General features: G+C 40.4%; 2 protein-coding genes, 3 long non-coding RNA genes and 1 pseudogene across 8 annotated transcripts; 1 reads left to right on the forward strand and 5 right to left on the reverse strand.

Annotated features, from left to right (window-relative positions):
• Positions 1–21194: 21194 nt before the first annotated feature.
• Positions 21195–37195, reverse strand: BZW1 (basic leucine zipper and W2 domains 1). 4 transcript variants are annotated; one of them, XM_060622900.3, is made up of 12 exons: positions 36921–37195; positions 35623–35696; positions 33692–33868; positions 31605–31699; positions 30585–30650; positions 29807–29942; positions 29027–29136; positions 28712–28882; positions 28088–28234; positions 27595–27733; positions 26099–26221; positions 21195–25675 (listed from the first exon to the last, which is right to left on the reverse strand). In XM_060622900.3, exons 2-12 carry the CDS (start codon positions 35684–35686, stop codon positions 25644–25646), a joined length of 1260 nt encoding a protein of 419 aa, XP_060478883.1. In that variant the 5' UTR covers positions 35687–35696; positions 36921–37195; the 3' UTR covers positions 21195–25643. The 4 variants fall into 4 exon arrangements, with proteins under 4 accessions (XP_060478883.1, XP_060478882.1, XP_060478885.1 ...); XM_060622899.3 differs by having other exon boundaries at positions 36917–37194; XM_060622902.3 differs by having other exon boundaries at positions 36884–36990.
• On the forward strand, positions 36932–53777 carry LOC132671747 (uncharacterized). The gene is made up of 4 exons (XR_009607244.2): positions 36932–37018; positions 49339–49397; positions 51351–51494; positions 53631–53777. It is a non-coding gene; the product is annotated as an uncharacterized LOC132671747 (long non-coding RNA).
• On the reverse strand, positions 53332–146142 carry LOC132671745 (aldehyde oxidase 2). The gene is made up of 36 exons (XM_060622897.2): positions 145864–146142; positions 143866–143923; positions 142281–142377; positions 140908–141016; positions 139203–139329; positions 135898–135959; positions 133173–133262; positions 130757–130837; positions 128251–128395; positions 117706–117798; positions 113650–113801; positions 111572–111665; positions 109465–109574; positions 107688–107872; positions 106839–107013; positions 105211–105303; positions 103893–104062; positions 103171–103285; positions 101486–101608; positions 99623–99719; positions 99026–99150; positions 97991–98124; positions 95667–95754; positions 92698–92784; positions 92317–92508; positions 89466–89693; positions 85291–85386; positions 80927–81055; positions 79147–79221; positions 78342–78394; positions 76306–76420; positions 72660–72725; positions 72359–72547; positions 69118–69285; positions 56482–56557; positions 53332–53683 (listed from the first exon to the last, which is right to left on the reverse strand). Exons 1-35 carry the CDS (start codon positions 145915–145917, stop codon positions 56504–56506), a joined length of 4029 nt encoding a protein of 1342 aa, XP_060478880.1. The 5' UTR covers positions 145918–146142; the 3' UTR covers positions 53332–53683; positions 56482–56503.
• Positions 146143–153958: 7816 nt separating this feature from the next.
• Positions 153959–218762, reverse strand: LOC132671047 (aldehyde oxidase 4-like; annotated as a pseudogene).
• Positions 218763–233960: 15198 nt separating this feature from the next.
• LOC144617133 (uncharacterized) lies at positions 233961–246756 on the reverse strand. The gene is made up of 4 exons (XR_013557208.2): positions 245164–246756; positions 243950–244117; positions 241984–242323; positions 233961–236254 (listed from the first exon to the last, which is right to left on the reverse strand). It is a non-coding gene; the product is annotated as an uncharacterized LOC144617133 (long non-coding RNA).
• A 17874-nt stretch (positions 246757–264630) lies between these two features.
• LOC144617134 (uncharacterized) lies at positions 264631–270731 on the reverse strand. Its single transcript, XR_013557209.1, has 4 exons — positions 270465–270731; positions 269663–269695; positions 267059–267171; positions 264631–265346 (listed from the first exon to the last, which is right to left on the reverse strand). It is a non-coding gene; the product is annotated as an uncharacterized LOC144617134 (long non-coding RNA).
• Between the last annotated feature and the right edge of the window lie 17627 nt (positions 270732–288358).

Consider the following 288358-nt stretch of genomic DNA (forward strand, 5'->3'; position numbering starts at 1 on the left):
TGCCCTGGGCATGGAGACGGCTTGAGATTCTCCCTGTGCCCTTCCCCTGCTTGTGCACATGTGCTCTCTCAAAAAAATTTTTAGAGACTTCTAAGAGTTGTAGTAGGTTCACAGCAAAATTGGGAGGAAGGTACAGAGATGGATGTACCCTCTGCCCCCGCACGTACATAGCATCCTCTGTTAACATCCCTCACCAGTGGGTATGTATTCTAATTGAATCTATGTTGACATAATCACCCAAAGTCCATAGATTGCTCTAGTTCACTTTTGTGTAATACGTTCTTGGGTTTGGACAAATGTGTAATCCATCCATCGTTGTAGAATATGGAGTATTTTCATTGCTCTAAAAATCTGAGCTCTGCCTATTATCTCTTCTTCCCCTTCCATACTCTGGCAACCACCAATCTTTTCACTCTGTAGTTTTGCCTTTTCTAGAATGTCCTATAATTGGAATCAGTATTTGGCCTTTCAGATTGGCGGCTTTCACCTAAGTAATGTGCATTTAAGGTTCCTCCCATCTTTTCATAGCTTTATAGTTCATTTTTTAGTTCTGAATTAGTATTCTATTGTCTGGGTGTAGTATAGGTTATCCACTCACCTACTAAAGAACATCTTACTTCCTAGTTTGACAATTTTGAATAAAGCTGCTAAAAATGCCCATGGACGGGTGTGGGTTTTTTTGTTTTTTTGGACCTAAGTTTGCAATTCTTTTGGGTAGAAAACAAGTGGTTGCTAGATTAAATGATAAAGATACATTAAGAGTTCTTTGTAAGGCACCTGGGTGGCTCAGTCAGTTGAGTCAACCAAGTTGACTCTTGGTTTCCATTCAGGTCATGATGTCAGACTGCATTCAAGCCCCACATCCAGTTCTGCACTGACAGTGTGGACCCTGCTTGGGATTTTTCTCTCTGTCCCTCCCCTGTGTGTGCATATGTGTGTGGTCTCTCAAAAATTAAAAAAAAAGTTACCTGTAGATTTGGGATAAAGTCCTTTATTAGACCTGTCTTTTGCAAATATTTTCTTCCAGTCTGGCTTGACTTGTTCTCTTGACCTTTCACAGAGCAGCAGTTAATGTTTAGAGAGTCTAGATTGTCAGGTTTTTTTCATGGGTTATGGCATTACTGTCTCTAAAAAGTCGCCATACTCAAGATCATCTAGCTTTTCTCCCTAGGAGTTTTAAAGTTTTGTGTTTTGCATTTAAATCTAATCCATTTGAGTTAATTTTTGTGAAGGATTAATCTTTGCATGTGGATGTCCAGTTCTTGCATTGTTTTTTGAAAAGAGTTTTGGGGTTTTTTAGAAATTTAAAAATAAAATTAACGCTGAGATTTTAAGCAGATTTTTAGGGCATAGTATAAATTTTTGTTGCCAGAATAAGGATCTCAACTCCAGGTCCATACTATTTAGATTGAAAACTAGCCCTTACTATAAGCTGCATGACTTTGGAATGTCACTAAGTCTGTTCTTGACTATATTATTTGTAAAACTAAGGAATATTACAGTATTTATCTCAGAGTTACAGGTATGTTTAATAGACGAAAAGCACAAGTGGAATAGTGGCCTGGATTATACAAAAGCTATTAGCTCTGGAAGGAGTCACATATTAACTGGTATTTTGCATGTTCCTTTGGTCCCCTGCAATACAATAATCTTAGGGTTAATTTGCACTCAAAAATTACATTAAGGTGGCCTGTGCAGAGGATTTCTCTGAATTTTTTTCTTAAGAGTACACTCTAAATGATAGTACATTTTAAATAAATTGACCTTAGATAATCTCAAATTACATACTGTAGTCCTAGTTTTTGAGTTACATAAATTTTGCCATTGCAGATGGTGACCTGCATATTCAGTTGTACTAATTAACAGCCTTTAAGATGTAAGAAAAGTGGATTGGTTACATGTTTGAAAGTGAGATGCATTAGATTGAATGACCTAAACCTTTAAGGGCCTATAGATCTTTGGGGTGCCTGAGTGACTTGGTTAAGTGTCCAACTCTTGATTTCGGCTCAGGTCATAGTCTCACGGTTTCGTGAGTTTGAGGCCTGAATCGGGCTCTGCGCTGTTAGTACATAGCCGGCTTGGGATTCTGTGTCTTTGTCTCTCTCTGCCCCTCCCCCACTCGCAGTCTCTCAAAATAAATAAACCTAAAAGAAAAAAACATGGGTTTAGATACCTTTAAAAGCAAGGAAGTTCAAGCTTTGAGGCTTATCCTGCCCCTCGGGAATGGTGTCCTAGGGCCAATTTGCTAATATCCCGTTGGTCAAAGAAAGGCATGTGGCTGGGTGCTAGCATCTGCATCGGAGGATATTACAAGATTACATGGCAAAAGGTGGGGACAAAAGCAGTGGTAGAGAATTTGGACCATCAGTGGAATCAATCATCCATCTTAACTGTTCCCAGTCTACAAACAGAAGTCAGAGTGAGCCTGTTAAAACTCAATGTCAAGTTACCCATCTCAAAAGCCAAAGGCTTCCATATCAGTCTACCAAAGTCGTTATAATCACCTTTACAATATCTACTGTCTGGGATGCCCGGGTGGCTTAATAGGTTAAGCGTCTGACTCTTGACTTTGGCTCAGGATGTGATCTCGTGGTTCGGGAGATTGAGCCCTGCATCAGGCTCCACACACCACACACAGCCTGCTTGGGATTCTGTCTCCCTCTTGGTCCCTCCCTTGCTTGCTCTCTATCTCCCTTCCAAAATAAAAAAAATAAACTTTAAATAGATAATATCTTCTATGCCACTACATCTTTCTGACAACAATGCCAGCTACTTTCTCTTCTGTAGTTCTGTGGCCTCACTGGCCTCCTTATCCTCAAACATACCAAGTATAGTCCTTCCTCTTCTGGGTATACACATTTCACTCTCCTTCAGATGTTTATTTCAGTGAGTCCTTCCCTGACTACTTAAAATTGCCACAACCTCCCTTAACACCATCCATATTTCCCTTCTCTGCTGTTTCTCTTTAGGAGTTTACTTTTACACCTTTGAGAGGTAAGCTCCGTGATCCCAGAGATGTTTTAATTTGTTCACTGCATATCCCAAGAACCTATAACAGTGCCAGGAAGATTGAAGATGCTCAGTAAATATTGAATAAATAGGTAACCTTTTTTTTTTTTTTTTTTGAGTAAAATTCTTAGGAAATTAGGGAGAGGCCCATGTAGATAATAACCCAGGGAAGATTATGCAAGCAGAGGAGATAGTAATTGCCACAGAAGCAGAAGCATCCTTAGTATGCTCATCGTACAGCAAGACCAGTATAGTTGAAGCTGAATGGGTGTTAGAGTGTTAGGAAATGAGGTTAGAGAGAGATCCAGGGGCTAGATTATGTAGGGCTTTGTAGATCGGGGGGGGGGGGGGGGGGGCGGGGGGGTGTTAAGATTTTATTTCTAAGTAATCACACCCAATGTGGGGCTCAAACTTCAACCCCAAGATCAAAAGTCACATACTCTACTGACTGAGCCAGACAGACACCCCTGCTTTGTAGATTATTTTGTTCTGGATGAGATAGGAAGTCACCAGAACGTTCTGAATGGTTGCAAAAGTGGTTGCTTGCAGTCCTGGCTTATACTCTACTAGTGGAAGAAAGAATATTGCCTCCCTTTCAACAGTTACAGGAAAGGATTCCTGGAAAAGTTACCATGCCTTGGTTTTGCCTTAGAATAATCCCAGAGGGGTTGGGAGAAGCAGAAGGGAGGAGAGAGGGAGTATAGACCAAATAAGATTGGCTGTGAGATAATAATAGTTGAAATTAGGTGATGAATCAATGAAGGTTCACTGTATTTTTTCTTCTATATGTTTTAAGCGTATATGTTTGCTATCGTAGTGAGAAAGTAGGTAACATGTAAATGAATGGGTGTCACTGCATTCTAGTAAAACTTTACAAAAAGTAGTGGGTGGCTGGATTTTCAAAAGATGTTTGACTATGTGTCTTTGTATAGTCTGACTATGTGTTTGACTATGTATATATTCTTTGGGTTTATCTTTTTTAGAGATGCATTCAGCTTCTCAAATCTGAAGGTTTAGATCATTTGCCTAATTTGGGAGTTTTCAACCATACGTCTTTGAATACTTTTTCAGCCTTGCCCACTTTTTTCTTTCTGGGACTCTTGACATGAATACTAGATCTTTTGTTATAGTTCAAAAGGTCCTTGATCCTCTGGTCATTCTTTTCCCATCTATTTTCTGTTATTTAGATTGGATAATTTCTATTATTCAAGAATACCAATTTTTTCCCTCAATTCCTTCCTTTCTACTGTTTAGCCCATCCCGTGGGGGGTTTTCCCCCCAACTGTCGTGTTTCTCAGCTACAACATTTCGATCTGGTTCCTCGTGTCTCATATTTATTTGCTGAGACTTTCTATTTTTCCTTTTTTTTTTTTTCAAGTGTTTTTGTAATTGCTCATTACAGCATTTTTCTGATGACTGCTTTAAAATCATCGTAGGGGGGCACCTGGGTGGTTCAGTCAGTTGAGTGACCAACTCTTGATTTTGGCTCAGGTCATGATCCCAGGGTCATGGTATTGAGCCCACGCTCAGTGTGGAGCCTGCTTAAGTTTCTCTCCTTCTACCCCTCTCCCCCAAGCTCGCTTTTTCTCTAAAAAATTCAAATCAAATCAAGTCATCATCGGGTAATTCCAAGATCTGTTATCTTGGCATCTGTTGACATTTTTAAATTATATTTTCTTGATCCTTGGTCTGACAAGTAATTTTTTTATTATGATTGAAACCTGAGTATTTGGGGCATTTATAAGACTCTGGGTCTTACTTAAATATTCTATTTCACTAGGACTCCTCTGATACTACCCTGGTGGGAAAGGCAGGGGAATGAGGAGTCCAGGATCTCCACTCAGCTTATGTTAACACCCAGGTCAGAGAGGAGTTCCACCTCACCTCTGGGCAGAGTTGGCAATTCTGACTCCGCACTGCATGGGAGGGGCAGGCCTCCAGCCCTGCATGGGAGGGGCAGGATTGCTTCATTACCTATTACCTCAGATGGCCTGACTGACCTTGAGTGGAGTGGCCTCAGTCCATGTTGTCTGTGGACAGCATGAAAGTTCTGACTCTCCACATGGCCTCAAAATGCCACACCAGCAGGAAGAGGGAGGGGTATCTCATTACTACAAATGAGGATGAAAATCTCCAGATGGATACAACAGGGAGGAGTATTATCACCCAGCAGAGATGAAAGCCCCAGCTCCCTACTCAGCCTTCTCTGGTACCACCTAGTCAGAGGTTGAGTAATTTTGTCAGAACCTTGGTAGGGTGGAAATCTCAGATCCCCAGTTGAATTTTGCTAGCTAAAGTGGAAGTAGAACCATGTTTTTTTCTGTGGTGTTTGGCTGGAGTAGAGCAATCAATTGTATTTTTAAAAGTTTTCTATTAAGGGGGCGCCTGGGTGGCTCAGTCAGTTAAGCATCTGACTCAGGTCATGATCTCACAGTTGGTGAGTTCAAGCACTGCATCCAGTGAGCTAAAGTCCCGCTTCAGATGAGCACAAGCGCTGCTTTGGGTGAGCTCATGCACCACTCTGGGTGAGCTCCCTCGCTCTTTCTGCCCCTCATGGGATTCTGTCTGTCTCCTATTCTCTCTGCCCCTCACTCACTTGAGCCCCCCCCCCCCCCTAAAATAAAGTATTGGGGCACCTGGGTGGCTCATTTGGTTAAGCCTCTGACTCTTGGTTTCGACTCAGGTCATGATCTCACACTTTGTGAGATTGAGCCCTGTGTTAGGCTCTGTGCTGACAGTGTAGATCCTGCTTGGGATTCTCTCTGTCTTCCTCTCTGTCTCTGTCCCTCCCCCACTTGCTCTCTCTCGAAAATAAATAAATAAACTTAAAAAAATTTAAGCGAAGTATCTGGTACTCAATAAGTTGTAGCAATTACTAAAAAAAAAAGTTTTCTGTCAAGGGGCACCTGGGTGGCTCAGGTTGAGTGTACAACTCTTGATTTGGGCTCAGGTCATGATCCCAGGGTTGTGCAATCAAGCCCTGCATCAGGCTCTGCACTGTGGAGCCTGCTTGAGATGCTCTTCCTTTCTTTCTCTCTCTCCCTCTGTTCTTCCACCATCTCAAATTTGTTGTTTTTGTTTCTCTTTTTTTCTTTTCTTGGCTGCTCTTTTCCTGGCCCTTTGGCTAGAGAGAGCAGACTTTATTGAGGATTTTTGTCTGTGCTTATTGATGTTTCCAGGTTGCCAACTTCTCCAGCATCAAGTCTAGGATAAAGAAAAGCCAGGGAAAACTCACAACCATGTCATTCCTAAGATCCAGATAAGGTCTTCTTACTTTTGTTTTATATATAATGCTTAGGGTTTTTAGTTGTACTTAGTGGAAGGAGCAAAGTACTTCAATCTGTCTTTCTGGAAATGTCTCTCATACTCTTTACATTTCTGATCTCCATGTTTCAATTTGGGGATTTTCTTCTGGTCTGTTTTCCAGTTTACTAATCCTCTTTAGTTTGTCCAGTCTGCTGTTAATTTTATCTATTGAAGTCTTAATTTGAGATATATTTTCCTCTAAGATCAGGAATAAGATAAGGTTGTCCACTCTCACCACTTTTATTCAACATATTACTGGAAGTCATAGCGTCAGCAGTCAGAGAAGAAAAAAATAAAATGCATCCAAATTGGTAAGGAAGACATGAAACTCTCACTATTTGTAGATGGTATGATAATACATGAAGATAATCCTAAAGATTCCGCAAAAAACAACAACAACAACAACAACAACAAAAACACCTACTAGAACTGATAAATGAATTCAGTGAAACCACAGGATAAAAAATCAATATACAGAATATTGTTGCATTTCTATACACTAATAATGAAGTAGCAGAAACAGAAATTAAGAAAATAATTTTGGGGGCACTGGCTGACACCAGCGGAGCCATCCAACTCTTGATCTGGGGGCAATAAGTTTTAGCCCCATGTTCAATGTAGAGATTACTTAAAATCTTTTTTAAAAATCTCATTTACAATTGCACCAAAAATAATAAAATACCTCGGAATAAACTTACACAAGGAGGTGAAATACCTGTACCTTGGAAACTATAAAACATTGACGAAATAAATTGAAGATGACACAAATGGAAAGATATTCCATGCTCATTGATTGGAAGAATACTGATAAAATGTGCATATACCCAAACTAATCTATAAATTTAATGCAATCTCCCTCAAAATACCAACAGAATTTTTCATGGAACTAGAACAAATCACACTCCAATTTATATGAAACCACAAAAGACCCCAAATAGCCAAAGCAATCTTGTAACAGAAGAACAAAACTGGAGTTATCACAATCCCAGATTTCAAGATATACTACGTTGGTGTAGTAATCAAAACAGTATGGTACTGGCATAAAAATAGACACATAGATCAACAGAACATAATAGAGAGCCCAGAAATAAGCCCACATTTATATGGTCAATTAATCTTCAACAAAGGAGGCAAGAATATACAATGGGAGAAAGACTGTTTCTTCAAAAAAATGGTAATGGGAAAAGTGGACAGCTACATGCAAAAGAATGAAACTGGACCACTTTCTTACACCATACACAAAAATAAACTAAAAATGGATTAAAGGCCTAAATGTGAGACCTGAAATCATAAAATTCCTAGAAGAAAACATAGGCAGTAATCTCTGACATCAGCCAAAGAAACATTTTTCTAGATCTATCTCCTTTGGCAAGGGAAACAAAAACAAAATTAAACTTTTAGGACTATACCAAAATAAAAGGCTTTTGCATAGTGAAAGAAACCACCAACAAAACACAAAGGGAACCAACCCACTGAATGGGAGAAGATATTTGCAAATGTTATATCTGATAAGGGGTTGATATCCAAAATATATTTAAAAGAAAACTTATATAACTCAACACCAAAAAAACAACCCAATTAAAAATGGGCAGAAGACATGAACCGACATTTCTCCAAGGACACCCAGATCGCCAACAAATGCATGAAAAGATGCCCATCACTCATCATCAGGGAAATGCAAATCAAAACCACACAGAGATACTGTGTCACACCTGTCAGAATGGCTAAAATCAAAAACACATGAAACAAATGTTAGTGAGAATGTAGAGAAAAAGGAATCCTTTTGCACTATTGGTAGAAATGCAAACTGGTGCAGCCACTGTGGAAAACAATATGAAGTTCACTCAAAAAATTAAAAATACAATTACCATATAATCCAGTAATTACACTACTGGGTATTTACCCAAAGGAAACAAAAACGCTAATTCAAAAAGATACATGCACCCTTATTTTTGCTGCAACATTATTTACAATAGCCAAATATGAAAGCAACCCAAGTAACCATTGATAGATGAATAAAGAAGATATGGTATATACACACAATGGAATATTATTCAACCATAAAACAGTAATGAAATCTTGCCACTTGCAACAACATGGATGGATCTAGAGGGTATAAAGCGAAGTGAAATATCAGTCAGAGAAAGACAAACACCGTATGATTTTACTCATATGTGGAATTTGAGAAACAAAACAAAACAAAGAAAAAAAGAGACAAGCAACAACAATAAAAAACCAGATTCAACTACAGAGAACTGCTGGTTACCAGAGAAGAACTTATGGTGAACACTGAGTAACTACGGAAGTGTTGAATCACTATATTGTACACCTGAAACTAATATAACACTGCGTGTGTGTTAATTATACTGGAATTAAATAAATAAATAAAAGAAACCTTAGCCTCAAGTGAAAACCAAGTGGTAAACAATTGCAAACTGTCTGTTACACCACAATTCTTTAGATCAGAAATTTATGAATACATTTTATAATTTTTTTTCATAGCACAACTTTCAGTAAATCACAAAGCAGGTTTACCAACAGACCCAAGCATCCTCAGTGTCTGTGCAATAAGAAGCCAAAAGCAGACAAACCTATGTTCAGTAATCAATGCTTTAATATTCTATCATATTTGAGAAAGACTTAGCCAATGAATTCAACCCAATTCATCATTTAGCTTAGCAAAACTCCAAAATTTCAAATTTTGAAAGCTTTAAATAAAACTTACTACTCAACCTCCTTGTTCTTAACAATTGTCCATGAAAACTTTATGAGATAGACAAAACTATCATTTGAAGTCATCTTTTTGCTGACAAATTGCAACACAAGTAACACAAGTTTATTTGACCTTTAGTAAACTTGATAGAATAAAAGTTTTATTTTAATGCTGATAACTCTAAAGACATGTCTATTTTAAGTAAACCAACAAACTTAAATTACCTTTAATACCGAATATGTTGCACCTGTGTCCACTAAAAATCAATTATTCCCCACCATCAATTTCATTTGGGACTCCTGTGGGGAAGTCTGAAGTGGGTGGTTTAAAGCTGGGGAACTCTTGGGCCCCTTCATGTAGACTTGAGAGGAACTACAGTTTGAACCTCATAAGGAGGTGGCCCAATGGCTTGGAGTGCATTTTGCTTTTTGATAGTGAGGGCAAGGAGCAGGAGCTAATGGCATGGGGGACACTGAGGACTGTATAGGAGGGGGCAGAGCCAGGCATGCTGGGGGTGGAGCAGGAAGTGGCGGGAGTGGGGGGCAGAGGTGGCAGGGGTTTCAGGAGCAGAGCCCAAGGTAGATTTAAAATTTGGACTAACATTCCTTTACCTCCATCTACTATCTTTCCCTCCTGCAAAACAGGCTTTTTCTCTGGTTGTTTTTCAGCCCTCTGCACCATTTATTCAAAGTATGTCCTAATGGACTTTAGTTGGGGACAGGAGTATTCCCCATCTTCCTTGTCAAAAGTTAAGAACAAAGAAACAAATCTATAACTAAGCCCAGAGTTTCCGCTGTTAGCATTTGTTCTCCCCCAAAAGTCGGGAAGCCTTTATCAACTGAACCAAACAGCTTCCTAGACAAGCTAAGAGAGCCAAACCCAAACCCCCTGTTTGGAGGCAAGCGAATAGAAGGAAGAAATCCAAGAGAGCCATTCATGGCCATTCTTTCCTCTGAGCTTAACACATATATAGACCAGCTGGTGTTCCAATAAAAATCATTTTCCTCTTGGTCATAAGTTTATAACTAAAAGTAGACCAGTCAGTTGATATTCTCTCTCGGGGGCTTTGGGAGGGGATAGAACTAGCATTCCCTATTTCGTGTATACATACGCACACAAACACAATTCCAACAGAGATCTCCCCAAAGGGACCCTGGCTTCTCGTTCACCTCCTTCCTCTTTCCAATGGTACCTTTACAAATTACAAGGGCTCCTGCCACAACTCAAGCTATGCTAGCCTGAACAAACGGATTATGAAAACCCAGAACAAATGGTTCAAAAGAACTCAACAGCAGGAAACCAAGCACCGATGGGGTCCAATGTGCAATTATCGGGGAACTTACCAGGAGTCAGATTTCTAAGGCCCGCCAATTCTAATTTGTTTTTCTGCTTCACCAAATGCTGCTAAAGCAGTCAATGCCGGCTCAGGGCAAGCAAGCAAGTTCTCCAAACACAACAGGTTTCAGCAGCTGCCAAGGACTTCTTTCTGTCCTCCCCATCCAGGGTCAACTAGCAAGGAGTAGCTGACTCTGACCTCTCACAGCCACTAGCCTGAGAAGCAAATGAGTGAGCCCTGGTACGCAGCTGAGGCCAACTGCTCCCTCCAGGGAATCCCTAGTGGGCTGGACACATGGAAAGCATAGCTCCTGCCTGGCTCCCCAAAATTGCAGCGGGGCCATCTATGGCACTTAACAACAAAATAAGCCTCAGTTTTTATAATTATCATTGCCACCTCTCAAATGCCAGTGATGTTGTATAAGCCAGCACATCCGCCCTAACACCTGAATTCTATCCCAGTTCACAGGTGAGAGTCTTAGTGGTGGTGCCACAGCATTCCGGGGATTGTCAGCACCCTACATATGGTCCTTGTTAACCATCTGGTCAGTGATCCAATCAAGAGTCCTTTCTTGGAAACCCCATTGTGTAGGACCATTTCTTGGCCCAAATGCTTTAGTTTGGGGTTTTTTCCAGAAGCAGAAGCTCTGAAACATGATTTCAAATACAAGTAGTTTATTTGGGAGGTGATTCCAGAAAGCACCAGTAAGAGAGTAAAGTGAGCAGGAAAGGGATGGCATCCAAAAACAGAATGCATTATCAAGGAAGTTCCTATTGTGAGTACCTGGAACTTAATGCCTCTGTGGATTTCTGGGAGCTCCCGAAGAAGAGCCTCTAATTATTCTACCAAAGGGGCAATGGTGAGGACTGCTAGGGTGGAGAGAATAAATTCTTGGCACTTCAGCCTGCCAGACCTAGAGTGGGCTCTGATAGCCTTCAGACAAAGAAATGCAAATGAGATACTGGTAGTTGGAAGTTAACCTCCATTCACTGTAATGGGAAGGCCTGAAGGAAATGGGCAGGGCACCAATGGTATCTGCTATAGGATCCCAAGTGAAAGACCTGGGGTCCTCCTTGGCAGACTTTCACCACCCATTTCCCTCTCAGCCCATGCAGCTACCTAAAATTCTGCTCAATCTTTCAGCCACTAGTGGTAAATTCCCTAATACTTTGAAGGGTCACTTCTTTGGCCCTCCCTCTTCTTTTCTCAAGGATGTTGGCCCCTCAAGTCATCACAGCCTTGATAACTCTCCAGTGTTTGCAAACTTACATCTTTTACAATTTATTCAGGTTTTCTAGTTATTATTAGAAAGAGAGTTTGTTTGGAATAAGTTTTCCTGCCTTTGCCAGAAGCAAAAATCACAGCCACAAAATATTGGAGAGAAAAATGAGCATGGGAAGATCCTCAGACTTTGTTTAAACCAACAGAAACTTTGGTACTTTCTTCTAAACAGCAAAACTTAGGGTTTTCATTTTGTATGTAGATAAGCAACTAAACATTTGTAAGTCTATATCGCCCACTGTAAATTCTTAGTTTTCTTCCATCATGTGAAATTTATTCTACTGCTAGATTTGCAAATGTGGTAAGTGCCAAGCATGGAATAACTCCCAATGCTCTGCCTTTACAGAGTTTTGAATTGTAGGTTCTAGAAAGTTCCCTTTCATATTTCTCATATGCCTCTGAAAACCCGTTTTTAATCCGAGTCCAAATCAATGGCATTATGTAATGTCATATATGTGTGCCTCTCTTGATCAGATGGGGGCCACCAGATGTGGGGCAATGATCAGGTGGGAGCCGGTGGTGTGGGCAGTAAAAGAATTCACCTGAGGCAGAACAAAGGCAATAGAAGCTTATTGAATACACAGCAAAGGAGTGGCCAGGAGGATGGCAGAACAGCAAAGCGGAGACTGTCAGCCAAGAGGTGGGGGCTGTTTTTAAAGAGGGAAGGTGAGGAGGTATGGAACATCTGGAATTTTCCTTTTTTTTGGTAAGTGTGCCAGGTTCTAAGTAGCTCATTGGTTAGTTAGGGCCTATGGATATTTTGAGGTGGGTCGCCTGATGGGCCTGTCTTTATTTAGCCAGGTGGTCACTGTGGGCCCTTTTGACTTGATAAAGTTAAAAGCAGCCTTCACAATATACATGTTGCCTTAAATTACTCTTTTGTCTGATAAATCGAAGGCATCCATATATTAAGTAATTTATTTAATTTTTTTTTAAACTTGTTTTATTTTTTAACATTTACATCCAAATTAGTTAGCATATACTGTAACAATGATTTCAGGAGTAGATAACTTAGTGCCCCTTACCCTGCCTCCCACAACCCCTCCAGTAACCCTCAGTTTGTTCTCCATATTTACGAGTCTCTTCTGTTTTGTCCCCCTCCCTGTTTTTATATTATTTTTGGTTCCCTTCCCTTATGTTAATCTGTTTTGTCTCTTAAAGTCCTCATATGAGTGAAGTCATATGATTTTTGTCTTTCTCTAATTTCACTTAGCGTAATACCCTCCAGTTCCATCCATGTAGCTGCAAATGGCAAATTTCATTCTTTTTGATTGCTGAGTAATACTCCATTGTCTCTATATCCCACATCTTCTTTATCCATTCATCCATCGATGGACATTTGGGCTCTTTTAATACTTTGGCTATTGTTGATAGTGCTGCTATAAACATGGGGGTGCATGTGTCCCTTCAAAACAGCACACCTATATCCTGTGGATAAATGCCTAGTAGTTCAACTGCTGGGTCGTAGGGTAGTTCTATTTTTAGTTTTTTGAGGAACCTTCATACTGTTTTCCAGAGTGGCTTCACCTGCTTGCATTCCCATTTATTTATTTATTTATTTATTTATTTATTTATTTTTTCCCCATTTATTTTTTTTAAGAGAGAGAGAGAAAGAGTATGAGTGGGAGAGGAGCAGAGAGGGAGACACAGAATCCGAAGTAGGCTCCAGGCTCTGACCTATCAGCACAGAGCCCGAGGCCGGACTCAAACTCATGGACTGCGAGATCATGATCTGAGCCAAAGTTGGACACTTAACCGACTGAGCCATCCAGGTGACCCTGTATTACACCATTTATTAAAAACTGATATTTTCAACATAGATATTTTATTTATTATGCAAATAATAGATTAATAATTCTCATTGTAAAAGATTCAAGCAATATAAAATAATGTAGATCAAAATATATGAAAGCCCAGCTTTACATATCTTCCTCACCCTCATCCCTGAGATAACTGGTATAGATATCCCATTTCCTTCCAGTTCTCTCTGTATGCATTTGTTTCTGTATATATGTACACATTTTAAAACTTTACAAATAAGATTGTGCCTGTTGCTTTTTTTTACTTATCAAATACAAGTTTTCTATAAGATAGGTGTGGCAGATTTTTTCTAAAAATGTCTTCCACAATATCTCCAACTCCACATGTTCTTTGGAACTGATAACTGCTTCAAATAATAGACAACAGCAGAAGTCACACGAGGTCAATAAAAGGTCATGCAGCTTCCATCTTGTTTTCATCAAACACTTGCTCTCAGCAGCTCCCTCTTGAGAGACTACCTTTTGGAATCCAGCTACCATGCTATGAGAAGACAAAGTCACTGAGAAGGGCCAGACACATGTAGGTGCTCCAGTCAACAGCCCCAGTATCCAAGTCATCTGAGACCATCTTCCAAATGTTTCCAGACCTCTGTCATTTGAGTTACTTCCCTCTCCCAACTGTTTGAATTTTCCTGGATTAGGAATCCTAGACATGAGGTAGAGGCAATTGGTCTCTACTGTGCCCTAATTCCTGAACCACAGAATCTGTGAACATAATAAAAGTTGTTATTTCATGTCACTAAATTTTGGGGTGATTTATTATATAGCAATATATAATGGAAATAAATTCCTGGGATTGGAACAGCTAAATCAAAAGATATGCTTATTTAAAAATTTTATTATAATGCCAAATTTCCTTTCACAAATAACTGACTCAAGAAGAAACAGAATAGGAGTACCTGGCTGGCCCATTTGGTAGAGCATGTGACTCTTGATCTCAGGGTTGTGGGTTCAACCTCCATGGTGGGTGTAGAGATTATTTAAAAATAAAATTTAAAAAAATTCTTTTTAAAACAAAATATTTAAAAAAATAGGATAGAAGAAGAAATAACTGAATAAATTTATAGCAAGAGATTGAATTAGTAATTGAAAACCTAGCACAAAGAGGGGTGCCTGGTTGTCTCAGTTGGAAAGGCATGAGACTCAATCTCTGGGTCATGAGTTCAAACCCCCATGGGGACAGAAATTACTTAAATAAATAAAACTTAAAACAACAACAACAACAACAACACTTTGCACAAAGAAAAACTCAGGCACAGATGGCTTCACTGGTAACTTCTACCAGTGTTTACAAAATTACCATCAATCCTTTGCAAACTCTTAGCAAACACAGAAGAGGGCCACTTCCCAACTTATTCTGTGAGGCCAGTGTTAGCCAAATACCAAAACCAGACAATGACCTCACAGGTGAAGAAGACTACAGACCAATATACTTTATGAATACAGATGCAAAACTCTCAAAAAAATACTAGAAAACCAAATACAGCAGCATATGAAAGGATTGTACACTGTGACCAAATGAGATTTATCCCAGGAATACAAAAAATATGGTTCAACATATGAAAAATCAATGTAATACACCAAATTAATACAATAAAAGACAAAAAATACTTGATAATCTCAATAGATGCGGGAAAGGCATTTGATAAAATCCAACACCCTTTCATGAGAGAAACACTCAATAAACTTGGGATAGAAGGAAATTCCTGGAATATTATTCAGTCATATAAAAGAAGAAAATCCTGCTATTTGCAGCAACATGGATGAACTTGGAGGACATTACACTAAGTGAAATAAGCCAGACACAGAAAGACACATATTATATGTTCTGACTTATATGGGGAATCTAAAAAAGTTGAACTCCTAGAACCACAGAGTAGAAATCGTAGTTGCCAGGGAATGAGGGATAGTGGATGCAGGAGATGTTGGTCAAAAGATACAAACTTTCAGGCATAAGATGAATAAATTCTGGGGATCTGCTATGCATCATGATGACTATAGTTAATATTACTATTTCAAATACTTGAAATTTGCCAAGAGAGTAGATATTAAGTATTCTCACTAGACACACACACACACACACACACACACACACACACGCTAATTATGCGATGTGATGGATGTATTAATTAACTTGATTGTGGTAATCATTTCTCAACATATACATATACATTTTTTAAGTTTTTTAACGTTTATTTATCATTGAGAGACAGAGAGAGACAGAGCACAAGCAGGGGAGGGACAGAGAGAGAAGGAGACACAGAATCCGAAGCAGGCTCCAGGCTCTGAGCTGTCAACACAGAGCCTGACATGGGGCTTGAACTCACAAATCGTGAGATCGTGACCTGAGCTGAAGTTGGAAGCTTAACTGATTGAGCCACCCAGGTGCCCACAATGTATACATATATTAATTACTTTGTACACCCTAAACACATACAATTTTTTTTTTGGTCAACTATACCTCAATAAAGCTGAAAAAAAAGGAAAATTCCTCAATCTGATAAAGGGCATCTATGAAAACCCAGAGTTAACATTGTACTTACTGATAAAAAGACTAAAAATTTCCCTGTAAGATCACAAACAAGAAAAGAATGTCCAATCTTGGCATTTCTATTCAATAATGCACTGGAGATTCTATCCAAGGCAAATAGGCAAGTCTTCCTCAGAAAGGAAGAAGTAAAATTCTCTATCTGTAAATGATATGAACATGGTATGTGTCAAGAAAAATCCTAAGGAATCTACTGAAAAAAGTATTAGAACTAATAAATGAGTTCAGGAAGGTTGTAGGTACAAGATCAATATATAAAAAACAATTGTATCTCTATGCGCTAATAGTGAATAATTTGAAAATGAAATTAAGAAAATTTCATTTACAATAGCACTAAGAAGAATGAAATATTTATGGATAAAGTTAACCAAAGAAGTGTGAAGCTTGCACACTGAAAACTACTAAAATACCATTGAAAGAAATTAAAGAAGACCTAAAAAAGTGGAAAGACATTTCATATTCACGGGTTGTAAGATGGCAATAGTCATAAACTGATCTAAGATATAATAATTCTTACAAAAATCTCAGCTTCCTTTTCTGCAGAAATGGAAATGCTAAGGAACCCAAAATAGCCAAGACAATTTTAGAAGAGAACAAAATTGGAGGACTCACACTTCTCAATTTCAAAACTTACCACAAAGCTACAGTGACAATCAAGGCTGTATGATACTGTCATAAGGATAGACAGATCACTGGAGTTGAAATGAGAATCCAGAAAGTGGGCAATTGATTTTTGAAAAAAGGTGTCAAAACAATTCAAAGGGGAAGAATAATATTTTCAGGAAATGTTGCTAAGACAACTGGTTTTCCACATGCAAAAGAATGGGGTTGAATCCCTACTTCACACCACATATAAAAATTAACTCAAAATGGATCATATACCTAAATGTCAGAACTAAAACTGTAATACTTTTGGAAGAAAGCATAGGAGTAAATATTTTCTTTTTTTTTAATGTTTATTTTTGAGAGTGAGAGTGCACAAGCATGAGCTGGGGAGGGGCAGAGAGAGGAAAACAGAGGATCTGAAGCAGGCTCTGTGCTGACAGCAGATGACCCAATGTGGGGCTTGAACTAACAAACCAAGGCAGGGCTCAAACTAACAAACCAGTGCAGGGCTTGAACCAACAAACAGTGACATCATGACCTGAACCAAAATTGGTTGCTTAATGGATTGAGCCACCCATGTGCCCCAGGAGTAAATATTTATGAACTTTGATTAGGTGGTTACTTTGATATGATAACAAAAGCACAGGGGATAAAAGACAAAAGTAGATAAATGGGACTTCGTACAATTTCAAAAACTGGTTTTGCATCAAAGGACAGCATCAAGGGGTGCCAGAGTGGCTTAGTCAGTTAAGCTTTTGACTCTTGATCTCAGCTCAGATCTTGATTTCAGGGTTGTGAGTTCAAGCCCCACATTGGGCTCTGCACTGGGCTTGAAGCCTACTTAAACACACACACACACACACACACACACACACACACACACACACACACCAAAAGACAGCATTAAAAATATGAAAAGACAAACTACAGACATAAAATATTTACAAACCATATATCTGATAAGGGAATTATGCCCTGTATGCAGAATATGTAAAGAAGTGTTATGACTCAATAATAAAAGGTCACACAGTTCAAAAATAGGCAAAATATTTGAATAGACATATCTCCAAGGAATATATGCAAACAGCCAATAAGATTTGCAACATTATTACTCATCAGGGAAATGCAAATAAAAACCAAAACGAGATAATGCTTCATACTCACTAGGATGGCTATAATCAAAGAAGCCAACAATAAGTGTTGATGAGGATGTAGAGAAATTTGCTAGTGGGAATGTAAAACTTGTGCATCCATTCTAAAAAACATTTGTGTCCTTCTTCAAAAAGTTAAGCATAGAGTTGCCATGTGGCCAAACAATTCCATCCTAAGTATATACCCAAGAGAAATGAAAACATACATCCACACAAAATGTTGTACACAAATACTCATAGCATCATTATTCATAATAGTCCAAAGGTAGAACCATCCCAAATGTTGATCAACTGAAGAATGGATAAATAAAATGTGATATATCCATACAATTGAATATTTGGCCTTTTAGAAAAAGCAATGAAATACTGATGCATGGCACAACCTAGACGAAGCTTAAAGCCATTATGCTAAGTGAAAGAAACTAGGTATAAAAAGCCACATATTGTATGATTCTATTTATGTGAAATAATGTCCAGAATAGGTAAAGCCATAGAGATAGAAAGTAGGTTAGTGGTTGGTACAGCTGATGAGATGAGAAGGGGAAATGGGGAGTGACTGTTAATGGTTGTGGGGGTTTCTTTTTGGGATGATGAAAATGTTCTGGAATTCAGTAGTGGTGATGGCTGCACAATTTTGTGAAGGAATTAAAAAGCAATGCATTGTACACTTAATTTTTTTTAGACCTAATGTATTTTTTACCTGAATAAACCAAATTCCTTTTTTTTCCAGCCTTTTGCACATGCTCTTTCCTCTTTGAGGAACACTCTTCTCCATACCTTTCCCTACTTCTAATCCCATGTAAGAAATGTAGTCTGCAGAGCTCCAGCCTCATCATCACATAGGACAAGAGTGTTTGAAACAAGATAATAACTTAAAAAATGGCACACCTACCACTTGTTTTTTCCCCTATGAGGATTGATCTATTCAGCTTTTCATCTTGAGCCTATTTTGAGTCTGTCCCTTTTGCTATTTCTCTTTATATTTCTAAACAACTATTTAGGATTACATTCAGCTGCATGTAACAGGAGACCTAAAATAAAAATAACTTAAACAAGATATTTTCTTTATCATCTGAAAAAAGTCCAGACGTAGGTTGTCAGAGATGGAACACTGAAAAAGTTTGTGTCAAGAACTCAGGCTCTATTTTGTAGCTTTGTAATGCTCAGCAAATCATCCCTCATCTTTATGGTCCAAGAGCCCTGTTTGATCTCTAGTCATCATGCCCATTTCCAGCTATAAGAAGGAGAAAGGGAAGGAAGAAGACATGGCCTCTTCAAAGGCACTGGAAATAGCTCATCCCGCCATCTAGAACTTAATCATGTGGCCACACTTACAAGGGAGGCTGGGCTGGGAGATGTATTTTCTTCTTCTTCGTCTTCTTTTTTGAGATGTTTTTTGAGCAGTCATATGTCCAGCTAAATGTTGGGGATTCTAAGAAAAAGTCAGAGAATAGTATCAGGGACAATTGTTAATCTCTGCCACACAGATGTATAATGCTATGGATCTGCCCATTTTGTTTTTTGCATTTTAATATAGTATTATTACCTGTGTCTGGTATCCGCCAGTCCATAGCCCCAACTTCTTTCTGCAGATGGTAAACCTTCTGTTTTCTGCTGAATTTAAGTCCAGTCACGTGGCGGTGTAAGGTAAGGGGAGTGGACAAAGGTGGCTACTCCTTTTAAAGACTCCAATAAACTCATGCTTTCCACCCTGCTCCTCACTCCCACCCTTAAAAGAAACCAGTGCCCCAACTTCTGAGTCTTCCCTTAGACCTGCGGTATTGAATTAAGTTATGGTTAGCTCTCTGCTGCACCGCAGGGGCTTAGCAGAACAGACAAAGCTAAAACCCCGCCAATTGGTCACCTATCTGCTTTCCTTCTCTCAACAAAAGATACTTATCATATGCCATTAACCTTTGTGGACTTATAACTTTTATATTTTTAGAATGGAGTTTGGGAAAGACACTTGACCACATGCACACAAAACATGACTTCCATTGTTACTACCAGGTCATGACGATTTCAGTTAATCTTGTGTCTCTTTCTACAGTTGCTAAAGTAAAAATATCATGTCAATGGTTTTTGGGACTTTCATTACCTTCTACTGGTTCAAATCAAACAGGAAACCTGTATTCAGGGCTTTAGCAGTGTCAGTGGCATTTAGTTCCCCCACGAACACATCCTTGACAACAGCCACAGTTCATGGAGAGATTCTTCTGATGAGTACTGTTTAAGTACCTTCGTTTAAGTAGATTATTGTAAACTTCTCAATCACTCCACAAGATAGGCATCAGTCATAATTCTTATTTACAGATGTAGAAAACAAGGCTCAGGGTTGAATTATTTGCCCAGCCACACAGCTAATAGAGGGGTATTTTTCTCCAACTGTTTCACATGCATGGTCTATTTGTTCAATGTTAGGGACTTGCAAACCATGTTTTGAGTGTGATTTGTCTCTCATGGTTGTTTTAAGGGTTTACAGACTATGTAAGCCCTGAAACCAGACGCTCCAACCTGCCAGTACCTACCATGCCTTTGGTTTTGCTCTCACCTCACTTGTGATTAGCTCCCTCCTGTAGGCCTGAATTTTGGCATCCAGTCCTGTTTGTTACCACAGTGCTAAAGCTCAGCAGAGCACCTGACAACACACATTTACGAATTGTTGACAGGTTCTTAGTCCAGCCAGGTCACATCAGTCACAGCAATCCTTGCCATAGTACAGAAGTATCTTGGATTCCACCTTACAAAAGTTGCTTCTAAATAAATATTCCAAAATCACAGAACAACTTTCATTGTACATGCAAACATCCATTCTAGTTTTTCACATCCTCAACTTCAGTATTCTGACTAAATCCAAGAAGCACGGTCATCCTGTTCTCATTTCTTCACTTACGTAGTATTTAATGCTTACTACTTGACAAGTACTATCGGATGCTGGGCACTGAGGGGGGGGGGGGTGAATAAGTGAAAAAGGAAGATTTAGCTACAAAATCAATCACACAGGTCCCTCCAGCAGAAAGTTCTTAAGTAGTTTTACTTGAATTAAAGACTACTCCGGCTGTTAATAGACACTGGTGGGATGAACTAGAGTTGGAGTTGAAATGGACAGAACTTGACCCATCAGATGTGAGGGCTGAAGGGAGGGGAGCTAAAACTTTCCAGGGAGGGTAGATGGCACTAGTATTTCATGAAGAGAAATGATTGCAGTTTTTGAGCATTTGGAGAAGTTTGAAGTACATGTGAGCCAAACAACAGCCAAAGTGGTCCAGACAAAAAAAAGAGGAATAGGCCTTTCAATGGTATTCAAAACGCCAGGGGGAAAACTGGAAGGACTAGGACAAGGACTGGAGCCAGAAGCAACTCCAGTGCTTATAGGTTATTAGCATACAACAACCAATGCAACAATAGTCATTGCTTCTCTAAGTTAACAAAGAATCTCATGAAATTTTATTCAACTTCAAGGGTACAGACAAGAAGCCAATTTCACAGTTAACACAAATAATGCAGCAATGGAATTACTGGTTTGGATGGCTGGACTGGAGGTGGTCCAACAACTATCTGTAGTATCAGCTATCCAGTTTTCTCCGCTCTTCAACTGTTTGCCATGCCGGGGTCCGTTACTCCTAACTAGAATGGAAATGAGGTGTATTTACAGAGAAAATATTCTTAAGATGCCAGAGAACACAAAACAGATTTTTGAAGTAATAGAGGCTGCAGTCTGTAATGGGTCACACAATAGGTTTACCTCTAAGTCAAGTGTTTAAGCACAGCCTTCGAAATTTTAACTAAAAAAGGAAAAAAAAAAGGTTTAAACTTTTTTCCCTTCAGTATTGTAAAATGGTCACACAGACCGGGAACTCCTGAAATGGAACAGCTCAACTGTATCTGATAACTTTGTAACACCCCAAATTCACTGTATACACTTAATGCATAGTTCTCAAGCCTGCACTAATACAACCATAAACATTCTGATCATAGTTTGAACAAGGTCTTGGTCCCTCTAGACAGTCTACAAAACAAAGGACTTGGCAGATTTTTTACTAGTGTTTCCTCTAGGGCACTACAAACAGTTGAACTTTTAATTTATATAAGGTTTTTAAAAGTTACTAAATTGACAGTGACTGAGTGCATCTGTAAAGTATCCTCATCCTTTTTTCAATTATTGGGAGAGAGGAGACTATAATTCTAAAGAAAAAAATATAAATGCATGGAAATCAAAAAAGGTTGGATTTGATATGGCTGCTAATTGCCCAGTTAAAACAGGGGAGGGAAAGTAGGGAAGGAAAGGGGGTTGGGAAACCTTTCTGATCCACACCAAGTTTCGAAATTATGTATAACTGTATGGGTAAGACTGGGTTTAGGTCAGGGGTGCCTGGGTGGCCCAGTTGGTCAAGAGGCTGACTCTTCATTTTTCGGGTCACGTCATGATCTCACGGTTTGTGAGATTGAACCCCACGTCAGGCTCAATGCATGGACAATGTGGAGCCTGCTTGAGATCCTCTCCCTCTCTCAAAATAAATAAAAACAAAACATTAAAAAAAAAAGATTGGGTTTAGCTCATATCCACTGCAATTCGTTTTTAAAAGTACTTATCACATCTACTAGAGTCCACCTAAATAAAGCCCACTGAACAACCTATTATTTAATTATATTTTAAACCTTTAGGCCTCAGTAAGCTGGTAAACAGAAACACTTTATATCAATACTAAAGGACTACTTACTACTTTACATAAAGAAATCATAGCAAGGCAATTTACCAGAACTCTCACAAATGCTTTACCTATTTTACATGGCACCTGTAAATAGCATCTGAGGAAAATTTTTACAAAGGTCATTCAGTAGTCCAAGTAATACTGCACACTAAAATTTTGGCATCTGTTACACTTAAAGCCAACCAACAGTTCTGTCATTTCCTGAATCTCCTGTAGTTTCATCAGTAAAATTTCAATACCATTATCTAAGCGTTATGCCTAGCAACTTTAATTATAAACTGCTACACAGGGTTTTAATTGATTTTTATAGATTAGAATTCCAAATGATTCTACTTATGATACAGTTACAATCAACAATCTGTTAAAATCTTCAAAACCAATGGGAAATGATTAAAATACTGCCTCAGGATATGGATATACATAAAGATATATCTGCAAATGAAAATGTTTATCTTTAGGTCCCCTCCCCTTTAAAAAGATACATTAGGTCACAATAGGGGTGATACCACCCGAGAAGGGCTCCCCCCCAATCACCCTTATTCTTTTTCATGTACAACGCAGATACATCTCTTAGTCACACACGTTTCCTCTCCCCACCATCACTATGCTATGTCAAAATTTCCTGTGGCATTTTTGTATTTGGAGTTTTCGTAAGAACAAACAAATATCTCTAGGACAATACTCCCAGAATAATTAAGAAACTTAGGATCAGCTCTAAACATATTTAATTATGGCACTTAAAAGACGACTTATCCTTGGAAACTGACACCAAGTTAGGAAAATCAGCTAACATTATCCAATTATAATTACAAGTACAATTTTAACATCTAGATTAAGCAGTAAATATTTGAGGCCATAGGTGGGCGTTGGCAGCCAAGTTCCAAAATTCCACTTATAATTCAAAATGAAAATCTGTAGTCTTTAGGAAGCATTCCCTTTCTTTATAGTATCACAGGTGACTTATCCATTTACTGTAACATTGTAGTAAGTAAATACTACTTTGTCATTATGAAGAAAAAAACTATGATCAGACAAAGATCATAATGTAGTTCTGGAAGACTACACACTCTTTCACTATACACAGTATATAATAAAATAGGGTACACTTTGTACGACAGTAACATGCAATGGTTTGGCTATAGAAATATTAATGTAGTTTCCGCTACACTGGAATTCTGTGTGGGTGTTATAGTTAGGGAATCATAGGATGAAAAGGACGATTATTAAATGCTTGCACAGTAGAGACGTTGTCTGAACGCATAACGTACAGCTATTCCTAGGTATAAACATGGAATACACCAAAAAAAAAAAAACCAACAAAAAACTAAAGAAGACTGACCTATAACCTAGGCGTAAGGATGGACTTTATTATTTTTGAAAAAAAGTCTTTTGAGGACTACAAATTACAAAGTAAAAGCAGATCACTATGTAGAAACCTAGTGAATACATTTTGCCTGTGCATTAAAACTATCAAAGTTATTCCTTTAACAATTTCACCCCATTCATAATGGTATCAGTTATGTTCTTCATAAGGTCACTACACCTTTACTTCAAATTATATTACACATATTCCCTCAAGATGAACTTTTAAACACCGAATTCTTGGCTCCTAAGAACGGCACCTTTGAAAGGGGCAATTTCCATTCAGTGTGGTGGCATCATTCTAAGTTGGTTTCTTTTCCCAACAAAAAAAAAAACCTTTTCAAAATGTTCACTTTATTAATATGAAGTCTCTCCACCAAAGTGGTGGTCATTTTTTGTTTTCTAATGACTACATATATATATATATATATATATATATATATATATATATATAACATATATATAACATATATATAATATATATACGGGTAGCAGCAAGAAAAGAAAGATGGAAATTAAAAGGCAGCCATTGAAATAAATGGATCAATTATATATAAGAGATATTTGGCTCATGGCAATTTAAAAAGATGGAAACTAGGGTATTGTTAATAGCCAGATGCTTGAGTTATTTAAAAGGATGTCAAGAGAATGAAGTTGATCCAACATGATCAAGTGGGAATGTATCATCATTGCACTTCATTCTTTACAACAAATACTCTAAGGCAAGAGGAAATGAGTTACATTTAGAGTCTCAGAACATGCTGACCACTTAATATTTAACAACTTCCTGGGATTTGATAGTCACTTCCTTTACTCATACTATTTTTATTTTTTTAAAAAAGTAATCTCTGCACCCAATGTGAGGCTCGAATCCATGGTGAGATTAAGATTCACATGCTCTCTTCTAACTGAGCCAGGCAGGCACGCACACTATTTTATGAGTCCCTTTCCTTTCAATCTAAGTGCATGACAAGCGTAAAATACTTTAAATGACAAGATTTTTCTAAGGTACATTTGAAAATGGCTGTATGAAAAGAATATCCATTGGTTTTGCCTGGAAAGATACAAACTGAATGCAAAAGTTTTTAATGAGAACAAGCTCAACTTTCTTCTTCCCACCACCTCTGTCATACACAATTTCCCAAACAACTCGCTTTCAAGCTTGTTCTCCATGGCTTTACTAAAGAATAAAAACCATAGAGCAAACAATTGAGCTCAAGGACATCCAGGGTTAAAAATGCAAGAAAATACCAACATGCAAGCAACGGTCCAAATACTCAAGATTCATGTTAATGAATTCAATTACTGTATATGAGATTTTCATTGATGAGCAGGGCTTTGGGCATACTAAATTATCACACAAATCATTGCCTTTTGAGACTTTGGATACTTTTACAGTTTAATTTGCAAACAGAATTTTTATAACAAATTATTTTTAACCAAATCATATCTTGAAAACTGTTTATATAGAAAACCCAGGGAATAAAGTGAACTGTTCATTGTGGAAGGCCTTAAATTACATTATTACAGTAGAAAATACAGGAGGTAGAAGATAACTGAAAAGACTAATGCAACATTAGATTCAAATCTATAGCTCCTGTAGCTACTTAAAACATGGTTTTAGAAACTAAACCCAACATTTCCAGTAACCATAGAAACATTTAAAATAAAATTTGCCATGAAAGCCCTTATATCATGCTTGATATAGGGAGGTAGGAAGATGTAAGAACCAGGACACATGAGACATGACATTTTATCTACAACTCCTGTTTGCTTTACTGAGGGTGTAGTTTCAAAATTCAGTCACCTTCTTCAGCTTCAGACTCAGATTCTAGAAAAGGGGAAAAGATGCAGTCAAGCATTATACAATAAAAGAAAACAAAAGTCCCCATTTATAACTTTGAAGATTTTTAATATAATTAAGATATATTGTTAATAATCCCCCACTTATGAGGATATTCACAAGCCTTCATTTATACATCTCAAAATTCATGAATATTAAAGTCTCAATCTTTTCAATTTTCCTCCTCAGAATGTCTAATGGCCAAGCCATCAAAATACTTCAATATTTAAAGCCAAGCTCTCCCTACCTGCCTTAAAGTAAATGAGTATTTGCAGATCTGTCAGAAATGAATGAAAGTCTGTATTCAAGGTACAGAATGGTATATGAATAAAAAAAGGTGGCATATACAATGGCCACATTAAAATTAGTTCTCCAGCTTACCAAACAAATTGCACCAAGTAAAAGACTTACCTTCTTCGGCATTTTTGAGCCACTCTACAAACTTTTTCATTTGCTCAAGGAAGACACTTTTCCCCTTTGCAACATGAGCATCTTTATACCACTTCAGAATGGGCTCTTCACTCAGGACTTCAGCTAGAAAGAGAGTCATCATTACATCTGGGAGTTTTTCAGGCAGAGTCAGATGCCACGTAAGGTACAGATGTGTGCATGGTAAAAAATAGCCTACTGAAGTCAAGTAAAAACAACAATTGTATTCAGAACACTCAACTGGTTTCTTCAATTTTTAAAGAAAAATAGAAAAGATAAAATGAGAAACCTACATAAAGAAATGTTTTGTCAACTTCTTGCCAACATAGGAACCTACAGCTAGGAAAAACACTCACTAAACCAGTGACTTTCTCAACTGAAGGTAACTTGACACACCCCATCCCCGTGCTGGGACATCTGACAATGTTTAGAGACATTCTTGATTGTTACACTGAGGAGAAATGCTACTCAATACTCTATAAGGCACAGGATTGTTACGAACAAGAGTTAAATGGCGCAAAATATCTGGAATACCAAGGTTGAGAAACCTTATGATTAAGTAATCAGTGATACTTGATCAATAATTCATTAAACTCAGCAGGTTAAGCATCTGACTCTTGGTTTCGGCTCAGGTCATGATCTCATAGGTTCTGAGCTTAAGCTGATAGCGTGGAGCCTGCTTGGGATCCTCCCAGCTTGCGTGAGCACACTCTCTCTCCCTTCAAAAAAAAAAGAAAAACAAAAAACACCAAAACCCAAAAAACAAAAAAACAGGGGTGCCTGGGTGGCTCAGTCTGTTGAGTGTCCAACTTTGGCTCAGGTCATGACTTCAGTTTCTGAGTTCAAGCTGTGCATTTGGCTCACTGCTTTCAGCACAGAATCCACTTCAGATCCTCTGTGCCTCTATCTCTGCCTCTCGCCCACTCACGAGCATGCTCTCAAAAACAGATGTTTAAAAACACCCAAACATTATTAACAACGATAGTAATCTACATATATTGCAATGGGCTCTCTCCCAACAAAGTCCTTATCTTTATTAACCACTTTAGATCAGTTTTCTGAAATAGGGATCACAGAAAAGGGAATAATAACTGAAATAGAAGGTTTTACCAGAGCATTTTGAACTGATCTTGAAGGACAAGATGGCTAATGGGGTAGAGTGAAGAAGGGAAGTCAACTTGTCATGGGCCAAAGACTACAGAGATGTGAAGAGTGTGTCTGGGGAAGAGAACTGGTAGAGAACAGGAGACAAAGTTTGAGGCCACACCAAGAAGGTTTTAGATTTTAACTTATTAATAAGGTTTAAAGATGTTTGGATATTAATACACTAAAAAGCACCCAATTCAATTAGAGACAATTCAGTCCTATGATTAGAGTAAAATATTTTATGGAGCTAATGTTCAGACTCACTGAAATTATTAGAGGAGTATTTTAGGATTTTTATTAAATGTATTCACAAAATCCAAAATTTAAATTACCTTTATAAAAAAGCACCACTATTTTCTGGAAGGCTTTCATGAAATGAATGTTGTCATAGCAATACTCCTGAATCTTCAGTAACAGAGTCAGCTCAGACTGACCTTGAGTAGTAAAGGCAGCAAGTAGAGGGCTGTATTGCTTTTAAAGGGAAAAGAGAAAAAAATGTAGTCACTTCTTATAATGACCAGCCATTTCAAAATTCCTAAAATACAGAACAGATCTTTCAAAATCACTGTAAATTATATTCTATGTAATGGAAACTTAAATTAAGCAGAAGGCTCTCTAAGCAACTAAGCCAACCAAGCAATACTGTCTGCACCAGGGATTCCAGACAACTGTCAATACAATGTTAGTATTTTAGAGAATAAATAAGGAATGCTCATATTTTCCAATACTCCCTCAAAAGCAAACAACAAATTTCAGGCCAATGCTATTTTTAAACATGTATTTGTTTTTAAACCGTGAGCCAAAGAAAGGTGAAGTCAGACTTACCTTCAAGTGCTTGATGGCTTGCTCCGCTACAAGCTCCTCCTTTTTGTTCCATTCCACAGTGCTCATTACGCTGGACCAGACTATTCCAATGACAACGGGTTCTGGGATGTTGTTTTTTTTCATCTCCTCCTTGACATACAAAATTATCTGCAAAAAGAATCCCAATTTAGTAAATCAGTTTTGATATGTATACTCTACACATCAATCTTAGACCTTTTACAAAAACATAAAAACACAACTAGCAACGGAACCACACGTGTACCACATATAATCAGAGAACTTTTAGAACTGGAAGGGATGGACCTCTAGTCCAAGCCTTAATTTACACACAGGCAAACCAGTTGGAAAAGGATGGGGATGGAAACATAAAATCTATTCACTGGCTTGAACCCTACAAAATCCCCAAGCCCTATAATTTCTGGGCACTAGTAAAGCATTAAATGTGAAGAAGGCTAATGAAAAGCCCCAGCACATAATTCAACAGCCACTAATTAAAACTCACTCTGGTGAAATACCTTAAAGCTTCTCAAGTGAACAAAAAATCATAGAGATGGCTTATTTTTTCTAAAATTTTATTTAAGTTCTAGTTAGTTCGTAAAGATGGTTTAAACAAAAATATCTTACATCCTTAAATGGATCACCACGGGACATCTGTTCTTGAAGTTCTTTCTGGAGTTCCTTTCGAGCTCCTATGGTTTGTTGATTCCGAACATATTCTGAAAGTTCTTTCAAGCCTGCCTCAGTAAAATACTTCGTGAAGTGTTCAACACTTTGTTTATTGGCAGGAAAAAGTTCCTGAAAGGAGAATTTAATCTGGTCAAGTGGTCTTTAAATAGTATCAGTAAAAAACCACTTCTTTTCACAGATTAGAAATGAGAAAGTTCCCTTGTCACACTTGAAGTGTTGGCAAGAATGGGAAGAATGAAAAAAGTTACAAACCATCAGTCTGTTATCCATGCTGACTTTCCGAAGACTTGCAGCTACTGCATTGATGTCTTTTTCATTTATCCATGATTTAAAGAGCTTTACAGCAAAAGCTGCTGAAACCCCTGTAGAACAAAAGAGCTTACTTAGCAGAAACAAGTGGATTTCAACCATTCTATCTCCCCATTTCAACCACAGACTTACTCCCTTTATCCCCAAACTTCCCTCTGCCACTAAGCTGCTTACCATTTCACTCCAATTTCTCTATTGTCTCATTTGCTAGTTAGGTACTTTTAGTTATTAAACTGCTTTCTAATGTGTAAAATGAGTGTAACAGTTCTTACACTTGACAGGGCTGTTGTGGGAAATAGGGCACATTAAACACTCAGTAGTCTAGTTTTTAAAAAGTTTTGTTTTTATTTTAACAGAATTATTTAACTATGAAAATTACATCAGGCAACTTATTTTCTTTTTGGCTTGACATTCTCCCTAAAGTCACTTTCTCTGACTTTCCCAAGTCTCCCAATTGGAATTAATCTTTCTGGGTTTCCCTGGCATTTCTCTTTTTAAGTTATAACCACATCTGCTATATACCTAAAGACAGCCAAAGGTATATATTAAATATCTAATGAGTTTTATTTTATGAAATTTAAAGATAGTTAAAAAACTAAGACTATTACACAAATCAAATCTATGTAAGTTATATCCTAGTTTTTATATCAGTACATCTTTCATGCTCTTTGGTATCCTCACCTTCACACAACTAAAGACAATTCTTTACTAAAGGCTGATTACCTTCTTTAACCAAATTCTCATTATAAAGGCTATTAAGAATGGATGCATTAAGTGTTCCATTAGCCAGAAGAACACCAGTCAACATAGCCAGCTTGTTCCTCTCCGACTCTGAAAAACCCTTTAAGAACAGCAGCAGCTATAAAAGTAAATAGTTAAAGGTTAAAAGAGCAACTGTATTATATAAAGAGACATAGTAAAGCAACCTGTACTGATTAAAAGTGTGGGCTCTGGGGTCTAACCATCCAAGTTTTAGTCTTAGTTATAGTAACACTAGCTGAGTGATCCTGAGCAAGTTACTTATCCTCTGTGCCTCAGTTTCCTCACATATATGTATGTGGATAATAAAACTTGCCTCACAGGGTTTCTGTATTACATGAGTTAATAATTAGAACAGGTTGAAACCTGATGTTACTATTAACATTACTACATTTTTTCATTTACCTATATATAGACTAAGACTTCAATATCAAGTATGCTAAATTTCTTTCTCAATCTGCTTAACTCTGATCTTACTGTATCTTTTGAACAAACCCCATTTTGGTCTTTAGTTTTTTTGCCACTTGTTTGGACACAAAGCTAGGAAACACTGTGTAGCAAATTAAACTAAATGATATACCCCCGTAGCAAATTAAACTAAATGATACACCCCCAAATCACATTTCAATGACAGTCTACCTAAATACCTAAAATCCTCTCAAATCTGTGGCAAAATTAAGATTTAATGTTCCCCTCTTTGACCCCAACCTTCTGTATCCACAAAGCATACTGTTGTTCATACCTTTTTTACCTCATCTTCAAAACCTTTCTCCAGGTATTTGTAGCGCCTGATTAACTTGTTAAAAACCTATGAAGAACAGTAACGGAATTTAATAACTTGATATCTACAGATGCCAGATTCCTAAAAGATCTGAGTATCTCACAGTATCTTTAGAGCATCAAAGAAGGGAAACTTCCACTGGATATAAGAATTTACAAGCTATTTAAAAAGCCCGCTTGGGAAGAATCTGTCAACTCTCAAAACTTACAATATAACACTTTAATAGCCACCCACGATAGATTTTTATTGCCAGATATTAAAGCAAGGACTATTTATTGCTTAAATACAAGTCATTTACCCATCTGTAGGATTATTAACAGAATAAGATCAGAGAATATAGTTCTACTTTCCCAAAGACAGGTAACAAATTTCTAGGTTAGGAGCACTTGAATTCTTTGCTTACAATAACACAAACTATGTATGAAACCTTTGAATGAAATTTTGATTGGTAAGCTAATCTGCCTATTAACTCATTCATCTTTAAAAAGTTACAGGCAGGGCGCCTGGGTGGCTCAGTCGGTTAAGCGTCCGACTTAACTGTGAGGTCATGATCTCACAGTTCGTGGGTTCGAGCCCCGGGTCGGGCTCTGTGCTGACAGCTCAGAGCCTGGAGCCTGGTTCAGATTCTGTGTCTCCCTCTCTCTCTGCCCCTCCCCTGCTCATGCTCTGTCTCTCTCTGTCTCAAAAAAAAATAAACATTAATTGAATGAAATGACAAGGAAATGATTTTCCTTTTCAGTTTGAGGGTTTTCCTTAAAAATGGATTAATTCCAAAGGGACAAACAGGAAAATAATTCAATCTTTTCTACTTTGTTTTCCTCAACACATTTGAAATTTCTAGTTCGTTAATATTACACCAAAAAGTATCTCTAAATCTTCAGTTCAGATTCCTTCAACTTTCTATTTGCAACCTCTTAAAAGCAGACTACTCCTATTCAGACGGAGAATAGCTAACTGAAATAAATATATAGTTTCATTTACCTGAGCAAATGCTTGCATGGTTTCTAGGTCTTCTTGTGCTGCGAACACACAGACATCTGTACGCATCATGTCATCTGCCAGTGTACCACCTGGGGCTAAGGTATATTTTACAAAAAATTTGCAGTGACCTTCATTTAAAATTAGTAATTATTTCAATCTTACTTTCTAGAAGGATTCTCATTATAAAATAAAATGATACAAATTCTAAAAGATGATCTGAGAGCAAAGTCACTATCTCAAAAGCAACATGGTTGGTTGGTGAACAAAGTGAAACAACTTGAGAGAATAACCCCCTTCAGCAACCCAGTTAAACTCACTGCATTAACCATTCAACAGTACCAAATCTGTCACTCAAGTGGAGATGTTTTAAGTTGTTTTTGATAACATAACTTTCCATACAGAAAACAACCCTTCAAGCTTCCTAAGAGGCTGGGCCATAAAAACTTACAAGTTAGTCTTTACCTTTCATATACATTTGTAAGTATTTATGGATAAAGTGAGTCTGATATACACTTTGAAATATGGGGTAGGGGGATGAAGTCAGGGGGAACACAGCCAGACTAAGACTGTTAACAATTAAGTAGGGTAACAGCCAAGAAGTTCATTTTACTATTCTCTTTAGGATATATTTGAAAATTTCCTTAGTAAAGGTTTGAAAAAGGATTTTAAAAGCAGATTTAGGGTTAGTATTGTAAATAGAAAATAGGTATTTTTTACTACAAACTGCTAATATAATGGAATATATTAGAACATATGAACGTTAAGTTCCTTGGTTCCACCACTGAGTAATTATTTGACTGCATGTAAGTTACTGAAGCCTTTTAAGCCTCCATTCTGCAGGCTTACAAATAAGAGTTCTGATTCTATCAGCCTGGCCTTGAGGATCAATATCATATCACTGTGAAAACATTTTGAAATGTCTTAAAGAGCTATGGAAATGAAATTATCACCATCATTTGAAGATATTTAACTAAATGGCACATTCTTTTAAGACATCCTGAGCTGGTGAGGGTGGAGGTGGAAGTTAGAGCAGTGCTGTGCAAAAGAAACATAATGTGAGCCACATGATGTAATTTTATATCTTCTAGTAACTTCATTAAAAATATTAAAAACAGGGGCACCTGGGTGGCTCAGTTAAGTGCCCAACTTTTGATTCCGGCTCAGGTCATGATCTTGCAGTTTTAAGAACCCCATGTGTGTCAGGGCTCTTTGCTGGGCGTGGAGCCTACTTAAGAGTCCCTCCGAGGGTGCCTAGGGTGGCTCAGTCAGTTAAGCATCCAACTCTTGATTTTGGCTCAGGTCATGATCTCACACTTCATGAGTTTGAGCCCCACACTGGGTTCTGTGCAGAGCCTGCTTGGGAATCTCTCACTCTGTGGCACCCCCCCCCCCCCCAAGATAAATAAACATTAAGAAAACCTGTAAACTGTCTTAGTTGTTCCTTATAAAAAAATGAGTTTCTCTGCCCCTCTCCCTGGCTCAGGCTCTTTCTCTCCCCCCCCCCCCCCAAAAAAGGGTGCAATTTTAATATACTCTAATCCAACATATCAAAAATATTGATTCTAACATTTCAGTATTCAAAATATTATTGACATGTCTTACATTCTTTTTTATATCAAGTCTTTAAAATTCAACGTATATTTGACACTTATAGGACATCTCAATTTATATTAGCCAAACTCTAAGTGATTGTGGCTAATGTACTGAAGAATGTAGGATTAGTCCTCAGGCACACAGAAGTAGTATTTCATAAGACTACATAAGAGGCTAAGATTTCTCCATTAATGGAGAGTTTTCAAACACAGTTTGGAAAAATTACTGATTGGGGATGTAGTAGGGATGTACATATCAGAAAAGTCATCTCCAAATGTTATGATTTTCTAACAGATTTCAACTATAAAGCTAGACAGAGCAAGATAATTTGCTAAACTACTATGACCTGGGGGCGGGGGGAATGGAAAAATCCTAAGAAAGTAAAAAAGCCAAAAACAAAGCCACCCTAATTTGACAGGTTTGTCAAACAGTCCATGTTCTGGATTCCACATAATCTCTATACATCACATTTCCCACAAAACCCAGACACTTACCCAGCATTCCGCCAGCCACCAGAATGTCAAAGAGTGTTTCTGCATATCGGCGGTAATCAAGTTTTGCTCCAGAAGCATCAAGAAACTTTGCTACTGCTTCCAAATCAGTACCAGTTTCAGTTAAGCCTTGAATAATACAGTCTTGAAACTGAGTAGGGTCAAACCTCTCTTTTTCATCTGGGGGGAAAACCCCACAACATTTAGTTTTAAAAGGCTTACCAAAATGCCATGAAACCACCACCTTATGAAAGTGTAACTACTGAATAAGTTAACCACATGTATCACAATCTCATTTATTTCAACACCTGAAAAAAACAAAACACAAAGCTTACCCAAGACCTGCAATGCAAGCAGACACAATAAAAGACTACACATAACCTCTGCAAATGCAAGGCATGACTGCCTAGTCACAAGAATTGTGTGGCTTTTCTCCTACTATTTTTTTCACACAAGTCTCATAAATGAGGAGTTAAATGAGCTAGTGTGTTCCTACTGCCAGGAGGCAATTTCTACTCCAAATGCTCTCCTATTGCCTCTGGGCTCTTCTGAAATTTAGGACATCCTCTAAACTTCAGGTAAATTTTATTCTTGAGTGAAATTCTGTCTAAATGCTGGAGCTCTTGATTCTTTTCTTTAAATGCCCATAACACTTTATGTTTGTATGTTTGTTTTAAATCATTCATTTGGTACTTAACAGTGCCTTAGGGACATACCCAGCCTTTGCTGACTTCCCTATCTAGGTTAGATGCTACCGTAATTTTCACACAGCCCTAGAGTGACCAACTCCTCCCTGTCTGCCCAAGACTTTGTGTTAGCACTGAAAAGCCTAGGTCCTGTCTTCAGTCCCAGGCAAACTGGGATGATTGTTCATGCTACCCAGGACCCCACCATGAGGAACTAGGAGGGCATGAGTTATCTCAATGTGGAACTGGGGAAGTGACACCTCTTCCTGATGCTAATAACAATAAAATGACTTGGTATCACCACATCCTCAAGGGGATACAGACTTTTCCCTATTACTGCTGAATTGCTCAGTTTCCAACTCCTCTTCCTCCTCTTGAGAAAATTTATTTAGCAGGTGAAATCTAAAGAAATCTGAAAAGACTAGAATCAAATCACTGTTTAGTCTCCCCACTACAAGAGGACAGTCTATGATCAGGGATTACAAAAGATTATGTAATATATATCGCAAAGTGTCTGTTACCCAGGGTAGAAAAAAACAATTTATAACCAGTAGCTGACCCAGTTCTATTTCCTCAAAATCTCCTGTAAAATAAGGTCAATATGGCTTTTGAACAATAACACTGAAAAATCCTGGTGAAAGTATTAAGCCCAATACAAAATATATCTGAGACCACACCCCACTTAACTTTGTATCACTAATAAGTGCTTTGCTACAGAATATTCACCTAACTACCCACTAATAGAAGCAGTTAACAGAATTCTAGTACTTGTCTGTGAGAAGTATTTAATTTCAAAAGACATGACAGTGTGAACTCTGTTCCATAATTAGCTTCCATGTGTAAAGTCTGGTTTTTCTCTCAGAAATCTTCACAAAGTTTGGGAAAAATCAGCAATTGCATTAGGAGCTCCCTTTCATAAATTAACTTTTCCCCTCAAGCAAGTCTGCTTAAATAAAATTTAGCTAGTGAAAATGCACTCCATACTTAAAAAAAAAAAAGGTACTTTATCCTCACAATAAAAAGACCAGTCACTAACCTTAGAGATATATATGTTGATGCTAAAAACTAAAGGCTTAGAAAAGCAGTAAAAATATTAAGGGTATATCTGAAATGGCAGTCAACTAGAAATTCAAGTTCCTTTCTGATATTTTCTCTCAAAAGATTTACTATTAAGCAATTGCCTGGCAGAAAAACCAAGATATCAAAGTTATTCTGGAAGTTTGGAGAGAGACTTTAAAACATATTTACCTCTTTTTCTGGTTTTAAAACGCTGGCCTGATAGCGTTGGCTTTTGCTGCTTTTGATTATTCATAAAAGACACCCTAAGAAAAGGAAAATAAAGCCTTAAAAATATCAGTGCCATAACATTTTGTTCTAAAAACAAAGCATCAAACCTTGGTGTAGTCACAATATAAATCAAATATAACACTTTCAGCCTGGCAGTACCTGGGGCAGACACCAAGAATTAATGTAACTTCAAATCCTGCATTTCTCCCTACAAGAAACTCTGAAGATGTACGGTGAAGTACACTTTTAAAAGACTTTATAGCAGCACCATAGTGACTAGGGGCAAATCACCCATCATAAACATAATTGTTTGGTTTCCTCCTCGTTCCTCTTTGAATTCGCCTGCATATTCCACCACTTCTAAGCACCACATAAGTCTAAGCGAGATTGCCATCATTGCCGCGAGGTATCCAAACCGTGTAGGTCAATTTTCAGACACCGTCAAAGGGTGAATCCTTTCTACCGTGGGCCTATGAGCAGCACCACCCTATGAAGTTGTGCCCGTGACTGCAGCGGCCGCTTGCACCACTCCAGCCTGCAAAATGAACTGAGAGCCGGCCTAGCCTCCTTTGCCCCGTACCCTGCAATCCAAGTCTCCTCCCCGAGCACGTGTCTCCCTATCCACACCCTTCCTGTGTCTGCCGCTCGAACGAGATAACCCACCCCCCACTCAGAACCCCTCGGCCCCTGCGGGGCGCCGCAGGGGCGAGCTCTCGGCCCGCAGCCCCTTCTCCACTGACCCCGTCGCCGGTGGTGGCGGCCGCCGCAACGAGCGGACCACAGGCGCCGAGGCGCTTCGCGCCGGGGGCCCCGCCGCCCCGTACATCCGCCCGCCCTCCAGCGAAAGCAGCGGTGGTGGAGGCGGCCGCAGAGGTGGTGGCTGCTCCCCCGCCCCTCCCGCCAGAACCCCCCACGCGTACATCACCCAACAGAGGCCGCAGCGGCTTTGTTACCCAGGCCAGGCAAGGCCGCTGCGGGGGGGGGGGGGGAGGGGGGGGGAGGGTCCCTCGGTCTCTGGCGCCGCAGCGCACCCCCGGGCCCCCACGTCCCGGTCCGGGCCGCAGACCCTCGACCTCCCTGCTGAGGTGGCGGCAGTGGACCTCCAATCCAGGCCCCGGATCCCGCCTGGCCTCAGGCGGCGGCTCAGACCCATTCAAGCCGGGCCACACCAGACCTGCCGGCCCCCACCCCCCTGCCCTGTCTGGCGACTGAGGGCCACAACCTCGTCCCGGGACAGGCGAGCGTCGCGCCTCACCGACTTTAAGGCGAACAGAAAAGAGCCAGAAATCCCCGATGTGGCGGCAACTGCGGCGGTGTCTCCTCTGCGACCGGAACTAACGCGAGGAGGAGGGAAGAGGTGTCACCCCCCGCCCCGGCCGGCCTCCTATCGCGAGATTTCTTCCTCAAGCGTCCTCCCCGCGTCTCCCTTAGACGAGGCCTTGAGCCTCCGCCTTTTCCATTCCTTGGGATTCGGGGTGGGAAAGTAGGAAAGGACAGGGAGAAGGGTTTTTAAGTCTTCTTTGTTCCTTTATTGGGTTCAAGGTTTTGCGGAAACTTATCCTATCCTAGCCTGTCTTTCTTCCCTCTCTGCCCCTTGCGGCCTCGTAGCACACGGAGGGGTTAGAAGAACAAATACCCCGCCCCCCATCCCCGCCAATCCTGAAGAATTTGGATACGGCAGCCCGGAGTCCCTCCCAGCAGACACCCCCCCCCCCCCCCCCCGCCGGAAGTCGAAGCCTGAGGACTTGGTGCACTCGGGCCCTTTCTAGGGCGGTGGCTGAGCTTGGCCAAGGGTCCTTAGCTGACCTCCGCTCCCGTTGGGGTTGGTAGAACTCGCTCAGGCTAGTCCGAAGCGGGGCGACTTTGCTTTGAGGTGCCGCTGGCTGGCTGGGGTTGTGCACTGCCTCTCTTAGGAGGTTGGGAGATCCAGATGGAAGGTTCAGAAGAAAATTCTGCCCTCCAACTGTGGCCGCTACTCCTTGCAGCGGTCTTTTGTCGTTTTCTCCTGAGTGTGGTCCTTGCGGGGACCTGGAGAGCCTCAGAATTCCTTGGAGGACTTTTAAAAACACAGATTGCTGGGTCTAACCCGCACAATTATGTAGATCTGTTGTAGGACTCAAAAATGTGCTTTTCTAACAAGTTCCCTCTGATGCTGATGATGCTGGTCTAGGGACTACACTTTTGAGAACCACTGAATTAGAGGATGTATCATCAGAGAGCTGAGGGACAAGGTAACGCGTGTGAAAAGCACTGTGGGCATTAAAACTGCAGAGATGCACAATGTCTCCAAGATCTAGCCTCATGTTTTTATTCCGTTTGTATCTTAGTTTGTTTTCCATTGTTATTTGTCTCCATTGTTATTATCCTCCTACCAAAAAATCCCACCCAAACCCTAAAAACAGGGTCTGTTGCTACAGTCATCTTCCCTGCACTCTGCTTCTCTCCCTTATCAAACATTTCTGGTAAATCAGTTTATATTAGTTGATTTATTTAACTGTCTGACCTCTGCTGCCTTCCCCTCTCAACATCGTGGACAATTACTTTCTCAGAGTTCTTCCTCAGAATTATTGCCAAATCCAGTGATCTTCATTTTCCTTTCCTCCTCTGAGCATTTAGAACATTACCCATCTCCTTAAAAACTTCGTTCCAAGTATCCTGGTTACCCCCCTGGATAGTCCGTTGCAATTGCTGTTCCTCTTTTCTGTGCTCATTCCTTTTATCTTATTCCACGTTGCTTTCTTACCTTATACATTCCTAGGGATTTAACTTTGATTTTTTTATTTTTTAAATTAAAAAAAAAAAGTTTGTTTTTGAGAGAGAGCATGCATGAGCAGGGGAGGGGCAGAGAGAGAGGGAGACAGAATCCAAAGCAGGCTACAGGCTCCTAGCTGTCTGCACAGAGCCCAACACGGGGCTAGAACCTACCAACAGTGAGATCATGACCTGAGCTGGTCAGACACTTAACTGACTAAGCTACCCAGGTGCCCCTGGATTTAACTTAAAAATTTTTTTTTTTTAAATGTTTATTTTGGAGACAGAGACAGAGCATGAACAGGGGAGGGGCAGAGAGAGGGAGACACAGAATCTGAAACAGGCTCCAGGCTGTGAGCTGTCAGCGCAGAGCCTGACGTGGGGCTCGAACCCACGAACTGTGAGTTCATGACTTGAACCGAAGTCAGATGCTTAACCAACTGAGCCACCCAGGTGCCCCGGAGTTAACTTTTAAAAGAGTGCCAAATGCTATTGAATCATTACATATTTGTCAAGGCTCTCTATCCTTCTAGGCTGAGGGAATGACAGTGGGAAGGTCCTGAGGTAGGAAAAACCTGACCTGTTGGAGGAACTGAAAGGGGCTAGTGTGACTGGATCTTGGTGGGAGATGGGAGGACTACGGGGAGCGCAGAGAAGTGGCAAGAGTCAGATTCCTCAGTGTAAGCCTTTTCCCCAAGGCCTATCTGGTAGCTCCACTAAATGCCAAACTAAACACTCTTTGTACCCTTACCCCTAAACTGTTTTTCTCACTTCTGAAGTTCTGTTAAAGGCACACTGTTTTACTAATAAGAATAGCTACTGTTATGTGGCAGATATATGTGTCATGTATTCTTTTAAGCACTCCACCTTATTTAATCCTCAAAACTACCCTATGATTGGGGCACCTGGGTGGCTCAGTCAATTAAGCATCTGACTTCGGCTCAGGTCATGATCTCTTGGTTCATGAGTTTGAGCCCCGCATCAGGCTCTGTGCTGACAGCTCAGAGCCTGGAGCCTACTTTAGATTCTGTGTCTCCTTCTCTCTCTGCCCCTCCCCTGCTCATGCTCTGTCTCTCTTTCAGAAAAATAAATAAACATTAAAAAAAAAAAAAAAACCTACCCTATGATCTAGACTCCATCATTAGCCCCATTTAATAGATGGGAAGACTGAGGCATAGAGAGGTCAAGTAACTTACCCAAGGTCATATAACTAGTAAATGGAAGAGCTTAATTTGAACCCAGACATTCTGGCTGCACTGCTATAGCATTACTGTCTTGCCACCAAGATCTTATTTATCCATTCAACAAATAGTTGCTGAACTAAAGACCACTAGAGACACAGAGGTAACAAGTTAGACCTCTGACCTCACAAAGCTTGTCTTCTATATTTGTCACATTTCTCAACTCAATCATCTTTTTCCAGTAATATCTTCATTTAGGCCTCTATTACCTCTAAGTAACTGGGACTTTTGCAATAACTTCCTAACTGTGCTATCCCTTTCTCCACCCTTCTAGAATAATCTTCCCAGATGCCGCCTGAATCATATCTCTTCACTGTTTACATGCTGTGGTTTGTACTCCAGATCACCCAGGAATAGTTCTGACCAATGTTTCTCACCTTTACTTCCCATCACACTGGTGGTTCTTAACCTGTAATTGCCATCCATCGTGGGGTGTAGCAAGCATTTTTGACTAAAAACTATATTAAATTTAGCAAGTGATTTCCTTTAAAAAGTAAAGCAGATGGAAGATTATCTATTATAAGATCATTCTCACTCATTTGCATGCTGATATATGTTCCTGGAAGTGAGAGAGGGAGGGGGTCATTTGGAATTGTATATGGCAGGCAGCCTAATTTACCTATGCCCTTGGGAAATGTTTATAACCTGTATCTCGAGCAGAAAAGTTTCCAAACACCTGAACTCTATGCTTTAATCAGACTGAGATGTCCTTTCCTCATTCTTTACTGTCAAAATCCCATTTATTATTTCAAGGCTTATCTCAAATACTACACTTCCCTTAAGCCTTTCTTTTTTTTTTTTTTTTTTTTTAAATTTTTTTTTTTTAATGTTTATTTATTTTTGAGACAGAGAGAGACAGAGCATGAATGGGGGAGGGTCAGAGAGAGGGAGACACAGAATTGAAACAGGCTCCGGGCTCTGAGCTGTCAGCACAGGGGCCCGATGCGGGGCTCGAACTCACAGACCGCGAGATCGTGACCTGAGCGAAGTCGGCGCTCAACCGACTGAGCCACCCAGGCGCCCCCCCTTAAGCCTTTCTTAATCACTGCAGCTGATGTAAACATATTCCTTTTCTGAACTTTGCACTTTGTGCTTTCTGATATTCAATCTACTTTTGTATTTGCAGTTGTCTTTTATTCTATACTGAAATTCTTTATGGCAATGGCAATTTCTTACTCATTTTAGTAGTGCCTCACTGTATAGCAAGCATCATGCTTTAGTAAGTATGGGATGGGTTTGATATAGCTAGTACTTCTCATGGAGGAGACCTGATCATGGAGGAGAAAGAAGGGTGAGAAGGAATTTCAAGCTGGTTTTCTTTTAGGGATGCTGAAATACAGACATTTATTTTTATTTTTTAAAATGTTTATTTTTGAGAGAGAGAGAGAGAGAGAGAGTGTGTGTGTGTGTGTGTGTGTGTGTGTGTGTGTGTGCAAGTGGGGGAGGGACAGGGAGAGACGGGGACAGATGATCTGAAGTGGGCCCTGTGCTGAGAGCAGAAAGCCTGATGTGGGGCTTGAACCCACGAACTGTGAGATTATGACCTGAGCCAAAATTGGACCCTCAACTCAACCGACTGAGCCACCCAAGTGCCCTGGAGTATAGACATTTAAAGGAGAATCTAGTCCCTGGGTGTTTTTGAGGTTTCACATGAGTCACTTAACCTCTCTGTAAAACGTGAGTACTGATGCTTTACATGATAAAGACCCTTCGAATGCTCATAACTGGGGTTCCATATCTTTTAGTAGATTTGTTATTTGTCCTTAAACTGAATGTAGTTCCTAACAATGTACTGCATGCCTACTTGATAAATGCTGTACTAGTGTAAAAATTTAAGGAGCTTAAAGTGTTAAGTTTAAGGAGCTTAAGGTTAATGAGCTCAAGGAGAGGAGGGATAAATCAGATCTTTGAGGAAATGCCTCATAAGACAAGGCCCAAGTCTGCCTTAAATTGCCTTTTGTTTTGTTAGTGCTGTGCAGGACTTTGTTATTCAGACTTTCTGTGCTCAGTTAAGAATCTTGTAATCGCTAACCTTGCAAACTCCAGCATGTCAATAACAAAGTTTTGGGTAAAATGTCAGCAACATTCAGGACAATGTCTTATGATAGAAGTATTTTGGAACTTTTTTTCATCATTATTAGGCCAAATTCGGTTCCCTACTTACCCCCTTTCTCCTTTCCTTCCTTCTTTCCTTCCTTCCTTCCTTCCTTCCTTCCTTCCTTCCTTCCTTCCTTCTTTCCTTCCTTCCTTCCTTCCTTCCTCTCTCTCTGTCCCTTCCTCTCTTCCTTCCTTCGTTTCTTTCAGCTCCATGCCCAACATGGGGCTCAAACTCAGGACCAAGAGTCACACGCCCTACTGACTGAACCAGCCCGGCATCCTTGGGTTCCCTCCTTTATAATTTTTTAAATTTATATTATTATTTTTAATGTTTATTTATTTTTGAGAGAGGGAGAGAGAGAGGGAGACAGAGCGTAAGCAGGGGGAGGGCAGAGAGAGAGGGAGACACAGAATCTGAAGCAGGCTCCAGGCTCTGAGCCCGACATGGGGCTTGAACTCATGAACCACAAGATCATGACCTGAGCCAAAGTTGGACACTTAACCAGCTACCCAGGCACCCCCCTGGGTTCCCTACTTTATTTTATTTTTTTCAATATATGAAATTTATTGTCAAATTGGTTTCCATACAACAGCCAGTGCTCATCCCAAAAGGTGCCCTCCTCAATACCCATCCCCCACCCTCCCCTCCCTCCCACTCCCCATCAACCCTCAGTTTGTTCTCAGTTTTTAAGAGTCTCTTATGCTTTGGCTCGCTCCCACTCTAACCTCTTTTTTTTTTTTTCCTTCCCCTCCTTTAACATGTTTAAACATGTTAAACCCATGTTTAACAGAAACATGGGTTTCTGTTAAGTTTCTCAGGATCCACATAAGAGTGAAAACATATGGTATCTGTCTTTCTCTGTATGGCTTATTTCATTTAACATCACACTCTCCAGTTCCATCCACGTTACTACAAAGGGCCATATTTTGTTCTTTCTCATTGCCCTGTAGTACTCCATTGTGTATATAAACCACAATTTCTTTATCCATTCTTCAGTTGATGGACATTTAGGCTCTTTCCAAAATTTGGCTATTGTTGAGAGTGCTGCTATAAACATTGGGGTACAAGTGCCCCTATGCATCAGTACTCCTGTATCCCTTGGATAAATTCCTAGCAGTGCTATTGCTGGGTCATAGGGTAGGTCTATTTTTAATTTTCTGAGGAACCTCCACACTGCTTTCCAGAGTGGCTGCACCAATTTGCATTCCCACCAACAGTGCAAGAGGGTTCCCATTTCTCCACATCCTCTCCAGCATCTATAGTCTCCTGATTTGTTCATTTTGGCCACTCTGACTGGCGTGAGGTGATATCTGAGTGTGGTTTTGATTTGTATTTCCCTGATGAGGAGTGACGTTGAGCATCTTTTCATGTGCCTGTTGGCCATCTGGATGTCTTCTTTAGAGAAGTGTCTATTCATGTTTTCTGCCCATTTCTTCACTGGGTTATTTGTTTTTCGGGTGTGGAGTTTGGTGAGCTCTTTATAGATTTTGGATACTAGCCCTTTGTCCGATATGTCATTTGCAAATATCTTTTCCCATTCCGTTGGTTGCCTTTTAGTTTTGTTGGTTGTTTCCTTTGCTGTGCAGAAGCTTTTTATCTTCATAAGGTCTCAGTAATTCATTTTTGCTTTTAATTCCCTTGCCTTTGGGGATGTGTCAAGTAAGAGATTGCTACGGCTGAGGTCAGAGAGGTCTTTTCCTGCTTTCTCCTCTAAGGTTTTGATGGTTTCCTGTCTCACATTCAGGTCCTTTATCCATTTTGAGTTTATTTTTGTGAATGGTGTGAGAAAGTGGTCTAGTTTCAACTTTCTGCATGTTGCTGTCCAGTTCTCCCAGCACCATTTGTTAAAGAGACTCTCTTTTTTCCATTGGATGTTCTTTCCTGCTTTGTCAAAGATTAGTTGGCCATACGTTTGTGGGTCTAGTTCTGGGGTTTCTATTCTATTCCATTGGTCTCTGTGTCTGTTTTTGTGCCAAAACATCTTTTTTTTAAAAGTAATCTCTACAAGCCCAATGTGGGGCTTGAACTCACAACCTCAAGATCAAGAGTTGTATGCTCTACCGATTGAGCCAGTCAGGTATCCCTCTTTTATGCCATTTCTTTCATTTGCCGCATAGAATGATTTCATTAGTTATTTGACTATTAATAGTATTTACTATTAATAATATTTGTTATGATCAAGATTATGAAAAATAAAAAAATAAGCATTAGTAATTACCTATTTTAATAAAATTTGGTAAATAAGCTACTCTTTTCTTTTTTAAATGTTTATTTATTTTTGAGAGACAGTGCACACAAATGGGGGAGGGGCAAAGAGAGAGGGAGGCAGACGGTCCAAAGCAGGCTCTGCTATCTGTGCAGAGCCTGACACAGGGTTTGAACCCATGGACTGTAAGATCATGACCTGAGCCAAAGTCAGATGCTTAACCAACTGAGCCACCAAAGCACCCCAGTAAGTAAGTTAACCAACTGAGCCACCAAAGCACCCCAGTAAGTAAGTTATTCTTTTAAGACACTTATTTCTTCCCTTGAAACAGACATCTCTTATTTAGATTTTTGAGGCTTAGGCATTCAAGAAACCTGGCATTCATTCTCTTTCTCTCCACATAGGAATGATGGTAGGTTAAGGTGAAAACTCTTTGCTCCTGTAAAGTGCTTATTCAGAAAATAGTTTGAGGTAACTTGCCAAGTAAGTAATATTTTGGATGAGCATAATTGCTGCATTTTAAGTTATGTAACATTCAAGGCATTTATTTAAAGAAAAGCAAACAAGGTTAACTATGATGGCATATGGTATAACCGTTAGTTACAGGATTATTTAGGAAAGGCTGTTTATTGCTTATCAAGTCTTATCTCTTAATGTATTAAAATTCATTTAAAGAACAAGAAATCTTACTGATGACCCAGATCTAAATGTGTCTGTGTTAGAAAATTATCTCGAATGTATGTTGAACTATTGCCTGGCATATTTAGATGGCCATCTTTCTTTGCTCTCTTTATAAACCCAAATTTCACATTTTAGGGTCAGTGTGTGATATAAAGTTATTAGCCTAAAATGAGAAAGCAACTAAACTAAATAGAACTTAGCTGCTGCTTTATTATTATTGTTGTTAGTAGTGGTAGCAGCAGCAGTTGTAGTAATAACTACTGCTGATAATTAGTAGTAATAGAATGGTCTTTATAGGCCTTCATTTAGAGAGGATGTTATTGTTTACAAAATATTTTCACATGGATTTCAGAATTCTTCATAGAAACTTTGTGGGTAAGTAGGGCTGTTTTACTTTCAAAGTAAGCTAAATATATTTGATGGTGATCATTCTTCCAAAAGAAGGCCATGGACTACTTATTTAGGAAATCTAATGCCAATTTATCTGATGAGAAAAGTACAACCCTTTTACTCATCATGCATTTCCAATTCTACTCTTAAAATGTTGTATTAAAACTGTCTTGGAGGATTTCCTAGGTCTTTCTGGGACAAAAATAATTTTCTTTTAAAACATAGGTTTATTTTTCAGAACCTAACTAGTACAGGTGGTGGTAGCCTTAGAAGGCTTTATACAATTAGGCTTGCCCACAACAGAGGTTTTCAGCTTTTGGTGAATCATTATAGGAAGTGCTAAAACGAAATTCTGCATCAATTCTCTACACCTGTTACTTTGAATGTAAGTCACATTTTAATATACACAGATTCCATGAAGAGTTTTTAGAACCTAGGTAAAAAGTGTTATGAAATAACATTAAGAACTTTGGTGTTTTATGACATTTTGAGAATCACTTTCCTAGAAAGAACAACATATATGCAACAGATTTGTCTCTCAGAAATGGCATTTGCTGAGAACAGTTAGGAAGTTCTCTGCTCTTCTTTGGCAGAAAAGAGGTAAAAAAGTGAAATGCTCTAGGACCTTCACTTTTATTTTCTACAACATGTATCTACTAAATACCTACTATGTGCCTGGTGTCAATGGCGGTCAGAAGACAATGAATTACGGTTCTTATCATGTGCCCTGTCCAATGATGGACACAGATGATAATGACAAGTACAGTACAGTTGTGAAGGTATAAATGGAGAGGTTTGCACTAGAGGCCATTAGGAGGTGGATGAGGCAGTGGGCAAATCCACAGGGCTGGGAAGGAAGGGGTTTCCAAAGGATTCTGAATAGGAGATCTCCAAAGTGGGTCTTGAAGGAAGAGAAGAGGTTGGTCAGATGGAGAAGTAGGGGCAAGAAGCAGCATGTGGAAAGGCCAGAAAAGTGATGATGGCTGCCAAATTCTAAGAGCAGGGAGCAGCTTGGTGTGTGTTGCATAAGAGTGTGTGTGTATATGCATGTGTGTGTTGGGGAAGGGATGGCAGAGATGAAGGGGGCGTTTGGTCTTAATCTGTGTTGTTTTCTGTGTAGTGATTTACTTTACAATAGTTTAGATATTTAGTAAAAATGATATGATATATTTAAGCATATTTAACTATTATCTATGTCCTAGATGTAGTCAGTTTGCACCCTTTTTTAAATGTTTATTTATTTTTGAAAGAGAGAGAGACAGTGTAAGCAGGGGAGGGCAGAGAAAGAGGGAGACACAGAATCTGAAGCAGGCTCCAGGTTCTGAGCTGTCAGCACAGAGCCCAATGCAGCTCAAAGCCATGGACTGCAAGATCATGACTTGAGTCAAAGTCAGACACTTAAATGACTGAGCCACCCAGGTGCCCCAACTTTACATTTGAAGAATCCAAATCATGAATCTGAACTTCAAAATTGGTTCCATAAGCATTTCAAATAATTTTCTAAAACTTCATCATAAGGTTTTGTTAACTGGTATTTGGATAATTGGATGTTAGAAATAAGGTAAATGGTTGGCTAGAAAGGTTATATTCATCCTGTGAACCTTATCTGAAGAAGGTGGAAGAACCTAGTAGGCAGTGCTGGGACAGGCTGTAGGTCTGGAGTGCTACTGGTCCTGAGTGCCTTCTTCCCAGGGGATGCTATCATTTTCTCAGCTAGAAGGTTAGAAGATTGTGCCACCAGAATGTTGTATCCACCCAGTATGAACCTACCATGCAAGACATTTGACCTATCTCATGGTGGCTATAGATATTTATTAAAGAGCCAGTCAGGGGGTGCCTGGGTGGTTCAGTCAGGTAAGTGTCCAGCTCTTGGTTTCAGCTCAGGTCATGATCTCATGGTTTGTGAGCTCGAGCCCCATGTCGGGGCTCTGTGCTGACAGCACGGAGCCTGTTTGGGATTCTCTCTCTCCTTCTGTCTCTGCCCCTCCCCCAGTAGTGTGCTGGCACATGCTGTCTCTCTCAAAATAAATTAAAAAACTAACACACACACACACACACCAAAAACAAAAGCAAAACAAAAAAACAAACCCAAAACCCAAGAGCTAGTCAATTGCCTAATTGCCTCAGGTCAGTTTGTGATAATCTGATCAGCAGTGGAAACTACTGGAGATTATTATAGTATGACACCAGTGGACCATCAGCATTTTAGAAAGGTCACTCTGGGTTAAAGGAAGCTGTAGTGGGCTAGAAAGTGAGACCTTTTGGATTCTGTTTTATCTAACTTAATATACCCACCTACAACCTGTGTTTTGTATACTTGCTTCTCTTCCTCTTCCTCCTATAGATTTTTAAACTATGCAGATTCTGGCAATACCCCTTTGGGGTAGTGTATCAGGATAGAGTAGTTGTGGGCAGCTGGGTGTGGGAATTTTGAAAAAAGCTCCTTAGCTGATTCTGATATGTCTATGTCTGCTTCTTCCAGAGGGAGGATTTAATGGCATGGGAGAAGAATGTCAGGGCTAAGGAGAGAGGACAGAGGGTTTGTTTGTTTGTTTGTTTGTTTTTAGTTTTTAGTGTTTTTTTTGTGTGTATGTTGGGGGGTTATTTTTGTGTGTACACAAAAATATGTCTTCAATGTTTATGGATTGTGAGCAACTTAAGAGGTTGTGGAATTTGAAATAATAAGCTATCAAACTTTGATTCATCTAGTTTTTGGTTAAAAATATAAATAACCATTGGTCACAATGGTGTTTGAAAGGCTTAGGGGAGGAAAAAGTCAAGTACTTTGCTTTTTCAGTGTACTGGTCTCTATAAGCCTTGGAGAACATTGATATTGCAGCAATTCCTTGAGCACAAGGAACAAAGAGACCAGACAGGTGAGAAAAGGTCTTGTTGAAATTGGTACAGGCTCTGTTTTTGTTATATTTTCAAAAAGAGGGAAGAAGTTTGTTCTTAGTTATATTTGTTCTTAGTTACATATTTAGTGTTAATTATGTTGGGTTGTTTGTTCAAAGTTAAGGCAAATTTTTTTTTTTTTAAGATTTTATTTTTAAGTAATCTACATACCCAATGTGGGACTTGAACTTATGACTCGGAGATCAAGAGTCACATGCTCTACTTATGGACCCAAGCAGGTGCCCCAAAGTCTTGTTTTGTTTTGTTTTAAATGCCACTCACCATGAAAGATTTATTTGCTCTCTTTGAAAAATAGTACACAGAGTTTGTTGTTGTTGTTTTTTTAAACTAAACTCTACACCCAATGTGGGGCCTGAACTCATGACCCCAAGATCAAGAGTCACATGCTCTACTGACTGAGCCAGCGAGGCGCCCAAGACAAAGTTCTTTATATCTTCTCCCTGGAATGTAATTGTCTGCTGGTTACATTTAGTCAAAAAATTATGTTTGTTGTAGAATATCAAATATATTAACTTAAATTGTAAACTAACTATATTAATCAGATTCACCGCTATATAAATTGTGTAGGCTTTTCTGACATTTGGAAAAAATCTCAAAGTTCTATGTCTGTTTTTTCTTGATGCGTATCAGCATCTAACTTTGAAACTATTAAACCATGGCTGTTATAATATATGGTAAGCAAGTATCAAGGATACAGTCAATGAGGTAGCCAGGATAATAAAGCAAGTTCCGAGGAAGAAATAAGAAACCGTTATGGAAAAAAAGAATGTCAGAATAAAGTTGCACAGGGGCGCCTGGGTGGCTCAGTCGGTTAAGCGGCCGACTTCGGCTCAGGTCATGATCTCGCGGTCCCTGAGTTCAAGCCCCGCGTTGGGCTCTGTGCTGACAGCTCAGAGCCTGGACCCTGTTTCAGATTCTGTGTCTCCCTCTCTCTGACCCTCCCCTGTTCATGCTCTGTCTCTCTCTGTCTCAAAAATAAATAAACGTTAAAAATTAAAAAAAAAAAGAAAAAGGTTACACAGCCTAAAAAAACAAAACAAAACAAAAAAACCCCAAAACAAGCAAACACCCAAAAATCAAAAGCCAAAAACTAAAACAAAACTGGTTAATATCTTATAGAGTGAAAAAACTATAACCTTTGGAATTATCTTTTCAACTATACCAGACATCATTTGCAATTTATCAATGTTCTGCAAGTTAACACCTATATTAGTTTCCTACTGCTGCTATAAAAAATTACTGTAACTAGAGAGCTTAAAACAATACAGATTTATCTTACAGTTCTAGAGGTCAGATATCCAAAAAGAGTCACACTGTATTAAAATCAAGATATGAGCAGGGCTGTGTTCCTTCTGGAGATTCTAGAGGAGAACCTATTTTATTGCCTTTTCCAGCTTCTAGAGATTGCCTACCGCAAGACCTGGCTTTTCAGGAGTTCGAACCCTAATAAACAGTAAGTATATAAAGTTCCTTAGAGTAATATTGTCCAGTATAACTTTCTGAGATGATGGATATAGTCTCTTCTGTGTTGTTCAATATGGTACCCATTGGCCACACGTAGCTAGTGAGTACTTGAAAGGTGGCTAGGACAAATAAGGAAATGAATTTTTTATTTAATTAATCAAAATTTAAATTTAAATAGCCACATGTGGCTAGTGGCCACCATATTGGACAGAGTATCCCTAGAGCATCAGAGTACTCTAGAATGGGCTTATTAAATAGTACTGAAGTATGACATTGAAAGGTCACAGTATTTTTTCCCCCTCATTTCCAGGTGTTGGAAAGTTTTTCTTAACATATGTAAGTAAAATAAATAGTGACTCTAACAGACTAAAATCCAATAATAATAACAATAAAATCCAATTTCAATAACAATGTGATTTCTTTGTCAAAGAACTATAGCTTCCTTCCTTTTACTTTTCTTAGTTCTGGCTCCTGGGTTTCTGGGTTACACAGTATAGGTTTCATAAATACTTTGAATAGAGCATTTCTGTCTGCTTTTCCTTAGTCAAAGATGTGCAAGTATCAGTTTGAGATAGAACCTGTGGTAAAGGATGAGTAAAACATAGTTCCTGCCATCAGGCTAGAAAGGGAGGATACACATGTAGACAGATAGATGGTGTGATAGACGAACCAGTTACAATGTGGGTGGGATGGAGAAAGGATCACTTCCACCCAAAACTGTGTCTGTTAGCCTTAGCAAGAAGGTTTGTTGGCATAGTGGGCTGAATAGTGTTCTCCTGAAGTTCACGTCTACCTGGAACCTCAGAATATGACTTTGTTTGAAAATAGAGTCTTTACAGACATAATTAGTTAAGAGGACGTCATACTGGATTTGGGTGGGCCCTAAATTCAATGGCTGGTGTTCTCCTGAGAGAAAAGAGAAAGGGAGATGGACCCAGATACACAGGGAAGAAGGTCATGTGACAATGGGGCAGAGTTTGGGGTGATGTAACGACAAGCCAAGAAATGCCACGAAACTCCAGGAATCACCAGAAGAGGCAAGAAAGGGTTCTTCCCTAAAATCCGTGGCCCAGCTAACACCTTGATTTTGGACTTCTAGCCTCCAGAACTGTGAAAGAATAAATATTTAGGCCATCTAGTTTGTGGGAATTTGTTATGGCAGCCCTAGGAAACTAATAAACCTGGCAAGATACTGGCTAGCCGATGAAATTGAGGGCAGAACTGAAGAAGCAGGCCTTGAGATGCACAGGGACAGGGGTGCCTCTGAGGACCTAGCAGCAAGCTTGTGGACTTGTTCCCCATAGCTGGCCATCCAGGCAATCTGTTCCAGTGGCCTTTTAACCTTGTGTACCTTCCTCAAGAGTCTAACTCTCAGGAGACACTCAGACCCAGCTTTATCCTATGCCTTTCCCAGTAGCCTTCTTGGAACACATGGAGTAGAAGATAAGAGACTTCCCAAAGGAAAAGACTCCAGGCAGATAAAAACAAGTGTTGACTGCTACACAAATTATAGTACAGTTCTTTTTGGAAGAAGAAACTGTCCTGTTGAATGGTACTCTTTTACTCAATGAGGGTAGGTGGTTACAGATGTTGAGAGAGATTATCCAGGAAGCTATGTGCAGAAGGGTTTGGAGCAAGACCAGGTAGACAGCTGGTAACATCATCTAAATATGAAGATAAGGAGTGTGGAGACATCTGTCCTACTATGGTGGCTATGCCAAGGAAAAGAACATTCTTGTTTTGTACTCCATGATATCTTGGTATCAGCTCATTCAAGGTTGTGTAGGGAGACTGAGAAAATGTCTTTATTTTCTGTCTCCAACTATTTCTGCCTGATTTTCAAACTCCTTTTTTGCATCTTATGAATCAGAAATCATATCTTTCTTCTATTTGTCTACCTAATTATATGAGACAGATCAAATATTAATTTTCACTGTTCCAGAGGTAGAGCTGGGAGCAGGTTGCTTTTCCTTTACACGAGAGAACGAACACCTGCTCAGAGAACTGAGGTTAAAAAGGCCAGAGTACAAATGCTTCCTGTGCCCCAGACCCATGGGAGAGAAACAGGAGGATCCACGGAGCAATGGTGGGTGTAAAGGGTTATATTCCTCACTGTTACAGACACTAGGGTGCTGCTGACATGGGGAAGGGGGTAGACAGAGAGATGGGGGACTAGCACCTTACTCAGTGGGTCCAGCAGTGTAATCCAGGTAGAAACCAGGTGCTTGTCCTGACACCTTAGACTTCCCCTACCATCCTGACATTTGGTCATTATGTCTCATCCCTGTGTGGAACCAGCTGAGAGTAACTTTAATCTTGACAAGAGTGGCTGGGCATTCTGGGACCTTCTATTCCTGAAGGAAAAAATAGTAGCTAATAAAAGTGGTTACATTTTGTGCTTGTGTGAGAATTGGCTGGATGGGGATGGTATGAGAGTTAGTCCTTGTACTGTATACCTTTTTATATTTTTGAACGTATTACTAATTTAAAACCTTTAGTATCTTTTAACAACACTTACTGAGCCCAAAGAACTGATTTCAAGTATGTGGTTTCAACTATGCCTTTTTGAAAAAGTATTTGATTGATATCCATGCAATTAAGATTTTAGTGCATCAACTCACATAAATAACTTCTGCAGACCCCTTTATGTTTATTCCTTCATAGTTCTCAACTGTGGCAAATAGAAAATAAATACCTAGTAACCATCCGTAGTCCTGACAGACCAAATTTTATAAAATATGAATTATATTTACCATTGTTTAAAATGATAGAGATGATAAAACAAATTTCTCATTTCTTATTACTTTCTTCTTTAAAAAAATTTTTTTTAATGTTTATTTATTTTTGAGAGAGAGCAAGAGATAGCATGTGAGTGAGGGAGGGGCAGAGAGAGAGGGAGACACAGAATCTGAAGCAGGCTCCAGGCTCTGAGCTGTCAGCACAGAGCCTGATGCGGGGCTTGAACTCACAAGCCATGAGATCATGACCTGAGCTGAAGTCAGATTCTTAACCGACTTAGCCACCCAGGTGCCCCTCATTTCTTATTATTTTCAATAACTTTTGAATCACTTTGCCCTGGCTACTCCCACTAAGTTCCCCAGCTCTTCTGCTCACAAAAATCTTGCATAATTTTTTTTCCTGCCCATGACCCTTCTGTTCTTGTCTCCTTTCTCTTTGTGCTCCAGTCCCACTTCCTCCCTTAGGCTCCTGTGGCCTAGTGGAGTCTCCAAAGTCAGCATAGAGGCCTGTGGACAGGCCTGTGGACAGCCGTGTTGTGTCTCAGTCCCTGCAAGCAGATTTACTCACTGCCTCCAGTGACCTACATCCTCCTGCAGGCTGTACGACAATCCTGATCTTGGCCTTCACTCCCAAGCCACCCAGCACTCTCAGTCAGCCTCACCTCAGTCACTTCAGGAGTCACTGTAGACAATGGCTTGGAGAGCTTTATCACATGAGTTCTGGCTGACAGAGACTTTCTGGTCAAATAAGGCCCAGTTCATATTCCGGTTTCTCCTCCTCTGAAGGCCTCCAAAACTCAGATTAATGGAATTTGGTGGATCCTGCATTCTAAAGTACAACATCGGGGTGATTACAATTAAACTTGCGCTCCGTGTTTACCTACTTCAGAATATGGGAAGTTGAGCAGTGAAGTATTTCTGAAACTGATACTAGATTGGGTGTTTTTTATAAACAAAAAAATGAAAGGGTTTTATGATACATTGAAAATGTTTTTACATTGCCCTTTATCTCCAAATTCCAAAAGAATGTTAACCAGTTGAATAGCTGATCTACACGAGGAAAATACAACTCCTTTGTTGTCCAATGCCCAGACATGGACGCATAGCTAATCCACAGTAAGAACAAAACAAAATTGTAGATCTCTTGTGGTGTCCTTACCTGTGGCCACCCAATCAAACACATCCTTGAGGAAAGTAATCACATGTTTATTTACTGAGAAGTGTCTTCCACTCTAGGATCACAACCTGTATTACTAGTCAGTCCAGTTAGATTGGAGGGATACACAAAGAAAAAAATTTGCTTTTAGAGCAATATTTACGTGATGTCTTCACAAACAAATCAAACTTAAACTTGGCTACTGTGGATATTGCAATGCTTATCTGGTGACCTCTAGGCTAAAATGTCTAAGCAAATAATGATTTATCTTGTTAGCCTAATCAGGCTTGAATAATGTTTCTAAAATTTGTCTTTTCTTCCACAACAGTGTATCAGTTTGGATTAACAAACCATCTTTTCACTTGTGAAAAACTGAAACACCTGGAAAAAAAAAAAAAGAAAGGAGAGTAATTATAAAAGTGTACAAATTCCCCAGCTTTTGCATGCAAGGAAAACAATAAGTAGTTGAAAACTTGGATTGGTAAGCTTTACGGATATGAATAAGTATGTTTAGGTAGTTACTTATTCTTCCTTGGCCTCCATGTCTTCATTTATAAGAAGCTGGATGAGCTCAAAGGTTTTCACACATTTTTAGCAAAGGTTGAAAATGTTATGGGAAAACACTCACACATATACGATTTTAGTGTGGTATAAATTTAATGTCAATGTTTAACACTTGCTTATATAGCAAATATGTGAAAACGATAATGCTACTTTAAAGAATGCAAAAACCTGAAATGGCAGGTAAAGACTGACAGTTAAAGACTCAGAATGCAATTTATATCTGCATTTTATTATTTTTTAAGTTTATTTATTTATTTTGAGAGAGTGTGAGAGAGAGTGTGTGCGAGCACGTGAGCAGGGGAGGGGCAGAGAGACACAGAGAGAGAATCCCAAGCAGGGTCCATGCTGTCAGTGCAGAGCCCCACGGGGGTCCCGAACCCACGAACCCATGAGATCATGACTGGGCCAAAACCAAGAGTCAGACACTTAACCTAGAATCACCCAGGTGCCCCTACATTTTATTTTAATTGCACAGCATGGAGATAATTCTGACACACAAATAGTTGTAAGTGGTAAAGTAGCAAAAGAGATTTTTATGGTTTGGTTTTGATTTTTGTTTTTTAAATTTTTCTAGAACTGTGAGAATGGTCTTTATTTTGAAATTTTTACAAAAACTTGACAATCCAGTTCATTCATTGGCGGTCTCCAATTTGTTAAAATTTGGCATTTAGCTGGGGCGCCTGGGTGGCTAAGTCAGTTGGACATCTGACTTCAGCTCAGGTCATGATCTCACAAACTGTGAGTTGGAGCCCCACATTGGGCTCTGTGCTGCAGCTCAGAGCCTGGAGCCTGCTTCGGATTCTGCATCTCCCTCTCTCTCTGCCACTCCCCTGCTCTGTCTCTCTCTCTCTCTCTCAAAAATAAATAAACGTTAAAATTTTTTTTAAAAAAACCATAAAATTTGGCATTTAGCACATCTGAGTGTGTATGTGTAGCTTTCCTTTAGTGAGTACGGTGTCAGGCATGATGCTGAGTACTTTATAAACCTTGTTTTATATAGGGATTAGAGTGAATTTGCCATCATGTCCACATTGAATTTTAACACTTGAAAAGAGAGAGGTAGAGAGAGAGAGAGAATAAAGAACTAGATAGACATTCTGCCTTCTATACATGGGTATATGTGCTTTCGTTACTATTTTATAATAATTTAAAATATAGTTTAAAACATTAGCTGTTTTGATTTTTGTTATTGTGAAAGGAGAAACAAAAATATCATCAATTATTTAGTCTGATTTAGCAAAACTATCCATGCAAGTTCTTATGTGACAAGTAACAATGGAATTAAACATCTATCTGTTAATACGCATGGGTTGTTTTAGACATTTAATTGGAAAATTAGAGTTTGATGAAATGTTTTTTCTCTGAATCTATGACGTAGTTCTCTTCTGCTTTCATTTTTTCTAATGTTGCCCAGTAAGTGTGCAGAAAAGCAGTTTAGTTTTCCAACAATGAAAATTTCTTTTTGTCAGCAGATATTTCCCAGGCACTTTTGGTGGCCACCCTCCAAAGTCTTCAGTGCTCTGAGTTTTGTGTTAAGCTGCAGTACAAAACTGTAGCAGTTAAACACAACAAATGCAGCTAGATACCTCTTTTATTTTATTTTACTTTTACTTTTTAAAATGTTTATTTATTTATTTTGAGAGAGAGAGAGTGAGCAGGGGAGGGGCAGAGAGAAATGAAGAGAGAGAATCCCAAGCAGGCTCCACACTGCCAGCACAGAGCCTGACACAGGGCTCAATCTCATGAATGATGAGATCATGACCTGAGCTGAAATCAAGAGTCAGACCCTTAACCGACTGAGCCACCCAGGTGCCCCCAGATACTTCTTTTAAATAGCACTGGTTAATTATAAATGCAGGAAGCAATAGATTTTAATGTAGTGCTTTGTACTCAAGATATGATTCTCAAAAGAATTAGGGAGTAGGATCTTTAAAATATCTTAATCCACAACGTTCTTGTTTTAAATTTTATTTTAAAATGAAAAGAAAGGGGCGCCTGGGTGGCGTAGTCGGTTAAGCGTCCGACTTCAGCCAGGTCACGATCTCGCGGTCCGTGAGTTCGAGCCCCGCGTCGGGCTCTGGGCTGATGGCTCGGAGCCTGGAGCCTGTTTCCGATTCTGTGTCTCCCTCTCTCTCTGCCCCTCCCCCGTTCATGCTCTGTCTCTCTCTGTCCCAAAAATAAATAAAAAACGTTGAAAAAATAAAAAAATAAAAAAATAAAATGAAAAGAAAAACTGGTGCAGGTGCCTGGCTCAGTCAGTAGAGCATGCGACTCTTGTTCTTGGGGTTGTGAGTTCAACCCCATGCTGTGTATAGAGATTACTCAAAAATAAAATCTTTAAAAAGATAAATAAATAAAATGAAAACAAAAGCTGGTACTATGTTTTTCTTGGGTAAAATACCCTGAATTTCCTTGTCAGCATCCAAAGCCATGTATTGTTTAGTGTTAAAAAATTAAAATGTTGAATAAAGCTTAAAAATGAAACTAGATTTATACATTTGTGCAATCCTAAATTTCCATAGAACACAGTTGGAAAAGCTACTGGACTGGCTCATCTTTTTTTTTTTTTTTTCCTTTTCTTTCTGAGTAGTTATATTTCAGCTTAATGATCTTACCTTTTAGGAAATGACAGCAGTGTTACGCTATAGGGATAGACCAAGGTTTAAATGTCTTAGGGTCATCTCTTGGGATCTAAGAAAGAAACCAAATTAGATACTTAATGTTCATAATGCCATTGTAATATTTCATGAGAAAAACAAAGTTTTGAAAATCCTTAGGTTTTGACAAATTTTCTGACAGAAGGAGTCAGGATTTTCCTGAGGAATGGGACGGTACCATTCCCTTCAAGTGATAACTCTGAAGAGACAGGGATTTGGTGTTGTGATCTCTGCTACACTTAAATGTTGTTTAAGAGGGCACTTCGATGTTACCTATTTTCTTTGCTTCCCAGATGTGAATCCCAAAGAGAATTCCAAATCTTGTGAAAATGTTTGGGGGAAGACAGTGGGAAGGGAACAGTGGGTAGGCTGAGTTACTTGCACTGGAGCCTACAGACTTGGTCTCCTCTGCAGTGATTTGAGAACAGCCCTGTCTACACCTTTAGCCAAATGATTTGTGTGGTTCAGTGCCCTTGCTAATTAACTCCCAGGCTCATTCTACTATCCTCGGCTACAAGCCCCCAAGAGTTTGACCTGTTTATCTTCCTCCTTGTGGTCCTCAGTTCCTGTCTCCTCTGCTGGGAATTCACTCCCTTAGGTCTGGCAGAAAGCAGATATTCCTTCCCTCTGCTGTTGTCCTGTTTTTGTTTGAAGAGTTGACTTTTATTGCAAAGGTGTTAAAAGAAAAAACAAACTTCCCATAAATGATGAAGAGTTATGAAGATTCCAAAAAGCTTTTCTTCTAATATTTCTTTCACAAAATACAAAAAGAAGACAAAGAACAAAAATGAACAAAAAACCTCAACTCTGTAACCTGTTATCCTTACAAATTCTGTTCTGTTTGTTCTTAATCTGTATTGAAATGTAAATGGGGGGCTAGGTTTGCTGTTCTCAAAGGGCCTCCCTGCATTCTTTACTTAACTGGGGCTCAGGGAGTTGCTTGGCTATCTTGTTTAGAATCAGCCTGTTGCACCTGGGCAGGGCAAGACATCGGACAAAGCGCCTCAGTCTGGTCTGAGGTGATTTCAGGTCAGCTCCTCTGCTAAAGGGAATGGAATTTTTAGTCTCTTCCAAAACCTGCTTCCAATTCTTTTCACCAGACCTGGGCTTCTGGGGTGCCCTTCTGCTTTGGAACACAGATCAGTAGTTATTCCCAGCCTTCTTGAGTCTCAGCAACTCCCTAGGTCCTGGAGTGAGGACTTAATCCTTCCTTCCTTCCTTCCTTCCTTCCTTCCTTCCTTCCTTCCTTCCTTCTTCTTCTTCTTCTTCTTCTTCTTCTTCTTCTTCTTCTTCTCCTCCTCCTTCTCCTTCTCCTTCTCCTTCTTCTTCTTTTTTTATTTCAAAGGTCCCAGGTATGGGACTTAAGCTGCTCTTCCCTGGCTTTTGGTGATCTTCCCTTTATCTTCTCTTTTGCTTGGTGCCCTCATCCCTTTCCTTCTCTATTCTATTTCTCCCTGTTGGTTCTCTATAGCTATAATTAAGGCAATTTTCACTATGAGTATCAAGACTGATTCTGCTTTTCATTAAGTCTCTATTTCTGAGATCTATCTGACCCAATCTCTTTGGTCCAAGGTCTAGTAACAATAGATAGTTGCCATCAGTTCAGGAATTCGTCATCATCATTGTGCAGTAAAGGATTAAGTCAGCAGGCCTGGGTAGTCCAAACCCTGCATATTCCAAAGAAAGTTTTAGCTCCTGACCAGCTCCTGGGAGGTAACACCAAAGCCCTAGCAATCCCACCTGATAAGATGTCTTTGTTTACCTGGGGCCTGTTATGCCCAGAATTCGTGATCCCCAAAGACCACTAGGGAGCCGAGTCTGATGCAAAAGCAAAAGAGCCTTTATTCGAGCTAGCTCGAGCTCAATCCCCTACCTGCACCGACACAGCGGTGAGATACCAGGGAGAGAGAGAGAGTTTCAAAAGCACAAAAGTTTTATAGGGGTTTAGGGGCAGTTGGTGAGGTAATGGCTGTGGCCTCAGCCGATTGGCTGGGGAAGGGTCGTGGCCTCGGCCAATTGGCTGGGGAAGGGTCAGAGTCCTGTTACCCAGGTTGCTGGGCATGTTTTGATCAGGAAGTTTGAACGGGTGAGCGGGAGGTTACTCAAGGGGAGGAGGCGCGGTCTGAGGTTTCTGTGATTTTCCCGGAAAAGGGGTCATGTCGGGGACATAGTCACTCAAGGTGGAGAACACAGAACAAGATGGAGTCAGCCGGCGTAGGCCCGCCCTTTCAGGGCCTTGTGTCATGTGGTATCATTTGACCTCTGGAAGAGCTGGACACTGAGTAACTAAGATCAGTATGCAGATAACTTACGCCTACACGACTGATCTCTAATAAAAACCCTTGACACCAAGGCTCAGGTAAGCTTCTTTGGTTGGAAAAACCTTGTGTATCTTCTCATACATCATTGCTGGAGAATTAGGTGTTGTCTATGTGACTCCGCTGGGAGAAGATAACTGGAAGCTTGTGCCTCGTCTCTCCTGGACTCTGCCCTATGTTCCTTTTTCCTTTGCTGATGTTAACCTCTATCTTTTCACCATAATAAACCATAACCATGAGTATACCAGCTTTCCTGAATTCTGTGAGTGCATCTAGTGAACCATTGAATCTGAATGTGGTCTTGTGGACTTTTAACTCAGTCTTCTTCATTATCATCACCATCATCATCCTCACCATCAATGTGTGCATTGACCACTTACTATGTGTGACAACTGCAAAATGCTTTTCATGTGTTATCTTTTATTTTTTTTGAGAGAGAGAGACAGAGAGCACATGAGTGAAGGGGGGGACAGAGAGAGGGAGGAGGGAGAGAGAGAATCTTAAGCAGCCTCCACACCCAGAGCAGACCCCAACTTGGGGCTCCATCTCACAACTGGAAGATCATGACCTGAGCTGAAATCAAGAGTCAGACACGTAACCAACTCAGCCACCCTTGCACCCCCTCATGTGTTATCTTAATCATTCCTTGCAACAACCTGGAAAGTAATTCAAATTATTCTCTTCACATACCTGTCCCCCAATTTTATAGATAAGGAAACCAAGTGATCAGAGAAGTTAAATAAATCATCAAAAGTAGAGCTGGCCTTCTAACCCACATCCTTCTGACTCCAGGACCTATGTCTTAACCACTAAGCTAAAAGGGTACATCGTGACTCCTTTCCGTTGTTAGTTAAGTGGCTGCCTTTTTTCCTGTTTTACATTCTGCGTTGCTTATTCCCTCTTTTCAACAGCTTTGCCCTGTTCCTTTTTGGGTGCTGTCCCTACCTCTTCCCTTCCCCTGCTTCTCTCAACTAAAGGAGTAACCTTCCAGAGACCAGGTAGGAGGGTTTTTAGGTGCAAAAACATACATTCAGTAGTCATGTCAGGTAATCCCCCTTCATAGTAAGAAAGGCCACTCTGTGAAGTATCACCAAACGTTGCAGGGAACAGATTCAGTCCCTGCACCCTGGGGCAAGCATGCTCAACATGGAACCAGTTTCACAGCCTATTAAGTGCTGGTGAAACCTCTTCCAAGACAGCGTGAGAGGCAGGGAGGTGAAGAATGTGATGAAGAATGAAAGAGCATGTGCCAGTCTGAGTGTGTGTGTGTGCATGTACATGTATGTATGTGTGTGTGTTTGTGTGTCTCACAGGGACAGAATGATAGACAGCATTCTGACAAAGGCACCATGGGAGACTTCACTCTGAGTCACCTCCTGAGTTGTGCAGTTTGTGTCTGTGCTCCATCTCAGAATCCGTGGGACTGAGGTGTGTGTGTGTGTGTGTGTGTGTGTGTGTGTGTGTGCGTGTGGCTTTTAAGGCCTTGCCAAGGATCTGTGGCTTAGCTTCCAGCAGAACTGGGTGCAGAATGCATGTTTCTACGTGTTATTGGGGTAGGTTCCAAAACTATAAAGAAACAGAATGCAATCTTGTAGGACTGCCAGTACCTCTCCCTCTGCTCAGAGAAATGCAAAGCAGTGCACAGGGTGTGGGGTTGAGGACTAGTGTTTGGGGGCCAACCAACCCACACTAGTGTAGGTAAACCTGGCTGCTTCACGGCACAGGAAACGTTCACGTGTCTCTCCTTCATCTGGCAGGGACAGCTCCCTTTACTGAACAGGTGGCACTTAAAAGTGCCATTAAAATGCTGCCAACTCTGAGTCTGGGCATCCAGAACTGTGAACGAAGCAGGAAGGCAAAATGGAACATGGGGGTGGCAAGGCGGTGGCAATGCGGAGGGAAGAGAGTAGGTGGGAGGAGGCTGCATTAGGGTCTGCGCGGCAGGGAAGGTAAAGGCCTTCAGAAACTGGACACCTGTCGCCACTGGAATTGGGCGCTGGTCTAGAATGAAAGGACCGCTTCTCAAGGAGATACTCTAGAGCCAGGCCTCAGCCCAGCACATGACACAACCACTTGTGGTGGCTGCAAGTGTTCCTTGTGAGTCAGCATTATGAAGCTGCCCCTTCCAAATGCCTGGTGAACTGAAACCTGTTTGCAAACTTGTTTCTAAGCTGAAGGTCTGATTTTAGCTTCCAGGAGATGGAAACTGAATCTGCTTATTTGCTTTATGTGGCCTCCTGCTAGGTCAGCCCCCACACACCATGTTTTTGTAGTTACTTTATATATATATATATATATATATATATATATATATATATATATGTTTATTTTTGAGAGAGAGACAGTGAGCACAAGCAGGGGAGTGGCAGAGAGAGACAGAGAGGGAGACACAGAATCTGAAGCAGGCTCCAGGTTCTGAGCTGTTAGTGCACAGCCTGATGTGGGGCTCAAACCCACAAACCATGAGATCATGACCTGAGCTGAAGTCAGACCCTTAACTGACTGAGCCACCCAGGTACCCCTTGTAGTTACTTTAATAAATACTTTTTGCTGTGAGTGATAACAAGGTGTTTGCATTTGCCCTACTGTCAAATTCTCCAAGGAAGTATTTTTCTTTCTTTCTTTCTTTTTTTAAATGTTTATTTAGTTTTGAGAGAGAGAGAGAGAGAGAGAGAGAGAGAGCAAACGGGAGAGGGCAGAAAGAGAGGGAGACACAGAATCCAAAGCAGACTCCAGGCTCCAAGCTATCAGCATAGAGCCTAATGGGCAAACTCACGAACTGTGAGATCATGACCTGGGCCGAAGTTGGATGCTTAATCAACTGAGCCACCCAGGTGCCCCACCAAGGCAGTATTTTTCTAATTTTTAAGGCTGTGGAACTCTTCATGTCTCTGAATCCTAAAGATTTTTTTTTTTTTAGGTGAAATCACTGTTTCTAAGGAAAAGTTCTAATTTGAAAATGTTAGGTATTTTCTGTGTATCTTTAAAAGAAGTTTCCTTTTTTTTCCCTTGTGGGATTTTAAATGACTGTATAAAACACATTTCCAAGAAATACATTTTTCTTTCTTCCATCACCAAGAAGGAGATACATAGAGATGACATTTTTGGGCATGTATGGCCGAGCCAGGCTGCTCTGGTGGGCTCAGAGCAGAAACTACCACCAGCAACACCGTTCTAACCAAGTGTTAACCACCTAAGAAAGGGCACATGGGTAAAAACCACAATCAACAGCTCTGATCAAAGTAACCAAAGACACAGATGTAAACAACCTTTGATATAGTAAACGATTGTTCAAATAGAATTTTTTTGCCTGCTTTTTGTTGCAGCTTGAAACTAATGATCTGCAAAAATGAGGCTGCTAGTCTTTTTTTTTTTTTTTTAAGTTTATTTATTTATTTTGAGACAAAGAGTGCACTCACAAAAGCTGGAAGGGGCAGAGAGAGAGGGAGAGAGAGAATCCCAAGCTGGCTCCCCACCACCAGCGCAGAACCAGACTTGGGGCTCAATCCCATGAACCATGAGATCATGACCTGAGCTGAAACCATGAATTGGACACTCAACTGACTGAGCCACCCAGGCACCCTGAGGCTGTAGTCTTAAGAGTTGTTTTTTGCTGTCCTTAGCAGGTCAACTCGATTTAATGTGGAAATCTTTTTAAGTCCTTTGGGAGAGGCATATTTTGAAGAAAGTGATTAATAGTTACGGGTATTTGGTGGAAACTTCACTTTAATATTTACAGAGTGACTTATATTTACATAATATTTTTACATGCGTTATTTTATTTAATTCCAAAGGAAAAGTACTGAGGGTTTGACCATCATTTCTGTTTAAGAAATAGTTATAGGCAGGCTGTTATTTACCTTATGGTTATAAGGAGGTTATTAAAAGAGGAGGTTTTAGACTCTCCAGTGCATGTTCTAGTACACAGAAATTCTGAACCTCTCACCTTCCGACTTGTCAGAGGAAATTGTGTTTTGACAACAGTATTCAAAGGCCAAATACTAAGGGTGTTAATATCTGTTTTTCAAAAAATGTTTGTTTTTGTTTTTTTGCATATTACAGTGTTATATGCCAGTGTGAATCATTATATACAGCTCACCCTTTAAAAAATTTTTTTAATGTTTATTTTTAAGAGAGAGAGAGAGCGAGAGCGAGAGAGAGAGAGAGAGAGAGAGAAAGCATGAGTAGGGGAGAGAAGAGAGGGAAACACAGAATCTGAAGCAGGCTCCATGCTCTGAGCTGTCAGCACAGAACCCGATGTGGGGCTCAAACTCAGTGGACTGTGAGATCATGACCTGAGCAGAAGTGGAATGCTTAACTGACTGAACCACCCAGGCGCCCCTATGCAGTTGATCCTTGAACAACATGGGGGTAGGGGTGACAACCCTCCGTGAAATTGAAAATCCACTTATAATTTTGACTCCCAAAAACTTAAGTACTACTAGCCTACTGTTTACTGAAATGAACTATGTTATTGTAACATACCTGATTAGCACATATGCATCATATACTGTATTCTTATTATAAAGTAAGATAAAGAAGAGAAAATGTTATAAGAAAATCTTAAGGGGACACCTGTGTGGCTCAGTTGGTTAAGTGTTGGACTCTTGATCTCAGCTCAGGTCTTGATCTAGGGTCGTGAGTTTGAGCCCCGCAATGGGCTCCACACTGGGCATGGAAGCCTACTTTAAAAAAAAAAATATCTTAAGGAAGAGAAAATACATTTACCATGCTGTACTGTAATAAATCTGGGTATAAGTGAATCTGCACAGTTCAAACCTATGTGGTTCAAGGATTGACTGTATTTCAGTTAAAATAGCATGTTGTAGTTTGTTTCAAGGTAAATCTGATACAGGCTCAGATTTGTTTCAAGATGCTTTAAAGAGACTGGTCTGTGTGAGGAGCCAGGCTATGAGAACTTTAGGAGGCTTATTGTGTGAATAAATCATAATTTCTAAAGAACTGAAGATGGAGACTTGGATTGTGATAGAAGCTAGATGCCAGGGAAGCTGGAACAAAGATCATTCAGGTTTCACCCTCCTGATGTGAAGATAAGTGGTATGGCCACAAGTTTTTATTTGTTATCTCTATGCCAGAAAGAACAACAAACAGCCTGTCAGTTACAAGTTTTTTCTACCAATATCAGAGACTTACAAGGTAAGGCGATTAAAAAAAAAAATTTTATGTTTATTTATTTTGAGAGAGAGAGGGAAAGAACACAAGCGCAAGTGGGGGTGGGGAAGAGAAAACAGGAGAGAAAATCCCAAGCAATCTCCACACTGTCAGCACAGAGCCTGATGCAGGGCTCCTTCTCAGGAACCGTGAAATCATGACCTGAGCCAAAATCAAGAGTTGTACACTTAACTGACTGAGCCACCCAGGCGCCCCCAAGGTAAGGCCATTTTTGAGGGCTACTTGGTCCCATTTTACTTTGAATCTAATGAAACTGCCACAGGGCCTTTGCACTAACTATTCTCTGTCTGGAACATACCATTACCAGCTTTATGCTTACTCCTTCCTCAGCTCAAAGGTCAATGTCCTAGAGAAAATTTCTCTAATAGACCATCAAAAATAATCTAAAATAATCTCTCCATCACATTATAGCCCCCTATTTTTCTATTTTGCTTCAGAGTATTTATCACCACCTGAGATTGTATTGTGTGAATGTGAGCTCCATGTGGGCAGAGATTGACTGGCTCACTGTTTCTTTAGTTCCCCAGCAGTGTCTGGTGCATGGAAAAATGAATGAATGATTGCATGTTGAATGATCAGAGCTGGGGCCAAATCTATGACCTCTTTGACTTTAAGAAAAGGTTAAGGCTAAATTAGTAAAGTTTTGTTCTATTGATGAACAGGCATCATCCAGAGTCAGCTAAGTACTTATAATTCACAGTAGTTGTTTGTCTTCCTCCCCTGCTACACCATAAACAACTTGAGAGCAGATACCGGTGAATCTCATTCACCAGTATACTCCTGGTACCTCAACATATGCAAAAAGGAAAGTATTGAATTAATTTCTTGAATTTGATTAAAATATGAAAGGTAAGTAGGGATTAGCCAGGTGAGGAAAAGGAAGAAGATGGTTTCAAGCAGAGGAGAGAGCTTGGTGGAAGCCTCTGTCCTTGATATGAGGAACAGACAGAAGATGGCAAGTGTGGAGAGAGAAGGCAGGGTAGGGTGCCATGCATAGCTGGAGAAGTGGGTGAGGCCAGCCATAGGGGAATTTGCAGGTTTGTAGGCTTGGCAGGGCAAGTTAAAAGTTATATCTTTATCCTAAGAGCAATGGAACCTTTTTACCTGTGTATACGCTAGAGTGACATGATCATATTTGTCACAACACAAATTTTTGGCTGCACTGGGTACTGTGAAGTCAGCAATGAAGCTGCTTTGACCTAGGCTGGAGAGATGTGAGGTGGACTTAGGGTCTCTAGAAAGTAAGCTCCACAAATGTAGAGACTGCCCTCTGTTTCATTCACTTCTGAATTCCCAGCACCCAGAACAATGTCTGGTACCTGCTTTGTGGTACAATACAGATAGAGGAGTATTGCCATTTCCTGTGACAGGAAGTAGCAGATGAATCTATATTTTATGTGTTTCTGGTCCTCTTTGTTACACCAAGAGTCAGGACTTCCTCCTCTCTGCTTCCCTTGGGAGGCCCCACTCAAGGCTGGCTTTTGGTTATTCCTTTTCTGTTGGTGGGGTTTTCTGTTGGTGGTGCTGAAGGGAGGGGGTCTGGAGGTGAGAATGGAGAAAGGGTTTTTTTTTGTTTTATTTATTTATTTATTTTGAGGGAGACAGAGACAGTGTGAGCGGGGGAGGGGCAGAGAGAGGGAGAGAGAGAATACCAAGCAGGCTCCGTGTTGCCAGCACAGACCTTGTCCCAGGGCTCAATCCCACGATTGAGCTATCAGCTGGAGCTCAGAACCTATGAGATCATGATCTGAGCCAAAATCAAGAGTTGGACGCTTAACTGACTGAGCCACCCAGGTGCCCTGAACAGAGAAACTCTTGAATCCCTGAAGTCTTGTCAAGAATTTGAAGTCACTCATTATGAAGTCACTCCCAATTATACGGTTCAAACCTTTTCAAATATTAATGTCAGGGATATCTCAATTTTGGAAAATAAGTATGTAAACAAGGTAAATTGTACATACAAATAATTACAAATTAAAAGATGGTTATAAGTATGTGTGTATGTATATACAAATACCAAAATTTTTATGGTTATTTCTGATTAGTGGGGTTATATGGCTGATTTTAACTTTCATCTTACACTTTCAACATTTTCTTATTTTTCCATAATGGACATGTGTTACTTTTGTGAAGATAAAAAATAATACATGTTTAAAAATGACGTTTATAATATCAAACATAGATTATAACATGTGGTGCTATTTAGATGTATTTTAGAAAATGTGAGGTTACTCTCACATTGACCCTGAGCATTTGATTGATGGGTATACAAATTATTCGATGATTTATATCCACGAATATATATATTAAATTACTGTTACCAAAAAAATCAGACTTGGGAGAAAAATCTGGACTCATGCCATGAACAAGGTAGCTGGCAGGTGGGGTCCCAAATGGTGAATGAAATCAGAGTCATTCACTTCTTTATCATTGCATATGACAGAGTGACTTTGCCAGATAACCCAACTATTAAAAATGGCCTAAAGCCTTGGAAATGAAGGAATTCATTTTCTGGGAGCCAGGCCATTTTGAAGACCGAAAAATGTTAAACGTGGGCAAGAAAGGAAGAGTAGAATTGCTGCTCCGAGTTTTTAGTTTCACTAAAATGGCTCATTTTGGGAAAGGATATTTATTATTGTAAAATACAATTGAGAACATTTTTTTGAAAGGTTGAAAGCGGAACGATTGGTGTCGAGATCACATGATTCTGCAGTTACCACGTGACCACTGCTGTTGTCCGGAGGGGCGGACTTGACCCTCCAGTTCCAAATCCACCCAGAGAAGGTGTTCCTAGCAGTGGAGGAGTGCTGGTTTCCTGGCCCTGCCCCTCTGAGCAGGACTGGCCAGAGGTGGGTGACTACAACCCTTCTGTGGACAGTGCAGTCAGGTGAGGGGCAGCCTGAGGGGCAGAGCTCTTGCTGAGATACTTGGAGGGAAATACAGTGTGGTGGGTATTATTGGAATAGGAGAAATGTTGAGTCAGCCTTGGGGATCGGAAGAGGAATAGATCATTTAGGGGAAGGAAATGAGTAATTATGACACTTGTATTTTTCTTTTAAATTGTATTGTTTAATCTCTACACCCAATATGGGGCTTGAACTCATGACCCCAAGATCAAGAGTTGCATGCTCTTCTGACTGAGCCAGCCAAACATGCCTATGACACTTATTTTTAAGCAATATTCCCAAGTCCTGGGTCATATTATTCTTTCACTCTATGGCTGGATATTTTGAAGAGGTCAGTTAAGTATTTGAGCTTCTTTTTTTAAAAAAATATATCTTTTAATGTTTTTATTTATTTTTGAAAGAGAGAGAGAGAGAGAGTGGGGGGGGGGGGGGGGGGAGAGGCAGAGAGAGGTGGAGACACAGAGTTGGAAGCAGGCTCTAAGCCCTAAGCTGTCAGCACAGAGCCCGATGTGGGGCTCAAACTCACGAACCGCGAGATCATGACCTGAGGCAAAGTCCGACGCCCAACTGACTGAGCCACCCAGGTGCCCTTGGGCTTCCTTTAATATAGATATGAAAAAATACAAATTTCTTTTAAGAGGTAGAGAATCAGTTCTTTTCTCTCTAAGAAGCAATATACTATGCTGGAGCCAGACAGTCTGTGTTTGAATCTTGACCTTGGGCAAATGACCATACCTCAGTTTCCTCAATAGTAAAATGAAAAAAATAATACTAGTTACCTGATAGAGTTTGACTAATGAGATATTTCACTAATGTGAAATATTTAGTATGGTGCCCAATCAATGCCAACTACTGTTACTATTTATATTAGGATGCTATGAGGAGATGGGCAAGGTGGACTCAGTGACCTCACTGGGGTTGCGTAGCTGCAACATTCAGCAGGCTGGCCTTGCAGCAGGCTGCATCTAGCAGGTAGCTCCCCAGTCTTCCCTCTCCTGGGCTGGGGGGCATTGTTATAAAATGGAATGAAGTGGAAAAGCAGCCGCTGTTGAGAGAGAGAGAGAGAGAGAGAGAGAGAGAGAATCTCAAGCAGGCTCTGTGCTGCCAGCATGGATGTGGGACTTGATCTCACAAACTGTGAGATCATAACCTGAGCTGAAATCAAGAGTTGGATGCTTAACCAACTGAGCCACTCAGCTGGCACTCAGATGCTCCAAGATCATGTTATTTCTAAATGAAAGCTAGACTGTGTACCCTGTGTTTGTATAGGGAGCATGGAGAGTGTGTTATCAAATATAGCTACATGACACACGGCTTATTTTTATGTTTAGTTTTCTTGAAGAGTAGGATAGATTAGATAGGATAGAGGGAGGAAATATAACAGCTTGATGAAATCATTAGTTGTTTAATACTTAGCTATTAGTTTTTGTTTTGTTTTCTTTTTCTAATAATTCTTTTCTTATGTTTATTTTATTTTTGAGACAGAGAGACAGCAGGGAAGAAGCAGAGAGAGAGGGAGAGAGAATCCCAAGAAGGCTCCATGCTGTCAGTGTGGAGCCTGATGTGGGGCTCGATCCCATGAAGCATGAGATTATGACCTAAGCCAAAATCAAGAGTCTGATGCTTAACCAACTGAGCCATCTGGTACCCAGCTATTAGTTTCTAAAGCATGATAAATTACTCTACTTCAGGATTGCTGAGAAAATCAAATTAAATAACAGATAGGGAAATGCTTTTTAAAATTTTTAAATTGCTACATACACAAAAGGTATTTGTGTGATTTCTTTTTATCATCTTATATTTTATTAAAAAAATTTTAAATGTTTTTTATTTATATTTGAGAGAGAGAGAGAGAGACAGAGAGAGAGAGAGAGAGAGAGACAGAGCACGAATAGGGGTAGGGCAGAGAGACAGAGACAGAATCTGAAGCAGGCTTCAGGCTCTGAGGTGTCAGCACAGAGCCCAACACGGGGCTCGAACTCATGAGCAGTGAGATCATGACCTGAGACGAAGTGGGATGCCCAACCTACTGAGCCACCCGAGGTGCCCCATCATCTTATATTTTATAATTTGACCTTATAATTTGATCAGATTAGGTTATGAATTTTTACCTTACTGGTCTAAGAAGCAAGAGATAGAAAAATCACCTTTTAGGAAAGTAAACAATAATTCCTTACCATCTCTGTGAACCGATCTGCACAGGCCATTCGAACTTGTTCCGGGGTTGCTGGACTCTTCACTATGAAGTCCTCGACTATGTCTCTTTCTTTGCATGCTGCGGCCACAGCATCAGTGATGGCAAAGAACACAGATGACCCCAAGAACATCCCGGACTCCCCCAGGCCCTGCAAGAAAGCACATTTGTTTTAGAACCTTCTATAGTAGATTACAAACTATATTTCAGGGCCCAGATCTTTATTCTCCATTGTGTCCCCAACTCTGAGCAAGTGTCTCACTCACAATAATTCTCAATAAATGTTTGTTCACTGATTTACTGACTGAATGAAACTTGAATACTCTTAAAAATCCCAGTATCACCTGAGCTTCCCATATCTGTAATACTGTCTAGGTTGAATATTTGTTCTATAGGAAAGGAATGTGTCTACAGGAAAGGGGAGGTTACCCTATTTAGGGAAGCACAATAAATAGCCAATGTCATGAGCAGAGAGAAAAAATGCCTCATTATGTCTGCAGAATCAGGGAGGGTAGGGTACTCTAGAAGAATGAGTATAGACTTTGGTACCAGACAATGGGTTGAAAGCCTATCATCCACAAGGAATAGTCAGGTAATATAAAGGGGGTACTGTGGGTAGTTGAAGGACAGTAAGGAAAAGCAGGAATCATGGTGAAGTAGAGATACCCCCAGGTCCTGTCTCAAGGGGCAGCTGTTTTTCAGTTCTAGCTAATTTATGCCTTCTTAGAATGTAGCCAAAATTACCAGATCATCCAATTTTTCAAGAGAATTTAGATGTTCTTATTTTAATGTACAATTCCCTGATACTTAAAAGCACTGTAGGTCACAGAAAACACATCTGCAGCCTAGATTCAGCCAGTGGCCCTCCAGTCTGCAGCCCTAGATATTAAGTTTGAATCCTGGCCCTTACTCCTTCCATTTTTCTGGGTGAGATTCTCTCTCCAGCCTCTGTTTCTTTATTGGTGAAATTCAGGCAATGGTATCTACCTTACAGGGTGCTGTGAAGTTCAGCAAGTGCAAAAGCACCCAGCGGTACTTGGTAGGTCCCTGTTATTATTACACAGCACCTTCCATGGGGCCCCTGTAAACCCCTGATTTTCCTGAGGGTCTGTGTATGAGTGGCTGGCCACAACCACAGGACTCAAGGGTCCTGCCTGTCCTATTGCTCTTAGGACCTGAAAGCTGCTTTCTGTGAGCTCTGAGCTTCCTTTTGCCTTTTCCTCTTTGAGTGATTTCCAGCCTGATGAGAATCCAAGGGTGTTGCTGATTGCCCTTCCTTTCAAACATGCACCCCCCCCCCCCCAAGTGTCATCACCACACACTAGAGGAAGTTCCTGGGATGAAAATGGGCTCCAGTTTGGAAATGATAAAATTCCAGCAGATATATGTGGACTCGTTTTCTCTTATATCAATTTGTCACCCCTAGTAAGAAGTTTCCTAAAAGACTTGAAAGAAAATTAAAAAAAAATTTTTTTAAATGTTTATTTATTTTTGAGAGAGAGAGAGACAGAGTGTGAGTTGGGGAGGGTCAGAGAGAGGGAGACACAGAATCCAAACCAGGCTCCAGGCTCTGAGCTGTTAACATAGAGCCCAGTGGAGGGCTCGAACCCACAAACTGAACTGTTAGATCATGACCTGAGCCGAAGTCAGTAGCTCAATAGACTGAGCCACCCAGGCACCCTGAAAGAAAATTTTGACAATACATCTCAAACCTGAAGGAAATTTCTACTCTGCGTTGATTTTCATGTAATCTGCATACAGCAGTGCAAATAAATGCTGACCTTTATTTTGATTTGCAGTTCCACGACTTTAGCAGTTACTAAGGGTTTGTGTCTTTGGTTCCTGACACTATTGACATTTGGGGCCAGATAATTCTTTGTTGTGGGGGCTGTCTTGTACATTGAAGGCTGTTTAGCAGCATCTCTGGCCTCTCTACCCAGAGCAGTGACATCTTCTCCCTCCAGATGCTGGTCCATCTCCAGACATTGCCAAATGTATCCTGGGGACCATTTGAAACCACTGTCCTATATCCATTTCTGGGTATGGATGAGGACCCAAGAGGGGAGTGATTCGTCTACGATCCTAGGGAGCTGGTGAGGCTGGGGTGAAAACCCAGCTCCACTGAGACCTCAGTCCAGGATTCTTCCCATGCTGCCATGCTTCCTAAGATTTTAGTTAAGTTTCTTTTCTTTTTCTTTTTTTTTTTTTCAGTTGAGGTTGCTTTTCTTTTTAATTTTAAGTTGTTTTATTTTTTATTTTTTTTAAATTTACATCCAAATTAGTTAGCATATAGTGCAACAATGATTTCAGGAGTAGATTCCTTAGTGCCCCTTACCCATTTAGCCCATCCCCCCTCCCACAACCCCTCCCGTAACCCTCAGTTTGTTCTCCATATTTTTGAGTCTCTTCTGTTTTGTCCTCCTCCCTGTTTTTATATTATTTTTGTTTCCCTTCCCTTATGCTCATCTGTTTTGTCTCTTAAAGTCCTCATATGAGTGAAGTCATATGATTTTTGTCTTTCTCTAATTTCACTTAGCATAATACCTCCATTTCCAATCATGTAGTTGCAAATGGCAAGATTTCATTCTTTTTGATTGCCGAGTAATACTCCACTGTATATATATACCACATTTTCTTTATCCATTCATCCAACAATGGACATTTGGGCTCTTTCCATACTTTGGCTATTGTTGATACTGCTGCTATAAACATGGGGGTGCATGTGTCCCTTCAAAATAGCACACCTGTATCCATTGGATAAGTGCCTACTAGTGCAATTGCTCGGTCATAGGTTAGTTCTCTTTTTAGTTTTTTGAGGAACCTTCATACTGTTTTCCAGACTGGCTGTACCGCCTTACATTCCCACCAACAATGCAAAAGAGATCCTCTTTCTCTGTATCCTCGCCAACATCTGTTGTTGCTTGAGTAGTCTTAAGTTTCCTAAGTGAAAATATTATTCCATCAAATCAGAGCTTTTCACCTGGAAATTTAGAGTTTCCAGTGAAAGAGGATATTAATAAATAAAATCTCTAGCCGAGGATGGCCATTGGACAGAGATCATTTATCCTCTCTGAATCTCACTTTTCTCTAGGTGATTCACCTCCAAATTCTAACAGTCTATTATGATTTGGTTCTGATACAGGTTGGCATGTATTTTTTATTTTTTCCACCTGCTTCATTTACCATGCCACTTGCATTGCATAGTAGTAGGTTTGGGTGCTTACCTTGGATGAATAGATGGTTAATGGGGTTTGTGATGATGGCAACAAGGAGACATTGAACTCCTCTGGGACGTCAGTGATGGTTGGAATTTTATATTCATCTGGGCCTCGAGAGTACAGAACACCTTCTGGGGAATATTTTAGCTCTTCAGTGGTATAAAGACCCATTCCCTGAATAAAGGAACCTTCAACCTGAAAGGGGAAAATGTCAAGCTCTGTGATACTTTATGTTTCTTAGAAGGCCTTTACCTATCCCACAATGGCTTTCAGGAAGTGGCAGCTATCTAAGTGGGCCAGTACCTACCTGCCCAATATCAATGGCGGGATTTAGGCTGCAACATGCATCCATGATGATGTCCGTTCGGATTTTCTGCCAAAAATTAAAATTACCTCATCATAACAACTTAAAAATATTATATGAAGGTTTATTTAAATGGTATCCAGAACTCCTATTGGTTAATTAACACTGCACTGAACCTCATTAATATTAGAGGTGGTAAGAAATCTGCCAAATTCTTCAATTTTAGTGCTACGACTGGCAATGACCCCAGAAGATCTTTCTACTTTGACTTCTCTTTTTTTTATGTCAAACTTCTTTCTTTAATTTTTTAAAATGTTTTTATTTATTTTTGAGACCGAGAGAGACAGAGCATGAGCAGGGGAGGGGCAGAGAGAGAGGGAGACACAGAATCCCAAGCAGGCTCCAGGCTCTGAGTGGTCAGCACAGAGCCCGACGAAGGGCTCAAACTCACGGACTGTGAGATCATGACCTGAGCTGAAGTTGGACGCTTAACCGACTGAGCCACCCAGGTGCCCCTGATTTTGACTTCTCTTAAGTGACTCCAAAGTCCATGGTATGTTAGTGCCTTTGAGTGTCACTTAGTAAATAATTGAGCCTGGTTGTTCTTCTGATTCTAAACCTGGATTTGTTTTTTTTTTTTTTTTAATGTTTATTTATTTTTGACAGAGAGAGAGACAGAGCATGAGTGGGGGAGGGGCAGAGAGAGAGGGATACGCAGAATCTGAAATAGGCTCCAGGCTCTGAGCTGTCAGCACAGAGCCTGACACGGGGCTCGAACTCACAGACCGCAAGATCATAATCTGAGCCGAAGTCGGACGCTCAACCGACTGAGCCACCCAGGCGCCCCTGGATTTGTTGTCCTTACACAATTCATGAGCTCATCTAGTCCTCATGATGATTTGATGTAGATAGTTTTTTTTTAAAGTTTATTTATTTTTGAGAGACAGAGAGAGAGGGGGAGACAGAATCCCAAGAAGACTCCATGTGATCAGTGCAGAGCCCAACTCAGGGCTTGAACTCACAGTGAGATGATGACCTGAGCTGAAATCAAGAGTCAGATGCTTAACTGATTGAGCCACCCAGGTGCCCTGATGTAGATGATTGCCATTTTACTGAAGAAATCATGTAGCCATAGTGGCATGTTTGAAATTAGAGATTTGAAAGATATTGGACCATATTATGGGAAAATGTTGAGAATATCTTTGACTTCGCTTATCTACTTCGTTGGATAAGAACGGATGAGAATTGGATGAGAAACATCACAATGATTTGGCCTTTATGTTTTGGAACAAGCATGTGTAGACAGGTTGTTAAGGAGCCACAGAAAACCCCTAGGTGCCTATGGTCTATCCAGGAATATCTTTGGGCTTTCTTTCTGCTCTCACATCCCATGCTTGTTCTGACAGTATCATCATTCTCTGTTGAGGCACACTAGCTGGGCTACCTTCTATCTAGCTTTTTGGATCAGCAGCTCGCTTTTGACTCAAATGTTGACCTCTCAGACAACCTCCTATGTTCGTTCTCAACAGCTAGGGCAGGACGTTGGACACACCTCAGGGTGGGCCTGTGATTGGCGGGTGTTTGGATTCAGCAACCACAAATAACTGGCAGCAGTAGGCCTGTCATTTAATTTCTCTGATTTCCCTTTAATTAAAAGAAATTTTGCCTCTTCAAGGAATAAGCTATTTTAAGGGACTGAAGTAATACCAAAATGACTGGACCTTAACCAGTAATAAGGAAGCCATAGGGACAACCAAATTTTCACTGTTCTGGTTCCATAAATTCTGGAAGACCCCCATGAGATTTCTTTCTTTAGGGATTTATACCAAAGCCCTCTGATAGAATTGCCAGATAAAATAGGTATGTCCCCAACTCTGCATTGAACATATTTGTACCAGAAATTTATTTGTTGTTTTTATCTGAAATTCAAATTTAATCAGGCATCCTATATTTTTATTTGCTAGCAACAAATCTGGCAACAACACTTTCAGGGTAGAGAATCAGAAAACTAGTTGATTTCTAAAAACAGCTTTTCACTGAGTATGGAGTCTTGAATGGGTTACAGGTATGTCAAGACACTGACACTTGGACTTTTGCAGGGGTCTGGGCCAGGATTTTCAGGTTGGTCACCTGCCACCATGGTTTCCTTGTTTGCAAAAGTGTGCTGGGAAAATATTGTCATTATCTATGTGTACCATTATGTGAAAGACATTAGGAAATATACTTTTAAAATAATTATATAAGCAATCTATGATCCTAATTTCATGAGTTTACTTCCTCACAATGATCTAGAATGAAAATGGGGACATAATGTATCCTAAGGAGGAACCTGAGTGGAATGTGAGGGCAAGTGCTCTCCAGACATCCCTTCATTTACCATCTTTTCTGTATGATTTATATAAAATCTAAGTGATGGACAAATTTACCAGCAATGGGGCAATAAAATACATTTTGATAAGATTTGCAACACAATATTTCCAATTTCCTTCTTATTTTACATAAACTGACCATTTCTAGTTTCAGGTAAAATGGTTCAAGATGATGTTGGAATAATCTGTGTATGGAATTTAGATGTGTTATTGGTCCATTCTGTAGATTTCCTAACAATTTCCATACTTTGGATATACTATATTCTCTTTAAGGTTTCTGTAATCTCTCTATTCCGAGAATGATACCTGGGGTATATTCATAGGTTTACCTTTTATGGTGGAAGTTGTTAACTTTTGATTACATGTGACCCCCTGATTCCAGAAGGACGCTCAATTAAGTAGCAAGCACAACAATTATTTTCAGACCTCCTCTCCCCAGCCCTCCCCAATCTTTTTTGTTAGGGACAGTAGTACCTTTGGGATAACTGACTTTAGAGAAACATCACAGTGCTATCTGCTCTCAAATATTTACTGAAGACAATTTATTAAATTACCTATTCCTTCAGATTAAATTGACCTTACTTTAGGAACAGAATCTTACCTCCAGTTTTTTTGGAAAAACTTTGAAAAGCAACTTTGTTGTATGAAGTGGGATAAAAAACAATGCACTTTAGGTTGTCATGAACAATTCTTTTTTTGACTACTGCTTTAAATTTTTTTTTAATTAAATTAATTTTTTATTGAGGTATAATTGACATACAACATTATATTAGTTTCAGGTATACAATATGATTTGATATTTGTATATATATCAAAATGACCATCACAATAAGTCTAGTTAACTTCTACCACCATACATAGTTAAATTTTATTTTCTTGTGATGAGGACTTTGAAGATCTAGTCTCTAAGCAACTTTCAAATATGCAATACAGTATTATTAACTATAGTCACCATTTTGTACTTATTCCCCATGACTTAATTCTTTTATAACTGGAAGTTTGTACCTTTTGACCCCCTTTTCTCTCTTCATCCCCCCCCCCCCCCCCCACCTCTGGCAACTACCAACCACTGTTAGGAGCAATTCCTTTTGACTACTTCTTTTTAAGTGAAAATTCAGAATAAGCCTGGATCTCTAGATATTCCCAAGGAATTAAAAAAAAAGTACTGTTCTTATTGTACAAGTAGTACATAATGAAATTGGGCTATTTAATGTGCAACATAATTTTGTCGTTGTTGTTGTTGGTTTAATTTGCCAAGAGGAAAGTTATATTTGGTTTACCTTGTGAGCGCCTGTCAGGCAGTCAATTTCAACCTCAGAACAGGCTGCTCCATAGACATAGTATGGAAAAGGGTCTCCTTCTCCCTTCTCCCAGTCCATGTAGGCCTTGTATCCCCTGATGGAAGAAATAAAGCCCATCAGCTTGGGGCGGTGATAGCAGTGAGGTTGCAAACAATGTTGACTCATTTTAAAAGTTATTTAAGCTTTAAAGTGTCCAGCTCAATGACTGCATGTCTGACGAGAAGGAACCAGAGGGGCCACAGCAGTGGAGAAAGAATGTGCAGAGTCTACACTCAAGTATTTAGAGGCAAAGGGTCACAGTGTATGCAACTTGCTCTCAAATGGATCAGAAATAACAATATACAAAGAGAGAGAGGGAGGGGGGAAATGATAAAGCAAATGTGACAAATTACAGTAGGTACTTCTGGATAGAAAGGATATATAGTATTCCTTCTACTATATTTGCAACTCTTCTACGAATTTGAAGTACTTTCCAAATGAAAACAAAACAAAACAAAAAACCAAACCAAAACAAAAAAGTTATTAAAGTTTTATGATAGCATTTCATCTTACTGATACTTCAACTGCTTTTTAAGGGTTTTTTTTTTTTTTAAGTTTATTTATTTATTTTGAGAGAAAGAGAGAGAGCACAAGCAGGGAAGGGGCAGAGAGAGAATTCCAAGCAGGTTCTGTGCTGTCAGTGCAGAGCCCAACACAGGGCTTGATCCCAGAAACTGTGAGATCACGATCTGAGCCAAAATCAAGAGTCGGACACTTAACCGGCTGAACCACCCAGGTACCACTCAACTGCTTTTTAAACTCATTTAAACTGCTACTTGTATTTGCAACCTAGCTAATTATAGCAGCACTGTCATGTGTCTCCATTTAAAAAGGATACCCTTTGTGTTTCAGTTAGGAAGCCAAAAAGAAAGAATCCAACAGGCTGTTTTGGTCCGACCTCCCAGTGTGTCTGTATTCACAGTGTAGAGTTTGAGCTTTTAGTTCTGTGGATTGAGAACCTCAACTGATTTTATCAGCATTCCCAAAGGAACCCTCTAGACTGTGGTAACCAAACTCACTGGGGAATTGATGGTAATTCAGAGCTGGTAAAAAAGGGCATGTGATTCAATGCATTAATGTACAATGGAAGATGTACCCAGCTAGATGGCTGATTTGCTCTCTTCTTGGGTAACAGAACTCAGAAATTTAGAACTCACGTGCAGGGCACTGGGCTCGGCTATTACCTGCCTCCTTCCTTCCTTTTTCATGAGAAATTTCTTGACTGTTCTCTGTCTCTGTGCATGTGTGTGTTTAGTTTGGTGGTTTGTTTCACTACATTGTAAAACTGCTGTCATACACTTCCTGAATTTGACCATCAGTTCTGCTCTTTGTGTTTCACTCAATTAACATGAATTGACTGAGGGCCTCCCACTGACAGACACTGTACAAAGAGAGGAGCTTCAAACAGAAAGCTTTTATGGTAAAGGAGGAACAGTTTGTAAAACTGAGTTGGAAGTTATTTCCAATGATATTTTTTTACTATCCAACAGTGAATAGTAAATAATGATTAGATGTTCTAAGTCATGTTAAAAAATTAAAAAAAAATTTTAGATGTTTATTTTTGAGAGGAAGAGAGAGAGCACACACACGCAAGAGCGCAAGTGGGGGAGGGGTAGAGAGAGAGGGAGACAGAATCCGAAGTAGGGTCCAGGCTAGCAGCTGTCAGCACAGAGCCTGATGCAGGGTTTGAACTCATAGACCGCGAGATCATGACCTGAGCCAAAGTCAGACACTCAACCAACTGAGCCACCCAGGTGCCCCTAAAAAATGTTTTTTACCCAATAAGGGTATTTTTTATTATTTAATATTTCTTTGGATATAGTTCAAAGTCTTACATAAAATCAATTTTAGACTGAGAAGGGACCTCAATGATCACATAATAAAAACTTACTTTACAAGTAAGGGAACTAAGGCTCAGAACAATTGAGTTACCTTATATTTTCTCAGCTAAGTCCAGACATTATTGTAATTTTTACCTGAAGTATCCAGTGGCTGAAAGACTGATTCTTTGTTCAAAAGCAGCTTCTATCTGAAGAATGGGCATATTTAGTCAGAATAAAATAAATACATCATCTGATAGGTGAAAATGAAGGTATTCCCTATATCAGAATTGACATCTGGTAATTGTTGCTGGTGTTTTGTTACCAGTAAAGGAACACATTGTAATATTTTTTTTTCCCCTCAGCTGGTACATTAACAATTTCCTTCTGATTGAGTTGAAATGTCTGAACTAAATAAGGCAGAATCCTGCCACACATCCATGATGTAGGGGCTTAGTTCCCAAAGTATTTTGGGATAAAGTTCTAAATGTTAGAACTTTAGTTAAGTGTGCGTGTAAGTGTGGGATAAGTGTTCCGATGAGATAAGAGAAAAGATGTTGTAAAGTTGGATTAGGTGAGTCATTTCCTTTGAGACATGTTTAATAGCAATTAGGCCTTTTAGTTTTCTTCCTTCCCATTTAAGACACCTTTTTCTTTTTTTGGTGGCTTAGGAAGGCTTGGTCTTTTCCTTTTCTTATTTAAGCAGAGTGGGTAAGGCCTGCTGGGTATTCTTCATGTATTTCCATTCCTCCCCTCAGTGATGCTGTTCCCTGTGTGCTCTCTCACACATACCTGGTATACAGCATGGAGCAGCTGTCTCAACCTTTTGCGATCCTGCCCTTTTGCAGAAATCCACACCCAGAAAAACTCTGTGTGGTGCAGCTGTACACTGCCATGATGCTCTCAGCACTGGTTAGGACTGCTTTCTCATTTGTAGTAACAGACAGAGTGGAACACTTACCCAGTCCTCCCATGTACCTCCTGGATTTTTCTTAATGATGGGCTCGAGGCGTTTCAGAAGGATCTGACATGCATTCTTGAAAGGGTAAAGAAGTGAATTCTCATTAGAGAAGAGCCCAATGGTTAGGATTTGTGTGGAAGAATAGTAATCGATAATTGATTAGGTCAGTGAATGTTTATGGAGTGCTTGATACTGATACATTGGGAACACAGAGACAATAACAGTCTCTGACCTTGAGGAGGGTATCAGTTATTGCAGGTTTTTAAAAAACTTCCTTGGTTCACTTCCTGTGAAAATATGGGCTCAGCTGAATTTCTACTTTCAGGTCCTCTTTCTAAGAATATTTCTTTTGTGTTCTTAATTCCTTCTCTTTTTCCACATTTTTGACTTACATTTTCTTTTGTATTTTCCAGCCATTAAAATAAAAGGAACAAAACATCTTATTTTCATTCTACTCTGTGCTTTCCTATCTGCACCAATAACATGCCAATATCCCTCTGAAATATTATTCAACTCTCTGTCCATCTTTCCATATGTTCATCCATCCACCGTCAAACTACTGCAGTGAAGGCCTTGGCTTTGGGTGTGAAGTGAGAAAATAACTAAATTTGTCTTTATAATAATCTAGACCTGCAAAGTTTCTGATCCTTAACTAAACCTAAAACTCTAGAAGATGGATTAATCTTAGTTTGGGTTGACAACTCCCATACACGCTGAGTGATTCTTATCTTGTGTTTGATCCTATCCAAAATTGGGTCTCATGAATTTGAAGTTTCCCACACATTTGTCCTGAGGGAAAGAGCCTCTGTATTTTAGCCCCTAACAAGTATCCCCACAAAGATAAGATGGATTTGAAAGTGATGCCTCTTGGTAGCATAAGTGCAGTGTTCTGGAAATATGCCTCCCCACAACATCCCAATGGAAAAAGTGGAACGTTTATAACAGAAACATGACAAAGAGATATTACTTCAAAAGTACATGCAATCAGATATCTTAATTAAGGAATAGTGAAGTCATAATCTATTCTGAAGTAGTGAAAAAAGACCCAATCAGTTAGAAAACAAGTACAAAGGATAAGCATGAGTGCTGTGGTAGAATTCCACTCATGTAGACACTTTAATTGAACCATATCTACTTGGCTGGGGTTCTGCCTGCTTACCTGCCTGCAAGAACTTGTTTGTGTCAGAGGAAACGTGCCCAGTGCTGAGTTGCATGGTATACCCAGATTTCTTCTTTCTGTGTCTACCAGGGACAGAGACTGCTTGTTCACCAACATCTATTCTCCCCTTCTTTCCATAGTAGCTGGGCATGTGGTGATTCACTACTCCACATTTCCCCAACCTCCCCTGCAGTTAGATGTGGCCTGAGCCTGGTTCTGCTAGTGGATGATCAGTGGAAGTGACTTGCATCACTTCCAGGTCTGATCTCCATGCTTTTTCCCTGATGATGATGCTCAGGGCAACCTTGAAAGCCACATGTTGAAGGTGGAAGAACAGCCATTAACCTCAGAGTACTCTAATGACCAAGCTCTCTCTCTGGACTGGTAGGTATGTAAAAAAATGGACTTTTGTTGTGTTTGACTCACTGTATTATGTGTCTATTTGTCACCTCAGTTTAGCCTACTTTAACTGGCACCCTCTCCTGATATTTTGGCTATCCTAAGCCTATGTTTAGTGACACAGATGACTTCTCTGAAGCCAACTGCTCATGTCTGTATCCAGCTAAGAAAACCAGCAATATGGAAAAAGTGCTGAAGGGAAAGACAGACAGCAGGAAGCACCTGCACGGCTTTGCCATTGACGTCCGAACCAATGGAAGCTGCTGTAGCAATTGTATTCGGCACCGTGGCCGTACTTGTTTCACAGACGTGCATGTAAGACATGGGTAGTTTTAATTCACGGCTGGCCACCTATGAGCAAAAGAAATATTTTCATGTCCAGCAAAGTCTTTTATGAAGATTTTAGTCATGTTTTAAATGAAAAAATACTACCATTTTTATTACATCCATGATATACTTGAAAACCTAAAATAAAAGTTAAAACCACTTTTTAGTAGAGCCTTATGCTTGTTATTTATTTATTTAATTTTAGAGAGAGAGTGAGTGGGGGATAGGGTCAGAGGGAGAGAGAGAGAATCTTAAGCAGGCTCTGTGCTCAGCCTGGAGCCTGACACAGGGCTTCATCCCATAACCCTGGGATCATGACCTGAGCTGAAATCAAGAGTCAGATGCTCCACTGACTGGGCCACCCAGGTGCCCTGTCTCATGCTGATTTTTAAAATGTTTTCTTGGCAATATTATGTAGTGGTTCTTCCATCCAAAATTAGTGTTTAGATGTTAAGTATTTCATTAACATCTTTATACTTACACTTAGATATTATTTTTATTTTACTTTATTTTATTTTTTTTAGTTTTACATGGCTGCAGTGACAGGAAGAGAGAGATTGGATTGACTGGTTCAAATGTTGGTCTTAAATCTGTTGATATCAGCATCAGATGAATTTGAAATGCCCCTGAGGGCCTGTCTTCTCTCTAGCCCTCATCCCCACTTTAGCTTTGGATTCCCCCCTTGTCTTCTATTTGCTCCCTCCTGCCTATACTCCTCTAGTATTTGCTGTTCACTGTTTTCTGTTCTTTTTCTTTCAGTTCCTCTAGCAGACACATGTGGAAAGAAAGGCATTTAATCACAATAAATGAAAAAGAGAAAAAGCATTGTTTTGTTTTTTGTGCTCTTTTAACTTTTACAAAACCACTTTCTCCAGATGTCTGCAGTCATGTACTTGTCCTCAAGTGCCAATCTACAGATTAATGCTGTTGTAAAAGTGAGTTTCCCCAGAAAGAGGCAATATGATAAAAAAGAAAAGGACAATTTTATTGTTTGTTGGTGATGAATTTATTGCATCCTATAAGTGGGAAGGACAGAGCCAGTGTCATGTATATCTGTATCTAAGTCTTTATGGTTTCATCAGGGTTCTCTTGCTGCCTTACACATTTGTTTTTCTTTCTATGATGGCTATGTTATTTCCAAGAGAGACATGCTTCCTCTATGGCACAGGAAAATTGCCTCTGACAACCCCTGGCTTAACATAGGAACTAAACAACCACAAGAGAATGATAGTTCTTTTCTACCAGGACCTACACATCAGTCCCAGGAAAGGATCTCGGTATTATGCCTTCCTCCTGGACCCATCCTTGCAGCCAGTGGATTCAGGCACCATGACTAGCCAGACCTGGCACGTGTACCCATATCTGTGCAGTTGGGGAAAAGAGGGAGATGGGGCTAAAAGGTACCAGAATTGAGGAGGCCTTTAGGAATATATGGAATGTAGGTCCTGTATTCCAAAGGAGCTAAGGGGCTGGATAGTCAAAAGCTGTGGATGTGTACATAATAATCTAACAAGTTTGTCAATTTATTTATTTAATTTAAAGAATTATTCTTTTTTTCTCTTGATTTCTCTTTTTTTTCTCAACTGCATGATGGCAGTTGGTGAAATACTTGTCCTTACTTGTCCAATAGTGTATTAGCAACCTAATATTGTCGTCCAAACTTTAAAAATCATACATAATGGCCTCAAAATAGAAATTCCTACTCTAGTAAGCCTGCATGGCACAACTACCACAGTGTTCCAGGGGCCCATTAGTGATGTTTTCACTAACAACCATCCCCACCCACAAAGCCTGGCCAAGCTCCAGGTCTATTTGTACATGCATGGAATTTCTGCCACCTCAGACATTCTATTTGATATGTACAAAGTTTTTCAACCAAATAGTCAAGATCTTAGGGCTTGAATACAGAGCCATCATATATCCTAAAATTAGTGCCACATGTCATTCATGTCAACAATGTATAGAGAGATTAACAACTGACTTTCACTATTTGTAGACAACACGATACTCTATGTAGAAAACCCAAAAGGCTCCTCCAAAAAACTGCTAGAACTAATACATGAATTCAGCAAAGTCACAGGATATAAAACTAATGTACAGAAATCTGTTGCATTTCTAAACACCAATAATAAAGCAGTAGAAAAAGAAATCAAGGAATCAGTCCTGTTTACAACCGCACCAAAACCAATAAGATACCTAAGAATAAACCTAACCAAAGGTAAAAGATCTGTACTCTGGAAACTATAGAATACTTATGAAAGAAAGTGAGGAAGACACAAAGAAATGGAAGAACATTCCATGCTCATGGACTGGAAGAACATTGTTAAAACGTCTAAACTACCCAAAGCAATCTACACATTTAAGGCAATTCCTATCAAAAGACCACCAGAAATTTTCAGAGAGCTAGAAAAAACAATCTTAAAATGTGTATGAAACCACAAAAGGCCCCAAATAACTAAAGCAATCCTGAAAGAGAAAAGCAAAGCTGGAGCAATCACAATTCCAGACTTTAAACTGTATTACAAAGCTGTAGTCATCAAGGCAGTATGGTACTGAGACAAAGACAGACACATAGATCAATGGAACAGAAAAGAAAACCCAGAAATGGACCCACAGCTGAATGTTCAACTAATCTTTGCCATAGCAGGAAAGAGTACCCAATGGAAAAAAAGATAGTCTATTCAACAAATGGTGTTGGGAAACCGGACAGCAACATGAAGAAGAATGAAAATGGACCACTTTCTTATACCATGCACAAAAATAAATTCAAAGTGGATGAAAGACCTAAATGTGACACAGGAAACCATCAAAATCCTAGAGGAGAACATAGGCAGCAACCTCTCTGACCTCGGCCATAGCAACTTCTTACTAGACACGTCTCCAGAGGCAAGGGAAACAAAAGCAAAAATGAACTATTGGGACTTCATCAAGATTAAAAGCTTCTGCACAGCAAAGGAAACAATCACAAAACTAAAAGCCTACAGAATGTGAGAAGATATTTGCAAGATATTTGCAGATACATATCTGATAAAGGGTTAGTATCCAAAATTTATAAAAACTTACCAAACTCAACACCCCCAAAAACCAAATAATCCTATGAAGACATGAATAGACATTTACCAAAGAAGACATCCAGATGGCTAACAGACACTTGAAAAGATACTCAACATCAGTCATCATCAGGGAAACACAAATCAAAACCATGATGAGATAACACCTCACACCTGGCAGATGGCTAAAATTAACAACACAAGAAACAACAAGTGTTGGTGAAAATGAAGATCCCTCTTGCACTGTTGGTGGGAATGCAATCTGGTGCAGCCACTCTGGAAAACAGTATGGAGATTCCTCAAACAGTTAAAAATAGAACTACCTTGTGATCCAGCAATTACACTACTAGGTATTTATCCAAAGGATATGAAAATACAGATTTGAAGGGGTACATGCACCCCAATGTTTATAGCAGTATTATCAACAATAGCTAAACTATGGAAAGAGCCCAAATGTCCATTGACTGATGATGAATGGATAAATGAGATGTGGTGTGTGTGTGTGTGTGTGTGTGTGTGTATATATATATATATATATATATATATATATATATATATAATGTATTATGCTAAGTAAAATAAGTCTGCCAGAGAAAGGCAAATACTATATGATTTCACTCATATTTGGAATGTAAGAAACAAAACAGATGATCGTATGGGAATGGGAAAAAAAGAGGGAGAAAAGGAAACAAACTATAAGAACTCTTTATGATAGAGAAGAAACTGAGGGTCAATGGAGTGGGGAGAGTGGGGGTGGGCTAAATGGGTGATGGATATTAAGGGGGGGGAATTACAGACCTGTCATGTTGAGCATGGGTGTTATACGTGAGTGATGAATCACTAAATTCTACTTCTGAAAACAATACTACACTATATGTTAACTACAATTAAATTTTTTTTAATATTTATTTTTGAGACAGAGAGATAGAGTGAGAGCAGGGGAGGGGCAGAGAGAGAGAGAGAGAGAGAGAGGGACACACAGAATCTGAAGCAGGCTCCAGGCTCTGAGCTGTCAGCACAGAGCCCACCGTGGGGCTAGAACTCACAAACGGTGAGATCATGACCTGAGCTGAAGTCAGACACTTAACCAACTGAGCCACCCAGGCACCCCTCTAACTGCAATTTAAATAAAAATGTGAAAACAAAGTAGTAAGTATAAAAACAATTTTAAAAAGAGAGAGATTAAGGACTTAATTTTATTGATCTTACCTGCAGCATTTTGGTGTGAATACCTTGTCCCAGTTCATTGCCTCCATGTGTGACCAATACAGACCCATCTGTGTAGATATGAACAAGTGCAGCTGCCTAGTAAAACAACCCAGAAGGCACACCTCAGTGCAAGTTTAGTGAGGTTCAATTTAAAAAATGAGTGGTGAAATATCAGTCTCACAGAGTGAGGAGGGTCATACAGGCAGGCTTTCCTGGTGGGATTCTGAAGCTTAGTTCTGTTTTGTGCAAAAGTCACCTGTAAAGAATGTTCCTATTTAGGAAACTTGTTTTAATAGAAGCCCCTTTGGATACCCAGGAGTTATGAGTATAGGTTCCAACTATTTGAAAGTCACTTCCCTGATTAAAATCTCTGGCTGACCACTCAGCTAACTAATTAAACATTTGTTAGGTACCTGACACATGTTATGTGCCAACCTGTGCTCAGCTCTGGATGTACACAGATGGAAAAGATGTGGTTCTTCCTCAACAGTGTAGTAGCTCACACTGTAATGGGGGAACAGGTTGGAAAGCAGGTCATTATAATGCAGAATGATTTGTGAGATAATGGGCATGGCATAAGGGGCTCTGGGGACCCGGGAGGACAGATCCAACTGCTTTTGAAAAGCTTGGGGAAGGATTTCCCCAAAGAGACAACTGAATGGAATCATGAAGGGAAGAAAGGTTCATCACTGGGCAAGTTGGGCAAAAATTCCCCATTGTCTGTAAGGGAAAGCCTACCTCTTTATTACAATATGAGGCCTTTTAGGATTTGGTCTCTTGTACTTTCCCAATTCCATTGTCGTCTTTTCCTGCTTTGGCTTACCGCTGCTCCTTCCTGACCTGTGCTCATGCTTATGTGGTTCTCACTTCCTGGCCCACTCCCCAGCCTTCAGATCCACACCTATAGTCTCGATTCTGTTAAAGTTTCCCCCACATGCTTCTCATTCCCATCTTGGAAGGATCAGTTACCTGCTTCTCTGCACTTCCTCTTATGGGGTGAACTGGGTTGATTAATGTCTCCTGCAAATTCCTGTCCACCTGGAACTTCAGAATGTAACCTTATTTGAAAATATAGTTTTGCAGATATAATCAGTTAAGATGAGGTTATAGTGGATTAGGGTGGGCTCTAAATTCAATGACTAGTGTCCTTATATAAGGCTGTGTGAAGACACACAGCAAAGAAGGCCTCATGAAGATGGAGACAGAGATTAGAGTGATGTGGCCACAAGCTGAGAAACACCAGGAGCCACCAGAAGCTGGAGGAGGCAAAGAAGAGTTTTCCTCTGGAGATTTCTGAAGGAGCATTGCCCTCCTGACACCTTGATTTTGAACTCCAAGCCTCCAGAACTGTGAGAGGATAAAATTGTTGTTGTAAGCCACACAGTTTGTGGTACTTTCTTAAGGCAGCCATAGGAAATGAATACAGGGGGGTGACAAGCTCTTCTGTGCGAGTCTCATGGTGGAAGGGCACCTGGTCTCATTCATGTGTGTGTCCCATAGAGAACTTAGAGCAAGTCTGAATCACAGAGGCACTAAATAAATGTTTGTTGAATTGGACAAATGGAAATGTTTCATTTCAGGAGGAGGAGGAGGAGGAAAAGGGGGAGGAATTAGGACTTTGTTCTGTCTGGAGATGCCTGGAGGCCCAGAATAGCTTGGAGGAGCTTTGGGGCACCCAGGCTTATAGATGCTAATAATAGTATTTATCACCGTGGGCCTTTTGACTCCCTCTTGATAATGCTCCCAATGCCTAGTTTGGAGAGTAGGTGTTCCAACTTTGTGAGTCATCAGCTGCCCTGAAATAATACATTTCAACACCTAGCCTGGTGATTCTTGGGTGCATCAATTTCGAACTCTGAAGAAACTGGAGACCTTTCAAACAGAGCTTTAAAATCATTGCTTGGTTTAAGGATTTGTTGTGTGTGTGGCAAGATGAGAAGTTGGCTCCCATGACTGATGGTGGAGAGTAGACTGTGGTATAGATGAGGGGCAGCCATAGAGGTGTGGGGAGGTGTTTTATAATAAAAAATAAACATGTGGTCTTTGTCTCTGATTTTTGGCACAGAGGTCCTAAAACCCTGGGAATTTATTATTTTTTGTTTGCTGTTAGGATGATTCTCTGGGGAAACCTAGACAGCTTGGGGAGGGGGGCGGTGAGAATTGTTGCCAGAAAAACCAAACATGTGGTTAGAGGGTTCCAGCCTTCAGCCCCACCCCTACCTTCAGGGAGGGGGGAGAGACTAGAGATTGAGTTCAATCACAGTGGCCAATGATTTAATCAATTATGCCTATGTAATGAAATCTTCATAAAATTCACAAACAGTGGGGTTTGGGGAGCTTCTGGGTTGGTGAACACATCCACAAGCTGGAGTGAGAGGGCATAAAAGCCCCACACCTCTTCTCCCACACCTTGCTTTATGCATCTCTTCCATGTGGCTGTTCTTGGATGGTATCTTTTGTAACAAATTGGTAATAATTGTAAGTAAAATGCTTTCCTGAGTTTTGTAGTTGTTCTAGCAAATTATCACACCTATGGGAGGTGGGGAGTGGAAAGCCCCTGATTTTGTAGTTGCCTGGGCAGAAGTGTGAGTAGCTTGGGCACCCCACTTTCACTGATGTCTTAAGTGGAGGCAGTCTTATGGGACTTAGCCCTTGATCTGTGGGGTCTGTGCTAACTCTGGGTAGTTAGTGTAAGAATCGAATTGAATTGTTGCATGCTCGATTGGTGTTGGAGAATTGATGCAGAAAAAAACACAACATTTGGTGTCAGAGAAAAAAATCACACAGGCAGATATCTAGAATCTCTTATGCTCCAGCTGTTAAGTCAGTACCAGCTCGTAAGTGTGACAGTTAACCTTCCTGCACCTCTGTAGAGAATGGGCATGCTGGACCTGAACAGGACTGTGACTCAGGAGGCCAGGGAGTCTCATCCTACCTGCTGGAGGAGCCCCAGTCCTGAGAGGTGTGCCTGAGATCTCCTGAGGGAGAGGCATGGGCTGCCTAGAATAACTACACAGTGTTTCAGGAACCCTGCCAAGTGCTTTATATTTATTAGCTTTTTGAATCCTTATCAATCCTAAGAGAAAGGATTATTATTCTCATTATATAGTTAAGGAAGCTGAGGCTCAAAGAGGTTAAATAATTTGCTTGATATCACTCAGCTAGTAAGTGGCAGGGCAAGGATTTCTCAGGTCCACCTGACTCCAGTTAATTAGGGTTTGGGGGCAACTTCTTTATTCCCTAAGAAGGATTTCCTTGGACAGGGCAGCTTTTGTGGTGTGTGCATGTGTGTGTGTCTATTGGCTGCTAGTAGTTGGATGTAAATGGAAATATGCTTTCAGTGGTATACACACAAGGGAGATCTAGTGCATTTTTAGATTTAGATTTAGATCTAATGCATATAAGATCTCTTCAGTTGCAGAGTCTCTGCTTCTGGTGGAAAATAATGGGAGGCAACATTTCCCAGTTTTCTAGACAGTTTCCCATATTTGACCCATTGGGATTGCTGGGAAGACTTGTCTGTACCAGTCTTGTGTTATTTAATGGTTTCATCTATTTGCCACCTTTCCTCCTCACCTTCTGGAGAGGGTCTCTGAATGACCTGCCTCTTCCTTTTGCAAACCTACCTGGAAGGATTTTTGGACCACACTTCCCTATTTCCCCATCAGAAATGACACATATTCCTGGGAGAAGTGGCTCAAAACAGCCAGCTGGTCAGGGCAACATGCAGTGACTTCTCTGCCTAGACTTGGGGGCATTGAGGAGAACTGAGATATCTGGGGGCACAGACCAGGAGAGGCCTCCTTCCTGCCTAAGCCATAACCCTGGGCTCAGAAAGCTCAACACAATGGGCCTTGTGGGCTCTTGTTCCCTTTAGAATAGGGATGATTCAGGGTTGGGTGAGGTGATGGTCATGGTCTTGGCAGTTATGCTGGGGCAGTTCTCAGGCTTGCTGATGCCATTTTCTGCCACTGAGACATTTTTCTACTGCCCTGTGTTGAATGTGCTTGCAGAGAGGGGGCTGCTCAGGAGAGTTCTGTACATTTCTCCCAGGTGCTGAGGGAGGGAGGGGCTCAGTGCCTGGGACATATGACACTCTCCCAAAATCAGCAAGAGCTGATTGGGGTAGCAGTGCATCTGACATGAGGGTTATTTTCCACATATAAAAGCTTTACCTGATGATAGCTTGTTGCAGCAAAGCCGACTGAAAACTTCATGGGGATAATTGCAATGCCTTTCTTCTTCCAATAATTCTTCTTGTTAAACTCTTCCACTTGCATTCTTCTGCTATGAAAGGAAGACTTGTCCAGACACTCATTCCAACATCTTATCAGGGTCTCAGGGCTGAATGCTTGTTTGTAGATGGTTTTATCAACTGTTTTGTACATGTTTTTCTCCCTAATCTGAAATGGGTGAGAAGCTGAGTCAATAGTTATGGTAAGATAGAAACTGACTGCAAAATAGATACTTGAAAAGCTTCCCCATTAAAAAGAACAAACTTTGGTGGGGGGAAGACAGGGTGTATCTTCTTTCTTTGAACAGCATGTGGTTTTGCAAAACTAATGGGGGTTATTTATCATCTCTTCTTCAATGTACCAGTCAGGGCTTCTCCCTACCTGAGGTTAGGGGTAGTAATTGGCCCCTGAAGGGCAGTAGGAAGGAGGGACTGAAAAAAAGCAGATATTCCTTTTTTTCCTACAATGTTCAGAGGATGAAGAAGAGTTGGTAGATTGTATATAAAAGCAAGGATTTATTGTCATAACTGAAGATTTGTTCTGAAAGAGAGGAATTGCATTGCAGCTAATAACAAATAGCAGGTCTTTTCTAAGCCTTCTGATTGACTTTGGAAGGTGTGGTCAAATCTTTTAAAAAATGTATTTGAATATGGGTGTGTTCTATGTCCTAGAAGCCTGCAAGACTTGACAAGGAAGGAAGCCTACTGAGATATGCTCAGGAAATTTTCATTATCCGCATTTCGCTCTAGTAACAATAAAAGAATTATTATTATCAACGGTAACATTAGAATAATACTATCCAGTTTATGAAAACAAATACTATTCAGTTTATGAAAACAAATACTATCCAGTTTATGAAAACGAAGTGCTAACTCATTTGATTCTTGCAGAAATCTATGTAGTGAGTCATACTGTCCTCATTGTATAGATAAGGAAACTGAACCACAAAGAGGTTGCCTTTCCTTGTTCAAGTTGTTGCATTTGCCTGGATTACCTTCCCATTATCTGTGCCTATTATTCTTTAAGGCCTATCTGAAATGTCATCTTCTCTGGAAAGTTCTTCCTGACTCTCCTCCCCTCAAGCCAAAGTGATGTCTTCCTCCTTTGTACCCATAGAACACTTTATGTGACTTCTCTGAGGATAACTATTGTCTTCCTTGTACAATATGTAGGTGTTCTCTTGTGTGTAGAAGTACCCTGATAATCACAAACCCAGTCGTCCTCTCTGTTGAACTTAGTGGCAAAGGGGTTCAAAGGGCATTATATAGAGAGTGCTTTCTGGAGCAGATGGACTATATTGGGGAAATGAAAAAGAAGCATAAAATGTAGGCTGGGGTCTACTTGAAATGTGTGAGGGGCAAAAAAGTGTTAGTAATAATTATCTCAATTGCCAGTGGCTGCCTCTCTCTGGCTTAGCATCCTGTATATACTGTGCACCTTCTAGGATACTGTACAAAATAATATTTTTAGAGGACATTCTTTTGGCAGTGTATCTCTTAAAAGTTTTCAATAAATTTATCCTAAAGATATATACAATGGAGCAAAAATACATCTATATTTTGGTACATGTGTACCAAGATGTTTCTTGCAACATCACTTCAATAGCCAAAAATGGGTGACAACATAAATGTATATCAATAGTGGGGTGCCTAAATAAATCACGGTAAGTCCATGTTACATAATACTATTCAGTTATGAAAAAGAATGAAGTGGATCATTCTGCTGACACAGGAAGATGGTCATGGCCTACTGTCAAGCAGAAAAAGTAAGGTGCAGAATAATATGTTTATCATAGTCTCATTTTGGTAGATAACTGTCTATGTACATATATATTATATATAAATATTTATGTTTGTTTATGTATGTGTGTATGAATACAGAGGGCTGGAAAAATAAACATAGAACCATTAACAATGGTTGTCCTTGACTAATAGGGATGATGGAATGAAGAAGGGGACATTCACTTTTTACTTTACTTATTTACTTTATTCTTTTTTAAAAGTTTTTTTTCTTTAGTTTTTAAATTTTATTTACTTATTTTGAGAGAGAGAGAGAACATAAGCAGGGGAGGGGCAGGGAGAGAGGGAGAGGGAGAGACAGAATCCCAAGCAGGCTCGGCACCATCAGCACAGAGCCTAATGTAGGACTAGAATTCACGAACCATGAGATCATGACCTGAGCCGAGATCAAGAGTCAGATGCTCAACAACTGTGCCACCCAGGTGCCCCATTTAAAAAAAAAATCTTTTTAATGTTTATTTATTTTTGAGAGAGAGAGAGACAGAGCACGAGTGGTGGATGGGTCAGAGAGAGAGGGAGACACAGAATCCGAAGCAGGCTCCAGGCTCTGAGCTGTCAGCACAGAGCCTGACGCGGGGCTTGGACCCACAAACCACGAGATCATGACCTGTGCTTAAGTCAGATGTTTAACGACCGAGCCACCCAGGCACCCCTAGGTGCCCCCACTTTTTGGACCCCGGGTTGGGCTCATGCTGACAGTGCAGAGTCTGCTTGGGATTCTCTCTCTCCCTCTCCCTCAAAATAAATAAAATAAACTTTAAAAACAAAAAGTAATTATTTTTGTACAAATTAGAAAAAAGAAAGAACCAGAAAGCTTTTTGCATAAGGAGGTAGGAAGATAGTGGAGTCATTTCCTTCAGGTAGCACTTAATTTATATTGAATTCTGAACCAGGACTAATTTGAGTGGTTCTTCTATGGTTTTTCTTTCTATGGTTCCCTACCTCGTCTGATTCTTCACTAACCTTGATTACGACCTTGATTACAACCTTACCTCTTCTGGCAGAAGGCCACATTTGGCTGCCACAGCTGTGATGCAAGATTCTGTTATCAGGGTTCCTTGTGGGAAGCCAAATCCGCGAAAGGCCGTATTGGATGGTAAATTTGTCATGCATGCCCGGCCCCGGAATCTAAGGTTGCGGATTTTATATGCATTTTCCAGCTTTAATATAAGAAATTCTGTTACCTAAAGTAAAAGGAGATATTAATATATATCAGGCATTGCTTTTTTTTTTTTTTTTTTGTAAAAGTCAAGTACAGTCTAACTGCTTGTGGAACTTGATAAGTACTTAAGAAACATGCTCCATAAAGACTCACCTAGAAATTCTGCATTCTATTCATGATTAGGGATGGTGCTAGTTTCTGATGCACATACCTGCTCAGAGTCATCCAGTGTGCATCCTCCATTAATGAAACACTCAATGTCTAGAGCTTTGATTCGCCCGTTGTTCATGAATCCCACCTGTCACCAGATGATGGACATTTTATGATCTGTTTAAAATTAACATGCCAAGTTCAAGTCACAGCCCAGCTCCACTACTGGGTGGGATTGAAGACAGACTCTGCTCCTGTTTGCTTGGTGGTGTGCCACACCTGGCTATCCCCTTGATTTTCAGTGCTTGGCTGATAAAGACCTCCTCTGATCTGGATTTTGCTGAGCCTTTCCTTTCAACATGTGATTTCCCGGCTTTGCAGTCAGTGTGGAATTCCAAAGTCCTTGCTTGCCTCCTGGTATATAATTGCTACCCTCTTCTTCCTTATTTCTGGCAGATTCTCCTTCACTTTTTACTAGTTTTCCTTCGAATTTAGTCTGCGGTTTCTCCCCCTTGTGGAAAAGTCTCTGTAATTCCAGAGTGTGTGGGAATGAATCACAGTGCATCTCAGAAGCAGATGCTGGGGAATGGATAGGAGAATGACTGCTCCCATTTTAGGGAGCTGAGGAAGTGCTTTGTGATTGGTTAAGGATGTAACAAATGTGAACTAGTTATGCTGTTCTTTTTGGGACTCACAGAAGCACTCTGTATTTTTCTGAAGTTGTCATTCTCTTCCCACCCACCTAGACCAGTTGGTCTGCACAGCACAGACTGAAAAGACTGTTGTAGTTCTACCAGAAAAGGATTGGCCCTGGTCCCTTTGCCTTTCTGAAAATGGGCACAGCTTTTTGGTTACTATCACCTATGGAAATACTGGATAACAAACCTGAGCACATGCAGGAAAATCCACAAATTCAGAATTCATGGTAATTTTGACAAATGCTAGGCTGAAGTTTACCTTTTACTTTTCATGAAGAAACAATTGCTAAGCAGAATAGCTCTTAGACTATTAAACTGTTTAAAATTTTTAAGAATTTTGGAAGAACTTATTCACACACAAACATCTATTATGCTAATTTATAAATAGCTCTGAAAAACTGAGCAAAACTGTGTTAGCTAGGTTTGAATGAGGATCTCTATCTATCCATCCATCCATCCATCCATCCTTCCATCCATCTACATACACACACATCACACACACATATATTACTACATTGAAAGTAAAATTATATTTGTCTAAAAATAAAATAAAACTTGGATTTTCCAAAGTATATTTTCCTCATTTTAGTCATGTTTTATATTACCATAATTACCAAAATATTCAACATCTAGAACCTTCTAAATAAGTACTAGTACTAAAACAGTCTCACAACTGTAACATAAATAAAGCCTGATTTATAATGGGCCAAAACCAAAGAACTCAACAACCACCATAACAACACAAACTGCCTCAGTCCCAGAATGTGGCTCTACATTGTTCTTGGTACTAGAAGATAACAACAGTTGTGAATATTCATTTCTTTGCATTTGAAGGCAAATAAAAATTTTAATGGCCAACTGTGTTCCTTTTCTCTCTAATTATAAAAATTACTAATGCCAATGGAAGAAATTAAATGGTGCTGTGGTATGGATTTGTAATCCAGGAAATATAATAATTTAGTAATCTAAGGCAATGACAACCTCAGGTAGAAAATCTAGCTATACATACACTATAAATGATTCCCAGATAGAACACATTTGAATAGAAACATTACATTAGAACTATCCTAAAAACTCAGTCACAGATTTGGAAAGTACTATTGTTGTCAACTAGATGTTAACAGAATTTTTTTAATTATTTTATTATTTTTATTTCTTGAGAGAGAGAGAGAGCAAGAAAGGGGCAGAGGGACAGAGAGAGAGAATCTTAAGCAGGCTCCATGCTCAGTGTGGAGCCCTACATGGGGCTTGATCTAGCAACCCTGGGATCATGACCTGAGCCAAAATCAAGAGTCCAATGCTCAACCACCTGAGCCACCCAGGCACCTCAAATGTCAGCAGTGTTTTTAATGGTATTTATGCCATAGTTGTATAAAATGCAATGAGCGTGGTTTGAAACAATTTAAAATTATTTCATTGTTAATGGATACTTTTTTTCCCATTTGCAAGGAACTTTTGTAACACTTTCATAACAATTTGGCCGAAACACTTGTAAAAATGATTATGTAGTTAAAATGGTAAAATTGTTTCCAAACATTTCAAATGCAAAATATTTTAATAGTCAAGAAGTTTTGGTATAACAAATGTTTGTAGCTTCTTTCATTTTTTGTCTTTGGGGAACCACTAACAAAAATCTTATTCCTTCATTAATGTTTTTATCATTTGAAATTGTATTTTTATCATCCAGTCTATACTAGATGTATTAAAAGTTCCTCATAAAATTTGTGAGAATTCAAATGTTTGAGAGAGAGTGAGAGAGAGCGTGTGAGCAGGAGAGGGGTAGAGAGAGAGGGAGAAAGGGAGAGAGAGAATCCCAAGTAGCAGAGCCTGATGTGGGACTCTATCTCACAAACCATGAGATCATGACCTGAGTCAAAACCTAGAGTCAGATGCTTAACCTACTGAGCCACCCAGGTGTCCCACTCATTTAATATTTTATTTTATTTATTTTTATTATTTTTTTCATTTAATATTTTAGATAAGATTATTGTTTGTTTTTAGAATTTAGCAAAATCAAAATAATAGAAAATGATAAAAACCACCAAAATAAAATGAGGTATTTTTAAAATATTTTTCTTCTTATTATTTTATTTATAATTTACATCAAAGTTAGTTAACATATATTATAATAATGATTTCAGGAATAGAATTTAGTGATTCATCACTTACATATAACAATCAGTGTTCATCCCAACAAGTGTCCTCCTTAATGTCCCTTGTCCATTTAGCCCATCCCCTTACCCAAAACCCCTCCAGCAACCCTCAGTTTGTTCTCTGTATTTAAGAGTCTCTTAAAATGAGGTATTTTAATAGTTTCAAGTTTAATACTCACTTTATATTTTCCAAATAATGGGTGTCTTCCCCCAGTTATTAACATATCATCTTCACGATCAAGAACAAGACGAATGGGACGACCAGTTCTAAAGAAAACAAATCTTAGATTCTCTACCCATTCCACTCACCCATTCATCCATTCCCCTATTCATCCATCTACCCATCTAGCACCCACCCACCTATTTATTCAACCCCTCACTTAATTATCTACCCAACCATCCATCTATCTACCTTTCTGCCCATCCACCCTGCATGCATTCTCCCACCCATTTATCCAGCCATTCATTTAACCATCCATCCATCCCATATATATTCCCTGAGTGCATACAATAAGCTAGGCACTGGTCTGAATTAATATATGACTAAACTACTACTGTTTCTGTAGCCTATAACTCAATAGTTGGAGATCTAGCTAAAGTGATTAATGTCACATGCCAGTTAACTTGTGTTCTTAAGGCTTCAGATTTCATGCTCACTCAGATCCAGCCACTTTGCATATCCCCACCATGAGTTACAAAGTTGAAAGAATGTGAATAGATAAATGCATACTTAACACAACTGTAAAAACAAGGCCAAGTACTTGTCTTTAGGATGCTGGGTTAGCATTTTCATTTTCACCCAGGAATGCTTTTATGCTGGACAAGTTGGGCCCTTGGGTAGCTAGGAGCTTCAGCCTTTCTGTATCTCCAGGGCAGTAGTTCCCATACTTTGGAGTGTAGAAGAATAGTCTGGCATGCTGACAAAAATGCAGATTCCTGAGCCTTAGCACTAGGACTCTCATTCAGTACATGTAGGGAGGGGCCCCAGAATTGGCATTTTTCTCAGTGATTCTTATGAGGTACTTTCAGGTACATGTTGAAAACTACAATTCTGGCACAAGGTTTCCTGGGTTTTTTTTGTTTGTTTGTTTGTTTTTTTTAATGGTGACGAATACCTGGAGCATCAGTTAAATGTAAAGTTTCTGTGTCTACTCTCTGGTGCTTCTGATTCAGTGGGTCTGGGGTGGGGAGGCAGGAATTTCTACAAGCATAGGAGGCATTTATTATTATTATTATTATTATTATTATTATTATTATTATTATGAGAGAGAGAGAGAGAGAGAGAGAGGCAGAGAGAGAGGGGGACAGAGGATCCAAAGTAAGCTCTGTTCTGACAGCAGCAAGCTGCAGGCTGGACTTGAACTCACAAACCATGAGATCACGAGCCCAGGACGTTCAACTGACTGAGCCACTCAGGCATCCCTAGGAGACTCTTATTATCACCAGTCTGGGAACACTACTCTGGGGACTACTTAATGCATGCCAGATGTGTGCTAAGGTGGGGTTGTAGCTTAAGGCACTGGTTGCCACATTTGGCTGCACAGTGGAACTAGTGGGTTAGTTTTAAACTATACTGATGCCCGAATTGGATGGGACAGCCTAGGCACTGGGACTTAAATGCTCACCAGATGATTCTTCTGTGCAGTAATGCTTGAGAAGTCTTAAAGGCACAAAGCCTGTTGGGAGTATGATGAACCGATTAACCCTTCTGGGTACTTGGTGGGTGTGAATAGAGACGTTCATTATGGAAAGAAGTGGAGATGGGATTCAGATCTTGTGATTTCCTGTCTCTCATTGCAGAATGAGACACACATCTGAGTGCTTTAGGACCTAGCTTTGAACTACACAGAATTTGTCAAAGGAAGCAGGACCTTTGAACTTTGCAGGCTGATTGGGGCTCTGACAATACTTTGTAACTACCAAGAAACAGCCATAGAAAATGAACAAGAAACAGAAAAGCCAGCAACTTGAACAACGTGAACAGCAAAGGAGCAAGCCTTCTGGTTGAGTTAGCCTGGGAACTCTCTTTGAGGATATCATCTATCATTAAGCAAACGCTGACTAGCCAGCACTTCAGGTGCAGAGAGGCAGAGGGTGGGAGCCTTTCTTTCCTCATGCCACCCTGACTGCAGCTAGAGTAGGAAGGGAAAGTGGGGGAGGAGCCTCCCCCTTGGCATTCCACTTAGGCAGGAGACTTGCCCCACCCCTAAATAGGTCACCTTTCCTGAAGCTCAGGGACAGGGCAGCCTCAGCCTTGGAGGTGTTTAACTAATAATATCACTTTTCTTTTTTATAGCCTGTTTCAAGTCCTAGGTGCATTTGACTTTTCCAATCAATCTAGGAAGGTGAGATTATATCTATAATTATAAAGAAAAAGAGACAGGAGCCTGAGTTGCCCAACGACACTCAGGTAGTTATGACAGCAGTCAAGTCACTCTCAGTCCACAGATTTGCCCTTAGCTCTGTACGTTTTACACCCTCTTGTATCCCCAAGTGCACTTACTTGATAGCACCCACAGCAGCAATAGCCCCAAATACAGCTGGTCTTCCTACTTTTCCGCCAAAACCTCCACCCACCCGCTTGACATGACAGGTGATCCTGTTGATGGGGATATTTAAAGTAGAGGACACTGTTTTCTGTGAAAGATAATGAAAAAGTTTTACAAGAAATGACAAAGAAGCCTTTTGTTGCCTGAAACATCACAGCAATATTCATCCACACCTACTGTCAGAACACAAAAACAAAAACAAAACCCAAACTAAGATAATGTAAATCTGTGTTGCAGAGAGCTCTGTTGAGTTCATAAACATCATCAATCTTACAGGACAGCCTTTCTAGCAGAAAAATAGTATTTTCCAGAAAGGAAACTGTCAGAGTCCTAGATTCCTGTCAGAGCTGGAATCCTAGCCAAATGCCTAGACATATGTTCCAACAAAGTGAAAATCAGCAAACTCCTGACAAGTTAGTAAAGAAGATGTTTGCAGCTAAAACCTAGAGCACTTTGAGACTCGGATAATGAAAATGTACTGTAAAGTGATGTGTTTACTCCAAAGGCTATCTGTAATGATTATTTAGAGAAAAAGCAAGTGCAGATATAATTTAGTGTTATCCAATCACAGAGCTCATTTAAGCATGCTGCAAATGAATGTATTCTTTAAATCTGAAGTGACTGTGGTTGTTCTTTTTCTTTTTTAAGTTTAATTTTATTAATTTTATTTAATTTTCATTCCAATATAGTTAACACAGTGTTACGTTAGTTTTGGGCGTAGAATATAGTGTTTCAACAATTCTATACATTACTCAGTGGTCACCAGGATAAGTGTGCTCTGAATCCCCTTCACCTCAGCTGTTCTTATACTTACTTGACAAGACCAGAAAAAAAATAAAGAATTCTGGTATCTTAGCTGTTCCACTGATGTCCAATATTTGGACATCAAGTTTCTACAGGAAAAATGGCTACCAACTGTGAGCCTATGGGGATAGAGGGCCATGACGAAATTAGGAAGTTGGGAAGGTAAGGGCGATCCTGGACCTCACCTGCACGTGGGCTGGATCCTGTGTTGATATATAAATGTCCAGTTCTTTGTCCTCTGCCTTTGGAATAACAATCACTCTTTGTGTTTCCATGTAGAAATGTTCCTGGCCTCCAACATGGACCTCTCCTGTTAAGTGCAAGCAAAGGGAAATTCCTGAGAGTGTGTGTTGATTGGAAACTACCATGTTGAGGAATTCCAAAGCAAGTAAGATGTGGACTGACCAGTCTGGATTTGTCCTGAACAAGGAATTGATGGATCAGGCATTTGTTCTGTGGCAACTAAAGGCAATCTGTTTCAGATACCATAGTTTTGTATAACAAGTTGGAAGGGTCTGGCTCCATTCCTCTGTCCTTAACTAATCAAAGTGCTAAGGATTTTTCTTCTATTTATTCTGTTGCTCCCTGCCCCCCACCTCTAAAGGCAACACACATAATACCCCCACACCCACACTCACAATTTGAGAGGAGGAGATATAAGAGAAATTTGGCAAAGTGCTGAGTCTTTAGAGGATGCCCTTTCTTAGGAAATCACATGCTCTCAGTGTCTGCTTTGGAACAGAATCATGCAAAGATTCTATTAAATATCCTGAATTGCTTACCTTCAACAATTTGATCGACTTTTTCAAATGCCTCCTCAATGTTTCCTTGTTCAAGTTTTTTTTCAGGGCATAGGAATGAGTTGTGCTTTATGGCATCCTAAATGATAGGAATAACCCAATTAAAGTTTTTTTTCTTCCATTGACATTTTGTTTCTTAGTCAAAGGCCAGTAAACTCCCCAAAATAGCCATCTACTGGGACACATGAAGGGAGTCATCAAGCAAGGGACTACTGGAGTAGTGGGCTCATGGCAGAGACAAGATGGGTGTCTGAAGGATGTCTTCTAAAGTGCAGGGAAAACCAACAAGGAGTAGAGAAATGTTAAGAATTGAGATCTGGGGATGCTATGATGGCCCATGATGATAAATACTCATTTCTCATTTTCAGTGTGGATTTCCAGGGAACAGGTGATTATTAGTATTATCCCCATTTTACAGATGAAGAAACCATGGTTTAAAGAGGTTAATGAATTTACCTAAGTGATGCAGCCAGGATTCAAACCTAGCAGTTTGGTTCTAGAAACTGTACTTTTAGCCACTACCCTTACTGCCTCTCATACCTACAGTCATTTAAATAAATGAATGAATGGATGGGTAAACAAATATTGGTATGCATAACTATTTTGTTATATACTCTATTCACAAAAGAAATTTTTAGCTGACTCTGGACAGTCCTATTCTGAGAGAACTGCAGATCTCTAACCATTCTGAATCCCAGGATATTTCCTGGTTTTTCTTCTGGGTACTATTTCCCCCTTGAGGAAATGGGATTAGGATTGAAATATCAAAAACTGATGTTAGGATCCTAGTACAACCCCAGGAGGGATACTGAGCCAAGAAAAATGGTCTGGACTTCTTGCAAACTTGGCAAAATGGGAATTTGGAACAGAATTGATTTGGTTTAGAAAGATCAAGAAACATGACCTTTTTAACACTTTGACTATTGAGCAAGTTGTGCCTTTTAGGTACATTTAAAAAATGTCAAATGGTTCACTGGGGCCTTTGAAAAAAATTTATTTTCTATTACAAGTGCACAAATAAGAAAGCTTTTTGCAACTCAGTTACTCTGAACTTGCCTTTCATTGAGTTAGAACCTGAAAATCCCACTCCACATCTGAATTTTCTATTCTAACTTCATTCTTTCTGCTTTGGTAATAGCATTTGCATTCCTTCAGCTAGACCCAAAAGTAAGAGTTGAAATTTCTGTGGAATTCCATCATGAAAGTCCCACTGTTTTGGAGGCCCACCTTGAAAACATGATTGTTCTCAATATCCATTCTCATCATCTTCCCCAATTTTTAGTGGTCATGTAGTCACTTGGGATAAAGTCTACATTTCCCAGCTCCCCTTGAGGTGTGGTATCTGACTAGGTGCTAACCAGTGAGATTATGGGAAGTGTCCTTAAAGGGATGGGATATGCCCTTCTCCATCACCTCATTCTCTTTGCTGTCTGGAATGTGAACTTAATAGCCAAAGCTTCAGCAGCCATTGTGGAGCAAAGTGTGACCTAGAGGGTAGAAACCATGCTTGAAGCAGTGACTAGATAGAAGGATCCAAGATCCCTGACACATAGAACCCTACATAAGCCCTGGACTGATCTTTTCTAGACTTTGTGAATGTGAAAGAGAAAGAAACTACAATTCTTCATTTGTTTCTCCACCCCACCCCACCCCACCCCACCCCTGTCATTTCTTAGAGCCAAAGCTAATTTCAATTCATACAAATAATATCTTCCAGAGGAAGCTGATCTTTCCAGGGCAAGCCAATGGCAAGAAAAAACTAGAATTAGTCTTGCATTAAGAAATTTACAAGGGTGCTTTTGATTCTACAACTTTACAGGAAAGAAACCAGCCAGCACTGCTTACATTGATGGTGAAGATTATGGGCTCCAGATCTTTGTAGGTGATCTTTATCTTTTCAATTGCTCTCTTTGCCTGTACATCTGTCTCTGCAACCACAGCACAGATGATCTGGCCCACGCAAAGCACCTGCGGAAAGTACATGCATGAAGCAGGTAGAAAAATATCAGTAGGAATAGTCTTACTTCACCCTTATCAGTGGCTGGTATCTTTGTTATTATTGTTTGTCAATAAGGCCACATTGGAGGTCACATTCAACAACATGTGCTTGGCTTAAAATGTTTTAATTAAAAAAATAATTTAAAGAATACAGATGATTCCGTTGACCATTTTACTCAATGAATGTAAGCTCCAGAGTGGATGTGAGATTGGTTGTGACCTGAATGTGCTGTGTCCTCTGTCAAGCTTGGGTCACATGTATCATATTTATGGTATCATTTATCATTTTAAAATTTAAAGATAAGGAAATTGTTTCTTGTACAATATCATCCCTGTTATGAGCTGCACTGTGTCCCCTCCTTCTTCCCAAATTCAAATGTTGAAGCCTTAATGTCCAGTGTGACTGTATTTGGAGATAGGGCCTTCAGTGGGGTAATTAAGATTAAATGAGGTCATAAGGGTGGAGCTCTAATCCAATATGACTGTGTCCTTATAAAAAGAGGAAGAGATACCAGGGAGGCTCATCCTCAGACAAAAGTCATGAGAGGACACAGTGAGGAGACAGCCACCTGCAAACCAGGAAGAGAGGCCTCAGGAGAAACCAAAACCTTGATCTTGGGTGATAGGCCACCAGAATTGTGAGAAAATGAATTTCTGCTTTTTCAAAAGTGGCCCAGGTTGTGGTATTTTGTGATGGCAGCCTGAGCAGATGATATAGCTCTTAAATAACAACTGACCTCTTCATCTGGAGTTCAACCAAAAGAACAGTGAGCCATTTCATGGCTGGAGGAGAAACAGTCTGTGTGACTCATTGAGAAGTGACAATAATAGCTAACACCTACTGAAAGCCTTCATGTGCCAAACACCGTTGTAAGCATTTTACGTGCATTAACTCTTTTAGATCCCACAACACCATGGGATTGGTGCAGTGGTTGTTCCCATTTTCCAGGTAATGATACCCAAAGGCACATGGCTAGTGAGTGGTAGAGATGGAACATGAACCAAATTAGCCTGGCTCCAAAAGCAAGTATTCAGTGAATGTTTGTAGAATTGAATTAAAATGTCAAAGGTGGGAAAAGCAACTTTATTACAAATGGAATGTGTAAAAGTAAGTGAGGGGTGGGGTGGGGGTGTGTCTGCATGGGGTTGGTTTAGGAAAGGAGAGAGTTCAATACAGAAAACAGGGAGTGGCTGTATTTTTTGCACTCTCCTTTTTAGGTCTTTCTAGCATATTCTATCCTGATACAGGTCAGTTCCTACATTTATTCTTTAGACGAGGGTAAATTGACTCAAGAGCACACAGTGGGAAAACTAGAACTTGTTTTTCTGTATGTTTATTATTTCCCTTTTACTGTGTAATTTCCTGACTCCAGAAGATTTAAGTCTGTCTGAATAAAGATGTTAGGTGTAGAGAGAAGCTGGAAGAATCGGCACTTCTGTCCCGCAATGTGGGGGGCGGGATTGAAAACCAGCTGGAGGTGGTACCTTTGTGATTATCTGCACAAAGTCATCTGAGAAAGCATGCTCTGTACCTCATCTACAGCCAACAATTTGTCATCCTCGGCACCATTGGTGCCTGGAATGTCCTCAGCTTTTATCACATCAACCACTCCAGGTAGTTCAAGGGCCTCAGACAAATCAATTGATCTGAAAAAAGAGAAATATTTAAGAAGTAGAAATCAGCAAGCTTTGAGGGCCCCAGACCTGAGGAAAGGATAGAACATGGTTGAAAATAAAAAATATATAACAACTGTCCAGCATAGGTCCCGACCAATAAAAGCTAACCTGCCATATGGTCCAGAAGGCTGCCTGTTGGGTCAGGGGTAACACTTTAACTATAGGAGAGGACCTGGGGGAGGGGCTGTGTGGCTGCGGCAAGGGACATTCTTAGGAAGCTTAGGACAGTAGGCATTAGACCTTCAGAAATGCAGTATTTCAGGGTTTTACCAACAGCTGAGTATCAGCCCTACTCAGAATTACTCCTTTGAGCCATGACTGAGGCTACAGCAGGGAGATGAGGTGTAATGAGGTTAGAAGAGAAGCAAGGAGCCCATAACTGCTATTTTTGTTCTCTCTTTCATAATGGTCATTTCCAGATACCCTCTCTTCCTCCTGCTGGGGATGGTGCTCTTTTCTTTCTTCTTTCAATTTTAGGTTCTTTGGGTTTAGGACATGGCATAACAGGTACATTCCTCAGAGGGAATCCACAGGTGTGCTTTTAAAAGTTTTTTTTGAAAGCTTTCCATTTACTTACATGATTTTTGCATGGGCTTTTGTACTGGTCACCAAAACCATGAAAAGTTCTCTATCCACCATAGGGATGTCATCACAAAATATGGCTTCACCTGTAGCATGTTTAAGACCTGACAGGTGCATGATGGGGCGTCCAACTGGATCTTGGAGGGACTGGTGAGAATCCACACTCTGCAGAGGGAGACAAGAGTTGCCCTGGACAATTCAAATCTTCACAAGTGGCCTGGCTGATTACCAACACTCTTGATTCAGGATTGAGAAATCAGTCACCCTCAGACTACAAACACTGGAGTGGGTCAGATGATAAGTGCAAAAATTCAATGATGTCACTAGACTGGGGAATTGTCCTGTCAGTTATGTAGCAATGCCAACTTTTTGGCAGAACTGTGAAGTAGGTGAAAGGGCATCCTAGCCTCTCCTTTTGGCATTTTCTTTTCCCAAGTTGTGCCCCTGTACTGCTTTCTTCTGGAATTCAGAGGTTCTCCTTGTCCAGCTTTCTTACCTTTTCCATGACCAAACTGTTTACACAGAAAGTGATCAAGATGATGAAGTCTAAAGTGATATAATTCCAGAGGGTGGGGGACCAAAATCTAAGCTAAAAGCTTGAGTGTCAACTTGAGTAGTGCCTGGGGCAGGGGAGAGGGGAGGGGAGCAAATGGCAATGGAGTCCACCCAGATCTAGACCACAGTGCCTTGGTTGCCCCTATAAGTGGCTCAAAAACATCACTGGGAGGATAAGAAGTTGGAGAAAGTGTTTATTTTGGAATTCTTTTCAGGGAAGCTCTGGGTGTGTGTGTGTGTGTGTGTGTGTGTGTGTGTGTGTGTGTGTGTGTTATGTGTGGAGATGGGGTAGGAGAGGGGCTTTGTGCTAACAGATAATAATAGATACTTTCTAAATTGTCCTTCAAGAAGGGTGGGTTTAGGTACTGGCAAGGTCCTTGTTTTGCTGACTGGAGATGAGATATTTGCAACCAGGGCTGGAGGCTGAAACTTGCTACCCTCTTATGCAGTCCTTCCCCCACACCTGGCTTGGGTGCTCTTCAAACAAATGCCCAAAGAACATGCATTCCAGGATACTATCAATGATTAGTCAGATGGTCAAACCATTCCAGGCTGGTTCAGCCTTGAGTGTGTGTCATGGTAGCTCAGGCCCGATCTTAGATCCAGCGTCTCCCTGACTTGGCCTAAACAAAGGGCAATGTGCCAGCCCAAACTAGAAAGTCAGAACTATGAATCACAACTCTGAAGTGCTTGCTTTGTTCACATAACTATAGCTTATCTCTTAGTTTCTAGGTTCCTGTTAAATTATACTCACTGACCTGGTACCTTTGGACTCCCCGGGGTCCTGTGACGGGGAAATCTTCTAGAGCACTTAGGAATCGGTCTGAAATTTCAGGATAATGATGACTGTCCTGAAAGACCATTCAAAACAATAAAGATAAACCAATTAGTCTATGATTAAACTGGGCTTTGGCTTGTGTGAAAATGACTTGGTTGAGGTATTCAAGAAACTGCAAGGCCAGGGTATCCTGGAAGACCAAAATCTACATCATCTCCCCAGGGTCTCCTTTTTTATGAAGGTGTCTTGCCCTCCCTCCCTTTCCACATACTGAGGAACTGGATGGACTGGTTTGAATCTGATCCCCTAGCCACCCAGAGGAGGGAGAGGCCTGTCAGTGAGCTGGGTAAAGGCAGGACAAGCTGGAACACTGGGGGACAGAGACGCCATCCCAGAATGAGCTGGAGTTCACTGTACACAAAAGAGCCCACATCCTGCTTGTTTTTCTCAGCAACTCAGCAGTTCATCAGTAAAATTGAGAAGGCTCTCTGGGTGTCTGAAACATACCAAGTGTCTTGATTATGAAATTAAATGGCAGTGATTATTACCCTGGTGAATGTGGTTGGTGAGGGTCTATGTCCACGTAATGAAAATTGAACACTTGAGGTGACTTGAGGAGTGTTGGGGTAGGGTGTGGTTTGAAACAGGGGGTACGAGGTAGGGTGAGGGTTATAATCCTGGTCTGGGAAGGAAATAGAGAGCGAGAGAAAGAGAATGTTTTGCCTTCCCTAACTTATTCCAGAAGTATACAAACAAAACAATCTAGAAAGAAGCCACTTAAATATTTGCATACAAATAAAATTTTAGTATGTTTTGAAAAATAAAATTTTATTTTGCATTTTATGTTGAATATTAAATTTTAGAACAGGCAAACCTAATCTGCCATGAAGCAGATGAGTGGTTGCCTGGGGGCAGGGGTGGGAGGCCAAAAGGTACTTTTTGGGGTGATGAAAATGCCTTATACCTTGTTTGAGGTGGTGGCTACATGGGTTTACACATTTGTTAAAACTCATTGAGTATAAATAGGTGCATTTTATTATATGTAATTATATTTCAGTAAAGTTGATTTTATTATTTTTTAAATTGTTTATTTATTTTGAGAGGGATTGAGAGAGAGAGAAAGAGAGAGAGTACAAGCAGGGGAAGGGGCAGAGAAGGGGGAGACAGAGAATCCCAAGCAAGCTCTGCACCTTCAGCACAGAGCCCAATGTGGGACTTGATCTCACAAACTGTGAGATCATGGCCTGAGCCAAAATCAAGAGTCAGACTTAACCCACTGAGCTTAACCCACTGAGTCACCCAGGTGCCCCCAGTAAAGCGGATTTTAAAAGAAAAAGAAATCGCACACTGGAGGCAGGGGCACTGTAACGTTTCATTGCTCAGGGCATGTAGTGAACATCTGTGAACTGAAGACAGTGTGGTATCCTGAGCCTCATGTGGTAGCCCTTCAGGGCTGAATCCCTGAAGGAAGGAGGGCTAGGAACTGACAAGGCCTGACTCAGAACAGGTGACAGGTCATGCACAGGCTGCCCACAAGACAGTTTGCAAAAGTAGTGGAAAAGCTGGGAGCTATGGCTGCAAGGGGCACATAAAAGCCAGAACACTTACAGACACTTTTACAAGCTTCTTCAGTTCCTGCAGAACTTCTAGGTAGAATTTGAAGAAGAAGCTGACCACCAAAGTCCTCTTGAATTCCACTCTTCCCCCTGGAGCCCAGCCTGGGAGGGAGACCTCTTCCAGAAGCAGCCTGCAAGCTTCCTCCAGCATTGGCTCATTCCAGGGCCTGGTGGGGTTGGAGGTGGGAAAGGGACAAGTCAAAGGGCAGTCTCGATCACACGGCATGTGCCAGCTACTGGATAATAACAATTTAGAGAACCTGGAGTCTCCTTTTATGAGTTGGAAGGGAACTCAGAAATCATCTAACCAAGCCCTTTAGGAAAATCGAGGCCTGGGAAGCTGCACCAAGTGGCCTGAGGGTCATGGCAGGGTGAGGATGGGCCCTGTTTCATTGCAACATGAACCAAGCATGTTCAAGGGCCAGAACATGCTGGAACCAGACATTACACAAACAGATCATGAGGGCCAATTCCATTATGAACCGGACTGGCCTCTACTGAGGAAGAAACAAAAGGTCCCCGCACAGCAGCGGCACTAGGTACACTTGGACCCTGCCTGGTGTGGGTCTGCAGGAGTGCTGATGTGCACATGAGAACTGGGGCAGAGCACAGTCATGGGTCATTGTTGTCGTGGCCTTCCCCCAAGGAGCAGCCCCTAATTAGTCAAAGTCAAGTGAGGTTTGCTTTATTAGCAAAATTGCAGAAAGAACAAGCAGTGATTCTATATATAGGAGTTCACATCTTCCCAGGGCATTAACAACCCTTGCCAGAGCCAAACTTCTACTTGTTCTTTGTTTTTGATGTCAAGTTTCACCTTTGGGGTGCAGGGTTCATTGCTTACCTCCCTATGAGCTGCTGGCAGGATTTATGTGCACCAATTGTGGCTTCCCCAACCCCTCCATAGGAGAGGCTCAGCTCCTTGATGGTGTCTGTGGCTTCTTCGAGAATGACTCGCATGCCAGCACTCACATCAGCCAAGGCATTTTGCTGGCACTGAGCCTGTCGGAAGGCTGACACAAATTCCCACTGTGGACACAAGAACCACTTGGGGTTACTTGACATGTCAAAAGTGAGAGCATGGTTCCTGCTTCTTGGTGCCACTAATTAATCACTTAGACTCCATCTAACGGGGCACAAAAGACACTTGGCACAATTAGAGGACAAGTTGGCTGGCTTCTCATTCATAGTGAGAATGGAATCCATCCCCAATGTCCAATGCCCTTAAGGAACAGGGATCACTGTGCACTTTTCCTGAGGCCAGGATACCTGGATCATTTCCAGGTGCTCTTATTTCTAGGTGCTCTTGCCTCCAGTCTTCAGATGCCTCTGTCCTCATGAGGATGCAGGAACCCTCCCAGCACAGGCATTTTTAACATTCATTTATTTTTGAGAGACAGAGAGAGACAGAGCACAGGTTGGGGAGGGGCAGAGAGAGAAGGAGACAGAATCTGAAGCAGGCTCCAGGCTCTGAGCTGTCAGCACAGAGCCTGATGCAGGGCTCGAACTCACAAACTGTGAGATCTTGACCTGAGCTGAAGTTGGAAGCTTTAACTGAGCCACCCAGGCACCCCAACACAGGTGCTTTTAAATGTGATTTGCTTGATGTGCGAAAGAGACCCACTACATTTTTGGTTTGTAGAAATGACTGCTTTTCCACTTTGCAAAGGTCATAAAAGAGTTGAATAGAACTTTGACAGTGCACTAGGGAATCTTGTATCAGGAATGAGAGTCGGGAGGGTAATGGCTGCCCCACTGGGGTCTTTGGCACTGTGACCTGCTGATGTTGCAACATGAGGTTAATGGCGAAGGCCTGTGCCTCAAGTGTGTTTCCATCTGTGCGTCCACCAAGGGTGCTGTGTTTGTGCCTGCCTGCTTTTCCATCTTGGGCCTTCCCCGATGCACTTTGGATTAGAACACATTTCAAAGTTTCCATTCCAAAGGAAAAATAAATGAAGATCATACACGCTGAAACATGACTTAACATGAGACCTCCCACATAACTAAGCTAACTCCTGGCTTTTCACCATTGTGTGTGTGTGTGTGTGTGTGTGTGTGTTGAATTGCCTCTCTCTGGGGAGACCATCCTCTTGGATTCGGGTATGGTTTTGGGGAGAGACACGGAGCATTGAGTGAAGACAGAGGCCCCACTCAAAAGCCAGCTGGGTGGCCACATCAATCCCAGACATCCTGTGTTAGCAAACATCTGGAGGTCCTCTTGTTCCTGTGAGCTGTTGGGGTTAGCTAGAGTGGGAAGAGGGGAGACCCTGTTCCAGCTTCCACCTCTTTGTGGGTCAGGCAGAGAAGCTCATCCACAGCCAGAGAGCTTTAATTTCCGCCTCCCAGAGTCGATCTGTAGACATAAAGGGGTGTGGAAGCACAACCACATGCCCTCAGCAGGCCCCACCCCACAGCTGAAACAACAACCCCAAATCACAGCCCAGAGCTGCTTGCCCGAGGGTGTCTGAGGGCCTTGGTGCTAGGCCAGTCCACAGTGGACAGGAAACAGATTTTCAGGACAGTCATTTTCCTTCCATCTGTTTTCAGATTTCTGAAGATGACTGCTCTCTGTCATGAAAAGGGAAAAACAAACTCTTAAAAGCAACCAGCAGAATTCTTACCTTTTGAGAGTGCGGGATGTACACAGATTCCAAAATTTCCTCTGGCTTAAGGTCTGCACTTGCCAACCCGGCAAGAAAATGGTCATTTAGAGGGATCTGCCGTGTACCTTCTGTCGAAGAAAATGACATTTCTGCACAGTTGCAGTGAGGAATGCCGGATTATTCTGTACTCTTAAATGTCAGCAGCAAGGAGGAAAAGGTCACCTCCCTCTGCACAGAGTGATGCAGTCCAGGGCTCCCCCACTCCCCTGCACAGACAGGACTGGCAGGGCCAGTATGACATTTTCTCGTCTCTGCATACGTGCTATGTGAACAGGGTCTCCTGCCACCTCCAAGGCCTGTCATGCCTGCACCATTTCATCTTCAGGCAGAAGCTGGTTAACTAAATCTAACTCATTCACTACTGTGATCAAGGTAAGGGCAAGTGGAGACAGAGTTTATTTCCACTATTAACAGAGCTCAAGTCATTGCATTTCTTTTTGTTCTTGCTGCTGCTGTTGGCATCTAAACTGGAGACCTACATCTTTCAAACAAAGTGAGCAATTCACAAACCCTCCGTTTGGCCCAGTGTTATAATTTAGTGGTCAGAGCAGGGCCCTCCGGTTTTAAACAGTGGTTTGCGGCTCCGCAGCAGGTGCCATGAGGAGATCAAACTACAGCCCAGTGAATCTGAGATGGATTCTGTTCGTGGCAAAAGAGGCAAGATGCTGATTGGAATGTAGGGGTAGTTGAGAAGGAAGCAGGAGAACCCCAGAAGGAGCCCCTGCTGACCTTTGCTGGCCTGCCCTGCTGCTAGGTCAGTGAGCTCATCTACCAGCACCAGAGAAACACTGCACTCAGGGTGGAGGTGGCTTTGGCAGAGCTGGAAAAGCACAGACCTTAAGCCAAAGGTAACCACCAACCCCCAGTAGAAGAACACTACTGCTAATGTAGTAGAAGGCCCTGCATGCAGGCCAGGCTATCCTTGCTATCCAGATGCCCCAGATTCTTGGCTTCTTCTTTTCTGGTGTTTGGGGGTCAGGTTGGGGTCACATTCAACCACAGGCGGGGAAGACTCAGGAAAATGGCTGACCAGGCCAGGCCAGGCCAGGGTGAGGCCTTTCCTCTCCTCCCTCCTGGGCGGGCCCCATGCAAAGCTGAATAAGGGTGTGAGCTTTTCCTCTGCACAAAGGCTCTCCCAGCACTTCCCACCAGTTAGGGATGAGATCGTATTATGGCCAATAAACCCCTTGGGAGGGTTACATTGCCTGTGATATAATTCCTGGTTGGATACACCCCTGAAGTTCATGTGGGGAGCAGATTGTGATTGCTTCCCTGCACCCTAGTGCCTGGGTCCGGTCCACCCATAGGAGGGGTAAATGACTGGCTGGCCAAGTGGGAGGGACAGAAGGAGTGTATATTTGATGGGTTGTGGGTGAAGGACCAGGAGAAGTGATGGGAGGTAGAGCCAGAGGCCCTGGAGAGGCAGCCTGATACAGATGATGGTTCCCATCCTGTGCCTGTCTCTACAAGTGACAGCTGGGTGGTTGGTTGGACTAGTCATGCTGTGTATAAGATGTCCAATACAGCCTGGCATACAGTTAGTGCCCAGTAAAGGGGTACGTCAGCATTCTTGGAGCAGTGGAGGCAGGGAGAGAGCTGAGTGTTTCCAGGGAGACAAGGGTAGTGTTGCATGGAGCAGCCCCAGGGAATGATCCTTTCAGCCAGCATGTAAAATTCATCATTGTCTTCCTTCTGTCCCTAGAGGGCCCATGGTGTTTGTTGTGTGTCTTCCCCAGACTTGTGGCTTCTCACACAGCAACTGAGGGGAGTAGGAATGAAGGAGAGTAGACAACAGTCCTCAGACAGCAGACAGCCTTCACCTCAGCCTCTGCACACCACCCCTGGCTGTCACACGGCTATGGTGGGGTGAATGTTGTGTGTACATGGGCAGTGGTGCCAGAAGGAAGCACTAGCCACTCCCTTGTATCAGTGTGCCTTCCTCTAGGAGCCTGAGCTTCCCATGGTGGATTAAGAGCCAGAGATCAGCACTCTGACTTATACCAATTCCTTAAAAAGAAAGACAAAAAATCTTAGGTGCAATCTAGAATGTTCTGGGGTAGCTTACCTTCTGATATCAGATTGAGGGTAGCATTGCCCACAACCAAAATTGGATTCAGATCTGAATAGCAATGTCGGCTTATAACATGTCCCCCTAAGGACTAAAAAGAAAGAGTTATTGCCTTGGTCATTCTATTCCTCAGATCCTAGGCCCCACAGGCACCTGCTTAAGGTCCTCTTGTAGTGGAAAGTGTCACAAGGGATCTTGGTCCTCTTGGTAGAGAGACTCCATTCAGACGGTCTGGAAGGAACCTCTCACCCACTACTTTGGATGGGACAGGAACTGATAGTAACCAACACTCACACAGCATTTGGTATGTTCTACTTCTTTACACACATTTACTTACTTTTTTTAACCCAGTGAGACTGATGCCATTGTCTCCATTTTTCAGCTGAAGATACTCAGCACAGAGAAATGATGAAATTTGACCATGGTGTCCCAGCTAGGAAGGGGCAGGACTGGGATTCCAACCTAAACAGTGGGTCTCCATGGCCCATTCTGAACCACCCCCTACTCAGCCTTGGCCACAGCACAGATGGCTGTGGTATCAGCTACAAAGATGCCGTCCTGCCTTGGGTACACAGGACCTCAGCCACATCTAACTCTGCCCCTGAAATTGCCAGACTTCATACAGGTGTGTTGGGGTTCTGGGCATCTGAGAGACAATTGCCCCTTCTTAGATCTGGTTGAGCCTATAACATCTCAGAACTTGGGAGGAAAATGGCCATTCAACCTAATACTCTCTTCCCCACATAGTGATGGAATCTACAGTGACCACCTTGGTTGCTGAGGGCTGGGCTGGAACATGGGTGAAGACAGGGAATCCCTGATTCTCTATCAACAGCTTGATTTTAAAGTTCTTGTTTCCACTGAGCTGAATTCTGTCTCCCTGGACTTTCCCCTATCAGTCATACTTCTACCTCTACCCTTTGTGGTTATATCAAATAAATCACATCTGTCTTCATGAGTCTATAAGTATTTGAAGGCAGGGGGTCAGGGTGGCTTAGTCAGTTAAGCATCAGACTCTTGATTTCAGCTCAGGTCACGATCTCATGGTTTTTTGAGTTTGAGCCCTTCATTAGGCTCCATACTGACAGAGAGGAGCCTACTTGGGATTCTCTCTCTCCCTCTCTCTCTGCCTTTGAATAAACTTAAAAAAATATTTGAAGGCTGCTCTCATGGTCTCTCTGACTGTCCCAACCCTCACCATTCCTCTTTCTGATGTGGTTTCCAAGCCCTTACTCTCCTGCCATGATCTCCTTGCCAGGCTGCAAGGTGTCAGAGTTCTTAACAGGAGGAGAGAACATTTTGGAATCATTTGAAGAGCTTTTTCAAGGAACTGTCTCTTCCCCTGATTCCTCATATGCCAAGGATCTCTAACACACCATTTGGGGTATGTAGCAGAGGGAGCATGCATATTTTGAAAACCTATGTCTCTTTTGCTTTCTTCTGAGGTCAAAACCAGCCAGACTTCAAAGTGTGCCTCCCAAATCTGTACATTATTCTCTAGCTGTGGTCAGAACAGTATGGAGTAGAGAAAGCTACCCTCTTTATTTTAGGTATTATACTTCTGTTAATACAGCCTAAAACTAAATTAGTTTCTTTGCCATTCTTATTATGAAATGAGCAAAACTGTGATCTCCTTTTCTCCCACCTACACTGTCACTTGGCTATTCTACTGAACTTGATTTAGAGTCGTCTTTTAAATATATTTTTAATAATGTTTGTTAAATATTAAACATTTATTTATTGTGCCTGTTGTTTCAATCTGCTGGGACCTTTTTGCATAATGATTCTGCCAGTGCTTATTTCAACATTTCAGTGAGATTAAGAAATAGGTGTAGGGACACCTGGGTGGCTCAGTTGGTTAAACGTCCAACTCTTGTTCTCGGCTCAGGCCATGATCTCATGGTTTGTGAGTTCAAGCCCCATATCGGGCTCTGCGCTGAGAGCACAGAGCCTGCTTGGGATTATCTCTCTCCCTCTCTGCCCTTCCTCTCTCTCTCTCTCAAAATAAATAAACTTAAAAAAAAAAAGAAAAGAAATACGTGCAGTGTGCCTAATGATTGGCCCAGAGGACATACTGCCATATTCCGGATCTGCTGTCCTGCCAGACTCTTCAGGTGCTTTAGGAGGGCTCGGTATGTCTGAGTTTTCTCCTCTGGGAGCTCAGAAACTTGCTCAGCCAAAATGTCCTTCACTTGGGCCAGACTGCAGCCAGCACCTATTGTCAGTCCTAGAAAAGAAAAGTTTTTTTAGGTGACATTGGAGAAGCAACTGAATTACAATCCTGGTGCTGGGCCTTAGTGTACAGTTGGTACATTGGCTCTCCACACTGGCTGTACAGAGAATCACTGGGAACTTAAAACAGCACCGATACTCTACTCCCAGATCAATTAAATCAGAATCTCTGGATGGGGCTCTTTCAAAGTCTCCCCAGTAATTCTGTGCAGCCAGGATTAGGAGTCCTGGGCTGGTCTATACTCTCCTTTGGACAAATGCAAGGAAAGAGAGGCTAGAGAGAAGGAATGACAGTGACAAGTAGCAGGTGGCAGACTCTACTAGAGCTTTCCTTGACCCCCCTCCTAACTAACCACAGTGAAGCTATGCAAAGCTGTTTTGTGATTAAGGGGAATAAATCTGACGGCATTAAAATAATTGCAAAGGTCTTTCAATTGCCCAGATCATTGTCTATAATTAATAATGCTTTGACTGCTGATTTCCACCTCTACAGGTAGCCTTGAGACTCAAAATCTTTTACAGGAGGGGTACCAGGTAATCAGAATGAACATAGCCTCTGGGAAGAGCTTCCCCAAGTATTATTTTGGGTATTATTGGATCTCAGGACATTGGGAGTCCCCAGGGAGGGGCCAGAAAAGCAGGAGCGATGGGAAAGCATCCAGAATCATTGGGGCAATGCTATGTGCCACCTGAAAAAGGAAGTAATTAAAAATTAACAGGTGTTGCAGGCATACTTGTGAGTATAGACAGGATACTAGCACCAGCTTTGGGGTTTCCCCACAATAGGTATGAAAAAAGTTCAGATCAATCTTTGAAGTGAAGCAATCACCCAAGTCATCAGGAGATCACTTAGTTGGCCTTCTGAAATTAATCCTTTACTTCCTCAGGTTTGTAGAATGAGTTGCTCTCACATAGAGTCTGATTGGACATCACTTCCAGGGCTGGGTTCTAATTGCAGTTAGTCTGTTTTCATAATGTCACAGGCTATGCTTTGAGTTTTCTCTTGTAGATTAATCTTTGAGAATATTTTACCCTCCCATATAGCTTTATCTTTTATCAATATTAAAAATGTACTTGGCACAATACTTCCCCCTCCTTTGCTAACATACCCACATAACACATAACATACCTGTGACTTCAATAATCACAGCCAACCTAATAGATTAGGGAAACTACTCTCTGTTCTTTATTATCCTTATACTAAGCAAATCTTGCCTGAAGGTAACTAAACTGCTACTCCTTCCTGGAATGTCTCAACCTAGAGTCCTTACCCTATTGCGGCCCAGTGTTTCATAAAAGGCACTCTGCAACATAGGAGCCCATCCCAGACCCATCAGCGATGGTCTGCTGCTTCCTCTCACCACAGGGTCCACTGGAGGTTGGTCTTTAACTTCTGCAAAAATCCTGGCCATACTTTTGCTCACAGGAGCACTGAGAAGACCAAGCTTGATTCTTGTCATACAATTCCTCCTACCTAATAGACCCAGAGCCTTATTAGTAGGGAAGAAGTCAAAAACAAAAAGACATTATTTATTTATTATTTATTTATTTATTTATTTATTTATTTAAAGGTCAGAAGCATCATACAGACCAGCACAACCATCTTTTATTTGATGTAGGTAAAATAGGGCAGTTCAGCCCCAGGGGAGAGTAAAAGTCTAGCTGTCTGCTCTGCTCTGATTCCACTGCTCACATTACCCCCTGGCTTTGGGCGAGCCATGGCATAGCTGCACTGAGAAAATTGTATTTACTGTACTATTCGTATTTTACTATATCTTTGGTCATAACACCTAGCTTATATTCCAGTAGTTGGAAAGAGCTTTAACTTTGATTCTGAGAATGTGGGTTTTGTTTTAACTTCATGCTTTTCAGAGTTCATGGGCCTATGGGATAAAGATGCAGGGATTTTCTGGAGCATTTAATATACTAAAGATTTTGAGGGAAAAAAATGTACACTAAGTCAAACATGTATGTGATATGGATTAGCATGCAAAATTTAAACAAACATAAGCTGTCACAGAGATTTAACTCCTGTGGGAGGGGGTTCTGGGAGGGGGGAACACACACACACACACCTGGTTCCAATGTACCCCTCCCTCACCAGTGTCCTGCATTCTTCTGGGCCTTAGGAAAAGTTCAAGAATCCAGAGAAATATTCCTGAAGGAACATTCTGCCACTAGAGGGTACTCACACTTTAATTTTAAGAGGGCTTGAAGAAGGCATACTGTTTCCTCAGATTTCAGAATCTGGCTCTACTTTGTTTGCAGATCCAAACTGAGCAGTCCATTTGAACAACCAATTGGACAGGCCCTGGGGTGGGCCTGGAGGATGAGGAAGGGTGCTAACGGAAAGGGTTCTGAATTGGAAATGGGAGATATGTGGCTTGGTGACCTGGCCACCAGCCAGTTCAGGGACCTTGGGCGAGTTTACTTTCCTTTTGCATCTTGGCTTCCTCATGAGGAATTCCTGAGATGAGGGACTGCGGTTACACTGAGGGATATGAATTGTGTTCTGAAGGGTTCTCTCAGGCATAGACACAGGGGTCCAGAGACAGAGGGATGGTGAGAAGTCTCCCCTTTCCTTCAAACAGAGCATCTTATTTTCATTTACTTACTCTATTTCAGATTTTTTTGAGGACAGGGTTGTGGACAGAGAAGTTTGAAAGTGGTGGGTTAAATGATGCCTGGGGTGAAGGTCAGGGAAGGGTTTTCCTGTCTTAACCATCTGTTTGTACTGGTCACCTGTGCTCCCAACCCACCCATGCTGCTCTCCCTCTTCTTTCCCTTCTGCCTTCACCAAGATTTTGAGTGAGTCTAAGCACATTCCCCTCATTTTCTGAGTGACATTTAGGTGTGCTACCTGAACTGTCCCAAACCTGAAGCTGTGAGGCTGCAGTGCTAGGCAAAACCAGGAAGGGTCCCTCCCCTTACAAATGGGTGGGGTGAGGTCAGGGAAGGGCGTGCTTGCTGGTCTGCAGCACAGTCTAAGTTTGGCTGATAATGGTTAGAAGCCAGGAAGGCGGGACTCCTAGATGGCAGTGATACACCCAAGGTAGGTCCCCTGCCCTGCTTACCAGTGATGCCCACAAGCACACAATGGCCAGTAAGTCTTGACTCAAACTTTCAGTTCTAACTCCTTGTTGTCTAAGTTAAGAAAGTCATTACTACCACCGCATCCCAAACTCAAGTTCCTGGCCCACCCATTCATTCATTTTTTTCCCACTCTTCATTTGTCAGTCATTGAATTGAGCACTTATATGCATGTACTTACATACTAGGAGGTCTGGGGGATGAGGAGAGGAGTGAAATAAGGTTCCTTGTAAAAGAAGGCAAAGTCCTGCATGCTTTCTTACTACTTTGTGAGTACCACCTTGCCTGATGTAGTAGTATTGGCAGGTAGTGGGCCCTGAAGGATGTTGTAAGTGACTAGAGGTGTTTACCTGGGCAGGTCTTTGTCTCATTTTACCTCTTGCCATTGTCCATATGAAACAAGTAGCATTTGAGTGCCTGATGATATTTCTCCCACTTTCCCCTGCAAACATCCTCCCTCCTAGGAATTGACTTTTCAACCGATGGATGGCACTAGTTCTCTCACTGTCTTCCCATCAAAATTACACTGCAAATTTATTGTCTTTTGGTCACATAACATTTTATAGGCAAGAATCCTGCATGTGACTAGAAGGTCTTGAATAATATCATCTGAATACCTCATATTCTGTGCAAAGCTTTTGATGGCAAGGTTTTATGGAAGGGATATTATATCACATCAGAAAAATGATGAAGAGCTAGAAAAAGGCCAGACAAGACAAATGTATGAGGAGGTTTCAGACTACTTGGTAAGTGTAAGTTTAGTGCAGGGATTGGTTCACTAATGCTTCACTAAGAACATCAGAACTCACCATCACTTGTTTTAAATACCATACTGAGCTCAGAAATCCTAGCAGGAGAGAGGAGAATTGGGTGAACACGTCCTTGAGATTTCATTGCAGGTCCTGAAAAGTAAATAAATAAATATATATGTATTAAACAGATTTAGGAAAGAGAATGTGCCTTTTTTTTTTTGGTACTGAAAGTTTCTCATAAAAATATTCAGATACCATTTTTTAATTGGTAATAAATGTGTATAAATATGAAAGCAATGGCCATATTTCCTGCAAAGTAAATTTATAGGGATGTTCTCCCAGTACATGTATTTACTTATTTATACATTCATTATATGTTTATAAAACCAGAAAATAAAATGGATGGGAGGTTCTTAGAAAGCTTTTGCACATTGACACCAGGAGACATATATAAGAATATTCATCATAAGAAACATATAACATATATGAATATTCACCATAAGAAACATAATCTACTAAAACTGAAGCAGGAAGAAATTGAAAATTTGAACACACTGATTACCAGCAATGAAATTGAATCAGTGATAAAAAAAACTCCCAATAAACAAAAGTCTAGGGCCAGATGGCCTTATGGGTGAATTCTACCAAAAAAATTTTTAAGTTAGTTTTTTTTCTTTTTAAAGAAAGAGGGGGGGGGAGGGAAGATGGCGGCGTAGGAGGATGCTGGGCTCACCGCGCATCCTGCTGATCACTTAGATTCCACCTACACCTGCCTAAATAACCCAGAAAACCGCCAGAGGATTAGCAGAACGGAGTCTCCGGAGCCAAGCGCAGACGAGAGGCCCACGGAAGAGGGTAGGAAGGGCGGTGAGGCGGTGCGCGCTCCACCCACTGGCGGGAGGGAGCCGGGGCGGAGGGGCGGCTCGCGGGCCAAGCAGAGCCCCCAAGTCTGGCTGGCAAAAGCGGAGGGGCCGGACGGACTGTGTTCCGACAGCAAGCGCGACTTAGTGTCTGGGAGGTCATAAGTTAATAGCTCTGCTCAGAAAGCGGGAAGGCTGGAGGACAAAGGGAGGGAGAGCTGCTGAGCCCCCCGAATGGCAGAGCTCAGCTTGGCGGGGAACAAAGGCGCTCGCCAGCGCCATCTCCCTCGCCCATCCCCCAGCCAAAATCCCAAAGGGAACCAGTTCCTGTCAGGGAACTTGCTTGCTCTGTGCAAACACCCAACGTGGTGCTTCTGCGGAGCCACCCCTCCAGCAGCGGGTCTCACTCCCTCCCGCTGCCACAGGGCCCCTCCTGAAGTGGATCACCTAAGGAGAAGCGAGCTAAGCCTGCCCCTCCTGCCCCCGTGCACCTTGCCTACCCACCCCAGTTAATACGCCAGATCCCCAGCTCCACAAGCCTGGCAGTGTGTAAGTAGCCCAGACGGGCCACACCACCCCACAGTGAATCCCGCCCCTAGGAGAGGGGAAGAGAAGGCACACACCAGTCTGACTGTGGCCCCAGCGGTGGGCTGGGGGCAGACATCAGGTCTGACTGCAGCTCCGCCCACCAACTCCAGTTATATGCCACAGCACAGGGGAAGTGCCCTGCAGGTCCGCACCACTCCAGGGACTATCCAAAATGACCACACGGAAGAATTCCCCTCAGAAGAATCTCCAGGAAATAACAACAGCTAATGAACTGATCAAAAAGGATCTAAATAATATAACAGAAAGTGAATTTAGAATAATAGTCATAAAATTAATCGCTGGGCTTGAAAACAGTATACAGGACAGCAGAGAATCTCTTGCCACAGAGATCAAGGGACTAAGGAACAGTCACGAGGAGCTGAAAAGCGCTTTAAACGAAATGCAAAACAAAATGGAAACAACGACAGCTCGGATTGAAGAGGCAGAGGAGAGAATAGGTGAACTAGAAGATAAAGTTATGGAAAAAGAGGAAGCTGAGAAAAAGAGAGATAAAAAAATCCAGGAGTATGAGGGAAAAATTAGACAGCTAAGTGATACACTAAAAAGAAGTAATATACGCATAATTGGTATCCCAGAGGAGGAAGAGAGAGGGAAAGGTGCTGAAGGGGTACTTGAAGAAATTATAGCTGAGAACTTCCCTGAACTGGGGAAGGAAAAAGGCATTGAAATCCAAGAGGCACAGAGAACTCCCTTCAGACGTAACTTGAATTGATCTTCTGCATGACATATCATAGTGAAACTGGCAAAATACAAGGATAAAGAGAAAATTCTGAAAGCAGCAAGGGATAAACGTGCCCTCACATATAAAAGGAGACCCATAAGACTCGTGACTGATCTCTCCTTTGAAACTTGGCAGGCCAGAAAGGCTTGGCACGATATCTTCAGTGTGCTAAACAGAAAAAATATGCAGCCGAGAATCCTTTATCCAGCAAGTCCGTCATTTAGAATAGAAGGAGAGATAAAGGTCTTCCCAAACAAACAAAAACTGAAGGAATTTGTCACCACTAAACCAGCCCTACAAGAGATCCTAAGGGGGATCCTGTGAGACAAAGTACCAGAGACATCACTACAAGCATAAAACATACAGACATCACAATGACTCTAAACCCGTATCTTTCTATAATAACACTGAATGTAAATGGATTAAATGCGCCAACCAAAAGACATAGGGTATCAGAATGGATAAAAAAACAAGACCCATCTATTTGCTGTCTACAAGAGACTCATTTTAGATTTGAGGACACCTTTAGATTGAGAGTGAGGGGATGGAGAACTATTTATCATGCTACTGGAAGCCAAAAGAAAGCTGGAGTAGCCATACTTATATCAGACAAACTAGACTTTAAATTAAAGGCTGTAACAAGGGATGAAGAAGGGCATTATATAATAATTACAGGGTCCATCCATCAGGAAGAGCTAACAATTATAAATATCTATGCGCCGAATACTGGAGCCCCCAGATATATAAAACAATTACTCACAAACATAAGCAAATTTATTGATAAGAATGTGGTCATTGCAGGGGACTTTAACATCCCACTTACAGAAATGGATAGATCATCTAGACACACAGTCAGTAAAGAAACAAGGGCCCTGAATGACACATTGGATCAGATGGACTTGACAGATATATTTAGAACTCTGCATCCCAAAGCAACAGAATATACCTTCTTCTCGAGTGCACATGGAACATTCTCCAAGATAGACCATATACTGGGTCACAAAACAGCCCTTCATAAGTTTACAAGAATTGAAATTATACCATGCATACTTTCAGACCACAATGCTATGAAGCTTGAAACCAACCACAGGAAAAAGTCTGGAAAACCTCCAAAAGCATGGAGGTTAAAGAACACCCTACTAACGAATGAGTGGGTCAACCAGGCAATTAGAGAAGAAATTAAAAAATATATGGAAACAAACGAAAATGAAAATACAACAATCCAAACGCTTTGGGACGCAGCGAAGGCAGTCCTGAGAGGAAAATACATTGCAGTCCAGGCCTATCTCAAGAAACAAGAAAAATCCCAAATACAAAATCTAACAGCACACCTAAAGGAAATAGAAGCAGAACAGCAAAGACACCCCAAACCCAGCAGAAGAAGAGAAATAATAAAGATCAGAGCAGAAATAAACAATATAGAATCTAAAAAAACTGTAGAGCAGATCAACGAAACCAAGAGTTGGTTTTTTGAAAAAATAAACAAAATTGACAAACCTCTAGCCAGGCTTCTCAAAAAGAAAAGGGAGATGACCCAAACAGATAAAATCATGAATGAAAATGGAGTTATTACAACCAATCCCTCGGAGATACAAACAATTATCAGGGAATACTATGAAAAATTATATGCCAACAAATTGGACAACCTGGAAGAAATGGACAAATTCCTAAACACCCACACTCTTCCAAAACTCAATCAGGAGGAAATAGAAAGCTTGAACAGACCCATAACCAGCGAAGAAATTGAATCGGTTATCAAAAATCTCCCAACAAATAAGAGTCCAGGACCAGATGGCTTCCCAGGGGAGTTCTACCAGACGTTTAAAGAAGAGATAATACCTATCCTTCTCAAGCTATTCCAAGAAATAGAAAGGGAAGGAAAACTTCCAGACTCATTCTATGAAGCCAGCATTACTTTGATTCCTAAACCAGACAGACACCCAGTAAAAAAAGAGAACTACACTCCAATATCCCTGATGAATATGGATGCAAAAATTCTCAATAAGATACTAGCAAATCGAATTCAACAGCATATAAAAAGAATTATTCACCATGATCAAGTGGGATTCATTCCTGGGATGCAGGGCTGGTTCAACATTCGCAAATCGATCAACGTGATACATCACATTAACAAAAAAAAAGAGAAGAACCATATGATCCTGTCAATCGATGCAGAAAAGGCCTTTGACAAAATCCAGCACCCTTTCTTAATAAAAACGCTTGAGAAAGTCGGGATAGAAGGAACATACTTAAAGATCATAAAAGCCATTTATGAAAAGCCCACAGCTAACATCATCCTCAACGGGGAAAAACTGAGAGCTTTTTCCCTGAGATCAGGAACACGACAGGGATGCCCACTCTCACCGCTGTTGTTTAACATAGTGCTGGAAGTTCTAGCGTCAGCAATCAGACAACAAAAGGAAATCAAAGGCATCAAAAATTGGCAAAGATGAAGTCAAGCTTTCGCTTTTTGCAGATGACATGATATTATACATGGAAAATCCGATAGACTCCACCAAAAGTCTGCTAGGACTGACACATGAATTCAGCAAAGTTGCAGGATACAAAATCAATGTACAGAAACCAGTTGCATTCTTATACACTAACAATGAAGCAACAGAAAGACAAATAAAGAAACTGATCCCATTCACAATTGCACCAAGAAGCATAAAATACCTAGGAATAAATCTAACCAAAGATGTAAAAGATCTGTATGCTGAAAACTATAGAAAGCTTATGCAGGTAATTGAAGAAGATATAAAGAAATGGAAAGACATTCCCTGCTCATGGATTGGAAGAATAAATATTGTCAAAATGTCAATACTACCCAAAGCTATCTACACATTCAATGCAATCCCAATCAAAATTGCACCAGCATTTTTCTCGAAACTAGAACAAGCAATCTTAAAATTCATATGGAACCACAAAAGGCCCCGAATAGCCAAAGTAATTTTGAAGAAGAAGACCAAAGCAGGAGGCATCACAATCCCAGACTTTAGCCTCTACTACAAAGCTGTCATCATCAAGACAGCATGGTATCGGCATAAAAACAGACACATAGACCAATGGAATAGAATAGAAACCCCAGAACTAGACCCACAAACGTATGGCCAACTAATCTTTGACAAAGCAGGAAAGAACATCCAATGGAAAAAAGACAGTCTCTTTAACAAATGGTGCTGGGAGAACTGGACAGCAACATGCAGAAAGTTGAAACTAGACCACTTTCTCACACCATTCACAAAAATAAACTCAAAATGGATAAAGGACCTGAATGTGAGACAGGAAACCATCAAAACCTTAGAGGAGAAAGCAGGAAAAGACCTCTCTGACCTCAGCCGTAGCAATCTCTTACTCGGCACATCCCCAAAGGCAAGGGAATTAAAAGCAAAAGTGAATTACTGGGACCTTATGAAGATAAAAAGCTTCCGCACAGCAAAGGAAACAACCAACAAAACTAAAAGGCAACCAACGGAATGGGAAAAGATATTTGCAAATGACACATCGGACAAAGGGCTAGTATCCAAAGTCTATAAAGAGCTCATCAAACTCCACACCCGAAAAACAAATAACCCAGTGAAGAAATGGGCAGAAAACATGAATAGACACTTCTCTAAAGAAGACATCCGGATGGCCAACAGGCACATGAAAAGATGTTCAACCTCACTCCTCATCAGGGAAATACAAATCAAAACCACACTCAGATATCACCTCATGCCAGTCAGAGTGGCCAAAATGAAGAAATCAGGAGACTATAGATGTTGGAGAGGATGTGGAGAAACAGGAACCCTCTTGCACTATTGGTGGGAATGCAAATTGGTGCATCCTCTCTGGAAAGCAGTGTGGAGGTTCCTCAGAAAATTAAAAATAGACCTACCCTATGACCCAGCAATAGCACTGCTAGGAATTTATCCAAGGGATACAGGAGTACTGATGCATAGGGGCACTTGTACCCCAATGTTTATAGCAGCACTCTCAACAATAGCCAAATTATGGAAAGAGCCTAAATGTCCATCAAGTGATGAATGGAGAAAGAAATTGTGGTTTATATACACAATGGAATACTACGTGGCAATGAGAAAGAATGAAATATGGCCTTTTGTAGCAACGTGGATGGAACTGGAGAGTGTGATGCTAAGTGAAATAAGCCATACAGAGAAAGACAGATACCATATGGTCTCACTCTTATGTGGATCCTGAGAAACGTAACAGAAACCCATGGCGGAGGGGAAGGAAAAAAAAAAAAAAAAAAAAAAAAAAGAGGTTAGAGTGGGAGAGAGCCAAAGCATAAGAGACTGTTAAAAACTGAGAACAAATTGAGGGTTGATGGGGGGTGGGAGGGAGGGCAGGGTGGGTGATGGGTATTGAGGAGGGCACCTTTTGGGATGAGCACTGGGTGTTGTATGGAAACCAATTTGACAGTAAATTTCATATATTAAAAAATAAAAAATAAATAAATAAAATAAAATAAAAAAATAAAAAAATTAAAAAAAAGAAAGAGAGAGAGAGAGAGAGAATGCATGAGCAGGGGAGAGGGACAGAGGGAGAGAATTTTAAGCAGGTTTCGTGCTCAGCACAGAGCCTGATGCAGGGCTTGATCCTATCATTCTGGGATCATGACTTGAGCTGAAATCAAGAGTCAGATGCTCAACTGACTGAACCACCCAGGCATCCCTACCAAATATTTAATACCTATTCTTCTCAAACTATTCTAAAAAATAGAAGAAGAAGGAAAACTTCCAAATTCGTTCTGTGAGGCCAGTATCACCCTGATAGCAAACCAGATAAAGACACTACTGAGAAAAAGAACTACAGGCCAATATCGCTGATGAACATAGATGCAATAATCCTCAACAACATACTAGCAAACTGAATCCAATAGTACATTAAAAAAATAATTCACCACAATCAAGTGGGATTTATTCCTGGGATGCAAGGTGATTCAATATTTGCAAATCAATTAACCTGATACATCACATCAATAAGAGAAAAAATAAAAACCATAGGATCATTTCAATAGATGCAGAAAAAACATTTGACAAAGTACAACATCCATTCATAGTAAAAATTCTTGACAAAGTAGGGTTGGAGGGAACATACCACAATATAATAAAGGCTTTATATGAAAAACCTACAGCTAATATCATACTCAATGGAGAAAAACTGAAAACTTTTCCCTAAGGTCAGGAATAAGACAGGGATGTCCACTTTTACCTCTTTTATTTAACATAGTACTGGAAGTCATAACCATAGCAATTAGACAACAAAAAGAAATAAAAGGCATCCAAATTAGTAAGGAAGAAGTAAAGCTTTCATTATTTGCAGATGATGTTATACTATATACAGGAAATCCTAAAAACTAATCGCCACCCCCAAATCATAGAATGGATAAATGAATTCAGTAAAGTAGTATATAAAATCAATGTACAGAAATCTGTTGCATTCCTATGTACTAATAATGAAGCAGCAGAAAGTGAAATTAAGAAAACAATCCTATTTACAATTGCATCAAAAACAATAAAATATCTAGGAATAAACTTAACCAAAGAGATGAAAGACCTGTACTTTGAAAACTATAAAATTTTAATGAAAGAAATTCAAGATAACATAGAAAAATGGAAAGATGTTCCATGTTCATGGGTTGGAAGAACAAATATTGCTAAAATCTCTACATTACCCAAAGCAATCTACAGATTGAATGCAATCTTCATCAGAAGTGTTAGTATCTAAAATAAAGAACTTATACAACTCAATAGCCAAAAACCAAAATACCAACACCATTTTTTCACAGAACTGGAACAAACAATCCTAAAATTTGTATGGAACCACCAAACACCCAAAAATAGCCAAAACAATTTTCATGAAGAAAAACAAATCTGGAGGTATCACAGTTCTAGACTCCAAGTTATATTACAAAACTGTAATAATCAAAACAATATGGTACTGGCATAAAAATAGACATATAGGTCAATGGAACAGAATAGAAAACCAGAAATAAACCCACAAGTGTTTAGTCAATTAATCTTCAAGAAAGGAGGAAAGAATATCCAATAGGAAAAAGACAGTTTCTTCAGCAAACGGTGTTGGAAAAACTGGACAGCTACATGCAAAAGAATGAAATTGGACCACTTTCTTATACCATACACAAAACCAAACTCAATATGGATTAAAGACCTAAATGTGAGACCTGAAACCATAAAATCCTTGAAGAAGGCACAGGCAGTAATGTCTCTGACATTGACTGTAGCAACATTTTTCTAGATGTCTCATGAGGCAAGGGAAATAAAAGCCAAAATAAGCTATTGGGACTACATCAAAATAAAGCCTTCTTCACAGCAAAAGAAACAATCAAGAAAACTAAAAGGCAACCTACTGAATGGGAGAAGATATTTGCAAATGATATATCCGATAAATTGTTAGTATCCAAAATAAAGAACTTATGCAACTGTATAGCCAAAAACCAAATGATCCAATTAAAAGTGGGCAGAAGACATGAACAGACATTTCTCCAAATAAGACACATAGATGGCCAACAGACACACAAAAAGATGTTCAGCATAATTCATCATCAAGGAAATGTAAATTAAAACTACAGCGAGATACCACCTCACACCTGTCAGAATGGCTAAAATTAACAACACAAGAAATATCAAGTATTGGTGAGGATGTGTAGAAAAAGGAACCCTTGTGCACTGCTGATGGGAATGAAAACTGGTGCAGCCACTGTAGAAAACAGTATGCAGCATCCTCAAAAAGTTAAAAATAGAATTTTCCTATGATCCAGGAATCACACCACTGGAAATTTACCTCCCAAATACACTAATTCAAAGGGATACATGCACCCCTATGTTTATTGCAGCATTATCTACAATAGCCAAATTACAGAAACGGCCCAAGTGTCCACCGATTGATGAATGGATAAAGAAGACGTGACACACAGACACACACACAGAGACGCACACACGTGCACACACCCTCTCTCTCTCTCTCTGGAATATTACTCAGCTATCAAAAAGAATGAAACCTTGCCATTTTCAATGACATGGAGGTAGCTAGACAGCATTATACTAAGCGAAATAAGTTTGTCAGAGAAAGACAAATACCATAAGATTTCATTCATATGTGGAATGTAAGGAAAAAAAAAAACAACAAATGAGCAAAGGAAAAAAAGAGAGAGACAAACCAAGAAACAGACTCTTAACTATAGAGAACAAACTGATGGTTACCAGAGGGGAGGTGGCTGAGGAGGGGGGGGAGGTGAAATAAGTGAAAGGGATTAAAGAGTACACTTCTCATGATGAGCACTGAATAATGTATAGAATTGCTGAATCACTATATTGCACACCTGAAACTAATATAACACTGTATATTGACCATACTAGAATTAAAATAAAAAACTTAATAATAAAAAAAGAATATTAATAATAGGCAAAACTTGGAAATCGCTCCATGTCCTTCAATAGTGGAATGGAGGAGCAAATTGTATGTAGTTACACAATGGAGTCTAACAGTTACCTGCAACACTATGAGTGTATCTCAGGTCAGGAATGTTGAACAAACAAAGCATATTGAAGAATAACACTATGTCACTCTATGTGAAGTTCAAAAATATGCTAAGGTAAATGACATATTGCTTAAAGGCTCAAATATATGTGGTAAAATTGTAAATACAAGAAAGTGACTGACCACTACCACATTCAGACTAATGAGTGCTTCTGAGAGGAAGGGAAGGGAAGGGGATGTGGTTTGGGAGGGCTCCCGGGCCTTCAAAGTTCTTGGTAAAGTGCTCATTCTTAAACTGGGTGTAGCTGGTAACTGGGTGTGCACTGTTAATGTACCCATGCATATTTTACAGACTTCCATTATATCTACTCACTATTTAACAAAAACAAAATAAAAAAGGACAAGATAAATTAAATGATAAAAAATAAAAAAACCCTCAGGGTGCCTGGGTGGCTCAGTCAATTGTGTCTGACTCTTGATTTCACCTGGGGTCATGATCCCAGGGTCATGGGATGGAGCCCCACATTGGGCTCCACACTAAGCATGGAGCCTGCTTAAGATTCTCCCTCTCTTCCTCTGCCCCTCTCCCTGGCTCATGCACTCTCTCTCTCTCTCTCTCTCCCAAAACAAAAACAAAAACAAAAAACCCAAAATACCCTCTAATATTTTTTCCCCATACCTCAGGGGGTCATGCTGCATACTCCCAGGGTACAAAATTATATAATTAGATAATCATATCATATGATATACAATGGTATATTATATATGTTTTATAATATACTATTATATTATTTTTATTATAAAGGTTGAGGTTTTTATCCTTAAAAAGTAGTTTTTATAGACTGAGAGCAAAGTAGGGGACAGGAGGACCAGCTTGGCGGTGGGAGGAGAAATGCTGTAATCACTCACCCAGTGAAGTGTTGCCCAAGATGAGAGGGGCCTCAGGATGTTTTGCTTTCAGCTCCAGGAGATCCTTGAGGGTGCCAGGGGAGATCCAGGTAACCCTCTCTCCATGGAAGGTCAGGGTTTGTTTTTCTGGGTTCTTTGCCATTCTCTAGGTACAAATGAAAATGTGGATGTACATGCACACACCTGCCATCCTGGCTTATGTGAGATCCAAGTGGAGGTATATTCCTCCAGAGAGATTTCAAGAGTCCTGAAGTCCACTTGACTAAGAAGATACTCACTACACCCACTGACTAATGCCTGAACTTCCATAAATAGATATTTACTCCTTTAACTTGAGACTTTTTTTTTTTTAACGTTTATTTATTTTTGAGACAGAGAGAGACAGAGCATGAACGGGGAAGGGTCAGAGAGAGGGAGACACAGAATCTGAAACAGGCTCCAGGCTCTGAGCTGTCAGCACAGAGCCCGATGCGGGACTCGAACTCACGGACCGCGAGATCATGACCTGAGCCGAAGTCGGACGCTTAACCGACTGAGCCACCCAGGCGCCCCGAGACTTTTGATATATAGCTCTTTGTAGGCAGGTGACAATATAAGCTGGCACCTGTCAATGACAATTCAGTATAGATTAATTGAACATAATTTAGTATCATGGCCTTAAAAATCATAATTATACTAATGCTCCTAAATTAGTATTTTCAGCCCGGACTCTTACTCTGAAATCCAAACTCATATATCTGAATGAGAACTTGATGTCTCCTCTCAGATGTCTAATAGGCATCTCAGATTTAACATATCCCAAAATGAGCTCCTCATATTCCCTTCTTTTTGAAGCTCCCAAAAAGGAACCCCCACCAAAAAAAAAATGTCCTATTCTTCCTGAGCTGTTCCCCTTCTCTGTAAATGGCCACTCACCTTTCCAGCTGCCCAAAGTGTCAGAGTCAGTTTCTCCCCAGAGACAGTCTGTCTCTCTCCCACACACCATATCACAGTCAGCAGCAAATCTCATTGGCTCTCCTTCAAGCTATATCCAGAACTGACTCTCTTCTCACCACCTACATGCAGGCCTCCATCTCTCAGGATAGCATTAGCACTTTGACTAAGCTCGAGTTGTCAGCCCAGAGCCTGGCACGGGGCTCGATATCTCATGACCCTGGGACCATGACCTGAGCCTAAATCAAGAGTCTGATGCTTAACTGACTGAACTGCCCACAGGCCCTGAGGTTTTTTGTTTTTTGTTTTTTGTTTTTTATCATTTATCTTGTCCTTTTTTATTTTGTTTTTCTAAGGGGCACTTTGATGTTGGCTCAGGTTGTGATCTCACAGTTGTGGGATGGGGCCCTCCATTGGGCTCTGTGCTGAGCGTGGAGTTGGCTTGGGATTCTCTTTTTCTCCCTCCATCCCTCCCCCACTTACTGCTACTTCCTGTGCTTCTCAGCAGGCTATTCCCATCCCAGCAGCCAGAACGATCCCAGATCCCATTACATTAATAGGAACTTGCCCCTCCCCTGTCCAACCTCCCTAATCATTTCTCATTTCTCATAGGGTAAAAGCCAAGTAGCCTAAGTCCTCATGATCTGCTTCCCAGTGCCTTTCTGATCTCATTCACTGTGCTTCAGCCAGGCTGGACCCTGCTCTCTCCCTTGATTGTAGCAGGCGTTCTCCTAAACTTGGCACCTTTCACTTACTGTCTGCACTGCCCAGACTGCTTTTCCCCCACATGTCACTAAGGCTGCTCCCTCACTTCCGTTAGAACTTTTTTCAAAGTTTTGAAACTTTTTCAGAGAAATCTTCTCTGGACCGTATCCTATCCCCCTTTTCTGCTTTATCTTTTTCCTTCTTAACCCTTCTCACTGGCTAACACACTGTATCTCTTTCTATTATCTTGCTTATTATCTGCCTCTCCTACCAGATTACAACTGCTTGAAGGTAGGTTTTTGTGTTAGTTTTATTCCTTGCTGTCTGTCGATTCAGTACCTACAACAGTACCTGGCATGTTGCTGGATGATTGAAGTTTGTTGAATGAATGAATGAATGAATGAATGGACACCTCTTTCAGAGTCCCTTCAGAAATAAGTATTTTATAGAATGGGACCACTGGATGCCAGAGAGGAAAGAGAGATGCTGATAGAAGGAAAGGTAAGGCATAGGGAGGGCTGGAAGTGCTCCTTGGATTCAATGTACTGGAGTGGCTGGAAGACCAAGTTAGAAGCTGAGCAAAGCTGGATGGCTTGGAAGAGTCAACAAGGACATTGCAGATGACAATGATGACAATAATGATGGAATCATTAAAAAAAAAAAAAAAGAGCCTTTGCTGAGGCTTCAGTGAGCGTGTCAAGGGCATTAGCTAGGGAGGGTTGGTGAGCTGGGTGAGGACAGGCTTCTTGATGTGATCAAATATTTCCACAGTTTGACAACTTCATAGGAAGGAAAGGGTGGTTTTATAAAACTGAGTTTATAACCAGTGACATTTATACAAACGCACAAAGCACTCAACTCATCTTACCAAGAGTTCTGGGGGAAATATGAGCTCCTGGGTAGGGTCCAAGGGCTGGAACTCCTCTTCCACAAATAAGTCTGTGCAAATCTGTATAAAGGGCAGAAGATGGCCTTGTCAGCACAGCTAAACTGGAAACAGTGTTGTAATTCTTTACAATAATTAGGCAAAATGAACATAGTAATAACTTTCCTACTCTCCTAATGCAGGAGTAATGGGAAATAGTTCAAACCAAATAAAAGTGGTTTTTTTTAAAAGATTTTTATTTTTAGGGGCACCTGGGTGGCTCAGTTGGTTGAGCATCGGACTTCAGCTCAGGTCATGATCTCGTGGTTTGTGGGTTCAAGCCCTGCATTGGACTCTGTTGAGAGCTTGGAGCCTGGAGCCTGCTTCGGATTCTGTGTCTCCATCTCTCTCTCTGCCCCTCCCCTGCTCATGTTCTGTCTCTCTCTCTCTCAAAAATAAACATTTAAAAAAGATTTTTATTTTTAAATCTCTACACTCAACGTGGAGTTTGAACTCACAACCCTGAGATCAAGAGTTGCATGCTATACCAACTGAGCCGGCCAGGTGCCCCAAACCAAATAAATGTTTTAAATAAAATCTTGTTGTAAGAGAAATACTCTACCACTGATATGATACTAAGGCAAAGAATATTCTCTGAAGTAGTTTAAAGAGTACCCTGTGAAACACCAAGGCAATCTGTAAGAAACTATCAGAGGTTAATAAGTTTGGGACCTCATCTCCACTGTGCCCCAGACATTGTTCTGTCACCTGTCAAGTCAGGATTCAAAATGCTAAAGGTTCTGAGAAGTCCTGAAGTTTAAATAAAAATGACTCTAGACATACATGCCTAGGCATAAACACTGCCTCCACTAATTTTAATAATAATAGGTAACATTTACAGGGTGTTACATTCCAAGTGCTTTTATGTATTTTAATAATTTGTTTAGTCCTTGCAACAATTTTAGAAATAAAGTAAACTATCATTTCCATTTTTACCAATAAGGATACCTAAAGCACAGTGAAAAGTTACCCAAACTCTAATGTTGTCTGGAAGAGATCTGCTTTAGCTTTGGAAACACTTATTCCTCGAAAACATTCCTGAAGAGGGGGCAATAATGTGATACATCTCTAAAACCTAGAAATAAGATAGTGTGTGAGAATGAAAATGTAAAACAAACATAATGAATCAGATCTGAGGAATTAAAGTTTCTCTAACCAGGTGTTAGGCCAGGACTTAGTAATGGAAGATATTAACATAGATTTAAGAGAAGGGAGAGTCATGGGACAGACATCTGCCATCCAGCTGGTCTACCCTGGTGGAAGAGAGGGGTATTCTGTGATATTACCCTTAAGATTATCCAATTGCTCTGCATCCATGCTCACCAAGCAACCTCATTATAATGTGCTTTCTGTGTGTGTTTTCCCAAAAGGAAAAAACATGCGGCTCAGTGACCATAAGATCCATTTTAGGATTGCGTTTCTGTAAATGTATATTAGGGCACACTCCAGTTTAAATATCATGTTCTTCGAGTTTGGTTAAAGTAAATCAGGTGGTCCCCAGAGCCCAATCATTGCCCAGATTGACTTCCTGGGCCACAAAATCAAGAATCAGACTTTAAAATGTATTGACCCCTCTGAGGTGCACTGGTCCTCTGTGAAGTGGTTGTGGGGGGTACAGCCGGCCTTCTTTGGCAAAAACCCTCTATTCCATTGCACACCTTCTTCAGACCAAAATGAGGTAGCAGTGGGAGGTCAAGAATGGGAACTAGGTAGGTGTGCAGGATAGAAATAGGTACAGCAGGGGGATGATGGGCTCAGTTTCATCTAAGGATAACTCTGTTCTCTCATATTTCCTTGTCTACAGGGAGCAGACTCTATTTTATCCTTATTCTAACTTCTGTAAGTAATTCCTGTAAGAACTTAGCAGGGTCTTCTGAAAACTAGTATCTCTCAGAGAGCAAAGCCAGAGACTGCAGTGTTTCAGGCTGGACTTCCCAGCTGTGCTAATCATGAACTCACCATGTGACTTGGGACAGGCTCTCCTGCTGAGGTTGCAGTGCCCTCTCTCTACAAAGGGGGACACAGTGATAGAGGACAGCTCTGCCTGAGTCGGGTCAGTCACAAAAACCCTTTTCCACCCAAGGATGGGACTCATCATAGTTGGGGCAGGTCTGTTTGCTCTTGTCTGAGTAGGTTTATGTTTTATTGTTTGATTCTTTCAGAGACTGAAGGGCAAAATCGGAGCCTGATTTTCAATCACCTCATTACTGGGTTCCCAAATGAAAAGTGATTGATTAGTGCATGTGCTTTGGAGATTTGAAAGTGATGCAGAGAATGATCATCAAAACTCACAAGCACAGTAACACTAGGCCAATATTTAGCAATACTCCCAGAGAGGACACAACAAACAGAGACTCACGTCACTTTCCCTGCTGAGTGAGGAAGAATCATTTCCTCCCAGATCCAAGCAGCATTTTCCTGTTCTTTTCTTTTGACAGCCAGCTGACTCCTAGGACAGTGAAATGCCTTGAGATGAAAAACTTTTTATTATTATTATTTATTTATTTATTTATTTATTTTTTTTAATTTGAGGCAGGGGGAGGGGCAGAGGGAGGGAGAGAGAGGATCTTAAGCAGGCGCTATGTTCAGTGCGGAGCCTAACTTGGGGCTTGATGCCACAACCCTGGGATCATGACCTGAGCTGAAATCAAGAATCAGATGCTCAACTGGGGCGCCTGGGTGGCGCAGTCGGTTAAGCGTCCGACTTCAGCCAGGTCACGATCTCGCGGTCCGTGAGTTCGAGCCCCGCATCAGGCTCTGGGCTGATGGCTCGGAGCCTGGAGCCTGTTTCCGATTCTGTGTCTCCCTCTCTCTCTGCCCCTCCCCCGTTCATGCTCTGTCTCTCTCTGTCCCAAAAATAAAATAAAAAACATTGAAAAAAAAAAAAAAAAAAAAAAAGAATCAGATGCTCAACTGACTAAGCCACCCAGGCACCCCCATTTATATGTTTATTTATTCATTTATGTTGTGAATCTTTTGCTGTATCATTATACAGCAAAGTGTTATACACTTAGATTTTTTCCTACATTGTATAACTGTAAATAACATAATGAACATTTCTGTTCATTACATGGACAGCTATGTATACATCTCTGAATTTTTTTTATAGGTGAATTCCTAGTAGTAGAATTAATTGATATGATGCCTTTTAGGGCAATGATGATTTATCCATTCTCTAGTATATATACGATTCAACAATACTGAGTGTTATCATTTATATAAGGACCTTTAAAACAAAAGAAAAAGAAAAGAAAAAAATATGAAAAAAAAACTATTTTGGAATTAGGTCTTCCATACCTTTGGGATCTGCATGGGACTGACTGGGAATGAATGGACAATTGCTAACTTTACTTTAAAGCAGGTTTCCATTTACTGGTTCCTTCATTTCCCATTTCCTCCAAACTTACCTCTTGTGTCTTCTACCTTAAATAATTTTTCCTCAATATCTAGGAAAATACTTTCTTCCAGATATCCCAGTTCTCTCCCCCAAATGCCTCAGGCTGCCACCATCTTCCTAACTCTGTCTAAGAAGCAAAACCAGCTGGGCCCAGTGACCAGAGCTTCCTCTCTTAGTTAGAGCTCTGAGAGTGTCCACGATGGGCTATGAATCAATGACAACAGAAATAGTCAGTCTTCTCTTGGCCTGGTAGAGAGGAGTCTTGGGTATTCCCATTGGGGCCCAGTTTCTTTCACCCATTAAACACCCTGTAGCCACTTGGCTACAAGGTGGGTGTCCAACCACATTTTTGCCTTTATCCCCAGAGTCTATGCCTGGGAAAGCGAATAACATCCATACTCCAGAGGGAGAGCAGTTTCCTTTAACTTCCTTTATTCATATTTCACAAGTGTTTCACTTACACCAGCAGTTTGATGGGTTTATAAGCATTCATTTATTTCTCAGCTCTTCAGCTTTGGCTCCCCCATGTGGCATTATAAGTCTGGGACATGTTTACTAACTTGGATGTAAATTAAAAAAATAAATTAAATTAAAGAAATAAAAAAGTCTGGGACATGCACATACCGGGGACCTGCCTGGCTCTGGGAAGAGGGACAAGCCTGCTGGTCCACTTCTAGGCCCACCCCTACTATTTGTGGATCTAGTGCAAGAGTATAAATGGACACTCTGGCCTTGGCCTACTGCCCTCCTCTTCCCACCCTTCTGTACTGAGGGGACTCAAACACCTGTGTGAGCATCCTGGCCTGAATTCCCCAGCTCTGTCCACACCCTCCAGAAACAACCAGTTGTTGGCTACCCTTTGACCTAGGGGTGTATGTGCTGGCTGTTATGATCTGCTCTAGGAAGATGGGTTCAGGAAGAGACTGGTGTCAGGCCGAGGAATGGGGTTGAGACCGTATCTGGAGCATGGTCTAGAAAAGGGTGAAGGGTCCAACTGAACAAGTCACCTTAGCTCCATTGCTTCCTGAGAATGGCTGGAGGAGGACCAGCAAGGGGCCCTCCCAAATGTGGAATCCCTCTTGCTTGGGTATAAGGGCAGAACTGCCCAATTCCATCCTGCCTCAACAGCATCCTCAATAACAGTAGCAATTAAGTGTCCCCTATGACTTTGCTACATGCTTTGCCCATGATTTCTTATTTGATCTTGATACTCAGTGAAGTATCTTTTGTAAAGGAAACTTCCTGTGCTCTTGTACTTGAGGTGAATTTTGGATTCTACTCTACATATTCGGCTTCTTTACTTGCTCACACTTTCCTAGCCAGTCTGGACTCTTGGAACTAACCTTGTCTCCCCAAAGCAAATTTCATACCTTTGCTTGTCTCTTTGGGTTTGCTGGAGCCCTCCTACATGTCCTGCCTGATGCCTTGTTTAACTATTCGTGGAATATATCTGGATGCCTGGCTAGATCACCTGACCTCCCTCGGTGGTGGGTTGTGGAACATCAAATGTGGTATAACTTTCACCCTGTCCTTAACAAATAGCTAAAATTCTTGTGAGTCAGTTGGGACAAACTCACTTAGTCTCCCTTATAGTCTGTTTAGATGATCTAAACAACTCAACCCCTGTATTCCCAGGCTTGACCAGCTCTCCCTGTCATTCTTGCTCTGTAGGATGTCACCTACTCACCACACAGAAGGTCCTTCCACTTGCGAGAATTGGCCGATACCCAGTACAGCGGCATAGATTACCTAATCAGAGAAGAAGCATGCTTATCAGTAGGCTTTATTTTAACTAGTTTCATTTGAAAGTTAAAACTGACTTAGGGGTTTTTTTTTTTAGAGTGTTTAAATATCTGCCAGACTATTCAATCCTTTTTCTCTTCTTAGAATATGAACCTTCCCACTACTTCAATTCTAGTTTTATTCTCTGCCCTAAAGATGATCGTCTGTCTGGTGAGCTCACTTGCATCCATCTATTAGTTTATTCATTCATTCAACATGTATCTGTGTAAGATACAGGGGATCCTAAAACAAGAAAATATAGGCCATTTCTAATGTACTATATGATTTTCTATAATGGGACAAAAAGAGTAAAGGAAGAGTAAAGGAAGCAACTGCCAGCAAATGGCAGATTAGGGAGTATGTCTGTGCTCCCCCTTCAGGTATCAATCTAAGAATCTATACATTTAACAGATGACTTGTTTAGGGAATTGTTGACACCTGAAAATGATGCTTATTGATCAATATGTACTTTTCTTTAGTAACTTAAATGCATTGCAAATTCTAAAGCATCCTTTCAATATGTGAAGGGCTCTATTATGGGTTGAAATGTGTTCCCCCAAAAAGATATGTTGAAGTTCTAACATCTGGAACATGTGAATGTGACCTTATTTGGAAATAGGACCTCTGCAGATATACTCAAGTTAAATTGAGGTCATACTGGATTAGGATGTGCTCTAGCCCATCAAAATTGGTAAAGATGAAGTCAAGCTTTCACTTTTTGCAGATGACATTACATTACACATGGAAAACCCAGTAGACTCCACCAAAAGTCTGCTAGAACTGATACATGAATTCAGCAAAGTCACAGGATACAAAATTAATGTACAGAAATCAGTTGCATTCTTATACACTAATAACAAAGCAACAGAAAGACAAATAAAGAAACTGATCCCATTCACAATTGCACCAAGAATCATAAAATATACCTAGGAATAAACCTAACCAAAGATGTAAAAGACCTGTATGCTGAAAACTATAGCAAGCTTATGAAGGAAATTGAAGAAGATACAAAGAAACAGAAAAATATTCTGTACTCATGGATTGGAAGAATAAATATTGTTAAAATGTCAATACTACCCAAAGCAATCTACACATTCATTGCAATCCCAATCAAAATTGCACCAACATTCTTCTTGAAGCTAGAACAAGCACTCCTAAAATTTGTATGGAACCACAAAAGACTCCGAATAGCCAAAGTAATATTGAAGAAGACCAAAGCATGAGGCATCACAATCCCAGACTTTAGCCTCTACTACAAAGCTGTAATCATCAAGACAGCATGGTATTGGCACAAAAACAGACATATAGACCAATGGAATGGAATAGAGACTCCAGAATTGGACCCACAAAAGTATGGCTAACTAATCTTTGACAAAGCAGGAAAGAATATTCAATGGAAAAAAGACAGTCTCTTCAACAAATAGTGCTGGGAGAACTAGACAGCAACATGCAGAAGAATGAAACTAGACCACTTTCTTGCACCATTCACAAAAATAAACTCAAAATGGATGAAGGATCTGAATGTGAGACAGGAAAACATCAAAACCCTAGAGGAAAAAGCAGGAAAAAACCTCTCTGACCTCAGCTGCAGAAATTTCTTACTTGACACATCTCCAAAGGCAAGGGATTTAAAAGCAAAAATGAACTATTGGGATGGCATCAAGATAAAAAACTTCTGCATTGCAAAGGAAACAATCAACAAAACTAAAAGGCAACCAACGGAATGGGAAAAGATATTTGCAAATGACATATCAGACAAAGGGCTAGTATCCAAAATCTGTAAAGAACTCACCAAACTCCACACCCCAAAAACAAATAATCCAGTGAAGAATTGGGCAGAAAACATGAATAGACACTTCTCTAAAGAAGACATCCAGATGGCCAACAGGCACATGAAAAGATGTTCAACGTCACTCCTCATCAGGGAAATACAAATCAAAACCACACTCAGATACCACCTCATGCCAGTCAGAGTGGCTAAAATGAACAAATCAGGAGACTATAGATGCTGGAAAGGATGTGGAGAAACGGGAACCCTCTTGCACTGTTGGTGGGAATGCAAACTGGTGCAGCCGCTCTGGAAAACAGTGTGGAGGTTCCTCAAAAAATTTAAAATAGATCTACCCTATGACTTAGCAATAGCACTGCTAGGAATTTACCCAAGTGATACAGGAGTGCTGATGCATAGAGCCAATTTATGGAAAGAGCCTAAATGTCCATCAACTGATGAATGGATAAAGAAATTGTGGTTTATATATACAATGGAATACTGCTTGGCAATGAGAAAGAATGAAATCTGGCCATTTGTAGCAACATGGATGGAACTGGAGAGTGTTATGCTAAGTGAAATAAGTCATACAGAGAAAGACAGATACCATATGTTTTCACTCTTAGTGGATCCTGAGAAACTTAACAGAAGACCATGGGGGAGGCGGAGAGGGAAAAAGTTACAGAGAGGGAAGGAGGCAAACCATGAGACTCTTAAAAACTGAGAATAAAATGAGGGTTGATGGGGGGTGGGAGGGAGGGGAAAGTGGGTGATGGGCATTGAGGAGGGCACCTGTTGGGATAAGCACTGGGTGTTGTATGGAAACCAATCTGACAATAAATTTCATATATATATATATAAAAAAGGATGGGTCCTAATCTAGTGACAGGGGTCATTATAAAAGAAAATTTGGACACAGACACACAGGGGAGAAGGCCATGAGAAGACAGAGGCAGGGACTAGACTGTGATGCATCTGTAAGTCAAGGAATACCAGGATAGCTGTCAAACACCAGAAGCAAAGAAGAGGCAAGGAAGAACCTTCCCCTAGAGCTTTCAGAGGGAGCACAATCCTGCTGACACCTTGTTTTCAGACTTGTAGCCTCTAGAACTTTGAAAGAATAAATTCCTGTTGTTTTAATGCACCTAGTTGGTGGTACTTTGTTTTGACAGCCCTAATGAAGGCAGACAAATAAGTCACTGGAAAGAGAACTGAGGTGTCAATACGGGTGTGTGATCCACACACAGTGTGTTCCATGCAGGCCTCTCCAACAAGTGCTCTGCCATTCTTCCCTGCTCCTGGGTGAGTTGTAGCTACTTTAGAAACAACCAGGGGGTTCCCTGAGCAGGGCTGGGATGACTTGTGAGAGGGCTGGAAGAGCCTGGGGCATGTTTCCCACCTGGCCTCAGGCAGGTGGTGGGTTTTTTCCATGTCAGACCTACCCCCCAGGGCTTCCATGAGCTGCTCCTCTGAAGGCTGTAGGTGGTTCCTAAGCAGTGTGTACATGGACATCACCATCCCAGGGGTGCAGAATCCACACTGGGTACCGTGGCTCCTGGCGATCCTCTCCTAGAAGAACACATGCATGGTCACAGGTTTCTGCTGTCAGCACCCCTCACCGAGGTCCACACCTGGTACCTCTCTTATCATGGTCAAACCCAGTCCCTAAGCAGTGCACTCCTCCTCTTGCCCAGAGATGGCCAGCGTCCCCTTTCCTATGCTGCTCTGGTGGAAGTGACTCGGAAGCCATATTCTATCGTCACAATCATCTCTCAAGCTCAGATGCTCAGATACTTCTAACTGGGAATTAGCAGTGTGCGGCTTCTATTCCTAGAGTGAGAATTCTCCAGAAATCAGTAATTACAAGGAAAGTATGTTTAAGTTTCAAAAACAAGTTTCTTGAACACCTCTACGTTTTGCCCAGCTTAATTCTGACCATGGAGCTGCCTCTTTTTGATTAATTTGGAGACTATTTACTGTTGACCTCACTTTACTTCTTTAAATTCTTTTGTGTTGGCTCAAAAGGAGTTCTACTTTCAAAGATCCAAGGTTTTGGTCTGTGTCCTAGATGCTTGCTATTTAAAGTGTAGCCTATGGACCAGTGGTGTTTGTTCCACCTGGGAGCTTGCAGGAAGTACAAAACCTCAGGCCTCTGCTCCAAACTTCCTGACTCAGAATCTGTATTTTTAACAAGTTCCCAGATGATTCTTTACACATTAAAATTTGGGAAGCCCTGCTCTAGATTTCAGAGTGTAATCCTCTCTGATCTCCCTAGATAGTCTAGTAAATTCTGCTGGGTCCTTTGCCTTTGTTGACCTTTCCTGGAATTGATTCTCATGTTTTGAAACCCAGAGACCCTCTGGGCTCCTCCTGCCTGGAAGGACTTGTAGTATTGGTGGATCTGGACCTATGATTTTCCAATTCTTTGTCTCCATTCTTTGTGACAATGACAGAGGAGTCAGTGTGTTTTCTGCCAATGCATGTGACAGTTCTCTTAAAACCAGCCTCTGTGTCCCAGCTTCAAGTAAAATTTGGAGAGGGGCACCTGGGTGTCTCAGTTGGTTAAGTGTTCAACTCTTGATTTCAGCTCAGGTCATGATCTCATGGTTCATTTGGATCAAGCCCCTGTCAGGATTGGGACACAAGTCTGCTTGGGATTCTCTCTCTTCCTCTCTTTCTGCCCCTCCCCTATGTGCTCTTACTCTCTCTCAAAATAAATAAACTTAAAAAAATGATTGTGTTTGTGGTCTGGTATAGTCAGCCTTGGTTCTAATTTTACTCTTAAGACCTCCTATGCCACAGGGAATAATCCTGAGTTTTATCTTGTTTGCCTCTGACATTTTAGCCTATGAATAATATCTTTTGTACAATATTTATTCCAGCCTATAGTTACATAGTTATTAATCAATGTTTTGATAATCCTGCTTATCATTCAAGTGGAAAAAGTAAGAAAAAAGATGATCATCTAATAAAATGTGGATGGATTTCCAGCTTTCTTTAAATCACTTAGATGTTATTATCTTGATCAATATGCATCCAAAGCTTCTACTTACCTGATCACAACCTAGAAGCTCCAGGCAGCACAGTCAACACTGTGTTGGTTAAAAAGAAAAAGTTAAGAATGAGAAAATTACAACGTGCTCTTACCTGCACAGGGTGAAGCCTGGTGTTGACACTTCCAATACCTTCTACAGTGGTGACAGCAGCCCCATACAGAGAGCAGATGGGCACCAGACATGCAGTAATGGAGAAGTGTCTTCATATGAGGAATAAAAGGAAAATCAAGGAGTGTAACACAGTTCTTCCCTTTTGGGAAGCAAGAAGGACATCAAAAAAATCAAAAGAAAATAAAACAAAAAACCAAGCCTGTCATTCAGCCTCAGGGATGGGGAACTGAAGGGGAGACAGGGAGGATGAGTTTAGAATCCTCTCTGCTGACCCTGTACTATCTGTAAGAATTGGGGATTCTTAGAGGGAACTTGGGCATTCTGAACTTCAGAAAAACTTAAAAAAACTTTTTAACATTTATTTATTTTGAAAGAGAGAGAGGGAGAGAGGGAAGGATAGAGAGAGAGAGAGAGAGAGAGAGAGAGAGAGAGAGAGAGATAGGGAAAAGCAGAGAGAGAAAGAGGGAGAGAGAATCCCAAGCAGGTTCCATGCTCATCTAGGAGCCTGACTTGGGGCTCAATCCCATAACCATGAAATCATAACCTGAGCCAAAATCAAGAGTCAGACACTCAACTGACTAAGCCACCCAGGTGTCCCTCAGAAAAACTTTCTAAGTCCAGAACAGACTTACTTGGCCCTGGACACAATGGGAGAGGATTCAAGTTACCAGGAGTATAATTGGACCTCAACTAGTATTCATTAGGCTATTGACCCCATAAGAAATTAAAGGCATACTTATGTCTTTTATGTCTAAATTTGAGATTTTTTTTCTTTTGCTTGTTAATTTAAAACTCTTTGGATAAGGTCATTCAACAGTGGAATGGAGTGTGTTCTGAGACCATTTCTTGATTTTTTGGGGCTAGTGGATCTGGGAGCAGCCCAAATCCTGGAATCCAGCTCTTAATTAAAGGATGCAACCATGAGCCAGGTCTCTGCTCTGCAGGGTTGGTCCAGCCCAGCAGAAGAGGCATTATCTTCAGAGCCAGAAAATGTGGGTTCAAGTCCTTGATCTACAATCTTGTATGACTTTGAACAAGTCACTTCATCTCTTTAAGCTTCAGTTTCTTCATCTGTAAAATGAATGATTTGCCTAAATTGGGGTTTCTTAACCTGGGATGCATAGATGGGCTTTAGGATGTCTGTAATATTCCTGAAAGTGTGTGCAAAATATAATTAGTTTATGTACCTTCTGAGTAGGGGGCTCAGAGCTTTTACCAGATTTTCAGAGGGGTTGAAGATCTAGAAAGGGTTAGAATCACAAGATCTTAGGGATCTTCTGCTCTGGAATGAGAATACAAGCCTGGCAAAGAAACAAAGGCCACTTCTGGCCTCTGAGCTTCTGGGTAGGATACCTTATCTTCGCAGACACTGGGTCATGCTTGGACACCATCACAGTACAGGCACCGCAGCCTCCTCTTCCACAGGCATACTTGGTTCCTGTGAGGCGTACTAGAAGGGGGTGGTCAAGGAAAAGATGCCACATGGATATGTTACCCCCATTATAGCCGCCTCCCTCAGGTGTTGCTAGTGAGGAAGGTCTTTGGGGGGTGAAGGACAGGTCTGAGAAGTCATTTGCCTGCCTCCAGCTCTCAGGCCACTCTAGATCTTATTAGCTGTGTGATACTGAACATATTAACCTTTCCCTGCCCATTTTCTCACTTGCAAAGAGGGAAAAGTAATAGTTACTTTATATTCATAGGCTTATCATATACATCTTGTAGGATGATGGCTGTAAAATTCCTTTGAAAAGTCCTATTTCATTATAGGTATTCTGGGTTCCAATCATGTAACTGGAAGAGAAGATCTTATTTTTAGCAGTTCAATGAATTGCTAGTTTTGTCCATTTGTATTGCATTTGAAAACAAATGAGTGAGCCTTTGGAGAAAACTCCCATCCTTACCTTCAGATCCCACCTGGAGTGTCCCTCTGCTCTCCCTTGTTCTGAGTCCAAGCTCAAATCCAGGCTCAGTCTCTGCGCCTCTCTATTTAGTCATCCTTCTCCCTAATTGTGGTCCATTTCCACCCAGTTTATGAGATTGGATATAATTCACTAGACTGGCTACAAAGATTTCAGAATCACTGACTTTTTTTTTTTTTTAAGCCATCGGGCTTGTTCACCTAAATTGTCATAACCTCAGATGTTTATCAGAGAGGACATGTCAATAAGTGGAATAAGCTGGAGTGTAACTGGAGAGCTTGTGCCCCTTTCTAGACAGTCCCTATTCCAGTTGGCTAGACTGCTACCCACACATGAATGACTATTTGCTCATTTTTCATGAGAAACTGAGAAATGTTGATTTTCTAAAATATGAGATTTCCTCATTTTCAAACATCGACAACTAATTAAAAACCATGTAGGCTTTTAAACAAAACTTGTCCATGGGTTGACTCCACCAATTTATAATTTCTTCCATTTCTTTATTTACTTTTTGGTTTTTCTGAGAGATATATTAGACCTACCAATGAAAATGGTTGTCATTATGAAGATCTAAATTTCAGAATATAAAATGGTAGGGAACATCTGCCATAAGAAAATGGATATAGGGAAAGGCAATCCTTTCCTATGACACATGCTCTTCCTGAATCTGGAGAATGTGGTTTCCCTCCAGGGCATGGTACATGCAACACAAACCTCTATTATATAACCACCCTCCTGGGAATTTGGAAAGCCCTTAAAAGAATAATTAGTGCTGAAGTAAAGAGCTTAGCTTCCATTTCATTGCTATTAAATCGAGATATAAGAAGCTCTGGGGAAACTTCATCCTCTCCAAATAGCCCAATTAACTTAATATCCTTAAAACCATTGCCAAAAACAAAGAGAGAAGGGCCAGTGGGGCTGACTGGGGATGGAGAGGGTAGATTAGTTTTCACAATCACAGCAGGCCTAGAGTTTTAAGGCAAACATAGACACTGCCCATACTTTGATCAAAAGGGTCCAGTTCTTTCGTAGAAAGTTCAGCAGAGTGACTTCTGGGTCCACATTCCTCTCTATCACCTGCATTGGAAACAGAAAAGAGATTATTATGGGGATCAAATTGGTGACCCAGTGGAATGTCTGCAATGGCCTGCTAATGATTTAGGGACCAGGGCATAATACTTTCATTGCCTTTTTTTTTGTTTTTGTTTTTGTTTTTTTTTGTAAAGGCAAATGAATTTCACATACATTACAGAGCTGGAGACTCACCAAGAAAGTGGCACAACAATGTTTTTATATGTGATTAGAGTGGGGAGCCACCCCTGGGTAAGCCACCCCTGGGAGCTGTATTCTTCATGTTTTGCTCCACCATTTGTTTTTGTGGAATTTCCAACTCAGTCTTTTTTACTCTTGGAATATTTTAAATTGGGGAGAGACTTGGATGGTGTGTGTGTGTGTTTACAATGAAGGGTCCTAGAAGGAAGAAGTCTGGATAGGAAGGGTTTCTCATCTGGCACCTCTGAAACACCTCCAGCAGGGACTACATTTGATAACATGAGGGATCTCAAGAGTTGGTAGCAGAAAAGGGAGGTGGGGAGAGTTGCTGTCATCCTCAAGGGATCTCTGAGTGTGCTAGTCCCTTCAGGCAGAGAGGCTGATGGTGAGACTTGTTGTCCAAGCTTAGGACCCAGGGTGCCTCTGGTGGAACACTAGAATTCCTACCTCCCTTTCCTTGACAAGTGGGGGATTATCACTCAGAAGCCTGGAGGGATCATCTCTGGTGCTTCTTTCCCATTTGCTCATTTTGTAATATTTCCTTTGACTTTACCTTTGAGTTTCCTGCAAACACCTTAGCCATTCTGTTGCACCAGAGGAAAGGAAGAACAGTGAGCTATTCATATTAGGTTCTTCCTTTCTCCCCAGAAGAAAAATATGAATTTCTGTAGATCCCAAAGAATAACTCTGGGCTCGTGACTCAGAAGGGGCTTGGAACAGAAAATAGAGGTAGAAGCCTCCAAAGTCTAGGCCAGTGGAACAAATGAGTTAGGACTCAGCTCTGGAAATCAGGTTTGGAAGAATGTATGGTGGCTGCTGGCTGTGGAGACTGGAGACAGGAGACAGAGTTACAAGGGACATGATGAGAACTTAGATGCTCTCTGTTCTATTTCCTTTCTTGGGATGGGAGGGTGGACATGGAAAAATCCCAGTTAGGTTTGTGGGATCGGGTAGCCAAGGGGCCTTACAGGAGGTGGAAAGATGCCAAAGAAGCCATATGCCTTGGGAACTACATAATGGTTCCTTTGAGGGAGAGACTGAGGCTCATGAGCAGAGTGGGCCTGGCAGAGGGCACTGAGGGTCAGCCAGTGGCCTGTGTGGACTAGTGGTGAGAACCAAAGAGGGGATGCTAGGAGAAAGTGACACTGGAAGAGCCCCTCTTCTTGTCACATATGTTCCCCCTAGAACTTAGTCACAACCTGGGAAAGGGGAGGGATTGAAAATTGACTGCAATTACATTTCGACTAATTCTGATTAATGGAGTCTCAACAGAAAAATTAAGTTGATAAAAACAAAGGAAGCTCTACTTCTGGTCATCCTGAGTTTGAGGATCAAGATATGTTACTAGATACAGTGCTTCCAGTATATCAAGCCCAGTGCTAAGTGCTTTATAAGGGAAAAGGGGGTTCCTAGTCAATAAAAGGAGCATTTCTCTTTTAATCTTTTTAGGAAGTAGATTCTAGAGCTAGGTAGTCTGAGGCTCAGGGAGGTGAAGTAACTTGCATAAAGACATACAGTAAATGCAAGAGCTGGATTGGAACAAGACTGCTTGATGCCAAGGCATATGTGATTAACCCTAACGCTTTACCACCTCCCCATATTCTCAGAAGCTGAGTCTTGGCTGAGTGGGGAAGAGGCCAAATTAGTATGGGTTCTTCACCCCTGGCTTCTTGTCCCTGACTGGACAAGAATTCCCCTCAAGCTAGTAGTCTCTGCAAGCCACAGTAGTATCACCCAACACTTACCTTCCTCCCATTCACAAAGAAAACCAAGTCATCTGATTTCGGTGGGCAAGACATTGCACCTGTAAATAAGTTTCACCTTATAACTCTAGATGCAGATGTTCTTTGGCGCCAGAGAAATGAAAATATAGCACTAAGCAACAGAAATCCCTCTCCGTGCAAGAGCAGGCAGCTCAGAGCCCCAGAGAGCAGGGCAGGGGGTGGAGACTCCCTTGCTTTGTGGCCTTTTAAGTCTAGGGCACCTGTGTGGCCCAGCCTCTCTTATTCTGCTTCCCACCAATCCTGGCTTCGAAGCTCACTCCATGCACAACCCACCCCTCTTCTTGCTTTCTTATAAGTTGGAGGGCTGTAGTGTGAAGAACCATAAGCAACCATCTAAACTTAAACCTACTCTGCACACTGTCTCAGCCCCGGGAATATATTCTGGACAGATTTCCTTCTTCTCAAAGAGAGCTAGAAGTGGGCTTTCTGAGAGCTTGCACTTTTCCAACTTTTTTCTTATTTGAGCTCAGAAGTGTCCTCATAGGAAATCATATGGATAAATCTAGTCTGTGTCCTAAAGTGGAGGTGTGAGGTGCCACAACCACCCAGCTCCTCTATACTCTCCTTACTTCCTCCCCACCCACAGGATTGCTTCACTGGAAAAGGGTGACATAGTCAAGGCAATCACTTTGCAGGTGAATAAAATGAGACCCAGATATGTGAGATCAGTAGCTCAGGGTCACATAGAAACTCAAGTGGCAAAGCACAAACCAAAACCAGGATCTCCTGGCTTAAGTAACCTTAAGTGTATAGATAGATTCTTTAATAAAAAGAAAAATATCATTTTTGATCTTTCTGAACATCTCCAGTTAGATATTAGGGGATAAAATCAAGCAGTTCTTGTTCTTTCAGGTAATGTAATGCCCAGACTTGGCCTCACATATGGGTAAAGCAGGTAGCTGCTCAAGTGGACTGGTTTCAAGAGAGGAGGCAAGACCTCTCTGCTCCCCAAAGCTTCCTTCACAAGTGCGTGGAGGCTTGGCACACCATTGTTAGAGTCAACTCTTTGTGTTAAGATGACCTTACCTTGTGACAGGGCTCAGGCCAGAGATGGCAAAGACCTAGCATCCTCTTGACTTGGTTAACTGAGGAAGATCCTCTTTCCCACTCGGTTCACATGTGGCTTCATGATCCTGTCCACCACAGAGTTAGTCCAGAAACACTCCTAATCAAATGGAGTTGGAAGTTTCCAATTTTGTTTACAATTCTTCTTCTTTTTTTTTAAGCTTATTTATTTATTTTTGAGACAGAGTCAGAGGGAGAGAGAGAGAGAGAGAGAGAGAGAGCAAGTACAAGTGGGAGAGAGGCAGAGAGAGAGGGAGACACAGAATCCGAAGCAGACTCCAGGCTCTCAGCTGTCAGCACAGAGCCCGATGTGGGGCTCAAACCCATGAACCATGAGATCATGACCTGAGTTGGAGTTGGATGCTTAACTGACTGAGCCACCCAGTTGCCCCTCTTTACAATTCTAATGCCAAGGTTCCAGGCATATCTGTCTTCCTACACCTGTGGAGATGAGTGTCTCCACACGTGTTTGGGTGCGTATGCAGGTGTTTCACATGTGTTAAAAAGCTGTTGAATAAACCCACAACAGGGTCATGAGAAGAGATGTTGGGGATCATGCTGTGAATTAGGTATGACCTTCAGATCAGTCTTTTTGATCATGTCACTCCTGCTAAAAATACCCTCAGTAGCTGTCTGAGACCTGAAACATAAGGTCCTAACTCCTTAGCCCACGGTGCAAAGCCCTTCATTGTCTGTCTTTGTTTCTGATCTGAGACTCTTACTCTTCAAAAAAGTCTCATGCTCCAGCCAAACTACTCCTCTCATCATCCTTCTTCTGCTTAAACGTGGCATTGCTCTACTCAAAACCTTCCAAAGGTGGTTATGGCCTCCCACAGCACTTAGCAAAACCCCATATGCTTTCCACGGAGCCCCCATGGGACAGGACCGGACCTGCTCACCTCTCCAAGTGCATCTTCATCCCCTTTTTCCCTTGTTTGTAATCCCTGGTGCATTGGCCTTTCCCTGCTTCTTGAGTGTGTGGAAGTCTTTCCTGTCCTAAGACCTTGGAGTGTGTTATTCATTCAGCCTCAACCTCTCTTCTCTTAGACATTGGCATATCTGATGCCTTCTTGTTATTTGGGTTTGAGCTCTTCCCTGATCACTCAGTCTGTAGCAGCACTTCTGGCACTCTCTTTTCTACCCCGCTGATTCATTCTCTCCATTGTACTTGTTACTACCCGATATGGATACTTGTTCACCTTTCTATTTGCTTTCCCCACTAGAACTTCATCTCCATGAGGTTACAAATATTACTTTCAATGCACCACTGTATCCTCAGGCCTAGAATGAGTAAATTGCCATAGAGTAAATGCCCAGTAAGTATTTGTTAAGTGGCTGAAGAAGGCTCTTCCATGTCTGCAATCATAGCAACCCTATTCCTATCCTGTTGAGATTGCCCTCCCTCCCTCCATCTTTATCTACCATCAAAAATAGATTTGAAATCCTTTCTCTTCTTTCTGTTAATTCCAAAAGCAACTCAGATCCAACCAACTGCTTCTTTGCCTTTCACTTAATACACCAGGAACCAGGAAACTAATCTCTTAACTGCCACTAATAGTTGGTTGTCTATTCAATGTTTATATCTCACTTTCCCAATTAGGTAGTAAGCTCTTAGTTAGAATAGCTGGTTGTATCCCCCACAGTGCTCAGCATGAATGACAACTTGTTTATTGCAGGGGCTAATGTATGCTTGATTGATGACCTAAGACACTTTTTAGTGAAGGAGGGAGGCATTAGTAATCCATTCATTCATTCACCCAGTAGGTACTGACATATCACTAAATATTTATCATTGTAAGAAGCAAGAAACATGGGAATTAGCTTTGATTTGGGGAGGGGGATAAAGGAAGGCCTGAGGAGGGGACATCTAGTCCTGACAGATGAGGAGGAGCTGATTCTGTGAGAGCTGGGAACGGAGGAGAGGCAGCCTGGGGAGAGAAAAAGTAGAGACTGAGGCCTTTCCGTTTAAGGGAAGGGATTGTTTTTCAGGATCCACAGTCCATTCACCACCTCACTCTGCCCCTAAAAGAGGGAAATTAGTGAACACCGAGAATTCGCAATTCCCATTTACAGGAGCACGGACTCTGTCAATGAAAAGCAAGGATCATGGGGTTTCAAAATACTTAGAGGAATAAATCCTTCAGAATCAACATAAAATACAAGTGTTTAACATAGAGGAACAGTTTTAGAGTACTAAAGTGTGATTATGGTATTAGATTCAGAAGATATAAAAGTAATTTGGATTATAGAACCAAATACATTAATTACTGGGAAACTGAAATCTGACCTTGAATGGCTTCAGAGAGGTATTTTTCAAACTTGTTTCAGCCAGGGAAACTTTTGTTTGAATGAAATCTTATAAAGCGTAAACAAATTAAACAAAAAGGTTACTGCTTAGCCCAGAGGGCTGGGGGTGAGGCCTGAAGTCCTCTGGTTTTCTCTCTCTCAGAAAGCCCAAGGGCTCTGGGGAGCTCATCAGAAAAATGACTCACTGCAGAGTGAACAAAAGGTTGCCCACAGTATGAAGGTAGCATGAAGTCTTTGCCAAGGTTTTCTGACCCTTAGATCTTATTCAAGACAAAGGGAAAAAAGCCACCACAGTTTTTTTCCTTCTTGTTTTCCTTTAATGAAAAGGGAAGGCTAAATGTCTTCACGTTTAAATGGATTATTCTGGTAAGTGAAAGAAACCTGACATATACTGACTCATGTGCTTGAGGTTTGTTATAAAAATACACTTAAGAGTTACACCAAAAAATCCCTGTTACCCAATGGAAGAATTAATATTCTCAGTGACACCACCCTCCCCAACAATACAAACAAACCTATTTCTGGGGAAAAAAAAATGCAACAAATCCTGGTCACAGATGTAAATGGAAAAGTACTGGCCATGGCTTCAGTGTCCCTAGGGCACTGCCTTCTGTGGTGAGCTCTTTAAAACCCAAAGGTAGAACACAGTCAAGCAGACTGATAATGGGGCACTTTCAGGACTCCTGACTTGGTCATTAAACATCTATATTCCAGACCCTCTATTCTCAACTGTTTTGACTACGAGGTCCTTTCCCCCACTCTCCCAGCTCCCATCTCTAGATCAAGGCACCTGAAAATTCTGTTTCTGGTGAGCACCTCCTTCCTGGCATCAAACTTCTGGCTGCCACAGAGAAGACAGGAGACTCACAGCTTCAGGTTTCTGAGAGGGAAGAAGGGCAATGGGGACCATGTAAGTGGAGCAAAATACCCTCTTCCTGCCTGGATAAAGACCACCCTATCTGAGGAAAAGGATCAAACAGTAAAGTAGCTCAGATAAGAAGGGTAAAGAGGAGAGGAAATCTAAGAGCTTAGGGCAGGCTTTTAGGGAAGTGTAATATAAATGCTAGAAAGAGTCATATAGTGAAAGAAATTCAATTAATGGTGTAAACTAAAATACACAACAGCCTCAACAACTTAAGGGTTGGGGGGTTGCTGGGGAGAGGGGAAAGTAGAAGCCACTGAAGTCATTTCACTAGGGCAAAGGGTGGAAATATGGGGACAGTTGGAGCAGGAGACCAGGAGAGTAATTTTTCATGGGGGAAATATTTGGTATCTTGTTTTCAAATAGTGGTAGAGAAATATGTGTCTGTTTATTAAAGTGAGTAAATGGAAAAGTAAACTCATGGTAAAGTAGAACTTCAAAATTAAGAGAAGAAATGGAGGGGTGTTTGGGTGGTTCATTGGGTTAAACGTCCGACTTCTGCTCAAGTCATGATCTCACAGTCTGTGTGTTTGAGCCCTGCCTGGGGCTCTGTGCTGACATCTCAAAGCCTGCTTAGGTTTCTGTGTCTCCCTCTCTCTCTGCCCTTCCCCTGGCCGCTCTCTCTCTTTCTCAAAAATAAATAAATAAACATTAAAAAAAAGAACCAGCTGGTTGTCCCTGAACAAACCAGCAAAAATAATGAAAAGGAAGTTCAAGACACTTAAAGTATACTTTATATTATGTTTATGTTTAAGATACTTTATATTAAGTACATGACACATGATACTGTTAAAAAATAAAAATTCAACCCAGTAAATGTAAAGATCTAATTGGCTTTATGCAACACTCTATGAATGGGGCAGCATCCTATCTAGCAAAGGAAGGGAGCTCCCTCAGGGTCTGCCTCAGGGGCAGAGAGCCTCTTTCCTCAAGGTCTTGCAGGGGGGTCAGGGGATGGAGGCAGCCCCGCAGTGACTGAGTGCCATGGGGTACAGTGGGGGTACACAGGCCTGTCTCTTACAGCCTAAGTGGGACCAGTTGGTGGAGATAGTGCTTGCTCCAAGGCTCCTGCTGGGTTCCTGATGCCTTGGGGGTCTTGCTCGACTTCTCCTTCTGCCCAATTCTGCTTCTTCAGCCTTCCTGTGCCAGGTGTCGATCCCTGAAAACATCCTGCTCCCCATACTCTGTCTCAGCATCTGCTTCCAGAAAACTCATCCTGTGGTTCCACGTGTTCTGATAGTGTGAGGAATTTGGCCATTTTACACCATTGTGCAGAGGATTTAAAGACTTTTTCTTAAAAGAAACAACATGGCATGTAGCTGGCTCAGTCAGGTAAGCATTCAACTCTTGATTTTGGTTCAGGTCATGATCTCACAGTTCATGAGTCCACTTAGGATTTCGCTCTGTCAGCATAGAGCCTGCTTGGGATTCTCGCTCTCCTCTCTCTCTCTGCCCCTCCCCTGCTCATGCTCTCTCTTTCAAAATAAATAAATAAAACTTAAAAAAAGAAAAAGAAACAACATAGATATCCCAGCCCTCCTGTCCCAGCCCTCTTTTTGACCTCTCCCATTTCTAACACTTGAGCATATGTGATTGTCTTCAGGTTCAAGACACTGAACAGAAATCAAGTCCCTCCCCACTACTATTCACTCAGCTCCATTTGCCCAGTGTTTTTGTAATCTGGCACAAGACTGTTCTGTCATAAGCTTTTGGTCCAGAAGAAGTAAGACATCCTTGGCCCCATGGGTCAAAAGGAGCAAGGTGGAGCACAGGGAGTGTAGACCGGCCACACGGTATTTCTCTTCTGACAAACTTTTATTGAACCCACAATTAAGCAATAGCCCCGGTAGGTTTCTAAGTAACAAGAAATTGCAGTTTTGCCCAAAGATAATAATTATTATGTGCTTTTATCACTGAAAGGGCACTTCACCATTTATGGACCACTGGTTAAAAAGATCATACTTTACAGTTCTGTGTAACTCTCACTGTGATAACACTTTAAAATTAGATAGTCAATAATTAAATTTTAAGATATTTATGTAAATTAATAACATGGATTAAGTTTTATGATAGATACTAAAAACTGTCAAATTTTAAGGACATTACAATATTAATCCTATGTTTGAAAACTGCTATCCTATAAAATGTGCTATTTTTGTAAATACTTTCACCCAACCCCAATTCTTCAAGTTAATTAAGTACTACTTAAATGATCAGACTATTTTATAAAAATTCAGTTTCTTTTTTTTTTAAGTTTATTTTATTTTGAGTGTGAGAGAGAATATGCACATGCACGCAAGAAGGGGAAGAGCAGAGAGAGAATCCCAAGCAGGCTCCACGCTGTCAGCACAGAGCTTGACATGGGACTCCATCTCACAGACCATGAGATCACGACCTGAGTCGAAATCAAGAGTCAGAGGCTTACCCAAGTGTTTTCAGAGGCTTTGCCCACACAATCTATGAAATGTAATACTTTTAAAATTAATTTGCATCTGTGACAAATGTGTCCTCCTACTTTACTGATGGAAAAATATACCAGTAACCCTATTTTTGCTGTTATGTCTGGCACAATGAGTCTGTGTGGGTTGGGTTCTAGGAAAACTAGATTATTGGGTAAATTCAGACATTTAAAAATATATGTACACACACAGACTTCTCTTAGAATAAGAGACACTGACTGAGAGACTTTTCTTTGGAAAGAGGCTTTTCCTTTCCACTGCCAGCCTTCTCTTCTTCCAATCTGGTCTCAACACACATAAACAGTCATGCACGCTAATTCTTCCAGCACAAAATTACTATTAATAAACACAGAGTTTACCATCTAGCACACAGATCACAAGTGATTTAGTTTGTTTATTTGTGTTTCAAACCTCATAGGGACTGAACACCTTCTCTGGCATAACCCTGAATTTCCTTAGGAAAATGCAATGTAAAGTAGCGAAGAAATAACTGAAAAAACCCCAGTATTTTTGTGTTCCTCTGAAATGGCAAAAGGAATGTGGTGCTGATTTCATCTATTAGACACCAAACCAAATCAAGGTGATTTGAGATCACCGTTTTACTCCGTATGGTTTTCCAGAAGAAGACACTATACCACTAGCATGGCTCATGGCAGATGAGGACCACCTGGAGGCTTTGGATGGTTTACATCTGTAAGCCTCATCTAAACAGGCCATATGGGAGTGGCAGGAACCCGAAGATGGTGGTAAGGCTTGCAGTGCTGGAGATCACAAGAGCCAATTACAGACATCTCTTCCAATCCCATGTTCAGAGACCTCATCGTTGGTGGCTTGGAGTTGGCCAAGGTGGGCGTACTTACACCATGGAGATTGGCAAACGTTATAAACCATGCATTTTTCAGGCAAGCTGGTTATTACAACCAAACCTTTGGCTTTGGGGATCCAATCCTGAGAGTTTTGGGGTGGATGATTTTAGGAGTCAGCAGATTTCTGAAGAACAAAGCATGAGCATTTTCTTCAGTTGTTCCATGGTAATGAAAACCCTACCATGTTTTAAAATCATGATGCTGTAGATCTTCAGTATAATCCAAATGAAAAGAAGAATTTTTGATTCTAAGCTTCCTTATATTTTTGGTGTAAATTTGCATCCTAAAACATAATAATGCAGTGACCTAAACCACAGAGAATAACTGAAAGATACTAAAATTATCTTTGACAATTGGGTGCCAACCTACATTTTGCTCTGGTTTGAAAATTTTAAGGTCAATCATGTATTCTTTCATTTTCTAAGAACAACATAGGATTAAGACACATGGATAGACTAAGGTATAAATGTTGAAGGATCATCTTTAGGAATCTAAAAAAGATCAAAAGAAGGAAGATAACAAAATTCTGTTATATAAAAAACTTGTAATTCAGAAGAAAAAAAATTTAAGATTTCTTTTTTTAATTTATTTTTGAGACAGAGAGAGAGAGAGAGCATATGCACAATTGGGAGAGGGGCAGAGGAAGAGGGGGGACAGAGGTCTGCACTGGCAGCAGAGAGCCCAATGCAGGGCTCAAACTCATGAACCATGAGATCACGACCTGAGCCAAAGTCAGATGCTCAACTGACTGAGCCATCCAGGCACCACAGAAGAAGAAGAATTGTTTTTTTTTTTTTTTTTTTTTTTTTTTAAGAACAAGTCAGGGGCACCTGGGTGGCTCAGTCAGTTGAGTATCTGACTCTTGATTCTGCTCAGGTCATGATCTTATGATTGTGAGATCAAGCCCCATGCCAGGCTCTGTACTGGAGCCTGATTGGCATTTTCTTTTTCTCTCTCTTTCCCTCTCCTGCTTTCTCTCTCTCTCTCTTTCAAGATAAATAAACTTTTAAAAAAAGAACAAGTTGATGTCCATTTTATTATCAAAATTATATAGTTTTTTTGTTTCTTTCAATCCTTGAGACATAAATCTTTTTATCCTTATAAACTTCTTATGTTTGGGATAAGATATGTCTTATTCAGAAGCCCTGTAATTGCAATCTAATTTTATACTAGAGCCTCATTTAGGGTTGCAGTAAGCATTTCCATATAGGAATACTCCCTGAGGATAGTTCTAGACATATTTCAACAGATGGAAAATGAAACTGTGTCATTAGTGTGTCATTACAAGGCATATCGAAGAGTGCCAAGTGACTTGATATTTTAAGTTAAATTATTTTTATTAGTTTGCTTAACAAATACTTTCTGAATAACTGACCAGATCAGATATCCATTTAACCTAATTTGGTTATTAAGGTAATTAAAATACCGTATCAACTTCTTTTTGATAAAATGTTTCAAGAAATAAGCTACCATGTCCATTTGCTACTAGCACTGGCTCATTTGAGTCTGATTTTCTTTGAGGTCTAAAACAAGCCATCATTTGAAGAGGTTCACTCACTCTGCAGTTGCTTTGGAGCATATAGGTAGTAGCAGGTGAAGGCAGAGTGAGAATTTTTATTGGAAAACATGAACCTGCCCTGTGCTTTTGTCATGTTTACCAAATCCATACTAAGAACCTGGAAGTCCATGAAAGTGGTGATTACAACAGGGACCTCTCCTCACCACCCTTACCATGTCAGTAAATTGATCCACACAAGTTACCCTAACCAACTCAGGAGTTGCTGGGCCACTCAGGGTGAAGGTCTTGGTCAGCCCCCTTTCTTTATGGGCAGCAGTGACTGCATTCATATATGGTCAACAACACGGAGGGTTCCAAAACATTCCAGCCTCACCCAAACCCTGAAAGGAGGGCAAAAGGCTATCAGAAATGTCTGGTTCTCCTAGGACTAATTTGTGTACACCCCCCCCCCCCCCACACACACACACACTCTCTCTCTCTTTCTCCATCTCTCAATTCACCTCTTCTGGCTTTATAATCCTCAGAGTAGAGTATGTCTGAGTTGCCAGAACTGAATTCCCCTCACGCTGATTTGTGTATGGGGTCCTCCTCAAAGTAGCTCATGAAAATATCCCAGGACATCAGGATAGTGGGACAGCTAAAACCTCTGTTCGTCTGCCCAGGTAATGTCCTAAAGACCAAAGCCCTTGGTACCCTCTAGAATATTCCAACTTGGGCTCCAGACCATTTATGTTTAACTCAAAACCCAAGTAAAGCAACCACAATCTTTATGGCTAAGCCTGAAAGACTGAAGTGTTTGCCTCAAGCGTGAACTGTTGAAGTCCACATGTGTGCTAACTTCCTTGGTGTGTGTTAGATGTTTCTGAATTAACCATGTGGTAACATTATATTTTGAATGATTCACCAACGCTTCTTTGTACTTATTTTTCTTTCTTTCTTTCTTCAAAGTAGTGTGGTCTGTGGTTTGTGTCCAGGCCCTTAGTGAGAGATGAGACAAAGGGTTCCAAGCAGATAAAGCCTATCTCAGGCTTTGGTTTTTACTCTGAAGCAAATGTGGAGGGAAAGGGATTGCTGGTAGAAGTAAGGAGGAGGGGGTGAGAGCAGAAAGGTCTTGTGTCCTATTTGGAGCAAACTGGCAGGGAGGTGGCTACACTCTAAAAGGCAGAATTGCACCCTATGTTAGGATGGTCTTTAGAGATTCTCCCAGTACAGAAGAATAGATAGAGGCCCTTCAGACAGGAACTCTTGCCTTCCTCCCAATCTTGACCTACATTCAAAAAAGAGAGGCAATTTCCTAGAAAACCTAAGGTTCATCTGCCATCTTTCTGGCCAGATGTGGGCTCAAAACAGAACTTAAGTTGGGGAAGTTGTGTTTTTTGTGCACTTGTGTTCAAGAGCTCTCACCATAAGTCTTTATGGGTCAGTTGAAGCCCATATGGCCCAGGGAATGTAGAGTTAATACCTCTTGTATTAGCAGCTATTAATAGCTCAGAGCAAATAGTGAGAAACTTGTTTGAAAGCCTATTCTGATTTGGGGAGAGTGTGGAAAGAGGCAGATAAACAAGAAAAAATTGAGTCCGGAGGACATGTGAGAAGGGTGAAGAAAAGAAAGTTCTGGGTGGGTGAAATTTGCCGACAATTTCAGTTTTATCTTGTGGTGGCCCTTAGCCTAATGACCCATGATGCTTGGTTCTTCCTTGACCTTTCTTGTTTGATTACATTTGTTTCATGATCTCAAGACTGAGCACCACTCTGCCATGAATTGGCTTTTCTTTTCCCTTCTCCTTTTCAATTCAAAGGAATAAGCAAATTCAGGGAGCTGTTTCATTATTTCTTGAAAGAGTAGGTTGTTATAGACTGAACTGTGCTCTCTCAAAATTCATATCCTCAAGTCCTAACCCCTAGTACCTATGAATGTGACCATATTTGGAGATAAGGTCTTTAAATAGGGGTCTTTAAGGTGTGCCCAAATCCAATATCACTAGTGTCTTTATAAGAAAAGGAAATTAGGACACACAGAGAGAGACATCAGACATATGCACACAGAGGGGATGACCATGGGAGGGCACAGTGAGCTGGCTGTCTGCAAGCCAAAGAGAGGCCCGAGAAGAAATCAAACCTTGATCTCAGACTTCTAGTCTCCAGAACTGAGAAAATATATCTCTGTTGCTAAAGTCACCCAGTGTGTGGTAGTTTGTTATGGTAGCTCTACAAACTCACATAGAGGTCTTGATTTCTTACCTTGGTTGGTTAAATGACGGTGGGATTTTGGAAGTGCACCAAAGTGACACAGAGCTCTTCTGGTATATCAGTGACAGTAGGGATTTTGTAGTCATCTGGACTCTGAGAATAAAGCACACCTTCGGGAAATATTTCAGTTCTTCTATGGTATATAATCTCATGGCTTGGCTAAATTCTCTTTCAATCTATAGGCAAAAATTTCATGGTTTATAAGTATATGATACTGATTGAATATATATTTCAATGTGACTGAAAATGGAGCTCCAAACCATAGTGTCATTCTTGACAGCCTAGCGTGGATTTTATGAAGGGTTCTTCAGGGTCTGGTGTTTGCCATCCTGCCTGGCCTCATCCCTAGTTCTTGCCCAGGTGCCCCACACTCCAGGTACCCGACACTTGTCAAGTTCCAGGTAATTATCAAGCCCACTAGATTTCACTCAGATCGCCAAGTCTTTGTTTTGTTTTTTGTTTTTGTTTTTAATGTTTATTTATTTTTGAGAGAGAGAGTGAGAGACAGAGCATGAGCAGGGGAGGGGCAGAGAGACACAGAATCCAAAGCAGGCTCCAGGCTCTGAGCTGTCAGCACAGAGTCCAACATGGACCTTGGGTTCACAAACCATGAGATTATGACTTGAGCTGAAGTCAGATGCTTAACTGACTGGGCCACCCAGGTGCCTCCAGAGCTCCAAGTCTTTGTAAATGCAGTTTTTCCTGATTCTCTTCACTGCTCCTTACCTCAGCTTGTCTTCCTGGAGAACTGCTTTTCATCCTCCAAGTTCCTGCCTATTTGGAGCGTGTGGATCCTCCTACCACTTCCTGGTTGGATTTAGGAAGCACTTCCTTGAGGCTCACTTGAGTCTTGAACACATTCCCCCATCATGGTGGCTCTCAGAGGGCATTTTCCTTGTTTGCCTCTCTCCTCTTGCTCTCTCTCACATTTATAGACATTCTGAGGCCTTGACCTTCTTGTATTCTGTTATTAACATGTGGCCTGGTACATATTTATCTTAATAAATATCTGTTGAATTAGATGAGAATTAGCTAACATTAAAGGAACATGAACCAGAAAAATGGAACACTATTAAGTTATAATATATGGATTCTTCTCTTTATAAAATACTATGAAGAGTAGATAAATGTTAAACAAGACGTGATGAAAAAAACTTTTATCAAATTAAATATTTTTTATTAAAAGCCATTTTGAGTTCTATTTACAAACTGTTATGCTCTAAGGGGTGTCTGCCTGGAGGCTAAAAAATTGAAGGAGAGTTACTGTTTGCATTTTATTGAAATGTAAAATTAAGGAATAAGGCACACAAATTTAAAAACTGTATTTGGATATTTCCAAATGTTTGTCCCTAAAGGAAAATATCAAAGTCCAGGAGATGCAGTCTAACACACTTCTAGTTTTCTTTCCTTTTCCAGTGGGACAAATGTAGGGTTTTTCTGTCATGACATCTCCCTTTCTGCCTTTGCTTAAACAATAAAGAGGCAAGAATGAGCTGGGAGGAGGTAGAAGAAAGGGAAGGGGAGGCGACGACTGGATGAGCCATGCGAGGGTCTCAAACTTTAAAGGCTTCAGATGAATTTCAGGTGTAGGTTAAATGTGCAGATTCTGTCTCAGCCAGTTAGGATGGAACAAGTATAAGCCTGGGCTTAATTCCTGCACAGGAATGTTTCCCATAAACACTTATAAGTACTTCTACTGCAGGGTCTGAGGACCACATTTTGAGAAGCACAGAGGGATCAATAAAACTATTAGACCTTATAAAGCCCAGTGGCCAATCCAGGTAAACAAGTCTCTCAGGACTTAGGATGCTGGGAAGCTGTTGGCAGATGAAATCACCATGTGTCTGTCAAGTGCGACACCAAGCTGCTCAACCTCTCCAGCATGCTGCTCGGGTGTACACTGTGGGCTGGCTGCCTTGCCTCACCTTGGGGCAGTTGGCAGGTCTAGGGTGGGCTGATGTGGCTGGTCCACTGGCCCCACTTTCAGTAGCAAGGCTAGAAAAAAACAAAGCTCCATTAGTAGCTGGAAAGGTTTTAACTCAAAGTTTAAAAAGACTTGGGTGCAGTGGGGAGCCTGGGTGGCTTAGTCTGTTAAGCACCTGGCTTTGGCTCGGGTCATGATCTCATGGTCCATGATCTTGAGCCCCACGTCAGGCTCTGTGTTGACAGCTTGGAGCCTGGAGCCTGCTTCGGATTCTGTGTCTCCATCTCTCTCTTTGCCCCTCCCCAGCTCATGCTCTGTCTCTCTGTCTCAAAAGTAAACAAATATTAAAGAAAAGACTTTGGGGGCGCCTGGGTGGCTCAGTCGGTTGGGCGGCCGACTTCGGCTCAGGTCATGATCTCGTGGTCCGTGAGTTCCAGCCCCGCGTCGGGCTCTGTGCTGACGGCTCTGTGCTGACGGCTCGGAGCCTGGATCCTGTTTCCGATTCTGTGTCTCCCTCTCTCTGACCCTCCCCGGTTCATGCTCTGTCTCTCTCTGTCTCAAAAATAAATAAACGTTAAAAAAAATTTAAAAAAAAAAAAAGACTTTGGGTGCATTAATTTTATTATTTATGACATCAAAATCAGAGTTAAATTCAACAGGGAGCAAAAAAATTGTGCTTAAGCATTTCTTTTTCTTTTATATTTCCCTAAATTGCACAGTCTGTATAAATTTAATATTAATATGAATACTAATGTAACTTTATTAATATGTACTTATATAGTGTTTCCTAAGTATGAACATATTAATATTCATGAAGAAAAATTAGAAGGCACAGAGACTTATAAAGGAGGAGAAGTCACACATACTCCTGCCATACAAAGACATACAAAGACAATGATTGTTAACTTTTTTTTTGAATTTTCTTCCAATATTTTATCTATTTGTGTGTGTATGTAATATAATCTACATTGTAGAATACTTGCACCTGGTATAAACAATATTTGGAGGATTCTTGGAAATAATATTCTGAATGGAACTGATCAGAAGTTCCTATGGTCATGGGGTGGTCTTGGTAACGCACACCTGTCCAATGCCAAGGGCTGGGTTTATGCTGAAAGCAGCATCCATGTCAATGTCAGTCCTGAGGAGCTATTCCAAGAGACAATATATAATGGAAAAATATTATTTATTTAAAATAGATCTTTACTAAAATTTTATATGTGTTCCTGGTTCTTTCACTGGGAGGATCAAGTTGATTATTATGTACACATAGAAAACATGTCAACGTTTGTGTTTACACTATCCAGATGGTGAACACAAAAGTTGCTCTTTACCTTATGAGTCCCAGTCAGACAGTCGGCTTCAACTTCAGAACAGGATGCTCCATAAACAGAATGTGGATAGACATCACCTTCCTCCTTCTCCCAGTCCATATCTGTGTGGTAGCCTCTGAGAAGAGAAATCAGCAGTGAAAAGAAAAGGCCCTTTCCCCATGAGTGGTCTCATTGCCCCCTGGACTGTGGGGCCTGGAGATGGACAGAGCACCTACCCCATGGTTGAAGGCCTCCCTCCCCTTCTTTGGCAAGGGGGACGTGTGACCAGAGTTCTAAGAGTAGCACCGCAGACACAGGGTGAAGGTCCATCGGTGTATGACCCCTCCCCTCCAGCACATGGTTACTGGAACTGGTCAGAGTGTGTGTAGATAGCTATGGTGTCCCTCCTGGTCAGCAAACAGCTGTGGCCCCAAGGAGTCCCCGGGCCTCCCTGCCATGACCCATGACTAAGGTTAACAGTGGGCATAGCAGAGCTCCTGTGCTCTCTGGGCATCTGTTCAGGTTTATGAGTGAGCACCATCTCTGCCCAGGTGTAATCTAAACCAAAGTAAAAATGTCTTTTACTTGAAATATCCAGTAGTCAAGAGATTGATGGATTCTTCTAAGGCTTTTGCAATCTGGAAGACATGATTAGTTATGAAGAAATACAATTAGGGAAAATAATGAAAAATACCTTGAATGCTGGGCTTGCCTCCTCTTGTTTAGAACAAGCTTCCTACCCACATTCACTTATGCCTTTTATAAGCCATAGGTCATGCTTTTCAAGAGAGATGCTTAAGGGCAGCTGCTAGCTGTGCTCTGAGGCCCTCTATTTTTTTAGGTTGCACAGTATAAAGTTTGTTATTTTAAAACTCTTTTTAGCTTTTTAAATTAAGCAGGGGGCTAGACCACATTCATGTACTTTTTACATAAGTATCTACACAGATAAGTATATATACACACACATGTTTATATGTATATGTGTGTGTGCATATAGATGTATGTACTTTTACTCTGCTTTTTCTCCCCCAAATTATTTGGCTGGGTGTCTCAGTATATTGTGTCAGCTTTCCTACTGGAGTAACCTGAGTAGGGCTGGAAATAATAATACTAACTGTAAAAATAATAATAATTATTATTAAAAGTAGAGTAATCCTTTAAAAAAATATTTTTATTTATTTTTGGAGAGAGAGAGAGAATGAGCAGGGGAGGGGCAGAGAGAGACGGAGACACAGAATCTGAAGCAGGCTCCAGGCTCTGAGCTGTCAGCACACAGCCCAACACGGACTCAAACCCATGAACCATAAGATCATGACCTGAGCTGAAGCTGGATGCTTAACTAACTGAGCCACCTAGGTGCTCCCAAAATAGAGTAATCCTTTCATAGTAGGACTGCTATTATCTCTGCTGCTCTGGGGAGAAAACCAAGGTCCTGAGGGACTGTGGGGGAAACTTGTCTACTAAAGCTAGTAGTGACAGATCAGGGACAGCAACCCTAAGTTGTGTTTTACTTTACAGCCCCTGCTGTTATCATGTTCTGAAATAAACTCAAGTTTCCGTGAATACAGACATTGGTTTTGCTCTTTGGAAAGGCAGAAGTAAATGTTAATAAATGCTTTGTTTCTTGAATGGGCACCACTGATCAGCCCATGCACTGAGGGCCATCACCCATCTGCATGTATCTGTCTTTTCCTGGCAAGGATAATAAAGAGAACATTCACTCACTCTTCCCATCTTCCTGCAGGGTTTTTCCTGACGATTGGCTAAAGACGGGCCATAAGAATTTGGCAGTCATTCTAAAAGTAAATATTTGAAATGACATCAGAAGAAGAAGGCACAGGAAACAGGAAAATGTTAAATATTTAAATCAATTCTAATGTAGTCTCTCAGTTTTGTGAACCTGCTTCCCAATCCTCTAGGCAGGGTTTCTTAAAATTGAGTAATGTATGGAACCCCTTTGAGGAAACAAATATGCCTGTGGATCTCACAGTGTTGATGTCAATTATTTTTATTATAATGTTGTTTTAATATATGCTAACATAAAGCTAGGTAGCGTCTCCTTAGAGTTATAGCTCTTTTATACCTCCAAAGCAAAAATAAAATGATGAAGCAGACAAACCAATCTTTATACCAATAAAATTCAAATAACAACATTAATTTAGTTGGTTGATGATGTTGTTTCTCTGAAGCTAAATGCTGCTTGGAATGTGGAAAAAGCCTTTATTGTTCTAGCACACATATGTTGAAGCTAAGTGTGCCTACTGTGTGCCAGTCAACAGATCAATTTCCTGTCCATCCTTCTTCTTTAAAATGCCACTAAATTTTCATCTACACTTTATACCTTGCCATCATCTGCTCTTCACTGGGCAAGAAAAAAACACCAATTACCTATGAAGCCCATCTCTGCTCTTTTTTTTTTTTTAATTTTTTAATGTTTTTTTTTAATTTTTGGGAGAGAGAGAGACAGACAGAACGTGAGCAGGGAAGAGGCAGAGAGAGAGGGAAACACAGAATCTGAACTAGGCTCCAGTCTCTGAGCCATCAGCACAGACCCCGGCGCGGGGCTGGAACCCATGAACCGCGAGATCATGACCCAAGCCAAAGTCAGATGCCTAACTGAGCCATCCAGGTGCCCCTCTGCCCTTTTCTTGTTGCCTTGACACAAAAGATAGTTCTTGGTCCCAAATGTGGGCAAAGAGATCTCATGGCAATACCCCACTTATAAAGTGGTCATTCTGATGATGTAAAATGTTCTTTTTAAAATTTTTAAACATTACTAGTGAAATGAAAATAAAGAGGATTGAGGTGAAATCTTGGGCCCTTGAGATTATACCTGCTGACCCTTGATATCAGTGGGCCCCAAGTTGGCTTCTACCCTTACTTCAAATACAAATCTGTTCATGTCTGCCCTTACTTATTCATCTTAGCCTCAGAACATCTCTCATGTTCCCTCTTAGTTTCTGTTCCTTCTTTTCTATTATCCACTCTTTGGGAAATGGTTTCTGACTTCTCATGTGTTAGGGAGATCCTTGTTTTCATAAATCTATCTTTCTGGTTCATTCATCTTTCAATCACTGACTTTGTTACAAATGGGTGCCTTCCAAAAGAGGGCCACATCCAAGGCAAACCGAAGTTACAGGGTTTCTGCTTGCTCAAATATCAGGTATTTGTCTCCTTATTGTGTCCTGACCTCACACTCCTACGCATAACTTTACAGTCAGCAGTCTGATAGTCTCCTAAGATAAGTGTCCCCTATTTAAGAGAGTGAGGTATTGCAGAGAACAGTTTCATTTTTTTGTGACCTCCTGAACTCCTTTCTTTGTATGGAGAATTCTCTCACCTTATATTCCTTGGTAGGGTCACCTTCCTCTATTAAAGCTCTAAATGCCAGATACAAATTTTTCCAGCTTTTTTTTTTTTTTTTTTTGCATTATAGACATTTCAAAATACATAAAAGTACAGAGAATAGTGTACTAGCTCCCCTTATCCAGCTTCAACAATAAACATTTATACCCCAACCTCACCCCTCTGCTATATTTCTTACCTCTTCTACTTTGCTCCCTTCTGCTCTCTCTGCTCCAGTTCCCCTGACCTGTTGTGGCTTCTCAGCACAGTAAGATCTTTCTGCCTACAAATACCTGCATGGCTTCTTTCCTTGCTGCATTCAGGGCCAGGCTCAAGCACTTATTCATTGTCTGCTATGAGGTCAAGCTCTCTGTGTTTCACTCACTGCTATTCTCTAAGTGTTTGTAGCAGGACCTAGCATATGACAGGTCCTCAGTACATGTAAGTCACTGTGGGATCAATAAAAGAGGTCACACAAATTTACGACTTTTCTTATGATGATTCTTCATTATAAAATATCAGAATATTTCTAAAAATATGTTGTTTCCTCTTTGTGTGTGTGTGTGTGTGTGTGTGTGTGTGTGTGTGTGTCCCTGCTTTATCAGTGCTTGAGATTATGCCTCATCATGTGTTGGGTGTCTCTCTGGCACCTGGGCCTGCAAGGTAACTAGAATCTGGATAAAAGATGAAAGATAGACTCAGTCACCTACGTGTTTTAACCAAATTAGAACTTCCCAGAGTGTTTCTCTTGGGTGCTAATTCTATAGTATATTAAGAGGGGTTTTATTAATTAAAATGTTTTCATGGTTAAGTAAGCTTGGCTTGTCAGAGCCTTTATTATGCCAATATGCATCATAAGCCTCTACGAGTGGGATGTAGTATGTAATATTTTCCAAACTTCTTGGCTATAGAATCCTTTTTTTTCCCCCACTGAGAACGTCATGGGATCACTGTTCCAAGGAACATACTTTGGGAATCCATGGTTCACATGATATATGGGCATATTCAACAGGCTGACATTTTCTCTTTTCATCTAGGTGTTTGTCTTTGTGGGTGACTAATGGTTAAGCAGTGGTTTTCTGGACATTGGAGGGTGGGGAGGAGAGAGGTGGTGGTGGCGGCTTTGTTGCATGATCTTTGTAAGCCACCCAATGATTCTATGAGATGGGTGGTATTTGGGTGAAGTTTTGCAGAGAGGAAACTGATCCTTAGAGAGGTTAAAAGACAGGCCAAGCCCTACCTGGAATTAGGATGTCTTATTAGTGATGGAATTACTCTGTACTTCTCTGGTGTGCTGGGGTGAGAGCAGGGAGGGACACTCTCACCTAAGACAAAAGGAGGTTGCTGAAGGTACAGCAGAACGTTAATTATGAAAAACAGCCCAGGACAAAGCACCAAATGGGAGCCTAAGAAAACTGGACTTGGAGTCTTGGCTCTGTGGGTAATTAGCTAAGTGATCTGGAACCAGCCACATGACTTCTCTTGGACTCAGTTTCATCTCCCATAAAAGAAGGGTGGGGACAAGGTCTCTTCCAGCACTGTCACCAAGGGACTGATAAATGAAAGAGAAGTCACCTGTACAGCCTTCCCATTGATGTCTATTCCCATGGACGTCACTGTGAAGATAGGATTGGGCACCATGCTGGTGCTTGCTTCAGACAGATGTATCTATGACTGGGGGATGTCTAGTTCTTGACCAGCCACCTGCCAGAGGTAGAAGAAAAATATTGTTTATTTCATTGGTTTTAAGTCCCCCCCCCCCCCATTAAAAACCTTTAATTCCTTTTTGAACTGAACATAAAACCTGAGTATCCTATTGGGACAAGCATTTAAGACAGCATCTTGGGTTTTATATGCAGGTTATGAGTTTGAAGATTTTAAATGGCACTGTAAAAGATATGCTGCTTTTCAGGGACATGTGGCCAACCAAAGAATCTTTTTGTACTTTTATACCACTTTCATAGGAACCATGTAGCACTACGGTCACTCTGGGACATCTTGCTTAGTATGACACATGCAGGCAAGGTTGAGGTCCTGATCTTACTGTTTCACTTTCATCTTCTTGTGACTTACAGACAATTTAGCAGACTATGTTTCTTTTGTGGGACATTTTGCAGGCATAAGGATTTTGTTGTAAAGAAGCAGTATATGTTCAAAGAAGGCCCTGTGGATTTTTGTAATTTCCCAATTCTGAGCACACTATTAAATAATATTTTTTTTAAAGAAAGTATTTTCTTCCTATTTCTCATTTGGGAGACAAGCTTTGTCTCTCCACTCCCTGCCACCCCACCAATGGCTCCCACATTTTTGATATAAGTGTCATATTCAACACATTCTTATTTAAAAGAAAAAAAGAAGGGGAAATTTCCTACTGCAAATAATCTCTTACTCTTTAAACAGTATTTGAAATATTTCTTTGAATTAGTACATGGAGGCCAGTCATGTGGAATTCTTAAGTAGAATGTGAATTCTACAAACATAATCTCTCATCCTATTAAACACATACATTTTGAACTGAAGATCTGAATTAACATAGCATTCCTTTGAGCAGGTGCCATAAAGCTGGAAAGTATTCTTTCTTTGAAAACTGGCATCACATTTTTCAGAAGACCTTTTGTATGCAGGAAGAATATATCACATATTTCCTCAATTCTAACACCCAGTCCTTCGCTTTGCAGTTCCGCATTGCTGAAATCAAGATGAGTCTTATAATTGATCTGTGCACTTAAAATGATGGTATTTCTCCTGCTCAACAAAGAACACAGTTGCTAGGCTGATGGTAAGGTGCTACACTTTTCTATAGTGGAGAGGATAGGCACTAATCTTACCTGAATCATTTTGGTGTGATGGCCTTGTCCCATTTCACAGCCACCATGAGTCACCAGGACAGAGTCATCAAAACAGATGTGGATTAGAGCGGCAGCCTGGGGGAAATAACTGCACCAGTTTGGAAACTGATATGGCCAAATGTTGCTGAGAGTTTAGCTGAGGTTGCCAGATGAACAGTTTTGCTTTATTGACCCAATGTATCACTGTTCACACTGGAAAAGAAAGCCATTGTAGGTGGCAACAGACAACCCCTTTCAATAACTCCCACACTTAAAAACCATAGATGTTGATGTATGAATAGTGGCTCATCTCCCCTCCAACCAGTCTCCTGCATACTGGAGGCCTTGTGTAATTGATTTAGGCCTCTGCAAAACCCCAACTTGCACAATAGTCTATTATTCTTCCCTTGTAGGACATGAAAATTAATTTTAGAGCAAATAGAACTTGTATAAATAATTTCCAGGCACAAATTGTCTTGGATACTAGAGGAGTTGGAAGATATTGAGATGTTTTAATGGTTTCCAAATGCTGCTGACCCTCAGGATCAGGGTAGGGAAAAAGTATGGGTCCCATTCTGGAAATTCCAACCCAGTAGAAGATTGGAGGAAGGGCCTAAGTATCCATTTTTTAAGCTCCCAGGTGACTTTGGTGCTTGGTCAGATTTGGGATCCATTGATTTAGTCCAAATTCTTCACTTTGCACATGGGGCAATAGAAGCCTAGGGAGGAGGAGAATGGCCAGACTCACATGCCTAATTTGTAATAGAGTCAAGACTGGAACCCATAACTCTTAGCTTGAGTCCAGTGTCCTCCACACCTATGCCAGGCTGGCTCCTTCAAACTAGCAGCTGTTGTCTTTCTCTGGGGCTGGCTGCTCTAGTGGAAGAATCCATAGTCTAGGGACCAGGCCATAGGAGGGAGGAGGCTGGGCTATGTTGCTGTATTGGGTGGTTCTGCAAGTCACTGTAATTTTCCTTTACAGAAATCCCTTTCATATGCTGGTGCACATGGCCCAACATCCTGCATGGGCTTCCTTGGGGCCTCTACCCCCTGTGTTGATGCCTGTGTCCCTGCTATGAAGCATAGAAAATATCAACTAATTTACCTATGCTAGTTTCCTGAGTCTGCAACTGTATTCTCAGAACTGTCAAGTTCTCTCCAAGAACTTTTAAACTTTGTATTTTCACCTTATGGTAATTTAACAAGAGTAATGGATAACCAGATACCAGTGAGTATTGCCACATGCTTTCAGAGCCCATGTTAGATTTTATGGTGATGACTGTATAAGCACCAAGTAGGACTACTTTAATAATGGGGTACATTAGAGATGATAAGAGGTGGGACAGTGAGTCATCACACCATACAGAGGCATTTGGGATAAAGACTTCAAAATGCCTTGTGCAGCAGCAGCCAGAACTACCATCATTTTATGAGTGAGGATGTAGTTTTAAAGAAGCAACATCATCTACTACATTAAGTTAACATTACTATTTTCTTACTGGCACTTATGATACTATTTTTAGGTAATTTCCAACGTTGTTTGTATTTCATAAGGGCCTAAGAGCTATAAGAAGTTTATTCCTTGCTTTGAGTTTATACACAGATAAATAATATTAAAGTAAATAATTTAAGTGGTCATTGAGAATCTACAAAAATTTTTTCCTTTAAAGGGGGTCTGCATATTATTCTGACTTGAGAAACGCTACCTGGGGGAAACAGCACCTACTCCCAGAAGGGCAGCCTTCGCCTCCTGGCCTTCTCCTCTCTCCCTCTCATTTTGCTTTTTGCCTTGTTAGTGGACCCCAGGGGAGACTGTGTACAGAAGATAACTGGGTAAGAGACAGCTCGGCCACACCTCATTCACACCATGAAGGAGGCCTCCCATCTTCCTTCCTTGGCATGGGTTGGTTAAGGGGACATTTCAGAGATTGATGGGGATGGAAGCAAAAAAAATAGAAGAATCAGAAACAGAACTCTATGAAAAACTGTTAAAGATGAAACGAAAGAGAAGGCACAGCAGTCACTGAGCTTTAATATAGTAACTTCAAATTCCTGTGTGAATGGGGCAGGTCTGTCTGTTCTCTTTGTTTCTTCAAATGACCCCACTGCTGCCGCTAAGAATTTAAGGAGGACAGAAAGAGATCCTCTTATTTCCCCCAATTCTCTCATGGATTTGAAATTAGACCTCAAACCCCAATACTCGTGTCTAGGGCTCTGCTCTAGGTCAGACCCCTTGAGCTGGACTTTATCTGCTCATCATTTTCGAGTCCCTGGTAGTGTGTTGCACCAGATCTGCCCTGATACCTGTGGTCCCCAATGCTTGCCTAAATCCACTTTGTTTCCTGCTTTAGGAAACCTCCCCAGTTTCTTCTTTCTCCCCACAGGGGACCATCCCCAGTTGCATACAGTTGCCATTTTCAGACAGTCAGTCATGTGGAAAACTGTTTCTGGTGAGAAGAAGACACCTCTCTCAACCTCACCTGACTGTAGTCGGCCACAGGGACCCAGTGGTAAATTTTCTGGGGACCATGGCAAGCCTCCTCTTCTTCCAGTAGTTCTTTTTGTTAAATTCCTTCACAGTGAGTTCCCTACCATAGGATGAAGATTTCTCCAGACATTCTTTCCAACATCTTCACAAGGGCTCAGGATTAAATGTCTGCTTATAAGTTGTTTTGCTAATCCTTTTATACATGTTCATTTCTTTAACCTGAGAGACAATAACATGGATTTTAAGGGTATATGCTTATTCTATTACAAAGCATACATTTTTGTTATACACCCGATATGAAGAAAGTTTTTCTAAAAAATGGCTGTAAATATGCAAGTGCAAGTATACACGTATAAACATACAATTATAACAATAATTATACTAACAGTAGAAACTACTGGTGAATACTTCATATGTTCCATATCTCAATTAACTTCACCATAATTCTGAGAAATAGCAGGTACCAACTATTATGAGCCCTGTCACAAGTTTTGTTAGTGGTGAGACAAAATTTTGACTCAAAATTATTCTACTCACACACAACATTTCAAGTTCAAATTAGCTCCACAAAATCTTGAACTGTGGTAGAATGTTTGCATAAATGGCAATCATTCCATTCTCTGTATTCATGCCTTTAGGTGGTTTCACCCTGACTCTGGGATTGGCCATATGACTTGCTTGGGCCAAAGGGACAATACGTATTAACACAGGCAGACACTTGGAAAGGGATTGTGCATTAGGGCTGGCCACATTCTTGTCACTCTTGGGAACTCTGTAACTACTACCATAAGAACTATTCTGGGTTAGTCTACTGGAGGATGAAATCTGAAGTTGACATGATCCTTCCCAGCTGAGATCTCTCCTAGACTAATCAGCCCAGTGATCACCAGACATGTAGGTAAAGCTGTCTTAGACCATAAAGCTGCAGTGGAGCTGGCCCAGAAGAGCTACCCAGCTGACCTTCAGAACCAGAGGAAATGCTTTCTGTTGTTTTAAGTCCATTACATTTTGTGGTTGACTTGTTAATATCAAAAGCTGATACGCAGTGTACTTTATTTCTTTGAATCTGTTTAGAAGCCAATATAATGCTATATGTCAATACTCAAGATATATTTGAACCAGTGATGTCAAAGTTTTGTTAGGGGGTTCTGACTTACTACCTCTTCAGGTGGTAAGTTATGCTGAGAAGCCACAGCAGTTATGTAAGCTACCACTATCACTGAGCCTTGGGGAAGCCAAATCCTCGAAGGCAGTGTTGGATGGCAAATTTGTTTTGCAAGGCCTACCCTGGCACCGAAAATTATGAATATAATATGAATTTTCAGATTTCATCACAATGAACTTTGTTACCTGAATTAAAGCAAAACAAAACAAAACTTCTCATCTATCAAATATTCAAAACCACTAAACCAAATTTTATCTCTAACTAGAATTCTTCACAGAATTTATCTACTTTATATGATAAATATTCATATGAATAAAGTATGGCACATACAGCTCAACTGGTAACCTATGGAAAAGGCATATTTCTTACTGACTCAGATTAATAAGGAGTGCATCTGCTATTAATACTCACATCAGCAGCTTTGATCACACCGTTGTTGATGAATCCAATCTGCAAAGTGATATCAGTAAAATCACCTTCTCAATACAACCATGCTTCTAAACAAACACATCTGATCACAGTTGTCAGTCTACCTAACTTATGAACATGATTTGACGTGACAGTTACTTGGAGGGACATGGAAGCTGATGCCCCATTTGACTAGGATTCCAGCAGAAAGTCTTGATCAGTTTTAGGCAGCATCCAAATACTCCTTGCAAGTGGTGTGGAATTTAGTAATTGTCTTTACTGTTGGTTGGTTATCACTGAACAATGTTTTAGGCGTTTCCTAAAAGTTTTTATCTCACTCACTTTGTATTTTCCGAGGAATGGGTGGTGGCCACCAGTTATCAGCATGTCATCATCACACTCTAGAAAATACCAATTGGGTGGCCAGCCCTAGGGGAAATGACTCTGTTAATATGCTGGATGCTTCATAAATTGTAGAAGCAAAGAGATGGGGGAAGGGGGCTTGAGATAATCAGGCTTAGTGGTTTCAATGGGGGTAGTCACATGCTTTAAACAACAATTTAAAAGTTTGTGGGGACATTAAAATTCACAACAACAACTAAAACACCCCATGCCTACTATTATTATTCTGGTTTAGTCATATCTAAGAATTTATATATCCAAATTATACATTATTTTGTTATAAGTTACTTTCCTTTAATTTTTTACACAGCATTAAGGCATTGTGTGATTATTTTGCAGTTATGTGTATAAGCAGGTTATATTATTATGAACTTTACTTTGGGATATTAAAAGGGGCATTAAAACACCTTAGGAGGATGTGAGGCTGGAAAGGTTGAGAACCAATGATTTGTTGAACTCAGCCTCCTTTGCATTCAGGCTCCTTGTTCATAGAATGCCCATTGAGGGCACCTCTGGCTTCTGAGGGGATACCCCCAGTGCCTGCAAACTTATAATTATAAGGCAATCTTTTCTATTGTTGCAAAGTGCCAATGAACTAAGGTGTTCACAGTTTTTCTTTCTGTAGTGGTAGCCTGGGACAAGTTAAGTTTGTCTTGAATATTTAGTGAAGTTTGGTAGTTACAAGGTTCACAAAAGTCATGGCTATTCCTGTGTCTGTTTATTCCCTCTGCATGATGCAGAGGCTAAGTGAACATTCCCAGGAGCAGAAGACGCTAGTGTATTTCATGACAAAACATGTTCCCTGTAAGGTTAAGGTTTTGATCCTCCCTCTACTCAGATAATTTCAGCTTGATTTATTTTAATGATTTAAAACATAAACATTAAAAAAAATAAATAAATAAAACATAAACATTTTGGGGCGCCTGGGTGGCTCAGTCGGTTAAGCGGCCGACTTCGGCTCAGGTCATGATCTCATGGTCCGTGAGTTTGAGCCCTGCATTGGGCTTTGTGCTGACAGCTCAGAGCCTGGAGCCTGTTTCAGATTCTGTGTCTCCCTCTCTCTGACCCTCCCCCGTTCATGCTCTGTCTCTCTCTGTCTCAAAAATAAATAAAACGTTAAAAAACATAAATAAATAAAACATAAACATTTTAAAGAATTAAAGTCAATGAAAAAGCAATACATGTTACATCTGAGTCAAAACTTATAGTGATTACATCTATTTTACACAAAAATCTTGTAAGACAGGTAGATTACTTTCACCAATTTGTGGGTGAGGAAACTGAGGGGGCTTGTCAAGGTGACCTTGTAAGTGAGTGGCAGTTCAAGAGCAGGGCTTGAACACAGATCTTCTGGCTCAGGTCCAGCGTTCTTCACCACATGCTAAACATACCCTTTGGAGATGAGAGTCTATGACCAGTGGGACAAAAGCAAGCCATGGTACAGGACTAGAAGGACATGATGGCATTGGCACAGCCAGGACTGCTGACAGTCACAGCTGTTATGGTGACTCTTACTTGTTGGTGGACCAAGGCACTGACAGCTCCTAGTGATGGGGTTTTGGAGTGGTGGGGTCTGGAGCTGATGGCCAAGAAATGATTTTTTAGACGTCTTTGATGCAATGATTTTATTAAAGCATGGGGACAGGACTGGGGTTGTGAAGAATGATTGGTTATATACTATGGAGTTATGGGAGGTAAAGGCAAAAGAGAGGCCTCCAGAAGGACTTTCATATGCTAAAGAGGACTCAGAAGATACCAGAGGCCTTGCTATTGTCAAGCTAAAGTTATTTTCCCTCTGGTAAGGCATTAACATTAAGACAGTAGGGAGTTCTGGAGAAATGTTCTGCTCTGTATTTGCCTAAAGTATTTACAAATGGGCTGCAGGTTATAAGAAAATTTAATTTTATCTACCATTTCCTTCTTAACTTAAAAAAAGTTTTTTTAGGGGCGCCTGGGTGGCTCAGTCGGTTGAGTGATCAACTTCAGCTCAGGTCATGATCTCACAGCTCGTGAGTTTGAGTCCCGCGTCGGGCTATGTGCTGACAGAGTGGAGCCTACTTTAGATTCTGTATCTCTCTCTCTTTCTGCCCCTAACCCACTCGCATTCTGTCTCTGTCTCTCTCAAAAGTAAATAAAACATTAAAAAAAATTTTTTTTAAATTTTTAATGTTTATTTACTTTTGAGAGAGTGAGAGAGAGACAGAGCACAAGTGTGGGAGGGGCAAAGAGAAAGGGAGACACAGAATCCGAACAGGCTCCAGGCTTTGAGCTGTCAGCACAGAGCCTGATGCTGGGCTTGAACCCACAGATCATGAGATCATGACCTGAAATGAAGTTGGATGCTTAACTGACTCAGCCACCTAAGTGCCCCCATTTCCTTCTTATCTTTGTTTCCCACATCACTATAGAGGGGAGGGTAATGTTGGGGCTCCAGGAAACTGAGTCTATAGGTTTCTGGAGATTAGGCTATTGATAAGATAGCCTTTTTCTTGTAATCTACGAAGACATTTGTAAACTGATGGAGACTCATGTCCTGCATGATTGTGATCTCTATCAGTTAACTATTTGTTTTCTCCTTTCCTTTGTTCTTAGGCAGCCAGGAGTGCCTGAGGAATGTCACACATAACCCTTGCCTTATGCTCCCTCATCACTAGCAGAGCAGGCTTGGTTACTCCAAACACTCCTCCAGTTCTTTCCATGTGGCAGGTGATTCTACTCCTTGGAACATTTAATGCTGCAGCCACAAATTCCTGCAAGAGGTTGAGTCCCCAAAGCCACATAAGTGCAATTTAACAGTTTATTTCCTCACCCATGTACCATTATCTAGCCCTCTGCCTAGTCAAAGAAACTCAGTTATTTAGCACTTAGAATATTTACAAATTTGTGCAACCATCACCATAATCTAATTTTAGAACATTTTAAGCATCCTCAAAGAAACCTGGATCTACCAAGCAGTGACTCCTTATCTTCCTCCAGTCCCCTAGTACTAGACAACTACTAATCTACTTTTTGTCTCCATAGATTTGCCTGTTTGGAACATTTCATATAAATGTAATCTTACAATATGTGGTCTTTTGTGGTCTGGCTTCTTTAACTTGGCATAATGTTGTCAAGGTTCATTCATGTTGTAGCATGGAATAGTACTCCATTCTTTTTTATGGCTGCATAATATTCCAAAGTAGAGATATACCATATTTTGCTTACCCATTCATCAATTGATGGACATTTGGGTTGTTTCTACTTTTGGCTATTCGTGTATAAATTTTTGTGTGGACACATGCCTTTAATTCTCTTGGGTAGATACCTAGTTATGGAATTGTTGGGTTATGTAGTCACCATCTTTAACATCCTTAGAAACTGCCATGGTATTTTCCAAAAATGGCTGTGCCATTTTTCATGCCCACCAGCAATGTATGAAGATTTCAATTTCTCCACATCTTTATCAATAGTTATTACTGTCTTATGATTTATACTCATTCTAGTGCATGTGAAGTTGTATCTCACTATAGTTTTGATTTGCATTTCTCTGGTGACTAAGGCTGTGAGCATCTTTTCATGTGCTTGTTAGTCATTCTTAGACCTTCTCTGTTTATACAAATCCTTTATTGGGACTGCTTTTGATACTGACCCAGGTTCTGGGCTGTGAGCTGTGACTGTCCTGTGCCCCAGTTACCCCTGGGAAATGCCTCACGAAGTTGACTAATCATACCTTAGAAGGTATTGTTGGTAGGCAGCAATGGTGACTTGGGAGGACATACATGTTATCCATTTGGAGCCCAGAGCTACATACTCTCTGTCAAAAGAGACTTCAGAGGTCATCTTTATCATCTCCTTCAATTTATAGAAAAAGATATTGGTGCTTGGCAGCTTGTGGGAGATCACATGGCTTTTTAGGGGCAAAACCATAACTCCTCACTCCTATGCTGTTCCACTTTAAAACTTGTAACCACAGAGGCCCCAGTCACATCCCAGCTCAACATCAGTCCTCTCAGACTTTCATTTTGCCTTGAATAGCAGCTTCCTCCTCACATTGAGTCTATCCATCCCTTTAGGACCCCACAGCACCAACTCACTCTGCTCCACCAGGAAGCCATCAGCTTTCCCCCTCAGTGATGCTCTTCATTACTCCTCCTCCCAGTATAAATATTTAAATATCCTCCTGTGCCAGGCACAATTCTAGGCCCAACAACTCCACATTTCAGAAGAGGGGAATTTCAGAGAATCCTTTACTTGCCTAGGTGCAGCCATGCCTTATATCTCAACCACTGGACTAGGATTGGAAATCATCTGCTACTGCACAGGAAATGCAATAGCTTTACTGGTGCATCACTAATACATGAAAATATTCAGACAAAGAAGCAACACAAATGAACTACAAAGGGAGATTTAAATATAATACTAAGGCTTTGACCTCCCTGAGATTAGGTTTTTCACCATCAATTGTTATAAGGGTAATATAAATCTTGCCCTAAATTTTGGAAGGTAGCAAAATATTTTCCCTTTCAGGGAAATATTGCCCCATTTTTCTTCATTCTGGACTGTAGCTAATATGAAATACACAGAGCATACTCAGAGGCATAGAAGTGGAAGGAATCGAAAGTCCTCTAGAGCAGAGTGCCTGGTTGTCAGGGCCTCACAGCCTACCGTCATCTGGAGTCTCATTTTCCAAAAATATCCAGTTACTTGCACATGGCTTGAAAACTGGGTTCCAAGCTGTAACGCCATTTCTTTATCTTCTTCTTTTGGGATAGCCAAGATAGTTTGCATTTCCATGTAAAAATTTTCCTGCCCTTCTATGTGGACCTCACCTGTAAGGCATAAACACAGGACAATGTTCAGTTGAAAGTCCCAGACTGGGGGCTCTCAGTGATATTTGGTTTATGGGGAGCAAGTTGCTTTAGTTTGTGGAGAGCTGGACTTTTATCATTTGGTTAAACCACTTTTTTCTTTATTTTTTTAAAATGTTTATTTATTTATTTTTGGAGAGAGGGAGAGGCAGAGAGAGAAAGGAAGAGAGAGAGAATCCCAAGCAGGTTCCATGCTCAGCATGGCCAAGCCTGACCCGGGGCTCAATCTCATGACCATGAGATTATGACCTGAGCAGATATCAAGAGTCAGATGGTTAAGCAGCTGAGCCACCCCGGTGCCCTTAAACTACTTTTTTCTAATTAATCTTCATTGTGCACAAACAGCTGTATGACCCTGGGTCATTCCCTTCCTCTCTCTTGGCCTCAGTTTCCTCATCTGTCAAGTGGGATGGTGAGATCCATGATGTGCTGGACTTGAGCATACAGACAAACCTGGCCACATATCCAGGCACTGTCATCTCTTTGTTCGGTGACTTTGGCCAAGGTATTAAACTGTCATTTCCTCTTCTGTAAAATCAGGGTGGAGGTGGGTTAATAATAATATGTACCTCAGTTAGGTGATATTAGAATTATTGAATTAAAGAAGATAAGTAGCTTGTAAAAGGACACAAAGATTTAAAATGGCAAAGCTGAGGGGGCGCCTGGGTGGCTCAGTCAGTCTTGCAGGTCATGGGTTTGAAGCCTGAGTCATGGGTTTCAGGCTCAGGTCATGGTCTTGCAGTTCATGGGTTTGAGGCCTGAGTCAGGCTCAGTGCTGACAGTGCAGAGCCCAATTGGGACTCTCTTTCTTTCTCCCTCTCTCTCTGTCCCTTCCTGCCTCTCGCTGTCTCTCTCAAAATAAATAAATAAACTTAAAAAAGAAAAGGCAAAGTTGAGGTTGTTTCTTTCCCTAAAACCAGCCAGCTCTTGCTGGTTTAGCTGATACTTTAGCTTGCCCAGTACATCCTTATCCTTACCATTTTGTAGGTTATACCAGAAGAGGCATTTGGCCCTAGTTTAAATACTTGGAAGGCATTTTTACTTTAAAATGAAATAAAGTACTAAATACTTCAGTATTTTCACTTTAAAACTAGCCAGTGTATGTCAACTATAATTCAATTAAGAATAGCAACAACAAAAATTAGCCAAAAGATTCCTGTGCTGTTAAAATAAGTGAAGAGTTATTTTTGCCAGGAGTCGAAGGATTTCTTGAAATTATTTCTTGGGGCAACAAAATGTGAGTCATGCAAAATGGTTAAAAAAAAAAAAGCACTCTTCCAGATTTTAGCAAAAGACTAAAAGCTTATAGAACTCTCCATTCTAGTTATTTAGAAGAGGGTACTAAGTTCTGTGAAAATTACTATTTTCTTTTACCTAAGACCGATAGTAATTCTCTTAGGAAATAACTGTGCTTCTCAACCCTGGTTACACATTAGAGTCATCTGGGGAATGTTTAGATAAATACTGATGCTCTCATCCTGTATTCCAGTTCTGATTTCATTGGTCTGAGATGGGATTTTGGTATTGGTATTTAAAAAATATATATACTAACTAGGTCTTTGCCAGTGTAGTAAGTCAAAGCAGACAAACAAAGAAATAAATTATAGTATCAAGATTGGAAAAGGTAAATAAAACTGTCATGATATGTTTGTGTGTACAGAAAATTGAAGAGAATCTATAAGACTATTAAAACAGTAAGTGCATTTAGTAAAGTTCTTAGATATAAGGTCAGTGTATAAAAGCTAATTGTGTTTTTATGTATTAGACACAAGCAAGTAGAAAATTAAATAAAAATATCATTTAAAACAGCATTATAAAACACCAAATACTAGGTATAAATATTAGAAAGGATGTGCAAGATCTCTATATAAAAACTGCAAAGTTACTGAGAGAAATTAAAGTAAATCTGAGTAAAAGGTGGTATCTATCATATTCATGGATTTAAATGTAATACTGTTAAGATTTTGAGTCTCTCAAGTTGATATTGTTTCAATGCAATACAAGTCAAAATCCCAGCAAGTTATTTTTTAGTAAAAATTGATGAACTGATAAATGTATATGGAAATGCAAAGAACCTAAAACAGCTAAGGTCATATTGAGAAAGAAGTAGGAAAATGACATTATACTCTCAGATTTCAAGACTTACTATAGAGTTATAGCAAGTAAGACAGTGAGGTCTATTACAAATACAGATAAACAGATGAATGGAATATCAGTTCAGAAATAGAACAACACATATGTAGACACATGGAAAATAATAAAAGCTGCACTGCAATTCAATAAAGGAAAAAATAGTTTTAATAGATGGTGTTAGGTCAATTGGATATACACTTGAACAAAACTGAAACTTTACCCCTGCATCATGCCATATAGAAAAATTAATTTGAGATGGATCAGAGACCTAAACATCAAGGCTAAAGCATTTTATCAAGCTTCTAGGACAAAACAGAAAAATATCTTCATAACCTTTGGATAGGCAAGAATTTCTTCATGGGCACAACAGCATTAACCATTAAGAAAAGACTGATAAATTGTACTTCATTAAAATCAAGAACTTTTGTTGATGAAAAAGAATTGTGAAGACAGTGAACATGCAATCCACAGGTTGGGAGAAGATATGTATGATACTTCTAATCAACAAAGAACTTACACCAAAAACATGGAAACTTTCTATTAATTTGTAAGTAAATCAATTACTTATTATATTAGTAATTACATTAAAAATAATTATATATACTTACAGCAATATAATTATAATATTAATTTAATGATCACTTTTAGTTAATTAAAAAAACAGGCAAAAGGCTTGAACAAATATCTCATAAAAGAGAATATAAAAATGGTCAATACACATATGAGAAGGGTTCAGTATCAACAGTCATGAAAGAAATTTAATTGAATCCACAATGAGATACTACTTCATCAGATTAGATAAAACTAAAAAGACTGATAACAACAGAACAATGCAATTCTCATGATTGCTAATAAGAGTATAACTGGAATATATTTTTTTTCAATATTTGGCATTAACTACTAAAGGTAAACATATAAAAACACTATTATTTGGCATTTCTACTCCTGGGTATATTTCATTGGAAATGAGTGCTTATGTTCACAAAAAGATATGTATAAATTATAGAAATTTTATTAATAACATACTCAAGTTGAAAATAGCTCAGTAGTGCATCGGTAGTAGAATGGATAAATAAATTGTGGAAGATTTATATAATGGAATACTCCTGTACAATGAAGAACTACTATCGATCTATGCAACAACATGGATGAATTTTCCACACTCAATGTTGAATAAAAGAAGTAGGCACAAAGAAAGTTATATTATAAGATTTCATTAATATGAGGTTCAGAAGAGGTAAAACTTTGGAAGGGTTACTGACTGAGAAGGAGCAAGAGGAAGCTTTCTGGGGGTGCTGGAAGTGTTCTAAATATGTTTTTATTAAGAAAGGATGCTGAATTTTGTCAAATGCTTTTTCTGCATCTATTGGCAGGAGCATATGGTTCTTATCCTTTCTTTTATTAATGTGGTGTATCACATTGATTGATTTGCAAATATTGAACCAGTCCTGCAGCCCAGGAATGAATCCCACTTGATCATGGTGAATGATTCTTTTTATATGCTGTTGAATTCGATTTGCTAGTATGTTAAGAATTTCTACATCCATGTTCATCAGGGATATTGGCCTGTAATTCTCCTTTTTTGTGGGGTCTACATCTGGTTTGGGAATCAAGGTAATGCTGGTTTCATAGAATGAGTATGGAAGTTTTCCTTCTGTTTCTATTTTTTGGAATACCTTGAGAAGGATATGTATTAATTCCACTTTAAATGTCTGGTAGAATTCCCCAGGGAAGCCATCTGGCCCAGTACTCTTATTTGTTGGGAGATTTTTTTTTTTTCAACGTTTTTTATTTATTTTTGGGACAGAGAGAGACAGAGCATGAACGGGGGAGGGGCAGAGAGAGAGGGAGACACAGAATCGGAAACAGGCTCCAGGCTCCGAGCCATCAGCCCAGAGCCTGACGCGGGGCTCGAACTCACGGACTGCGAGATCGTGACCTGGCTGAAGTCAGACGCTTAACCGACTGCACCACCCAGGCGCCCCTTGTTGGGAGATTTTTGATAACTGATTGAATTTCTTCACTAATTATGGGTGTGTTCAAATTTTCTATTTCTTCCCATTTGAGTTTTGGTAGTGTGTGGGTGTCTAAGAATTTGTCCATTTTTTCCAGGTTGTCCAGTTTGCTGGCATATAATTTTTCATAGTATTCTCTGATAATTGCTTGTATTTCTGGGAGATTGGTTGTGATAAATCCATTTTCATTCATGATTTTATATATTTGGGTCCTCTCTCTTTTCTTTTTGAGAAGTCTGGCTAGGAGTTTATCAATTTTGTTTATTTTTTCAAAAAACCAACTCGTAGTTTCATTAATCTGTTCTACTGGTTTTTTTGGATTCTATATTGTTTATTTCTGCTCTGATATTTATTATTTCTCTTCTTCTGCTGGCTTTGGGGTTTCTTTGTTGTTCTGCTTCTAGTTCCTTTAGGTGTGCTTTTAGATTTTGTATTTGGGATTTTTCTTGTTTCTTGAGATAGGTCTGGATTGCAATGTATTTACCTCTTAGGGCTGCCTTTGCTGCATCCCAAAGGGTTTGGATTGTTGTTTTTTCATTTTCATTTGTTTCCATATATTTTTAAATTTCTTCTTTAATTGCCTGATTGATTCATCCATTCTTTAGTAGGATGTTCTTTAACCTCCATGTGTTTGAAGGTTTTCCAAACTTTTTCCTGTGGTTGATTTCAAGGTTCATAGCATTGTGATCCAAAAGTGTGCATGGTATGATATCAATTCTTTTATATTTATTGTGGGCTGTTTTGTGACCCTGTATGTGATCTATCTTGGAGAATGTTCCATGTGCACTTGAGAAGAATGTGTATTCTGCTGCTTTAGGATGAAAAGTTCTAAATATATCTGTCAAGTCCATCTGGTCCAGTGTATCATTCAGGGCCATTGTTTCTTTATTGATTTTCTGTCTAGATGATCTGTCCATTCCTTTAAGTGGAATATTAAAGTCTCCTGCAATTACCACATTCTTACCAATAAGATTGCTTATGTTTGTGATTTATATATTTGGGTGCTTCCGAATTCAGTGCATAAACATTTATAATTGTTAGCTCTCCTTGATGGATAGACCCCATAATTATGATATAATGCCCTTCTTCATCTCTTGTTACAGCCTTTAGCTTAAAATCTAGTTTGTCTGGGGGTGCCTGGGTGGCTCAGTCAGTTGGGCGACCGACTTCGGCTCAGGTCATGATCTTGCAGTTTGTGAGTTCGAGCCGTGCGTCAGGCTCTGTGCTGACAGCTCAGAGCCTGGAGCCTACTTCAGATTCTGTGTTTCCCCCCTCTCTCTACCCCTCCCCTGCCCACACTCTGTGTCTGTCTCTCAATAATAAATAAACATTAAAAAAATTAAAATCTAGTTTGTCTAAGTATGGATACTCCAGCTTTCTTTTGACTTCCAGTAGCATGATGGTTCTCCAACCCCTCACTTTCTTTTTTTATTTTTTTTTTAATTTTTTTTTAATTTTTTTTTTAATTTTTTTTTTAACGTTTATTTATTTTTGAGACAGAGAGAGACACAGCATGAACGGGGGAGGGGCAGAGAGAGAGGGAGACACAGAATCGGAAGCAAGCTCCAGGCTCTGAGCCATCAGCCCAGAGCCCGACGCGGGGCTCGAACTCGCGGACCGCAAGATCGTGACCTGAGCTGAAGTCGGACGCTTAACCGACTGAGCCACCCAGGCGCCCCTCCAACCCCTCACTTTCAATGTGAAGGTGTCCTCAGGTCTAAAATGGGTCTCTTGTAGACAGCAAATAGATGGGTCTTGTTTTGTTTTTGTTTTGTTGTTGTTGTTGTTGTTGTTGTTGTTGTTTTAATCCATTCTGATACTCTATGTCTTTTGATTGGAGCATTCAGTCCATTTACATTCAGTGTTATTAGTGAAAGATATGGATTTAGAGTCATTGTGTTATCTGTAGTTTTCATGCTTGTAGTGATGTCTCTGATACTTTGTGGTCTTTGCAACATTCCCCAGAGTCCCCCTTAGGATCTCTTATAGGGCTGGTTTAGTGGTGATGAATTTCTTCAGTTTTTGTTTGTCTGGGAAAACCTTTATCTTCTTCTATTCTGAATGACAGGCTTGCTGGATAAAGGATTCTTGGCTGCATATTTTTTCTATTCATCACATTGAAAATTTCCTGCCACTCCTTTCTGGCCTGCCAAGTTTCAGTAGATATGTCTGCTACTACCCTTATGTGTCTACACTTTTAGGTTAAGGCCCGTTTATCCCTAGCTTCTTTCAGAATTCTCTCTTTATCTTTGTATTTTGCCAGTTTCACTATGATATGTCATGCAGAAGATTGATTCAAGTTATATCTGAAGGGAGTTCTCTGTGCCTCCTGGATTTCAATGTTTGTTTCCTTCCCCAGATTGGGGAAGTTCTCAGCTATGATTTTTTCAAGTATACCTTCAGCCTCTTTCTTTCTCTCTTCTTCTGGAACTCCTATGACATGGATATTGTTCTATTTCGTTGACTCACTTATTTCTCTAATTCTCCCCTTGTGGTTCAGAATTTTTTATCTTTTTCTCAGCTTCACCTTTTCCCATAATTTTATCTTCTATTTCACTTAATCTCCCTTCTGCCTCTTCAGTCCTTGCTGTCACCACCTCTAGTTTATTTTGCACCTCATTTATAGCATTTTTAAATTCATTGTGACTATTTTTTATTTAGTTCCTTGATCTCTGTAGCAATAGATTCTCTGCTGTCTTCTATGCTTTTTTTTTCAAGCCAAGCCATTAATCTTATGACTATTATTCTAAATTGTTATTCAGTTATATTGTTTATATCTGTTTTGATCAATTCTTCAGCTGTCATTTCTTCCTGGAATTTCTTTTGAGGAGAATTCCTCCATTTCATCATTTTGGCTAGTTTTCTGTCCCCTACATGTTTTAAAAGCTTGTTATGTGTCCTGTACCTGCAATCACTACTATATTAAAGAGGGGTCATACACTGCCCAGGGCTTGGCCCTTCATGAGGTGTTTTTTGGAGTGTTACTTGCTCTCTGTTGTTGTGACCGTTGTTACTTTATCCCTACTCCTAGTCATGTTTTGTACCCTCCACCAGGTGTGCTTTGATTTGTTCATTGAAGTAGTCCTGGAAAGGAAAACAAACAAACAAAAAACAAACAGAAAACAAAAACAACACACACACACACACACACACACACACACACACACACAACCAAAAACAAAAATCAGAAACACCAACTACAAGTAAACAACAGGGTAGAGGTGGTGCTGATGGACGAGGCCTTATTCCATGAAAAGGAAGAAATGACAGGAGCAGGAAAAAAGAAAAAAAATAAAAATTGACTGGACAGAGAAACTATATGGCTTAAGCCAGAGAGAGAGAAAGGAAAATAAAGAAGGAGGTGTAGTCAGAGAAAGACAAATATCATACGACTTCACTCATATGAGTACTTTAAGACATAGAACAGATGAACACAAGGGAAGGGAAGCAAAAATAATATAAAAACAGGGAGAGGGGACAAAACATAAGAGACTCTTAAATATGGAGAACAAACAGAGGGTTACTGGAGTGGTTGTGGGAGGGGGGATGGGCTAAATGGGTAAGGGGCACTAAGGGATCTACTCCTGAAATCATTGTTGCACTATATGCTAACTAACTTGGATGTAAATTAAATATATATATATATATATATATATATATATATATATATATATGAGGTGTAGAGCATCTATCAAGAGAATAGATTAAATCTGCTTAAACAAACCAACAACCAGAGTAACCAGACTACAGGAGGGAAGAGATAAGAAGGAGAAAAGGAAGGAAGAATATATCTATATAATAAGAATTGTCCGAGAATTAAACCAGGCAAAGCAACAGTGCTGGTCTGGAGGAGGGGCTGTCTGGTTCATCATGTTAATCCCGCTCCAGTATATACACAGTTACCAGGCGTGGAGGGGCCCTGGTTTGGTGTAGGTAGGTCCTGCCTCCATTGTGGACCCACAGTCCATTCCCTGAAGCCCCACCTTGTTGGTGATGGGGAGAAAAATGGCAACCCCCCAGTCTCACCTCCACAGACCAGATGTCCCAAATCACTCTGTTCAAGCTGTCCTCACTGTGCTATGGCCGCAAACAAGGCGGCTTGTCCCACTCTGCCGACTCCTGTGCTTTCCTGGCACTTCGCTGGGATTTAAACCCCCATGTGTTCAATGTTCCCACACTGTCCACCTTGGTTTTGGTGACGTGCCACTCCTTTGAGTGGATGTATACTTTCTTCCCATAGCACTCCAGGGAGGGGATTGTTTTCTCCCACTGCGGACTGCACCTCTGAACTAGTTACCAAGCCTGGGGCTGGCTCCCCACCTCCCCAGGTGTGTGAAAAGGGCAGCCAGCCCTAGTCTGGAGAAAGCCCTGCAGTTAGACATTGAATCTTTCACCATCCTGGTCCGTGGTTTTTCTTTTACCCAGATATAGTCCTATGCTTCCCCAGCTTCTTTCTCTTCCCTTTGTCTCTCTACAGAAGGGGATCCCTCCCCTTTGTTTGTTTTATTTCTCTCAGTTCACAATCATGCACCTATGGCCTGTCATGTTGTCCTGGTGGGTCTTTGCAAGTATCTCTGTCGCTTTGCCACCTGGACTCTTAGAGTTGAAAGTCCTTTAGCTTCAATACTGCTTTGTTTGAGAGAGGAGGGAACTTCAGATCCCCCTACTTCTCCACCATGTTGGTCTCTTCTCCTCCAAACAGTCCAGGTTTGAACTTGGGTTTCACTTGGGGACCTCACTTAATTGTTGTCCCTAGCAAAGAGCGGAAACCTACTGAAGGCAGATGGGTCTTCCAAGCCTGCTGCTTCCTCCCCATCTGCCGCTGTTGCTTTCCTTGGGCTCTCTATATATGTTTTTAAAGATTTTATTTTTAAGTAATCTCTGCACCCAACATGGGGCTCAAACTGATGACCTCTAGATCAAGAGTTGCATGCTCTTCCAACTGAGCCAACCAGGCTCCCCAGAAGTGTTCTAGATCTTGATGTGGGTAGTGTTTACATAGATTTATACCTATACATAAAATTTCATCAAATTGTAAACTTATTATTTGTACATTTAAAATTTTGATTTAAAAATCACACTAGGGTTGAGAGCTCTGCCTTGGAGTTTCAGTATTTCTCAAACCAGATAATTAACTTATAGTCTTCAACTTTAGAGGAATCACTTTTTTGGCCCAAGACAACTTACCATCAATGATTTGATCAACATATTTAAAGGCTTGCTCTAAATTTCCTTGCTCTATTTTTTTTTCCAATGGAAAAATGAATTGTGTTCTAGGGCAAAATAATAAAAAGTTTTGTTTTCTCATATCTTAATAAACCGTTCATACGCCATCAAACTGCTATGCTCCTGTTATTTCAGATATTCATACACCATGACAGACAATCTAAGGAGTGTAGAGAGTCAGCAGAAATTGTGTTACAATAGACTACAGGTATTGGTGACTCAGTTTTGTTCAGGGCTTGGAGGAAGCGCTGAGGGGGAGATAAGCATATCTAGAAGGTCCCACCCTCTAGACTGCTGAGTGATGACCTGAGGCAGTGGGTATTAAGGTGTCAACTTTATGGTGGGGTGCAGATAAGAAGAGTAGAGAGAGGCCAAGGGGAGGCTGGTGGAACTGGAAATGCTCAGAAATGGCCTTGTGTAGGTGACCTAAATTAGAGGCTGAATTGCATGGAATTAGGACAGTTAGAGAAGAGAGGGGGAAATCATTTGAAGTCAAGGCCACCTCAGAAAGCAATAGCTTGAGGTTGAAAATAAGCTGAGGGGCCAAAAAGAGAATAAGGCCAGGCTGGCTGGAGAGCAAGTTTTCTGTCAAGAGCATGTGGATGAGCTTCAAAGGTGAATTGAGGTTGGACTATGAAAGACCTTGAGTTCTATGCTAAGACCCTTATCCAAGGGGACATTATTGTATAAGAAAAGTGACCCAATGAACATTGAGGCGTAGAAAAGTTAATGTGGTGGGTAGACAGGTTTAAAATGGAGTACAAGAGGCTCCTTAAGTGGTTATTGTAGTAAATCTGACAGTGGTAAGGTATGTGCTGAAGGGTGGGATAGGGGTGAAATTGAGAGTGGAAAGAAAGGGGCAGACTTAAAGGCATTGAAAAGATAACTGGGAAAGACCTGAATTTGGCAACTCTTGGGAAGAACAGAGGAGAATCAGAGGATACTGAAAAAGTATCCTACATGGCTGGGTTTCATGTTGTTCATGTACCCATCTATTCACTTCTCCCTCCATCACACTCATTTATTAAGACTGACCTTGGGTTAATGCTTTGCTAAATGCTGGGGCTATAAAGCACTATGCAACATGTTCTTGCCCTCATTAATAACAACAACTAAAACAAAAATAATAGCAAACATTTACTACATGCATTCCGTATCTCTCAGGTGCTGTTCTAAGCATTTTACCTGGATTTTCTCATCTAAACCTTCTAATGACTTTCATGTAGGTGCTTTATGGCTCCCATTTTATAGTTGAGAAAGCTGAGGTATGAGGAATTTACGTGACATGCCAAAGCTTTCATTGCTATTAAGAGGCCACTAAAAAAAAAAAAAGAAAGAAAGAAAGAAAGAAAGAGCTACTAAAAGATGGAGTTAGAATACCAATCTGAGTTTTCTATCTCCAGAGCTTGTAGGAAGGGGGCAGGAGACACAGGACAGTAAATGTTATGACTGTTCTCAGTTTCACAGTGCTCTGGATTTTCCCACCGACTAGTTTTACATAGAGGTCATAAGGACATTCCTCTGGTGTTACCTATCTATATTATGAGAACATGTCTTGTCAAGAGAATGGGAGAAGTGGTCACAAGAAGGAAGTAGAAATGCAGGCAGGGAAATTCTCAGTATTATGTTTCGAGGTGTCGATTTCTTGAGCCTTTGCTTTGAAACATAAATAACTCTGAATGAAGTATAGATGGAGCCCAATTTATACTATTTTGTGACTCCACCAGTTGAATTCTGCCAAAAGTATACTGACCTAGTCATTCTAGAAGGCATGAAGTGGCTCGACTACCTCTTTTGTGATAATCTTTGGTTCTATGTCTTCACAAGTCATCTTCACTTTTTTAGCTGCCTCTCTTGCATGAGCATAGGTATCAGCAGCCACAGTGCAGATAATCTGACTCATGCAAATCACCTGCAGAAAAGCCACGTGTTACCATTAGCTAAGACACAGAATCATTAAAAAGGAATTACTGTTCCCACATTCTTACATTTACCCACTGGGTTCCTATGACCAAAGGAAAGATTATTTTCCACCTATGAGAATAAATTTAAAACAGTGGCATGAGTGGGATTTAGGGGGTTCAAAAACTGGGTGCAGAAATTGATTATCTGGCTTCTGTCTTCAGTTGTATTCCCCATCACTCCCATATCACACATATTAATCCAGTCATCCTGAAATTCTGTCGGTTCTTTTAATGTCCTGTGTTCTATATTGCTTCTATGGTTTTCACAACTTTTTTAGAAGCCTTCTTTGAGAGGGCTTATAGCTTATGATCAGAATCTTATGTTCACATTTCAAGAGAGAATTTGAGAATCACTGATGTGGAATCATTGGTTCCCTGCAGTTTTTGTGATGTGAACATGAATCCATGGATGTAGAGTCATAACCAATAATCATTTTGGTGTTTTCAGTGAATCATTTGAATAATACGCCCCACACAAATCTCACACCTCATTGGGTGCATAGAGAACTTCTCCCTGATGCTTATTATTTCCTGGAACATCCTCTGCTGTTATCACATTGACAATACCTGCTGTTATCACATTGACAATACCTGGAAGTGCCAGGGCTTCTGAAATATCAATTGATCTAGGAGGGAAAATTTGAAAGTACACATAGAGTTTACAGGGGTAAGTTCATGGTACAATATAAATGATTCCTCAAACACAGGGAAAAACTACAATGGACCTCATAACTAAATAAGGGACAGTATTCTGTGTTTAAAAGTGTCAATATTTGGCAGATGTTTGGACTCTTGGCATTAGATTCTTTCAAAAATATGCTAAAAAAATGACTGATTTCCATTCAGAAGAGGGAATATATATTTTTTTCAAGATTTTTTAAAACATTTATTTATTTTTGTGAAAGAGAGAGAGAGAGAGCAAGCGAGCATGAGCGGGGGAAGGGCAGAGAGAGAGGGAGACACAGAATCTGAAGCAGGCTGCAGGCTCTGAGCTGTCAGCACAGAGCCAATGTGGGGCTCAAACTCACGAACTGTGGGGCTTGAACTCACAAACTGTGAAATTATGACCTGAGCCGAAGTTGGACACTTAATGGACTGAGCCACCCAGATGCCCTGAGGAAATGAATTCTTAGTTGACTTAAATAACCTCTCATTTGTGATGTGAAATTGTGAATGCATTCCAGTAATACATAGGAATATTTTTCACTCTCTTACATGATGTTTGTGTGAGATCTGCTGCTTGTGACTAAAGCCAAGAAGAGTTCTTGGGCAACAGGAGACATGCCATCACTAAACACAGCTTCCCTGGCATATTTAATGGCTGACTGGTGCATGACTGGGTGGTTGATGGGGTCTTGTGACAGTCGGTAGGGATCCACACACTGTCAATGAATAAAGCAAGTTATTTTACTTCCAGACATTCTCAGGCATTGAAAATTGGGTCTGATATATCTGGCTTACTCACAAGTGAAGAAAAATTATAGGCAATTGGGTATCTATATCTGTGAGTCAGAGTTAATAAATGTCCATTGGGCAGTGTGGTAAGAGATATATTCTGGTTACAATCTACCCCCTCACCTCCCCAAAAGGAAGATGTTGTTCTTCTCCTTAAAGATTCTACAAGCTTGCAAGGGTATCAGAATACAGACAAATACATATTAAAATAACATGGTTAACTTAATATAGCAATAAAGAACAGTTTATACATAACAAAATATACACATTTACACAATATGGTGCAAAGAAAATACACAAGTTCCTGGGAGATTTAGGATGGCTGTGTCAAGTAGGGTCCTAGAAGCAGTGAATGTTGAGTTGGGTTTTGAAGAAAGGACAGGCATTCACTAAGAAAAGGAGAACATTTTAAGCAACAAAACTGATATAGTGGAGAAGAGACATTTAGAATCTAACTCCTTGTGAAGCCTTGAGTAAAAGCATAGAAGCTAAACCAAGCAAGTCGTGTGTGAGTTAAAATTGGTAATGTTGGCTGGCTTTAGTAGACTTTACCCTTACAAGTAATAAAAAAAAAATAGCTATTGAAAAGTGGGAGATACATGTATAATGCATTCATTGAATGCATAGACAGATTTAAAAAACAAAAAACAAAAAACTCTACCCGCTGACCTGGAACATCTGAATTCCTTGGGGTGTTATAACAAGGAAATCTTCTAGAGCACTCATGAACTCTTCTGGGATATCAGAAAATTCTGGAGATACTGAAAAGAAGATAATTTCCCATTTAACTTTACAATCTGAATCACTTGCTTAGAAAATCACATGTAGAAATAGGTTATCTTATTTATTCTCTCAGATACTGGTCACCAGTTGTGCTGGGAAAGAACCCTGAGTTTCGAGCTCCCTGGGCTAGCAGCAGTTGTTTCAAGAATGACTATATCTACTTACACACACAGGAAAGTGAATGCTATTTCCAGGAAGTGGAGACTTCCTTTATGACAAGCTCTCCTCTCAAATGGCAGGAAGAATTTGTTTTTCCAAATGGAGGCCGTGCTTTCAAGTCCAGGTCAAAGTTCTGGGCATGAATCTCAAAGAAGCAATTGAGGGAGAAAAGATTAACTTGCAAGGACGTTCAGTTTCAGATTAGTTGTCATAGTAAAGATATTAGAATTAACCTAAATATCCAATAAGAGGGAACTGACTAAACAAATTATGTGCATTGTAAGATATAATAGTTCCTAGTCATTAAAAATGGTTTTGTAGAAGTGTGTTTGTATCTATGCACATTGAAAAATGCTCATGAACTGGGTGTTATATGTAAGTGATGAATCACTAAATTCTATGCCTAAAAAACAATATTTTGATTGAAAAAATGCTCATGCATTACAATTAAGTGAAAATATGGATTACAAATATTTATGTATAGTATTACCCCTTTTTCTTGTAAAAAGAAGAAAAAAATATATATGTATGTATTCCAAATGTTAACAGTCTTTATGGTAGGACTACTGGCTTACAGTTGATTTTTAAAATTTTTGCTTCTCTGTGTTTGAATTTTCTACAATGATAGAATATATAATGTGTAATATGCAAGAGAACATATGATAATAAAGATGTAAAACAAAAGACATGTATTTAACAAATTATAAGTGATAATAGATATATATTGATGACATATGTATGTTGTAAATATATTATGTAATACAGAATAATAGAATATTATAACAATGCTAATTATTATAAATGTAAATGCTATAAATATAAATGCTAATTAATAAAAATTATTTAAAAAGACTAGCTGAATTAACAGACTTAGCCATAAAAGAAATGCATAATCATTTATCTGCCATTTTTGGGTCAGCTCATGACTTATCAAGGGGACACTCACAGTCATGGGCCATATGCTGAGAAACACTGCTGTGAAGGTCATTTTAAACTAGGGTAGGTAAGAAAAAAAAAGTTAAAAAACAAGAAACAATCTAAATGTCCAAAAATAAAGTACATATCAAATAATGGCACACCTATCCATAGACACATCATGCAACCATTATGTCATTATGTCATGAAGAATATTCAATAACACTGAAAGGTGTTTGTTACTAAGTGAAATAAACAAGTTATACTAAACAGTTCTACAGATATATATGTGTGACATATACATACCCACATTCATAAAGAAGGGTTTAGAAGGACGCATACCAAAATATTAATAATGGTTATCTATGGGTGATGGATAGACAAATGATAGACAAAAGATTTTCTCTTCCTTTTTGGCTAATCTACATTTTCTAAATATTAAAGAAGGTATTGTTTTAATAAGAAAATTTTCTTTAAAATAGGAAGAGATTATAATTTAATTACTGAAAGCTTTTCACTACTGTAGATCAACTTGATATTGTGTACTATATGGTCACACAAACTATAGGAAGAGCAAGGTTGTCCCCTTTTTAGCCCAGGAGAGAAGGGAGAGGGAAGGAAAGGAAAAGGAGGCTGGGAAGCACCACACTTGAGAGTTCCACCCTCTTTACCCTTGATAATCTGCTAACCTTGGTGCAGTAGAGAAACTGGGCAGGGAAGCCCTTCATATGCAGACTCACACTCATAATGTCAAGGCACTCAGAGACCCAGAGAAGTCATTTATCATTTTCCTCACTGCTCACCTCACTTTGAGGTAGAATTTGAAAAGTGAGCTGATGCTGAGGGTTCACCTGTATTCTATCATGCCACCCTCAGCTACTGGTGGCATGTAAATCTCGTCCAGGACCAGTCAGCAAGTATCATTCAGCATTTGGTCATCCTATTGCATGGTAGGAAAGAATGTAAACATGTCACAGAAGAGGCAAAGACAGAGTAAACTGACAGAGCAAGGTAAGATGGAGAAAAATATGTATTCATCTTTAAAGTCTAAACAAAATACCCTCACATATTTCACAAGCTTTCTTTAGAATCTGCTGCAGTGGTTCTGAAATTTTCCTTACCAAGTCCTCCTTTATCACTATTTTTAACTTCATGGCCTGTGAATGTTGATTTACCTCAAATAGCTTGGATAAAAAAGTACTCAAATCAGAGCTTCCCAAGATCTGGAAACTCATCTTACTGAGGTATCTCCAGCAAATAGGCCATGCCTGGCACACACACTACATAGGTAATGACTGGTAAATGACTAAATTATTGATGACAGGTGTAAATTTTTTACAAATGAAAGTTTCTACATAAATGCTTCTAAAGCATTGACTTACTTTAGTATTTGAGAAAAAATTGCATTAAGTTCCATTGCATTGTTGACAATGAATACAATGGGTAGATAAAAATTACTGTAAAAGCACTAGTTAGAAGAAAGTTTTTTTAATTTTATTACTTTTTTCATTTTAAATTTTAGTTAATTTTGTTGGAAGAGTTTTTAAAAACTACTTTCCAAATGCTAGAAACAATGAGAGTGACATGAAGAAGGCCTTTTAAACTTTTTGAATATTTCATCTTTATGTAGTGTAGGGACATTTTAAGATGTCTTAGGATACAGTATTGGAAACATTTACTTATTCTGCAGGTTAATTAAAAATGAAAATGTGAAGGGTGCCTGGCTGGCTCAGTCAGTAGACCATGTGACTTTTGATCTCAGTGTTATGAGTTTAAGCCCCATGATGGGCATGGAGGCTACTTGAAAGAAAAGAAAAGAAAAGAAAAGAAAAGAAAAGAAAAGAGAAAAGAAAAGAAAAAAGAAAAGAAAAGAAGGGGAGAGAGGGAAGAAGGAAGGAAGGAAGGAAGGAAGGAGAAAGAAAGAAGACTTGAATATATTATCTACTTAGATTAATTTGTGTGTTCATCTTATTACAGAAACTGCAATGAAAGAATTGTATCTTGAAGAAGGTTGGCTTTTGGGTGGATTTTATTTTCTTTATATTCTTCCACAGTGCTTAAATTTCTTATATGATTATGTAATATATATATAATCAGAAAAAAATTCTCCAAGTGCCATTTTCATAAAATATTAAAATACAAAGGCCTGAATTTCATTTCCAAATGTGTTGTGACATACTTCCCAATGAGCTGCTTGCACATTTGGCTTGCAGAGACAATGGTGGGGCCAACATTTCCGTAGAACATTTAAAGGTCCTTAATCATGCCTATGCCATCTTCAAACTTCACACTTATCCCAGCATTGACAATGGCAAAGGCATTCTCCTAATGTTGGGCCAGCTAGAATCCCGGCACAAAGTGCCACTGGAAATAAAAAAAAAACACCCAGAATAGTGTTCATCTCCATTGTGTGCTGTATAGCAACAACTCTGATGATTAATTATAATGAAAATGATCCTGTGAATGATGTTGCTGACTATAGTATTGAGTATATGTGAGTACTGGTCCATGTGCTTTATAGGTATTAATATATTATCCTCATAACAACTCTACTCATTTCTAATTTACTAATGAGGAAACTGAGAGGTTACATAACTTGTACAAGGTCATACAGGAAATGGAAGAATTGGGGTTGAAATCTAAGCAGTTTGGCTTCAGAGTCTATGTTTATCTATTTTCAAAATTTGAGTCACTACATGTGGCCTCAGGCATGTGACTTAAACTGTTTGGGTCTTAACTTTCTTTAAAATGAGAAGGTTGTGTGCCTCCGGGGCTGCTGAGAGGGGTAAGGGAAAAATCAGGAGGTGTGCTGCCTCTCAGGATGAACTACCATACCTCCACTTTTAACTGGTTTAGTTTGGTGTTCTACGTAAATTTCATGCAAACAAGTAATTTTACTCTTAAAAAAAAAAGCTTCAAAACCACTGGATCAAATGGTCTTCCAAGTGCTTTCCAGGTTTAAATCTCTCATTCTAGGTTAAATCTCATTATTAGCGTGAAACATTAGAGTCACAAAGTAGGACGGCATCTGTGTGGCCAGCTTCTACAGAAGTCACAATGTGGCCCTGATATGAAAGCATATCAAATGGTCCTCTGAGAATTTGCCTCTTCCTCTGAGCAGCCCCAGAAGTCTCCCAGGGTAAGCTGGGCTCCCTCGGGGTGGGCAGTGAGTCAGGGAGCCTTTACCTGAGTAGAGTGGGGAATAGAAACAGATAACATAATCTCTTCTGATTTAAGGCTGGTTTTAGGTGATCTCTCAAGGAAATGGCTGTATAAAGGAATCTGCTGTTCTCCTTCTATTAGAGAAAATGACCTTGATCAGAATGAATTTATCGAACTGGAGAATATGAAGCAAGGGATAGTTGTGATGAATCTGGGGAAAGAGAGAGTGTGAACTGTAAGCCAGAAGATCTGGTTTCTAGTTGCAGCTTCCATGCTGGGTCACCTTAGGCAAGTCACAGAACCGTAGGGGCTTCCAGTTCCTCATCTGCAGAATGACAGGACTGGACCAGATAATCTGAAAAGTCTTTTCTGGTTCTCAGCTCCCATTACACAACACTCACAAATTTTGGCCTTGAAGAACTTTAAAGCTATTTGGAAACAACTGAGTACAACATAGGTTCATAAATGGGAAAACAGGTCCAGAGGTCCAGAGGGGTTAAATGATTTGTTCAAAGTTCTACAGCTGGGACAATGGTGGAACAGGCATACAAGTGGAATGCCTGCTACACAGCTTTTTTTTCTTAGACAATTGACAATATTCTCTTACTTGAGCCACTGTATTTTCAAAAATGTGATTGTAATAAAAAAGAGGGTATCTTACATCAATAGCTCTATGAATAATATGCATTTATTGTTATTTAATTGAGTTTAAATAATTCTCTCTTGGCAAAGCTCAAGCTGTCTTTGAATAAAGAGAGAAGTAATGAGTAACATGCCCCACAATCTTGATTTTCTTTAGAAAGTTAAGTCCCTATGAGGAAAATTTCCAACTTTATAATACTCTGAAATGAAATGTGCCATAAAGCTTTAAAACCACAGACAGACATCTCATTTTTTTAAAAAAATGCTTTGATACTACAATTTGGACTGTGCATAAATGTGGCCAAATAGTTAAGAAAAATTGTCCAGTGCAGTAACTTATCTGATCTGCAAGATATAGAACATCTGAAAACAGGATAATTGACCTCTGTTGCATCCTTACACTTGAGGTAATACAGATATAGCCTATATATTTGGTGAATCTAAGTTAGATACACTTGGGTTCCTGGTTCATGCTTTATGAAAGGAGCTACCTAACTGACAGTGGTAATTATATAATAGAATGCCTAAAACTTGTCTCTTGCCTTTAGATATCAGATTGATGGGAGGATTTCCTGCTGCTAAAATGGTATTTAGGTCAGAAAAATTAGGTCTGTTCACCACATGTCCTTCTAAAGTCTAAATAAAAAAGATAACATTTTTAAAGCCAGTTATTTGACAAACAAGGAATTATGTGTACAAGGATCTTGTGCAAGTTTTTAATTCCCTTCTTTGCTTCAAAGAAAGATCTGGTATGATTTTAGGGCAGCTAAATAGAGTCAGACAACATGTTGTGCAAGATTCCCATCCCTAACCCCAGTTCAAACTTATTGCTGAAGAAAATGTTCCTTTTCCATGTGCAGTGAAGAAGAAAATTTCTTTGAGAGCTGACTCTAGCATGAGTGTCCAATAACATCGGGAAAAGTAAGGACTAGAGTCTGAGTAAATAAACACTAAAGAACTGGGCTATGTAGCATTCCCATTCAAAATGCTTACTGTAGTGCTGTGTAGTAGAATTCTTCTCTGTTTCTCCAAACTGTGGATAAAGTTCCTTCAGACATAGCCTTGAATGAGAACCTTTGAAGGGAGTTAAGGGGGCAAGGTGATGTTGAGAGGAACAGTGTGGTCTAGAAAAAGGGACAGAAGATGCAGAAGGTGAAAATATGTAGTGAATTTTGAGAATCAACAGAAACAGGGCCAGAGACAATTAGGAGAAATGCCCTGCACCAAAGTCTCACTGAACTACCTATCATGTGTGGAATGGGCAGTGGTTCAAACCAATTACTCTTAAATCTCAAATAATAAGGAAACCTCAATAAGCTAGACAACTGGGGGACATCCAAGAATAGACATATGGGATGCACATGCTTAGAAACTGACCTTGGGGCAAAGGTCTAAGAGGAGGAACAGACATAAAAGAGTATTTTGGAAATGTAGGCTCTTGTTTACTATACCTTGGCTAAAACATTTCATAGCCTGTTAGAGCTGGACAGTCCCCTTGGTTGAACTTTAACTTTTTTTTTCCCCCAAGAGAGAGCATGTGAGCAGGAGAGAGGGGCAGAGGGAGAAAGAGATTTTTTAAAAAGTTTTATTTATTTGAGAGGGGGGAAGGGGCAGAGAGAGAGAGAGACAGAGAGAGAGAGAGAGAATCCCAAGCAGGTTCTGCACTGTGCAGATCCTGACATGGGGCTCCATCTCACAAACCATGAGATCATGACCTGAGCCAAATATAAAGAGTTGGACACTTAACCGACTGAGGTACCCGGGTGCCCTGGAAAGGAAGAATCTGAGTGTGGAGCCTGACTGAGGGCTTGATCCCACAATCCTGGGATCATGACCTGAGTTGAAATCAAGAGTCAGATGCTCAACTGACTGGGCCACCCAGGCACCCTGCCGCTTCTCACTTTGGACACACACATAAATGCAGTGTGATGACTCTCATTTTGAGTACATATACCCACTCATACTCATATTGTATAGACTTGTTCAACATTGACTTGGGGTTCCCCTTCAGAGTAATGTTTTCTAAGCAGAACAGAACTATATGACTGTCTATAACTGTGGCTTATTTCATATCACACTAGAGAGCATTCTGCCATATTCTTAATCTGAGCTCTGGCAAGCATCCTCAGATGCTTCAGGAGAGCACAGTAGGTCTTAGTCTTCTTTTGCTGCCCCCAAACAATAAGATGTAAGCCATCATTCAACAGAGCCAGGCCACATTCTGCACCCCTGAAAATAAGATAGGAGAATATAAACTGAAGTTGAACTATAACAAGATGTATGGGCTGCACAGAAACAATCTTTCAAATATATCTTCTCTTTTTATATTAACTTAGAGAAACCAAAGATAAAGATATTTTTGGCAATATGCTTTATTCCCAAATATTAAGTACCAAATTCTTTTTCTCAGTCATATATGCCATACATTTTAGGATATACCAGCGACAGATATCAGAAATTCATTACTTTGTTAATGTGCAATTAGTGTTTTCCTGAATAAATTGATCAAATATAAAAATTTCAGTTCAGATTCTATAAAACTTTTAAAAGATCATTAAGTCTAAGTGGAAAGTGACCTACACATTTGTGTTGCCCATTTGCCCTTCTTATACAGCCATCTTTTCATACTGTTTCCTTAACAAAGCAATAAGAATAGACACCTGTATGAACCTTGGGTCAGGTTTTTTGCAAGTGTGCTTTCAGGGAATGCTTTGAGCAGGGATGTCATCCAGTTCATGCATTCTCCAGGAGGGTAATACCAGCCCCAAAAGGGTGAAAAAAAAAATCTTGCTCTTTTGATGGATAAAGCCCTGATATACATATACTGTACATAAACAGATATATGGCCTACCTACGGTGTTAAAAATTCATGGAGGGATGATTGGGGGAAAATGCCTCTTGCTCCTTAGTGAGGCAATAATGAAAAGATTGAGAAACATTGACATAGTGTTATGGGCTCTACCTCCTCCCCAGTCCCTTCACTCCCACCCCACCCAACCAAGTGCATCCATACCTTACTTCCAACATTCTTCTGTACCAGCCCAGCCTCCCCTTGCTCCATTTCTCCCTATGAGTCAACTGATATGGACATTCCAACAGATAAAAAAGAAAATGAATGGGCAGACTGACTTAATATTAGCAGATCAGAGGGGAAAGCAGACAATTTCTCATTTTCTGTTTACTCAATGAGGAAAACCTTATTTTTTAAAATTTTTTAATGTTTTATTTTATATTTGGGAAAGAGAGAGAGAGACAGAGACAGAGAGTGAGCAGCGGAGGGGCCGAGAGATGGAGACAGAATCTGAAGCAGGCTCCAGGCTCAGAGCTGTTAGCACAGAGCCCAACATGGGGCTCGAACTCATGAGCAGTGACATCATGACCTGAGCTGAAGTCAGAAGCTTAACCGACTGAGCCACCCAGGTGCCCCAAGGAATACTTTACTTTAAAGTAGAATTTTTACCTCCCATTACTTGTTATCTATTCAAATGCTGAGTTTGGATATGTTTCTCAGATAGCCTTATTTGGTGCATTGTGGGAAGGAGAACTTGACTAAAAGTAAGAAACCCTGGAATCTAGTCCTGACTTGATTGTGTGTTAGCTGTGCAAAGTTGGGGAAGTTACTTCAGTCCTTTGATTGAGAACGGAGATCCCAAGGTTACCACCTGCTATGTCTACCTTCCAGGACTGTCATGAGGATCAAAAGAAACAAGATGTGAAAGCATTTGGTAAACTGTGAAAAGAGTATGAAGAGAAATAAGGTTGTTACAGTTAAATTTTCAAATTTTGTGTCCCAGAATTTTTGTGTGTGTGTGAATGTGTGTCAGTATAGGATGAGCCTTAAGCAAATTTATGACTCTGGCAAGAACTTTTCCTACAGGCCAGCCACTCTCTTAAGTGTCCTTATTCAGTCAGTCTCTCTCTATATGTGGAACAACCTACATCTTCCCACTGTATGGCTCCTATGACAATGCAGTATTCAGTGACATAGCTGAATAATTCAGTTTGAAAAAGCTCATAGAGGACACATAGTAGGGCACATATAGGAGGTCATATATTCTATTAAGTGCTCAAATTAGCCCAGTGCATATAATTATTAATAGCCTACCAACAGCCAATGAAAAAGACGGTACATACCATCATCTGTGCTGTGCATAAAACAGTTCTGGAAGCCTAAGTAGAGATATGAAAACTGGATGATATTCATCTCTAAATTTAATGCTGGGTCCCTAAGGAGAAAAGCATGTAAAGCAATTAGAAAAGGAAGTCAATGGGGGCTAACAGATATTGTTTATGGATAATCCAGAGTGAAAATTGTGACACAAATGACACATTTGCAAAAGAAAACAACGAAGGATTCTAAAGGACAGAGGTATGTATTAATTAAAGTGAACTGCATTGCATTTATGAAGAGTTTAAAAAGAGAGACAGAAGTCTGGATTACCTAATCTAGACTAAGGAACTTGCTTAAAAACCACCCACCCACTGCAGTGTTCCCCATGATAAAGAGTACATCAGGGATATTGGCTTTCAGCTCTAGAAGCTCACTGAGGTTCACAGGAATAATCCAGGTAGTCCTCTCCCCTTGGAATGTCAGTCTTGTCTTATTTGGATCTTCTGCCATTCTCTGCAGAGAAACAAAGCCAACAGGTTTTCAAGTAAGGCTGCTGAACGACATGCCATGAGTATATCTACTGCTCTGGTTGCCCAAAGGGCCTGATGGTCATTTTAGCTTTCTGGGTTGACCTAACTTGTAGTGATCAGGAAAGGGTGTCCTTGTGTGAAACTACCTAGATTGCTAATATCCATGTGGGCACCATTGAATAAACATCATTAGGAGTACCTGGGTGGCTCAGTGGGTTAAGCATCCAGCATCTGACTCTTGATTTCAGCTCAAGTCATGATCTCATGGTTCATGAGTTCAAGCCTCATGTCAGGCTCTGCACTGACAGCACAGAGCCTGCCTGGGATTCTCTCTCTCCCTCTCTCTGTCTCTCCCCTGCTGGTGCACATGCTTGCACATGCTCTCTCTCTCTCTCTCTCAAAATAAATAAATAAACTTTAAAGCAAACGAACAAAACATCATAATAGGTATCTATCATCAACAACTATAGAGTGGAACAAACTCTACCTATATTGTGAAATGAGTTTCTGAAGAGGAGGCAAAATGTCATAGTCTGATTAAAGGGTCAGGCTTCTTGTTCTAGTTCTGCCCTAACAGTAAGTCAAAGGGGCCTCATCTTTGGGGATTAGGCATTTTGGTATGACAAAAATTGCTTATAGGCAAAATTATCCTTGAAAGAATCTCTTAAGTCATTCACTAGTTATAGTATAAATTTTTTTTTACAACTCTGTCTCTCATATATACATACATATTTACATTGTGTGTGTGTATACTCTTTAAATAGTGAGTCCAAAATCTCACACTCTGAGGGGGAAGTGGGGACTGTGACACTTTAGGAAGCCAGTAGAATCATATCCCTTACCTCATGCTCTCTTCTGAGTATAGTCATGGAATGGAGTGATTAGTTAACCACGCTATTTATATTATTCTTTCTCTCTATTTCTCCCCACTGAGTTGAAATCTCAGAGGCTAATAGTAAGAATAATGTAATTCCATTGTAAGTATAATTTTACAAAATATCTTTAACATATCTCACGGTGTAGCTGTGTGACCTTGAGTAAGTTACTAGACTCGCTGAGCTCAGGATCTTCAAATTAAGGGGTGAACCAAAGCATCTTGGAGGTCCTGGCAGCACCACGCTTAAAACTATTTATGGTGGAGCTGAACAAATTTGTAACAATGGGTTATCACATTGGACACACTTCCAACTTTAATGTCTGAAACTCAGTCATTCCATAGCGTAATGCAAAAAGGCTTATACCATGTCATGTTATGGGACAACAAAAGTAAAGCATCTTACTATTAGTTCAGGAGGGGATCTAGGTTCCTGGAATAGAGCCAAGGGATGGAATTCATCTTCATTATACAGTTTGGTACACACCTCAACAAAACAAAACCAGATACAAATTGAACTTCAGAGTTACTGAAAGATGAACATGAATTTCTAAGTAGGAGATTTCAGAGTCAGGGCCATACCTCTGACACAAAATGGAGGTGCCAGAGCCATAGGGTGGCCCTGACTAGAATTCTTCCCTCCCTCAGAGGGCTGTAATGGTTTCGTGGGTGGGTTTACTGCCTCTGGGATCCCTCTTTTGGCATCAGGAACTAGGTTTTAAGCTTCTACGCTGGGTCTCAGGTATTATTAACAGATATTTATTTGCCATGAGCATGAAGATGCACCACTGTTTACACCTCTTGTAGTACTTGTTGTGTGTGTGGGGGGGTGATGGTAAAGCCAGATCGAGGCACAAAAAGTTGTAATGCTTCTGAAGGAAAATGCTTCTGTGGTGATTAGCCTCATGAAAATTGTGGGCCTGCTAACTTTTGAAGCTTTTTAAGACTCTTTACTCCTTGAATTCACTCTTTTACATTACAGAACAGAAAATGAATGCATTTGGATTTATGTGGCTATTTTTCAGTCAATCCCAACTGAAGTGGAACACCAGATACTTACTTTTTCTTGTCTATTCACAAAAGATCTGTCTTCTTTTCATTTATTTATTAAAATTTTTTAAAATATTTTTATTTATTTTTGAGATAGAGACAGAGCATGAGCAGGGGAGGGGCAGAGAGAGAAAGGGAGACACAGAATCTGAAGCAGGCTCCAGGCTCTGGCTGTCAGCACAGAGCCTGATGCAGGGCCCAAACTCACGGACTGTGAGATCATGACCTGAGCTGAAGTCTGATGCTTAACCGACTGAGCCACCCAGGCGCCCCTTCATTTATTTATTTAAATTCAAGTTAGTTAACATATATATATTATTGGCTTCAAGAGTAGAACCCAGTGATTCATCACTTAATATAACATCCAGTGCTCTTCCCAATGAGTGCCCTCCTTAATGCCCATCACCCATTTAGCCCAGCCCTGTATCCAATATCCCTACAGCAACCCTCAGTGTGTTCTCGTATTTAAGTCTCTTATGGTTTGCCTCCCTTTCTGTTTTTATCTTATTCTTCCTTCCCTTCCCCTATGTTCAGCTGCTGTTTTTTCTTAAATTCCACAATAAGTGAAATCGTATGTTATCTTTCTCTGACTGACTTATTTCACTTAGCATAATATACTCTAGTTCCATCCATATTGTTGCAAATGGCAAGGTTTCATTCATTTTGATCGCTGAGTAGTATTTCATTGCATATATATATATATATATATATATATATATATATATACACACACACACACACACACACACACACACACATACATACACCACATCTTCTTTATTCATTCATCAGTTGATGGACATTGGGCTTTTTCCATAATTTGGCTACTGTTGATAGAGCTGCTATAAACACGGGGGTGCATGTACCCCTTCAAATCAGCATTTTTGTATCCTTTGGATAAATACCTTATAGTGGAATTGCTGGGTCATAGGGTAGTTCTATTTTTTAATTTTTTGAGGAACCTCTATACTGTTTTCCAGAGTGGCCGCACCAGTTTACATTCCCACCAGCTGTGCAAAAGGGTTCCACATCTTTGCCAACATCTACTGTTTCCTGAGTTGTTAATTTTAGCCATCCTGACAGGTGTGATATGGTATCTCATTGTGGTTTTGATTTATATTTCTCTGATGTTAAGTGATGTTGAGCATCTTTTCATGTGTCTGTTAGCAATGTGGATGTCTTCTTTGGAAAAATGCTTGTTTATGTCTTTTGCCCATTTCTTCACTGTATTATTTGTGGTTTTTGGGTGTTGAGTTTGATAAGTTCTTTATAGATTTTGGATACTAACCCTTCAAAAAGATCTCTCTTCTTGATCCATGCAACACTTTCCTGATCCTTTCATTCCACAAACAGTTGATTCCTTAGGAAGTAATGCAAGAATTTAAAACAAATTCATTGGTCAATTCATAAAACACCAACCTAGTACTAGTACTCACAGTCCCCAAGGGCAGGGGGACTATGGAAGGAGCTATGGAAGAAGTAACAGAGCAGGTCCTTGCCTTCAAGGGCTCTGTAATGGGATGGAGCAGAGAACAAGGTATTCCATCACTGAACAATTAGAGAAAATTACAGGGAATGTGCAACCATGCTATAAATAGGGTCTTGTTAATGTGTCATCCAAATCCCAGGGGATCATGAAGGAGGTCAGAGGAGGGTGGGGTCAGCCAGCTAAGGCTTCCACTCGGAGTGAGGTAAATGGAGTAGTTAACAAAGTGATAATTAAAAAAAAAAACAAGGGGCGCCTGGGTGGCGCAGTCGGTTAAGCGTCCGACTTCAGCCAGGTCACGATCTCGTGGTCCGTGAGTTCGAGCCCCGCGTCAGGCTTTGGGCTGATGACTCGGAGCCTGGAGCCTGTTTCCGATTCTGTGTCTCCCTCTCTCTGCCCCTCCCCCGTTCATGCTCTGTCTCTCTCTGTCCCAAAAATAAATAAAAAACGTTGAAAAAAAAATTAAAAAAAAAACAAAAACAAAAACAAAAAAAAGATGGCTATTATAAAGAGTGATACAGCATGTATCTTTAATGAAGTCCTGAGAAGGCAAACTGCATTTAAGACTTTCTATACACAAATAAAAATAAACTGAAAATCTGAGTTTATTTGGGTATTGTTGAAGATATTCTGAATTATTGGCATGATTCAAGTCCCAAACCATTTTATCTTAATTTTCAGGACACTTCATGCAGAACAAAAGTAGTGTTTTTGGCCTGAATTCACCGGTCACTTACTTCAATTGTGACTTAATCTTTTCATTCCTGTTTGTCCTATTCTTGTGTAGGCACAACCGAAGGGTCTGGGTGGTTTGGAGACCTATGGTTTGACTTCATCTATGGAGTCAAGGAGACTTCGGTTCTAGTTCCTGCTTTAACAGGTACTAACTAGGTTGAGTTTGTTAAATTAGGAAAATAAAACCCATCTCAAACATTTAAATCAAACAGGTTTGTTTGATTTAAATATGCAAAAGGTATGCACAGTATCTGACACACAGGAAGTGCTACAGAGGTGGTGGCTGATATTTTTACCTATAAGGTAATTTTCTACAGACTTAAGGAGGGATTTGGATTTTCTGACAATGCTGTGCATGATAAAGGAACAAATGACAAATGGCTAAATGTAGGGATCCAAGTGAGTGAGATAATAATATCTATTTTTGTATAGGTAGGCTTTGTCTCCAGGAAAACAATCATGTAGTATTAGGTTAAATGATATGAAGTTGCTATTTTTGTGGGCCAAAATGGTGCAATACTGGTCATGCATATGGTTCAACATAATAGTATCTTGCCCAGGATTCCAAATGGCTGTAGTTTCTAAAGCTTTTCAGATCTTCATTACTGGCCTAAAAGCAGATTTTTTTCCCAAAGACTTTTTGGTATGTGGAATTAATTTGTGTTCTTTGAATTATTTTTGGTCAACCAAAATTATATAAAATTAATTTTGCCATAAAAAATGGGAAAACACCTTAATGGAAACCTTGTTGATATTTAACATTCTGAAAACTTAATATATCTCAAAACTATACCCTCCCCCACCCATACCACACACTAAATCACCTTTTCCAATTCCCTTCATCTTATCTTGTTTCTTAATCTCTTAATTTTGAGGGTGACTTGGATTTCTTCCTAACTATATACTTTATTGTCTGGAGGTTATGATTCTGGAAATCCCATTCCTGAAAGTCATCTTTCTGGGTCCATATCTTCCCAACTGGTCTAGGTCCTCATTCCTTCACATATGGGAGATTGCACTAGTCCATGCCCTCATCCCCACCATGTCTTTCCAGGCTTATCCTTCTTACTGGCAGGTGCCAAGAATTTTCCCTTTGAAATACTATTCCCGTATTACTCCTAGAGAATGACTATATATTGGTTATCAGCTTTAGTTGTAAATTCATCAGCCAAGAATGATATATTTTTATTCTCTAATGCTTCAGCCACAACAATTCATTAGCTGAATCTTGGACATTTTTCTTTTTCCTACTTCCATGCATTTTCTTACATGGAATTTTCTACTGGTCCCTCTTCACCCATTCATTCCTATCATTTCTTTTAAGACCTAGCTCAAAACTCCCCTTCTCCAATGTTTCCTTTGTGTCTCCCCTTCCTACTCATTAATTTTCTTTAGTCCATGTTCCTTCAAAACTGATATACATGGTATAGGGGATATATTGAACTTTTAATATTTTGCTTTTCAATTATTCTTTTATTATTTCTTAGTCTATATTTTATTTTCTTTCTTTAATAGAGTTTGCGTTTCTTGAAGTCATGGACCATGTACTTTACTTCTTAGGAAAGTGCCAATTTAGGGCTATAAACAGGATAGATGTTAAAGGTTTATTTAAAAAATACCAACAGTGGCATTCAACAACTTTCACTGGTTAGAAAGGTCAAGATAAGGGTATTTTAGAAATAATTGAATGCAATAGATGATTTTATGCAAGAATTCATCCATGTACTAAATCAACTGAAATAAATTTTTAAAATTTAACTTACCACACAGAAAGTTTTTCTACTTTCTACAATTGGGTGGTATCTAGTACAGTGGCACAAGTGACCTGATAAAGAAGAGATCAATTTTAAGGAATGATAAAAAAAAATATTACTTATTTGTGCTTCATTTTTTTTCAATGAGATAGCTTTATGAGTAATTGGATTCTTGTTTCCCAAATCAGTCAAATGGCTCTTCGGAACACAGATATTCATCACAAAAAACTCTTGTGATTACATATTCTTCCTGAAGTATCACAAAGCTCTCCATAATTTTTACAACCAACTCTTCCTGCCTTATATCCCACCCATGCCCAAACTCATGTAAACTGCAACACCATAACATCTCATATGTGGCCCTTTGTTAAGCTTTTCTTACATAGTCTTTTCTCTCTCACATGTTTTCTTAGGGAAAATATGTCCATTTGTCAGGGCCCCTGCCCCCTTTTCCATGGGGTCTGCTCTAACACCCCAGCCAGAACTGTACCACTCACTGTCTGGATCCTTCTGCAGGCCTATCACCAACTATGCTAGAGTAGGGTCATTTAGGTATATGCTTCACCTCCATCATTAGATCTTAAGTTCCTGAAGAAGGCAAGGAGTGTTTTAGATGTTCACCAACCCTTCCAGTACAGCACAGTGTTCAATAAGTATTGATTGTTGATCAGTCAACACTTCCAAAGTATGATGGACAAGGTAAGGAAATCATTATATTTTTATGAAGTATATTCAAAATTTGCAGCTAGTATAAATGATATTTATGTAGTGGTTTTAATAACATGAAAAAATTCTTATGTTATAGTGTAAAAATTGTATATAGAATATAAAATCATATATACAGTAGCCACAGTATTGGCTAAAATAAGAAAACAAAAACTATGCATAGAAAAGACTGAAAGGGAACAGAAGTATCTGATTGTGGTTGTTTCTTAGGGACAGAAATATGAATGAATTTTATTTCCCTGTCTTTTAATTTTGTTTTGCATTTTTCATAATAAGAACATGCTAGTTTTGTACTAAAAATAAATTGAAAATTATCATGTTCAAATACAGTTTAAAAATTTCAGAAGCAATATAAATGTGTGGATTGGATAAGTTTAAACATCCAGAAGGGTAAAAGCTTGCTGCCAGTGGGTCATGGGGAAACTTGGTTAACAGGTATACTTTTTTTTTTTTTTTAAGAACAAGAATAGTTTAGGAAGAAACTGCACGATCAAGAATGGATTCAGACTCCATAATCTATCTTTCCGTTTGCTAAGAAGAATGTAGAAGTATTTAAATTAAGAATCTCTCTTTGGAGTAGAGGAAAGGAGCTGAAATGTCTAAAACATAACTACATGGCATGAAATACAAGTATTTAAGAGGCAAAGGACAACTTCTCTCTGATAAACTATAAGCAAACATTAAAGGCTAGAGAGAACTAGTATGAGACTTTTTGTTTTGTTTTTGTTCTTGGCCACATAATCAGTGACAAGTCTACAAGCACTAGGAAAGGCCCACCACAGGAATGCTAATAGTACCCACTGCAGAAATTTTTCTGATTCTAAGAGGAAAAAGGATGGAAATTACAAAAAAATGTTTTTCCTCGGTCTTGAAGAGAAAGACAAAATTAAATGAAGTGGTGATTTATATCAGTTGACCATTTTAGAAGGTATATGTGATACCTAACTGCATTTCTTTGAATTTTATGTTATTGTTTTCCTTAAAATATAAACATGAAGGTTATCAGTGTGGCTAGCATTTATAATTCTAGAAAGAGCTCAAACAAATGGATTGTGAACCAAAATATAATCTGCAAATTATCCACACTCAGCATAAGGTTATCTACTTCATCAATTTGGCCAAATTTTACAATGCCACTTCCTGATGGTTGTTATGTGAATTGCAGACACAGAATCTGAGAACAAATAATCCATCTCTCTAAGACTGTCTGTGCATAAAAAAAAAAAAAAAAGACAAATCACAAGATCTCTGCTTTTAAAAGCTCTCAATTCCTCACTAGTGTGGATTATTTCATTGGACAAAGATTATCCATTCAGGTTGGGTTAACATAACTGCAACCATAAGCCAGAGTTTTAATAGTACTTCATAAGAAACTAAAAATTTTTGAGTGAAGAAGTTGTTGAGAAACAAGGGAAAATATTAGAGAATTTTTATATACCAGTTACCATAACATTTAAGTTGCATTTTTACTTTGTTTTAGTCTACATCTTTCATCATAAAACTGAATTTCTGTCTAGGTCTGTTTACTGAAAGGGAAAAGAGCTTTCTTACAATATTTAGAGGTTTGCTTTCACAGCTTTCTTCTAAGAACTGGACCAGTTATCTTGGAAGTGATAAGTTTGTTATAGAAAACTACATTTGTTAACATGTTCTTTTTGTGTGCGTGTAGAAAATTATGTTTGTTCATAAATTCGATAGTTATTTCATTTTGGGAGACAGAATTGCTTCAAATGTTTTTAAATAAACATTTTTCAAATAGCATAACCCCTAGATGAAAGTCAAATACTTCACCAGTAGCCCAACTGAAAGGGCAGCTATTGTTCTGTTTTAGAGGGAAATATGGCTGTGTTGGATTTATTGCTAGATGGCAAGTTGTTTCAGTTGTGGCATATAACCTGGCTGTAAATGTGATGGTAAAAGTTGAGCAATTGAATCTCTGGGGAAAAAGCTCTAACTTATAGCTTCTATTAATTTTAGGAGTAAAAATACTTTCACCATGGCTGATATGCTTCCAATGTGATGTCACTGAATGTGGATCTGGGAAGAGATGCACATAGCATACCACTATGTGGTATTTCTACCATGTAGATAAATAAACATACATAGCCTCAAGAGCATAGATAATAGTAAAATCATTAGAAAAATATGAATGTTGATACTTATTAGCTTTTTAAAAGAATATTATTTATGTAAAGTCTGTTTAATTTTTAATAATGGCTGTGTTTAAAGACTGGCTCACAAAATCCCTCAAAATTGAATATTTGGTTCTCACAAGCCAATACAGACCTGTCCAGGGCACTACTGAACAAATCTAGCATCTGTACTATCAACGTTTGAGAGGAAGAAATCTGATAAGCTGCAGCATTAGTTCCATAACTGTTAAGGTGATGATCCAAGTGTGGGGTAAGATCTGAATAAGACCAAAAAGTTTATGGCTGAAAGACATACACTATCACCAATGCCCATCAATGGTAACACGTTGTCCGGTAACACATTGTCTTAGCCTTCATGTTCCAAACACAATCTTCTAACAGAAGGAATTTCAAGGGAAACTATGGCTATTCATAATTTTCTTTCCACACACTGCTTTCAAAGCTTAACCTCTGTAGAAGTTCTTATTCAGTATATAAAAATAACATTTTGTTTCTTTAAAAAGTCCTCTAAACTCTAGTGAATGCTTTGTTATTTTTGTTGTGTTTTATTGTAATATGGTGTCAGTTACTTAAGAAACATTTGGGAAGTATTTATACACATAATTTGCCTCTTACTCAGGGTTCACTAATTTCAAAATGTGGTGGACAACTAATTTCTGTTATAAACTTCTGCTTTCTTATTTCACTTTCTTTTCTTGTCAGACTGGACTGTTCTTGTTTTAATTTAGGGCAAGGATGGGGTTGAGAAGTTAAGATATATTAAAATCAATGAAGGAATCTTGGTTGATATACCAATCTCTAAAAAGACCCTTTGCTATGAAGCACTGAATCTGACAAAATGAAAGTTTAGAAGCACAAAAGATTTCAAAGTTGGTGACCTAATTGGAGTACAGTAGACTACGTATTGTTGGATCCCATTGGCTAGTATCTTGTTGAAGATTTTTTCATCCATGTTCATCAGGGAAATTATTCACCACAACCAAGTGGGATTTAAATCCTGGGATGCAGGGCGGGTTCAATATCTGTAAAAAAAAATCAATGTGACACATCACATCAAAAAGACAGGACGAGAACCACATGATCCTCTCAATAGATGTAGAGAAAGAATTTGACAAAATACAGCATCCCTTCTTGATAAAAACCCTCAAGAAAGTGGGGATAGAACGAGCATACCTCAAGATCATAAAAGCCATATACAAGTGACCCAATGCTAATATCATCCTCAATGGGGAAAAACTGAGAGCTTTCTCCCTAAGGTCAGGAACAAGACAGGGATGTCTACTCTCACCACTGTTATTTAACATAGTATTGGAAGTCTTAGCCTCAGCAATCAGAAAACACAAAGGAATAAAAAGCATCCAAACTGGCCAGGAGGAAGACCAACTTTCACTCTTTGAAGATGACATGATACTCTATATTGAAAACATAAGAGATTTCACCAAAAAAAACTGCTAGAACTGATCCATGAATTCAGCAAAGTGGCAGGATATAAAATCAATGCACAGAAATCAGTTGTATTCCTATACACCAATAATGAAGCAACAGAAAGAGAAATAAAGGAATCAATCCCATTTATAATTGTACCAAAAACCATAAAATACCTAGGAATAATCCTAACCAAAGAGGTGAAAAATTGATACACTGAAAACTATAGAAAGCTTATGAAAGAAATTGAAGACACAAAAAATGGAAAAATATTCCATGCTCCTAGATTGGAAGAACAAATATTGTTAAAATGTCGATACTACCCAAAGAAATCTACATATTCAGAGAAATCCCTATCAAAATTACACCAGCATTCTTCACAGGGCTAGAACAAACAATCCTAAAATTTCTATGGAACCAGAAAAGACCCCAAATAGCCAAAGAAAACTTGAAAAAGAAAACTGAAGCTGGGGACATCACAATCCCAGATGTTAAGCTGTATTAGAAAGCTGTAATCATCAAGACAGAATGGGACTGGCACAAGAAGAGACACTCAGATCAATGTAACAGAATAGAGAAATGGATCCACAAATGTATGGCCAATTAATCTTTGACAAAGCAGGAAAGAATATCCAATGGAATGGAATAAAGACAGTTTCTTCAACAAATGGTGCTGGGAAAACTGGATAGTGACATGCAGAAAAATGAACCTGGACCACTTTCTTACACCACACACAAAAATAAACTCAAAATGGATGAAAGGCCTAAATATAAGACAGGAAGACATCAAAATCCTAGAGAAGGAAGCAGGCAAAAACCTCTTTGACCTCGGCTGCAGCAACTTCTTACTCAACCCGTCTTCAGAGGCAAGGGAGAAAAAAGCAAAAATGAACTATTGGGACCTCATCAAAATAAAAACCTTCTGTACAGCAAAGAAAACAATCAGCAAAACTAAAAGGCAACTGACAGAATGGGAGAAGATATTTGCAAATGACATATCAAATAAAGGGTTAGTATCCAAAATCTATACAGAACTTATCAAACTCAAGACCCAAAAAACAAATAATCCAGTGAAGAAATGGGCAAAAGACATGAATAGACACTTCTCCAAAGAAGACATCCAGATGGCCAACCGACACATGAAAAAAATGCTCAACATCACTCATCATCAGGGAAATACAAATCAAAACTACAATGAGATACCACCTCACACCAGTCAGAATGGCTAACATTAACAACTCAGGCAACAAGAGATGTTGGCAAGGATCCGGAAAAAGAAGATCTCTTTTGCACTGCTGGTGGGAATGCAAACTGGTGCAGCTACTCTGGAAAATAGTATGGAGGTTCCTCAAAAAATTAAAAATAGAACTACCAGCTATGACCCAGCAATTGCACTATTAGATATCTATCCAAGGGATACAGGTGTGCTGTTTCGAAGCACCACATGCATCCCAATGTTTATAGCAGTGCTATTGACAATAGCCAAAATATGGAAGGAGTTCAAATATCCATCGATGGATGAATGGATACAGAAGATGTGGTATATACATACAATGGAGTATTACTCAGCAATAAAAAAGAATGAAATCTTGCCATTTGCAGCTATGTGGATGGAAGTAGAGGATATTATGCAAAGTGAAATTAGTCAGAGAAAGTCAAATATCATATGACTTCACTCATATGAGGACTTTAAGATATGAAACAGGTGAACATAAGGGAAGGGAAGCAAAAATAATATAAAAACAGGGAGGGGGAAAAACATAAGAGACTCTTAAATATAGAGAACAAACAGAAGGTTGTTGGATGGGTTGTGGGAAGGGGGAATGGGCTAAATGGATAAGGGGCATTAAGGAATCTACTCCTGAAATCATTGTTGCACTATATACTAACTAGGATGTAAACTTAAAAAATAATAATAAAATTAATTAATTAATTTAAAAAAATCTGACTTGGAGTACAGTAGACTACATGGGATGCTTATACTAACATCTGTACCCAGTCACATTACGCTCTTACCTGTATGGGATGAAACCTGGTTTTGGTGTTTCCTACGCCTTCTACTGTGGTAACAGCAGCCCCATACAGAGAGCAGATGGGCACCAGGTACGCTGTAACTGGATAGTGGCTGTGATAGCATTTTGTAAAGAAAACACATTGGAATCATAGGGAGTGACTAACATAATTCAGGGAGTCTAGGAAAGTCATGGGACTATATTTCTCTGAGAATACAGAGAACACTAGATAACAAAACAAAACAAAACAAAGTGTAAGTTTCTATAAGTGTCCAGGAAAGAACTTACATATGGCTGGCATCAAATGGTAGAGAAAAATGGAGAAAGAAAAATGAAGAGTTTTGTATAAGACCTCCAAGAAATCTCTCCCCCCACCCCATTCTAGGGAGAAGAAATCTTTTACTTTTAAGATTATATATTGTGGATTATATGTTGTGGATTATAAATAAACCACAATGGGGTAGTTTAATCCATTTGGTTTTCAACTATGCAAAGCTTTTAAATATACAGATACTTTGGTTGCATGTTAGTCCAATTAAATCAGAATCTGTGGGTGGGATCACTTCATCGCTTTTTAAGGCTCGTCAGCTGATTTCAACATACGGCCATATGTGGAAGCCACAAGTTTATGCCCTTATCTTGACCACCTCTCCTACAGTAGAGTCTGTATTAATGACAAAGTGGATGTGGTTAGCACAAGATTCTCATCTCACTGTTTGGAAATGGGGTCCAGACCTCAGTCCAATTTAGCTTTTTATTCCCACTCAGACTAAGTGGGAATGGGAAATTGTCTTTAAGTCATGGGAAATTGTCTCTCTCCCATGGAATGCTTCCTCTATTCTCCCACCCAGGAAGACAGTAAGCATGCAGTTCTTCTGGAAGAAAAGACAGAGTGCTGTTCTTGGCTCCACCAGCCTTTTGAATGATCAAAGGTGTTTGGAAACCAGCCAGCTGGCTGGTTGGGGACCCTGGGAGAGTGCATGATGTACAGGGCAAGAGTGTGTAGCAGATAAATTTTTGTTTTTTTTATGTCCTCCAAGTCCCCCTCCCCCATTAAATTTACTTCCTCTTAATCTTATCCCCCTCTCCCTTCTCTCTCAACTGCTCTTCCAGTGTTCATTGCTCTCCTCAGCCTTATCCTCATGCCTCATCTGGAAAATAGAAGCATGAGCCCCCTCCACTCCCAGCCCACTGCTTCTTACCCAGAGTTTCAGTCATTGCCCTGTGTTCTTGGCCAGGAGGGCAAGAGTCCTTCCTCCTCTTCCCCTGTGCTCTGGCTCCCATCTATTCTTCTCTCTCCATGGACCTGGTTCATCACCAACAGTTCTCTTAACCTCTTCCTTTCTAGAGTCTCATTTCCCTAAATTCCCTTGGATTTAAAAGTAAATTCAAGTGTTTGCTCTGCTACACAAAACAAAACAAACAAAACAAAACCCAATATCTCTCTCCAGCTACTGGTCCATCTTTCTTTCCCTCCTTAGTCAAGTTTCTTCAGGAATTGTCCACAACTTCCTGGCTTTCCAGCCATTCCTGTGCCATCTGTATCTCATCTTCCAGCCCCATCTCTCTGCTGCCCTTGGTCCGGGAGCAATCTAATGGCACTGGGCCACTCCCTGGTATCTCATACTATTGATCGCTTCTGTCTTCTTGGAACTTTCTCCACTTGATGTTCCTCCTTCAACTCTGATTACTCCCTCTTGGTCTTCTTTGTGGGGGTGTCTTTCTTTGTGCATATCCCAGTCTGTGGTTTTACAGTGTCCTGTACCTATAAGCATAGTATAAGCTCTCATAGTATGCTATGTTCCAGATGGCCTGGGTCTGAAAACCTGCCTTCACCACCAGCTGGCCCATATGATCTTGAGCCAGTTATTCAACTTTCTTTGCCTTGATTTTTTTTTTTCAGTGTGAGTGATAGTAATGCCTATTTCAAAGATGTTTTTCAGACTAAATATGATAATATATGTAACCTACTTTGAACGGTGCCTGGCATACAGTAAGCATTAGAAAAATGATAGCTATTTTTATTATCATTTTTAATATTTATATTGACAGCTTCCAGTAAGTTATAGCTCCAGATGAGACCTCTTCTCTGAATGACAGAACTCTTTATCTAGATGCCTGTGGACAATCCCTCTTGGGTATCCTGTAATTACCCCAATATGATGTGTTCAAAGCTAAACTTACTACTTTCCCTTCCTCTGCTCCCCCTCTCCCGTGTTCCCTAATTTGTGAACAGTACCACCCAGTGACTTAAGACAAAAACTTGGAATCACACCAGACAACTCCTGCTTCAGAACCACTTTCAATTATAGTGAGCAAATTTACATTTTAGGCCAAGGTAATCTGAGACCTCATTCAGCCCTTCCAGGCAAATAACTCCTCTTAGTATATGTCAAAGACCTAAATCTACCAGGACAATGTATCACTTCTTTGTGTTTAAGCCATTCTTACCTGACCCCCACTCTGAAATCTCTTGCTTAAAACCAAAGAAGTATTTGTATAGAAATAGATAGCATGGCCCTGAGAGACTGACACACAGGACAGATATACTCTGATGGGAACAAGGTAATGGGAAAGATTTGGAGCTTAGGAAGTTGCAGGGTGAGCAGGCCTGGAGGTAGAAGAGAGGGGGAATGCCTGTGGACAGGAAAAGTAGGAGGCTCTGTGTCCTTCCTAGATGTGCCCAGGGCAGGGCTTGGCCCAACACAAAGGATACTGGACCTTCCTGGACTTGGACTTGTATCTTGACACCATGACAGTGCAGGCGCCACAGCCTTCTCCCCCACAGCTGTACTTGGTGCCTATGAGGCAGACTGGAAAGGGAGGAGTCTAGGAATAGAGGGGCCCAGGTCACTGCTTTTCATGCTCTTCTTCCTCAGATACTGATAACAAGTAACATGTTTTCTTGAGTCTTTCTTGTTTAGAGAGCTGTTCCTTTTTTTTTTTGGCATATAAATGAGTTCACTGATTACAGATGAGAATAAATCCTCACTGACTCACACTGCCTTATCTGCAATCCTCCAGGCCAGATTCGTTTCTGATGCAAAATTTTCCATATTTTACAAAGGTAATAAGGTAGCATTCCCAGTGGGTCTACAAGGCAGCACCTTGTAATCAAACACATTAATATTTCTGCAATGAACCGTAGGGATATTCACACTAAGTGGGATACATGAAGACTACCAACAGCCTCATGAGACATCAGGGTTTATATTCAAATGAGGTATAAAAAAAGCTTTTGAATTCAGAGTTGTGGACAATGGGTCACTGTGGAGGTGGTGGGAAATGGTGCATCAGAAAAACTTAGAAAATCCTTCTGTGAGGCTTAACTTTCCCTGCTCAGCAATGTATGCTTTTACCTCCTTATTGGATAGGGAATATTAATTTAATAACCATGGTTCCTAAACTGGTAACATCAGCAACCACTGTGTACATCTTCCCTACAAGATGTTTGCATTTTTTCATAAAGAGGGACAAATAGTATATGTAAACCTCCTGCTTTAGGTTCTATAAGAATCTATTAGAATTTGCTTTGGACCTTTTTCAAGTGAGGTTTAAAAAGGATTTTGTGGGTGGAGGTCATAATTGGCTTGGGCAGAGGTTAAGCTAATTTCATCTTGGAAATTGCTGCCCATGAAGAGATAATAGCTGGTCAGGACACCCCTGGAGTAAAGAGCTCAGAGATTGTCTGCGGAGGTCTGGAGGAGCCCCCCCTCCTCTGTTCTTTTGTCCCCAGTCTGAGCCAGTCATTTCTGCACAAGTGGGTCAAGCTTTCCACCTTTAGGCAGGGGCTCAAAGTCAAGTGCCATTGAACAGGGCATCGAACAGGGCAGAAAAGGCAAGAAACCCTTTCTCTGTGACTCTGGTGTCCTGAAGTTTCCAAGTAAAGGAATCTAGTTGTTGTCTGGCTCAAAGACAGAGGCTACTTTTGAGTTTTCACTTTGTCAGACCTTAAGATAGCTCTGTGATGTACATTTTAACATTGCCTTGAGTGAAAAGTGAAAGATGGATTCAACCAGCTGTTTTCTCCTTTGGTCACCAAATAGCTAGTTTGAATCCTCCTTCCTCCACCCCCACCAGATGTACCAGACTCAGTTACTTACAATTCTGCTGACTCATTCTGAATCTCATCATTAGGTGGGGTTGCCAGATAAAATGTAGGATGCCCAGTTAAATCTGAACCTCAGATAAGTAACAAGTGATATTTTAGTATAAGTATGCTTCATGTATTCAAATTTAACTGGGTATACTATATTTCTATATGCTAAAGCTAGCAACCCAACTTAGGTCAAATACAAACAATAATATATCAGAAGTTTATTTTGAGGGCCTTTTAAGCAGAAGAGCCCAAAGTGTCCTCAAGATAAACAGCCCTGCAGCATATCCAGAAGAAGCTACCCTGACACTAGATACTAGCAGCCAAAGTGTACAGTTGACTCTGGAATTTCCAACGGGAGCCAGTCTTTCATTAGTGAGTAATTGTTTCCCATGGTGAGGGAGCATAAGGCAAGCTGCTACCTCGCAACATGCCCTTGGGATAAGTGTGACATTCCTCAGGCACTCCTGGCTGCCCAAGAGCAAAGAAAAGGACAGAAAACAAATGGTTAAACTGACAGAGTCTCCATCTGTTTACAAATGTCTTAGTAATATTACAAGAAAAGGGCAATCTTGTCAGTAGCCTAATCTCCAGGAACTCCCTACTATTTTAACGATAATGCTTCGCTAGAGGGAAAAACAACCTTAGCTTGATAATAGCTAGGCCTCCAGTAATCTGTAAATATTCTTTAGCATATGGAAATCCCTTTAAGAAACTTCCTCTTGACTTTACCTTCCCCCAAACTCCACAATATATAAGCAGTCACTCTTCACAACCCCAGTGCAGCTCTTTATGTCCACAGGTCCTGTCCCTGTGCTTTAATAAAATCATGTTTTTGCACCAAAGACATCTTCAAGAATTCTTTCCTGGCTGTAATCTCTGAACCTCACCACCCTACCAGCACCAAACTGCATCATCCTATGCCAGGAAAGGAATGTGCCATTGGGGTCAAACTTGGTTCTTTGCCTCAAGGACCTCACTTCTCCTCTGTCTCTTACCACACTCTCCCACTCCCTCACAGCTCTTTATTTCCACCAGAATAAATTTCTTTTAGTTCCTCAAAAGCACTACATTCTGACCCATCTGACCTTAACTCATACTGCTGACTGGAATAGCTTCACCCCCCTCCCCCCCCACCTCCAGCCTTCTGTTTGCTCAGCAAACTCCTACTCAACCCTCATTTCTTCCTTCCCTCCCTGTGAGAAATAAGCCCACTGACCCAATCAAAGGACGGAGGTGGAGACTTGGAGCACAGTGAAGTGAGGCTTTAATCAACATTCTTGCAAGAGCAGGTGTCTGATGGACAGGCACACTAGGGGTAGAATATGGAAGGGAGATAGGGATGCCTACAAACAAATTTTGTTCTTTGTGTCACTGTGTTCCATCTTGGGAATGATACCTAAGCCAGGCTCCAAGTCAGCAGCAAACTGGGATCTTGTGGGAATATAAAGTTTTTATATTATTGGAGACCCATCTTAAGGAAAAGCACGCGATTATGAATATAAACTGGGCACAAGGCTTTGGAAAGGGCCATGGAAATCCTGTGAAAAGTGAAATAGGCTGGTGCTGATGTGTACATGTGGGGTGCTGGTTCTGGTGGAAAATCTGTTCATTCACAAATATTTATGAAAATTACCTACTTGAGGAACAAGTTAAAAATAAAATCCCTGACTGCATCCCAGAAATGCTGCCTCTATAATCAGAGGTTGGAGCCTGGAAATATCAGGTGAGTCTTATTTACTCAGAATGACTTATTTATGATATTAAGCACCAGAAAGGAATGGACAGAGGGGTCACTGGGGAGACGGGCCAATGGGAGGCTGAGGGTGATTATGCGTAGGGCTGGTTCTGGCCATGCTTACTTGGGAGTGCATGAATTTTCAGCTTGCTCCTTATATAGATGAATTTCTTCATTTTAGGATGTCCAGAGAAAGCATGATGGATTTAGAAGTGATATAAAAGGGAAGTGACAGGGAGTGCTGACTAACACTGAGATTTTGAAGCTGGTAGATGGGAGATGGCATTCCCAGTGAGGGAGGACTTAGCCTGTTTTGATTTTGTTTTGTTTTGTTTTTTAGTGATAAGTCCAGGTGCTGGAATAGTGAGTGGAATAGGACATTAGGGGACATTACTGGCTAGAGTAGTAAAATGATAGGTTAGGAAACCAGACTGCAAGGGGTTAAATAGTGAGAGACCGAGTCTGGAGAGAAAAATGCAGCATCAGGTACACATAATTTCTTAGATAAGTTTGGCAAGGAATTAACAGGGAGAAACAAAGTAATGTTTTTAGATGTGTATGTTGGGAGGCAAAAAGACAGAAGTGGGGAAAGAAGTGATGATCCTGGAGGGAGGCAACAACATCATCTTATACACCATTGAAGGCCCAGAGCCTAACACAGTGCCTGGCTCTTAGTAGGTGTTCAATAAGTATATGTATTTTAACTTATTACTTTGAGATACTTATAGTTTCCTAGGAAGTTGCAAAAATGGTACAGTGACAATACCGGTCACCTAGCTTCACCCAAAGATGATATCCACATAGCTATAGTACAACATCAAATCCAGGAAGCTGACATGGGTACTACACTGATAACGAGACTAGAGAGCTTATTCAGATTTTACCACTTAAACATGCGTGCACACCATATATGTACAGTTCTATGAAATTTTATCTCATAGCTAGATCTGTGTAACCACTGTCACAATCATTCCCTTGTTCTTCCTCTGTATGGCTGTCCCCAAAACCAAGAAATTCTTTCTGAATATTTATTGCGGGTCTATTGAAGGTCTTAGTGGAGTAGGGAGTGAAAACAGGTCCAGATCAGAGGTAGAGAGCTGAGAGTGCATTAGCTCTATGTTGGACTTTTGAAATATGTTTATAGAACCTTGTTTTCTCCAATAAGAATTATGAAAAGGTGTAGGTGACAAATCAATGAAGTCCTCAGGGGAAACTCCTGTCAGTGACATGCACCCCTAGGAACTGACTGGATGTTTTTATTTTAATGCTCCTGAATGTAAAACTGTCATCAGCTAACCAGGGGACTCAAAAAGTCATAAAGTTATTTCTAAAGTTAGCATACTCATGTTTCACTGGATGATTCTTTTGGTTTTGCTCAGGTGAAAAACAACAACAACAACAACAACAACAAATAAAGCATAAATCTCTCTTTTTGGATGTATTCTGTCAGCTACAACTAGATTCTACAAATCGAACAGAAGGGTATTTACCTTGAGCAAATACAGGGTGACTTTCTTCAGAAGTATTAGCATGTTCACTTTTTGCGACCCAATCCAGATTGATTACAGTCAAATATAAGGATATGGACTTTCCTTGGGTAGAATAGATTTACTTCAGGACCAGCATTCTTCTCTGTGACCTACATTATGAAATGAGAAAAGAAATGTTATGGCAATTCTATCCATTGTTTTGGGGACATGTGTTTTTTTGACAGATGGTGGTTTCACAAGGGAAGAAAATAACAAAGGAAACTTTTCTAACAGTTGGATCCAATTTTAAAGAAATTATGGAGCATTATTTCAATGTCTGTGAATTTTCCAATATATATGACAATTATAAGTTCTGGATTGTTTTTTCTTACAACTGTAAGGTTCCAAAATTGACTCAGGTAACTCGTGGTCATAGGAAGTCCTAGAAAAAGTTAGCCAGAGATTTCTTAACAGAGTCATGGAGGAGTGTGTTATAAAGGGAGCTCCTCCTGCTCCACACTTTGCTTCCAGCTCCCTAGTGGAGTGGAGGTGCCACTATCTGAAGGAAGAGCAGAAGGGAGCATGAATCTGGTTCTGCCTCTCATGTCACACTCCTGGCTGCTACTGCCAATAGATCAAAGCTGGCACATGAGAGGAAAACTGTCTGCTCTCCCTGGCCAAGGCAGTTATTCTGCTGGGTACAGTCAGGCAAGATTAGAAAGAAGGGGAGAGAAACTTACCAGGAAGTGTAGAAACCCAGAAACAGAAGACAGCATTCCACTAAAAGTGTTTTTTACTTTTCTCACCCCAGAAAAAGGCAACAAATCACATTATTCTTCATACGCTGCCTGCTATTTCCAAAACCCTTTCTGAGTCCTCAGAAGATTTACCCAGTCAGAGATGAGCTCATCACCCCTTCACTCGGAATCTTAGCATGAGGAGGGGGCTAAGTATGGTGGCATCTCAGAAACAAAGCATTATTTCCAAAGGTGGGAACAAGAAAGGAGGAGGGAGTGATGGTGTGCAAGCCAGAACTACTATAACTTCCTCCTGTCTCCACTATAAGGAGAGGACACAGCCGAATGGCACTATTCTGTGCTATAAAGACATCCATATACCTGAGACAACATTCTAGGTAAATAGACATCCATATACCTGAGACAACTTTCCCCAAGTACTTTAGTTGCCTGATGAGTACAACACTTGATTTAATGCTGTCTCCTTCAATCATGACATGGCTTCAGGTTCCAAATGAAGAAAAAGGAAGGCAAGATTAGACTCTGGGAAATTAATTAAAGCCTGCCAACTGCAATTTTGACATATTTGAAATATACAGTACCTCCAGACATTTAAAATAAATATTTCAGTAATCATATGAGAAATACTGGTCATACCAATAGCTGCACTCACAAAATTGTATGGGTACATCCTGTTTCCTCCAGTAATTTATAGACACTCAGGAAATAAATTCCTTTTTAGTAAGTATATGAAAAGGGGAGAAACCTAACCAGTAACTGGAGAGATACAAGAAAGCTCCCCCAAGACACCATGCCCATTAGATTAGCAAATCCTAGAAGGTCTGATTATAATAAGTTTTGGCACATTAAAGATTGGCAAATCATCTACTGGCAGGGAGACAGCACCTGTCATGCAATGAACTGTGGGGAAATGTAACTTGTGCAGGATTCTGGAAAGCCACCTGGCAGGGCCTATGAAATCACTATGGTACAATCTCACTTAGAGATTCTTTTGCCAGTATTGGTGAGGAGACACATCGTAGGATGTTCACTGAAGCATTTCTTGGGGGTAGTGGGGAACTGGAAGCATCCTACGTGTCTACCACTAGGGCACTGGATAAGCAGAATGAAGGAGGTGCACACCCGGGGGAACTAGCATGAAGAAGTAACAAGCCAGGTCTTCAAAGAGCAACATGGATAAATCTTAAGAACAGTGGTGAGTCATAAAAAGGTATTTATAGGTCACAATACCATTGGTGTAAGTTAAGAATACACACACACACTCATGCATGTTATGCCCAGAATTCGTGATCCCCAAAGACCACCAGGGAGCCGAGTCCGATGCAAAAGCAAAAGAGCCTTTATTCGAGCTAGCTCGAGCTCAATCCCCTACCTGCACCGACACAGCGGTGAGATACCGGGGAGAGAGAGCGAGTTTCAAAAGCACAAAGGTTTTATTGGGGTCTAGGGGCAGTTGGAAGGGAATGGCTGTGGCCTCAGCCAATTGGCTGGGTAAGGGTCGTGGCCTTGGCCAATTGGCTGGGGAAGGGTCAGAGTCCTGTTACTCAAGGGGAGGAGGCGTGGTCGGCCGGCGTAGGTCCGCCCCTTCAATGCACAGGTCAAACACTATATATTTCAAACATACATTTATATTTCTAAATATTCACGTGGAAAGTAGATGGGAAGGATATATATTTAAAATGCACAAAAGTGGATGTTTATGGGGGAAGGAAATAAAGAGAAGATAGGACATAAGAAGAAAAAAAAAATGAAATAATATAAAACAAAAGAGAAGCCTTGTCCAGACCGTGATGATGGTGTGCCATGGACAGACAAGTGTACTTTGCTCAACTCTATGCCCCTGGGTCTAAAGGAAGGAAAGATAACCACAAAAAATAACCAGTTTCTTCAAATAAGTTTATGATTTCCTCCTCCTTGGCCATCTGTAACTTGTCTTAGAAGTTTGTAAGACAGAAAAGGGTAAAAACAGCAAAATATTGGCTGTGATTTCAAAAGATTGGAGACCTGGAGAGGGAATAATCATTCTAATGTGATATTAAGGAAGAAATGGTTTTATTTGCCAACAAAGGAAAAGCAGAAAAGCCCATTTTCCTCACACTCAGAAAAATTTTTAGCTTTTGATTTACTACAAACTCTCACTCAGAAATTGTTTTTCTGATGTTCCAGTTGGCTTCAGGTCATTCAAGATCCTGATCTACTTGTAAGCATTATTGCTAAACCCAGGTTTTTTCTTTTCTTTCTCTTTCACTTTTTGTTGTTTAGTTCATAGGTTTCATAAAAATGATGTTTCTCTGCTATTTGACAGGCAAAAATCCCAAGAACTTTTGTCTTGATTAAAGTTGTGTTTCTTTCTTTAGGGAAGAACATCAGTAATCTAACACAACTGAGGCTTGAGAAGCAAAAACATTAACACCAAGTTATTGTCCAAAATAATTTTCTATTTTAATATTTTACTAGTTTTTTTTTCCTCTAATTGTCCCAAAGCACCTCGAACCTTTCATTTATTCATTTTGCTCATTCGAGCAACTAGCACAAGCTAAGTACCAGAGTTGCCACATCTCTTCCAAAGTGGAGAAGGTAGTCTATTTACTCCATTTTGGGGGCAGAGATGCTTGAGCCTCTACGTTAACTGATTAGTCTGAGGAGATTAAGACAAAACAAAATCATTCTTTGCTATTATCAACCCCCATGTCATATATGCCTTCTACTAAAATAGCATTGGTGAACTCAAGTAGAGCTAATATCTGAATAAAGGGGGAATGACCTTAATTTTTCATATCTGTGTCAGATTTGACTTCTGTTTTATTATAACAAATAAAATGAGAGTTCCTTACTGATTGCAGAAGAAAGCAAAGGCCCTCATGCTTTAATACTTTGCACCAAACCTTGAACTAATGATCAATGTTCAAGCTCATACTACCAAACATGACTTGAAAAAGATAGAAGAGAGAGGATAAAGACATAACAAATGGCATTGTAGTGAAAAAGATTAGTTTAGCTTTTGTCCCTGGTATACAAAAATTCATATTAATCATCTCATAAACTTACCTTTCTTCCATTCACACACACATACACAAAATCAGCTCATCAGAATTGGGAACAGAAGCCATAGTACCAGGGGGGAAAAAATGCCTCCACCAGAATAGAGGTCTCCCCCACCCCTACAAAGAGCAGATATGTTAGAGCAAAAATCTGAGTGCCTATCAGTCTTGGGAAAGCCCACCCTGCAGCATAGGCTGACATGGAGTGATTTATAGCCACACTGCCAGACCAGGAGCACCAACCAGGGCTCTCTGCCAGCCTGCCCACAGGGACTGTGAATGGCTCTTGGCGCACCCTGTCTCCTCCTTTAAGAGTCAAGTCAGTGTCTTTGCCTGTCCCTTTTGGAGTCTCACTGCTTTCTCTAGGGGAATTTGTTTAAAGCCAGGGACTGACAGATAAAAAGTGAGTTTTAAACAGGCTGTTATCTAACCAATAGTATCTAACCATTGATCAATACAAGGCTATTAAAACTCATAAGACTTGAGGTGCCTGGGTGGCTCAGTTGGTTAAGCATCCAAGTCTTGATTTTGGCTCAGGTCATGATCTCACAGTTCATGGGAATGAGCCCCATGCTGGACTCTGCACTGATAGCACAGAGACTGCTTGGGATTCTCTCTCTCCCTCTCTATCTGCCCCTCCCCTGCTTGTGAACATGCTCTTTCTCAAAATAAGTAAACATTAAAAAAATTTGTTTTAAACGTTTATTTATTTTTGAGAGAGAGAGAGAGACAGAGAGAGACAGAGTGAGAGTGGGGTAGGGGCAGAGAGAGAGGGAGACACAGAATCTGAAGCAGGTCCCAGGCTGTGAGCAGTCAGCACAGAGGCCGATGTGGGGCTCGAACCCACCAACCAAGAGATCATGACCCAAGCCAAAGTCAGATGCCCAACTGACTGAGCCACCCAGGTATCTCTCAAAATAAATAAACATTAAAAAGCCCTCCTAAGACTTTAATTTTTCTTAGGTTTTTCCTATGTTAAAGAGCAAAGGGAAGATTTCCCCATGCATGTAACTTCATAGAAATGTGTCTTGGGGCCCCTAGGTGGCTCAGTCAGTTAAGCGGCTGACTTCCGCTCAGGTCATGATCTCACAGCTCGAAGTCTTGTGAGTTCAAGCCCTACGTCGGGCTCTGTGCTGACAGCTCAGAGCCTGGAGCCTGCTTCCAATTCTGTGTCTCCCTCTCTCTCTGACCTTCCCCTGCTCGCGGTCTGTCTCTGTCTCTCTCTGAAAAATAAATAAACATTAAAAAACCCTGTCTTTAAAACTCATTTATAACAATCTGCAAATATATTCTCTTTCCTTAATCTTTTTTTGTAATCAACTTGTTTCTTCAAATTTAAGCATTCATGACATCAAACTACCTAAAACCATAAGCATGTACACAGGCTTGCCATGCACCAGAATCTGTTCTCAGGCTCCTTTAATACTTCAACAGCTTGGTAAATATTATCATCTTTGCTTTAGAGACAAAGGAACTGAAGCAACAGAGATATTAAGCAACTTTCCCAGTATCATGCAAGCAAATAGGTGGCAGAGTTGCTCCAGAGACTGTGTCTCTAACGTCCTTCCTGTGGTCCAGATACAAACATGGTAGGAAAAGAGGCTGGAGGAGTAGGCACTCCAGAGAATGTACGGAGGCATTATAGGTATAGTTAGAGTTATGCTGGGTCTTCTAAATATGATGGGAAGCCATTGGAGGGTTTTGAGAAGGGGGTGACAGGATCTTATTTAAATTTTTAAAAGATTGCTTTGTCTGCTTTGCAGAGAATGAAAGGTGGGAGCAGGTGTGGGAGAAGAGAGATAACTGGAAGTTAGTGGCACTAAAGAGATGATGAGGCCTGGAGGAGGGTGACAGTGGGAAGGTGGGTAAAAAGGGGTCAGATTTACTGAAGGATTGGATGTGACATGTTGGGAGGGGCTGAGTCAAGGATGTCTCTGCAGCTCTTGGGTTCAGCAGGTGGATGGGACTATTTTTTCCATCTTAAGTTCTATTTGGACATGTTAAGTTTGGAAAGCCTAAAGAACATAAAAATGGAGATGGTGAGCAGGTTGTTGGATATTCAAAATTGCCTTCTATGCTTTTTATCTTGAGGAGAAGGAGGACTCCATTTCTGGGGCAGAATTTCACCTCAGGGACTCCAATCCAGCTTTCCTTTAAGCTCCAAGTCTGACCTTACCAACTGAGCAGTATGGCTATGCATTCCCCTGCCTTGCTGCCTCCACAGTGGACATTCTCATCTTCTCTGAGTGCTCCTTATCCAAATAGCAGTTTGTTCTTTTTTTTTTTTTTTTTTTTTTGCTTATTTATTTATTTTTCAATATATGAAATTTATTGGCAAATTGGTTTCCATACAACACCTGGTGCTCATCCCAAAAGGTGCCCTCCTCAATACCCATCACCCACCCTCCCCTCCCTCCCACCCCCCATCAACCCTCAGTTTGTTCTCAGTTGAAAGAAGTAAGATTTTCCAACATTCCAGTAGGAATACAAATATATATATAATAATTTTTGCTTCTTTTTTTTTTTTAAATTCAAATGTACTTTTTATTCTCCACAAATTGTTAGACTAGAAGTAGTTCTCAGATGCTGTTCCTATCCCCCTCTTGGTATTTAGCAATTTAAAAAATCAACTTCTGTATGCCAGTGCACAGCAATTGGAAGAAGGAAAAGGCATTACCAGCAGTAACCCAGCCACCCCTATTCCTTTTTATTTTTTTTTTATTTTTTATTTATTTTTTATTTTTTTTTTATTTTTTAATATATGAAATTTACTGTCAAATTGGTTTCCATACAACACCCAGTGCTCATCCCAAAAGGTGCCCTCCTCAATACCCATCACCCACCCTGCCCTCCCTCCCACCCTGCCCTCCCTCCCACCCCCCATCAACCCTCAGTTTGTTCTCAGTTTTTAACAGTCTCTTATGCTTTGGCTCTCTCCCACTCTAACCTCTTTTTTTTTTTTTTTTTTCCTTCCACTCCCCCATGGGTTTCTGTTATGTTTCTCAGGATCCACATAAGAGTGAAACCATATGGTATCTGTCTTTCTCTGTATGGCTTATTTCACTTAGCATCACACTCTCCAGTTCCATCCATGTTGCTACAAAAGGCCATATTTCATTTTTTCTCATTGCCACGTAGCATTCCATTGTGTATATAAACCACAATTTCTTTATCCATTCATCAGTTGATGGACATTTAGGCTCTTTCCATAATTTGGCTATTGTTGAGAGTGCTGCTATAAACATTGGGGTACAAGTGCCCCTATGCATCAGTACTCCTGTATCCCTTGGATAAATTCCTAGCAGTGCTATTGCTGGGTCATAGGGTAGGTCTATTTTTAATTTTCTGAGGAACCTCCACACTGCTTTCCAGAGAGGATGCACCAATTTGCATTCCCATCAACAGTGCAAGAGGGTTCCCGTTTCTCCACATCCTCTCCAGCATCTATAGTCTCCTGATTTGTTCATTTTGGCCACTCTGACTGGCGTGAGGTGGTATCTGAGTGTGGTTTTGATTTGTATTTCCCTGATAAGGAGCGACGTTGAACATCTTTTCATGTGCCTGTTGGCCATCTGGATGTCTTCTTTAGAGAAGTGTCTATTCATGTTTTCTGCCCATTTCTTCACTGGGTTATTTGTTTTTCGGGTGTGGAGTTTGATGAGCTCTTTATAGATTTTGGATACTAGCCCTTTGTCCGATGTGTCATTTGCAAATATCTTTTCCCATTCCGTTGGTTGCCTTTTAGTTTTGTTGGTTGTTTCCTTTGCTGTGCAGAAGCTTTTTATCTTCATAAGGTCCCAGTAATTCACTTTTGCTTTTAATTCCCTTGCCTTTGGGGATGTGCCGAGTAAGAGATTGCTACGGCTGAGGTCAGAGAGGTCTTTTCCTGCTTTCTCCTCTAAGGTTTTGATGGTTTCCTGTCTCACATTCAGGTCCTTTATCCATTTTGAGTTTATTTTTGTGAATGGTGTGAGAAAGTGGTCTAGTTTCAACCTTCTGCATGTTGCTGTCCAGTTCTCCCAGCACCATTTGTTAAAGAGACTGTCTTTTTTCCATTGGATGTTCTTTCCTGCTTTGTCAAAGATGAGTTGGCCATACGTTTGTGGGTCTAGTTCTGGGGTTTCTATTCTATTCCATTGGTCTATGTGTCTGTTTTTATGCCAATACCATGCTGTCTTGATGATAACAGCTTTGTAGTAGAGGCTAAAGTCTGGGATTGTGATGCCTCCTGCTTTGGTCTTCTTCTTCAAAATTACTTTGGCTATTCGGGGCCTTTTGTGGTTCCATATGATATCCAAATAGCAGTTTGAAGGACCAATAGGAGTTTACCAGAAGAACAAAGAAAGGACATGTTTAGCAGAGGGAACCATCATTTGTGTAAAGTCAAGGAAGTTTGAAATTGCATATTATGTTTCAGAGATTTACAAGTAGTTTTCTTCTTATTGCATGGGAATGAGTGACAGGAATATGACTATCAAATAAGATCATTCATCCAAAAATATTTATGTGCCTGACAAGATCACTCTTCTCATGGAGTTTAGGTGTGTGTGTGTGTGTGTGTGTGTGTGTGTGTACGCACACACGAGAGAGAGACAGAGACAGAGAGAGACAGATAGAGTTCTCTGGGGATCTTGAAGTATTAGATAAAATGACATGTATTTCTAATGTGTTGTATAATAAACTAGAGAAACAAAGTAATCTCAGGAAATGGTGAGCAATGTTATAAACAGGGCAAGGCAACACAAAGTGACTTAAGAGAATAGTTTAGTTTTGGGTAGTCAGTGCCGGAGTGCATTTGACCTGAGTCCTAAATGCAAGCCCACTAAGAGACAGCAGGGGAGAAGAGTCTCAAGTGGCCCCTGAAAGAACTGAGGTTGGAATGTTAAAAGAAGGCCAGTGTAGCTGAGTGTGGACTGCAGGAGGAAGATGGAATACATGAAGGTCAGAGAGATGGCAAGGGCCAGGCCAAGGGGTTTGTAGGTTTCTAGGTGGGAAGGGATGCCACAAGACAGTTTTAAGCAAAGATGTAATATGATGTGATTTGTATTATTTCACTGTATAGAGAATGAGTTATTGCTGGTAATATGGTAGCATGGAGACCAATTCTGAAGCCATTTCTCTGCTCCCCATTCGATGTTGATGGGAACTTCAAATAGGGTGTAGGGTGGTAGCATCAGAGATGGAGAGAAGGGGACAGATTGGTATGAATTTTGGAGGTAGAACCAACTGGATCAGTTGATAGGTTAGATGGAGGTGATAGGAAGCAGGGGAAGAGAGGACTCAGCAGAAGTCCTGGGTTTCTGCTGATACAGGAAGACTGGGAATGTAAAATGGGGGATAGGGGCAAAGGAGTCAAGAGTTCTCTCTTGGGTTGCTTAAATTTAACTTCCAAGTGCACATGTCAGTTGGATACAGGAATCCAGAGGATAAAGTCCAGAATGAACAATCCAGTTTAAAAGTCATCAGCTCATAGATGATGCAAGCACAATCTCTGCGGAACTGTAAAGTACCAGAAAAAAAGTCACCTCTTGTGGCAAGATAATATTTGGAAATATTGGCTAATGTGCTTCCCCCTGGCCATTCCTCTCCCTATTCTTCAGGTGTAAGTTAGGGTGTTCCACACTCCTGGCCTTCAGAGTGGGTCCTTATGGCAAGAATGCAAAAAGAATCCAGTCTGGGCTCAAAACAGGCACTTGAAACTCTTGGCAGAGACATCAGGAACAAAGACAGGTGATGCTATGGACAGGGATGCCAAAGGCAAGTGTTCTCTCCCCATGTCCAGAATCTACTACAGGAAGTTTGTACTATCGGGTTCTTATAATTGAGTGGGGCTGAGTTTCTGCTACCAGGTGGAATGGAGCTTGAGATAGAATTTAAGTCTGTATCTGTATCTCTACATCTTTTTTCTTCCAAGTTTTTAATTAAATTCAAGTTAGTTAATATACAGTGTAGTATTGGCTTCAGGAGTAGAATTTAGTAGTTCATCACTTACATATAACACCCAGTGCTCATCACAAGTGCCCTCCTTAATACCCATCACCCATTTAGCCCACCCCCCACTTCTCCAGTAACCCTCAGTTTGTTCTCTGTATTTAAGAGTCTCTTATGGTTTGCCTCCCTCTCTGTTTTTATCTTGTTTTATTTTTCCTTCCTTTCTCCTATGTTCATCTGTTTTGTTTCTTAAATTCCACATGAGTGAAATCATACAGCATTTGTCTTTCTCTGATTTCACTTAGCATAATATGCTCTAGTTCCATCCATGTCATTGCAAATGGCAAGATTTCATTCTCTTTGATGGCTGAGTGATATTCCATTACACACACACACACACACACACACACACACACACACACCACATATTCTTTACCCATTCAATGGACATTTGGTCTCTTTCCATAAATTGACTACTATTGATAGTGCTGCTATAAACATTGGAGTATATGTGCCCCTTCGAATCAGCATTCATATATCCTTTGGATAAATATCTAGTAGTGCAACTGCTGGTCATAGAGTAGTTCTATTTTTAATTTTTTGAGAAACCTCCACACTGTTTTCCAGAGTGGCTGCACCAGTTTGCATTCCCACCAGCAGTGCAAAATTGTTCCCCTTTCTCTACATCCTCACCAATATCTGTTGTTTCCTAAGTTGTTAATTTTGGCCATTCTGACAGGTGTGAGGTGGTATCTCACTGGTTTTGATTGTATTTCCCTGATGATGAGTGATGTTGAACATTTTTTCATGTGTCTGTTAGCCATTTGTATGTCTTCTTTGGAGACATATCTCGTCATGTCTTCTGCCCATTTCTTCACTGGATTGTTTTTTTGGGTGTTGAGTTTGATAAGTTCTTTATAGATTTTGGATACTAACCCTTTATCAGATATGTCATTTGAAAATATCCTCTCCCATTCCATAGGTTGCCTTTTAGTTTGTTACCTTTGCTGTGCAGGGTTATATCTTGATGTCCCAATAGTTCATTTTTGCTTTTGTTTCCCTTGCCTCTGCCAACATGTCTAGTTAGAAGTTGCTACAGCCAAAGTAAAAGAGCTTGTTGCCTGTTTTACTTCTAGGATTTTGATGGTTTCATGTCTCACACTTAGGTCTCTCATCTATTTTGAATTTATTTTTGTGTATGGTGTAAGAAAGTGGTACAGTTTTCCCAACACCATTTGTTGAAGAGACTGGTTTTTTTTTCCCCACTGGATATTGTTTCCTGCTTCATCAAAGATTAGTTAACCATATTGTGGGTCTATTTCTGGGTTTTCCATTCTGTTCCATTAATCTATGTGTCTGTTTTTGTGCCAGTACCATACTGTCTTGATGATTATAGCTTTATAACACATCTTGCAGTCTGGAATTGTGATGCCTCCTGCTTTGCTTTTCTTTTTCAACATTACTTCGGCTATTCGGGTCTTTTGTGGTTCCATACAAATTTTAGAATTGTTCTAGCTCTGTGAAAAATGCTAGTGGTATTTTGATGGGGATTGCATTAAATGTGTAATTGCTTTTAGTATAGACATGTTAACAACATTTGCTTTTCCAGTCCATGAGCATGGAATGTTTTTCCCATTTCTTTGGGTCTTCTTTGATTTCTTTCGTAAGTGTTCTATAGTTTTCAGAGTACAAATTTTTTACCTCTTTGGTTAGGTTTATTCCTAGGTATCTTATGGTTTTTGGTGCAATTGTAAATGGGATTGATTCCTTGTTTTTCTTTCTGCTGCTTCATTATTTGTGTATATAAATGCAAAAGATTTCTTCTATATATCTATATATATATTTTACATTTGTGTAATAGCCAACCTTACTGGGTACTCATGAATATGTCAAGGAAAATGCTTCCTTGTATTAGCACTTTTAATCTTCATGATAATCTTTAAGGTGGGAATAAAATTTCCATTTTACAAATGAGGGATCTGAAACACCTGGAGAAAGATACAGTCACATGTTTTGTACATCTGAGTCTGTGCCCTATCAAGTTCCTACCTTGTTTCCTCAACCCCCGGTGAGATAGAGAATAATCCGGTTTCCCTGGAATGCTAGAATATTTTACCCTAACAGAGTAATAAAGTTTCCACTGAACACGAAATAGAGTCAACTGCAGCTTTTACATGTCAGTGCAATTTCCCCTAGCTTTTATCCATCAAGTTTTCAAAAACTGTAAGGCCTGACTCTGGGTGTCTCTTAGCCATCCATCAGCTGGTTTGGCTTAGTTTTATCACTCATGGGACATGCTTGGTAGGAAGATCTAGTATGACTCTCCTGAGGTGTGCTGGCAATTCCAGGTCAAGGCTATTTTGACTTTTTCAAGCAGATGGAGCTGCAATCTCTCTCTGCTGAGTAGAAATATGTATATATAGAACACCAGATGTTAGAGATTTAACATCACACAGATTGTTCCAGAGCCACAGGAACATAAGCTAGTAACAATCCAGTGATGCAGGTACTCCTACCAAGTGAAAACGGACAATTATACCTGGGAGTAATAGTTCTTGAGCTCTTGCATTATCAGTAGGCTTGGACTTATTTGCTCAAAGATGTAAAACTATGGATGTCTCATTGTCTGGGTGGGAAGTCTCATCCTCCCCAGAAATGAAGGCCATGTTCAGAGCTCAGCTGCCTGGAAGGTGTGGAGAGCTCATCATAAAATCACCCTTTCTAGTCAGAAAGCACCAGTAACAAATCAAACACCCAGACAGAAAAAAAGGCTCCTTGGGACAGAATTGTCTAAAAGGTACTGCTTTCTTTCAACATTCCTAGAACTTTTGTCTAGAATTTACAATATGTTCTTGATTTTGTTTTTGAATTCTGGTTCATCTATAAAATGGTGCCCTCAGTTCTGCCACCAAGTGGCTAGCCCAGAATTCCATAGCATTCTTCTGCCATGTAGTTACCTACTCCAGGGGATGAAACAAACTTTCATATGGAGGGCTGGATAACATTGCCCTTCTCTTCTTCCAGTAAAAAAAAAAAAAAAAAAAAGGTTCTTGCAGCAATTCTCCGTGGGGTGTCAGACCTGAAAAATAGAGGAGGCCTCTCTCTCCTGGTACCTCACCTACCTCGATCCTCACCACCTCTCCTGCATGTCTGCAGACAGCTGGTCTCCTCAAAGGGCATTTCTGTTGGTACATTCCATACTGTTGTTGTAACAGAATGGGTCTTTTTTAAGGCTTTCAGCTTTTGCAGTTGTGACAGGGCAAAGACTGATGAAGTAGGTGTTGTCTTCAGCACTCCTTCCTTCTCTCTCTCTACCTCTCCTAGGGAGGGGCATTCATCCTCCCCACTGATCTCTGTGCTTTCCTTTGTTAAGGACAAGCTGGGTAGTGGTGGAAAGGAAACAAAAGGAAGGCAGAGTTGGGGGAAAACAGACAAGCCCAACTAGGGCAAGAATTTGGTGGGTTTTGGAGTGAGACCAGTTGCAGGGCTTGCAAGAATTAGGAGGAAATAGGCTTTCTAGAAGTGTTGTGATAAGTCACAGATTTCATATATTTGGGGGCTCCCGTATTTGGCACATAGACATTTATAATTGTTAGCTCTTCTTGATGGATAGACCCTGTAATTATTATATAATGCCCTTCTTCAAATCTTGTTACAGCCTTCAATTTAAAGTCTAGTTTGTCTGACATAAGTATGGCTACTCCAGCTTGCTTTCGACCTCCAGTAGCATGATAAATATTTCTCCATCCCCTCACTCTCAATCTGAAGGTGTCCTCAGGTCTAAAATGAGTCTCTTGTAGACAGAAAACAGATGGGTCTTGTTTTTTTATCCATTCTGATACCCTATGTCTTCTGGTTGGCGCATTTAGTCCATTTATGGTCAGTGTTATTATAGAAAGATATGGGTTTAGAGTCATTGTGATGTCTGTAGGTTTCATGCTTGTAGCGATGTCTCTGGTACTTTGTCTCACAGGATCCCCCTTAGGATCTCTTGTAGGGCTGGTTTAGTGGTGACGAATTCCTTCAGTTTTTGTTTGTTTGGGAAGACCTTTATCTCTCCTTCTATTCTAAATGACAGACTTGCTGGATAAAGGATTCTTGGCTGCATATTTTTTCTGTTCATCACATTGAAGATTTCCTGCCATTCCTTTCTGGCCTGCCAAGTTTCAGTAGAGATCCGTCACGAGTCTTATCGGTCTCCCTTTATATGTTAGAGCACGTTTATCCCTAGCTGCTTTCAGAATTTTCTCTTTATCCTTGTATTTTGCCAGTTTCACTATGATATGTCGTGCAGAAGATCGGTTCAAGTTACGTCTGAAGGGAGTTCTCTGTGCCTCTTGGATTTCAATGTCTTTTACCTTCCCCAGATCAGGGAAGTTCTCAGCTATAATTTCTTCAAGTACCCCTTCAGCATCTTTCCCTCTCTCTTCCTCCTCTGGAATACCAGTTATGCGTAGATTATTTCTCTTTAGTGCATCACTTAGTTCTCTAATTTTCGCCTCATACTCCTGGATTTTTTAATCTCTCTTTTTCTCAGCTTCTTCTTTTTCCATAACTTTATCTTCTAGTTCACCTATTCTCTCCTCTGCCTCTTCAATCCGAGCTGTGGTCGTCTCCATTTTATTTTGCAGCTCGTTAATAGCATTTTTTAGCTCCTCCTGGCTGTTTCTTAGTCCCTTGATCTCTGTAGCAATAGATTCTCTGCTGTTCTCTATACTGTTTTCAAGCCCAGCAATTAATTTTATGACTATTATTCTAAATTTGCTTTCTCTTATATTGTTTAAATCGTTTCTGATCAGCTCGTTAGCTGTCGTTATTTCCTGAAGGTTTTTTTGAGGGGAATTCTTCTGTTTGGTCATTTTAGATAGTCCCTGGAGTGGTGCGGGACTGCGGGGCACTTCCCCTGTGCGGTCTTGAATAACTTGCGTTGGTGGGCGGGGCCACAGTCAGACCTGATGTCTGCCCCCAGCCCACCGCTGGGGCCACAGTCAGACTGGTATGTACTTTCTCTTCCCCTCTCCTAGGGGTGGGATTCACTGTGGGGTGGTGTGGCCTGTCTGGGCTACTTGCACATTGCCAGGCTTGTGGTGCTGGGGATCTGGCATATTAGCTGGGTGGATAAGCAAGGTGCACAGGGGTGGGAAGGGCAGGCTCAGCTTGCTTATCCTTTGGTAATCCGCTTCAGGAGGGGCCCTGTGGCATCGGGAGGGAGTCAGACCCACCAGAAGTACAGCGTTCGGTGTTTGTGCGGTGCAAGCCAGTTCCCTGGCAGGAACCAGTTCCCTTTGGGATTTTGGCTGGGGGATGGGCGAGGGAGATGGCGCTGGTGAGCACCTTTGTTCGCCGCCAAGCTGCGCTCTGTCGTCTGGGGCTCAACAACTCTCCCTCCCATTGTCCTCCAGCCCTCCCGCTCTCTGAGCAGAGCTGTTAACTTATAACCTTCCAGGTGTTAAGTCCCGTTTGCTGTCTGAACACACTCTGTCTGGCCCCTCCGCTTTTGCAAGCCAGACTCAGAGCCTCTGCTTTGCCAGTGGGCTGCCCCTCTGCCCCGGCTCCCTCCCGCCAGTCCGTGTAGCGCACACGGCCTATCTGCCCTTCCTACCCTCTTCTGTGGGCCTCTTGTCTCCACTTGGCTCTGGAGAATCCATTCTCCTAGGCTTCTGGCAGTTTTCTGGGTTATTTAGGTAGGTATGGGTGGAATCTAAGTGATCCGCAGGATGCGGTGAGCTCAGCATCCTCCTAGGCCGCCATCTTCCCAGAAGCCACTCCCCAAGTCACAGATTTCAATTAACATTCTTCAAGAGACACAAAGTTTGGGAGACATATTAACATTACTTTTGGTTACCAGACTGCATTTCTTAGTGCTGCTTGGTACTCAGATCCATGGGATCAGGAAATCTGTCAGTATGCAAATCCAGTCACCCAGAACCAGAACATTTATTTGGATCCTAGTATACTTTGTTGGAGGGACAAACAGTCAGGTTCCATTGGGTGGACCCTGTGAGAGTAACACTATCTGTTATTGGCACTTCCCAGCTTAAGTCCCCCTCCTCTATCTCAGGACCCATCTACCTGCAATTCCTGAATTCTGACCTCTGGTGGGCTGCTGACATATCCCTCCCAGTTTAGGGGTCCATGAAAATGTTTTTCTTTTAAAATCAGAAGAAAAAAATGAATATAAATGAGGCTGGGTTGTATGTTTGTTCCAGTACCATTGTAAAATACAATTTCCAATATTTACAGAGGAAGAAACCAATAAAAGCAAAAACCCTCAAAACAGGCTCCATCCTGTATTGCCTCCTGCAATCACACAGCCTAATACAATCTATTGGGAATGGTTAAATTCAGGGCTGAAACATTTGCAACTCTGCTTGCCAATAGACCTAAGCCAAATCTCCAACTTTGCTTTTAATAAAATCTGTACAGTAATTTGATCTTCATCTAACTCCTCTATTGCTCAATTGTCTTGCATCCAGGCAAACTCTTCAAATGCCAGCACATTAGCACAATCATTTCACAGCTCACATTCCCAGCTGCTTATTTCAGTGGGTCAAACCCATTCTTTTCACAAACTTCTGTTATTCTTGACATCTTTTCATTTGGCTAAATTTAATCCAAATAAAAGTTTTACTGCTTGAGGATTTCTACTTCATATGGATTCCTATGATTTGGGGGCCACTTTGTAGCATACAGAGCACCTAGAGAGATATGAGACTTCTAGGGCCTGATACAGGACTCTTTATATTTGGTTGTGCCCACCACAGCCTTTACTCTAATGACCAGGTCAAACACTTCCCAAATGGACTTCCCTTTTCCATTCAAGTCCCTCAAACTTGTGTTCCACAATGCAACTGGATTGACCCATTAAAACATAAACATAAATATATCAATGTCAATTGTGTGTGCCTAAAGCCCTTCAGTGACTTGCCCTATATTTGGGGGAAAAAAACAAGATGCTAATATGGCCCACACAGTCTGGGGGTCTGGCCTTGCCCCATGTAGACTCTCCATCCCACTGACGATGCTCCTTGCACAGACATCCCAGCTCTTGGACCACACCCCTCATTTTCCACCCCAGAGCCTTCAAGTGTGCTATTCCCCAGCACCATCAGCTGCTGTTCTTTCCCCAGTAATGCCTCCTTATCCTTTAAGGAATGTCATTATTGTTGCTCTCTCAGAAAGCTGTCTGACCCTCAAATCTAAAAGCCCTCAATATCTTCACTGACCACTTTGTATTTCTTTGGAGCACTTATCAAAGATTGAGATGACATTTGTGTGTTTACTTAATGTCAACTCTTCCATTGGATCATAAACTCCATGTGGGCAGGGTCTATATTTGTCTTGTTAACTATATGTCTCCAATGTCTAGCACCACGCCTTGTTCAGTTATGACATTATAAAGATTTTTTTTAATGAATGACTAAATCCATACTATAATGAGATCTTTATAGTTAAGATTTTAGAGTGGGTCTGCTATTGATTTCTTTTTCTTCCTTCTAATGATAAGCCTATGCAGTGTGGCTGAGAATAATCTGTATTTTTTCCAGACCCTCTTCTGTATGACCTATGTTGTTTTTGTCCTGCCATGAGTCCTACCATACGTCCTACTATACTTAACAGCTCACAGTGTTCATCACAGTTCTTTTGCTTTTTGCTTTTGCACTTGCTCAAAGAAAAGTCATTAAGTATGAAATCTCTATCAGTGATTTCTACTGAAGTCTTGGCATCTCTCCAATTTGCTTTGCAGCTTTCTGGATGTCTCTTTAACTTTCTAATGAAAAAGATTTCGTGATGCTGTGGTTTTGTTTAATTTGAGCATCCTGTATCTGTGTTCTCTTTGGTAGCTTCATTCTCTCTGCAGGACCGCACTCCATGACTGCAGTGGTGAGGGCACCTGCATTCTGGAATAACAATAAGAGTTTTTATTGAGTGCTGAATATGTGTTAGGCACTGTTCTAAGTATTAGCACATTTAATCCTCAGACCAAATTAATGAGGCAAGAACTATTATAATCCTCATTTACAGATCACTACTAAATATCGGGCCTCCCTAGGGTCTTGTGAAGGCTATGACATTTCTGGGTAGCTTCATTAATGAAACCCCTCAACAAAAGAAATAATTAGGGAGTGGCTCAGGGAACCCATTTCCTCTCCTGCTCCCCTGGTGACTGTGGTACTGTAGGTACATAGTGAGAATATGGAATTTTCTTCTGGCTTGGAAGTAATTGCTACCTCGGTAGTCACTCTCAAACGGGAACAGCTGCTTTCTGTTCAGCAAAAAGAAGTGGTATACACACATGGGCTAAAAACAAGGCAGATGTTTAGAAGCTGATGAACTTTTGTGTTTATCATATGGCACAGTAGTGGTCATAATAGGAACTCAAAAATGACTCAAATGAAGAAAATAACACAAGCAGGATGGGATCCTCAGTTTGGGTTCCTGGCTCATTTTCTGTGTTGAAGTCCATTCCTCCATTTTAACAGAAGATACAGAAATAATTAAATTCACACAAGAAGCTCAAAGATCAAGGGATGATGCTGGAAAATGGTTATTATCCTAACACTTAAACCATCAGAATGCAACAGGTAAGACATTTCTCACTGGGCTTCCATGCACCATCACAACCAAGGAGCAGTTGGATTTTCTTGGAGGACTGTCTTTCCTGGGCATCTCTTCCCATATACTCCCTCCCGATATCTTCCTGGTCTCCTAACACTATCTTGCATCATGTACCCTATTCAACAATCCAAACCTACTGCCACGCCAGTAACTGTCACACTCAGTCCTCTGCTTTGTCTTGGGCCCTTTTATACTTCCTCTTCTTATTTATGCTTTGTTTTATTCTCCTCTGCTCATTAATGCTATGTCTCACGCTTATCTTCCCCCCACCCCAAGTTTGTTCCTAATTTCTTTTCTACTTATTTTCCCTTTAAACCACCATTTTTTAATTACAATGCTATCAAAATGGAAATTAATGATAAAAGATAAAAGACATCTAGCCACAGATAAATTTTAAATTCTAAACATTTAGGTTCAAAGAAGGAATAAAAACAGAAAATATAGACATAATAACAAATGGCAATGAAAAGGTTGTAGATCTATGAGATGCAACTAAGACTACATTAAGGGGGAAATTTCATAACATCAAATGTTTTTATTTTTAACCTAGAGTGAATAAAAAAAAAAAGAACTAAATTTTCAACTCAATAAAATAGAAAAAGAAAAATAAGTCAAGAGAAAGTAAACATAGGTATATAAAAATAACAAAAGCAGAAAAAAATTTAGAAAAAGAGAGTAGATAAAACTAAAACTTTTTTTTGAAAATCTAACAATTTCACTAGCTAATAAGTCTGTTTAAAAAAAAGAGAAAATTCAAATAAACAAAATTAGGAATAAGAACTAGGATATAGCTATTATATGGGGTGCCTGGGTCGCTCAGTCAGTTGAGTGTCCAACTCTTGATTTCAGCTCAGGTCATGATCCCGGGGTCATGGGATTGAGCCCCATGCTGGGCTCTGTGCTGACCATGGAGCCTACTTGAGATTCTCTCTCCTTCTGCCCTCCTCCCCCTCTCATGCTCTCTCTTAAAAATAAAAAGTTAAAAAAAAAAACCTGGATATAACCATTATGTTCAACATTATGCTTATAAATTTGCATTGCTTGTACTACTAAAAATTTAGGACAAAGGCACTTCAATGGAAAAAATAGCTGTCTATGATATCTAGATACCACGGAGAACAATTTAGCCATTAAAAATAATGAAGAATTTGGGACACCTGGTTGGCTCAGTGGTTGAGTGTTGGACTCTTGATTTCAGCTCAGGTAATGATCTCAGGGTTGTGGGATCAAGCCCCATGTCAGGCTTTGGGCTAAGTGTAGAGGCTGCTTAAGATTCAGTCTCTGTCTCTCTCCCTCTCTGCCCCTCCCCTGCACTCTCTTTCTCTCAAATTAAAAAAAAAAAAAGGATTTCTATATACAGGATGTGAAGTGCTCTGGCCCAGGATTAACCCTGACAAGGGGAATTCCTAGAGTCTTCTTTCCCTGTTCAACTGCTTACTTTGGACCCTTGGCCACTGCCTTCCTTACTGTCCTCTTTGATGGTGTCCTTGGTCTCCTTACAGTCTTAATAGCCCTTTTATCATCAAATCCAGTAAATCTTCCACTTGAAACTTGTTAACAACTCAGTAGTCAGTTTAAGAATGTTTATTTCTGAGGGGTTTAAATGTGTGTGTATGTTCAAAACATACAAGACACAGTTCGTGCCCTCAAGAAACTGACAGTTGCATATAATGATTCAGTAAAAACAACAAAGCAAGATCTTATTAAGTACCTCAAAGCAAACTTGTAAGGTTGCTCTGAGGCTTCAGGTAAGTAGAGCATATGAAAATGCTCTGTAAACAGGAAGTGACATGCAAATATTGGTAATTATTATATTTGTTGTTGTTTTCCTTATTATACTTGCAACAAAAACTCCTGACAACCTGCATAGTATGTAAACTGTCTCCCTAATTTCAAACTCTTGCTTAGCCTGTCACCCTTTTCACCCTTCCTATAACCCATAAGACCTACCCCATTGTTGAAAATGATGGATGTAGAAGAAAGAGCACCCCAAAAGACAAAGGTGAAAGGCAACGAGGGGGAATTTAAAAAGGACTTATTGAGTTGAATGGGTACAAGGCAACACCATTTGTAAAATCAGCTTATTTGTATATATAAAAATTGGATAAAAAGAAGTTTTATATTTTATAGTTTGGTATTTGGACATTTATGTTAGAATACTCCATACTAGACAGTTTTTGAATATGCTTTGGATACTAAAAACATTATGTATTAATGCCTTTTGAACTTAACCTATAAGTATACGGGCTCCAATTATTTGGCCATTCTCACCTTAACATAGTATATCTATTTTAGTAGTATATACAAACCAATCTTCATTGGCACACACGTAGGGGAAAAAAATTCAATGAACAGAATGAGGCTAAACATTAGTGTGTTGAAGCTAATGATGGCAAACATTTCCACAGGTTTTATGTAATTATTTCCATAGTTTCTTCACATTCATCTCCAAAAATCATCTTAGGAGGTGACTGCTTTATCTAACATTTTACTGACTGAATTCATGATTCTTTGATAACTTATAGCCTTAGAAAGTCCATCAAACTGTCAACTTGTATATTAAAATAAACAAGTATTTGCTTTTTAGTCACAATGGATTATCATTGATTACTCCAGTATTTAAGACAGACTAATTGTTAAGCGCTCAATAAAATTATTTTAGTCATAGCATCTTAAGTAAGAAACTCTACAAATAGCAAGCAAATAACAAACTCTTTCCCTTCTCCCATTTTTCCTAAGAATAGAAATGTTATGATGTAGGCTTTCATTTTCTTTATAAAATCATCATGGAAGTACCACCTACAATTGAAAAAATTCTATAGTGATTTTATTGAATTAAATACCATGTTTTTTGTTGGAACATAACTGCTAATACATTTAACTAGAGATTGCATGATATTTTAAAAATGTGTAAATATGAAAAATTTTGCAAATATGAAATATGAATATTTAAGAGTTGCCCCAATTTTTTATACATTTGAGGTAGAGATGTTTATACTAATGACCTGCCTAGTGTTTAAGTCATTCAGAAAATCAACTTTTGTTCTTGAGCCCCAAATTTATGCAAAACATTCAGAAGACAAGGAATATGATTTAAAAGCAGTAAAAACTTTTAAAACAACTCACTGTAATTAATCAGCAGTAAAATTTCTTCTTTTAAACATTTCATCTATTTCTAAAAAATTATTTAACTTCTATAAGCTTATTTTCTCTCTTTAAAAACAGATTCATCATTTTTGTGGAAAAATTAAAAGGATTCCTAATTCTTTGACATACTATAAAGCAGAAATTAAATGTACACAATACCTACTCTAGCTAAAAAGAAATTATATAGCAGTAAACTTAGGGAATCAATATGTTCAAATAATGACAAATGTACTTATTTAAAAATTCTCTTCTATGTTTTATCTTCTATTTAATTTTTTATTAAAAATTTTTTTTCAATATTTATTTATTTTTGAGAGACAGAGAGAGACAGAGCACAAGTGCGGAAGGGGCAGAGAGAGAGAATCTGAAGCAGGCTCCAGGTTCTGAGCTGTCACCACAGAGCCCGATGGGGGGCTCAAACCCATGAACTGTGAGATCATGACCTGAGTCAAAAGCAGATGCTTAACTGACTGAGCCACTCAGGTGCCCTTTAGTTTTTTATTTTAGATAGAGCATGAGCGGGAGGGAGAGGGGCAGAGGGACAGAGAGAGAGAGAGTAATTTAAGCAGGCTCCATGCTCAGCTTGGAGGCCAACCCCAAACTCTGGGATCATAATCTGAGCTGGAACCACATCAGATGCTCAACCAGCTGAGCCACCCAGGCAACCCTGATCTTCTATTTTATATCTTTTGACATTAGTATCAAGTTATATGAGGTTCTTATTAGCATGAGCAAACTGCAACCACTTCAGAAACAAAAATTATTGAGTTTAAGTAAGAGTAGACTTTTATCAAAATTGAAACAAAGGAAAAAATTACCAAGGGCAGAGAATACTCTGTAGGCACATCCTATTTACCCATGATGATTATTAAAAAATGTGTAGAGCCTGTTTAAAAAATAGTATATAAAACAAAGGAAAGGCCTCATAAAATCTTGTGATTTTTTTCTTTTCTCATATGAGCTTGTTTGCAAATTTAAAATTTCAGTTAGTTTTTTTCCCTTAAGAAGTAAAATAGAGTAAAAGCAAAGTCAAATTAGCATAATGTTATTTTAAGTTTAAAAAAAGCTCATCTTTTTAGTTTCCAAAGAACCAAAAACGTACGTAGTCTTAAAAAGCAAGTAGTCACTGGAGGGATATGGAAACTGAAGGATTCAGTATGAAATTAGGAGCAAAAAGCTAAACACACAAGTAAAACAATTTATATTTGGACTATCAAATTCTTCCTTTACCAATCTTTTATCTAAATAAGGGAAGGTTTACAAGATGGACAATTGGAATTCACTAATATTTGGTAGGGTCAAAATTTATCTAAAAAGTAAATTTGTATTTATTGCACAGAATAGAATTTTCTGAAATTTTTCAGTACTTGTCTGCTCATTAGAAACCAAAAGCATAAGATGATGTCTCCATAGTACAGTTTTAATAGACATTTTCTGGGTTTTAAATCTTCCCTTTATACCTTTATACATACAAAGGGGCATGATAAGAAAAGCCAATCAGAGACGGCCTTTTTCACTGTTATTCACCTTAGCTTAGTTCAGTGGGGTCATTACATGTAAAAAAAACAGGCGTAACAAATTTGCAAACTTCCGGCTGATGATACTCTCTGCATTTCACATTTTGTAGGTGGCAATCATTTGAGGTTTCTTTTCTGGTGATCTTTGTATACAAAGATCAGAATTTTGTTATCTAAGTTCAATACCTGTTGGTATGGGAAGAGGGTGGATGTAATCTGGAAACTGGCCCTTGAAGGTGGGAAAGCATACAGATCTGTCACGTGGTTCATTCAAAGTCCTGAGCAACAACAAAACTCACCATTTAAGTGACAAATTAGCTCAACCAGCACACACCAGCTGTACTCACCTTCCTGGGCAGCTCCAGCTCTTCAGGCTATTCCTTCCAGGTTCTTCTTTATTGATTTCCTAGGTCCAGCCCACCACCTTGTTCTGTACAGAGCATACCAAACGAATACACCGGAAACTAGGACAGCCCTTCTGCAATAGTGAAATACTTTGTCCAGTATTCTCAGGGAGGCCAGGCTGCTGGTGAGAAGATCCTCAAATGAACACTGTCAAGGTTTTCTCCTTGCTCAGTCTCAAGGAAGGAGATACACCTTTCCTATACTTGGGAAACCGGGTATCTGTTTCAATTAAACTCCTTTTACCTGCATTGAGCAGGCACTAGATGAAGAAAAATCCATTTCCTGAAAGCAGAATATACATTCGTTGGCATTTGCATCATTAAAACACAAATGAATTGCATAATATTTACTCTGAGTTTCTGAAGTTCAAGAAACATCTGAAGCTATTTGAGGCACTTTTTTTTATGCAATGTATTCCTTTGGCTCCTGTCATGTACAATTTTCAGTTTCTGTTTCCTACCAAGATGCTTCCCAAGAGATACTGAATCTACTGCAGAAAACAGTCCGAATGGCCTGAACATATTTAACTTAAACTCTCTTTGCACAAGGATAAATGCCACCCTTTTCTCCTTGCGGTGACAGACCTCAAAGACAGGTCAGGGGTGCTCTTCACAAGGATGTCCTGGGGGCAGCTCCGAGGAGTGGCCGCCACTGGGCCTCACCGCCACCCAGTCTGGTCCCTGAGAGCGGACCACTGCTTGGCCCAGAGCTGGCATAGTAAGTAGGGGAGGCGGCGCCACCCGGTCAGGTCAATGGCGCCGGCCGTGTGTGCCCAACAGCCATGGTTTCTGCGTAGGGCACCTGTGCACGTGGGTGCACATGGGCCTCCACATGCCTGGTTGCCTCCCCTCCCCACATGGGGTCGGTGTCCTAGCCTCAAGGATCCTCCTCCCCAAGCTGGTGTAGTGGGAGGGACGGACTGCATTCCCTTGGACTTTCTCCAAAGAGCAGACTGTTCGTGGATCCTCGTGGCAGCGGCAAGTGTCAGTTGAACTGAGCAGAAATGTTTCTGGGCACGCATTGATCCCGCCTGGGCACTAGGCGCCCCGCCTTGGTGGGCTCTGACCGATGGGTGAGGTGGGGTGTTTGGGCACCAGGAGAACCTGGGTCAGAATGCCCAGTTGCCATTGTGGTAGCCTTACGGATGTGGTAAGAGCAAGGGACAGCGAGAGCCAAGAGGGCTCCAGGCTCCATCCAGCCACTGAGCACCCCTAGATTTGGGGGCACATTAACAAGAAGCTTTGTACAGTTTGGAGTGTCTTCATCCAAGCCAGGGTTAATACGATTGTGTGGTTTCAGGCCAATAGAGGAAAGGGTTTTAAAGTAGGTGTGTATGGGAGTGGGGTCGGGGGGCATAAAGTAAGGGACTTCTCAGGGCCTTTTAGAATCTTGCTAATGGTAACCGCTTCCCTCTGGCAAGCTGGGCTGTGTCTGAGGGGGTGCTCCTGCTATGACTATGTGCACAGAGCCACATCACTCCACCCTTAGTTTCAAGGTGGTTAGTGCTTCCTGCCCCTACTCCTACCCTCAGCCCCTACTCCTTCCCTGAGCTGTCCTTGACTCATTCCTTCCTTTCTCCTTCCTATTTTCTTCTCTTTCCATCTCTCTCCTCCCCTTCTACATTTTCCTTTTAATTCCCTCTCTGCAGTTTCACACTCTGGTGAGTTTTATCCAGTCTCATGGCTCTGATTACTAATTACACGCATGACTCCTAAATCTGTCTGCAGCCCAGACCTCTTGCCAATCCTGAATTAACTGTCTGTTGGGTAAATCCCTTGGCTGACAACCAGGCTATAAATCTAAAATCAAATTCACCTTTCCTTTGAAAGCAGGCTCCTCCTCCTGTGTTGCTGTTTCTGGTAAGGTTACCACTTTCCCCCAGTCACCTGAGTACAAACTTAGACTTACCTTTGACTTCTGCCGTGTCTACCCCGTCCTGTCAGAGGGCAGGGACTGTTGCTTGAATCTCTTTCTATTCCTGCCAGCACTGTGGGTGCTCAAGCCTTTGTCACCTCTGGACTATTACAGCAGTGTAGGGGAGGAAAACTTTCCTTTTTTTCCTGCTAGGTTCTTTGGCTGGTCAAATAATTAAACAAGACAGATTAACAGGAGAAAAAGATTTTAATTTTGCATGTATGGGAGCTCATAGAAATATTGGATTCAAAGAAGTGACGAAAGTCGGCAGCTTTTTTTACCTTTTAGAAGAAATTTATGAAGAGTTAACAAGACAAAAGTTTGGACTTGGGGTAGCAAATTAATGAAGAAGTAACAAGGTTTGTTTATACAGTTTTCTCAGTCCTGAATTCTCTCTCTCTGGTGATAAAGATGCCTTCTACTCTCCAGGTGTAGAAAGTGCACCCTTCATAAGAAAAATTTATTTCCTGCTTTGAGGTGTACAGAGAAGGGTCAGAGTGGCACATTTTGGGGCAGCCTGCTCTGGACCCCATCAGTAGCTTTCCAACTGTTATCTCTCATGTTAATTCATGCTATACCTTCCACCAGAGTAAATCTCCCTGATTATGTAATTTCCTTGATAAAAACCATCAGAAGTCTTCACTGTGGACAGAATAAAACTTGAACTTGTTAACTTATATTTAAGAGTATCTATGATCTGATCCAGGCTAATTTTCCAGTTTTCTATCCAGATTTCTCCCATCGTCTACCTCCAGCCAAACAAAATTATCTATGTTCTGATAAATATCTGGATCTCTTCTGACCTCCATCCTTAGCTTCTGCATTTTCATCCACCTGGAATTGCTTTTCTTTTGTGCCCCTTTGTTTAGATCTTACCATTAACTGGGATGTCATCTTCTCCTCACCTTCTACAGGACTACATCTGGGCTGCATCTTTTTAACTTGTGTTGCTTTCATAAGACCATATATAATTCAATTCAATTATAAGCTTCACAAGGTGGGATCTGGGACTTAATTTCACCATTTCTTAAATGCCTGGCCACAACTTTTAGTTGCTCCCTAAAATTTTGTTCAATAAATACATGAATGCTTTATACATCTCAGCCTGCTTTCTGCTCCCCTTTTTTGCCTTAGATCTTGAAGAATGAGTTTAGCGGTTTAAATCACAAAAACTACTGCAATACAATTACTGATTGATTGCCACATACCTTTATGCATCAAGAACTGTATGAAGTTTTTTCACATGCTTCTTAAGATGGATCATTGTTGAATCAGGTCAGGTTTGAGCACGCCTAGTAGCTAAAGGAAGTTTCTGCTGACACTAAATTGGAATAATGGGTTGGTTAGTGTTCATAACATCCTGCCAAACTTCAGGCAGCTTTTTCTGCCACTGTGACTCATTCAAACATCTTCCTCTGCTCACTTCTCCATGATGGTGGTGTACACTAGAAGAATCAGAAGACATAAGGACTGGCTGGCCAGTAATCATCATGGTCATGATAATAACCATTGCTAACATTCATTTTGTTGTCAACATGTGTCCCTGCCCTGTGTTAAACACTTTTACAGTTAAGCTCACTTAATATAGGGGCTCTACTAGGTAGGTACCCTACTTTCTCTGTCTGATAAATGTGGAATCTAAGGGATAGATAGGTCAAAAACTTGCCCAACTTAACAGCTGGTTTAGCTGGCAGAGCTGGGATTTGAATCCAGTCATCTGATTTTAAAGCTACCATGTCACTCAAACCTTTTCCATTCAGTCAGCATTTTCTGAGTATTGAAGCTCGGTGATGGAGGAAGAAGAAATAAGACATGCTGCTGGTTCTAAAGCTTGTAACCTAGCTGGGGACAAGACAGAATTAGAAACACTCTGAGTGAGCAAACATCTCTCAGTCCTTGGTGCTCCCTCAGTATGTAGTCCCTGGTACTGGGAAGGTTGTATGGCCATTGCCTGCTTCTGTTTTTCCACCAGATAGTGGCCTCCTTGGGGCCAGGACTTACGTCCTTTGGATGGTTCTCTCTTGCCCCAGCACAGCACTTCACATGGATTGGGCACATAGACTATGTTTGTGGAGTTGAACCAAACTATTAAATGGTGTTGTTCAGAACACAAATATAACAGGGAGGCAGATGTGGGCCAGTCAGTCTGGCTGAGTCATTAGGAGGATTCAGGGAGGGGGGCAATTTGAGGGATTGAGGGATGAATGAGGTTTAGAGACTGTTATAGACTGAATGTGTCTCCCCCAAATTTATATGTTGAGATCCTAAATCTTAAGGTAATAGTATTGGAAGGTGGGGCCCTCAATAGTCCATGAGGGTGGAGCCCACATAAATGGGATTTGTGCTTTTTTATAAAAGAGAACCCAGAGTGCTCCCTCACCCCTTCCACCATGTGAAGACAGCATGAAGACAGCTCTCCATGAACCAGGAGGCAGCCTTCACCTGACAGAAGATCTGCTGGCACCTTGACCTTGGGGTTTTCAGCCCTCTAGAACTGTGCGAAATAAATGTCTGTTGTTTAAGCTTACCCAGTCTCCTCTGGTACTTGGTTATAGCAGCCCAAACCAATGGAGACACTGCTTCCTTTGCTATTTTTTCTCCCTTCCCCTCCCTTCTCCCCTCTTCTCTTCTCTTTTTTTAAGCAACCAAAGTGTGGATCTCCTTTCCTGGCCTCCTACAGCCACTAACTAACTGCCAGCGAGGCTGACTCTTATCTTTTTTTCTCAGGTCAAGATGCAGTAGGATTGTCCAGAGCAGGGCTGTCCAATAGAACTGTAATGTAAGCCACAGATGGAGGGCACATATATAATTAAAAATGTTCTAGTAGCAACACTAAGAAAACTGAAACAGGTGAAATTAATTTTAATAATATTTTACTTAACTCAATATAGTCAATATTATCATTTCAACATCTGATCAATATAAAATTATAAATGAAGTATTTTACATTTTTTTTGGTAACATATCTTCAAACTGCAATGTGTATTCTGCACTTAATAGCACATTTAAGTTTGGACTAGCCTCTTTTATGTATTTATTTTTGTATTTTTAATTTATTATTTTTAAAAATTTACATCCAAGTTAGTTAGCATATAGTGCAACAATGATTTCAGGAGTAGATTCCTTAATGCCCCTTACTGTTTAGCCCATCCCCACTTCCACAATTCCTCTAGTAACCCTCTGTTTGTTCTCTGTATTTAAGAGTCTGTTATGTTTTGTCCCCTCCCTTTTTATATTAATGACTAGCCTCATTTCAAGGGCTCAGTAGTGACCTGTAGCTCATATCTATCTATGGTATTGAAGAGTGCTCGTCCTGAGCCATAGGTGGGGTTTCCCAACCTTTCTCAGGTCTTGCCACTCTTAGGAAGTAATAATATTGTGCAGCACAATATTGGGGTAAGTGGAGGACTGTGGCTGAAGGTTGTGAACAGCTCAAAAGATCAAGGCCTGGATGGGAAGCACCATTTCTCAGACCTTTAAAATGCACATTTCCTGGGGCGCCTGGGTGGCTCAGTTAAGCCTCCTACTTAGACTTCAGCTCAGGTCTTGTTCCTGTTCATGGGTTGAGCACCACCCCCTTACAGCTCTCAGCAGGGACCCTGCTTTGAATCCTCTGTCTCCCCCTCTCTGTCCCTCCCCAGCTCACGCTTGTGTACTCTCTTTCTCAAAAATAAACATTAAAAAAATAAATAAAATCCATACTTCCTTTTGATAAATACAGAAAGCTTTTTTTCTTCCTATTTGAACATTCACATGGATAACTTTCGTTTTTCTGAATGAAGGCGTTCTATTGAACTTGTGAATTTACTTTTAAACTGACATAGATGTTTCCTGCCCCTATGTACATTAGGCAGCTCTGAAGGAATTGCAGAGAATTAACAAGGCAAGGAGGGACCCTATACCAGCTCTGCAAACGGATCCACACAGGCCATTTGAATTGGCACTGGTGTGGCTAGACTATTGTTAAAGTTGGGGCCAAGCCCCTCTCCCTGTGAGCTTGCAGTCATAGTGTCTGTTTTGGTGAAGAACACAGAAAACCCCAGAAACACTTCTAACTCCCCTAGGCCCTGAGTGCAGAGAAGACAAAATTTAAGGAGAGAATTTTTAATAAACACACCCAGCCCATGGGGGGTGGGCACTGACCTGATTTAGAAAAGCATCTGAAGGGGTCCCTCTCCCTTGGCAGACCACTGGGAAGGCACTGAGTGGGAACTCTTGTTCACTGCTCTTGCCTGGCCCCGTGACTAATCCATGCAGGAGCTTAGCGACTGTTTGTTGAATAAATATACCATTAATTCAACACGTGTAAGTCCTGGCTGACAGTCTCTGGCCTCTTCTGAATCACTGCCTGCCTGGGCTCATTCATTTTTTTTAAGATGATGGTGTTTTCAACTGTCCCTCATGACCAGTTCCAAGGCAGCTTTGAGTTCTGCTGCAGAGCTTGGTTTCTACTTGTAAGAATTCTCTGGGCCCTGAAGGAGCTCTGTTCTGGAGGAGGGTAGGCCCAGGCAGTAATTCAGAAGCTGGCCCAGCTCATCAAATGGCAAGAGACTGTCAGGCCTGGAGTGCAAATGCCCCAGGAGACAGTGTGGGTGGGGTTGGCGAAGCTGGCCAAAGTTTTAGGGATTATCCACAGCAGGATCTGAACTGTTAAAAGATAAGGAGGGTTTAGGAATATCTTGCTTTTTGATTATACTTCTAGTCTGGCCCATGCCAGAGTTTTATCTTCTGTACTTCAAATTTAGAAAATAAAAGATTTTAAAAAGCTTTTCCCAAAGTATAAACTTAGAGTACTATAATAATGAGTCAATGCTTTTTCAAAATATACAAGCTCCTTCCTGGAGATTTGATGTATCCCATTGGTATGTGGGGCCTGCCATTGAAAGTCTCTGCATTAGATGTCCCCTGGGGCCTATTCTAACTCTGATATATGTTTCTAGCTCCTTTCCGATTGCCAATTACTGCTGATGCCCCCACCCTGTCCTTTTCCTGGTAAGGGGTGTTTTTCTTTGACATCTCTCTCTCACCCTGTAGGCTTTTCCTCTCTGTCCACCCCCTACCATGGTGACTAAGGCATTCCCACTGCCCGGGGCCCTACCCCCCATCCTGCTTCCTCATCCCCAAATTCCTTACCTCTTTACAAATCTTCTTCTCAAGATGAAATCTATCTAAGTATCCCATAACCAGGACCCTGTCCCTGTATCAGGGACACTCATTTGTCCTGTTCTCTATTGAGAGCACTGTCTCCCCATTCTGCCTGGCTGTACAGGTTGACTCCTGAACAAGGGCTTCCAGGCAGTGGGGTGAAATCCAGCTCCCCAGACCCTGACCTGTGAGGAACATATCCACCTAGAGGAAGGGAGCCTTTTACTAATGTACCCAAAGATGATCTATGGGCTATAGCAGCCCTGCTGTGGTGGCCAGACCCTCCATGGTCCTGCCCTGACAGAGCTTAGATCTAGGATAGAGAGATACAGTGAGGAAATAAGCAGACACAAAGTGTGCTTAGAATTGGGGCAGGGCAACAAGGAAGAAGGAAAGAACAACCATGATACCTACATAAGGTGAGGGGACAGAGCTGCCTTCCTGAGGAAGCGATATTTACATTGACATCTAAGAGGTGAGAAGGCATCAGTCAGGGAAGAGGGGAGGGGGTGGGAGGGAAAATCCCAGCAGAGAGGCAGTATAATGGTTATATTTGTGCATCAGCTTGCCTAGGTTATGGTACACAGTAGTTTGGTCAAACATAGTCTGTGAAGGTATTTTGCAGATGTGATTAACATCTACAATCAGTTGACTGTAAGTAAAGGAGATTACCTCTGATAATGTGGATGAGCCTCAAAATCAGTTGAGAGCCTTAAGAGAAAAAACTGAGGTTTCCCAGAGAAGAAGGAACTATTCTGCTGCAAAACTGTACCATAGAAATCCTACCTGACTTTCTAGGCTGCTGGCCTGCCCTACCGATTTTGGACTTGTCAGCCCCCACAATTATGTGAGCCAATTCTTTAAAATAAATATCTTTATGTGTGTGTATATAAGTATATGTATGTATATGTGCATGTGTGTGTATATATGTATGTTTGTACATGGATGTATGTATATTATGTGTGAATTATATATGTGTGTGAACATATATTATAAATGATTATATAATATATATGCAATATATATTACATAATATATATTATATATTTTCACATACATATATACATACATATACATCCATATATGTACCCTGCTGATTCTGGTTTTCCGGAGAATCCTGACTTATGCAGGTGGCAGGTGCAAAGCCCTTGAGGGAAGGAGAGGATGGGTCTGAAGAAGGCTGTGTGGCCTGAGTGTGGTAATCATGGCACAAGAAGCCTTGGGAAAGATTGGCAGGACAGAACATGCAAACCATGTTAAGAATTATGTGTTTTATTATCAGTGCAAGGGAACTCATCAAAGGATTTTTACTGTGAATTACATAACCTTCTCCTCACTCAGGTGCTCTGTAGCTAATCTGTTGCCTAAGGGATCAATCATGCCTTAACTCACATAATACACCTAAGACATCCTTTGAGCAGTTAGTGACTAATGTTGGGAATTAGCAGGCAGGTGGGGAATTTATTTTGGGTCAGGAAAGCCTCCAAGGGCTTTCAAATGACATTAACAGGTGGCTTATTACTCTACCTACACTGGCTCAATCAGGTCCCCAGTGACCATGGGGCAGGCCTGTCCTCAACAGCAGTCAAGTCTTCTATGCAGCTGCAGGTACACAGGCTCACCACCACCTCCTGCAACCCATGCGCACACAGGGCAAGCCAGAGTGTTGCAGGTAGGTGGGAGGGATCCTATTGTAATTCTTAACACCTGCCTTTTGCATGATGCCACCAGTCCCTCTCCATATATATTCTGTTGAATTCTGTCAACCACCCTGGTAAATGAGGTCCCTGCATTCCCAAGTGTCCTGCATATAGTCAGATGGCTACATGTGGTGGAAGTCCTCAGGGTTCAGGCTCAAGCCTTGCAGCCCCATGCCTCAACTATCTGCATATGAGAGCAAGCAGATACTAGCCCACTGGGCAGTTTCCAGGGCTGGGATGCTTCACAAGGTGAGGAGACATGGGGTAGAACAGGGCCCTGGAGGGGGCATTCATTGTAGCCTGAGGTTTGTTCTTTAACCCACCAGACCCCTCACTGGATCAGACCTCTAGAGTTGATTGGGCCCCCAGAAGACTGCTTACATTCCCTCACAAACTGCTTTATAATGCTACTACATTAATTTACAAGGGGAAACCAGACTGTTGGGCCAGTGAATTTTTCCTGCAGGCAAATTTACAGGAGAAGTCAAACTGTGATCAAAAGTGTCCTTGGTGGGTTAGAATCAGTCAGAAGTATAGCAGTGATATTTCACTCTAGCCATAGAGAAGTTTGGTGGGCCGTGTGGATCAGGTTTATGGCCCAAATACCATATAACAGGTGCTTGATGTAAATTTTTATTGAATGAATAAATGAATGAGTAAGCACCTGTCTAGGAAGAGCTTGCTTATTAGTGATAACAAGAACATAAGTAGCATTAGCAGATAACACTACTATTGGTTGACCATGTGCAGGCACCGCCAAGCCTTTTACATGGGTTGCATCCTTCCGTCCTTGTGATTCTGTGGGGCAGAAACTGCCATTATCCTCATTTCAGATAAGGAAACTGGGACTCAGAGCAGTTAGGTAACTGGCTACCCAAGGCTAGAAAGCAGTGGAGCTGCGACTGGACCCAAAACAGTTGCATTCCCGAACCTTAAGCCACATGTACTATGTGATTTAGCACTGCTCTCCTTGAACAAAGCTGCATTTACACTACCTAGTCTTTCCTCTCTGAGACCCATTTGGTATAGCTGGTCATGACTCACTCCTTCCATAGACCTACTTTTCTTTACATATGTAAATACTATTTCCTCTGAAGAGTGGTCATATATGCTGATGTGCCTGGCTTCTCCTACATGGGGATTTCTCTAGGCTACATGGGGATTTCTCTAGTCTCATTTTTTGGCCACTCTGCTCTGAGCGATATTACAGGTATCCACCTGTCTCTATTACACAGAGCTTCTTTATTTATTTCAAGGGCTTCCCCCTTTCTCCTGGTTGGCATGTAGCAACTATATAATTTAGTACTGCACCAGGTGAGAAGTCCAACATCTAAGACAGGTTGTGAAGCCCAGTCCATCTGCACATAAGAATGAAGAGTCCCAGGGGGTGAAGGATGCTCAGGAAAAAGATACAGATACCTCCCATGGCAAAAGGGAAGGAAAGGATAGATGACAGGTTGATAATCTCAGCTGTCCAGTGAGGTCCTCCTCATTCTCCTCTGTCCTATGGCCTGGATGGGTATGGGGTTGGGTGCATAGGGGGAAGAGGAAAGTAGGAGACAGTGGTGTATACTGTACTGGATTAGGAGGTTTCTTGTAACCTATACATGTTTTGGTTGAAAAATGCACACCTCAAAAAACAAAAAACAAACAAACAAAGGAAACAACTGAAAGAAATTGTGATCCATCATTATGACATTTTCCCTGTGTATATGTCAAAAGGTCACAATGATTGGAAAGGAGGTTCCTATCAAATGGAATGTCAGTCTTTAAAACTTAAAAACACTCTATTTCTAGGATCTGGAATAGGTACCTAGTTGTTCCTCTTGTAAGTTCCCTGGAGGAAGTAGAGTGCAAGAACCATGGGTCACCTTCACAGGCCTGAATAGTTCCAGCGGGAGTCCTACCTTGTCACATGTTTACAGAATTTCATAGAATTTTATCTAGAACCCCTGTGATCCAGTCCACATAGAACTATGCATTTTCTGAAACAGATTATTTTGATGATATGAAAATATGTTTTGGCAAAATATATCAAGACATTAAAATTTTTATTTTAAGAAAGTCTGTTTAAAAGAAGAAAAAACTTAAGTGGCAACATAAACCCAAATTTCTGAGTAGCCTGTCCTTTTATGAAACCATGCACATGAAATGATTACTCCTTCTGAAACTTGTTCTGGAATGGATTTAAGTTCATGATGCTTGTTAGGGCTGAAGAAGAAGGATATGTATCACACTATGTTCTATGTGAGATAAACGTATTGGGATTGCACTTGACCTGGATACAGGATGTGGACACTGCATGGCAGTGTTTCCTCACACTTTTTTGGCCCTAATTCAATGTAAGATACACATTTTACTTTTTACCAGTACACTCACTTATGCAATATGTACACACACAGATATATAAGAAACAAATCACTTCCCTTACTATTTGTATAGCATTTTGATATTTTTTTTTATACCTGGGTGGCTCAGTTGGTTGAGTGTCTGACTCTTGATTTCTGTTCAGGTCATGATCTCACAGTCTGTGAGATGGAGCCCCACATCAGGCTCTGAGCTGAGTGTAGAGCCTGCTTGGAATTCTCTCCCTCTCTCTCTCTCTCTCAAAAAAAAAATGGTGGTTGTTACTAGTCTATTAACTTTATAATCCTCTAATAGGCACACTACTCAGAAGCTTACCTGAGAAATTTTACCCAAGGGAAAGGAGAGGGCAAAGGAAAGAAACAATCTCTATCTTTGTCTAGGAAGTAGAGTGTAGTGAACTCTACACTTTTTGTCAGTAAAAATGGGGTGATGAAGTGGATCTGGGGGTCAGTCATAGATTTGATTTGATCAGAGACAGAAAATAAATCCACTTATCAAATGGAATGTCAGTCTTTAAAACTATGGAAAAATCAAATGGAAGATCAGATTCTCCAGGGACTGGAAGCCCCTTATATTAAAATGGGATCCCAGGTCTCAATCCCCTTATGTGACATTTAGATGACTGCATACAATTTTCAGCTGCCTTTAATAGGAAAAAATGAATAAAATTTCCTGAGAAATTGGGAGTATAACTGGCCTGACAGGAAGGAGTGGAGTGGGGGCCCTAGAAAATTGGATGAGGTGACACATCAAATTATCCACCCACAGAAAGGGTTATATTACTATTGTAGAATGGGCTAAGCTCCACATACAATGATGTCTCTGAGTTTGGCTCAAGGTAGGAGATCTGTGGCTGCACACTGGATGGGCTGAGGAAGTGCAGGGGATCCCTCTGTGCATCATATGGGGTTGGGGAAAAATTAGAAGCAGGGGTGATAAGAATACAGTACGGCTTTCTGCTTTAGCATCCTGAACCTGGCTAGCAGGGGTGCCCTGGCTTTGCTTCCTTCAGGTATAGATTTCACTTTTGGAAGGTTGGGGTTGCCCCCTCACTGGTGAGGGTAGCTTCAGGAAGGAAGGTCCTCAGTAAAAGTTATATTATTGTGAACTTAGCTTGCTTCTTGGTTGAGGGATTGTAGAGATGATGATATAGAAAATTCTTCCCTAACTGTGTGTGTAGGTATTATAAGATACAGTCTCTCTCATATTGGAGGGGGTGGAAGACATTCCTTCTACTTGCTGCTGGTCTAGGTGCTTAACAAGGTTAAAGGAATCCATTGACCATCATCTGCTAGTTCATCTGTCCTTTCAGAGAAGGTGAACGGCCTCTACTGTTGTTTTGCTATGAAGACATTCCACAATCCTAAAAACAGCTCAGGATATAATTCAGACAAGCTGACTATGAAACAAGTTCTTGGAGTCTTGTTTTGAGATTTTAGCAGTGCAGGTTGGCTACCACATCATGTGGTCCAAGAGTGGGTGGGATCTTTCAGGCTCCAAGATCCTCATGGAGGCATTATGTAATTACTTGGGGGGGAAGCCGGCCCAAGAAAACTGCAGTAAAGATGGCTAAAGGTTCAAAGAGGGGATGAATGTTCTACAGGCTAAGGGAAAACCAGAATTCTCCCTGTCCCCATTTCCCTCTAAAAGACAGGAGTGTTGCTACCAAAAATAGGCCAAGGGCTAAAGATATTTTATTGGTTTACTGCTTTCATTGTAAGGACATTTCAATGAGAAGGCCTTTCCTAGGGGCAAGTTCAACCTAGGATGCTCTCTTGCCCCCATGTGGGGTGCTTTTCTGTCCATGGGGTAGAGGAGTGAGAAGGTTGGTGCTGTTCTCGAAGGGAGGCTGGAGAGGTGAGAGGCAGCACTGGGTCTCCTCTCCAGGGAGGAGGCTGCTAAGTATGCATTCTCTCTCCTTCCTCTTGACCTCTGACTCTTCCTTCTTCAGGTTAATGAGAAAAAGCTTGGGGCACTGTCCACAGAGGAGCTGTCCAAACTCTGGAATCCCCTTGGTAGGTGCTAAGCTGTATTTTATGGAAAAACTCTCCTTCTTACCTCCACTTTATGCAAAGGAATTTCTGAATGTATTCCCATGTAACTCCCAACATTATATACATCAGGGCTTGCAGCTGAAGCTCCCAGGGGAAAATGAGCTTATTTGTTCATCAATGACTGGGGCTTTGAGGGCAGAAGCCAGTTGTTTGTTTTTAATAGATCAGGGCAAGTTCTTCATACTTCTTCATTTGTATGAAGAAGTAATGAACAAGAAGAAAGATTCAAAGATAAGGATGATTGATGAAAAAAAACTCTCAGAGGGGGACAAGAGGGGGCAGTGTTGTAAGACTGTTGAAGGGTCTGTGTTAGAAGGAAGAAGGGGTTCTGCAACAAGGGAGGAGGGAAGAAGAAACAAGAAGTGATGATGCAGAATAACTGAGAGTTGAGGGAAGGAAGGAAGGAAGAATGTAAGACTAGACTGGGATTCCCTGTAGAAGAGGGACCGAGGTGGGGTTTAAGGGGCCACCCAGGGGGTGAGGGAGAGGGCCGAGGTAAGCCAGACAGAATGTGAGCCCTATTTGTCCTGTTCAACAGTTATGCTTTTATTTGCCTTATGTTAAGGTTTCTTTTAAAATTTGCTGAATACTTAACAAGGTCATGAAAACCAGAGCAGCAAGCACAAGAACTACCCCCAAGTCAGGTACAGAGCAAGGCAGTGTGGTGTGAAGAGACGTGGGTTCTGGAGTCAGATACCTCTGGGACTGAACAGCTCTGCTTCTTCTCAGCATCCAAATGACTTACACTCTCCATGCCTCAGGGTTGTCATCCGTGACCCTAGTGCTCATGGGGAAAAGCATCAGGAGAAATTTTCTAGAATGGAGCATAAGGCTCTTCTGGAAAAGGGTTTGACATTTGAGGCTGGGAATCAGTAAAATCCTCACCTGCACAGCTTTTCCATTGGCATCTGCACTAGTAGAGGCTGCCATGGGAATTGTGCTGGGCACTGTCATGGTATTCATCTTTCCAAGGTATATGGAAGATACTGGTATCTTTAATTCATGGCTGGCCACCTGCACAGGAAAACAAGACAGAATGTGCTAGTCCAAAGTAAAACTGGGACAATAATTTAAACCTATTAGAAAAGCTTTTTTCCCTCTTTTAAAAAGTAATAAGGAGATTTATAATCTATGGTTCAAATAGACATTTTGAAACCAAAATTTTTTATAAAGTTTGAAAGTTAAAAAAAATTTTTTTAGCATTTATTCATTTCTGAGAGACAGAGAGACACAGAGTGCAAGTGAGGGAGGGGCAGAGAGTGAGGGAGACACAGAATCTGAGGCAGGCTCCAGGCTCTGAACTGTCAGCACAGAGCCTGACACGGGGCTCAAACCCACAAACTATGAGATCATGACTTGAGCCGAAGTCAGACACTTAACTGACTGAGCCACCCAGGCACCCCAAGAGTTTTAAAGTTTTAAAATGAGAAATGTTTCTCTATATCCCAAACCTCTCTAGTGCCATGGGTCAGGACAAATTGCAGAATGCCACATGGCGTGGGTTTAAAATAGGCTTTGTTGTGGAAAGGGGAATCTTACAGAGAGAAAACACAGATTTCCCATCCCTTCATGACCCATGGAGAGGCCTGCTGGATATGCAACATGAGTCCACAATCTAGAGGAAGGACCCTCACTCTACCATGTGTCTCCTTTTGGAGGGTGATCATAAAGAAGTAGACTTGTAGTTGGAGAAATGAACAGGTTGGCTAGCACCAGGAGGTCTGAATTTGGGGTGCTATCTAGGTACAGGAGTGGTCTGAGCATATCGGCAGCCCAGCATTTGGACTTAGGAGTCCATGAGAAGTCACAGACCTTCTGCCAGAGGGAAAGAAGCCACTGGTTCCTGGGGAAGTGGAGTTTTGGTGAGAGAGAAGGCAGGTGAAGCCCCCTTCCCAAGTCCCAGCTGGCTCATTTCCCGGTAATTCAGAATGAGCTCCTAGTGATACTTGTGGGCAATTCTGGTCACTGGATCACAAAGCCCAAATGCAGTAAAATACTGGAACTGGTATTACAGCATCTAGTAATATTTTATAAAGTCTAATTTTGGCCAATGGCAAAAGTGAAACTACCTCTCTCACCTCTATCATTTTGGTGTTAACACCTTGTCCCAATTCAACTCTACCACGAGCAACAAATACAGACCCATCTGTGTAGATGTGAACCACACAGCAACCTAGAAATAAAAATGAGAAATCTGTTCCTCCTGCCATCTGTACAGGATTCTTGGACAGTGAGGCACTAACAAATACAGTTACTCAAAGACCCTGAAATAAAGCTACAATTTCATGCTATTAGGTACAGGACCAACGGTTTCATTCAAAGATGTGTGCTGCCTGTGAACAGCAAAGGTGCCATTCTATGAAAACTGAAAAGTAAAAGCCTAAATGTATACCTTATAGTTAGAATTCAGTCATGAGATATCTCACAGTCCTCTTGCCATTTTCCATAGCAGCTGACTAGTTTGAATGCCTGCTGGGCATTGTTCTCCTTTCTGAGTCTCTTCTAGCATGCCATTGATTTCAAGGAGAGCTCTTCACCTTGCTTCACTTACTCCGTGAAACAATAACAAATTGACCCAAACTGTTAACAACCAGTAGAATTTAGACCTTATTGTCCTTTGTTGGATTACAGACTCTCTGCCTTTAGTTGTCATTTTTTTTTTTTTTAATTTTTTTTTAACGTTTATTTATTTTTGAGACAGAGAGAGACACAGCATGAACGGGGGAGGGGCAGAGAGAGAGGGAGACACAGAATCAGAAGCAAGCTCCAGCCTCTGAGCCATCAGCCCAGAGCCCGATGCGGGGCTCGAACTCGCGGACCGCGAGATCGTGACCTGAGCTGAAGTCGGACGCTTAACCGACTGAGCCACCCAGGCGCCCCTTTAGTTGTCATTTAGGGATTGACATTCAGTCCTAGTGAGTTCGTTCTCCATATTCCTCTGAGCACACTACTCTCAACTGCTTCTGGGGAGTAAAAATCATGAAGAGAAGTAAGGAATAAAATACAGCAACATGTAAAGACAAAAGTGGTCCATCATCTCATCACTCACACACACCCTGTTATTATAAGAAACATCAAATCCTGTTAATATAAGTCCACAGTCCCTTAACTGCAAGTCTGAATGCCAAAAAACCCTGAAAACCAATTTGGTGACAAATCTGCCTCAATATAATGCAATGATGAGAGTCATAGTCGTTTAAAAATTCCACTTAGTGTGAATAATCATACACTTCACTGAGGAAATGTTAACATGCTTAAATTGGGTATGTTGCCTTAGACTCCACTGAACATTTTATGTAGTATGTGTAATACAGATATGATATTTTAAGATCAGAAGGGGTGCCTGGGTGGCACAGTTAAGTGTCCGACTCTTGCTCTTGGCTCAGGTCATGATCTCACGTGAGTTCAAGCCCCCCACATGGGGCTCTATGCGAATGGTGTGGAGCCTGCTTAGGATTCTGTCTCTCCTCTCTGCCCCTCCCTGCTTGTGCGTGCTCTCTCTCTCTAATAAGTAAAACTTAAAATTTTTTTTTAAATCAGAAAAACGTAGAATTCCAAACTACATCTGGCCTCAAGTTTCCATAGAAGGGATTATGAACATGTACGTGTACATAGAAGAATCAAACAAGGCATAATATGAAGAGTGAAAGCTTTCCTGCCTACTCATCAGTCCTGCTCCTCCTCCTAAAGGTAACCACTAACATCAGTTCCTTGTAATTTCTTCTAGAATTTACTTTCATGAATATGTTATAAATATTTGGAAATAATGTTTTAAAAGGTACAACATTATAAATACAAGTCTTGGATAATTTTCCATATCAACATGATGTGGTTTTTGAGTGGTGGTTGGGGTCCAGAGCCAATGGACAAGAAAGAATTCTTGAGGCATCTTTGGTGCAAAAAGGTGATTTTACCAAAGCAAGGGGACAAGACCCATGGGCAGAAAGAACTTCACTAGGGTTGTGAGGAGTGACTGATTATACACCTGGGAGTTGGGGGAGGTAAAGGCTAAAGGGAGTTTCCAAAAGGACTTTCATATGCTAAAGAAGACTCACCAGATACAGAAGGCCTAGCTATTGTCAAGCTAAGGTTGTTTTTCCTTCCAGTAAGGCATTAACATTTAGACAATAAGGAGTTCCTGGAGGAAGGTTTTACTCTGCCTATAGCAAGTATTTGTCAATGGGCTGCAGGTTATAAGGAAATTCAATTTTACCTACCATTTCCTTCTTGCCTTTGTTCCCCACATCACTATGGTGGGAAGGGTAATGTTGGGGCTCCAGGAAACTGAGATAAGGCTGTTGATAAGATTGCCTTTTTCTTGTAATTTACTAAGACATTTATAAACTGATGGAGACTCCTGTCCTTCAGGACTGTGATTTCTATCAGTTAACCATTTGTTTTTCCCTTTCCTTTGTTCTTGGGCAGCCAGGAGTGCCTGAGAAATGTCACACATATCCCACCTGAGTGGGGGCGGTGGTTTGAGGGGTGTCAGCCTGCCTTAAGCTCCCTCATCAAACATACATAGGTCTATGTCATTTGTTTTATTATCTGATTAGTAGTTCATTATATATAGATGCACCATAATTTAAGAAGTCCCAAATAAGGCTTACTTTGTTGTTGGGTTTTTTTTTCTTGAACTCTTGTATGAATATCTCCCTGCAATGAACATCTTTGCATATACATCTTGGCAAAAATTTTTTGCAAATATGTGAATATGTCCTATATTCCTAACAGTGACAGTCGACTCAGGGTTTCTTTTTGGGGTGATAAAAGTGTTTTAAAATTAGACTGTGGTGATGGTTGCACACTCTATGAATATACTATAAACTACTGAATTGTAGGCTTTATTAAATGGGTGAATTTTGGGGCACCTGGGTGGCTCAGTCAGTTAAGTGTCTGACGCTTGATTTCAGCTCAGGTCATCATCCCATGGTTTGTGGGATGGATCCCTGTGTTGGGCTCTGCACTGTCAGTGCAGAGCCTGTTTGGGGTTCTCTCTCTCCCTCTCTATCTGCCCCTCCCTGGCCCACACACATGCTCTCCCCCTCTCTCAAAATAAATAAATAAATAAATAAACATTAAAAAAAATAAAAGGGTGAATTTTATGGTATGTGAATTATATCTCAATGAAGCTATTAACTCTTAGCTGTGAAAGCAATAGGTCCAAGGATACATATAGTAGAATGTTTATAGTTCTTTTTGTAATTAGAATGGTACACATTCAGCCATATCCTCACCAGAACTACTCTGCTTTTTTGCTTGAGCCTTTAAGTCATGGTAGTCATTGTTTGCCTATAGGAATGCCCTTGAGTATAGGGGCCTGGAAAGGGCTTTCCTGAAAGGTAACCATAAAAGGGACCTCACTTCTGACAGGTAGTATTTTGAATCTGCACTGCTCCCATGAGATCCAGTTTTTCATGGATGGGAGGGTGGCACCCCACCAATGGGACAAAGCTGATGCAGTGTGTGCGTGGGCACACATTTCTTATCCAGGGGAGTTACTGACCTTGGTCATGAGGATATATGGTCCTACCCTTCAGCAGTCAGCTGCTCCAGGACTGAAACAATTCCCTTTGTGTTAATCTCATCAACATGGGTAATATTTACACTTCCTTTCTATTTCCCACACTATCTAACACACTTAGTAATGCTTTCACATGTTTTATCTCATTTAATCCTCCTGACAATCCTGTGAGATTTACTATAGTATTCTCATTTTGCAGATGAGGAAACTGAGATAAGAACTGGAGACCTGTCAGGGTCACACAGCCATTAAACACACAGAACCAGGGCGCAAACTCAGACCTCCCGTAGCAAACCCCCTGCTGCAGCCCATTGCCTTCATCACATCATCAGTCTCACTGCAGGTGTCAGGTAAAGGTATGCAGAGTGGACTGGCTCTAGGTTTCATCTTTTTTGATGGAGAGCAGATAACAAGAGCAGGTAACAGAGGTGACTTGAGAGGGAATGTATTACATGGATTCCAAGGGAGGCAGAGAGGCCTTACCACAGCAGCCCTACCCCCACCCATTACAGTTCCCTTCCAACTACTTTTCCACTCAGTTTGATACTAAGTTTGTTTCAATTTACTTAATCACTGGGTGAGGAAGAATGGTAGGAACTAGTGGATGAGGGATTATTCTCATATAAAGACATTAAGATAATGTATGCCATAACTCCATTTATGTAGATGAATGTTTACTTGTGATTATACAAACACGGAGAGAGAAATGGAAGGATGTATGCCAGACTATTAACACTGGTTACCTGCAGGTGTGTGTGTATGGGGAGAGGTAATATTCCCTTATACTACCAAAACAAAGCAAAACAAAAAAGGACAAAACTTTTTAAAATGTGCCTATGACTACATACAGCATGTGCAAAATGAACTCTAATATGTAAAGTTATACAGACATATACATATATATTAAGAAGTGTAGAAAAGGATATTAATATATCATTGAACATTTTTACAATAACAATAAGCATATTACTTATACAAGAAAAGCAATGAAGCTATTTTCATTCAGAAAAAAACACTGGCCAGGGTTCCTGGGGGGCTCAGTTGGTTGAGCACTGAGCTTCTGACTCTTGACTTTGGCTCAGGTCATGATCTCACAGTTTGTGGGATTGAGCCCCACGTCATGCTCTGCGCTGAGAGCACAGAGCCTCTTTAGGATTCTCTGTCTCTCTCTCTTTTTCTCCCTCTGCCCCTCCCCGGCTCACACTTTTTTTTCTTTCAAAATAAATAAACTTAAAAAAAAAGAAAAAAACATTGGCCACTAAAATACACATTTTAACAACTTTTCTTTGAAAGAAGGTATCTTTCTTTCTATGTAGTCTATGTGGTCAGTATATATAAAGGATGCTTGGATGTTTGGCATCCCATTGTCCAAGCATGTGTTAGATGGGGGCTCTGAGTGTTGTCACAGTTTCCTAATCTGGGGAAACATGGAGATTTAGGCACCATTCTAGAAATCTCTCATTAAAATACAGATTTTACCAGATGGGTGCAATTCATTAGTTTATAATTTCAGGTTAGTATCTCTCAAGTGCAGAAGGGAGAATGTCTTGAGCAAGTAGATCCTAGTCAGGTAAATTTTGTGAGGGGCAGATACAAAAGTACTGAGAGACAGGTGTAACTAGAGGGAAGATGACAGGCAACACTGGACATGTAAATAAATATGGGGGAAAAAAACTAAGCTAGCCATGGTTTTTCCTAAACTTAATGGTTACAATCACAATTTTGGGTGTGGTTAATTAAACTTTTCAAAGAAATCTATGTTTACAAAGTATGGATTATGTTTCCAAATCATCTAGTAGTAAATGAAATTGCTGAAGTATACACATGACCCAGTTTAGGGCAATTTAAAATACTGGAGTTGTTTCCTTTCCCAGGGTCATCTGTGGGAAAGTGGTTGCTAGAAGCAAGAGAGGTATCTTGTGGAGTCTCATCTCTTTGGCAAGGAGTCTGTGAATATTCCATGTAGCAGTGTTTATATATTTTCAACTTTCTTCCCCAATAACTAGTGCAATCCCACAAAACTCAGTTAAAAGTTGTTCTAAAATTCCACTCATTAACATTGTCTTTCAGGAATCTGTGTTTGCTTGATTTCTTGACTGATTTCGTATCTATCTATCTATCTATCTATCTATCTATCTATCTATCTATTTTTAGAGAGAGAGAATGAGAGAGAGAGAGAATCCCAAGCAAGCTCTTGGGGCTCAAACTCACGAACTGTGAGATGATGACCTGAGGAAATCAAGAGCCAGACACTTAACTTGATTGTGCTTTCCAGGCACCCCTGCTTGATTTCAATGACACAAATCTCTAGCAGGAATGTTGGTATCTTCTCTGTAATTTTCCAATGATTCCACTATGCCTTTATAGGAAAGACCGTAACATGGATCTTATTTTTCTAGAACTAGTAAAACAATTTCAAAGACATTAGAAAGGAAGACCTAATACCCACAAAAGTTGTTTCACCTTCTCATTTATGTAATAATCTATTCACCCATCCATCATCTATCCATCTGTTCATCCGTCCATCCATCCATCCATCCATCCATCCATCCATCCATCCATCCAGACATTTATGCCTTGTGCTATGCAGAGAGATGAGTTAGCCTATAGCTTGTAATGAGGAGCCCTAAAGGGAAAGCAACAGTTTTACCATTGTGTGACTGCAACCAGGTAAAAACCAAGAGCAGGTGGTGCAAAGCAGGTATTGTAGGTTATATAAGCCTTCCAGAAGTAATACTTAAGGGTTACAAAGAGCCATGACAACAGATATTAAGTGGGACTGTGACTTAAGGTAGTCTTCAAAATTATCTGTACATTAGAATTTTGGTGGTTTTAGTATCAGTTTTCCTTGCAGATCTCTCTTGTTGTTAGTAATTGTTCATTAACCAATAGCACTGTAGCCACTATAGCAAATAGAAACAAATCTGACAAACCAGTACCAAAACCTTGGGAATTGATCAATAGTTTTCTAAAAATTAGTACCAAAAGATCTTTTATTATAAGGCCTTAACAAATTGTTTTCAGACTTAGAAGCATTTCTGAAAATTACCTGATAATAAAATGTCTTTGGATATCTAACTGAGCATTTCATAGGGATAATGGCCATTCCTTTCTTCTTCCAATAACTCTGCTTGTCAAACTCCTCTGTAGCTTTTTTTCCTGCTGTAGTATGAGTTTTCATACATTTCTATCAGCATCTTATCAGATTCTTAATTTAGGGTTCAAGGAGTCTGGGAGACCCCCAGTATTCACCAATATCCAATTCTGTTCCTTTCTCAGCATGTAGCTAACCACATTTCTTAGCTTCTCCTGCTTCTAAGTGACATTGTGTTACCAAGTTCTGACCAATGGAATGGGGGAAGGATCATATGTATCTTTCATTTGCCCTGACCTCCCCATCTGTGCAGCTGGAAGCTGAAGAAGCCAAGATGGTGGAGTCACATAAAAGGAGGTGGATCCCTGAGTCACACTTGGAGGAGACGTGCCTAGGAGAACATCCACATCAGACTTTGTCCAATCAAGAAATCAACCACGATTGTGCTAATCCGTGAAGATTTGGGGGTTGTTTGTTGTAGCTGGTAGTGCTGCTTATGTCCTATTTCTCTGGGAGAAAGGTCCATACTTCTAAACTCTCAAAGAGATCTGGGATCCCAAAAGAATAATAGGACCAGGTAGAAATGGAGGAGCCCAGAGAGGAATCAAAGAAAGAGCAAAGAGACATAAGGAGATATCAGAGAGATATCCATTTGCAAGGATCAAATGGCCTGCAATGTAGATGGCATTAGTGCAGAAGGTAGAAAGGACAGAAAAGTGTCTCTTTGATTGGAGAACTATTAAGCCACTGGTGGCCTTGGCAGAAGCAGTATGTTGAGGCATAAATGGGAAGCAAGGAAGTAGAAAAGGTAGGCAATTGGTATAAAAGTTTGTCTCAGAAAGGAAGGAGACAGAAGCAATAGCTAAAAGAGGAAGCAGGATCAAGAGAAGGTCACCTGTAAGGATAGGACAGACTTGAGTTTATGGACTGACCAGAACAAGGCAGTAGGGATGCAAGTTAAAGAATATAGAAGGGGTAATTGTGGACAGTGAGTGGAACCAAAGGTGCTGGTGTAAGGGTTGGCCCCCCAAAAGCGGGAGGATCCCTTACTCCCTGAGACTGTGCATGTGGTGGGGGTGAGGAAGGGAAATGGGCCTCGATGATGGTGATGATGGTGATGATGATGGTGATGATGGTGATGATGATGATGGAGATGAAGGAGGCAGCCATCATCTGAGAAGAAGGGGAGGAGTACTGTTCGGGGGACTAGAGGAGACTGGTACAATTTGGGGCTGGGCTTTGCCTCTATCCTGATTTTCAACGTCCATTACGCGTTATCTCTTATACCTGGGTTCTACAGCTATAAATCAAGAAAATGACAACACTGCATTTAGAAATGTATCAACTATGACCCCAAAATCATGACTGGAAAGGAAACCCACCTGTGTAAATGCTGCATCCTGGCATGACACATATAGGTCCATGTTTCAATCCTCTGCCTTTGCCACTTCACTTTCACTTTGAGTTTCCATGTAAAAATGTTCCTGTCCTCCAAAGTGCACTTTCCCTGTTAAACACAGCAAGCAAATGAGGCTCTTGTTTTTAGAGATCCTTAATTTAAATATATTCTAAACAGAATGCTAGCGCATTTTACTAAACATAAATATTCCAGTTCATGGGGATAACATTGGGTTTCCCTTCTTGATTTCAAAGTCTCATTATAATTTGGCAAAGTTTTCGCAGGCAGCTATTATTATACACAAGAACTTGAGGAGTTACGGGTAATTAGAAAGTCTCCCACAGTGAAACTGCCTGGGGGCAGAGATGACGTCACACAGCACAATGAGACTTGTATTTCAGCACTGACACCCAGCCAGTTGCACACTGTTCACTTAGTTACTAAAAAGATTAAACCCCCAACCTCAATTCAGCACCCACTGAAAGAGGCATCCCTAAAACCCATAGGGACCTCAGCTATGAAGAATATACGGTTGTATGTGAGGGGAAGTTGGGGGGAAGGGAGAAGGAGTGGAGGATAAAAATTATATAAAAAAAAATAAATTTCACCCAAGTAGGAAGTAAAAACTTCAGAAATATATAATTAATCATAGGTATTAGAAAATAAAGTTTGTGTTCCAGAAGCTGGAGATGGTGCAGAAAAGTATCAGGGCAATTGCAAAGACTTGGTGATGCATTTAGTGATTCGGCTCCCCCACCCCTGCCATCAATATAAAATTTAAATCTACCTGGTATCAAAAAATATATATGGGCAGCTCTTGAATTCACACCCCTGAATGTCCAGGATTGGCATCCTGAAATTACTAGGTTCATAAGTTTTAGTTCTCTAGGTGACAGAAGTTTGGGAATTAATAATAACTCCAACTGAAGGTGCTGCTAAAGATTCTATCTTCAGGCCATCTCTCCTGACTCTTTCTGTTCTCCCTCCTGCTTCTGTCATGTGTTTGGTGGCTATAATTTTCATTACTCAATCATAGTACCAATTCCTTTTCTCCCTACTTCCTTTACTTCAGATTTTCATCTTAAAGTACTTGTCTTCTTATTTAAAAGTACTTTAAAACTAGATTTTCAGATAGTATTCTCTTCTTTGGTGACTTAATTCACTACCATGGCTTCTCCCAAACCCACAACTCCAGCTTCAGCATCTCTCAAAGCACCAGAATTCCCTTCTAGCTGCCTGTGGACAATGCCCCTTGAATGCCCTGCCAGCCCTTTGAACTCTCATCTTCCACTTACTTCCAAACAGATCATGATGTCTCCCACACCATTAATGATACCACCTTTGCCCCAGTCAACCAATCTCTGATTTCAAGATTTTCTTTGATCCTCCTTTGTTCTTCGCACCTAATCAGTGGTTTGTCCCTATATTCTTCTCTTCACTCCAGTGCACCAGCCATTATCTCTCACTTGGCATACTATAATGAACTTCAACTTGTTTACCATGGACACTCTCTTCCCTCTTGGCTCCAAATGCATTGTCAGATTCAGGAAAGGGATGTTTTGATCCCATCATCCTCCCATTCAAAATCTCAAATGTGTTCCATAGTCTATGGAACCATTTTTGGCCAAGGAATCAAGGTCCTTCATAAAACCTCCCCCTCCTCTCAGAGTCTGAGGTTCTGGATGGTCCATCCCTTTACTAATTTCCACGAGAAGAGTTAAGATGAGTTGATTGCACCCAAGTTCTATAGAATCAGCATTATTGATTAAAATTATATCAGTATATTAAAAACTCTCATGATGAAAAAGTACTTAATTCACCTTCAATGATTTGATCAGTGGATTGGAATGCATTCTCAATGTTTCTTTCTTCTCAGTTTTTTTTTTTTTTTCTTTTTTTGTAGGCCCAATGAGTTATTTGTGTTGTACTGCATCTTGGGAGATAAATAAAAGGCATTACCAATGTAGTGTAATTCAAGATTTCTGACTTTGGTCACCTTCACATCCCTCACTCTGAAAACCATACATGATGTTAACCATCACTCCTAGAATTCCCTAGGACAGAACAGATGTTAGACAGGACCTCCTAGTGTCTCAATGGGTACGGCTACACTTTTCAGATCATGTACCCTGGCCTGGCACAGTTTAGAAAATATCACCACCATATCATGGAGTCCCATCATCTGCATATTTAACTTACCCATAAACTTCAACCTGCATTGAAATGGGAACTCCTTCATTTCCTTTAATTCTCACAACAAACAGGTTTGTTCTGGAGGCTTAGTATTAGATTAGTCTAATCCCTCCAGGCAAGCAGGTGCTTTTTAGAATTCTCACCCACTCCCAGCCAGGAGTTTGGCAGGCATGTTAAAGGAGAATTATTTCAATACTTAACATCTCCATAGCAACTTAAACTTTGTTCCTTATTTTAGTCAAGTTGTTCTCAAACCTTAGTCTGCATAAACATTATGGAATAGGATCATATGTATGAAACTTTGTGTTCTGTACTTTATGGACAATTTAAGGTATTTTTCAATGTTTTCAAAAATTTTTATTTTTAAAAAGTAGAAAACACATTCAAATGATTTAAAAAGGAAACAAAAAAATGTATTTGATAAAGAATCTTGCTTCTATCTCTGTCCCTCCATCTAGTTTCTACCTACCACTATCAAAGGTGACTGCCATTGTTAGGTTGTGTGTTCTTCCAGAGTTTTTATATGCAAATATAATCAAATATGAATATTTCTGTGACCCTCCTTTGTACAAACATTTTTTTGCATTTTCCTTTCACTTACCAGTACAAGTTGGAGATCTTTCTATATCTACATATAGAGAATGTCTTCATTCCTTTTTTTAAATATATACAACTACACAAAATTTCACTCTATAGATGGATGGACATGAATTATTTCTAATATTATATGCTATTACAAACAATGCTGCAATTAACAGCCTTGAAAGTATATTATTTTGAATGTGTTCAAGCTATGCTGCAGGATAAATTCCCACAATGGGGCTGCTGGGTCAAGGGGCATAAGCATTTGGAATTTTAATAAATATTGCTAAATTTCCTTCCTTAGATTGTTCCAGTCTACATTTCCATCAGCAAAGTAAGAGACTACCTGTTTTTTTCCCGTAGCTTGCAACTGGATATGTTATCAAACTATTTTTGCCAATCTGATAGGTTAAAATGGTATTCATTTCATTGTAGCTTTTAATTTGAATTTCTTCTGTTTGTAGTAAAACCTAGCATCTCTTCATATATAAAAGGGCCATTTATATTTTCTTCCTGTGATCTGTCTGCTTGCATCCTTTGTCCACTTTTGTATTGGCTCTTTTTCTTTTTAAAATTTTTTTAATGTTTATTTATTTTTGAAAGAGAGAGAGAGAGATGGAGCATGAGCAGGGGAGGGACAGAGAGAGAGGGAGACACAGAATCTGAAGCAGGCTCCAGGCTCTAAGCTGTCAGCACAGAGACCAACTCAGGGCTTGGACTCTTGATCTCAAACTTGTGAGATCATGACCTGAGCCAAAATTTGACGCTTAACTGACTGAGCCACACAGGCAGCCCTGTATTGGCTTTTTCTTCATGATTTCTGGGAAAACATTAAATATTTAGGAAATTATCTTGTCTGTGTTGTGGTTTGAAAATATTTTTCCAATTGGTGCTTGTCTTTGAACTTTGTTTATATTTTTCTTTATGCAGAAGTGTGTTATTGTATGCAATTGAATTTATTAATCTTTTCTTTTATGGAATTTAGAGTATGCATCATAGTTAGAAATACTGTCAAGGAATTCTCCCATGATTTCCTCTTTTACTCTTTGGATTTTGTCTCTGATATTTAAAATTTAATCCTTTTTATCTTGGTTTATCTTGGCATAGTGGTGCAGTATGTTACGATGTTATGGTTAATTTTGATCATTTTTGATTTTCACTTGAAAGCTGACACCAAGTGAGATGTGATTCTGTGGTATTCATTTGTAAACAAATCTTCAGTTTCTGTTCTTAGGTAAAGGGGCCAAGGATGTCTAGCAGGGTTCCTACCCTGGCCAATGTAATACAAACATTGGCCTATGACTATTTCCCTCTTTAGAGGCTCTATCAGGAATGCACAAAAGGAATGATTGCAGCTTCACCTTGGAACCTGGCGAAAAGTACAGAAGAGCCCAGAAAAAAAGGGGACAGTTCTCACATTCAGTGGTGAGTAAGCTGGTTCTCTATATGGAGTGAGAGAAAACTTAACAGAGGCAGAGACTAGGGTAGGTGGAATATGGGACAGGAGCTGAGAGAAATAAAGTTCAAATTTAAAAATGTTAAAGGACAAGGATTTGAACTTTCCAAGGTTTGAATGTCAAATTTGGAATCTGGGGCATTCCTTAGTGGTTTCCCTTTAGGAAAATCAGAAACATTCCAGGAATACTTACGGGCAGCAGGCACAGTTATGGATCTGTTGTGGGCTGAGAGGACACATTTCCAGGTAGCAGTAAGAGAAAGAAAGGCAGAATGAAATTTTTAGGAGAAAATATGCTTTCTGGTCTGTGTTATATCTCTGCAGCAGCTGGGAAATGCCACACAAGATAAAGAGGTTTCACAAGTGCTGCGGTAACAATATGCTTTGGAACTTTCTGGAAAGAATCACAGTTAAATGACCAAAGACTGATTGAATTCTGGCTGAATGCCCATAATCACAGGGTCCACATCTTGGTACACAATCTTCCCTTTGTTTGTGACCTGCCTGGCATAAGCATATGAATCAGCAGCCACAATACAGACATTCTGACTCCGCACAAATCACCTGCAGAAAAAAAATAGGCCAAGTAACATGCCAGAAAGTAACAAAAATGTACACCAGCAAGGTCTCCTGGGCCAGGGACAACATGCCCCCGGATGATGTGTGTGGGGTTACTTGTGGGAGAGACCCTGGGGCTGGGTTTGAATATTGGCTCTGTCACAACTAACTATATGGCCTCTGGCAATTTACTAGAACTCTCTAAGTCTTAGTGTCTTCATCTTAAAATGGAGACATCTGTATCAACTTAAGAGGGTTCTTAGCTGCCTTAAATTTTTTCTGAAATTAGCTGCTTAGTACAAATAAATAATCTAAGGTTGTTAGGAGGACTACATGTGGTCATGTGTATAAAGGCCCCTGGAAAATAGTACTAGGGAACAGCAGCTGCCAGTATTATTACAATGCTGTGAGAATCTCAGACACTATCATCATCCTACCTCGTCCTGTGCCGAAGGACTGTATAGTCTTTCTTCTTTGCCGCCACTGTCACGGGGAACATCCTGAGCAGTTTTCACATGGACCAGGCAATGCCAGGGCCTCAGGGGCATCAATGGGACTGAGAAGGAAAAAAATTCTAAAGGTGCCAAGTGTTACACGGCATGATGTGGCCCCCTTCTATGTGGAATCCCAAGAACCGACCCTAACTCACAGAAGCACCACCAGGCAAGTCCATAAAGGGAAGTGGAAACCATTGGCTTTGATGGATACAAGGGATGACAAGAAAAAGCATCGTCAGGACAGCATTTGTTATTCTCACCCTCTACTGGAGGCGTATCCCTGAGGTTTCCTAAACCGATACTCAATCAGTGGCACTTTTAGGAACTCAGGCTCTTTGGAAGCTGGACATTCAGAAAAACAGGAGAGAGAATTATAGCTCTTTGGGATCTCATGAGCTGAGGAAGTTGTTTTCACCCTTTATGTTCTGAGATAAAAACAGCTGGTGCTTCAGATATCAGCTTTCTATCCTGGAAGGGGATTGCATTTTTATCCATTCCCAAACCCAGTTTTATTTCTTCTTTTTAAATTTTCTTTTACTGGGGCACCTGGGTGGCTCAGTCGGTTAAGTGTCCAACTTCGGCTCAGGTCATGATCTCGCAGTTTGTGGATTTGAGCCCCGAGTCAGGTTCTGTGCTGACAGCTCGGAGCCTGGAGCCTGCTTTGGATTCTGTGTCTCCCTCACTCTCTGCCCCTCCCCCACTTGTGCTCTGTCTCTCTCAAAAATGAATAAATGTAAAAATTTTTTTTTTAATTTTCTTTTACTAAGCTAAATGTTGGGGTTGCTTTTTTTGTGAAATACTTCAGTGTATTAAGTTGAGAAGATTGTTAATAGATAACTAGGCCTTTAAGTGCCTGCTAGGTATTAATGGCTTTCCAACACTGCCCTTAATTTATTAACATGATTTCAGCATGTGGTCTGGTGCTGGTTACCACGGCCAGGAAAAGTTCTCTCGTCAAGGCAGGCATGTCATTACAAAATACAGCCTTTCCCATGCCATGTTTAACACATGACTGATGCATCATGAAATGTCCAACTGGGTCTTGGGGATGTCACTGGGCATCTACACACTATGTTTAAAAAATAAAGCAACTTGACCCCAACTGGTTTATGAGATAGAAACATCTGGTAAGAAAAGTGTAGATCTTTCCCTATGTGATGCAGGACTTTCCAAGTGAGTCTATTTAGCTTGAACTGGATTTTTCTTCTTCCTCATTGTCAATATATGTAAAGCTAAGGAGGGTAGGTGTAAAGAAGAGGAGGCAGGAAAGGGGCTGGACCATGAATGAAGACTGATTCTGTGATAGCTAGCATACAGGAAACTGTTTTCTGAGAAAACATGTATGTTTTATAAAACCAATGTTAGTGAGAGACCACTTTTAAAATTTTCCAAGATTGGCTGGTTGGAGTCCATGTGCTCTGGTTACTATTATCTTAAAACTTTGGGAAATGTGTAGCCAGACTGGGTAATGTCTACCTCAGGCAGGGAGGCAGTGCTGATCAAATGAGGGTCAGATGGGAAACTGGGAGACATGAATTCTAGTCCCAGCTCTGCTATAGGTAATTTTGGGCTGGGGTTTTTGTTTGTTTTAAGCTCATTCTATAGAACAAAGGTGTAAGCTTAGATCCATGCTTTTCAGCTAAAAAAAAAAAAAAAAAGTCTATTTTGAACTTATAAACTAAGAGAAGAAAATTTTCTATTGACCTGGGACTCTGAATTTGCAAGTGAGGATAAAGTCCCATTCAGGCAAATGGGACAACCTGTAATAATGGAACAGAAGATCTTAAAGAAGGCACCTGGGTGGCTCAGTTGGTTAAGCGTCCGACTTCGGCTCAGGTCATGATCTCATGGTTTGTGGGTTTGATTCCTGCATGATCTCACAGTTTGTGGGTTCGAGCCCCACATCGGGTTCTGTGCTGACAAGTTGGAGCCTGGAGCCTGCTTTAGATTCTGTGTCTCCCTCCCTCTCTGCTCTTTGGCAGCTGTAACTCTGTCTCTCTCTCTCTCTCAAAAAAGAAATAATAAACATTAAAAAAAAAGATCTTACAGAAATGTCAGTTCTTAAATTTTGTGATTCTGTGTAACTAGAGTTACACAGTGAATACTCCTTGCCAATGTCTTTCAGTGATCCTGGGGATGAGCACCAGGCAGTTCTCCAAATAACAGGTTCTTTTCAGCCATCCGGTAAACCTACATGGACCTACAACCAGCCCAGCTACAGCAGATTAGCTGATGCCAGTGGGAGACCCAGGCTCTTTGATCTGGGAAACAAATCTGACCAATGCTCTATCTTCCCTTCCCTGGTAGTGCGTATACAGTGTGGTTTAGCCTGGGCTTCTGAGGGTCACGTGCAAGTGACCATATGTCATATGCACACATACAGCCATAAGTCCTGCTTCCAGCCACAGGGGTCAGCTGCAATATCCTTTCCCCTACATTGCCCTCAGGCTTCCAGCTTCTCTTTGTTGTATTCTTGTTCTTTAAGCCTATCTTTAGTGATCATTTTTATGAAATTTCATTGGCATAAAAATATAACAGAGCTATAGAGGGCCAATAAACATCTAAAAAAAGGTATACCTGCACTAATAAATTAATGCTAATCAAAATAAGATATCATTTTCTCTAAACTGTCAAAGTTTAGAAGTACATAATACCCAATGCTGGTAAGGGTGTGATGGAATGAGTGTAATCATATCCAGTTGCTGAGAGTGTAAATTAAACAATCTTTCTAAAGGCTATTTCTCAAGTACTGAGAAAGAAACTCCATGAATCAATTGGAAATGTATATAAAGATTTATGTACTAAAATATTAACTAAAATATTATATGTTCTCAACAATGGGGTATTAAAGAAATGATGGCACATAAATTTGAGCAGAGAAAAAAATCATTACAAAATTTTGTTTTTGAAAAATATTTAGTGACATGAAAAATGTTTGATACATTATTAAGTGAAAGAAGAAATATATATGATTATATATACAAGCTAACCCTCACTTTGTATAAATATGTGTTTTATTTTTTTATATGCACTCGAAAAATCTTAAGAATGAAAGGAAATTTATTAAAATAACAATTGCGTATTAAGAAAAACTGTCCAAAACTTGGAAAAAAGGCAAAAAAAAAAAAAAATGACTGTATATCTTTTCCATGTCATATGGTAACAGTCTAGCAGACACACCCATTGATTATCTGATTCCCTTTTAGGACATTCCTTTAAGTTATTATTTACTATTGAAATAGCAAAACCTAGACTCTGTGAGGTAACATGATAATAGGATTTTTTCCAGCAGCAAATCAAATCAGTTTTGCTCTCAAAGCTTACAGTTGTATTCTCTGTAAGATATCAACCAGTTCTTCATCTAAACCAGCAATTTTCTGTCACTGTTCTTTCAGTGTCTGTACCCTCAACCTCTCAAATTCACTTCCATTCAGTTTATCACCCTGTTGCTTCCCTCATTAATGAGTTAGAGAAGTCTTTGACATGTGCTTACTTTAGATTTGTATGAGAATCAAATTTTTAGTATTTTAAAGATAGTTTGACAATGGCTGTATATGGGTGGTTAAGTTTCAGATTTAAATTTTCTCCTGTATATTGTTTTTATGTATGTCAATCTATTAAAGGACACATTTTACTTTTATATTAAGAAAGTGCAAATATGTATGTGTATATGTGTACATGCACATTCTATATTAATTTCTCAGCCCATGCTTTCCCTGCCCCTATGCCCAATGAAGGGCCTACCTCCCCAAGACTTTTAAAAAGTGACTTTGAAGCTGGCAGGTTGAATTCAGACTCCAGGGGACATAGAGGAAAAGATGTCTTTGAAAACTAATCTGTGTTGCTGGATAAGTGCAGGTTAACGTTGATGAAACCTATTTCCATAGCTGAACTGGGTGTAGGACTGACTTCTTTAGTGGGAGCTGAAGACAAGTGCCTGAATAGGCACGGGCCCTTTACTTGTGGAAACAAAGTTTTTTCTGGGAAGTACAGGAAGGTCTCAAATGAGAGACCCAGGGGAGGGCAGAGAGGACTATAGGAGGAAAGGGGCAGAAGCATGGGAAAGAGCCTGAAGAGGGAGCCTGCACTGACCCCAGTGCACCTTATAGGAAGGGAAGGGAACTGGTTCAGCCTAGTCTTTTGTACTTGCACTCAGATTTTGTCTTTCATCTTCCCCTCCCAACTGCTCCCCATTTCCAACCTTGAAGCCATGGAGCCAACCTGACTATGGTTGCTAGTGTTTGCTTGGAAATGCAAATGAGAATTCCTGGCAGTTTCCTACTTTCATTGCTCTACTTTGCCTAATTTATTGACTATTAGAAAGGATTCTCAGTGGAAAATCCAGATGTGAGTGCTGGTGATTTAAATGCCAGCTTCCTGAAAAGACAGCTGCACAACTCAGTAATAACCTAGGAACAGAGGCCCTGTCATCCATTGGGCTCTGATGGGTGGGACAGCAAGATTCCAGCAACAAAGGATGCACATATTTAATTACAACAAAATATGAAGAGAAGGCCCCAGAGATACCACTTTGCCATCCACCACTAGTAGACAACAAGAAATCATAACAAATCTGCCTCCTTGGTAGGCTTTGTCACGTTTGAAACCTTGTCAGAAAAAGCTACATTCCTAAACTGGGAATAAAATACAGGCAGGCAGAGGAGGTCTCTGCTGCCCCCTGTTGGTGTGCTCCTGCTAACCCTAAACATTTTATTTAAAAAATTTAAGAATATGCTATTCAGAGGTGCCTGGGTGGCTCAGTCGGTTGAGTGTCCAACTTCTGCTCAGGTCGTGATCTCATAGTTCATGAGTTCGAACCCCTCATTGGGCTCTGTGCTGACAGCTTGGAGCCTGGAGCCTGCTTCAGATTCTCTCTCCCTCTCTCTCTGCCCCTCCCCCATTTAAGCTTGCTTGCACGCTCTCTCTCCCTCCCTCTCTGTGTCTCTTAAAAATGAATGAGCACTAAAAAAAATAATGAAAAAAAGATTATGCTATTAAGTTGCAGTATTTTTATTATACAAGAGTTTTGGTTCTGCCTCCCTCTCACTGTGAAACTTCACTGAAATAATTAAATTTCTTTGCACCTCAATGCCTCACCTATACAATTAGCTAGTCTCTTACAACGACATGATTTGTGATTTCAGTGATCCTAGATTAGCAGAGTGTTTGAAGAAAAGAAAATGTAATGTCTTGAAGCTCTCTAATGAAGCAGATTAATATTTAATCTATTATTATTGTTTGCACCGAGGCATATATAAAATATTTGCAGAAAATTCTATTTTTGTTATATTAAATTTAATTCAAGATAAAAATAAAGCAATTAAAATAGATAAAAGTAGACATCATAAACTTGATAATCTTGTACCTTTTTAGAGACAGGAATGGAAACAGAAACTAGGACTTGTCTGGCTTAAGGCTTCAGTTGTTTCTCCATCAAGAAAATGATAATTTAAAGGAATCTGCTGGCATACCTTCTCTTCATGGAAGAAAAAAACATTTCATTTCAAGATACCATATACTACTGAAATGACTTTATAATTTATTAGATCTAGTGGTATTGTTATAAAAATGCTTTCTAAAATTTTAAAGTATTTTTCAAATTGAAAAATAGCCACACATAATATCATGACTCTCTCATGATATGTTTACATCCAGAATCCCTGGAATCCTGCTTTGGGAAAACAGTCTTCTGCCTGGGCTAACAGAGCACAACTTCTCCAGTTCTATACAGTGATGTATAGGCTAGAACAGCCTGAATCAGTGGGTAAATATTACAATAAAGACAGACGGGTATGTTGTGTGAAGAGCAAGAGTAGAAGCTTAAAGAGAGGAAATATCTCAGGAGGGACACCAGGAAACACGGGTATATTACTCATGAGAACAGCGACATCAACAAATGAAACACAAATGACAATAGTGACATTAGTACATGAAAGATGGCCACAAAATCTTGTGAGTATTTACAACCCAAATCTGGGAACACAGACATGCAAATAAATGTTATTTCCTTTGAAGCAGTCTCTGTAGGAGAGATTACACATTTATCTCGATAGTGCTGGCCTTCTTGGACATTTTGGGAACTCTATTGGGAGATGTGCTTGCGGCACTTGTGGTCCCTATGGTGACAAATCTTTATCCTTTGAAGGTGAGTTTGAGTGGTTAGAGGTAAAAGACATTCAGGAGCCAGCCTAATGGATGAGGCAGTCGTCAGACTGGCTAATATACTTTTTGGTCAAAAGTCAAGTGAGAAAGAGACAGATTTTTCTTCTGTAGTCTGTAAACCAAAAAGTGTTCTGTTTTGTCTTCAGTTTCACCTCAGAGGGGCCACTTTCCCAGGCTGGTCCTGTTGGAACTTTCCTTTCCAATTAATTTATCTGACAAGCTCAGTATTATAAAATTAGATATTTCATATCCAATTGGCTCTTGATACCATGAAAGATGTCTTGTAATCCTCATGAATCTTCTTCTGGGGATTCCACAATAATTAAAAATTTTTGCATAAAATTTTCCAACCTATAAACTTTAAAAAAAGGTAAATGCGCTCTTAGGAACCTAAACATAGAAATCCAGGACAGAAAGTCAAAAAGATTAAAATCAATCTGCCGCTAAAATTAAACTATGCTCCATCATATCATAGCCTTGCTATATAACACTAATCACAAACTTATTTCAATTGTAAATGTTTTCTCTCTTGATAATGAATAGATAAGAAGAAAGACAAGTTGAGATGCTTCACTGGTACTTCCTGATTACCTAAAGTGTCTCATTTCTGTTCACTATCCACATGATATATGGGCTTTCAGTTCTATCCACAGCAAAAGAAAAGCTAGTTCTGTATCTAGGGACATAAATGAGGCTTCATATTATCCCACAGTTCTGTGTTTAATATATTTATAAAACTGCCATCAGCACTTATAAGGGGGTTTGGCAGCTGGCCTTTTGAAACCACACTGAGGATGCAGTTACCTATACCCAAAATGGGTTGGCATTATAAGTTAAACGTCTGCTCATAATAGGGGCTTCCTAAGGACCAAAAGAAAGATTAATCAACAACCTTGGGGCTTTTACTGTGCATGCTAAATTAAACAGAGAATAACATTTCTTTTCACTGTGGGTAATTAGAATAAAAAATGCCAGCATGAGAGATTTCCCTGCAAATCCTAAAAATGTTTTACAGGAATCATGAAAACTTATTTACATGACAGAAACTATGAAGACAAATAGTGAAAATCACTTTAACACCACCCACTTCTAATTTCTGAGTTGGAGGGACTCAGATTATGATTTATATATGAAGAATTCATTCTGAAATGATGCATGTGTAACTTGCATAAACAGACAATAAATGATTAAGCAGAGTAAGGTATTTGTAGTTGGCAGCGGGTATGTAGGGAGAGTAGGGTGGGTAGGTAGTGGGGTGGGGAGCTGCTAGAGACTAAAATGTTTGCCCCCCTCCCATTAATATGTTGAAATACTAACCCCCAAAGATGATGGTATTAGGAAGTGGAGCCTCTGGGAGGTGATTAGGCCACAAGGATGGAACCCTCATAAATAAGATTAGCAGTTTATAAGAGAGATACTAATCCAGAGAGAGCTCTAGTCCCTTCCATCATCTGATGACACAGTGAGAAGGCATCAGCCATGAACCAGGAAGAGGGCCTTCACCAGACTGTGACATGCCAGCACCATGATCTTGGACTTCCAGCCTCCAGAACTGTGAGAAATACATTTCTGTTGTTTATAAGCTCCAGTCTGTGGTGTTCTAACAGCCTGAACTTATTAAGATAGGGTTGGGATGGAGACATGGGGAGATGGTGAGGTGTGGGGTAATGCAGGAGCTGAATCAGTGCATGACTGAAACTGGGGACCAGGCAGCATCCCTGAGGCAATGACATATGCAGGACAAGAAGAATTTCTACCTTCCCAGCCAGGCACTGTAAAATCCCTCCCATGGCTGCAGTATAGATGCAGGTAGTTCAGAGCTGACAGGTAAGAGAGTCAGATGCGAGTGGGGGTGGAGGAGAGATGGCCTGTGGGGTACACAGTCATAGCCTTCCCATCTGGGGTGGGAGGCTGTCCCCCGGGAAGACTGCTGATGAGGGGTTCCATCTCTAAGGAATCCACTTTGAACAATGGATTGCAGATACAAGGACTGAGATTACCCTCCCCAATTAAAGGCTTTTGCAGAGAGATGCAGGCGCTGTAACTCAGGCAGCTAGAATGTGAACATCACCTGATTCAGGGGATGCCAGCAGAAATACGAGGCCACAGTTCTCCCAGAAGAGGATTTAGACTGGGCTGCAGACACAACCCAACAATTCTTAATTCTTTCTTTCTTTTTCTTTCTTTCTTTCTTTCACCATTTAATTTTTTAAAAATGTTTGCTTATTTTTGAGAGACAGAACATGAGTGGGGGAGGAGCAGAGAGAGAGGGAGACACAGAATCTCCAGGCTCTGAGCTGTCAGAACAGAGCCCAACACAGGGCTTGAACTCACGAACCTCGAGATCATGACCTGAGCCAAGGTCGGATGCTTAACCCACTGAGCCACCCAGGCACTCCCTGCCCCCCACCTGCCACAACAGTTCTTTCATACAGAGAGATCTGGAGTTAACAAGGATAACTCTGTCATGTGTTATAGCTTAAAGTTATGTGCAGTATGTTATGTTATAGTTGCTATTTCATAGTTATTGTTATACATCAGAGTTGTTATAAAATTACCCTAAAATGCTGAATGAATTGTGTTGTACTCCTTTGCCTCTGTTACCAGGTCAGTTGCTGTCAATGAAACCATTAGTTGTCTTTATAAGACAACAAGATGAAGAACCCCTTTGGGCACTGTTAAATACAGACCTTTCTGGACAGGAGAGATCCTTAGCAGACAAATGTGGGTCATGGGTAGGGGGACCAGGGAGGCAGTACCTCCTACCTCAGCCAAAACCTGGTCATTTATGTGGCTTACACAATAATGGTCTGAAATTAAGGAATCTATCTGATTCAGCCATGTGAAAAACACAGATGGATATGGCAGGAAACAGTACAAATATTAAATGATAAGATATTCTCACTGAAGTGCCCACACCCAGGTGGTGGGTGAAGAGAACATACTGCTGTGTTCCTGAGCTAGGGTCCTCAGATGATTTATGTTTGTGTCTCTGTGACTGGGAACATTAGGGTGGCATGTCCCAGGATGCCCTGCATCTGGTCAGGCTCAGGCCAGCACCTGGGGTCAGCCTGAAAGTGAGATTACCTTCATTAATTCTGTAAGCCTGGAAAAACATAAGGCAAGCAGGAAAAGAATGCTATGGTGGGCATACAGTACTCCCTTTCTTTTTCTAAATATTGCATTATTTCTAATTATTCAAGTAACACATACTTGTAACAGACCATCTCATAAATACAGAAAATAGTAAAAAGAGTAAAAATAACTTAGAATCCCTGAAAAATTAAGGAAACCATTAGAACCACTTCTTGCTTCTGGGACGAAGACAGTGCCCCCTCCCCAGGCTGGGAGTTTGGTCTCCTTCTCCTCGCACTCTCCAGCAACAGTACTCTTTTCTGTCTCTGGCCCTTGACACATGCTACACCCACCCTCTTTACCTGGTTGCTCCCATTTATCCTTTGATCACCACTAGGAAAAGTCTTCCCTAACTGATCCCCCCCCCCCCCCCACCATTTATTTGAGCGATTATTTGTTTGCCATCCATCTTCACTGTCAGACTGTAGGCTTCATGAGGGCAAGGTCCAGGTCTTTTTTTTTTTTTTTTTTAATAAACTATTATATCCCCAGTACCTAGCAAAATGCTTGTTTTCTTGTCTAACTTGATTGAACCCTCCCCATCTTTAAAGTTGGGTTTGAATTCCATACCTCTTTTACCATACCTTCTTTAATTTTCTCCCTTCTTTCATTTCCTACTAAATTTGTGTCCATTTCCATATGATTAGCACTGCATTGTTCTGTAATTGAATCATAATCCTAAGTGACAATAAGTAATTACAGACCTGCCTGTTTGCTTTCATTCTTTCTTCCATTCATTAAACAAGTATTTCTGTAGACCAACTGTGTGTGAGGCACTGTTCTAGGGGCTGAGAGCGATAGTCTCTTCTATCAGGAAGTTAACTTTCTAGTAGGGGAAGACAGTCATAATCAGATCAATGAATAAATAAGTAATGTAATTTCAGATATCACAAGTGCTATGAAGAACCAAAGCCATGTTAATAGGTGTGAGAACAGGGTCTTGCATACACTTCCTGGTAACTAGATTAATGGTGGTTACAAAGCGTTGCCATGCCCTGCATGGGTCAGCATTTGGGGAAAAATCTAAGTTAATGAATCTCTACTTCATAAATTACATTTCTCTACCTTTCCATTCTACCCCATATCAGAGTCATGAGGTTGTTTTTTTTTTTTAAGTTTATTTATTTATTTTGAGAGAGAGAGAGAGAGCGAGCACGTGAGCAGTGGAGGGGCAGAGAGAGAGAGGGACAGAGAGAATCCCAAGCAGGTCCTGCACAGCCAGCACAGAGCCCAATGCTGGGCTTGAACCCACATACCACAAGATCATGACCCCAGCCGAAACCAAGAGTCTGATGCTTAACTGACTGAGTCACCCAGGCGTCCCCAGAGTCATCAGTTTTGAAAGAAGAAAATTTTTTTATAATCCATAATTGTTTTCATCTCTAAGATCATAATGTCCTAATAGGCAATGCACAAATGTTAGAGATGTTATAAATGTTACAAATGTTTCACTGACATGTGTTAATTCACTCAGCAGAGGGAGCTCATGCTTTAATTTTGGGAAGTTGGACAGAAAGCAAAAGCTCTTGTAAAAAGAACCTGAACTAAACTTTGCAGCTCTCATTTTAAATAAGGTCTCCTTTTAGTATATTTGGGAGCAAAGACCATTTGATTAAAGATAATTTAATTTTCATATGCATAAATAGATGTGACTGATGAATTCATTTGGGGGCAGAAGTTTTTCAAAATGGTTCTGTTTTGCTTACCAAACCAGCTAACTGAGAACAAGTATCCTAGCTCAAGATTCATCTAGAAAGATGATTAACTATCCACATGTCCTGGTTTCTATGGCTTTTTATATTGTGCTGTAAACTCAGGACATAAATGTGACTTGTTTTAACATGACTATGATTTGACTTGAATGCTTGCATATAGAAGTCTCTCTGCTCTTTGAGATTATAAAACAGATATTTATTTAGGCTTTGAAGGATGTTTACTATACATGATCCAACTTAAAAGGCAAAGTAAATAAAAATTGAGAAAATAAATCTCTTAGATTAAAAGCCAGAGAACCATGAAGTGACTCTGCAGTATTGAAATCATAGGTCAATCAGAACACTAACAGATGGGGTTGTGTGTGTATGTGAACTACAATTTTCCAGTTATCCAAAGGCTGTAACAGTGACAGAAAATGGCATATTAGAAAATGGCATATAGAAGTTTCACTAGTATCACCCATGCTCTTATTGTACATATCTAATCCGTACATTTCTATAAGATAGAAAGCAACATTTAAAAAAACCCTATTTTTCCTCATAAAGTCAAACCAACTTGTTAATAGAAAATACAGGAGAAAGTGTCAAGAAGGGGATAAGTACACAAGTTATTTATTTTACTTAGTGCTTATAACTTTATATCTAGCTTTAAAATTAATGTATGCAGCATTTGAAATGGGTATTTTTGTCTTTTTCTTCCTTAAAAATCTCCAAATTCTCCATAATTAAAACTAAAAATTGCTATAACCGGGTTAATCCCAAACAGTACAATTTGGAAAGCATCCCTTAGATTGTGTGGGAAGATTCCATTAATCATAAAGGAAAATATAAAGGTCAAATATCACACTTATTATTTCGCTCTACAATTATGTTTTAAAATGTCTATCTTAACATCATTTTATGAGTTCCTATGGAAGAAACCATGTCTTTTTCAGTAGGCTTGATTTACCAGCATATAACCCAGTTCCTCGCACAGGGTAAATGCTTAATAACTATGACATTAATAAACAAATGAGTGTTTCAACATGATTTTATTCCACCTGTACTTTTCACAGAAGAATACTGATCTAGAGAATTGAGCCCTAAATTGTGAATATCAAAAAAATACATGCCTCTCCTTGTTGGATACCTTTGGGACAGTCACTGAAATTGGTTCTGCTGAGTGGGAGGAGGGAAAACAAGAAACACCTGGTGAAAATGCTGCAGGCAATTCAACAGAGGACATGGTAGCTGCTCTCATCTGCTGCTGGAGGGAACCAGCAGGGGAAGGACTCCCTGAATAATGGAGGTGGTTAGAGACAGCTGACTGAGTTTCTGGATGAATCAACAAACATTTGTGGAGCCCCAGCTATGATCAGAAAATGGGAGTCTCAAGAGAGGATGTACACTCTCTACCAGGATTTCCTGAATCTAGGAGATACTCTTTTTAAAAGATCAGATGTGGCTCAGCATTACAGGACAAAATATGATTTCCTCCATTGGCACGATCCTGTGATTTGGTTAATGTCAAATAGCCTTAGCTTTCTGTAGCAGAAACATCTGCAACATAAGGACTTTGTTCTAATAAACGGAACATACCTTCTTTTGTGTTAGTCACTGCAAACTATCCCAAAATCCTGGCAAGAGAGACAATAATTGGATGGAAAACTTCTTTAAACTTCATATCAGGCCTTAAAAAGGTAGAAGAATTATCATGAGTGGAATTATCATGAGTGGAAAAGAAGCCAGATAGATTTTGTGTTGCAAACAACACTATGACCTAGGAGTGCCTAGACCTAATAAGCAAAGTGAAACAAAACTGTGACAATTGAAGCCTTTTCTCCTCAGCAATCTCCTCCATATTTGAGTGGAGTCTGACCTAAGCAGTAAACCCATCTGCAGATTTCTTCACTCTAGATCCTGAGAGAACTATTTATTTATTGATGCTTTCAAGAATGGAAATTTTAACCTCAGAAAAATCCGACTGCATGCCAGAGTAGGAATGAGAGGCCAAATTGCTTTTGAGGAGCCAGAGATATTAGTATATAACAAGTTGGCTATCCGTTGGGCAAAATGGTAGGTTTGACTCACCAGGTAGGTATTTTTGTTTGTGACTAGATGCTACAACTCACATCTTCTTTACAGAATTGCTACAACTCACATCTTCTTAACATAATTCTATGAGTTCCTATGGAAGAAATCTTTGATTTCTAACTTTGATTTCTAACTAACTTTGATTTTCAATATAAGAAGTGGGAACTTAGGCCTCTTTGCTGCCCACTAAGGGAAGTGTTCCCCATCACACGAGGAGCTTTGGGGTACTTCATTCTCAGAAGGTCATTTAGGGTTCCAACAGTGATGTGAGCAGTCTTCTCCCCATGGACAATCGGAAATTTCTTTTTGAGATCTTCTGTCATCCACTACAATAGATAAATGCAGACTTACTGCTGATCTCAACGACAAACACATAGACTTCATTATAGCTCACAAACCAAACAAGAATGAATGGCACGTACAATGGATAACAAAAAGAAGACAGACACTTATAGAACAGTGGACTAATCAATTCATAATTAAATTCACTGCTTTGCATATTTTTCCATCTCTTCTAGCTTAAAAAGAACTTAGTGAATTTTAATTAAATCTTAACTTATAAACAAATAAGAATCTTATGTGCCAGAGATGAGATTTCTAATGTCAACTTCTCAACCGAAGAAATAATTGTTGGCTAAGTTACAAATGATGATAGAATACCAAGAGACGACAAACTATATGTGCACTGGAGTGTATGTGCTATTTATTATCAGGCAAGCTTGTAGAGTGGAAAAATACTGAGTACACCAGTAAGCAAGAAACCTGGGATGGAAGTCCACCTGGCTGCCTATTAGCTAGGTGAATTTAGGAAAACCCCAGAATCTCTCTAGGTCTGGCTTTGCTTTATCTGTAAGTAGGAATTTGACTAGAAGCTCTTTTGGTTCTCATAGTCTGTTTGTTGAACAGCAGAATTATAGTAAAAGCATAGGATGTTAGGCTTTTTAAAGTCAATAGGAACCTTCCTTTCATGAGGAAGGTTTGTTGTTTCCCATGCAAAATTGAGGGGTTTCAAAGCTATAGTTTAAAATTGGACTTTATTCAATTAGCATAGGTAGTTGATGGACAGAATTTCTTTAAAGTTTTCTTCCCATCTATTACTCTAAAAGCCACAGCATTGCAAATGAAGGTTGACAGTAAGTTGGAATAAACAAATGGAAAATAAATATTTATGAGGATAATTTGCAAATAGTTGACCATGATTAATTGCATGACTTTTTTCTTTTCTTTCCCCTTCTTTTCTTTTTTTTTTACAAATGTTTTATTTATTTTTGAGAGAGCACAAGTAGGGGAGGGACAGAGAGAGGGGGACAGAGGATCTGAAGTGGACTCTGCATGACAGCAGCGAGCCCAATGTGGGGCTCAAACTCACCAACTGTGAGAATCATGATCTGAGCCGAAGTCAGACACTCAACTGACTGAACCACCCAGGTACCCCTCTCTTCTTTTCTTTTTAATGGACTTCTGTGCCCCCTGGTTTGATCCAGTAAGGGATCATATAATACATATTTTTTAAGTCTAAAACTGTTCCTATTCCACTCAGTCTAACTAAATTTGCCACTATTTTATGGTGTTCAGCAAAGAATATGGTATTCGAGGAAAAGCCCTTGACTTCTGATTGCTCCTTCACATGAGTATTAGAACCACTGGTCTAGTTTTATAGAAGAAAGTAACAATGAGGCCCAAAGGGGAAGTGACCTGGTCAAGGTGACACAGAAGGTTAATGTGAATAGGACCATGAACCTAAAAACATCAGGCTCCCTGCCCAGTCCTCTGAAACTGAAATGGTTCCATGCACCTGGAAGAAGTATGGTTCAAACAATTTCTGCTGATTAATAATAAACAAGGGAACCATTTCTCAAGGGAGTTGAATTTTTTTGAAATTAAATTTGATAATATATATTTTATATAAAACTATTTTGTTCATTGTGGGAACCATCAAAAGGACAGATCTTTTGGTGAAATTTCTATGTTTTTATAAATCATTTCACACCAAATAATTTCAATATTGAACAAAAATCATGGTAGAAGCTGTTAACTGACTAAAGGGATGGAAATGGTAACAATAATTAAAGGCAGATTGGCTAAATGAGAAGTTCTTTATCATAAGGATTCTATAATTGTTGCCCTGAGCTATGTATTTTGTTGGAAAGCATGATAGAGAGATGGAAATCCCTGGGAATGTATTCAAAGCTCTGGTTAATGAAATAATTCATATGGTCCTCTCAACAGGTCAGATCAGTGGTTCTCAGAGTATAGTCCAAGGATCCCTGAGAGTCCCTGAAACCCTTTCAGGGGTCTCAAGGTCAAAACCATTTCATAACGAAAAATGTTATTTGCCTTCTTCTTTCTCATTCTCTCATAAATGTACAGTGGAGCTTTCCAAAGCCTGGACCTTGTACAGTATCATGACTAGCAGGATATAACACAGATATGTGAATCCAGCTGGCTTCTTTTGAGCCAGCATTATAGAGATATGTCAAAGTTGTGAAATAATGCCTTTCTTCTCAATGGTTTTTCTTTGGAAAAATATAGTTATTTTTCATGAATATGTTATTATGCTAATGTACAATGGGCTTAATTGTGTTATTTATTTATAAATAAATAAATAAATAAGATAAATAAGTAAATAAATGTTTAAAATATTTCCCAGCTTTAATTTCAAATACTCCAAATGTCAATAGATATAACTCACATAAACAAAAGCTCTTTTGGGTCCTCAATAATTTTTAAGGGTATAAGCAGCCCTGAGACCAAACACTTGAGAGTCACTGTGCCAGGCTGGTGACACATGGTGAACACCACACATCCCTCCCAGACCTGACTCGAGTTCAGTCTACTGAGTAGATAGGCAATCCGCATTGGGCAAAAAATACCCTACGGGAAAAAGCAAAATTCTAGGGGGCACTGGAGGCCTCTTCCCCAAACTTGGCAGGAATGTTTCAGTGAAAGTTTTCTGGAAGGAATAGAAAAGGCACTTCTCATTCAATGCTTTGGACTGACCCCTTCCATCTCTGAAGTATTCAGTGTCTCCCTTTTACCTACACTCTTCCCATCAACATCTTCTTCCGTAATAAAAAAAAGGCAAAACTCAAACTCTTCCATCCCAGTTCCCTTCCAGCTACTGTGCTATTGTCTCTCCCTCAGCCAGTTTTGTAAAGCACTCTTGCCTCCCTGGCTCCAGTTCTTTCCTTCCCACCCTTCCTGTGACATGCTCCTTCCTGCTTTCGTGAAGGTGAACAGCGTTGTCTTTGCCCGTCTTCTGTTCTTATCCTACTTGATCTCTCAACAATACTTGTTGCATCTGACCACTCTCTCCTTCTCAAAATGGACCCTTCCAATGCTTCTGGAATTTCTGTCTTCTGATTTGTATGCCCACTCTGGCCTCCTGTTCTTACTCTAGAGTCCACTCATCTTTCCATCTATTCATTAGCTGTTGGAATCCCCTGAGAACTTAGATCCAGGGCCTCTTTCCAGCTCTGAGCTCATCATATGGGCTTTGAGCCCAAATGACTTGCAAATGTAAACACTCCATCCTGACCTCTCCTCTGAGCTCCCAACTACCTACTCATTACTTCTCTTTGGATTTAGTAAAAGGAGGTGAAAATCCAAATTCCTGGTCTGTCCTCTCAAAGGTGCTTCTACTCTGGTGGTCCTAACTTAGCAACTTGTTGTGTAGACTGAAAGCCTAGGAGTCACTCCTGACCCTCCCCCTCCTCTCTCACCCACTTACATCCAATCCACCACCAATATCCCTTTTGATTTTGCCTCTTAATTATCTCTCCCATTTGTCCCCTCTCTCCATCTCCACCCCCAGTACCCTAATCCAAGATACCACTGTCCCTCTCCTGAGCTGCAGCAATACCCACCTGTCACCCTGCATTCACACTTATAATCCAATCTTCTCCATACAACAGCCAGGGTGATCTTTCAAAACTGTAAATATCCTGTAATGGCTCTTCATTACATGTACAAACACATCATATTTTTAGGTCAATATTATAAGCGTATCAGGATCTGGCCTCCTCTTCCCTTCCCAGACTCACCTTATAGGGTAGGGATGGGGTTACAGTGGACTCTCCAACATGCCATGCCCTAGTCATTTGGAATTGCTTGTTTTTCCTGAAGTTTCCGAGCTCTGCAAAGCCACAAGACAATGTGTGTGATTTTTATTTTACCTAGAATTCCCTGTTTGTGTCCCATTCATTCCCCCTTCTCACCTCCAGATAACTTCTATTTACAATTCAAGTTTGAGCTCAAGTTTGGCTCTTTGGAGAAGTCTCTCTCTTCTCTCCCTATCCCACCTCTTGCTCTCTGCTCTACTCCCAGAACCTGGTTCTTAGGTCATATGAACCTTCTTCATGCTCTCTTGTTAATGGTTACTGGCACACCTGTCTGACTCCTCCATTTGACTGTGAGCTCCCGAGGGACAGGCAGTGTGTCATTTCTGTTCCCAAGTGTCTAGCTTAGTGCTGACATTTGGGAGGCTCTCAAAAGAAGTTTGTGAAACAATTACAAGTAGGTCCAAGGACGCCTGGAGGAACAAGTAAAAATAAAATAAAATAAAATAAAATAAAATAAAATAAAATAAAAGGAGGCAGTTAGATGCTTCAAAACTCTGCCAAGTTCTCAGGTGAGATATGGAGGTGGTAACTACCCTCACCTGCCTATGGTTTGTGCCCTGAATTTTCCTTGGATTTTTAATAAAGGTGTTTGGTGTACCAGAACAGACTCTGTGACTTTCCTGCTTTG

This window comes from Panthera onca, chromosome C1, assembly GCF_046562875.1.
Source record: "Panthera onca isolate mPanOnc1 chromosome C1, mPanOnc1 haplotype 2, whole genome shotgun sequence".
In the NCBI taxonomy this organism is placed as follows: Eukaryota; Metazoa; Chordata; class Mammalia; order Carnivora; family Felidae; genus Panthera; species Panthera onca.

Bases quoted from the DNA above. Each gene is read 5' to 3' on its own strand.
- BZW1 (XM_060622898.3), bottom strand. From the start codon at position 36,487: ATGTACGGGGCGGCGGGGCCCCCGGCGCGAAGCGCCTCGGCGCCTGTG. The intron at 28,235-28,711 runs GTAAGATATTTT...TTCTTTTTGCAG, and splicing joins GTGGTGATCCATTTAAGGAT to ATAATTTTGTATGTCAAGGA. The intron at 27,734-28,087 runs GTAAGTCTGACT...TCCCTTTAAAAG, and splicing joins AAGCCATCAAGCACTTGAAG to CAATACAGCCCTCTACTTGC.
- LOC132671745 (XM_060622897.2), bottom strand. From the start codon at position 145,917: ATGTCTTGCCCACCGAAATCAGATGACTTGGTTTTCTTTGTGAATGGG. The intron at 139,330-140,907 runs GTAAGAGCACGT...GTGTTCTTCTAG, and splicing joins CCAGGCTTCACCCTGTGCAG to GAGAGGATCGCCAGGAGCCA. The intron at 76,421-78,341 runs GTAAAAATTACA...TTCTTCCATCAG, and splicing joins TCAGCCACTGGATACTTCAG to GGGATACAAGGCCTACATGG.